Source organism: Salmo salar, chromosome 28 (assembly GCF_965601325.2).
Source record: "Salmo salar chromosome 28, fSalSal1, whole genome shotgun sequence".
In the NCBI taxonomy this organism is placed as follows: domain Eukaryota; kingdom Metazoa; phylum Chordata; class Actinopteri; order Salmoniformes; family Salmonidae; genus Salmo; species Salmo salar.
This window is the reverse complement of record NC_138318.1, coordinates 18,224,655-18,434,969: the sequence shown is the minus strand read 5'-3', so window position 1 is coordinate 18,434,969 and position 210,315 is coordinate 18,224,655. Positions and strand designations below refer to the sequence as shown.

The following is a 210,315-nucleotide window of genomic DNA, read 5'->3' as shown; positions in this document are numbered from 1 at the left end:
TGCTGAGCGGCCTTTCAGGTTATGTCGATATAAGACTTGTTTTACTGTGGATATAGATACTTTTGTACCCATTTCCTCCAACATCTTCACAAGGTCCTTTGCTGTTGTTCTGGGATTGATTTGCACTTTTTGCACCAAGGTATGTTCATCTCTGGGAGACAGAATGCGTCTCCTTCCTGAGTGGTATGACGGCTGTGTGGGCCCATGGTGTTTATACTTGCATACTATTGTTTGTACAGATGAACGTGGTACCTTCAGGCATTTGGAAATTGCTCCCAAGGATGAACCAGACTTGTGGAGGTCTACAATTTATTTTCTGAGGTCTTGGCTGATTTCTTTTGATTTTCCCATGATGTCAAGCAAAGAGGGCAGTGAGTTTGAAGGTAGGCCTTGAAATACATCAACAGGTACACCTCCAATTGACTCAAATTATGTAAATTAGCCTATCAGAAGCTTCTAAAGCCATGACATCATTTTCTGGAATTTTCCAAGCTGTTTAAAGACACAGTCAACTTAGTGTATGTAAACTTCTGACCCACTGTAATTATGATACAGTGAATTCTAAGTGAAATAATCTGTCTGTAAACAATTGTTGGAAATATTACTTGTGTCATGCACAAAGTAGATGTCTTAACCGACTTGACAAAACTATAGTTTGTTAACAAGAAATTTGTGGAGTGGTTGAAAAACGAGTTTTAAGTACTTCATTAAGGTCGGACATGTGGGTACCATACTTACGAACTTTTGCTTAAACCTCAACTGTAAACCTTTTGGAACAAAAATGCTAGGTGTTTTTCTCATTAGAAAACATGTCACAATAAACCACCTGGCTACGAGTCCCTTTAATTTCTGGGAACAAATAACGAATCAACCAAGGAACGATGTAGACATAGTTGTTCCACATGGTAGGATGTAATGGAACACTTTTTCATGAAAGCGTCATGTAGACATTTCCGATCCGAACAGATTAGAATAAATATAATTTAACACTAACAATGTATTAAAACTTTTACTTTATTATCACCTGGTCTATTTAGAGGAAATACTTGTCTTATTCCACCTTAAAGGAAAAACCCAACCAAAACCACTCATTCATATAATTTACAGTGCTACATTTGACTAATATGTGTGAACAATATGTTTGTTTACAACTGTTTAATTTTGTCGTTATAATGTTGGTAACAACATGTGAAAATCGTTGTGGAAATCTGTTGCAGCTCAAATCGACTACAAAACCGACAATGCAGTGCTTTCTCTATGGGCTGACTGGCTGGCTATCTAGTAGCTAGCAAACGTAGCTACACACAATCATTCCAAAGTCAATATAAGCATGTGATGTAGCTGTAAAATGTCCTAAACAAACTGCACTATCAATTTAGTCACAATGTTCAACATGCCGTCTGACATTCACAACGGCACCATGCATGCAACCTGAGCTGAAGAGGCAAACAAATAGAAGAAATGTGTTAGAGACCCTCCAGGAATATTGCAAAAATATGAGAGAAGACAACCTCCCGCGTCATGACATCTGACATGTACTATATGATAGACGTTTTCGCGATCTAAAAGTCGTTAACCTCAATTTTTTTCTTGTAACGATTTCGATTTATGACTGTTTTTTCAACCTCTAACAGAAGAAAGATTAATCAATGAGTCCGAATCCCGCAGCAGCAGGACCAACCCCAGCTGCAACAGACCCAGCTGCAACAGGATCCGCCACAGCACCACCTACTGTCACGGAGGCCAAGTTAGAGAGCCCAGAGTTCATGACTTCATTGATGTCTTTTCCATTCAATTCATTGCCAACCTTGCCGAGGCGCGCATCTTCGGCCTCGATTCTTTTTACGCTCCCCAAAATGGTATTGATGTCCTTGGAGGAGGGTCTGGTGTTACCACTGAGTGTAACAGTGTAGGTTCCGTCCCTCTCTTCACCCCAACCTGGGCTCGAACCAGGGACCCTTGCACACATCAACAACTGACACCCCACGAAGCATCGTTACCCATCGCGCCACAGAAGCAGAGCAAGGGGAACAACCATTTCAAGGTCTCAGAGCGAGTGACGTCACTGATTGAAACGCTATTAGCGTGCACCATCGCTAACTAACTAGCCATTTCACATCGGTTACACGAGCACTGCCAGGAAGTAAGCGGACACAACGCATTTTTAAGTCAAAACAGACACGAAACGTCTGTCACGCTGAATTTTCCGTAAGGTATCCAGTGTAGTGATAGACTTTATCGCAATGCTACGTTATCCCGGCCGAATTGCTGTATAAAGGGCCATAGCGCAGCTACACATGAAAACATGAAATGACCCAGGGAAATGACCCCTGCTGTATAAAGGGCCATAGCGCAGCTACACATGAAAACATGAAATGACCCAGGGAAATGACCCCTGCTGTATAAAGGGCCATAGCGTAGCTACACATGAAAACATGAAATGACCCAGGGAAATGACCCCTGCTGTATAAAGGGCCATAGCGCAGCTACACATGAAAACATGAAATGACCCAGGGAAATGACCCCTGCTGTATAAAGGGCCATAGCGCAGCTACACATGAAAACATGAAATGACCCAGGGAAATGACCCCTGCTGTATAAAGGGCCATAGCGCAGCTACACATGAAAACATGAAATGACCCAGGGAAATGACCCCCCTCAGATGTACAAAAACAATATAACATCCAAAATGGGTGAATCTTTACTTGAAGGTAGATATACTTTATTAATTAATTTATATAATCTATACAGTTCAAGAAGTGAACAAATGTGGATCTTATTTCCTTATGCACAATCAAGATCCACTTAAAAATAGCAACAACTATAAATATTGAGGGTTGGTGTGATGACAACATTATTATTCCTCAGAAGAACAATGGCGGTGAAAAAAAGTTGGAAGGGTTTAGATCTCGTCTACGAAGGGCGTCTTGACGAGGTTTCCACTTGAAGCCATGGACTTCTTGCCCGACACAAACATATTTGCAGCCTGAGAGAAGAAGGAAAACACATCTAAGCACAAAAATAAACAAACAAACTAGGAAACACTGAGAATATACTGTGCACGTCGAGAGTTGCAGCAAAGACGGTAATATAGAAATATATTCACTTCCACTCAAATTTTCACTTCCTGTCCATTTGACATCAATGCATGACTAAATCAAAAGTAAACATAAGTGGAAGTTAATATTCGCCTAAAACTGAATAAACGTACGTTGGCGACATCCGTTGCTGAGACTGAGTCGATCTTCTGTGCGATGGCCTCGGGGGAGTGGTAGGTCCCTCTGGCCAGAGCCTGTGAACCCATGGCATCTAATAAACCCTCCGAGCTCTCCAACGCCATCAGGTACTCAGCCTTCAGCTGGGTCCTACAGGGGTAAAGAAACAGGCACAACTTAAGTCAACATGTAGAAATTCCCTTCTATTGCAATACTTTTCTCGATTATATGTACTCAAATTCTATACTGAAGTCAGTGTGCATGTTAGCTTACTTGGCGCGGGTCAGGTCAGCTTCTGAGACCCCCCTTGCAACAGCCTTCACCTGGCCAATAGCTGCCTTGATCACCTGTAGAGAGGAGGACAGGGATAGGTCAATAAATTAATCAATGGGAGGTCAAAGTTAAATCTTCATTATGCTCTTTCCTCATCCTAAATGAATGATCTTACATTACATTCTATGTAAAAGCAACTACCACTCACTCTACTTAGCAACTGATTCAGAAAGCTGTTGTGAAGAGTTTGAATTAAACTTTATGAATTCTCATAAAATGTACCTTATTAGAAAGCAGTGGAAATTTAAGAGACATAATACTCACGTCACCAGCTGCTGCAGACTGGGAGATGGTGTAGACTCCAAACAGGCCAGAGTCAGAGTAGTTGACATTGAAAGCAGAGGCCTAAAAGGAGGGGACATCAGAGGAGAATGACATTCGTTTTGCCACTCTAATACAACAATATGAAATTCTGCATGATAGAATACAACATCTATTCTGCACAAAACACTTCTATCAAAAGATTCCTCCACATATTGCATTCCCCTCTTGTATAAAGCCCAGCTATGAAAACAAACACAATCCGATCTGGTGATTATGCCACTCACGTCGAAGGGGTCTGCAGTAGCCTTAGCGACGCCCTGGATGAGTTTGGAGGTGGAATTGGAGCCTCTCTTGATGTGTGGCCCCGCCCCCAGGACGTGCTGAAGTACAGAGAAGGCCATGACCTCATCTGTGCCCACCGCCGCCCCCTCAGACACCACTGCAGAGTGCACCAGGCTGGACCCATTCTGCACCCTCACCTCACCTAGAGAGAGAAAGGGAGAGAGACGCAGAGAGAGAGGGGAGAGAGAAAGGCAGCAAGAAAATTAGAATTCAGGGAATTTTCCATGCCAGAGAAAAATGAGGTTTCATGCTTTTAGCAGATACAGTGGAATAAGAGTCTTACCGCCTCGGTACTGAGCCTTTGTCCCAGCGGTGCCCATCCCACTGCGGATGTTGAGGAACTGCTCTCCCACCTGCTTCAGAACATCGTGGTCCACACCTGAACACATAGAATGCATGTAAGAATACAATAATATATATTTTTTTATATTCCCAGCTACCTGGAGAAAAATAATTTGATAAAAGATATGTTTTATTAAATATACATGTTTAACACTTACCAAGCCCAACCAGAGCCATTCTTGCACTTGTGAAATTGTTCTGGATAAAATTGTGCATCTGGAGAGACAAACATCAGAGGGTTAATCAAAAACATAACCGTAATGCTGTACTTCGTGAAGTAGAGCATGCTGGGTTGTGCGTCAGGAGAGGAAGATGAACGTCCATAACATTAGTCCCAACTCAATAATGCAGGGACCAGGATGTTGAGTGTCTTACATGGTCAGCGTCGACGTGGCCAACCATGTAGTCTGGGCAGTAGAGGGAGTTGGACAGCGTGTTCTTGTAAGCAGCTCCATGTAGACCCTCAATCACACCTGAGGAAAAGAACCGCAAGGCACTTCAGCCGCAGTGTGATGACAATATGCAATCTTTTGACATTCAGCATAATGGAATCTAGAGCCGTTAACAGAAAGTACATTCAAATAAAGAAACAAAACCACAATCAGATGACTGACTGAGTGTGTGTGTGTGTGTGTGTGTGCGCTAACCCATCTGGGGGGTCTGTGCGGCCAGGGCCTTGTCCATCTTGACCCTGGAGGTGAGGTCAGACACCTCCCACGGCCTGAACTCTGGGGCTGTGGTCACATTGATCAGGTACTCCATCACTGTGTCACTGCGTTGGACAACACACAGAAATGAGAATAACAATGATTTATTCACCATATATTTTAGATCTATGGTTTGTGTACACATATGTATACGTGAGGCAAGCAACACTTACATGTGGTCTCTGAGACAGTCAACCGAGTAGATCATGTTCTCTCTGGATGACGTCACGCTGCATAGAAAATACACACACACACACACACACACAGATACACTACGTGACCAAAAGTATGTGGACACCTGCTTGTCAAACATCTCATTCCAAAATCATGGGCATTAATATGGAGTTGGTCCCCCCTTTGCTGCTACAACAGCCTCCTCTCTTCTGGGAAGGTTTTCTACTAGATGTTGGAACATTGCAGCGGGGACTTGCTTTCCATTCAGCCACAAGAGCATTAGTGAGGTCGGGTACTGATGTTGAGCGATTAGCCCTGTCTCGCAGTCGGCGTTCCAATTCATCCCAAAGGTGTTTGATGGGGTTGAGGTCAGGGCTCTGTGCAGGCCAGTCAAGTTCTTCCACACAGATCTCAACAAACAATTTCTATATGGACCTCGCTTTGTACACAGGGGCATTGTCCTACTGAAACAGGAAATTACCTTCCTCAAACTGTTGCCACAAAGTTGGAGGCAAAGAATTGTCTAGAATGCCATGATATGCTTCAGTGTTTAGATTTCTCTTCACTGGAACTAATGGGCCTAGCCCGAACCATGAAAAACAGCCCCAGACCATTATTCCTCCTCCACCAAACTTTACAGTTGGCACTATGCATCGGGGTAGTTAGCGTTCTCCTGGCATTCGCTAAAGTCAGATTCATCCGCCGAACTGCCAGATGGTGAAATGTGATTCATCACTCAAGAGAATGCATTTCCACTGCTACAGAGTCCAATGGCGGCGAGCTTTATACCACTCTTGGAATTGCGCATGGTGATCTTAAGCTTGTATGCAGCTGCTCTGCCATGGAAACCCATTTCATGAAGCTCCAGACGAACAGTTATTGTGCCGATGTTGCTTCCAGAGCCAATTTGGATCTTGGTGGTGAGTGTTGCAACCAAGGACAGACAATTTTTTCAGCACTCCCGTTCTGTGAGCTTGTGTGGCCTACCACTTCGTGGCTGAGCCGTTGTTGTTCCTAGACATTTCCACTTGACAATAACAGCACTTACAGTTGACCAGGGCAGCTCTAACAGGGCAGAAATTTGACAAACTGACTTGTTGGAAAGGTGTCATCCTATGACGGTGCCACGTTGAAAGTCACTGCGCACTTCAGTAAGACCATTCTACTGCCAATGTTTGTCTATGGAGATCGCATGGGTGTGTGCTCAATTTTATACAACTGTCAGCAACAGGTATGGCTGAAATATCCAAATCCACTCATTTGAAGGGATGTCCACATACCTTTGTATATATAGTGTAAGTATGCAATCCATGGCAGTAGTACAGTTAGTCAGAAGATATGCTAAAGAGATTCTCTGGTACTTTTGTATCCTTTTTAGCCAGTAGTTGTGAAAGTTGCACTCATGAACCAAAAGTCACATACATATGTGCACCACGGCATTGTTCTCTCTCTCTCTCTCTCTCTCTCTCTCTCGGCTGTGTCCACGTAACCATCGGGCCCGTCCTGCAACCTCATTGGATAATGCTGGGCAGGCCCCTTGTTAGCTGCCACTCAAATGCGAGGGCCTGAAGATCATTGGCTAGAACTCAAACTGCTAGGGAGCTGGCCCACTTGGGGGAAAGTGGCACGGCACAGCTTCAAGAAAACAGTCACTTTCAAACTATGGATTTCGAGGCAAATTGAGGTAAAACAGTCATTCTTCTCAGATGATGATGTATGAACCACACATTGACACATCCAGCCCAAAGCTGGAGGTTTAAAAAAATATATGTTGTTAGTCGCCAAAGTAACGGAACATGTCTTTAAGTATCCCAAACAATATAAATCAAAGATATGTTTGTATGAGGATGTACACTAAATCACAGGCACTGACCCTAGACTGCCTCCAACTGCTTCCACACCACGACAGATCCTGAAGGCTGAAGCACCTTTGGTAGTCTGGAAAAGAGCAGCAGAGATTGGGATGAACCACATCACTAGTTCCTAAGCAGTATTGAGTACATTGAATAATCACTCAAGCTCCTGGATACATCATGTTGATGGAGGGTTAATGAACCAGGCGTACCAGGTTGGCAGCCAGACGGAGCAGGTGGGTGACCCCCTGGTTCTCCGGGGACTCATATCGACAGCCAGCTTTCACAAACACACCGATCCTGGAAGCCGGGGAGTAGTTGTCCAACGAGGCTATCACCAGACCGCTGGGCAGTTTAGTCACCTGGAGGAGAAATATCTGTTAGCATCACACCTACAGTGCCTTCAGGAAGTATTCATATCCCTTGACTTATTCCACATTTTGCTGTGTTAAAGCCTGAATAATAAAATCTCACCCATCTACACACAATACTCCATAATGATAAAGTGAAAACCTTTTTTTGTGAAAACGAAATACAGAAATACCTAATTTAAATAAGTATTAACACCCCTGAGTCAATACATGTTAGAATGACCTTTGGCAGTGATTACAGCTGTCTTTCTGGGTAAGTCTCTAAGAGCTTTGCAAACCTGGATTGCACATTATTTTTTATATTTATATTTCTTCAAGCTCTGTCAAGTTGGTTATTGATCATTGTTAGACAGCCATTCAAGTCTTGCCATAGCTTTTCAAGCCGATTCATGTCAAAACTGTAACTAGGCCACTCAGGAACATTCAATCATCTTGGTAAGCAACTGTTTTGAACTACCCAACTCCCTTTTCACTCTAAGGAATACAGATATTCGCAAATAATCGAATTAACTAGGTTTGTTATTTTCTGGTGCCTCTATGAAATTGCCTCTGAGTTGTTCTATGAACTATTATTGTATGAGGTATGTGGGGTTACCCCTGTGCTGTGACTTGTGGTCATATGGTGTGTCTTGTCCTCTCTCTCCACTGATCATCTGGAAAACAGGCTACACTAGACTCTAGGCAGTCTCTTCTGTTGATGTGTGTCTGGTAGCGGTACCGCTCTCTATCCTGCCTATTATTGCACACAGAGTGAGTCCTTGCAACTGAAGTGGCTTCTTAAGCAAATGTTTTCACCTGAACTGATTTAGGTTTGCCATAACAAAGGGGTTGAATACTTAGACTCAAGACATTTCAACTTTTCATTTATTAGTAAAAATGTCTTAACATAATTCCACTTTGACATTATGGAGTGTTATGTGCAGGCCAGTTACATCTCAATTGAATCCATTTTTAATTCAGGCTGTAACAAGACAAAATGTGGAAAAAGTCAAGGGGAGTGAATACTTTCTGAAGGCCCTGTACATGTGTTTTATGCAGCTAACATGTCACAATGTTAACAGAGCAGTGTAACACGTGTTAGCTCCAGGTTCTGTTACAGCATGCTCACATAAAAGGCAACAAATGGGTGGAAAGCATCACATTATAAATCTGAAATGCCTTTGCTAGTTTTACTTCAACTATTACAAATGTAATCAGCACAATATTTCACTGGGAGTTTGTAGCAGTACATAGAGATTCTATGTGGTATAATAAAAGCAGACTAATATCTCAGAGGAAAAAAGGCCTGTGTAAATACACTGGAGTTAGAGTAGGACAGATGACAATCTCCATCTCCTAAGTAGCTCCCTCAGACCACCACATACAGGAACATCCTGGTACGAGGGCAGCCCCTGTGGAGGATTTGAGGCCTGACAGAGGCTGGGTCCGGTTTCCCGATAGCGATGGAATTTAGGCTTATGAGTGTTTAAACAATGCATCTTTCCTACAACATCCGAAGATAAAACTTGCGTTTCCCAAAACACCACGCCGAGAGAACAGTTGCTAAGTGCGCCATTGGTACGTGTTTCGATACTAATAGGATCTAAAGAAATGGAGCGCTGCTCTCGGATCAGCTTTCTCCATTAAAATCTTACCTTAACATTATAATTATTTCACAATACTGACGACGAAGCAGCTCCTATATTAGGCCTACCACCTACGGCTGCATATAGTGAGGCGGCTTATTCTAAGGCTTGACCAATAAAAATGCTCTAAATCACAGATTTGGCATATCATATATCATGGAATATATTGAGACAAATTACAGACAGCAGCGCACAAGTACCAAAATATAACTAAATTGATTGAAAATGAAATGTAGCCTATTTCAATATGATTTAATGCATTCATCTCGGTTTTCATTTGAAGCATATTTTTATACGTTGCTTGTTTGAATCAATTGCAAAGACATTGAGCGTTGGACTAGTAAAAGAAAGGTTGCAAGACCGAATCCCCGAGCTGACAACCCACTGTTCCTAGGCCGTCATTGAAAATAATAATTTGTTCTTAACTGACTTGCTTAGTTAAATAAAGGTAAAATAAAAAATAAAAGTAAACATTGGCAACTTTGTATTTGTAGTGAACTTTGTTCTGAAGTTATCAGCGGTCAGAGAGACTCTGATAAACCATGTGATTCTATGTTTAGCTGAGATCTTCTGTTTCTTCTGTGCATAAAGTGACACGGGAGGGCAAAAAAAGCATCTAATTAGGCACTTAGCTGTGGTCTGAGGCAGGCGGTAGATTACGAGTGGTCTGAGGCAGGCGGTAGACTACGAGTGGTCTGAGGCAGGCGGTAGTCTACGAGTGGTCTGAGGCAGGCGGTAGTCTACGAGTGGTCTGAGGCAGGCGGTAGACTACGAGTGGTCTGAGGCAGGCGGTAGACTACGAGTGGTCTGAGGCAGGCGGTAGTCTACGAGTGGTCTGAGGCAGGCGGTAGACTACGAGTGGTCTGAGGCAGGCGGTAGTCTACGAGTGGTCTGAGGCAGGCGGTAGACTACGAGTAGATTACGAGTGGTCTGAGGCAGGCGGTAGATTACGAGTGGTCTGAGGCAGGCGGTAGACTACGAGTAGATTACGAGTGGTCTGAGGCAGGCGGTAGATTACGAGTGGTCTGAGGCAGGCGGTAGACTACGAGTGGTCTGAGGCAGGCGGTAGACTACGAGTGGTCTGAGGCAGGCGGTAGATTACGAGTGGTCTGAGGCAGGCGGTAGACTACGAGTGGTCTGAGGCAGGCGGTAGACTACGAGTGGTCTGAGGCAGGCGGTAGACTACGAGTGGTCTGAGGCAGGCGGTAGACTACGAGTGGTCTGAGGCAGGCGGTAGACTACGAGTGGTCTGAGGCAGGCGGTAGATTACGAGTGGTCTGAGGCAGGCGGTAGACTACGAGTGGTCTGAGGCAGGCGGTAGACTACGAGTGGTCTGAGGCAGGCGGTAGATTAAGAGCGTTTTCAAGTGCAACATTAATAATGATGGTTTTGGGAAACAGCTCGGAGAGTTATTGATACTCCTTCAATGGTTCTAACGATGAACTTAGCCTTAAGGTGCTTTTGGGAAACCGGGCCCTGGTCTGTTCGGGTGGCCACAAAGAAATGTCTTTGAGGAGAGAGAAACATGTCAACACCCACTGACCTGTACATCCTGAGGCTGAAACTTGACATGCTCCACAGCGACATCCAACTTACGGGCAGCCTGGGCTGCGTAAAGCCTTGTCTGTAATAGAGAAAAGATACAAGGTGACTTAATATCCTACAAGGGTTTTATGGTGGGTCTGGACTCTGGATAGAGAGAGACAATTAGATGATTGAGAATCAGAAACAGAATGATGGTTGAATGCAGACTGGATAGATGTGGATGGACCTTATGGTGGCACAGTGGTATAAAAATATACAAATGTTTCATGTTTAATAAAAAGGCACATTCTGTATTTTCTGTTTCCATTCAACAGTGCAGCCCGGTCACTCGTTTGTTTTGGAGGACTGTGGAGGAGGATCATGGAAAGTGCAAAATCAAAGAATAGGTATATTCACCATGTTTGACCAGGATGAAGCTTGAGCCGGAATAAACTTGGCTGTAAGGGGGAAATTAGCTTCCTAGAAAGTCTGCCTCCAGTTCAACCCGCTCTGGATAAGAGCGTCTGCTAAATGACGTAAATGTAAATGTAGCTGCAAATGTGGCTATCATAAAGACCTACAAATGCAACGATGATCTGGACGAGGCTGCTGAATCGAGGCAAAGGTAAGAATCTCTGGATTAACTCATGTTAATGTGGTGGAAAAAGTACCCAATTGTTATACTTGAGTAAAAGTAAAGATACCTTAATAGAAAATGGCTTAAGTAAAAGTCACCCAGTAAAGACCTACTTAAAAAATATATATATATACTTAAGTATCAAAAGTACATGTAATTGCTCAAATATACTTATCAAAAGTAAAAGTATAAATAATTTCAAATTCCTTATATTAAGCAAACCAGACGGCACCATTTTCTTATTTACGGATAGCCAGGGGCACACTCCAACACTCAGACATAATTTACAAATGAAGCATGTGTTTAGTGTGTCTGCCAGATCAGAGGCAGTAGGGATGACCAGGAACGTTCTCTTGATAAGTATGTGAATTAGACCATTTCCTGTCCTGCTAAGCATTCAAAATGTACCATGTACTTTTGGGTGTCAGGGAAAATGTATGGAGTAGAAAGTACATAAAAGTTGCCCGATATAAATAGTAAAGTACAGATAAATGTAGTTATGAATAAATTGGCTAAATGTAATTTAAATGACCAATTCAAATGTCTTGTGCAAGTTTTAAAATGACAATAGTTGTTAGCAATGGTGTCAGCTAGAGATAACATACAGGAGCTTTCAGGGATTTGTAGTTTTGCATGATGTCTACTTTGATGATAATTAGCATTTTTTAATCTGAGAGTAAATACGAGACCAATATATTGATAAGTCACCTTTTATGAGAGAGATTTAAATGGTTATCAAAACAACATCCAGCTAGGGTAAGCTTACACAAAACACAGCCCTTAAGTGTTTCTAAAATCCCCTAAGGGAAAAATGAATGGTGGAAAAACTATTTGAACCATTTCCCTGTTTGACCACTAGGTTTTATGGGTATTATGACACCTCCACTGTGGGGCTCTATTGGTGGCCACCTGTGCTAATTAGCAATCTCGCATTATCCAAACACCTGTGAGTAAGCATAATTGGGGAGGAAGTGTAGTTCATCAACAGGAGGCACACAGAGCGTATGGACCTGTGCAAAACTGCAAGTTTTTTTTTTCTCTCTCCCCTCGATATGAAAGATAATGGGAATATCAGCACATTTTGCAAGCAATTATTGATGTTTCTAAATGTTAACACAGCCAACGGTGGGCAAAGCTAATTGCTGAAATCCCAATGGATAAGAAGGGTTTTTCGAGAGCTACCTCCAGTTGAACTTAGCTGATATCACAGCTATAGAGTGGCCTACATATGGGGGTATTATGTTACCCAGTTAATGTATGTGAGAACAAAGTTTACTTATGCATTAGCTAGCTAGGAAAGCAAACTTGTGAGAATGTTATGGTATTCATTGATATTGGAACTTTTAAAACATCGTTGTAGCCAACTGAATGTAACGTTATGTCTTGATTAATTGAATGACACGACAGTGTGTACCAGCTATTTGCATCAGTGCACAGTCCAGGACACATGACCACCTGCTATGAACTACATTTGAAGGCTTGATGTCAAACCAACAGCTGCTAAACAGGCGGTAAATCCTATAGCTACCCCTGGTGAGACTGAAACAACTGAACTGTTATCCTCTGCATGATCTGATCTTTTGATTGGACAGACCGCGAGGGACAAATTTGACAACACATTGACAGCAGGTAAAGAGTAGATAAAATATTCCACAAATTTTAACGTTAGCTTAATAACCACAGTTTTCGACCCACTATCAAACGTTTAGACTGGGTTTATCATCATTGTGTTAACGTTCGCTTCCTCGCTAGTATGTTTACGTTAGCTACCAAGTGACATCACAACTTGTGGTGAAAGGGGATACCTAGTCAGTTGTACAAATGAATGCATTCAACTGAAATGTGCCTTCCGCATTTAACCCAACCCCTCTAAGGCAGAAAGATGCAGGTGGCTCCAATAATCGACATCCACGTCTTCGGCGCCCGGGGAACAGTGGGTTAACTGCCTTACTCAGGGGCAGAACGACAGATTTGTACCTTGTCAACTCGGGGATTTGTTCCAGCAACCTTTCAGTTACTGTCCCGAGCGCTATTCTCGCCAACCAAGCCCTACAATCTATAATTGGGTATCAAAAACGTCTCCGGAACAATCAACCATTCAATTTATGAAAATGGCAAAGGACTTCTTACCGATAACTGACTGATTCCGCGGATCCCCTTCATCTCCCCTCTATCCTTAAACCAGGACGATGAAACAATATGGCTGACACGGGAATGTCTTACCCAGAATACCTAGCGCACCAACTTCTTCCTCGGGGGGGGGGGGGTTAAAACGTGCACTAACAACTGTATTTGCCACCACTGTTTTAAATGTCCTAAACAATTTTTTATCAAATATTGTCCACATTTTGTGAAAATGCACAACATGCATCAATGGGAAATAACTGGTAACAAAACAAAGCAAAAAGAACATGGGCGGGTCAAACAATTCACTTCCTGCCCAGTTTAGCAACCAAAGCCCCAGTGCATTCCACGCTCAGTCCTAAACACGTGTTGTTAGGGTAGCTGCGTGTTGAAGTTCCTCTAGCTTTTGAGAATCTAAACAAGTTGTTTTAGCTACATAACCATTTATTTTGGAATTTCCCAAAACCTCAATCGTAGACGTATAGTCCTCCGTGAAGCATTCGCCGAGAGGAGAAATATCAGAAATAAACGGAAGCAAGCATGGTGAGTGTTTCAATGAACCGCTTCAGTTAGCATTTCTAGCTACCGTTAGCTAACTACCTGAATACCGGTAATAACGTAGCAAGCTAACGTTAACTAATTGATAAGGATAACGTTATTTCGTTCTCATCTAGTCTCTACATCTTCTAACATTTTTTTGTGTTTGTTCTCAGACTGAAGCCGAAGTGAATCCCAAGGCCTACCCCCTGGCCGACGCCACACTTTCCAAAACCATCCTGGACCTTGTGCAGCAAGCCTCCAACTACAAACAGTTGAGGAAAGGGGCCAATGAGGGTGAGAGAATCTGACATTGATGAATACCCAATTGATAATATCAGTAATGTACTGGAAATATACTCCTTCCTGCAAGCATCATTATACCAGCTTCTAAGACATCTGGCCCAATCGCACAGTACATGAGTGTGCTTGGTCTCTGATCAGATTAGCTGCTTCAAATCCTGCTCAGATTACCACTTGAAACACTACAAAAGTTATCTATGGAGTTCTAATCTATCAAAGACATATGTCACTAACCCTTAAATCTTGTCTGCCCTCTTCCAGCCACCAAGACATTGAACCGTGGTATCTCTGAGTTCATTGTGATGGCTGCTGATGCTGAGCCACTGGAGATCATCCTCCACCTGCCGCTGCTCTGCGAGGACAAGAACGTCCCCTACGTGTTCGTGCGCTCTAAGCAGGCCCTGGGGCGTGCCTGTGGGGTCTCCCGCCCCGTCATCGCCACCTCAATCACCATCAAGGAGGGCTCTCAGCTGAAGCCCCAGATCCAGTCTACCCAGATGGCCATTGAGAGACTGCTGGTCTGATCTGATTGCTGCTCTGCTCTCTATAGTATTGGATAGTCTGAAGGACTATAACAGGCAATTGAATTATGTCTTCTTTTGGATAGTTGAATTGTCTTTGGAAGATACATTGTATTTTGTCAGGGACATGCAAAGAAAATGATTAATTTCTGTGTACTATGTTATGTAATTTACTCTTTTGTTTTGTGATAATAAAACATGTCTTTTTACTAATGTGTGATATGTAATTGTGTTCCATTTTGTAAGTGCCATAAGACTATTACAGTATAAAATAATACTGTATACAAGATAAATTGGTTTAGTACTTTGATGGAGGGGATGAATGAACTAGAAAATTGTTAATTTGTTATAAACAGGACCTAATCATTGATAAACTTATATTTTTCTAGTTGGTTCATCCCTCAAGTTCTCAACCAATTTATCTTGCATATGGTATTGTGTTGGATGATGAATAATTACCACATCTCTGTTGCGGAACAGCAAGGGTAAAACATTTTTTTTATGAAGGGCCCCTCAAACTGCCTTGGCAGAATCAGTATGTGGCCATTTGATCTTCTGTAGGGCGTTTTTAGAACATAAACGAGCGTTCACGCAACCATTTGGTGTCTTGAACGCAGCTTCGGGGGCTGGAATAATTGACCCAATACCGAGGTCACATTTCAACAAAGTTGAACTTTTGGAATCGTATCACTGATTCATAAACTGTCTGCACGCTTGAGTTGAGCAAAAGCTTTAGCCACCATGGCTGAGCCACCCGTTCTTATACGACAAGATGAGGTTGAAGATTTGTTGCATTATAAAGATTTGATCCCGCGACTTGAAGTAGCACTGCGGAAGTTTTCCAAACTGGACAGCGCAGAAGTGATCCAGCCCGTTCGTACTACGGTCCCATTACAAAAATACAATGGGTATGTTTATTAATTCCCCTATTTATCATTGGTCGGTAATTTAGTAACAATACTGTTACAAAAAATTTCCGGACAGATTCCTGGGGCTGATGCCTGCGTATTTGGTGCATGAAGACATCCTGTGCACAAAATTGGTGTGTTTCTACAAGAGGGAGAGTGGGTCAACTCTGCCATCAACTCAAGCCACGGTGTTGCTGTTTGATCCTGAGTATGGGAACGTCAAAGCTGTGAGTATGCCTATGATCATTGAACAGTGGCTATTAGATGTTATTTATCATTTGTGATCAGCAAATACTTCAAGGATTTAGCACAGCTGGTTATAATAGAGGTCAATTCAGTAATAACATCTGCAGGTCATGGATGGGGAGGTCATCACAGCCAAAAGGACAGCAGCAGTGTCTGCTATTTCTGCCAAGGTAAGGCCCTCTCTATGTGGCCTAGGCGGGCATGCATACACTCTTTATTGGTGATTCCTCACTACCTGTCAATAACATTGTGCTGTTCTAACGTTGGAATGTTTGGAACCCCGCTTGGAACTGTCCAGCTGTTGATGCCAGCCAAGTCGGACGTGTTGACCATACTGGGAGCTGGCCATCAGGCCCTCAGCCACTACAACGTCTTCACAGAAACCTTCTCCTTTAAAGAGGTACCAGAGTTATTCCGTGTTTCTGAATGGGTGATTAGAGAGATCCACTGGTGTGTTGTGGCTATATCCTCCAGACATAAGACTGTGTTCTGGTTAGAAATATCTTGTGGGTCATGAGAAAATATGAAAGGCCATTGAGCGATCACGTCATTACAGGTCCGCGTGTGGAGCAGGAGGAAAGAGACGGCGGAGAGGTTTGCCCAGTCCACCCAGGGTCACGTAACAGTATGGGAGTCAGTGGAGGAGGCAGTGAACGGTGCAGACGTCATAGTCACTGTGACTGGGGCCAGTGAACCAGTGCTCTTTGGCCAGTGGGTTAAGCCAGGTGCCCATGTAGCAGGTGAGGAGACTCCTGACTGAAGATGATAGTGCCATGCCTTAAGACTTTGATGTGTGAAGATAACATACTGTATATTCAATTTTTTATTTAACCTTTATTTAACCAGGAAAAGACAATTGAGACCCTTTTTCAAGGGAGACCTGGCCAAAAAGGCAGCAACAATCAAAACATTACAGAATTAAAACATACAACAACATGATCCAGCCTAAAAAAAAGCATTTACATTCCTCCGTAACAGTGTCTCCCATCAATATTTTCAATTCATTCAGTGGCACTAACATATCTAGATATAGCATGGATTGTAGATTATTCCATGTGTCTAGTGCACAAGAAGAGAAGGCAGTCTTGCCTAATACTGTGAATGTCCTGGGGACTTTAAGTAGCAACCACCTAGCAGACCGGGTATGGTAACTGCTGGTGGTGAAGGAGACCAGACTACAGGAGGTAAAGAGGGAGTTTACCCAAAAGGGCTTTGTAGATGAACACATACAAATGTATCTTTCTGCGCATATAAAGTGAGGTTCAACCTACCATTTGGTACACGGTGCAATGGTGGGTGAGTGACTTGGCATTTGTAATAAAGTGCAAGGATGCATGATAAGCAAAGTCCACTCTCTGTAAGACGGAAGAGGTTGCATGCATATACAACAAGTCACCATAATCAATTACAGAGAGAAAAGTGGCCTGAACAAGCTTCTTTCTAGCCATAAGCAGGAAGCAAGCCTTATTACGAAAATAAAAACCTAATTTCAATATAAGCTTTGTCATAAGATTATCCACATGAACTTTGAAGGACAACTTGTCATCCAACCAAATACCTAGGTATTTGTAGGATGACACTTTTTCAATGGATAAGCCACCAGCTGTGACAATGCTAACGTTCTCTGGCAGAGTTCTAGCTCTGGTAAAGGTCATGAATTGAATTTTCTTTATATTCAAGACCAGTTTGAGGCCATAAAGGCGGGCCTACAGTGACTGAAAAGCAGTCTGGAGCTCTTCAACAGCCTGAACCAGAGAAGGAGCACATGAATATATGACTGTATCATCTGCATATAGATGTAATTTTGCTAGTTGCATCCCATTTCCCAAATCATTAATAAAAATTGAGAACAACACAGGAGCTAAAATGTAACCCTGGGGCACACCTCTATTAATCTCAAGAAAGCTAGACTTGGTATTGTCAGTATATACACACTGTGTTCTGTCAGAAAGATAGTTCCTAAACCAATTTACTGCCCCTTCACTGAGACCAGTGTTTCTGAGTCTAGCTAGCAACAATTCATGGTCAACTGAATCAAAGGCCTTTGATAAATCCACAAACAGAGCAGCACAATGTTGTTTTTTATCAAGTGCATTAATGATGTTGTTTGCTACTGCCATAGCTGCAGTTGTGGTGCTGTGCCCCAATCTAAATCCAGACTGAACCCTGCTTAGTATGTTCTTTTCAATTAAGATGCTTTTTAACTGTGAGTTCACTAGGGATTCATAGACTTTGGCCATGATAGGGAATTCGGAGTTTTGACGATTGTTATTGGCATCTGAGGGATCTGGGAGGACATAAGCTGATTTCCAAATGCTGGTATGGAATTGGTCCAGAGACTCAAGTTGAAAATGTGAGCCACAGGTTCAGTAATAATTCCAGCTGCTATCTTTAAGAGGTAGGGGTCAAGGTTGTCTGGACCTGCAGACTTTTTAGTGTCTATTGCCTTTAGTGCTTTATAGACCTCAGTATAAGAAACAGGCTCAACGTTAAAATGGTTCACTTGAGGGCCTATATCATAGTTGACTGTAACAGAGCTTACATTAGAGGCCTGGGCCCCACCATTATCAAAACTGAACCAGCAGATATGAAGTGCTTGTTAAAACCCCCTACAATATCAGCTATATCCTTCACTTCATTAGAATCCATCGTTAAATGGTCAGGAAGGCCAGAGGCTACACTAGAACCTGACACTGATTTGATTAGCTTCCAGAACTTGGTAGGGTTGTTTAGCTTCTCTGTGACTGCATTTAAATAGTAATCTGATTTGGACTTCCTGATCAATCCTGTGCATTTGTTTCTTTGCGCTCTGAAGGAGGCCCAGTCAACAGGAGCATTTGTATGTCTAGCTTGAGCCCAAAATACATTTCTCTTTCTAATTAATTCTGCCAAGTTTTCTGAAAACCAGGGATTGTCCCTTCCACCGATTCAAAATTTCTTCACAGGGGCATGCTTATCGCAAATCGACACAAATTTCATATAAAAATAGTCCCAGGCAGTGTCAACATCGGGAATCAAACTTACTCGGTCAATATTATGGTACAGATCATGTAAGAACACTTGCTCATCAAACTGTCTAAAATGTCTTTTAAAAATATAACAGGATTTGGCTTCGTTCATTTTTGTATTTCTAACACAAGCAATTGCACAGTGATCACTGACATCATTACAGAATATCCCAGTCGATATGTATTTGTGAGGGGTATTCGTTAGAATAATGTCCAATAGCGTTAATTTGTTAGGTGCTCTGGGATTCGGTCTTGTAGGTGCATTATTTAATTGAGCGAGATTCAGACAGTTATTTAAAAGAGTCCGATACAGATATAAGCACGTCCCAGTTCAAATCTCCTAAAATAATGAATTCAGAGTCATGTCGCTTGTGCAGGACATCAGAAAGACGGGACATCTCTCTCTTTGGTCTTAATGTAATGTATCATTGCTGTGTGTGTGTGTGCATCAGCTGTGGGAGCCTGCAGGCCAGACTGGAGGGAGCTGGATGATGTGTTGATGAGGCAGGCTGAGGTGTATGTGGATAGCAGAGAGGGAGCTGTAGCAGAGTCAGGAGACATCATCCTGTCTGGGGTAGGTTGTGAGACTATTGCTATTCTGTATATGGGTTTCTTCTGGCTGTGCCTACTGAATGCAATCTTGGTTTATGGAAGTTATACAAGTGGGTAATCCCAATTAAAGGATAAATATGCTTTGGTGTGCTAATGAATACTTAATCTCCAGGCCAAAGTGTTTGCAGAGCTTGGAGAGGTTCTCAATGGAACAAGACCTGCCCTTAGAGAGAAGACCACTGTGTTCAAATCCCTTGGTAGACTGTCTTTATCCTCTCGTCAAATCCTGTAACATGTTCCTCTATTGTACTTTTTCCATAGTTTTATTGACCCCGTTTGTATACAACGGGAATGGGGATTCAAGATGCAGTCTCTGCCAAGCTTGTGTTTGAACAGTGGAAGAACAAACACTGAAGACCTGAGGATAATGGGATGGCCATGGATGTGATCCCTTACATTCCCACCAGTTCTATATTTAAAGGGAGTAGGTGGAAAGATAGTGGGAGTTTAAGCATATTCCTACATCTGCACAACAGAAAGTAAAAAAAAACTGACAGGCAGAGATTTAAAATGAATTTATTGGCTTTTTAAAAAAATTAAGCAGATTAACTACTATTATCATGTCAAAATAAAACCACATTTAGCCAAATAAAAATCAAGTGTATCATGTCTTTCATTGTGCTGTTAACACTGGTAATAGCTCGAAACAGCCTCAGTTCAAATTAAAAAGAGTACTTTGAAAAGTCACTGGTAGGTATATCACTGAACTACTGTATATTTTAAATACAGCAATTAGAAGCTACAGTATAACAGACAAAGACAACATGGTCAGTTACAACTTCTTCTGAATGATTATAAATTGCTCATAGTTTTTAGTGATACAGTAATAGGTTAGCCTGGATGTAGTCCCTGTTCAGCTATTACATTCCAGTCATTGCCACTCCTGCCATTGGCCAAATGAAAGGAGTGGAATGTTAGCTAGAAAGACTGGTACCCAGACTAGTAATAGGTAGCTCTGATGACAAAACAACACAGTAACATTTACATAGCATCATGATGTTAGTGATGACAAAGCTTAATGTTAAAATGAGTTCACAACTATGTTTCGAGTAGCAAACAAACTCCAGATTCTTCACACTAGAACTAGACATTTGTAAAGGACTGGATAGATGGCAACTGCTGACAGAATACATTCTTAAAGGGAATGAGGTTGAATTCCACCTTATAACAAAGAAGGCCAATAACAAAAAGGTTGACACACGCAGGTGTTTGGAGTGTAAATCTGGCAGACTACACAGTACAGTTCCATTACAGACAATACTCGTACAATGGATGTATTTTGTGTTTATGTACAGAAAACAGTTTGTGAAAGCGTTGTTTAATCCAACAAGAGGGATCCATCTAAATTGGTCTGATAAAGAACCATTCTCCATCCACTTTCTGACTAACAGGTTCTCCTATTCACCTGTTCAGGTGCATCCGTATAGACACCTGTAGAATGTAAAATACTATTTTAATCAGATCAAGGGGGAGCACCAAGTACTGTAAGTGGATATTTAGATTGATCTAATAAGCATTTAATCCACCTAGGTATAAAGTGATCGCTATTATCCATTATTTTGACGATGTATTTGATGGATAGATAAAATCTACCTGACGAGAAACAATTGATCTAAATTCACTTGATCTACATAGAGTATGATAATAGAAGATACTACTGCAACACTTAATTTTTTTTTTTTTTTTTTTTTAGAGTTTACTTCAATTTCTCTTGAACCATTTAAAGGATATTTTAAGATTTTGCTAATTATGGTCATACATATGGTACAAAAGAAAAAAGCAAGAAAAAATCATTACATTTAGTGTACATGGAGCTACAAGAAAGTGATGACCGTTATATGCGGTAGGAATTTTGGCAACACCTCAATTCTACACAATTGAAGTCTGTAAACAAACAATATGGACTCTTGAGAAGAGTGGAAAGAGACTGAAATTGAAAAGAGCAATTAGTATTATCTTCCAGGAACATTAAAAAAAGTAATTATTTTTTAGAAGGCAGCAGGAATTTCACAAAGCTCTAATTCTAGGATTTGTATAATAAAAATCATATTTAAGTACTATGTACTAATTACAATCCGAGAGAGAAAAAAAAAGACATCTGGATACATATGCTTTTTGTAGAATCCTCCCTCTTAAGACACTCCCCCGCCCTCTTCTTCCTCCCCCCAACCAATAGGTGAGCTCAGACTGCAGTGTGACTTCCTACTTCCTGTCTGCGGCATTTAGAGTAGTGAACACTTTCTCTTCCTCTTCTTGACGGGCGGGGGACACAAGACCGCCCGGATGGCTTCGTCAAACACTGTCTTAAGGCCACGCTGTGTCAAGGCTGAGCATTCCAGGTACTTTACTGCTCCTGTAAAGAGGAGACAGGCCGGCATTCAATGTCACAGCAAATGGGGATTTCATTCATTAAAATTCTGAATTGAATAATAGCTAAGACTACCCCATCCGGATTCAAATGAAGCTATGGAGAAACTCCATTGACATTGCTGTGTAGTCCAGTAAAAAGTTCGCTCTACGTCTGGGGTACCGGGCCCTCAAGTACTACTAAGAAGTGAGCCTTGTCTGAGCCAGAACAGCTCATATCTGTTATTTGTCATCTGTTGTTTCTGTAGCATGAGGCAGCTTGATGTACAAGTACACCCCCTGGACAGGACACTAAAGTAGTATTAGTATACTAACCAATCTCTTTTGCCATGGCCAGGCCCTGAGGGTAGGTGATGGGGGTGAGTTTCTTCTCCTTCAGCTTCTCGATGGTGTCCTTGTCATCTCTCAGATCCAGCTTGGTGCCCACCAGGATGATTGGGGTGTTGGGGCAGTGGTGTCTCACCTCTGGGTACCACTATGGAGGACAGGGCCAAGACAGTCAGGATAGGATCAGGATGTTACTGTAGACTAGAGGCCTATCTATCAAGTCCATACATCAGTTGTTTTGAGAATGTGGATCAAATCCACCCTGTCAAGCAATGACCATGTTGATAACTTAATACTTAACAGAAAAACTAAACAGAAACAAAGCGGAGACTGACTCACCTTGGCACGGACGTTTTCAAATGAGGCAGGACTCACGAGAGAGAAACAGATCAAAAACACATCCTGTTGGGGAGGAAACATCCAGCATTATTTATTTGGTCATACGAGTACAGCATTACAAGATCAATCATGAAAAATTGACGGGTACAATTTATGGAGATGAATGTTTTGTAGCTATGAATGGTACAAAAAAAAACATACATGACACAGACAGAGTTCATGAACGTCCTCAATTCACTACGATACAACGTTACTGTTATCTAGGAGGACAAAGTTTCCCTGAACACTCAATTTCCGGGAGGAGTCAGTTCCCAGAATGTGGGGCAAACAGAACACTCTCACTTCCTTAATGTCTACTCCAGACATTGTTTTAGTACTGTGGAAAGCAGGCTGTACTCTCCTCCTCATACAGACCTCTGAGCCATAAGAAACGCTCAATGTTGGCAACACAATACGCCGAATATAAAATTCTCAATGTTTGCAACACAAATATAAATGCTCAATGTTGGAAACAATGCAATACGCCTTTCCCTAACGCCCTGAATAACTTGTTATATTATTCACAATGTTGTAGGGATTGATTCTTTATGCAGAGCTGACAGCAATTTTAAAACACGGAAACAACTTCCTCTGTGCTCACCTATTATGATAATCCATATGCGCGCCACTAGAAATCCCTGCATTAGCATGTTTCTGTTAGTCGATACATCCTGACAAAATACACCATATTACTGGCCTGCTAATGTGCCTGGACCTTGTAGGCTAAACTGCAGAGAAAAGACCCATAACTGATCCAAATGATTGCCCAATAAGGCAGACTAGATGCAGTCATTTTTCTAAATGAATATGCATGCAAAACGCCAGGCGTTTGAGCGGTTATTGAAATAACAATTCACAGAGGTTTACAGTCTAGAGTTTTATACTCACTTGAAAACAAGAAAATTATTCATTACATTGTTGTAGCCTAGGTTGGATACATTTCTGGTCCCTAAAAAAACAGAATCCATAGGGTAGCTTTTGGAGCTGCGTGCCCGGGGAGCGCGGCTTCGGGACCGCACAGTGTAGGCTACCTATTATTTCCTTATCTGATAACTATGTTTTCTTTCACTGTGTAAATTGGCTGGATATATTCACTGCAGTATGAAGCCTAACATTGAGCTGATGAATTAAGGGCTTCTAACTTAGACTATAGGCTATTTTCTTTACTAATAGCCTATTGGAAGAGAGATGCACACTTGCTCGCTGAATGTAAAATAAGCTACAGCATTAAGAACCCACAGGGAGTTGGAAAGGAGAAGCCCATATTTTCCTAGTAGGCCCATCTTAACACCGATGGGCTACATCCTGCCAAAATACACCATATGAGTCGCCTGCTAATGTACCTTTCTAGCCATTCTAAATTGTCGAGAATAGACCCCAACTGATCCAAATGGTTGCATAATCAGGCCTAGGCTGTATGCAGTTATTTCAGCATGAAACAAAACAGGACGTTTGAGCGTTTATTCAAATTAGCCTATATCACTGTAGTTTACAGCCTATAGACAATAATTGTGTACTGACTTGATAACAAAAATGATTTCCTCTGTTGTAGCACATGTAGAATAATTGTCTTGTCTAAAAACATAGCCCTAATCAATAGTGGAGCTTTGCATTCGCGGGGAACAGAGCGTAGCCTGGAGGAACCCACAGATCTGACGTTTCATAATCTGTTAACTTATTTTTCTTGCACCTTGACTGGTAATTATTTAGCCTACAGCCGTAATATTTAGCTAATGAATGGCCAGACATCACTAGCCTCTCTTTTCCAGCTGTTTAGGCTATAGGCTACGCAAGCCTCTCCACGATAGCCATTCCTCTTCTTGTGAAATCCCAGGAAAAAAAGCGATAGAATATTTATCTTGATATTTTTTTTATACTAGGCCAAACAGCCTATACCATTCAATTGCTGAATGTAAAAACAGGCCTACAGTTGAGGTGAGAAAGTGCGTTGGAGTGATCACATTTGGCCGGTTATGATAACATTGTTACACTGACGCATTGCAAATAGTTGCATAGGACAGACAGATGAGCACAGTGAAAAAGACAACCGAAAGGAATTGGCAACCATTAGAAAATCCTAAATCACTTGCAAACCACTTGAGGAACATGCCAATGACATACTGCAGGCTCAACAGCGTTTGTTGATGAATTGCTACATTTAAATATGAGTTACTATATCATTTTTTATTAGGCCTACATGTACATTGAAGTATTATTTGCAGTTGTCACTATGACAATGAACACACCCTGAAATTACTGAATGGTCGAGTTACCATTTTTTTTTTTATAGGCAGCACGATGCGTTGATCAGTTGATTGACATTGGTAGGACTGTAGAACGATAAACCTTCCCCTAGTGTGGATGCTCACCAAGGTTTTATAGTTATGTAGCCAATAGTTTATCGTTATTGGCTTTGTGGATGGCCCTTAACTCTGACACAACTAACATTATCACAACAGTACTACTAGTAGGTCTAGCTAACGTTAGCGAACTTGAAAGAAATAAATATAAAATGATTTGTTTACTTTACTTTTATGCTCTATAAATTGACTCCTTCAAATAATTTACCCCACCAAGTTTGCAACCGGCGAACTGGCACACTGCAGTAAGGAAGTAAAGCGGAAGTCGAATCCCATCACTTCCGTTGTTTGGCTGTGCCCATAGAAACGTCTGAAAATTTGGTTGATACTTTGAGACGCAATAAAGTTGATTGACAATCTTCATTGCTGACACTAGTGACCTAGAGGACACAGTACATTTATCCTGTTGTTTTACCGTCTGTGGATAGGACAGTGGTCTGAGTCTGTCGTAGTCTTCCTGTCCTGCTGTATCCCATAGACCCAGATTCACTGGTTTCCCATCTACCATCACATTGGCAGAGTAGTTGTCAAAGCTAGAGAGAGATACACCACATTGACATCAATGGATGTGATCAGCACACCACCAAGAAATAAAGGCAACGAGTTAATTTCAATGATTCGACTTGCCAAATATAGAACTTCCTGATCATCAGGAAAAAGTAAAAAACAACATCTGACTATAAAAAACAACAGTGCTGAATGTTAATGTTGACATTATGTTTCTAGTGTGGGCCACCTGCTACGATGAGGGAGTGGGGGGAGATAGAGTGAGAGAGTACTTACACTGTGGGGATGTATTCCCCGGGGAACGCGTTGGTGGTGTAGCTGATGAGCAGGCATGTTTTACCCACAGCTCTGGAGGAGAGAAGCATAGAGAGATGGAGGAATGAGGAGGAGAAATAAGCCACCTGGCTTCAGTTTTGTTTTTGTCAATTTCAAAACTGAAAGGAGAACTTGAATGGGGTGTAACTGGCAAACTTGAGACAATGAGTTAAACTGAATAATGTCTGCAGAATGACACATTTGAGTCCCAATCACAATGTCCTAAATAAGGTTGGATGGTATAGCTCAATAAGAACATGCAGCAGACATTTAGGTTGGGTTGCACCATCATGGATACTCTTAAACTGGGTTAAATCAAGGTTAATTTATAAATCTTGTTGCACCAAACTTGAAACCTAGTTTTAAATTAATCCTTATTTCCCCCCAATTTTGTGTTATCCAATTGGTTGTTAGAGTCTTGTCTCATCACTGAAACTCCCGTACGGACTCGGGAGAGGCGAAGGCAGAGAGCCGCGCGTCCTCAGAAACACAACCCAACCAAGCCGCACTGCTTCTTGACACAATACCCACTTAACCCGGAAGCCAGCCGTGTCAGCGTCCACTGCGCCACTCAGTAGGCTTAAATGAATCCTAGTTAAATGTAATCCTTCTTATAAACAAAGATCAAATGTAATCTTGTTGCTCCACTGTTTTAAAGTCAAATGTAAAAGTAGGTTAGGGATTAAATCTAAACTGCCACTGGAGGATGTTTAAGTTTATCATGTCAGTGTATGTGCTGTATTTTCAGTGTGATTAACAATTTCAGCTCCTGTGGCTTATCATGTTTGTACAACTCAACTAGCTAGGTAACTCATTTCACAAAAAATGCAATTAATTGCATAATTTAGCCCGAAAACTCACTTTGCTATCTAGCAATGACCAGTGCTGGTTTGTTTCCATTTAAATAAAATTAGAACATATTGCTATGTTGAATGTATTATGACACATGTCACTAATCATAGTTTAGTTATTTAATGATAATGCCCGAGAAGCCAGTGTTTGGAGGATATTGGCAAACCGTGCGAATGACGGATGTACAACTTACATATCTACGTACATTTGGTCAGGTCTCCCAAAAGGTTAAAGCTGCAGTATGTAACTTTTTGGGCGACCTGACCAAATCTACATAGATCTGAGTTATAGATGTCATTCTCATTGTAAGCAAGTATAAAAATCTGTTCTATGTGCACTATTTGTATGCTGCCCATTCTTAAATTACATTTGTCTTTTACTTTCTATTTTGTTCACCAGCTTCAACCAGCTGAAAATACAATATTCTTGGTTACGGGAAATATATATTCACAGCTGTTAATATGGTACAATGATTCTCTACACTATACTTGCTTGTTTTGTCACAAACTGAAATTAGGCAAAGTTGCTAGCTATAAATCTAGATATACAAAATCGAAATTAGGTCTAATCTAAGATTCATTTAAACCATGTTTGGGCAACCCACCCTAAAGGATTGCTAGCTAAGCACAATTTAATAGCTAATAATAATAATAATACTAACAATAATATGGTGGGTGCGTATTGATACGGATGAGTGAATTGGAAATGTGTTTTTTTGCATATCCCTGTCTGAGAAAATAGTGCATACAGCTGCTTTAACTAACCATAAACAAACGAGAATGCTGAACACAGTTAACAGTAGGTAACAATTACGCTAGCTAAGCTAAATTACAACATGCCACAAGTTTACAGACAAATGTGTTGTTAGCAAGCTGGAAACAGTGACAACAGTTGTCACCAGTTAGCTAGCAAAACAGCAAGCAAACTATGGGCTTCTAGAAACTATTTTGATATTATAATTTATATTCTATATCATAACTTGTATTGTAAGACATTTTATAAACATAGCTAACTAGACAAATGCAGGTTAAACTTACCCGTCCCCCACTACAACACACTTGATGGCCTGCATCTGACGCCTCTCTCAGCTAGCTAGCTAGCTACAATTTGAGCTTATCGGTTAGCTGGTAAACCACTCGTTTGTTGTCCCAACGGGGAAAAACAAAGTTTGAAGCCTCGATTGGAGGGCCCAAGTTACGATAGTTTGTAAATTAGTATAATTCCTTCAAATCAGTGTCCTCAACAATAACTTGGTGGAATTCTAAACTTGTAAAACAAGCAGCCACCACCCAAAAAATCTCTGGTGCTAAACTTGAAAAAACGCCCTCAGACAACGGAAGCTGTAACTCCCATTCCATGCAAGTCATTTCCGTTTACTGTAGATTGGATAGAGGAATTCTCAAAGGGCTGTCAAGAGAAGCCACCCAGCGGTCAGTATAATATTTCTACAGCCACTTTGAGGTTCTAAACGTTAGAGGGCAGTATTCCCTCATAATTCAATATTGTAAAGGTTTCAGGGAGGCAGGCATCATGAGACGAGACAGTCAAGACAGGTCCAGATGCAATACTTTGGGTGTTATGATTTCATCACTCCGGAACTTTGTCATAGTTGTCCTGTGTTTTATCCTAAGAAAAATGATGTGTTTATCCACATCTATATAGATGACGAATTGCATCTTATCTAAATTGGCAATGGCACCATGCAGATCTAAAGGGAGTTTATCCCCTGCTGACTGTGGATCCATGTGGTAAGACATCTGAGCAAGACAGTATAAAACTAGTTAAGCTGTAATTTTGAGCTCTCTCTCTCTCTTTCTCCCCCCCACCCCCACCTCTCCCCCATTATCCCCTTCACAACAAAACTATTAAAGTGGCTTGAGTTCATCTTTAATTAATCAGTGTCTCCATGATAACTCAAACCCTGTCCCCCATCCCCATGTACACAGAACAAAAAACTAAAATATTAAGGAAATATGCAACAATTTCAAAGATTTTACTGAGTTATCAGTCAATTGAAATAAATTCATTAGGCGACACATTTCCTTCGCATAGAATTGATCAGGCTGTTGATTGTGGCCTGTGTAATGTTGTCTCACTCCTCTTCAAGGGCTGTGCAAAGTTGATGGATATTGGTGGGAACTGGAACTCGCTGTCATACACATCAATCCAGAGCATCACAAACATGCTCAACGGGTCTCGTGAGTATGCAGAACAGTGGAGGTCCTGGGCTGGCGTGGCTACACTTGGTCTGCAGTTGTGAGGCTGGTTGGACATACTGCCAAATTCTCTAAAACGAATGAACATTCAATTCTCTGGTAACAGCTCTGGTGGGCATTCCTGCAGTCAGCATATCAATTGCGCATTCCCTCAAAACTTGAAACATCTGTGGTATTGTGCTGTGTGACAAAACTTCATATTTTAGAGTGGCCTTTTATTGTCCCCAGCACAAGGTGCACCTGTGTTATGATCATGCTGTTTAATCAGCTTTTTATTATGCCACACTTGTCAAGTGGATGGATTATCATGGAAAATGAGAAATACTCACTAACAGGGATGTATACAAATTTGTGCAAATAAATTGAGAGAAATAAGCTTTTTGTGTGTATGGAAAATGTATGGGAACTTTTATTTCAGCTCACTTTACATGTTGTGTTTATATTTTTGTTCAGTATATTTATACCCAGAGAGATCTTATTATATTACTAGAGGGGCTATGTCATGAACCCTCAAAGTTCCGTAATGGGGCCAAAATTGCAGCAATCTTGGTCAGGGAGAAATTCAAAAAAACCAGTCTAATTGGAATGAATGTCAATAGCTTCATAGGTGATGCATTTCCTGCTATTAATTATGTAGGAAAATAAAAGAAAGGCATGTGATGTATCAGAAATTGTGTAATGGAATTATAGTCAATCTAAAATATTGTCATATAATTATACAGTTTATATGGGTTTTATACATATTTTCTGCATAAATAGCCTCTAAAATATATGTAAACAGACCATGAATGTCTCAGATGTTTTCTTGGAAAGCGTTGAGTGTTATTATATGATATAATATCAGTACTTGTTGCATTTACAACTTTCTAAATTCAATCTTCAACTGATTTGAGCCAGGCTATGGCTGTAGATTGACTGCATAGTTTGAATGGAATGTTGGCATATTGGCAGTTAATTTAAAAAATGAATGGAATTATTCCTCTAAAACAGTCTGGCTAGCTAAAACACATACCGTGCAGATAAATTCTTCACATTCATTGTTTTACACAATATCTTATCACAGCTCTGGCAAACCATGGTTGACCAACTCCCTGACTAACATGGCTGACCTCTGGACCGTCATAAGAAGGTTCATGTCCATTTTATATTCTAATTCCTAAATCTATGTTTATACCCCTCATCAGAATCGTGCAGGAAGGATTATGTTATTGGAGGATTTTGAAGCGATTGACACATTAATAGGATAGACAACAACATTAAGTGGTGGGTTAAAGCAGAGGAAAGGGATTAATGCAGGATAAACATGCTTGTCACAGAGACTAGGGGCCAGCACTAGCACTAACACACAGATGTGTCCCAATGGAAATGTGGAGCATTGGAGACATGTAAGATGCTCAAAGAGGAATTGTGTGGGGTTTGTGTAGAATATATATACACTGCTCAAAAAAATAAAGGGAACACTTAAACAACACAATGTAACTCCAAGTCAATCACACTTCTGTGAAATCAAACTGTCCACTTAGGAAGCAACACTGATTGACAATAAATTTCACATGCTGTTGTGCAAATGGAATAGACAACAGGTGGAAATTATAGGCAATTAGCAAGACACCCCCAATAAAGGAGTGGTTCTGCAGGTGGGGACCACAGACCACTTCTCAGTTCCTATGCTTCCTGGCTGATGTTTTGGTCACTTTTGAATGCTGGCGGTGCTTTTACTCTAGTGGTAGCATGAGACGGAGTCTACAACCCACACAAGTGGCTCAGGCAGTGCAGCTCATCCAGGATGGCACATCAATGCGAGCTGTGGTAAGAGGTTTGCTGTGTCTGTCAGCGTAGTGTCCAGAGCATGGAGGCGCTACCAGGAGACAGGCCAGTACATCAGGAGACGTGGAGGAGGCCGTAGGAGGGCAACAACCCAGCAGCAGGACCGCTACCTCCACCTTTGTGCAAGGAGGAGCAGGAGGAGCACTGCCAGAGCCCTGCAAAATGACCTCCAGCAGGCCACAAATGTGCATGTGTCTGCTCAAATGGTCAGAAACAGACTCCATGAGGGTGGTATGAGGGCCCGACGTCCACAGGGGGGGTTGTGCTTACTGCCCAACACAGTGCAGGACGTTTGGCATTTTCCAGAGAACACCAAGATTGGCAAATTCGCCACTGGCGCCCTGTGCTCTTCACAGATGAAAGCAGGTTCACACTGAGCACGTGACAGATGTGACAGAGTCTGGAGACGCCGTGGAGAACGTTCTGCTGCCTGCAACATCCTCCAGCATGACCGGTTTGGCGGTGGGTCAGTCATGGTGTGGGGTGGCATTTCTTTGGGGGGCCGCACAGCCCTCCATGTGCTCGCCAGAGGTAGCCTGACTGCCATTAGGTACCGAGATGAGATCCTCAGACCCCTTGTGAGACCATATGCTGGTGCGGTTGGCCCTGGGTTCCTCCTAATGCAAGAAAATGCTAGACCTCATGTGGCTGGAGTGTGTCAGCAGTTCCTGCAAGAGGAAGGCATTGATGCTATGGACTGGTCCGCCCGTTCCCCAGACCTGAATCCAATTGAGCACATCTGGGACATCATGTCTCGCTCCATCCACCAACGCCACGTTGCACCACAGACTGTCCAGGAGTTGGCGGATGCTTTAGTCCAGGTCTGGGAGGAGATCCCTCAGGAGACCATCCGCCACCTCATCAGGAGCATGCCCAGGCGTTGTAGGGGGGTCATACGGGCACGTGGAGGCCACACACACTACTGAGCCTCATTTTGACTTGTTTTAAGGACATTACATCAAAGTTGGATCCGCCTGTAGTGTGGTTTTCCACTTTAATTTTGAGTGTGACTCCAAATCCAGACCTCCATGGGTTGATAAATTGGATTTCCATTGATTCGTTTTGTGTGATTTTGTTGTCAGCATATTCAACTATGTAAAGAAAAAAGTATTTAATAAGATTATTTCTTTCATTCAGATCTAGGATGTGTTGTTTAAGTGTTCCCTTTATTTTTTTGAGCAGTATATATATACTGTAAATGTTATATTCCTCACTGTAAATTCACTCATATGCTACAGTTCTATACCGACCTATCTATTTTGTATAGAAAATATGTCAACTTTGTGTAAATTCCTCTGTCTGTTTCTGCGTCTATATGTCGTCTATTGCTCACAGCACCATATCGCCAAGTAAAATTCTGGGTATGTGTAAATGTACTTGGTGAATAAAGGTGATTCTGATTCTGATCCTGATGCAGAGATAGGCTTCTCTGATAAGGCTATGGAAAGCTACTGAATGTAAAGCATGCAGATCAGCTACACTACAGTATAACCCAGAAGCAAATGTTCTGCTAGAGCTATAGAAAGTAGAGCAAACACACAATTTATGGAGTCTCCTTCTCATGGTATATAACACTAGCGTGGAAATGATAGAAGTTAATTCATGCAAATAGATCTTTCTCACTCTCCAAGCTCAGGATCTGAGTGTTTTTTTCACCTGGTCATTATGTTTCCCATTATGTTTTTGAATCATCTCTCAACTACCGCATTCAAAACGCAAAGTTAATTTGCATAACAGTCTGTGGGGAATCGTCATGTAAATGTGTGCACGATTGCAGTAATTGGCACCATACTAGAGCATGGATTGTCTGGATGACATTTTAGAACGCTGGAAGAGTCAATGAGGGAGTTCGATTAATCTCGCCCGGGCAACAGTGTAGGCATGTTTTACGTCAGCTAAAAGTTGATTGCATTCGATTTGGAATCGGGTTGCCTCCCGGGCGTGAGCCAGGTGCTCCGTTCATAGCCCACCACGAAGATGGCTTCAAAACAAAAGTGACGTAATTAAGCAGGTGTAGTAATTAGTAGGATTCTGTGTTTTCCCATGCAAAAGTGATTGCTTTTGATAAAAACGCTTTACTGCCTTCCCAATGAAAAATAGAATAGAAAATTCAAACATTTATTTTATGGAAAAGAGATTGTATGTTTCTGGTCGATGCACCATTGTTGACAAAATTACCTAGTGGCACAGATTTGCCTACTGTTCCATTTACATTTACATTACATTTAAGTCATTTAGCAGACGCTCTTATCCAGAGCGACTTACAAAATGGTGCATTCACCTTATGATATCCAGTGGAACAACCACTTTACAATAGTGCATCTAAATCTTTTAAGGGGGGGTTAGAAGGATTACTTTATCCTATCCTAGGTATTCCTTAAATAGGTGGGGTTTCAGGTGTCTCCGGAAGGTGGTGATTGACTCCGCTGTCCTGGCGTCGTGAGGGAGCTTGTTCCACCATTGGGGTGCCAGAGCAGAGAACAGTTTTGACTGGGCTGAGCGGAAACTGTGCTTCCTCAGAGGTAGGGGGGCAAGCAGGCCAGTGGTGGATGAACGCAGTGCCCTTGTTTGGGTGTAGGGCCTGATCAGAGCCTGAAGGTATGGAGGTGCCGTTCCCTTCACAGCTCCGTAGGCAATCACCATGGTCTTGTAGCGGATGCGAGCTTCAACTGGAAGCCAGTGGAGAGAGCGGAGGAGCGGGGTGACGTGAGAGAACTTGGGAAGGTTGAACACCAGACGGGCTGCGGCGTTCTGGATGAGTTGTACGGGTTTAATGGCACAGGCAGGGAGCCCAGCCAACAGCGAGTTGCAGTAATCCAGACGGGAGATGACAAGTGCCTGGATTAGGACCTGCGCCGCTTCCTGTGTGAGGCAGGGTCGTACTCTGCGAATGTTGTAGAGCATGAACCTACAGGATCGGGTCACCGCCTTGATGTTAGTGGAGAACGACAGGGTGTTGTCCAGGATCACGCCAAGGTTCTTAGCACTCTGGGAGGAGGACACAAGGGTGTTGTCAACCGTGATGGCGAGATCATGGAACGGGCAGTCCTTCCCCGGGAGGAAGAGCAGCTCCGTCTTGCCGAGGTTCAGCTTGAGCTGGTGATCCGTCATCCACACTGATATGTCTGATAGGCCTGCACAAGCAGACTCCAACTAGCTAGCTTTTCAACTAGCTAAAAGCTAGCTAGAGTCTGCTTGTGTAGGACTACTTTCGTTTGTATCACCGCATGGTAAATCAATGCTGAACGCACCGCAGCCTAGTGCGACACCCCCAACATAGCGTTTCGGACTGCTTCCTTGATAATGAATGACTTCCGCCGGAACCAAAGAGTTTGATGCATCTGGTGGACATGAGGCGTTAAATTGACAGTCAGAGGAGATGGCGCGACCATATCCTTATAATTGCAGTGTTCAAAACAACTGGGAACTCTTAAATCACCGACTTCAGTGCGCTCAAGACAACTGAGAACTCTGAAAAAAACGAGCGCCGACTGGGAATAATCTTTTGAATGGTCATCCAACTCGGAAGTCGGAAACTCGGACATTTTTCTAGAATGCCAACATTCCGACATGCAGATCACTGACATCATAATTTGACTTTTTTTTCTGAGTTCCCATTTGTTTTGAAAACACCATACTTTCATCCATTTTAACGGACAAAAGTCTGTCTAATTGTCCGACAGAGACGTTAGTCAATTAAAAAAAAGGAACACGTGCATGGTCCAAGGACCAACATTTATTCATTCTAGTTTGATGTCCGTTCTCCACGGATCAGTCTGGCCAAATCCATTACAAATGTACAGGTAACTGACAAAATAATATGGAAACACTTGAGTAAATGAGGGATACAAAGTATATTGAAAGCAGGTGCTTCCACACAGGTGTGGTTCATGATTTAATTAAGCAAATAACATCCCATCATGCTTAGTTAGGGCCATTTATAAAAATCCTGGGCAGGCCATTATTTTAGGTAACATGCCTATGCCCCCATAGGATGACAATGCCGCCATCCACAGAGCACGAGTGGTCACTGAATGGTTTGATGAGCATGAAAACGATGTAAGCCCTATACCATGGTCGTCTCAGTCACCAAAGAATAATACCTGCCAGTCCATGACAGCCTGTCCAGCCAAGCCAACCATCTCAGCAGGATACACGCTCGCTCGCACACACATACATATGCATACACACATCCACAAAGACTTTCTCTATTCCAGCGCTGCCTGCTGGAAAGCCATATACAGCTGTGTCAACACTTTGAAAATATACAGCGCAGTAAATCTGCACCGGAAATGTTGTCTTTGCATCTCAAATGAACTTCTATCATCTCTATTTGTTCTTCCTCTAACAAACCCCTTCTAGCTTCACCCTTCCCTGGTTACTTCATGAATTATAGTCATAAACCGTATCTCGCTCTTCTATGATGGTGGCAGAAGGATTCCCTGCTGTGTATGCAACCTCATTGTTGTATTTAAGCCAGAGGCTCTTGCTGTGAGGCTGCCTGCATGAAAATAGACCTACTAATGAAAGTACATGATCATTAGGCTGTTTGTGTGAGAAACGTATTTTGTAATGAGTTGTTTAACGTATGGAAGCACATTCATCAACCAGCAGCAGAGTTCTTTGTTGTTGCATTATAAATCAGCAACCAGGACATTTTCAGTGAGAAAAAATGCAGCCATAACCAGTAGCCACCGTTTCAGTGATGCGTCCTGCTCAACTGTGTACTGTACCGTTTCGCAAACACATCTCAAATACAAAACATCAGAATTAAATGATACAGTAGAAGGAATGTTCCTGTTTGTAGGGGGATGGGAAGTGTCCTGTCCAGCAGGTGTCCTGTCCAGCAGCCTTGCTCTACTTTAGGTCTAAGGTCATCACATTGTGAGAAGGAAGGATGTCCCCCATATTTCCTTTTCCCTCCAGCTCTGTCTCCCACTCCCTCGTCTGACCGTTTCACCCTCTCCCTCCCTCTGTGAGAAAGGAAGCTTATCACATTCACTTCACTGTGTGTGGTGTAGTGGGTGAACACACACATACTCAGATGTTTTCATTTGCTTTCGAACTACGGTGGAGTACAGTAGTTCTTGGAGAGTAGATGGGCATTCTTTTTTCCACGTCCGATGAGTCTGAGCTATGAGCTACCCCCTAAACGTTGTAAGAAGAAAACACACACCAGTTACTGTAAAAAGGCCCTGATTTGATCTGACGACTGTGGATGTGGATGGTGGATCTGTGATTTGTGACAAGACAGGTGGTTCATCCTTAAACTCAGCTGACTTAGTGGCTCATCACTTTCCACATTCTTTACAAATATATCACAATATTCCCGCCCTGCCGGGAATCACTGCCATGAGATTCAATCTGATTTCTCTGTCAATGAACCGATTCTCACAACTATTCAACCATGGTTGTTGAGTCTAATGCCAGTCATGGACATGCAGCAACATTATGTGGACACTCAGGGAGAGTCCCTAAAACTCACAGAGTGACTGGAGATACGATAGTCACAGTATTTCCTGGACAGTTGACTGAGACTCAGCCAGTTGGTTGTAGTCAAGAGGTGCCTCATTATAACCTTCTGGGTCACGTAACATGTTATCTTGCTCAAATATGTTGCCTAGACTTTACCAAGAGCAGCAATAGCGCAAGATATACTAGCTGAGGAAAACATGTCTGTGTGTCCCCTACTGTTTTAGAAAGTAATGTTTCATCAATATGGGTCCATTGGAGAACAGAAATCAAACATGAGCGTTGGTCTGACTCCACAAATTCTTCAAAAGGAAGCAACATTTCATGCAGAAATTGGATATATTCTTGCTGTCCTCTTGAAAGAAGGAAGTGTTCATCTCATAGACAGAACAGTGTGCGAGAGACTGAAAAGGCAGCATTCGGATAGCAGTGAGGGCTTGCTAGTGGGGTGGGGGGAGGCTGTGTAGCAGCCCTCAGTTCAGCTCCCAGGCAGGGTGGCAGATGAATATTATCATATATGACGGCTCAGCACAGCCTAAGTTAACTCACACAAACGCACACACACACACCGGACCATGTTAACTTGGTCAGCTTCCCACCATTCCCCAGGACTGATGCCTTAATCTGACAGACATATGCTGCCTCAGGGAACATGACTGCCTCCAGCTAAATATGGAATGAAGAGCACCATGTGGATGTTCCTTTAGCCTCTGATTGTAAACAAAAACATAGCATTAAATTGGACAGTTTGGTTGGGGGTGGGGGGATCAAAATGTATCATAAATCCAAGACAATAAAGCCATTTGAAAATGAAAAAAGGTGACAGAAATGTCATGGGGGGATGGACTTCAGCTGTACCTTAGCAACGACAATGGATTGAGAGATTTGAGACCCATTACATTAGTTTTTATTGATTTCAAGAAAGAGCAGGAATTGTGTCTGATTGAGAGTGCTTTTCATTACTCCACCCTTCCACAACCACACACAGCAGCATTTTTAAAGGGAGTAAAAGTGGGGGGGAAACAGAGCCTTTCCTGGACCAGGCCGGACATCTGTTCTCAACACAGGAAATCATTCTCCAAAATGGAGGCCCCACACTGTCTCCCTGTGTGTGTGTGTATGTTTGTGTGTGTGTGTGTGTGTGTGTGTGTGTGTGTGTGTGTGTGTGTGTGTGTGTGTGATGTGTGTGTGTGTTGGATTGAACTCTAGATCTATTTTCTCTCTCTGTTCTTCTCCCTTGACGAGTGGTCCTCAGTGCATCGTTTAAACCAGCTAGCAGTACTCTCTGTATCACAGGCATCCTCTGTTGTAGCTGAGATAAAACAGCTGTGTCACAGTGGAAGAGAAGGAGAGCGAGAGAAATAGAGAGAGAGATAGAAGGAGGGGGGAAAAGAGAGAGGAGAAGTGGAGAAGAAGAAGGGGGAGAGAGAGAGAGAGAGAGAGAGGGGGAAAGACAGGAGGAGAGAAGGAGTATGAAAAAGAAAGGAGCGTCAAGGGTAATCTGGAGGTTTGATTTGGTGTGTAAAGGAGGATGGGATTGCGTCTATTGGCCTAACCTCTGTTCACTGTCTTCTAATACGAAGTTCATCATCTCCCAAATCTGACACATCATGTACGGTACTGTAGGACTTGCCCTAAGGAGATAACCCCTTAAACTCCTGGAAGGTTCTCAACTGTGTCACAAAAAAGTTTTCTCCCCTTAACTTTCTTTATAATATTGCGTGATTTGAAATCTAAACTGCTTTGTGCTTCTAGCTAAGGGAGGTCTCTGCATATCAGTAGGACTGTATGAGGTCTTTCTGTGAATTAGCTGCAACCATCCACGCTCAAAAGCAGGGAGGAATCTTCATTTGTTTACCCCTGCAGCCTTTGTGAGAGGACCATTCATTTTCTGTTCCAGTAAACGCTTGTCGCATGTTCATTACAGACAGCACAGTTGCATCATTATCCTGGTCAGATAAACATCTCCTGGTTGTCTTCTGTGTCAGTGATTGCATAAATGAATGTGGATATCATCATTTGTATGATCCTATATTAAATTGTGTGGATGTCATGATCCATATCATCTTATGTACTTTACACTACATAACCAAAAGTATGTGGACACCTGCTCGTCGAACATCTCATTCCAAAATCATGGGCGTTAATATGGAGTTGGTCCCCCCTTTGTTGCTATAACAGCCTCCGCTCTTCTGGGAAGGCTTTCCACTAGATGTTGGAACATTGCTGCGGGGACTTGCTTCTATTCAGCTACAAGAGCATTAGTGAGGTCGGGCACTGATGTTGTGCGATTAGGCCTGGCTCGCAATCATCGTTACAATTCATCCCAAAAGGTGTTCAATGAGGTTGAGGTCAGGGCTCTGTGCAGGCCAGTCAAGCTCCTTTACACCGATCACAACAAACCATTTCTGTATGGACCTCGCTTTGTGCACAGGGGCAATGTCATGCTGAAACAGGAAAGGGCCTTCCCCAAACTGTTGCCACAAAGTTGAAGGTACAGAATCGTCTAGAATGCCATTGTATGCTGTAGAGTTAAGATTTCCCTTCACTAGAACTAAGGGGACTAGACTGAACCATGAAAAACAGTCCCAGCGAACAGTTACTGTGCTGCCAGAGGCAGTTTGGAACTTGGTAGTGAGTGTTGCAACAGAGGACTGACGATTTTTACGGGCTTCAGCACTCGGTGGTCCTGTTCTGTGAGCTTGTGTGCCTTGCTCCTAGACATCTACACTTTACAATAACTGCACTTACATTTTACATTTTAGTCATTTAGCAGACGCTCTTATCCAGAGCGACTTACAGTAGTGAATGCATATATTTCATTTCAATTTTATTTTTTTCCTCCATACTGGCCCCCCGTGGGGCCAGAGTAGAAATTTGATGAACTGACTTGTTGGAAAGGTAGCATCCACGTTGAAAGTCACTGAGCTCTTCTGTAAGGCCATTCTACTGCCAATGTTTGTCTATGAAGGTTGCATTGCTGTGTGCTCGATTTTATACACCTGTCAGCAATGGATGTGGCTGAAATAGCTGAATCTACTAATTTGAAGGGGTGTCCACATACTTTTGTATATATAGTGTATGTGTATTCAATGTGTATGTGCATTCGTATACTATGTAGGACTAGCCTAGATATCATGATATGATAAAGAGAAAGAGAACGAATGAAAAAAAGGTTAAACATTATAAGGGTATATTGCCTGTGTGTAAGAGAAGCTGTAAGAGAAAGTCATACCAAGGTAAAGGAACAATCAATGCCCACTGACTTCCTCTAAAATAAAAAAAAATGACATGTTTTTATTTTTACATAAACCAGATAGGTGCAGTGAAATGTTGTTTAACAGGATCAGCTGTAGAACTACGGCACCCCTGGAGCAAATTAGGGTGAAATGTCTTACTCAACGGCACATCGACAGATTTTTTACTTTGTCGGCTCAGGTATTCTAACCAGCAACCTTTCGGTTACTGACCCAACACTCTAACCACTAGACTACCTGCTGCCCTAACTCATTTCATGATGTAATAGTTATGTCATGGCTGTTCTACTGTCAACACGCGTCAGTGTGGAAATTATGTAAGGGGTGTGGTGAAGTGAGGTCAGTTTTCCATAATTGTTACACAATCCTTTGGCAATCCATGAAACGGGAGGGATCCAATGTTTTCCCATCCTCACAGTATGGTTCATGGGATAACATTCATTGTGTATCAGTAACTAAGGAGAGATGGGAAAAGGCAAGAAGTAGTGTAAGCCAACAGTATGGGGCCAAATTAGATTTTTTTTTATATACTCCAAGGGGTGGATCTGTCCCAGGAATTGGTTGTTTTTCCTTGGAAATCCATTTAATTCTCACTGTATGCTGTCTTTCATCCTATCCGCTCCTCCTCCAAACCCTGAAGCAGTAGGTCTACACCCCCGTAAAAACAGAGCACCCTCCCCTCCCTTGACCCTTCCAATCTGTACAATGGCTCTTCCTCTCAACTGCCATTGTGCAATGACATGAGTCCTCTGGACCTGTAGGTGGACTGTACATGTACTCCTGTGAGTGAGTCACACTTGCCCATGCAGGTCGGATGCACTGAAGTCATTATGCCAGTACTATGTTGACGATTGACAGGAACTGCCAGGAGTTCCTGTAACATGATGAATATATATAATCATTTACTATGTTTAGCTGTTGGTTTAATCTGTGATGTCACCAGTGGGAGGAACCTATTCCTCTAACATTCCCCAAAGAAATAGGAGAGATACAGTAGACACTTTGATTTGATCCTTAGAGCCAACACTCTGAGAACAATCCAATAATCATGTGTTATACATGGTGCCATTTCATTATGCCTTTGCAAATTCCAAACACATTACTCCATAAAGATGAATATATTAATGTCATTATCACCATTAAATGACAGCAGGGGCGTAGGCACTGGTGGGCCTGGGTGGGTGCAGACCCATCCACTGGAAAGCCAAGCCCACCCAATCAGTGTTCAGTGTTCCAAATGGGACATTAATTGTTATTTTACCTGAGTACAGCACTTGACTTGGGCAGGGGCTCACCAGAACCAGCATCGCAAATGTTATTCTGCTTGAGTTCCTGCACCTCCTATAGAATATTAGTGCAATAGTAAATATAAACAGTACCTGCACCCAAAATGAGTACTGGAACATATTTCAATCCAAGTCAAGCACTGGCTTAAACACGTATACACCATCAGATGGAATTCATTGCAAGCAGTAAGGAGAGGGTGGGTGGGTGGGGAAATGAAAGGGATATTGGCATAATAATAATAATAATACATTTTATTTGGCAGATGCCTGTCAGGACACTCAAGGACATCTTACATAAAATCTAGTGCTGTACATAAAATCAATAATTTAGGCCTATGTAATGAATTTGAATTATGCTTGATTATTTACTGGAAAAAAACGATAAAAACAAATAGTAAAATAATGGGCAGGTTCTGGCACTTGTCACTTCGCACTGATACCATGTGCAGTAAACAGTAGCTATCACTGTGTAGGCTTGGCTACACTGTGTAGGCTACTCACCATTATCTATCTAGCTAAGACTCACTACCCAACTTGGCTAGCAAAAACAAGTAAAATGGCTAAACAAAGCTCACTGTTACATTTTTTGTTGGAGAATTTGTCAAGTTATTTGATATCAGTGATTTTGCCATAAAGGGCCTCCAGTCCCTCTCTATATCAATCACTGATCAAATCAAATCAAATTTATTTATATAGCCCTTCTTACATCAGCTGATATCTCAAAGTGCTGTACAGAAACCCAGCCTAAAACCCCAAACAGCAAGTAATGCAGGTGTAGAAGCACGGTGGCTAGGAAAAACTCCCTAGAAAGGCCAAAACCTAGGAAGAAACCTAGAGAGGAACCAGGCTATGAGGGGTGGCCAGTCCTCTTCTGGCTGTGCCGGGTGGAGATTATAACAGAACATGGCCAAGGTGTTCAAATGTTCATAAATGACCAGAATGGTCAAATAATAATAATCACAGTAGTTGTCGAGGGTGCAACAAGTCAGCACCTCAAGAGTAAATGTCAGTTGGCTTTTCATAGCCGATCATTGAGAGTATCTCTACCGCTCCTGCTGTCTCTAGAGAGTTGAAAACAGCAGGTCTGGGACAGGTAGCACATCCGGTGAACAGGTCAGGGTTCCATAGCCGCAGGCAGAACAGTTGAAACTGGAGCAGCAGCACGGCCAGGTGGACTGGGGATAGCAAGGAGTCATCATGTCAGGTAGTCCTGAGGCATGGTCCTAGGACTCAGTTCCTCCGAGAGAGAGAAAGAAAGAAAGAAAGAAAGAAAGAAAGAAAGAAAGAAAGAAAGAAAGAAAGAAAGAAAGAAAGAATTAGAGAGAGCATATTTAAATTCACACAGGACACCGGATAAGACAGGAGAAATACTCCAGATATAACAGACTGACCCTAGCCCCCCGACACATAAACTACTGCAGCATAAATACTGGAGGCTGAGACAGGAGGGGTCAGGAGACACTGTGGCCCCATCCGATGATACCCCCGGACAGGGCCAAACAGGCAGGATATAACCCCACCCACTTTGCCAAAGCACAGCCCCCACACCACTAGAGGAAAATCTTCAACCACCAACTTACCATCCTGAGACAAGGCCGAGTATAGCCCACAAAGATCTCCGCCACGGCACAACCCAAGGGGGGGCGCCAACCCAGACAGGAAGACCACGTCAGTGACTCAACCCACTCAAGTGACGCACCCCTCCTAGGGACGGCATGGAAGAACACCAGTAAGCCAGTGACTCAGCCCCTGTAATAGGGTTAGAGGCAGAGAATCCCAGTGGAGAGAGGGGAACCGGCCAGGCAGAGACAGCAAGGGCGGTTCATTGCTCCAGAGCCTTTCCGTTCACCTTCACACTCCTGGGCCAGACTACACTCAATCATAGGACCTACTGAAGAGATGAGTCTTCAGTAAAGGCTTAAAGGTCGAGACCGAATCTGCGTCTCTCACATGGGTAGGCAGACCATTCCAGAAAAATGGAGCTCTATAGGAGAAAGCCCTACCTCCAGCTGTTTGCTTAGAAATTCTAGGGACAATTAGGAGGCCTGCGTCTTGTGACCGTAGCGTACGTGTAGGTATGTACGGCAGGACCAAATCGGAAAGATAGGTAGGAGCAAGCCCATGTAACGCTTTGTAGGTTAGCAGTAAAACCTTGAAATCAGCCCTTGCCTTAACAGGAAGCCAGTGTAGGGAGGCTAGCACTGGAGTAATATGATCAAATTTTTTGGTTCTAGTCAGGATTCTAGCAGCCGTATTTAGCACTAACTGAAGTTTATTTAGTGCTTTATCTGGGTAGCCGGAAAGTAGAGCATTGCAGTAGTCCAACCTAGAAGTAACAAAAGCATGGATTAATTTTTCTGCATCATTTTTGGACAGAAGGTTTCTGATTTTTGCAATGTTACGTAGATGGAAAAAAGCTGTCCTTGAAACAGTCTTGATATGTTCTTCAAAAGAGAGATCAGGGTCCAGAGTAATGCCGAGGTCCTTCACAGTTTTATTTGAGACCACTGTACAATCATCAAGATTAATTGTCAGATTCAACAGAAGATCTCTTTGTTTCTTGGGACCTAGAACAAGCATCTCTGTTTTGTCCGAGTTTAAAAGTAGAAAGTTTGCAGCCATCCACTTCCTCATGTCTGAAACACAGGCTTCTAGCGAGGGCAATTTTGGGGCTTCACCATGTTTCATTGAAATGTACAGCTGTGTGTCATCTGCATAGCAGTGAAATGTAACATTATGTTTTCGAATGACATCCCCAAGAGGTAAAATATATAGTGAAAACAATAGTGGTCCTAAAACGGAACCTTGAGGAACACCGAAATTTACAGTTGATGACGTAAATGTACAGTTGATTTGTCAGAGGACAAACCATTCACAGAGCCAAACTGATATCTTTCCGACAGATAAGATCTATACCAGGCCAGAACATGTCCGTGTAGACCAATTTGGGTTTCCAATCTCTCCAAAAGAATGTGGTGATCGATGGTATCAAAAGCAGCACTAAGATCTAGGAGCACGAAGACAGATGCAGAGCCTCAGTCTGATGTCATTAAAAGGTAATTTACTACCTTCACAAGTGCAGTCGCAGTGCTATGATGGGGTCTAAAACCAGACTAAAGCATTTCTTATACATTGTTTGTCTTTAGGAAGGCAGTGAGTTGCTGCGCAACAGATTTTTCAATTTTTTTTGAGAGGAATGGAAGATTCGATATAGGCTGATAGTTTTTTATATTTTCTGGGTCAAGATTTGGCTTTTTCAAGAGAGGCTTTATTACTGCCACTTTTAGTGAGTTTGGTACACATCCGGTGGATAGAGAGCCGTTTATTATGTTCAACATAGGAGGGCCAAGCACAGGAAGCAGCTCTTTCAGTAGTTTAGTTGGAATAGGGTCCAGTATGCAGCTTGAAGGTTTAAAGGCCATGATTATTTTCATCATTGTGTCAAGAGATATAGTACTTAAACACTTTAGTGTCTCCCTTGATCCTAGGTCCTGGCAGAGTTGTGCAGACTCAGGACAACGGAGCTTTGGAGGAATACGCAGATTTAAAGAGGAGTCCGTAATTTGCTTTCTAATGAACATGATCTTTTCCTCAAAGAAGTTCATGAATTTATTACTGCTGAAGTGAAAGCCATCCTCTCTTGGGGAATGCTGCTTTTTAGTTAGCTTTGCGACAGTATCAAAAATAAATTTTGGATTGTTCTTATTTTCCTCAATTAAGTTGGAAAAATAGGATGATCGAGCAGCAGTGAGGGCTCTTCGATACTGCACGGTACTGTCTTTCCAAACTAGTCGGAAGACTTCCAGTTTGGTGTGGCGCCATTTCCGTTCCAATTTTCTGGAAGCTTGCTTCAGAGCTCGTGTATTTTCTGTATACCAGGGAGCTAGTTTCTTATGACAAATGTTTTTAGTTTTTAGGGGTGCAACTGCATCTAGGGTATTGCCCAAGGTTAAATTGAGTTCCTCAGTTAGGTGGTTAACTGATTTTTGTCCTCTGACGTCCTTGGGTAGGCAGAGGGAGTCTGGAAGGGCATCAAGGAATCTTTGGGTTGTCTGAGAATTTATAGCATGACTTTTGATGCTCCTTGGTTGGGGGCTGAGCAGATTATTTGTTGCGATTGCAAACGTAATAAAATGGTGGTTCGATAGTCCAGGATTATGGGGAAAAACATTAAGATCCACAACATTTATTCCACGGGACAAAACTAGGTCCAGTATATGACTGTGGCAGTGAGTAGGTCCAGAGACATGTTGGACAAAACCCACTGAGTTGATGATGGCTCCGAAAGCCTTTTGGAGTGGGTCTGTGGACTTTTCCATGTGAATATTAAAGTCACCAAAAATGTGAATATTATCTGCCATGACTACAAGGTCCAATAGGAATTCAGGGAACTCAGTGAGGAATGCTGCATATGGCCCAGGAGGCCTGTAAACAGTAGCTATAAAAAGTGAGTGAGTAGGCTGCATAGATTTCATGACTAGAAGCTCAAAAGACGTTTTTTTTTGGTAAATTGAAATTTGCTATCGGAAATGTTAGCAACACCTCCGCCTTTGTGGGATGCACGGGGGATATGGTCACTAGTGTAACCAGGAGGTGAGGCCTCATTTAACACAGTAAATTCATCAGGCTTAAGGCATGTTTCAGTCAGGCCAATCACATCAAGATTATGATCAGTGATTAGTTCATTGACTATAACTGCTTTGGAAGTGAGGGATCTAACATTAAGTAGCCCTATTTTGAGATGTGAGGTATCACGATCTCTTTCAATAATTGCAGGAATGGAGGAGGTCTTTATTCTAGTGAGATTGCTAAGGCGAACACAGCCATGTTTAGTTTTGCCCAACCTAGGTCGAGGCACAGACACGGTCTCAATGGGGATAGCTGAGCTGACTACACTGACTGTGCTAGTGGCAGACTCCACTAAACTGGCAGGCTGGCTAACAGCCTGCTGCCTGGCCTGCACCCTATTTCATTGTGGAGCTAGGGGAGTTAGAGCCCTGTCTATGTTCGTAGATAAGATGAGAGCACTCCTCCAGCTAGGATGGAGTCCGTCACTCCTCAACAGGCCAGGCTTGGTCCTGTTTGTGGGTGAGTCCCAGAAAGAGGGCCAATTATCTACAAATTCTATCTTTTGGGAGGGGCAGAAAACAGTTTTCAACCAGAGATTGAGTTGTGAGACTGCTGTAGAGCTCATCACTCCCCCTAACTGGGAGGGGGCCAGAGACAATTACTCGATTCCGACACATCTTTCTAGCTGATTTACACGCTGAAGCTATGTTGCGCTTGGTGACCTCTGACTGTTTCATCCTAACATCGTTGGTGCCGACGTGGATAACAATATCCCTATACTCTCTACACTCGGCAGTTTAGCTTTAGCCAGCACCGTCTTTAGATTAGCCTTAACGTCGGTAGCCCTGCCCCCTGGTAAACAGTGTATGATCGCTGGATGGTTCGTTTTAAGTCTAATACTTCGGGTAATGGAGTCGCCAATGACTAGGGTTTTCAATTTGTCAGAGCTAATGGTGGGAAGCTTCGGCGTCTCAGACCCCGTAACGGGAGGAGTAGAGACCAGAGCCAGAGAAGGCTCGGCCAACTATAGCGCATGGGTGGAGAAGCATAGGGCAAAGTTATATTTCCAATGAAATTAAATTCGAGTCGAAGTGAAGCGTGTTTCATGATTTCTGAAATGCTTTAATAAATCAAATCAAATTGTATTTGTCACATGCGCCGAATTCAACAGGTGTAGACCTTACCTTGTTTACTTACAAGCCCGTAACCAACAATGCAGTTTTAATCTAAACAAGGGCATTAAAGACAGTTTCAGTACATTCAGAGACAATGATCAGCACTACAACGCTGTTTTCTCTGCTAACGCAAGCGGTACCAGAGCGCCATGTCTAGGTCCAAAAGGCTCCTTAACAGCTTCTACCCCCAAGCCCCCCCCCCTTTTGTTTTCACGCCGTTTTATTAAAACTGCATTGTTGGTTACGGGCTTGTAAGTAAACAAGGTAAGGTCTACACCTGTTGAATTCGGCGCATGTGACAAATACAATTTGATTTGATTTATTAAAGCATTTCAGAAATCATGAAACACGCTTCACTTCGACTCGAATTTAATTTCATTGGAAATATAACTTTGCCCTATGCTTCTCCACCCATGCGCTATAGTTGGGCCCTATAGGGATTTAATTGATATCACACAATAATACATTGTAGGCGCACTTGATTTCCCGCGCCCAGCAGAGAATTCACCCGGCTTGCATTTTGACTCAAAGTGATCTCGACTAAGAAAAGGTTGGTGACCACTGTTCTAGTCTATATAGGCTATGGCTGCCTATTGTGATTATTACTGTTATATCAGGGCATTATGTTCTTATCTCAAAGTCTATTAATTATAGGCCTATGGTTTATTATGTTTCGGTCTATGTGATTCCTATGTTAAATGCATGAATCATGGATTTCAAGACTATTTGGTCTGTAAAGCGAAATTACATGTCAGATGGTTTGTTGTGTTAGCTCGATTACAGTAGGGTATAAGGTAGGCTATGTTTTTATGATAATTTAATGATGATTTGAGTGCCCAAAATGTGGTCCACCTACATTTTTGCTGGCCCCGCCATCAACGGATTTCTGCCTACGCCACCGAATGACAGTTTAAGCTTGTTGCACAAAATATAGACTCTGTATCTTTTATCAGTGCAATTTCTCAGAAGTTTTTTATATGTTTTATAGATATAGATTACATGGAACTAATGAAACATTTTTTGAGGGTGAGGGGTTGTCTGTCACAACCGGGGCGGAGCGGAGTGATGACGTAGGGTAAACGTTTAGCCATGTAGAGAATCCGCTATCCTCCTTTGCATTGGACTGCATTGGAGTAGGTTGGCTAACCTGGATAGAGAGGGATGGTAGTGGCAGGATAACTATTCTCATCGGATTTAATACATCCAATTCTTGGAAACGTTTCTTAGACATTTACATCTTTAATTGTAATACATGGATGTTTATTTGGTGGTACCCTAGATTTCTCATGACGGTAGGTTGTTTTGTTATTAATATATTCTCGCTGTTGCATTTCGACTGTGCACAGCTCAGCTCCCTGTGAGTCTTCGGTCTGTCATTACAGGATATAGATCGTAGCCTATCTACCGTTTCTAGACAGTAATAAAAACACGTCTACCTTGACATCTAAACTTGACCCACCGATCTGATTTCTGGACTGTCTCATCACGGCATTCACGAGATGGACGAAGACAATCAAGGTAAGACGCACGATGATTCAATCACCGTCTCTCTTTCCCTCACTCTGTTCCGTCATCTGCTGTGATGTGTGCATGGACTGATAGGGGACTATATGTTATGCGCCGTAAAGCATGAGTCGAGGCATACAACTGTGACCACCAATGCATGCATTTAATCATCAGCAATTGATCTTTATTTTCCTTCAACACTAAGGTATTAAGAAATGCAATGGTATTTTATCAAATGTTGTCAGTCTTGGGGGTACATCTGGGGTAGGGTATAAAGAGACCTAGTGGAGGATGGTTACTGTTCATGTTTCTTAATCATCAGGTGGGACAATAAATTATGATTATCCATCAAATAAGAGGGTGTATATTAATTGACCACAGTGTGAGGAATGCATAAAAACGCATGCAGCAATGTTTAGTGCTTCTTCGACAAAATTTCGTCTGTGTTTAATGTTGCGCTAAGTCGCTTTGAAGTTTGTGCTGGAGCTCGAGCTAGGCTTCGCTTCTTTCCATTATAAAGCAGTTATATTGAAACAGCCGCTCAAGGCCCTGGACGTGTGAAAAAGATAAGATAAAGGTATCATTTTTTTAAACCAGGAAAGCCAACTTTTGCAACATTCATTAGATCCTTCAGAGTGGTATCCATCCGTTCCAAATGGTTTTACAGTTGAAATCGGAAGTTTACATACACTTAGGTTGGAGTCATTAAAACACGTTTTTCAACCACTCCACAAATTTCTTGTTAACAAACTATAGTTTTGGCAAGTCGGTTAGGACATCTACTTTGTGCATGACACAAGTAATCTTTCCAACAATTGTTTACAGACAAATTATTTCACTTATAATTCACTGTATCACAATTATAGTGGGCCAAAAGTTTACATACACTAAATTGACTGTGCCTTTAAACAGCGTGGAAAATTCCAGAAAATGATGTCATGGCTTTAGAAGTTTCTGATAGGCTAATTGACATAATTTGAGTCAATTGGAGGTGTACCTGTGGCTGTATTTCAAGGCCTACCTTCAAACTCACTGCCTCTTTGCTTGACATCATGGGAAAATCAAAAGAAATCAGCCAATACATCATTTTTTTTTTTGTAGACCTCCACAAGTCTGGTTCATCCTTGGGAGCAATTTCCAAACGCCTGAAGGTACCACGTTCATCTGTACAAACAATAGTACGCAAGTATAAACACCATGGGACCACGCAGCCGTCATACCGCTCAGGAAGGAGACGCGTTCTGTCTTGTAGAGATGAACGTACCTTGGTGCGAAAAGTGCAAATCAATCCCAGAACAACAGCAAAGGACCTTCTGAAGATGCTGGAGGAAACAGGTACAAAAGTATCTATATCCACAGTAAAACGAGTTCTATATCGACATAACCTGAAAGGCCGCTCAGCAAGGAAGAAGCCACTGCTCCAAAACCGCCATAAAAAAGCCAGACTACGGTTTGTAACTGCACATGGGGACAAAGATCGTACTTTTTGGAGAAATGTCCTCTGGTCTGGTGAAACAAAAATAGAACTGTTTGGCCATTATGACAATCGTTATGTTTGGAGGAAAAAGGGGAGGCTTGCAAGCCGAAGAACACCTTTCCAAACATGAAGCACGGGGGTGGCAGCATCATGTTGTGGGGGTGCTTTGCTGCAGGAGGGACTGGTGCACTTCACAAAATAGATGGCATCATGAGGAGGAAAATTATGTGGATATAATGAGGCAACATCTCAAGATATCAGTCAGGAAGTTAAAGCTTGGTCGCAAATGGGTCTTCCAAATGGACAATGACCCCAAGCATACTTCCAAAGTTGTGACAAAATGGCTTAAGGACAACAAAGTAAAGGTTTTGGAGTGGCCATCGCAAAGCCCTGACCTCAATCCCATAGAAAATCTGTGGGCAGAACTGAAAAGGCGTGTGCGGGCAAGGAGGCCTACAAACCTGACTCAGTTACACCAGCTCTGTCAGGAGGAATGGGCCAAAATTCACCCAACTTATTGTGGGAAGCTTGTGGAAGGCTACACGAAATGTTTGACCCAAGCTAAACAATTAAAAGGCAATGTTACCGAATACTAATTGAGTGTAGGTAAACTTGTGTATTAAAAGCTGAAATAAATAATTCTCTACTATTATTTCACATTCTTAAAATAAAGTGGTGATCCTGACTGACCTAAAACAGGGCATTTTTACTAGGATTAAATGTCAGGAATTGTGAAAAACTGAGTTTAAATGTATTTGGCTAAATTGTATGTAAACTTCCGACTTCAACTGTATTTAAGTGACAGTGATAAACTACAGCCTATGGCATCCCATAGGTCTACTGCTTGCATGATACAAGAGAAGACACAGTATAGTTTGATAACCCCCCCACACACACACACACAGGAGGGGTGAGATACACACACTTACACAATCTCACACACGAACACCAAATCCAAACAGGATAATCTTCCAGCCCCATCCCAAGGCAGGGGGCGAAGGCCATGTAAATGAGTTGTAAACATTTGTCTTGAGAAGAGAAGCAGAATAACTGTTTGGCAGTTAAACTGTGAGAGATTAGCAGATGCTGAAGAGGGGACCCTCTACATATCTCACCCCTCCTCGCCCACACTGGTCCATCCTGTTTCTGTAGCGTTAACCCTTTTCATGCTCTACATTATAGGTCGACTGATTAATCGGAATGACCAAATAATTAGGGCCGATTTCAAGTTTTCATAACAATTGGTAATCGGTATTTTTGGACACCGATTTTCGGATTTCTTTTATTTTTTTTATTTTTTATTTTTTTTACACCTTTATTTAGCTAGGCAAGTCAGTTAAGAATGTGTTCTTATCTTCAATGACGGCCTAGGAACGGTGGGTTAACTGCCTTGTTCAGGGGCAGAACGACAGATTTTTACCTTGTCAGCTCGGGGATTCGTTTTTGCAACCTTCCAGTTACTAGTCCAATGCTCTAACCACCTGCCTTACATTGCACTCCAAGAGGAGCCTGCGTGGCAGGCTGACTACCTGTTACGCGAGGGCAGCAAGAAGCCAAGGTAAGTTGCTAGCTAGCATTAAACTTATCTTATAAAAAACAATCAATCTTAACATAATTACTAGTTTATCTAGCTTGTCCTGCGTTGCAAATAATCGATGCGGTGCCTGTTAATTTTTTATTGAATCACAGCCTACTTTGACAAACGGGTGATTATTTAACAAGCGCATTTGCGAAAAAAGCACTGTCGTTGCACCAATGTACCTAACCATAAACATCAATGCCTTTCTTTAAAATCAATACACAAGTATATATTTTTAAACCAGCATATTTAGTTAATATTGCCTGCTAACATTAATTTCTTATAACTAGGGCAATATGTGTCACTTCTCTTGCGTTCCGTGCAAGCAGTCAGGGTATATGCAGCAGTTTGGGCCGCCTGGCTCATTGCGAACTGTGTGAAGTCCATTTATTCCTAAAAAAGGCCGTAATTAATTTGCCAAAATTGTACATAACATTAAAGGTTGTGCAATGTAACAGCAATATTTAGACTTAGGGATGCCATCCGTTAGATAAAATACGGAACGGTTCCGTATTTCACTGAAAGAATAAACGTTTTGTTTTCGAAATGATAGTTTCCGGATTTTACCATTTTAATGACCAAAGGCTCGTATTTCTGTGTGTTATTATGTTATAATCAAGTCTATGATTTGATAGAGCAGTCTGACTGAGTGATGGTAGGCACCAGCAGGCTCATAAGCATTCATTCAAACAGCACTTTCGTGTGTTTGCCAGCAGCTCTTGCAATGCTTCAAGTATTGCGCTGTTTATGACTTCACGCCTATCAACTCCCGAGATTAGACTGGTGTAACCGATGTGAAATGGCTAGCTAGTTAGCGGGGTGCGCGCTAATAGCGTTTCAATCGGTGACTTCACTCGCTCTGAGACTTGGAGTAGTTGTTCCCCTTGCTCTGCACGGGTAACGCTGCTTCGAGGGTGGCTGTTGTCGATGTGTTCCTGGTTCGAGCCCAGGTAGGAGCGAGGAGAGGGATGGAAGCTATACTGTTACACTGGCAATACTAAAGTGCCTATAAGAACATCCAATAGTCAAAGGTATATGAAATACAAATCGTATAGAGAGAAATAGTCCTCTAATTCCTATAATAACTACAACCTAAAACTTCTTACCTGGGAATATTGAAGACTCATGTTAAAAGGAACCACCAGCTTTCATATGTTCTCATGTTCTGAGCAAGGAACTTAAACATTAGCTTTTTTACATGGCACATATTGCACTTTTACTTTCTTCTCCAACACTTTGTTTTTGCATTATTTAAACCAAATTGAACATGTTTCATTATTTATTTGAGGCTAAATAGATTTTATTGATGTATTATATTACGTTAAAATAAGTGTTCATTCAGTATTGTTGTAATTGTCATTATTACAAATATTTGTAAAAAAAAATCGCCTGATTAATCGGTATCGACTTTTTTTTTGTCCTCCAATAATCGGTATCGGTATCGGCGTTGAAAAATCATAATCGGTCGACCTCTACATAAGCCCTGCCTGGTTAAATTAAGGTTTAAGGGCAGAAGGTAGCCTAGCGGTTAAGAGCGTTGGTTCGAATCCTGAGCCTACTTGATTGTCACGTCCTGACCAAAATAAGTTGTTATTTTCTATGGTAGAGTGGTCAGGGGGTGTTTTTGTGTTTGTTCTATGTTTTCTATTTCTATGTTGTAGTTCTAGTTTGTCTATTTCTAGGTTGGGGTTTATTGGGTTGACCTTCAATTGGAGGCAGCTGGTCCTCGTTGCCTCTGATTGGAGGTCATATTTAGTAGGGGTGTTTCTGCATGTTGTTGGTGGGTTACTGTCTTTTGAGTAGTGTGTTGTCCGCTCTGCGTCACGGTTTGTTGTTTTGTATTTTCAAGTTATTAATGTATTGCATTCAGTTTCACTTTTAATAAATATGTGGAACTACGAAAACGCTGCATCTTGGTCCGCTCCTTCGAACAACCGTGACAGAATAACCCACCAACAAAGGACCAAGTAGCGAAAGAAGGAGCAGCAGGAGGAATGAACATGGGAGAAGATTTTGGACGGGGAAGGACCCTGGAGTCAGGCTGGGGAGTATCGCCGACCGAAGGAGGAACTTGAGAGAGCGACGATACTACGAGGCGTTATACAGTGGGGGGAAAAAGTATTTGATCCCCTGCTGATTTTGTACGTTTGCCCTCTTACAAAGAAATGATCAGTCTATCATTTTAATGGTAGGTTTATATGAACAGTGAGAGACAGAATAACAACCAAAAAATCCAGAAAAACGCATGTCAAAAATGTTATAAAATGATTTCCATTTTAATGAGGGAAATAAGTATTTGACCCCTCTGCAAAACATGACTTAGTACTTGGTGGCAAAACCCTTGTTGGCAATCACAGAGGTCAGACCTTTTTTGTAGTTGGCCACCAGGTTTGCACACATCTCAGGAGAGATTTTGTCCCACTCCTCTTTGCAGATCTTCTCCAAGTCATTAAGGTTTCGAGGCTGACGTTTGGCAACTCCAACCTTCAGCTCCCTCCACAGATTTTCTATGGGATTAAGGTCTGGAGACTAGCTAGGCCACTCCAGGACCTTAATGTGCTTCTTCTTGAGCTTCTCCTTTGTTGTCTTGGCCGTGCGTTTTGGGTCATTGTCATGCTGGAATACCCATCCACGACCCATTTTCAATGCCCTGGCAGAGGGAAGGCGCTTCTCACCCAAGATTTGACAGTACATGGCCCCGTCAAATGATGCAGTGAAGTTGTCCTGTCCCCTTAGCAGAAAAACACCCCCAAAGCATAATGTTTCCACCTCCATGTTTGACGGTGGAGATGGTGTTCTTGGGGTCATAGGCAGCATTCCTCCTCCTCCAAACACGGCGAGTTGAGTTGATGCCAAAGAGCTCCATTTTGGTCTCATCTGACCACAACACTTTCACCAGTTGTCCTCTGAATCATTCAGATGTTCATTGGCAAACTTCAGACGGGCATGTATATGTATTCTTGAGCAGGGGGACCTTGCGGGCGCTGCAGGATTTCAGTCCTTCACGGCGTAGTGTGTTACCAATTGTTTTCTTGGTGACAATGGTCCCAGCTGCCTTGAGATCATTGACAAGATCCTCCCGTGTAGTTCTGGGCTGATTCCTCACCGTTTTCATGATCATTGCAACCCCACGAGGTGAGATCTTGCATGGTGCTCCAGGCCGAGGGATATTGACAGTTCTTTTGTGTTTCTTCCATTTGCGAATAATCACACCAACTGTTGTCACCTTCTCACCAAGCTGCTTGGCGATGGTCTTGTAGCCCATTCCAGCCTTGTGTAGGTCTACAATCTTGTCCCTGACATCCTTGGAGAGCTCTTTGGTCTTGGCCATGGTGGAGAGTTTGGAATCTGATTGATTGGTTTGGAATCTGATTGATTGATTGCTTCTGTGGATATGTGTCTTTTTTACAGGTTACAAGCTGCGGTTAGGAGCACTCCCTTTAAGAGTGTGCTCCTAATCTCAGCTCGTTACCTGTATAAAAGACACCCGGGAGCCAGAAATATTTCTGATTGAGAGGGGGTCAAATACTTATTTCCCTCATTAAAATGCAAATCAATTTATAACATTTTTGACATGCGTTTTTCTGGATATTTTTGTTGTTATTCTGTCTCTCACTGTTCAAATAAACCTACCATTTTAAAATGATAGACTGTTCCTTTCTTTATCAGTGGGCAAACATACAAAATCCGCAGGGGATCAAATACTTTTCCCCCCCCCACTGTATGCACCGAAAGGCAAGTGCGAGAGGCAGCCCCCAAAACATTTTTTTGGGGGGGCACACGGGGAGTTTTGCTAAGTCAGGATGGAGACCTGAGCCAACTCCCCGTGCTTACCATGGGGAGCGGGTGACGAGGCAAGCACCTAGCTATACGGGAATGCGCACTGTATCGCCCATACGCATTCACAGCCCGGTGCGCTTGGTGAAAGCGCCTCATCGTTGTCGGGCTAAGATTGGCATTCAGTCAGGACGGGTTGTGTCAGCCATAAGCTCCAGACCTCCAGTACGCCTTCACAGCCCAGTACATCCTGTTCCTGCTCCCCGCACTCGCCCTGAGGTGTGTGCTACTAGTCTGGCGCCTCCAAAGCCAGTCCGACGCATCAGGCCTCCAGTGCGCCTGTCCAGTATGTCCTGTTCCTGCTCCCCGCACTCGCCCTGAGGTGCGTGTTACTAGTCTGGCGCCGCCTATGCCAGCCCCATGCATCAGGCCTCCAGTGCGCATCCATAACCCGGTACAGCCAGTGCCTGCTGTGAGCACTCGGCCCCCAGCGACGCTCCTCAGCCCTGAGCCTCCAGCGACGCTCCTCAGCCCTGAGCCTCCAGCGACGCTCCTCAGCCCTGAGCCTCCAGCGACGCTCCTCAGCCTCCAGCGACGCTCCTCAGCCCTGAGCCTCCAGCGGCGGTCTGCAGCCCTGAGCCTCCAGCGGCGGTCTGCAACCCAGAGCCTCCAGCGGCGGTCTGCAACCCAGAGCCTCCAGCGGCGGTCTGCAACCCAGAGCCTCCAGCGGCGGTCTGCAACCCAGAGCCTCCAGCGGCGGTCTGCAACCCAGAGCCTCCAGCGGCGGTCTGCAACCCAGAGCCTCCAGCGGCGGTCTGCAACCCAGAGCCTCCAGCGGCGGTCTGCAGCCCAGTGTCTTCAGCGGCGGCCTTTAGCCCAGAGTCTTCTATGGCGGCGGTTAGAGGTCCGAAGCCTCCGGCGATCATCCATGGTCTGGTTCCTCCGGACATACAGAAGCGGGGGGGATCAGCGGGCGGTGGGGGTACTACGCCCGGAACCAGAGCCGCCGCCATAGACATTAGTCACCCACCCTACCCTCCCTTTGTGTTTTTTTTTGTTTTTTTATTTGTTTTTTTGACCGTGTGCATTCGGAGTCTGCACCTTTAGGGGGGGGGGGGGGGGGTACTGTCACGTCCTGACCAAAATAAGTTGTTATTTTCTATGGTAGAGTGGTCAGGGCGTGACAGATGGTGTTTTTGTGTTTGTTCTATGTTTTCTATTTCTATGTTGTAGTTCTAGGTTGGGGTTTATTGGGTTGACCTTCAATTGGAGGCAGCTGGTCCTCGTTGCCTCTGATTGGAGGTCATATTTAGTAGGGGTGTTTCTGCATGTTGTTGGTGGGTTATTGTCTTTTGAGTAGTGTGTCGTCCTCTCTGCGTCACGGTTTGTTTTTGTATTTTAAAGTTATTAATGTATTGCATTCAGTTTCACTTTTAATAAATAAATATGTGGAACTACGAAAATGCTACATCTTGGTCCGCTCTTTCGAACAACCGTGACATTGATGAAACATCTGCCAATGTGCCCTTGAGCTAGGCACTTAACCCTATTTGCTCTGGATAAGAGTGTCTAGTAAAATGTGTGTGTGCGCTCAAATCATACTGTACACTATGCTGGCATGCTAAATTTACCCCTGGTAGTCAGAGTAGCGCTGGTTAAAATGCCTTTTTAATTCAAGCCAAAACCCTTAAACTCAAATCAGTGCTGTGCAGAGTGTAATGCTTCATAATGTCATGGAGCTGTACTGTGCGGCATATGGTCAAAGTTGGGGCATAATTTGTTCCGCCTCCGTTTACTGCCTGCTAACAAGGAGAGGGGAAAAAGGGCCATGATATAGGATTAGTTCATGTTCTTATATGTGCTGATAGTGAGCATGCATACTGCCTCTCATAGGAGAACAAACAGAGATAATTACACAGAAGAACACAACACACACACACTCCGGCACACTCTGAGAAACTAGGGCAGTGAGTAGAGTAGAATATGGAATTCATTAATGCGTGTTTACTCCTACTTCTACACACTTGGCGCACTCCTCTGTGCTGTTTACATGCCACAAGACAGACGTCTGCGCTCACATTGTGTAAAACAGACCCTAAATCACAAGTGTTGTATGGCACAAAGTCTATTTTATAGACTCATTGTGTAGTTAGGCTGGTAGAGTGAAAGCAGAAATGAAATACTTTGTAGTCCTACAAATTGTCCAGCGCTCACTTGATGCTGGTTGTGGGTTTTTAGAGCCTCTATTTCCTCTAGTTTCTGCAGGGACATTTTCAGCTTTGCCTTTGTCAGGGGGATAAAGGAAAGTGCTCTGTTTGAATGGTGTTTTTACTAAGTGCTCTGTTTGAATGGTGTTTTTACTAAGTGCTCTGTTGGAATGGTGTTTTTACTAAGTGCTCTGTTGGAATGGTGTTTTTACTAAGTGCTCTGTTTGAATGGTGTTTTTACTAAGTGTTCTGTTTGAATGGTGTTTTTACTAAGTGTTCTGTTTGAATGGTGTTTTTACTAAGTGCTCTGTTGGAATGGTGTTTTTACTGAGTGCTCTGTTGGAATGGGCTTTTTACTGAGTGCTCTGTTGGAATGGTGTTTTTACTGAGTGCTCTGTTGGAATGGTGTTTTTACTGAGTGCTCTGTTGGAATGGGCTTTTTACTGAGTGCTCTGTTGGAATGGGCTTTTTACTAAGTGCTCTGTTGGAATGGTGTTTTTACTGAGTGCTCTGTTGGAATGGTGTTTTTACTGAGTGCTCTGTTGGAATGGTGTTTTTACTGAGTGCTCTGTTGGAATGGGCTTTTTACTGAGTGCTCTGTTGGAATGGGCTTTTTACTGAGTGCTCTGTTGGAATGGGCTTTTTACTGAGTGCTCTGTTGGAATGGGCTTTTTACTGAGTGCTCTGTTGGAATGGGCTTTTTACTGAGTGCTCTGTTGGAATGGGCTTTTTACTGAGTGCTCTGTTGGAATGGGCTTTTTACTGAGTGCTCTGTTGGAATGGGCTTTTTACTAAGTGCTCTGTTGGAATGGGCTTTTTACTGAGTGCTCTGTTGGAATGGTGTTTTTACTGAGTGCTCTGTTGGAATGGTGTTTTTACTGAGTGCTCTGTTGGAATGGGCTTTTTACTGAGTGCTCTGTTGGAATGGGCTTTTTACTGAGTGCTCTGTTGGAATGGGCTTTTTACTGAGTGCTCTGTTGGAATGGGCTTTTTACTGAGTGCTCTGTTGGAATGGGCTTTTTACTGAGTGCTCTGTTGGAATGGGCTTTTTACTGAGTGCTCTGTTGGAATGGGCTTTTTACTGAGTGCTCTGTTGGAATGGGCTTTTTACTGAGTGCTCTGTTGGAATGGGCTTTTTACTGAGTGCTCTGTTGGAATGGGCTTTTTACTAAGTGCTCTGTTGGAATGGTGTTTTTACTGAGTGCTCTGTTGGAATGGTGTTTTTACTGAGTGCTCTGTTGGAATGGTGTTTTTACTGAGTGCTCTGTTGGAATGGGCTTTTTACTGAGTGCTCTGTTGGAATGGGCTTTTTACTGAGTGCTCTGTTGGAATGGGCTTTTTACTGAGTGCTCTGTTGGAATGGGCTTTTTACTGAGTGCTCTGTTGGAATGGGCTTTTTACTGAGTGCTCTGTTGGAATGGGCTTTTTACTGAGTGCTCTGTTGGAATGGGCTTTTTACTAAGTGCTCTGTTGGAATGGGCTTTTTACTGAGTGCTCTGTTGGAATGGGCTTTTTACTGAGTGCTCTGTTGGAATGGGCTTTTTACTAAGTGCTCTGTTGGAATGGGCTTTTTACTGAGTGCTCTGTTGGAATGGTGTTTTTACTGAGTGCTCTGTTGGAATGGTGTTTTTACTGAGTGCTCTGTTGGAATGGGCTTTTTACTGAGTGCTCTGTTGGAATGGGCTTTTTACTGAGTGCTCTGTTGGAATGGGCTTTTTACTGAGTGCTCTGTTGGAATGGGCTTTTTACTGAGTGCTCTGTTGGAATGGGCTTTTTACTGAGTGCTCTGTTGGAATGGGCTTTTTACTGAGTGCTCTGTTGGAATGGGCTTTTTACTGAGTGCTCTGTTGGAATGGGCTTTTTACTGAGTGCTCTGTTGGAATGGGCTTTTTACTGAGTGCTCTGTTGGAATGGGCTTTTTACTGAGTGCTCTGTTGGAATGGTGTTTTTACTGAGTGCTCTGTTGGAATGGGCTTTTTACTAAGTGCTCTGTTGGAATGGGCTTTTTACTGAGTGCTCTGTTGGAATGGGCTTTTTACTGAGTGCTCTGTTGGAATGGGCTTTTTACTGAGTGCTCTGTTGGAATGGGCTTTTTACTGAGTGCTCTGTTGGAATGGGCTTTTTACTGAGTGCTCTGTTGGAATGGGCTTTTTACTAAGTGCTGTGTGTCTTGTCAGTATTTCTTGTGTCCGGATCCTGATAACCTTAGTGACACCCTCTCTCTTTCAACACGCTTTCTTCTATCTGACCGTGGGAAACACCAAGTGGGAAACCCCTTTCCTTCCATTCTCTCTGGGCAGAAAGTGTGTGTGTGTTTGTGCATGATTTGTGTGTGTGTGTGTGTGCATTTGTTCTTTGGGACTGTAGGTTGCGGTGTTGAGGGGCAGTTGTATCTGTCAATAGGCTTTTCTTATCAGAAATGGGCACCTTGACAACAATTATTTTTTCAAATGAATACTTTATTATTTTATGTTGAATTCATCTCCATTTTACTGTCAAGTCCTTTGGCTTTCATTCTGTATCTTGGAGACTATAATTATGCCATGTATCATTCTCACTGGGCATGGAAACATACATGTTCTTTAAGAAGAACATCAATACAAACTGCTTGAGTCTTTGGGGTGTTGAAGTTTCATATGAATCCAGACATTAGTGGTTTCCTGCCCTGAATATATGCTATAGGTCTATTTCGTTGGCCAGCAGTCTTCGTTGTGGCGGTAGGGTGAGGTGTGTGAGGGGACATTAGGAAGTCATTATTGCCATGCTGTGGGTGCCTTTTGGCTGGTCTGTAGCTCGAACACTGCCTGGAGGACCTTCTGGCTTGCACAAGGCATCTGCTACCTACAGCCATAGGCTATATGGCTACATCAGATACAGCCAGTCAACGAACTAGCCCCCCTACGCAGCTGTTTCTCTCTCTGCAATTCTAGTTTTTCAGAGTAAGTCCTGTTTTCTTCCTTATGTTTTATTTTACCATCCTGTGTCTTACTGTCTTCCTTCTCCACTGTATCTTTATGACATATTTCTACTCTGTGTGCTATATGATACATGTTATATTTAAAGCCCAAAATAGGCTTTGACTTGATTCTTTTGAGATGACCAGAATGAGAATATAATCTGTTTTTCCATCCTTAAGGTAGCCTTTATGAGGCCTCCTACCATGTTGCCTTATTGAAACAGCTTAAAAGGAGATTTAGAAAAAAAGAATTCCGTTCATTTTGACTGTTAAGATTGAGTTCAGTGTATTGTGGGACAACATTGAAGGATTAGGCTAGACAGTAGACGCGCGCACACACACACACACTGCTTAAGGGGTGAGGCATCATTGGCACTGCACAGACTAGGTTTAAGGAGGGATTGAGAGGGACTCTTAAAGGATTCCAGTACTGCTGCCTCGTCTGTAAAGAAACACCACATATGGAATTGATTATGGAGAATACTGAGGAGGCTTCCCAATGTGTTTTCAGTGCCATGGAAGAGAGGGTAGTGGACTAGCACGTACAACTGTCTGGTAGAGTTGGCATGTCCCACAGATCATTTTGTTTGGATGCAGTATATTGCCTCGATTGTTAATGAGTTATCAAATTAGGAAGAATGAGAAGAGAGACAGACAGGGATGGAGTTCAGATAGAGGAGAAGAGATGTAGAAGGAAAGCGAGAGACTGAGAAATAGCAAAAGAGAGAGAGCGAGAGACCGTACTTTCCTTGAGTAATAATTATCTTATTTCACTAGTAGGGGAACTTAATGGAAGTAGATCCAATATTAAGGGGGTAGTTAGAGGCTGGATAGAGGCTGGAGGCTACGTGGGTTGTGTGTGTTTCTTGGCCAGGCTAGGTAACTGCTGCTCTCTGGTAGAGCTTGGCGATATGGAGAAAAATCCATATCATGATAAATTGACTGAATTATCACGATAACGATCAATTGAACGCTAAGTTTACAACATTAGTGTGCACCAGTTACTTTTTTACATTACCCTTTAAACTACTACTACTACATTGAATGTTGTGGCTATCAATTGTTCCGTTAGCGATAGCCTATATTAGGACTTATTTCATTTCAAATGTCACATTCCTCTAGTAAAGGCTACATATCGATATCAGTAAAATGTCCTCAATAAATGGTTGGTTCGGTTGGTATCGATCATTTTCGGTTTATCATCCCAGCTCTACTCTCTGGAGCCCTCAGCCCTGTGGCCCTGAGAACACAAGAATGTAGAACCAGAACACCTATTTAGAGTTCACAGGGATTCTAAAAGGAAGAAGTGTGCTGTGCTTGTGTTTTCAGGGATTCTAAAAGGAAGAAGTGTGCTGTGCTTGTGTTTTCAGGGATTCTAAAAGGAAGAAGTGTGCTGTGCTTGTGTTTTCAGGGATTCTAAAAGGAAGAAGTGTGCTGTGCTTGTGTTTTCAGGGATTCTAAAAGGAGGTGTGCTTATAGCTAGTAACTACACAAGATGTACAGGTAGACGTCAAATGTGTGCTTATAGATTGTACAAACGTTCACCCTAACAACACAATATATAACACAGAAGTCAGTAAATGTCTTCGGTGTTCTATGACTGTTATTTTGAAGTGGCCTGTGTGTCTAGTCTTTCAAGCCTCCAGCAGGTCAGCCAAAGACAGCTTTGCTCCGCCTGGTCAGAATAGACAAGCATCAACATCCTGGACTTCCAGGCAACAATCGCCAGGCAGTGGTTTGTCTTCAGTTTTCAGTCACTCGACCCCCATCGAGCTCTCTGATTAGAAGTGGGTGCCAGAAACAGCATCAATCTCATTCCAAGGTGTATCAAATCTACAGAAATATGAATGTACTGGCAGCAGGCATATGGGCGTGAAGTATCAGGCCCTAGCTGATATAAGGCCCCAGCACATCAAATCAAATATTTACATTCTAGTGGTGATCCTGAGCAGATGTTGGACATGAGGGGACATGATGTCTGGACAGACCAGGGTGGAGGGAGGGACCACCCGGATGGATGGATCACCCCCTAGCAGGGGTCCGCTCCCGCTCCTTAAAACAGCAGATTAAACAATGCAATCATTGGATGGCAGTTTGGTTTAGCCCCCCAGTACTAGATCTTAGATCTCTCTAGACCCTGGTACTAGATCCTGCTGTAGTAGCTAAACCCCAAGATATTACCCCCCCCCCCACACACACACACACACACACACACACAAAATCTTTGCTCTCCTCTCACCCAAACATGAGCTATTACTGCAAATAATGGTATAGTGATCGCTCCTGCATAGTTGTATACACACATTCATAGATACACATTTATAGTATTTTTTTCTGGATCCACAAAGCAGTGAGGTGCAACATACTCAACTATTGAAAAGGCCAAACAGCAGCCGGATTATACGTTCATGAAAATAATACACTTCCATTAGCTACACTGACTAACATACAGAATACAGTACACACACTCATCATAACCCATTGCCATTTGGCTTGCCCTGTACTAATCATTCCACACATTCTTGCGTCTTGACAAACTGCCAGGTCGCATCTCCATACAGCTAAACAAGACTACAAATGTTTGTTACTGTGTCTGTCCGTGTTGTCACTGCCAAAGTAGGTTACCGAAGAGAGGGAAAGAGTGGCTGGCTGGCTGGCTGGCTGGCTGGCTGGCTGGCTGGCCATTGGAAACAACATCTGTGTGTGTGCACTGTATACATCCCACTTCCACTGTGGCCGTCAGCCCCATGGTCCGATTGGGATTAAGAGCTGTGGGGGTGGGTGTTAGCGGGTTTAAAGCCAGCTGGCAGCACGAGCGTGTGTCTGTGTGTGTGCTACAGTTTGTATGTATGCATGTACAGTGCTGTGAAAAGTATTTGCTCGCTTTTAAATTTTCTCTTTTTGCATATTTTTGATACTGAATATTATCAGATCTTCATCCAAAACCTAATATTATTAAAATAATACTTATTATATTTATTTAATTAACAAAGTTATGCAACACCCAATTCCCCTGTGTGAAAAAGTAATTCCCTCTTACACTAAATATCTGGTTGTGCCACCTTTAGCTGCAATGACTGCAACCAAATGCTTCCTGTAGTTGTTGATCAGTCTCTCACATCGCTGTGGAGGAATTTTGGCAAAGCATCCCCAAAGCATCCCACTACCACCACTATGCTTGACCGTTGGTATGAGGTTTTTACTGTGGAATGCAGTGTTTGGTTTTCGCCAGACATCATGGGACCAATGTCGTCCAAAAAGTTATACTTTTGACGCATCTGTCTGTGGAACATTCTCCCAAGAGTCTTGATGATCATCCAGGTGCTTCCAGGTGCTTTTTGGCAGACTTGAGTCAGCTTTCCATTTTCCATTGATCATCCTTGAGATGTTTCTACAACTTGATTGAAGTCCACCTGTGGTCATTTTAATTGATTGGACATGATTTGGAAAGGCACACACCTGTCTATATAAGGTCCCACAGTTGACAGTGCATGTCAGAGCAAAAACCAAGCCATGAGGTCGAAGGAATTGTCCGTAGAGCTTTGAGACAGGATTGTGTCCAGGCACAGATCTGGGGAAGGGTACCAATTTTTTTTTTCAGCATTGAAGGTCCCCAAGAACACAGTGGCCTCCATGATTCTTAAATGGAAGAAGTTTGGAACCACCTAGACACTTTCTAGAATTGGCCGCTGAGTAATCAGGGGAGAAGGGCCTTGATCAGGGAGGTGACCAAGAACCTGATGGTCACTCTGACAGAGCTCTAGAGTCTCTCTGTGGAGATGGGAGAACCTTCCAGAAGGACAACCATCTCTGCAGAACTCCACCAATTAGGCCTTTATGGTAGAGTGACCAGATGGAAGACACTCCTCAGTAAAAGGCGCATGACAACCCGCTTCGAGTTTGCCAAAAGGCACCTAAAGACTGTCAGACCATGAGAAACAAGATTATCTGGTCTGATGAAATCAGATTGAACTCTTTGGCCTGAATGCCAAGTGTCACATCTGGAGGAAACCTGGCACCATCCCTCAGGTGAAGCATGGTGGTGGTGGCAGCATCATGCTGTGGGGATGTTTTTCAGCAGCAGGGACTGGGAGACTAGTCAGGATCAAGGGAAAGATGAACGGCGCAAATTACAGAGAGATCCTTGATGAAAACCTGCTCAGGACCTCAGACTGGGGCGAAGGTTCACCTTCCAACAGGACAACGACCCTAAGCACACAGCCAAGACAACGCAGGAGTGGCTTCGGGACAAGTCTCTGAATGTCCTTGAGTGGCCCAGACAGAGCCCGGAGTTGAACGCTCCCCATCCAACCTGACAGAGCTTGAGAGGATCTGCAGAGAAGAATTTGAGAAACTCCCCAAATACAGGTGTGCCAAGCTTGTAGTGTCATACCCAAGAAGACTCGAGGCTGTAATCGCTGCGTCAGGTGCTTCAACAAAGTACTGAGTAAAAGGTCTGAATACTTATGTAAATGTGATATTTCAGTTTATACATTTTAATAAATTTGTTATCATTTCTAAAAAACAGTTTTTGCTTCGTCATTATCGGGTATTGTGTTTAGATTGATGAGGGTAAAAAGCTATTTAATCAATTTTAGAATAAGGCTGTGACCTAACAAAATGTGCAAAAAGTCGAGGGGTCTGAATACTTTCCGAATGCACCGTATGTATGTATGTATGTATCAGAGGAGGCTAGATTGGAGAAGCCATAGGAGGACTGCTCATTGTAATTGATGTAATAAATGGAACGGAGTCAAACTTGTGGATTCCATAAATTTGATGTTTGATACAATTCCATCCATTACAATGAGCCCGTCCTCCTATTGCCCCCCCCCCACCAGCCTCCTAAGGTATGTATGTATGTATGACATGAGGTTGGTGTCACCTTAATTGGGGAGGACAGGCATGTAGTAATGGCTGGAGCCGAATAAGTGGAAACCGATGGTTTCCAAATGTTTGATGCCATTCCATTCATTCTGTTCCAGCCATTATTATGAGCCTTCCTCCCTCAGCAGCCTCCACTGATGTGCATGCATCTGTATATGTGTGTTTGTATCTATGTGCGTGTGTCTGTCTATGTGCTCCTGCATCTGCATGTCTGCATGACGTTTGTCCCTGTAAATGTGTGTTTGTGCGTGCATGTGAAGCCAATGAGCAGAGTCCAAGTGGTATAAAATTAAAGGGATTGGTGACAACAGGCTTCAGATTACAGGTTATAGCCAGAGGAGGCTTTCAGAGACAGCCTGCCTGGCCTGTCTATCTCATCCCATCTCTTTGCTGGGGCCAGTGGAGTGACAGGGTTCTCCCATGCTCCAACACACAGACCAGGCTAGCTAGGGGACAGTGAAGACAACCCGCCAGGCTGTGCCCATTACCCAGTTTAGCTTTTAAAATGGGAAGTTGGCCCATGTACAGTAACAGAGTATGGGATTTGGTCTAAGTCCTACTCTGTTCCACTGGTCAAGCTGGGATGAGTGGGGGTTCTGATTTAAGGATTTATCACACTTTCCATTCCAACAAGTGGCTAAAATGTGATGAAATGGACAGTCTGTTTTAGGTCTATTTGAATGTGTATCATGTGCAAGGCTATTTTGTACTGTAAGCTGACTAAACATAATGAGGTGGGCTTTCTTACCCCCAAATATATCCCATCCTGTCAGAGATTCTACAGAGTAATGTGCACAGATCTCAAGTCAGAAGTTGTCTCTGTTCCTGTATCATCAACTACCCCAGTTGCAGAGGGAGGGTAGTGAACAGTTGGTCGTTTTTGGGTGAGGACTTCATCGTAGGGATTTACTCCTAAAAGGAGATTGAGGGGATTTGTTTTGGGGGTAAATTTATAGAGGGTTAGGGTTATTTATAGATTTATAGAGGCTCTGCTCTGTGGTGCTCATGTTGGAGTTTATTTAACCCCTGCCCCCTGGTGCCATTTTTGCACCTGCTCAACCCAACCTGTCACTCCACTCACTGGAGTAGATTTGACAGAGTAGATGTGTAGCTATTTCAGTGGCACTCAACTGCAACTCTCAAATCAATTTGAGATTCACATAAAACTGTGTTGACATACACTACAGTTCAAAAGTTTGGGGTCACTTAGAAATGTACTTGTTTTTGAAAGAAAAGCAATTTTTTTTTGTCCATTAAAATAATATCAAATTGATCAGAAATACAGTGTAGACATTGTTAATGTTGTAAATGACTATTGTAGCTGGAAACAGCTGATTTTTAATGGAATATCTACATGGGCGTACAGAGGCCCATTATCAGCAACCATCACTCCTGTGTTCCAATGGCACGTTGTGTTAGCTAATCCAAGTTTATCATTTTAAAAGGCTAATTGATCATTAGAAAACCCTTTTGCAATTATGTTAGCACAGCTGAAAACAGTTTTTTGATTAAAGAAGCAACAAAACTGGCCTTTAGACTAGTTGAGTATCTGGAGCATCAGCATTTGCTGGTTCGATTACAGGCTCAAAATGGCCAGAAACAAAGACCTTTCTTCTGAAACTCGTAAGTCTATTCTTGTTCTGAGAAATTAAGGCTATTCCATGCAAGAAATTGCCAAGAAACTGTAGATCTCGTACAACGCTGTGTACTATTCCCTTCACTGAACAGCACAAACTGGCCCTAACCAGAATAGAAAGAGGAGTTGGAGGCCCCGGTGCACAACTGTGCAAGAGGACAAGTACATTAGAGTGTCTAGTTTGAGAAACAGATGCCTCACAAGTCCTCAACTGGCAGCTTCATTAAATAGTACCCAAAAAGCACCAGTCTCAACTTCAACAGTGAAGAGGCAACTCCGGGATGCTGGCAGAGTTCCTCTGTCCAGTGTCTGTGTTCTTTTGCCCATCTTAATCTTTTCTTTTTATTGGCCAGTCTAAGATATGCCTTTTTCTTTGCAACACTGCCTAGAAGGCCAGCATCCCGGAGTCGCCTCTTCACTGTTGACGTTGAGACTGGTGTTTTGCAGGTACTATTTAATGAAGCTGCCAGTTGAGGACTTGTGAGGTGTCTGTTTCTCAAACTAGACACTCTAATGTACTTGTCCTCTTGCTCAGTTGTCCACCGGGGCCTCCCACCCCTCTTTCTATTCTGGTTAGAGCCAGTTTGCACTGTGCTTTTCTTTCAAAAACAAGGACATTTCTAAGCGACCCTAAACTTTTGAACGGTAGTGTACCTGTGGCACCTAGACGGTGTAAACAGGTGGAATACAGACTGGTGAATAGACATTAATGACTGCTAAAAGTAAGACTGATGAAGACTTGTTTTGTTGATAAAGGAACCATTCAGTTGTTGTGACTGTCAGAGCTCTGGACCCTGTTAGATTCACAAATGACTCTTTCTCTGTCTGCCAACTGGAGACTCTACTAAACTAATTTCCTGGATTAGTCAGAGGGCGGTTGCCAGGGTGGATTGTAATAGCAATCTAATTTGTAGACCCCCTACCCTATCTTAATGTTTAATGTCCACCACCACTGGACCAGAAGGGTACATTTATTACCCATTTTAAATGTACCTTCCCTGCTTTTGCCGTGCTTGTTTCCCTGTTGATCTGATAGATGTAGGTGTGTTTTGCAGGGTGATATAATGGTCAGAGCAGATGTGGTGTAGGGAGGCTTCTGAAGGGAGCTCAGACGGAATGCTGCACTCGTGTGGTGTGCTCAGCCTGAGCAGTGTTCAGTCAGGTTTAACCAGGTTAGCTCCCATACACCTTCTCATTAACATCCATGATGAATCAGATAGTAATCAGCCAGATGAATTTACCCAGACGGTCCTATTAACCAGGAGACATATTAGAACCTCTTGTCTCAGGCAGGGGAAAAACCAGGCTATGTTCTCTCTATGCAGAATATCATCCATCCAACAAGCAAATTACATAAGTCGAAATATATTTGCTGTAAAAAGCAATAATCTAAAATGCGTTGAGTCGATGACGCACATTATTATAGAAATAGACTCAAATGGGTTTCTGGAAAACAGGATTTGATATTTCTTGTGTTCTTGGTAATAATAAGAAAAATTCTGTACATTTCTGCTTTGAAATAGGCCAAATTGAAATGAGCAGACATTTCCTATCATAGATAACATTGTGCCACTTCAAAGAATAACTTTAGCCATTTCTCAATTGAGAGCTGCGTCAACTTGAACTTGAAACTAATTGCATCACATTCAGTCACAGTTCCACTTAGGTTGTATAACCAAAGCGAGGTTAACCCCGAGGTTAGCCAGCTAATTATTGTCTCTATTTGGATGTTGAACTCCAGTCAGTGATTATTGCAGCTCCACATCCCTTCTATTGTCATAGAGCAACACAGACAGCAGCACAGTGAACCAGGAGGAAATCCTGAACTGGCTCTCTGTCTCACTACCTGACCCCCGGACACACAGTGCAACATAGGATTACATAAAATAGTTAAGGGAACAGTCCTTTTGACTTGACTAGTTAAATAAAAGTTTAATACAATTAAAAAAAAATACTTTACACAGGCTTTTGTTTAATTGTTAGTCTTATTAATATCATTGCTGCGATCAGTGTTTAGACCCCTGAGCACCTCTTGTAAGAACTCTAGTTGCCAACTGCTAAATTAGCACTGGGCATCTCTTGAGCTAGGCTCCCATGTTATTTCATTGGCAAGACATGGCTTTAGTTCACTAGTAATGTTATTCGGTTCTGTATAAAGGGAAACTGTGAAGTAAATACTGTATGTTTCCACAGTATCTATACGCAGTGGCTTGGCAGTGATATCAGGCTTTTCATGTTCCTGCTTTATGAAGAGAGATTTAGTGGGTGTATAGCCTATCTAGCTGGCTCTTAGCTGGGTTAATGAAGTCGGATCACAGTGACCCTTCTCTGGTGGTTTCACTGAGAGAGAGAAAGAGAGAGGGGGATAAAGATGGAGAGAGATGGGGAGAGGGGGATAAAGATGGAGAGAGAGGGATAAAGATGGGGAGAGATGGGGAGAGAGGGATAAAGATGGAGAGAGATGGGGGAGAGGGGGATAAAGATGGAGAGAGATGGGGAGAGAGGGATAAAGATGGAGAGAGAGGGATAAAGATGGGGAGAGATGGGGAGAGAGGGATAAAGATGGAGAGAGATGGGGAGAGAGGGATAAAGATGGGGAGAGAGGGATAGAGATGGGGAAGAGAGGGATAGAGAGAGGGATGAAAGAGAAAGGGGGATCGAGAGAGAGAGAGCGAGGGCACTCGTGTTCGCTTCACCTCAGCTCTAAGCCCTTGGGCGGTTAAAGAGTCGAGGGCGACGGTTGCGTTAATTTACCAAATTCGCTTTTAATGAACGGAAACTTAATCTGAATTGGTTTTATTAATAGAATATTCCCGAGCATTAAAAAGGGTCAGAAAACACTTTCATGTGGAATAGTTAAGACCATTCACCTTTTTTTCACTAATTAAGACAAATGTATCTGCTTTGATGTGTGTGACGCGTAGTGTAACAAGATGCATCGGCAGTAAGACTAGGATGTTTCTCTCCCTGTGATCTCTCTCTTCTAGTACCTCAGGATCTCTCACTGGAAGAGAGGGGTGAGCTGTCAAACATCCGGCGGAGGAAGAGAGAGCTGCTGGATGATATTGAAGTGGGTAGCCTTGAAGTTGCTTTGCCTCGGCTTAGTAGCTGGGAAAGCTTTGAGGAAGAGTGTATTGTATTTTTCTGACGTGCTCGTGTACAGATGTAGGACCTTAATTTGATTATACTGTTGTTGCAAGAAATGTTCTGCACCGCAGGAAATGCAAACTTGTAGTGTATTCAACGTTTAAAAAGACTTATAAAGTTTGTAATTTCCACTTTAAAATGTCCATCGATTTGCCCTGACAAAAAATGTATCAATCTCTACAAAAATGTCCATTAATTATAATCCACACAATAGTTATCATGTCCTGTTGCTGCAGGATTATTTTCCTGCAGTGAGAAACGTGTCAAATTTAATATTCTACATCTGTAGCCTCTATCATTTTCTCAGAATTACTATTTTGGATCACTGTCAGTGTCTCTGTTCATTCAATGTATGTTCTTGTACAGTACTGCTTTCACTCATGAAGAGTTTTCTCAGAATACAGCCTATTCCAAGAATCCAATTCTATTTATTTTTCTTCCCCTCTCAGCGCTTGAAGTTTGAGATCGCTGAAGTCATGACTGAGATTGAGCAACTAACGTGTGTAGGAGAAAGGTGAGTGAACAGCCCATGGTCTCATTCACTGGTGCTTGAATTTGTTTTTCACTGTTCTAACTTGAATAGTGAAGAATTCTGTGCAGTGCTTTCAATCAACCTTAGCCAATGAACCATATCTAATTTCCACAACCAAAATGTGACAGAACTACCTTATAATCTCATCTATCACCATCAGCCTGCTTCGTTTCCCATCACTAGTTGATCCCTAGTGTTATCTCCGGTGAGAAAGGACATGTCTTAAATCTGGCTCAATGGGTCACAGGCACTAATGGGTCACAGGTGTTCGAACAGATGAAGGTTAAAAAGGCACCTGTGGCTTTTTACATGTAAAGAAATATTCATGTTTTTGTAGGAGAGGTTGCTTGGTTGTATTGTAGGTTTTTCATGGCTTTCCTTCCATTTCATGTCTCACAGCAAAACAACACAGAGGAACAAACAAATCGCCATGGGGAGGAAGAAATTCAACATGGATCCTAAGAAGGTATTTTCATGTTTATGTGTATAACTAGAGCTTCGGGGTTCAGGGATGGCCACGTCTTAAGTATTTTATTCCGCCTTGTGATAGCTTTTGGTGGTGCTGTGTCCAGTATATTGAAAAGCTATGTTCACGTTTGCATGCATGACCTCAAGTCTTTTATTTCAGTCCTGGTTTTCTGGGTGTTGTCCAGTAATGGAACCCTGTGATATACTGCTCTGCTACAATCATTCACCCTTGATTGAGATAAACAGCCCACTGTCTGTCGTCCATCTTGTTTCCAGGGGATCCAGTTTCTCCTGGAGAACGACCTTCTGCAGCACACCCCAGAAGACATCTCTCAGTTCCTCTACAAGGGTGAGGGCCTGAACAAGACTGTTATCGGAGACTACTTAGGGGAGCGGTAAGCCATCCTATCTATCTACCTAGTAGAGAAACTGTTTTCCCTCCCTGTCGTGCTCCCAAAGCCGCGCTGCAGATTTATGTCCACCGCGTGATTAGTCCATTCGCTTGGCGAATCTAAGGCCATCCTTGTGGGATATTATGGTCTGGATTTATTGATGAAAGTGGCCACCAGGTTCCCTCGGAATACAAATCACCTTGGCAACGAGTCGTCGTGGGTGTCTCTGGTCTCGTCTCCCCCGCTTATGCCAGCTCACTGTGGACACCTGCGTAGCAATAAAAAACAACTCAACCCAGAAACACAATGTCAGCTAACAGAGGGGCGTCAGCTTGGGACTAGAGATACGGCAGTTTAAAGGACTTAAAGACAACATTGTTGGCAGCTTCAGATGATCTCAGAAGTGAAAGACCAGGAGGTTAGGTTATATGAAAAACAGGAGGAATAGATGAATGGAGAGAGTCTATGTATTGAAAGAGATGTGCAGTGTGACGCAGACTGTGTGTGTGTGTGTGTTTCCATCAGACTGTGTGTGTGTGTGTGTGTGTGTGTGTGTGTGTGTTTGCATCAGACTGTGTGTGTGTGTATTTGTATCAGACTGTGTGTGTGTGTTTGTATCAGACGTGTGTGTGTGTGTGTGTGTTTGCATCAAACGTGTGTGTGTGTGTGTGTTTGCGTGTTTGCATCAGACTGTGTGTGTTTGTATCACACGTGTGTGTGTGTGTGTGTGTGTGTTTGCATCAGGTGTGTGTGTGTGTTTGCATCAGACGTGTGTGTGTGTGTGTGTGTGTGTGTGTGTTTGCATCAGATGTGTATGTGTGTGCCAGTGTGTGCCAGACGTGGGTGTGTTGGAGTCAGTCGTCAATATTAAGAGTCTAGATGTTAAATCTATGATCCCCCCAAACGTCCTCCACTGTTCCCGCCTCTAAACCCAGCGGGAATGATCAAAGAGCCAGCCCACTCAGTGGAAATAACTGTAAACATTGGTGGGGCGGCTATACTTAGCATTTAGTCCTAATTGAGTTTACGGGAGGATCTGGAACCTATCATTACACACACTGTAATTACAGATTTAATGGAGAGAAAGAGAGCGAGAGAGGGATAGAGAGAGAGAGAGAGAGTGGGCGGATCTGTCTTAAATGACACAATCGGGCAGGATCTTTGGTAATGTGTTAGTAATCCTGCTTTCTCAGATATGTCTCTCTTTGTACACACAGCAACTCTTATTTACTTGGAAAACTTTCCTGAGTTTGGTTTCCTTCTGAAGTTTATGAGCGATACATAATACAATGAGTTGTCAGCCTCAGGAACATTCAATTGGATGTTCAATAAACAACATCCGAGGACCACAGGCCACTATGATTCAAAGGTGATGTTGACTGTCTTCAACAAATCTCTCTCACAAAAGACTGTGTGGATTCTGTTGGATTGTTTTTCATCAATCAAATGCATCCTTGACCATGTCAAGCTTCATTAGCTCAGCACCTCAAGGTATTGGGATCCATTTCAATAGGCCAGCTGTTAAGATTTCTTCCAGACTCTTGCTGAGTTGTTTTGTATATCAATGAAGGCAGAAAATTTTTCTGAAATTCAAAGGAAAAGGCATCTGCTTGGGCAAAATAAAACATTTGCAGTGGAAATATTGTTTTTCCCTTCTGGGCTCAACCTGTGTGTGTGGAACTATTCAATCTCTTCTCCAGGAAATGTTTGGGATATTCCCTTGATAATATTACCATTCTTTGCTTTGGAAAAATGCCTTGAGAAAAAAAACCACTTCCTGATTGGAATACCTGTCCTTGTGTCCCCAGAGATGAGTTTAACCTCAAGGTGCTGCAGGCGTTCGTAGAGCTCCATGAGTTTGCTGACCTCAACCTCGTCCAGGCCTTAAGGTGAGCTGCATGTTTCCATCATCTAACAGGGAACAAACTAAACAAAACTGGTTTTATAAAGGGACTGATGGAGTCATTTCTATATAAAAACAGACTCTATATGGTATACACTCAATACTGATGATGAAAGTTAATTGTTCATCTGTGTTCGATGAAGTGTCTGAATGTTTCTGCTCTCTGTCTGTTGCAGGCAGTTCCTGTGGAGTTTCCGTCTTCCTGGTGAGGCTCAGAAGATTGACCGGATGATGGAGGCGTTTGCCTCGCGATACTGCGGCTGCAATCCCGGGGTGTTCCAGTCAACAGGTCAGATCCTCGACATTCAACATTAAGTCTGCCTAGACCCACAGGGCTCAAAACGCTGCTACATTGAAACTTGACATTCACTATTGGTAAGCCCCATAGGGGCTCTGGTCAAAAGTAGGGCACTATATAGGGAATAGTGTGCCATTTGGAACTTAGTGATAGTGAATGTCCATTCACTGTTTTAGATCAGTTCCTCTGAGTTGACCACTGTGGGTCTAGGTCACCCTCAGCCTTGCATTCTCCTTATACGAAAGTAATTCAATTATCACTAATGAATACTTCCTGATCTTGATTGGAGACCTTTGCCATCTGTCCTGGGTCAAAAGTTCACATGTGGAATCAACAACTAGTAGTTAGCCACCAAAACATCTGGCCATGTATGCATCTCTTAGGTGGATGAAATACAGTAGGACCGGATGAGACAACGTTTTATCCCCACACAATCCAGAATTATTTACAAAACAACAGCTACAGTAAGGCTAGTATTTCCACAATAGGTAATACATACTTTATAGTTCATTTTCTATGCCTGTCATGGCTCTACCCAGAGAGGGAGGGACTGTGCAGCGAATCTGTGCTCTCTTCACACAAGACACATCCAACTTGGCATAGAAGTCAATTCAGTGTCTATTCCACGTTGGTTCCATGTCATTTCATTGAAATGACCTGGAAACAATGTTGACTCAACCAGTGTGTGCCCAGTGGGATCTCTGCTCTGAGTAAACCAGAGCAGAACAACAGTACTGTACCACAACTCCTAACACACTCAGTGGGGGCCTCTGTGGTAGAGACAGACAATGCACTCAGTGGGGGCCTCTGTGGTAGAGACAGACAATGCACTCAGTGGGGGCCTCTGTGGTAGAGACAGACAATGCACTCCGTAGCTCTGGATGGACGGACGGACGGACGGACAGGAGTGCATCAGAGGGAAACAGAGAATAATTATTTATGTACAGACATGGGCTGGTATGTGTCAGCAGGAAATGAATATACCACGAGTACAATGGAATGTCTACTTTCTACGGACTCTGGGTTTTAGGTTCCGTTAATCCCAAAATGTAGTACAGGAGTGTCATGGATGCAGGAGAGCAGAGGAAAATAAAATAAAAAGTTGTTTATTGTTTCTAGATCAATATTCAGAAATGATCGATATATTGACAACAGTATTCCCAAAACACATGAATTGACTCTAGTGTCTCGTATCCCTGGTTAACCTCAGTGAAAGGCAGAGAGGTGTGTCTGTTGAGGCGTGTATCAGTACTAAATATTCATTACTTCTCTCCCTCCTGCAGACACCTGTTATGTGCTGTCGTTTGCCATCATCATGTTGAACACCAGCCTGCACAACCCCAACGTCAGAGACAAGCCCCCTGTAGAGAGATTCATCTCCATGAACAGAGGAATCAACGAGGGAGGAGACCTGCCAGAGGAACTACTCAGGGTAAGACAGAGAGAGTGTGCATGGAGAGCAAAAGTTTCTTCCATTACTCAACCTTTTGTATTCTGTTTTGCAGAATTTATTTGATAGCATCAAAAATGAACCCTTCAAAATCCCAGAGGACGATGGCAACGATCTTACACACACGTTCTTCAACCCCGACAGAGAGGGATGGCTACTGAAACTAGGTGAGTGACGACCAAAGAATCCATATCTTGGTACTTGGTTCACCAACATGCATACAAATATACTATATCTGTATTCGCCACGTTTAGGGCAGATGGAAATGTTAGCGATGCGAAAAATGTAGCGAACTTGGCGAAGCAACTCTTTCGTCTCGTATTGTGTTTCTGCACTACTGTCTCGTCCTTCTGTTTCCCCCTCTCTCGCTCCAAGCATGGTCTGTGTGAGTCAGCTGCTCCTTGCTCTGTCGTTCCTTTTATGTCCTTACTGCGTCATTGTTGTCTCTGTTGAATTAGGTAGTCTTTTAAATGTGCCCTCTTGTTTTCCCTCACACCCTTTGACCTGTCACCTTTCTGTTCTGTTCTGTGACTGGCTGTTTCTTCTTACTCTGCGCTAGGAGGTAGGTACCCCCCCTAAATCCCAGTAGAAGTTACCCCTAACCACTGATACAGGGTCAGATTTTCCCCATCCCCATGAATGGTTATGGTTAGGATTGAGGGTGGCGGTAAACTGATCCTAGATCTATGGTTTAGGACAGCTTCTACTCCTACCCTCCCTCCCTGCCTCCCACCCCTCTGCTTTACCTCATCCTGAGGTCCCATGCTAACAACATTTAGCTCTTATCTTCCAAGTCAACAGATGTATTAGCTGCTGGCTGGTTAGTGGTCATCTATGAGCTTGTTTGTTGCAGAGATATGTGTGGAACTGTGACTTATGGTTGACAGGGGTGATGGGGTTATCTAGAATGGGTTGTGTGATCTCTTTGATCTTGGATGAGGATCCACCCATCACATTCCTCCTCTGACTGGCCGACATCTGTCTCACACAGCTCCCATTTATGTTAACCATGATAACATGCTATTTCACTTTTGGGGAACGGTGTACGGCCAGGAGTTTTCCGGCCCTCGTTACCTGACCAGGAAAAACTGAGGACTAGTTATTATTGGCTTGTAGCTAGAGTTTACAAATAGGGACCCAGAGTGATCAGGAAAAACTCCTGGCGCTAGGAAGGGGTGCATTTCCTTTATTTAGGTCATGGGTTTGCGCTATGAGAATGTGTTCTGTATGCTAGCTACAGTATGTGCTGATCCTGTGGTGTTCTGAGTTCCTCCATCCTGCTGCTGCTGCTGCCCTCCAGGCCTGAAACACCTCCTGCTGCTGCCCTCCAGGCCTGAAACACCTCCTGCTGTGAAACACCTCCTGCTGCTGCCCTCCAGGCCTGAAACACCTCCTGCTGCCCTCCAGGCCTGAAACACCTCCTGCTGCTTCCTACTTCCTCCTATCTGGTTGCATGTCAAATGACACCCTATTCCCTATATAGTGCACTACTTTTGATCAGGGCCTGTGTATTGCACTATAGTGCATTCGGAAACTATTCAGACCCCTTGACTTTTTCCACATTTTGTTACGTTACAACCTAAAATTTATTAAATCATTGTTTTGCCTTCATCAATCTACACACAATACCCCATAATGACAAAGATAAGATAAAAAAATAAAAAACTTAAATACCTTATTTACATAAGTATTCAGACCCTCTGCTGTGAGACTCAAAATTGAGCTCAGGTGCATCTTGTTTCCATTGATTATCCTTGAGATGTTTCTACATCTTGATTGGAGAACACCTGTGGTAAATTCAATTGATTGGACATGATTTGGAAAGGCACACACCTGTCTATATAAGGTCTCACAGTTGACAGTGCATGTCATAGCAAAAACTAAGCCATGAGGTCGAAGGAATTGTCTTAAAGCTCCGAGACAGGATTGTGTCCAGGCACAGATCTGGGGAAGGGTAGTAAAAGAATTCTGCAGCATTGAAGGTCCCCAAGAACACAGTGGCCTCCATGATTCTTCATGGGAGAAGTTTGGAACCACCAATACTCTTCCAAGAGCTGGCCGCCTGGCAAAACTGAGCAATCGGGGGAGAAGGGCCTTGGTCAGAGAGGTGACCAAGAACCAGATGGTCACTCTGACAGAGGTCCAGCATTCCTCTGTAGAAGGACAACCATCTCAGCAGAACTCCACCAATCAGGCCTTTATGGTAGTGACCAGACGGAGGCCAATCCTCAGTAATAGGCGCATGACAGCTCGCTTGGAGTTTGCCAAAAGGCATCTAAAGGACACAGACCACGAGAAGCAAGATTCTCTAGTCTGATGAAACCAAGATAGAGCACTTTTTGGCCTGAATGCCAAGCGTCACGTCTGGAGGAAACCTGGCACCATCCCTACGGTGAAGCATGGTGGTGGCAGCATCATGCTGTGGAGATGTTTTTCAGCGGCAGAGACTGGCAGACTAGTCAGGATTAAGGGAAAGATGAATGGAGCAAAGTACAGAGAGATCCTTGATGAAAACCTGCTCCAGAGCACTCAGGACCTCACATTGGGGCGAAGGTTCAATACTTATGTAAATGTGATATTTCCATTTTCTTATTTGTAATACATTTTGCTTTGTCATTATAGGGTATTGTATACAGATTGATGGGGTAAAAAATGATTTAATCCATTTTAGAATAAGTCTGTAACGTAACAAAATGTGGAAATAGTGAAGGGATCTGAATACTTTCCGAATGCACCGTATATAGAGAATAGGGTGCCCTATGGAATGCATCCTCTCTCTATCCACTATCTATCCCCCCCCTCTCTTTCCATCCCACCGGCTGCGCTTGCCAGATCATTTTAGTTCCAGTTTTCCTCTCTCAGAGTTGCAATACGTCCATATGCTAATTTCAGCATCCCTTTGGATGGAGCTACCTGATGGAGAAGCTGTGTTTTTTATGATGTAGTTAAAGGAGTCATTACAGCAGCCTGTCAGGTAGTTAAATGAGTCATTACAGCAGCCTGTCAGGTAGTGAAATGAGTCATTACAGCAGCCTGTCAGGTAGTGAAATGAGTCATTACAGCAGCCTGTCAGGTAGTGAAATGAGTCATTACAGCAGCCTGTCAGGTAGTGAAATGAGTCATTACAGCAGCCTGTCAGGTAGTGAAATGAGTCATTACAGCAGCCTGTCAGGTAGTGAAATGAGTCATTACAGCAGCCTGTCAGGTAGTGAAATGAGTCATTACAGCAGCCTGTCAGGTAGTGAAATGAGTCATTACAGCAGCCTGTCAGGTAGTGAAATGAGTCATTACAGCAGCCTGTCAGGTAGTGAAATGAGTCATTACAGCAGCCTGTCAGGTAGTGAAATGAGTCATTACAGCAGCCTGTCAGGTAGTGAAATGAGTCATTACAGCAGCCTGTCAGGTAGTGAATTGAGTCATTACAGCAGCCTGTCAGGTAGTGAAATGAGTCATTACAGCAGCCTGTCAGGTAGTGAAATGAGTCATTACAGCAGCCTGTCAGGTAGTGAAATGAGTCATTACAGCAGCCTGTCAGGTAGTGAAATGAGTCATTACAGCAGCCTGTCAGGTAGTGAAATGAGTCATTACAGCAGCCTGTCAGGTAGTGAAATGAGTCATTACAGCAGCCTGTCAGGTAGTGAAATGAGTCATTACAGCAGCCTGTCAGGTAGTGAAATGAGTCATTACAGCAGCCTGTCAGGTAGTGAAATGAGTCATTACAGCAGCCTGTCAGGTAGTGAAATGAGTCATTACAGCAGCCTGTCAGGTAGTGAAATGAGTCATTACAGCAGCCTGTCAGGTAGTGAAATGAGTCATTACAGCAGCCTGTCAGGTAGTGAAATGAGTCATTACAGCAGCCTGTCAGGTAGTTAAATGGAAGCGAACTGAGCTGCCCTAACTGAGGTTAGAGCTCTCTAGGTGTACTCTGCTGTGAGTCTAGTAGAGCTCCCCTCTGTGGAACATCAGCATAAATACATAAATCAATGTCAGGTTTTGACATGATATGACAGGCAGGCTGACATCTGTGCTCCGAGTATTGAATGGAAAATACAGTGAACTGCAGGGGCCCCCATATACCTATTTTAGAATGTCAGCATGTTTGTACAATATGTAAACAGTGCATTTCACATAGAACTCTAGCATTCTATAGCACTCTATAAGTAAACTAATAATAATAATATACTGAGGGTACAAAACATTAGGAACATTAGGTCATGGTCTTTCCATGACATAGACTGACCAGGTGAATCCAGGTGAAAGCTATGATCCCTTATTGATGTCACCTGTTACATCCACTTCAATCAGTGTAGATGAAGGGGAGGAGACGGGTTAAAGAAGGATTTTTAAGCCTTGAGACATGGATTGTGTGTGTGTCCCATTCAGAGGGTGAATGGGCAAGACAAAATGTTTAAGTGCCTTTGAACGGGGTATGGTAGTAGGTGCCAGGAGTACCGGTTTGTGTCAAGAACTGCAACGCTGCTGTGTTTTTCCTGCTCAACAGTTTCCTGTGTGTATCAAGAATGGTCCACCACCCAAAGGACATCCAGACAACTTGACACAACTGTGAGAAGCATTGGAGTCAACATGGGCCAGTATCCCTGTGGAACGCTTTTAACACCTTGTAGTTTCATGCCCTGACAAATTCAGACTGTTCTGAGGGCAAAAGGGGTTGGAACTCAATATTAGGAAGGTGTTCTTAATGTTTTGTACACTCAGTGTAGTGTAGTACACTGTATTATTATTACTTATAATTACATGGATTATTTACAGCTTGCATCATATAATCCTTATCTGTACAACTGTAGAGAATTATCTGTCTGGATTTATCTACTGATTGAGACTTGACTCAAGGAGAGAAGGGTTAACCTTAACTCCATATCGTGAGGAGATATTCTTCTTGAAAAAAATGTAGTCTGAGAATTGTATCTTGTTACTCATTCTGTTCTTCACACTCCCTGGTTGGTCAGACAGACAGACAGACAGACAGACTGACTTTGGCTGCCTTCACGGTACAGAGAGATCGATTCGGCCAATGGAAAAAGAGCTGAGTTTAGACTTTGATGAATGCTTCTAGAAATAGGCCCAACATCCCAATTTTGAATTGTTAGTACTTGAAGTACACTCATTACGGCAAACACATGAACTTGTTTACATTGGTTAGTTTACAGAAATGCGGAATGAGTAATTGTCCCTCTGTATCTTTTCACTTTATATCCATAAAATAATTAAATAAGTTAATGTGTCACTTAATTTGGGAGGCAAATGTGTTTATTATGTAGTGGGTTGGGTATACTGTCACATGCCTAGCCACCCCTGACCAATGAACCATGCTCCCCAGCTCCGGCTGAGCCAACGCCATGCCGACACACGTGAAAGGCTGCGTTTCTAGGATTCTCCCCCAAATTGAACACACATTTTGACTGTTTTCACAAGCAATACCTCGCACTGCTCAGGGCCCTCTGGGGACCGGGAGGTGAGGCTGGGGGGGGGGAATATTGGACCCCTGATTGAATCAGCTTAATGGGCAGACTGCTGATCAGAACCAGATGTGGCACGTGGAGGGGTAGGGTTGGAGGGAAGGTTGGGGGTAGGAGGGTTAGGATAGGGTAGGGTACTCCTGAGGGCTGGGCTATAGGCTAGTCTGTCTGTCTGTCTGTCTCAACATTGAGTCTCAATGGAAATATGCATAATTGCTTTTGCAGTTTGCATTGAAATGTGTCTGAGAGAAAGGCTGTGCTGGTTGCTTCAACGTTGACACTAAGCAGCCTCCATCTTACACCTTTGTAGTTGCTTTTCTATAGTATTGTAAAGGCCCAAGTGATTACTGTAGCATCCACATGTAGCGCTGGGGTCTATTCAGGCGGGTGCAACATTACAGAACATTCAGATAGAAATGTATTGCGTATGTAGAATATAGGGAATCATGTCCGCTCTAAACATGACATTTCTATCTGCAATACTAACAGTATCATCTCATTGGCTGTGTAGCCTACAACACTGCCTCTCCGCATGGCTTGGCCATTTGCTCTTCTCTCTCTGTGAGGATGTTACGATGTTGTTACTCAACATGTCTGGTATGTTTCTCTACAGGTGGAAGAGTGAAGACCTGGAAGAGACGGTGGTTCATTCTGACAGACAACTGCCTGTACTACTTTGAATACACAACGGTCAGTTAGCGTGTGGTTTTATCAATACTGAAGAGAGAGAGAGAGAGAGAGAATCATAGGCAGACAGTCAGAATCATAGGCAGACAGTCAGAGAGAGAGAGAGAGAGAGAGAGAGAATCATAGGCAGACAGTCAGAGAGAGTGGCTATTGTGTCATTTGTAGCCAGTCAGCCACACCACAGCCAGTCAGCCACACCACAGCCAGTCAGCCACACCACAACCAGTCAGCCACACCACACCACAGCCAGTCAGCCACACCACACCACAGCCAGTCAGCCACACCACAACCAGTCAGCCACACCACACCACAGCCAGTCAGCCACACCACAACCAGTCAGCCACACCACACCACACCACAGCCAGTCAGCCAAACCACAGCCAGAGCCAGTCAGCCACACCACAGCCAGTCAGCCACACCACAGCCAGTCTGTAGCAGATGCAGCCCGGCCCTTTGACCTAAATGCACCCCGGTCCAGCAATTAACACGATGCATGGAAAACATCTGGGAGGTCTGCTGCACATCTGGCCTAGCCCAGACCCCTCCCCCATTACCCTACACCCACACACACTGCTTAGAGCCCCCAGCCCAGTCCAGTCCCCGGGCATCCCATCCCTGCTGTGTTCTCTCATTAAGAGAAAGACTGGGGACGACAGGGGGGCTGTTCTGCTCTGTTCCTCAAGGTCTCCTCAGCTTCCAGACTACCCCCAGACTCCCATCCTGCAGAGCCTCCCAGACACAATAGAAATCCACTGTAGGATTGGGTTAGTTCTCCCCTAGGTACACTACTCTGTGTGAACAATAACAGTATAGTACAGTTGTAACGTGTGTAGGATACAGACCATGTACAGTTAGGACGTTACTTAGTTTTCCTGTGTTGAGTATGACTGATTGAAACACCCTTCAGTGTATATAAACTATTTGTAGTTATTGAAACACCAAAAAACAGGCTTCTGGGAAACAGTTGTGGCACACTATTTCGTTTTTGCCAAAACTTACAGGAAGTTTGCCACAACAAATGAATTTATGTAAGGGCAGCTGCATAAATCAATTGGCATATAACTATATGCAGTGTGTTTATATATTAAATCATGTATTGAATGTGTTCTTTGTGTTGTCTCCAGGACAAAGAACCTCGTGGGATCATTCCTCTAGAGAACCTCAGTATAAGAGAGGTGGATGAGCCCAGGAAACCTGTAAGTTCCCCAAAATATGGAAAGAAAACAATGCATGAAAATGGGCTAATGAAATGAACTGGATACTTAGTCTCTATGTACTTTCCACTTGAATATTCACCCTAGCTAATTATTTCTCTCCCTCTCTCTAACCCTGTCGTCCAATCAGAACTGTTTCGAGCTCTACAACCCCAATCACAAGGGTTCATTGATCAAGGCGTGTAAGACTGAGGCGGACGGCCGGGTCGTCGAGGGCAACCACACAGTGTACAGGATTTCAGCGCCCACCACAGAGGAGAAGGAGGAGTGGATCAAATCCATCAAGTACGTTTTCGCTGTAACCCACCTAAGGTTTTTTGCCCACCATGTAAACACAACCAAGAGTCTGCTACGAGACACCAGTGGTTCTCAACTCACCATGATTCAATGACAAAGCTAGGATTACACCAGTATGTATGTATTCACCGACGCTTCTTTGAAGATGCATTCGTCTTTACACAAATAGCACCATGACCATGTGTTTCTTCCCATGTGTGAACTTTTTGATGTAACTGTGTGACTCACTAACGCATATGGCTGAGTGGCTAACTTTCTCACAGTGTGCGGTAGATAAGACTGGACTCAGAGCTGATCTGAGCTCTCTGGAGGTTAAACGGGTTTCCGTTTGATAAAGCCCTCTAGATTAGCCTATAAACAGGAGAGCTAGAAGACATGCATTACTCTCTTTCTCTGGCACTCTGCCTCAATTTTTTCCTCTTAGTGTTTTTGCCAAATCCAAACTATTTATCATACACACATGCTGTCTTGTTAAGGAGAAAAATGCTCTGTTAAAATGGACCCAGAGGGTGATTGATCATAGCTCCTCTCAGCTGAGCTTTCCAATGATCAATATCTGAGGCAGAAATCATATTATATGATACTCTCATCAGGCATGATGATGTAGAAACACCATTTGCAATTGACGGCTGGGTTTCCATTAGAATCAACAAAATAGATTTTTCTGCTTATTCCACAACCTTACTGGCAAGTTTGTTTGGATGTAGTGGATGACATACACAGTTAAGGAGATTTGACAGGGAGACGTAATGTCAACTTCAGTTTTGCAATTACTACTTTAGATAGGGTGTTGGACAGGGAGTTTACAGTGGGAAACCAGTGCCTTTCCTAGTGCATACCAGCCCTGTATGAAGTCACAGCTGTAGGTCAAGTTTATAGAACTCTTCTTTGTGTAGTTGTAGCTGTGAGACTGGGTGACAGACTGTGTGCAGAACAGGCCAGGGTTGCTTTCGCTCACATACACACACTCTGTACCCTGACTCAGCTTTCTGGTCGTCTCCTTTGTGGTTAGCATGACACACACACAGAATGGCCATTTCAGCATGTCCTGTGTTCCTACTGCCGGGAAAGCAGTGAATTACTCAACCCTATTACTGTCCCGTTGGGGTTTGTGTGTGAAGAGAGAAAACAACAACCAACTCAGACCGGACACAAGGCTTTTCTCAGTCATTTAATGGACCGCTATGGCTTTTCCCTTTGCAGTCTTCAAGGGAATATGGGGGTGTATAATAGTCTGCAGTAATGTACCGAAGAACAAGCTTGTTGAGACAGCTTTATTGTGTTACATCTATGTTGATAGAGGTACTCCTTCAGAGGCTAAAAACATGAAACCAATTGCAATGTTTTCCTTGGATGACAATGTAGGTTAGAATGTGAACTGTGCCGATTCCGAATATAGTAAAGCTGGGGAAACTATTCCCAGACCTGCTCACAAAGGCCTACACAGTCTACTGTAATACACAATAACCATTGTTTATTTTCATAACCAATCCATCTCTTTCTGCAGAGCAAGCATCAGCAGGGATCCCTTCTATGACATGCTAGCCACCAGGAAGCGGAGGATAGCCAATAAGAAGTGAGAAGAACCTGACCACACCCACCCTATCATCAGTGACACCAGCATGGACCTCCATCGGTCCAGGAGACAGGGGGCCTCACACTCAGCCCAGGGACAGGAGACATGGCCACAGCAGACAAGGGGATCCAGATTTAGTGGGGATTTGACTTTGGATGCAACACATCTACACTTCATCAGTGTAGAGAAGGGCACTTGACATTTTGGTTGTTTCTTTTCAGATGCATGTGTGAATGCAATGCACACAACTATAAATTGTATAATGTGTGAATGTACTGTATTGTGAAAAGTCTGAGCAGTATGTATGAGGCTGTGTGGGGCCTCCCCAATGTCCCCATACAGGCTGCGCTTTCCCCAACCACCGAAGCAGGCTCGAAGAAACATGGACATCTTGGCTAGCTCCACATTGTCCTCTAGTGGGTGAATTGAGTATGATTTCAATGTCAGAAGAACCTCAAACTTTTAGGAATCAACGGGTCAGATTTTCACCTGCCAAACAACTGATACAAGTAGTGTTTTCTTTCCTCTTTTTATAATGCGATACCCGGTTGTTACTAGTTCATACTAGATATCACTATGGTCTATGTAAGGTCAATGTGAATTCCTGCAGAGCTATAATATACTGTATTAATAATACATATTGTCAAGTTTGTTATTCAAAGCTAGTTTATGTATTGATTCAAAGTCCACTGCTATACATTTGTTTTTCATATTTATTTTCTCTAATTACAAAAGTGTATCCCCCTTTACATTATATGTACTGTACATAGTTTGTTTCTGTAGCATGTAAAAGGTTATGGCTAGCCTACACCCGTTTGTTCACATTACAAAGTTGAGCAATGAGCATTAGATTACATACTGCAGTGGAAGAAACCCTCAACTCCTCACAGAGCAAATGAAGAAAAACAATTCCTCAAATAAACAAATGTAGCAGCCAAGCCAGCTGTGTTTTGCATTGGAAGGTGTCAAGGTGAAAACTAGTGGCTCTATTCACTATCGTAGAAGTCAGCGTTTCTGCCATTACATTTCAATGTTACTGCGTTCATGGTAAATGCTGCATATGTCGGCTCAATTGGAAATTACCTCAATTTATAGAGCACAAAGTGTAACGCTTCAGCGAAAAATATTGAATAGAGCCCTCAGGTTTGGATCTACAACGCCCCGTTGTGAGACGGACAGATGGAACTTTAACACAAGTCAAAAGTTGTGTAAAAGCTCAAGAGAATCTCAAAATGCTACAGCAGCCTTGAGGATTTTGAGTAAAAATACCAGATCTTCTCCTGTGTAACTGACCAGTCTGATACCTACCCAGCCATCTATTCTTTAGGTTATAGCTTCCACACGGTCTATTGTATGTGGATAAGAAATGAGTACACAGGTCCTGTTTTGAACTCCCACACTGTCATTGTGTAACCTGGAAACAATATGAAAAATTACCTAACCACTGTTAGCCCTAAATCCAAAGTGTTTCTATCTAAGCAACCAATTAAACAATCTTTTTTACCAAAAGTCAGAAAAATTACTCCATCCTTCCAATAAAATGGCAGAAACTTTCCCCATCTGTGTGTACATCCCCAATCAATCAACAGCATTCACTCCAAAAAAAAAAAAAAAGCAATAACAATGACATTAAATGTATTAAGGCGTTTTATATACCTTGTACAATGTATAAATTTGACATGCTATTGTAGAACTAGAAATGTATTAACCATTTACATGTTTTGGTCTTTTTAGGTAGAAAACAAAGCCATCCAAGCAGACCAAAAGCAGATCACCATACCATTCTACTGACTTATGTCCATAGAACACCGTCTAAATTATGTCGTGGGAATTGTAAAACAAAAAAAGAAATTCTACATTGGTATTCCTGATACAGGACCGTTTTAATGTATAAAAAAATAACTGATAGTACAGTTCAAAATTAAATTCACAGTATTCTTAAAAAACAAAAAAACAGGTCCACAGCCATAACATGATTATTATTATGCTTTTTAAATCCTTGAATGAGTTAAGGATAGAAATGATATCTCAGTGAAAGCGAGTGAAGAGGGGGATGCAGAGGGAGGGAATCTTCTCCAGTGACGGCTTGAGAGAGTATTTTAAAAAAGTAATTGAAAGCAACAAAGAGCTGGCGATGTGGTGGTAAGTGCACACGTAGTCACCAGCCGCATGGGGCCTGGGCCAGATCATTCTCTTCCAGACGGTCCTCACTCCTTCATAACGTTTCCCTCCATTTTCTTTTCATCAAAGCAAAAACGTGTATTTTTTTTACCAACAACTCCAGCCATACAGATATGTGGATAATGGTGACAAACTTGCAGCCAACTGAAGTCATATCAAACAGGTCATCTCCTAGGGAACAACAATAGTCGTTCGATTATTTAACCAAGTGGTCAGTTCTCTGAGGAGGAATAAGTCTCATTTTAACAAAGTCCTGAGTCTTCCACAGCAGCAGAGATGGTTAAGCTCCGGGCTTCTTTTTTGTTTACAACGTGTATATATTAATTATTTTTCATAAATGTCCATTGAGTGACAAGTGTCTACCGAGTGAATTAGAAAAAAACTCTTTAAAAAAAAGAATCTGGTAGAATCTTTGTGTGGTAAAAATACAGTATATTCCCAGTAATTCAGCACCACGTTCAAATATTCGAGATGACATTCCTGTTGCATTTCACTTTTCCATAAAGGTTGATTTTTACAGTATTCCAAGTCTGCAATGGGAGAGAGATGTGTTACGTTTGCATACAGACCCATTACAGTATCTAGACAATCAAGAAGATAATCCACAAAACCGGCTACTGTTTGCACACAGTCAAGCATAGAGATTCTCTGAGTAAGACCGATGTAAATGTAAGATACTTACATTGTTCTGTTTCTCTCTGGTTAAACAGAGAAAATCTAATGTCTAAGGTCATTCATTGGTAGAACATCCGTGGGAGTTTCCATTGGGTCGACTGAAGCCATTACCTACAACAGAAAAACATATTACGGTCAAGATTATTGAACAGTTACAAACTGAAAAATACTAGTGGACCTGATATCTATAGAAACCATTGTATGGTTTCTTACCTGTGTGCCCGTTGAGGTGGTGGTGCGATGCGTTGTGAGAGGTTGCTGTTGGCGATATATTGCGAGAGAAGAAGCGGTCTTTGTCATCGTCATCGGAGCGATGGTGTTTCTCAGGGTAACTGTTGTCAGAGCCATCATCGTCCTGGTAACGTCGCTTCCTGCTCGCCCTCTCCTCGTCACTGCTGCTCGCCCTGCGACCCTCCCGGGGGGCGTTGGGGTCACGGTGCCCCTCGGAACTCTGGGTAGATCGGGACTTCTCATCCTCCGTGTCAGTGTCGTGCCTCCTCCTCTTCTTCTTCTTCTTCTTCTTCTTCTTCTTGTGTTTGGAGGACCTGCTGCCATCGGCAGCCCTGTCAGAGGAATCCACGTCAGAGGTCCTTGAAGAAAGAACACGCAGGTCAGGGTCAAAGTAACAACTGAATTAATTTCTCTGGCACATTGTCTATTATTGTGGAGGCAATAAAATACACTTAGAAAAATAATGACTGCCTTACCCATTCTCTGGACGCCTAGCTTTGTCCTTGGACTTCTTCTTCTTGCTCTTCTTGTGTTTCTTGGCCCGACGCTCCTCAAAGCTGTCCTCTCTCAGAGGATCGGGTCGTTTCTCCAGGGCTGGTCTGGCTGGGGCGAGGTCTGGGCTAGTGGAGGGCTGACTGGGTTTGGTGTTGGAGCTTAGTGGGATGGGCAGGGGGGTCTCCTCCTGTGAAGGGTTGTAACCCCTCTTACCTTCACCCCTCTCCCCCCTCCACCTGGAGCGTCCGTGAGGCTCCTCTCTGTGGGGGAGGCTGTGCTCCCTCCTGTCCCTCTCCCTGTTCTCTCTGGGTCTGTGGTAGTGGTGGTGGCAGCGGTCCCTGGGGTGGTAGGCGTTCCTCTCCCAGCGACGCTCTGACTCCCTGTGTCTGTCCCGGCTGGCCGAGCGATCACGGTACGACCGGTGGTGTTCTCGGTCTCGGTGGTGTTCTCGATCTCTGTGGTCCCGCCGGTGTCGATAACGGTCTGAGTCACGGTCCCAGTTGCGTTCACGGCTCATGTCACGGTGGTACCTACTCCTTTCTCCGTCTCTATCCCGGTCAGAAGAGTACAGCCGGTCTCCATCCCTATCGCGGTCCGAAGAATATAGTCGGTCTCTGCCCTTATCACGATCAGAAGAATACATCCGGTCTCTTCCCTCTCTGGAGCTGGGCTTGCCGTCCAGCCGTCCATCCAGCCCTGCTGCTGGGCTGTTCTCAGTCTCCCTGACGTCCTCCCCAGATCTGCTGTGTGGTGCTCCGAGGCCTGTCCCAGAGAGGGGCTGGGAGAAGGCTGGAGAGACTAGGGTTCTAAGGGAGTGGGGGGTGGGCTGGAGGGGTAAGGCCCCAGGGTTGGAGGTGGAGCTGGATTCCCTCATGGCGTCAGTAGGTGGCTTAGCACCAACATCGGCCAATGAGGATGGCGGGTTAGCAGTGGTTGATGGTGCGTGGTGAGGGAGGGGGTCAGAGTGAGTTTTAGTCCTTTTCTCTGGGGTTGAGGAGAGGTGGCTGTCGCTGTCGGCACTGTGGAGGCTCTGAGACGGGCTGTCCTGGCTGGGTGTGGCGCTATACACCTCTTTGCTGTAGAAAAAAACAAGTACATCAATAACATTCATGAATTACTGTATATCAAAATGATGATGAGAGAATCTGATAAAACATCATCTAATGCTGCGTGCACACAGGTTGTATGGTACATCTCACATAGTCCTCACAATCCACCGCATCACGCTACACACATCTGATAAAACATCATCTAATGCTGCGTGCACACAGGTTGTATGGTACATCTCACATAGTCCTCACAATCCACCGCATCACGCTACACACATCTGATAAAACATCATCTAATGCTGCGTGCACACAGGTTGTATGGTACATCTCACATAGTCCTCACAATCCACCGCATCACGCTACACACATCTGATAAAACATCATCTAATGCTGCGTGCACACAGGTTGTATGCTACATCTCACATAGTCCTCACAATCCACCGCATCACGCTACACACATCTGATAAAACATCATCAAATGCTGCGTGCACACAGGCTGTATGGTACATCTCACATAGTCCTCACAATCCACCGCATCACGCGGATTGCCTCCCAATTAAATTAACGGACTTCTGACGGAACACAGTTTGACGCAACCGGTGTACACGAGGCGAAACACTCACCTTGGGTCACTGTGGTGAGACTCTGCCCCATTAGAAATGCTGGGACCCAACCCAGGAGACAGTACATGACCGTTGACCTGCACAACACACACACACAGATAATACACAGCTGCTTGTGTGTGTGAAGATTCTGCAAATGTAATGTGATTTGTGGATTCAAGTAAAGTACTTAAATATGTGTGCGTGTCGACTGAAGTACCTTCTCCGGTTGTTTGATGCCATTAACTTTGTGGTGTCCGTTCTGATGTCCGATCTGGCTGAGTTTGGAGAAGCCGTTAGTCCCGTTGGCCCCGGACCCGTTATGGTGCATGGTGGCCTGGCCGTTACTGATGCCGTTGGGCTTAAGGGCCAACACTCTGGGGACGGGGCCGTAAACGGCCCCTCCCTTCCTCCCGTTAACGTGAGGCTTGGTCGTGCCGTTCTCCAGACCGCTGCCTCCCTCCTGGTCAGACTCCTCCGATGACTCCTGGCCATATGGCACCAGGAATGAGGCTCCATGACCGTTTCCGTTAACGGAGGGCGTACCGTTTATGCAAGGAGCCCGGGGCGCGGACATGTCTGAGGTAGTCTGTGACGAAGAACAGGAGGACGGCTGGGCGTAAGAGGAGGAGGATGTTGAGGAGGGGCGGATCTGTTTGCCCTGACCGATGAAGAAGGAGAGCTTCTGGCGCTTGGCAGTGTCAGGGATGCCTGTAGGACGGCTTAGAGAATGAGAGGAAGAGGAGGAGGAAGAAGAGGAAGAGGAGGAGAGCAGGCCGTAGCTAGTCTTGCCCATGCTGCTGCCGCCACTGCTGGTGCTGGGCTTAGAGCCAGAGGGGAAGTCCCTTAGGGAGCCGTTCCCATTGATGTGAAAGGTGTTCTGGGGAAAAAAAGACAGTTATTACACATGCTGCTTTTGAACAGAAGATTGTGCAGAGGCTAGTGTGTGTTGAGGCTGTACCTTGGCCATGTGTGGGGGCAGCTGTGGTCCTATGAAGCCAGTGTTGGTGTGTCGTGGCCCGATGTTGACCCGGGGTGTGAGGATGGGGCGGGGGGACGACTGCCCGGGGGGCCGACTCATGTGGTTGTAGTCCCCTCCATTCTTCAGATCAGGTGACCTGGTGGCAAGAACAGGCAGCACCCATCACAGATGAGAAACTCAACTCAACCACTAAAAGGGAAATCCTGCACAGGACTATTGCATCGTCAAGCAGACTTCATTTTAGAAACACACGTAATGCTTCAACGCTCAGATATATTTTTCATCATTCAAACAAAAGGTGAATGGGAGCTAGCTACTCACCTGATATAGAAGAGGACGTACGCCTGCTGGTTGAGGACTGATCTGATGTCACTGACTGATACAGAGGAATCATTCATCTGGTGCCACTGGCCGTTGCTAGCCTGAGAGCAAGTGGGGGGAGAAAGAGAGAAATTATAGACATGCATCCCACAAACATACAGTACGTCACACGGACACCATAGTAACCATCACCCCCTGTAGAAGACAGATGTAATCAAATACATCAGGCTTACATAGAAGTGGTGAGAGGCTTATTCGCTTGGGGTTTTTAATCAGTCTCTCTCATTGATTGATTGGAGTGTGTTTGGGAGCAGTCTTAACAGTGGTTTTGCGTCTATGTTGGGGCTTACCTTGACGTAGCAGTAGTAGTGTCCAGCGTGGCAGCTGAAGCCAGAGTGCACCAGGACCGCGTAGAGCACATAGACCTGGGGCTCCCCGTGGGACTGAGACATGAAGGGACGCAGGTCCAGGCACTCAGGATACCTCACGTCCTAAGGGAGAGAGCAAGGCCATGTGAGATGATATCTCCAATTAAACATTTCAGTAAAAATGTGACCGGTTAAACAGTTCTCTTAAAATAAGTGGTCCATGTTAATGTTTCTGTTACCAATAATGTACTCTGAACTTACCTTAGCGATCTTGCCCCCGTTGTAGTTGGCGAAGCGCTTCAGTGAGATGGTGAGCACATTGGAGCTGCGGTGGATGGTGAATCTCTTAGAGGCTGGAACCATCTTCTTACACCTGCACAGACACAGTTGGAACAGTTATAAAAACCAATGAAACAACGAGGAAACTAAAAACGCAGTTCACAAGGTTGCAATAACACTGGTTTAGGCAACACTATGCTGAGACTAACAATAAATGAATACAGATATACTCACTTAGTGCATTTGTAGGCATTCTCTCCATCTAGCTGCTCAGGCTTAACAAACTGCTCCAGTGCTTTGGTGATACTGGGAGCAGTCTGAAAGGTAACACGGATGACACGTGTCAATGATGTATTCTTAGAAAGACACCAAAAGGTTTGACAGGTTTCCTCATTGTACACCATGAAAAAGGTACTTCACTGTTACCTTTATTTCCAAAGCGACATCCAAATAAGGGTCAAACGTGTCAGAGACTGCTTTGCAGTTTAAACATTTTACTGTAAAAAGACAGCATAGACAATTATTAGATAACCTTACCTATTAACAAATATGACAGTCATCTAATCATAATTGCCTCTTCAAAAGTTCTAACGGTGTCCAGCAGCACACACAGAGAAAGTATATCAATCAAATGTATTTTAGAAAGTTTCTTTACATCAGCAGTTGTCACATAGTGCTTTACAGATACCTTGTCTAATACCCCAAAGAGCAAGCAATGCTTGTATCTGCATCATATATCACATACACAAAGTACCAGTCAAAAGTTTGGACACAACTACTCATTCAAGGGTTTTTCTTTATTTGTACTATTTTCTACATTGTAGAATAATAGTGAAGACATCAGAACTATGAAATAACACATATGGAATCATGTAGTAACCAGAAAAAAGTCTTAAACAAATCAAAATGTATTTTATATTCGAGATTCTTCAAAGTTGCCACTCTTTGCCTTGATGACAGCTGTGCACAATCTTGGCATTCTCTCAACCAGCTTCACGAGGAATGCTTTTCCAACAGTCTTGAAGGAGTTCCCACATATGTTGAGCACTCGTTGGCTGCTTTTCCTTCACTCTGCGGCCCAATTCATCCCAAACCATCTCAACTGGGTTGAGGTCGGGTGATTGTGGAGGCCAGGTCATCTGATGCAGCCCTCCATCACTCACCTTCTTGATCAAATAGCCCTTAACCAGCCTGGAGGTGTGTTTTGGGTTATTGTCCTGTTGAAAAACAAATGATAGTGGGACTAAGTGCAAACCAGATGGAATATTGCTGCAGAATGCTGTGGTAGCCATGCTGGTTAAGTGTGACTTGAATTCTAAATTAATCACAGACAGTGTCACCAGCAAAGCACCCCCACACCACCTCCTCCATGCTTCACGGTGGGAACCACACATGCAGAGATCATCCCTTTACCTACTCTGCATCTCACAAAGACACAGCGGTTGGAACAAAAAAATCTAAAATTTGGACTCATCAGACCAAAGGACAGATTTCCAACGGTCTAATGTCCATTTCTCGTGTTTCTTGGCCCAAGCAAGTCGTCTTCTTATTGGTGTCCTTTAGTAGTGGTTTCTTTGCAGAAATTCGAACATGAAGGCCTGATTCACGCAGTCTCCTCTGAATAGTTGATGTTGAGATGTGTCTGTTACTTGAACTCTGTGAAGCATTTATTTGGGCTCCAATTTCTGAGTCTGGTAACGAAAATTAACTTATCCTCTGCAGCAGAGGTAACTCTGGGTCTTCCTTTCCTGTGGGGTCCTCATGAGAGCCCGTTTCATCATAGTGATTGATGGTGTTTGTGATAGCACTTGAAGAAACTTAAACATTTCTTGAAATTTTCCACAATGACTGACCTTCATGTCTTAAAGTAATGATGGACTGTCATTTCTCTTTGCTTATTTGAGCTGTTCTTGCCATAATATGGACTTGGTATTTTACCAAATAGGGCCCATCTTCTGTATACAACCCCTACCTTGTCACAACACAACTGATTGGCTCAAACGCATTAAGGAAGGAAATTGCACAAATTAACTTTTAACAAGGCACACCTGTTAATTGAAATGCATTCCAGGTGACTACCTCATGAAGCTGGTTGAGAGAATGCCAATAGTGTGCAAAGCTGTCATCAAGGTAAAGGGTGGCAACTTTGAAGAACCTCAAATATAAAATACATTTTGATTTGTTTAACACTTTTTTGGTTACTACATGATTCCATGTGTTATTTCATAGTTTTGATGTCTTCACTATTATTCTACAATGTAGAAAATAGTAAAAATAAAGAAAAACCCTTGAATGAGTAGGTGTGTCCAAACTTTTGACTGGTACCGTTTATATGTTTTTTTTTCAAGATAGCACTAATAAGCCTACCTCTGGACCTTAGATACCCTCCAAAGACTTGATGGATGAAACTGGTTGCCTGCGTTTGCCTGTCCAATCTGTTGAAAAAGGAAACGTCAAACCATTAAAGATGCTAATCAGCGACTCCAAATAGCTTCAAGGGAAATTGCTGGCTATGCGTACACACGGGATCATTTAAATCAAGACAGCCTTCATTTCATTTCTCATTGGGACACAATGTCCTAGCCCTTTGAGGAGGAAGAGACAGCAGAGGAAATAGAGCAAAAGTAATTCCAGAGAGTAGAGGCAACCTGTTGGAGGGCAGAATAGCCCTCCACTCTACATGGGAGGAAGGCTTCCTAAAGTCAGTTAAGGGTCCCTAGTGTATAGGAGATGGTCACTGAAACATGATTTATTAATCATGTCTCACTCTGTGCTGTAAGTGAAATGTGAATGTGGGTCAGATGAGATGTGAGTTTCAGTGCAACACCTACTTGCTTCCAGGCAGGCAGGACTTTTGCATAGCATCCACTGTGTACCGCAGGAACTCATGGGCGTCCTCTTGGCTACCAAAACGGAAGTGCTTTGCAATCCCTGCACAGGTGTGACAGAGATATAGACAGGTGAAGAAGCAACATAATAAATGAGACTTTGACCCTGTCAGTTTTCCCTCCAAAAATTACAGAATCAACTCTATATTTTTGTGAGGAAAACTAATTTTGCTGACTAGGTTTCACAGAATTCTACACCTGTGATGGAGTCTCAACTCTCCTTCCATTTTTGTATGAAAAAACTATTTTGCTGACAGGTTGGTTAGCTGTAATGGCTTTCAACACGTTGGCACAAAGACTAATTCCTATCCACATTGTGCGAAAGTCTTTCCCCCTCCGATTCCAAAGTAAATACTACTCACGTTTGAGCTCATTGAGGACTCCGATGGGCTTGATGACGTTCCCAGAGTTGGCAAAGACCTGGGTGATATGATTCTGCATGGTGCACATCATACAGAATCCAGGCTCGTGACCTGAACATCAACACAGAGGCGGTCAATCAGGTAATAGGCATTAAAGGTCTAATGCAGCCACTTTGATCTCAATATCAAATCATTTCTGGGTAAAAATACATTTTGGGGGGGGGGGGGGGGGGGGAAAGTATCTTACTGTGATTTTTTTTGTTTTGTTGTTGTACCATTTTAATTGAAAACAGAGGCTTTTGGCAAAAAGTGATTTCTCAAGCAAGAATGGTGTGAGTGGTCAAGAGTGGTCTTAGTGTGAAGGGGAAACTGAAAACTAGCTGTTATTGGCAGAGCGGTTTAGAACTCTATCTTATTGGTCTATTAACTAATTTACCACCTGGTGATGTCACCAGGCAGGCCAAAACTACATCCCACCAAAACAGGCTGACATTTCAGGCAGTCTTTTCAAACAGCTCTTACAACAAAATGGCATTATCATAATTTCACAGTATTATTCCAAGTTCATAGTGTGGAAATGTATATAAAACACAGGAAAAACTTGACTGCACTGGGCCTTTAAGCAAAGAACCAACATTCAATTTGAAGCCACTCTTTGTCGAAATATTACTTTTGTTTCCCTTTCTAACCTTCTCCTGCTTTGCATTATGAAAATGTAATATAAACAAAAAGAGCCCCTGGTTCTATCATCAACATACATGTTTTAGAGTGCTCCCGGGACAGCATGTAGTTGCTGAGGGGAGCAGTGTAGGTGAGACACTGCAGAGCCGAGTTGAGGAAGCAGGTGTTGCCCAGGTTCTGGAGACCTGATCCGATGCGGTTGACCTGGTTCCACTTCAGGCTGAGCCGCTCAGCCGGGAACAGCACCTTCTGGGGCAAGGCGATGCCGTCGCCACTGGTCAGCACCACTGCGGAGGGGAAAAGGAGTGTTGCCTGCTAGATAAATCAGTGGGAATACATCTCTAAAGATGGTCTTAGGAAAGGTCATGTTTTACTGCTTCCAACTTCAAGGCACTTTCAAATTGACAATCAATTTCTTTGAATTGAAAGCTAGGCATATTTGATGGATGGGTGGGGAAGGCAGAAAGATGCTGTGTTTCTTGTTTAGTGACATAACATTTGGTGCCACAGGATCTATGGTTCAGGGTACATCAGGCTATTGATTTACACCCTTCAAAACAACAATACGGTTACATAACTGGGCCAGTATAATAGAAACATGTAGGGGAACCGGTTAAGGCAGTCACTTATGAGAAGAGATCTGGGAAACCACTCTACTCAACTCAGCACTCCCTGTTTGGAATATAGTCTTGAAAGATTTCATTCATTACAATCTGGCATGAATTACATTTTTAAAGACTATTTTACAATGAATTAAGGTCCTTTCCTTCTGTAATTTTATGCATTTGGAGCCCTGCAACCAAAGATACCGGGCAATACCACAGTAATGGAATTACACTTTGACAGTTTTTTTCCCACTTTAAAATGTATGCCAAACCACAAATATTGATTTGAAAGTTTAACAAACGTACAGCTATGAATATAACTACTTTTCACTGAAGGAGGGAACGAGGTATAACATAGTATGGGGAGTCAACGGCCAATCACATTCACCTGAAGAAAAAATAAAATAAAAAAAATAAAAAACAGTCAACGGGCCAATGAATACCTAGCACGCCCTTGGAAGCCCCGCCTTCCTGGCTATAATACTGGGACTTGCATTCATTTCCTCAATTCAGTTCCACTCTTCAGCGAGCACAAATCCCGACGGCGCAGGGCCAACATATGTTATACCTCAGTCCCTCCTTCAGGGAACAGTAGTTATTTTCACAACTGTATATTCCCTTTGTCAGTCACTCAGTATAACATACTATGGGGACTTAGAATCACGCCCCTCACGCCTAGGAGGCCCTCAGCAGCCCAAGCACACACATGTTCCACAGGCACCAAAAAGGGGTTACAGAAGACACCTTTTCCCCCTAATACTTATCTGAGAAGCCTGAACTGTCAGAGCCTCATGAGGCCTGAACTGTCAAGTCCCATATTGGGAACCAAAACCTGCTGTAACTTGGCTATGGATATTGACACGCTGCCACTGCAGCCCAAGTCCATAGACCCAAAGGTTCCAAGAACAATACTTACTGTGCAAGCATGAAATGTCAGAACGCGTACAAGTAACCGCAAGTCCAAAAATAACACGTCGTGACTTTGTAAAGCGCACACGCGCACTGCATAGCATTGACTATAGTCGATGAACCACGGCATGCTGAGGCTAAAACCCACAGGAAAACTGCAGGAACCTTTCTGCTCAAACCCACAGGAAACTGTGGTAACCTTGCTAATGCGCGCTTTACGCGCTGCTGCACCCCAAGGCAGCCCAAGTTCCAAACCCACAGGGAATTGTGGTAACTCAGATAAGCAGCGCACAGGTTGTGCTCCCACCACTCCCAGACCCAGCCATAAGACTATGAGCCACACTGGGAACAGTTACATCCAAGCAATAAAACCTCAAAACAGAACACCAACTCGCTGCAGCACAGATATCACCAATCATCATGCCCCCGAACAATGCCCAAGCAGCCGCCACACCCCTGGTGGAGTGAGCACGCACACTGCTAGGCAAACCTTGCCCTTCGCTGTAAAGACACTGCTCAGAAAGCCACCTACCCCGAGCTGGATTAGTGAAACAGGCAAAAAGCTGGTCACAAACATCATTGGTCCTATCGATATTCACTGAGTGTACAAAACATTAAGGACACCTGCACTTTCCATGACAGACTGACCAGGTGAAGGCTATGATCCCTTATTGATGTCGCTTGTTAAATCATTTACATTTTAGTCAACTCAATATTAGGGCGAATATCCCAGCCAATCACAACACTGGTGGGTAAGTAATACTGTGAAACACTATCATTCCACTATTAGTGCCAGATATATTATGGACATTTTCTGAAATTATAATGCAACAATTTAAATAAAATGTCATGTGTAGCACCTTTAAAGATATGTGGGTTTTTGGAAACAGAATTACAAGGCAATATTTCTTAAACTTACAGAAGGTAAACAATTTCAATTACTAAATACAATTGTTGACATTAGTTTATGTCAACATTGTGTTTTGATGCATTTCTGATAGAAAACATCTACCAGAAAAACTCTAAGACCCCTTTTTCATCTGTTTATCCAGAAATCAAAGCCTTTACTTATGCCTAATTTTTAAGATGGAAAATGCCTTCATTTCCCAAAAATATAGACTTGGTCTTCATTTGACACTCAATTTGATATGCTGCTATGAACTTCACATTGGTGCTCATGCGTCCTTTGATGTTAGCGTCAAAAGACTTCAGAATTGAGCACATCAACCCTCCTCACCTTGCTCCTTGGGCCTGTCTGCAGTGATGCCAGCACTGCTGCTGTAGACAGTGGCTCCAGGGGTTGGGCCCATGCAGCCCCCTGTCTTCACCCTGGGGGTGTCGGAGGACGAGGGGCCCCCCGCCCCCCAGCTGGAGCAGCCGCCGTCCATCCCGTTCCCGTCGCCGCCGGGGAAGGTCAGCGATCCGGAGCGCTTGCACCCGACTGACTCGTGGTCAGACTTCTCTGAAGATCTGTCAACTATGGTCATTGTTCATTGCTGTTGGACAAAAACAAATAAATACAGAGGAAGTTAGATAATGCTGTTTCTTTAGATACAGCAACTAACCTATGCTTAGTTGGGAGAACGGTCTTGAAGACTAGCTCTGTAGCTAGAGGATGAAAGACATTTGCAGAAACAGCCCATAAACCACCCAAAAGCATCCTATTTCAAACTCACATTATTTCCTGAAAATGTAATGGTTCAGTACTATCATCCAACTTGAAGATGCCGAATTCACTGCACTATACGGAATTGTATGTTTTCGTATTCTAAGAACCTGCACAGCAACAGTGGATTGTCTGTAATATCATGATGTCACAATTAGAGGTCGACCAAATAATCGGAATAGACGTTTAATTAGGGCCGATTTCAAGTTTTCATAATCGGTATTTTTGGCCGCCGATTTGACGATATTTTTTTAGTATTTTTTTTTTTTTTTTTTTTACACCTTTATTTAACTAGGCAAGTGAGATTAAGAACACATTCTTATTTTCAATGACGGCCTAGGAACGGGGGTTAACTGCCTTGTTCAGGGGGGATTCGTTTTTGTAACCTTCCGGTTACTAGTCCAACGCTCTAATCACCTGCCTTACATTGCACTCCACGAGGGGCCTGCATGGCAGGCTGACTACCTGTTACGCGAGGGCAGCAAGAAGCCAAGGTAAGTTGCTAGCTAGCATTAAACTTACCTTATAAAAAACTATCAATCTTAACATAATCACTAGTTAACTACACATGGTTGATGATATTACTAGTTTATCTAGCTTGTCCTGCGTTGCATATAATCGATGCAGTGCCTGTTAATTTCTCATCGAATCACAGCCTACTTCGACAAACGGGTGATGATTTAACAAGCGCATTTGCGAAAAAAAGCACTGTCGTTGCACCAATGTACCTAACCATAAACATCAATGCCTTTCTTTAAAATCAATACACAACTATATATTTTTAAACCTGCATATTTAGTTAATATTGCCTGCTAACATGAATGTGTCACTTCTCTAGCGTTCCGTGCAAGCAGTCAGGGTATATACAGCAGTTAGGGCTCATTGCGGACTGTGTGAAGTCCATTTATTCCTAACAAAGGCTGTAATTAATTTGCCAGAATTTGACATAATGTTGGTTGTGCAATGTAGGTTGTGAAGGTTGTGCAATGTAACAGGAATATTTAGACTTAGGGATGCCACCCGTTAGATAAAAATACGGAACGGTTTCGTTTTCGAAATGATAGTTTCCAGATTCGACCATATTAATGACCAAAGGCTCATATTTCTGTGTTATTATTTTATAATTAACCTGTTAGGGCTAGGGGGCAGCATTTGCACGTCTGGATAAAAAAAATGTACCCGATTTAATCTGGTTACTAATCCTACCCAGTAACTAGAATATGCATATACTTATTATATATGGATAGAAAACACTCTAAAGTTTCTAAAACTGTTTGAATGGTGTCTGTGAGTATAACAGAACTCATTTGGCAGGCAAAACCCTGAGACATTTTCTGACAGGAAGTGGATACCTGATGTGTTGTATTACCTTTAAACCTATCCCATTGAAAAACACAGGGGCTGAGGAATATTTTGGCACTTCCTATTGCTTCCACTAGATGTCACCAGCCTTTACAAAGTGTTTTGAGTCTTCTGGAGGGAGATCTGACCGAACAAGAGCCATGGAACGATGATGTCCCATTAGACACCTGGCGCGCGAGTTCATGTTGGGTACCCTCGTTCCAATACGTTATAAAAGAGTATGCATTCGTCCACCTTGAATATTATTCATGTTCTGGTTAAAAAAGGCCCTAATGATTTATGCTATACAACGTTTGACATGTTTGAACGAACGTAAATATATCTTTTCCCCTCGTTCATGACGAGAAGTCCGGCTGGCTTAGATCATGTGCTAACAAGACGGAGATTTTTGGACATAAATGATGAGCTTTTTTGAACAAAACTACATTCGTTATGGACCTGTGATACCTGGAAGTGACATCTGATGAAGAGAATCAAAGGTAATGGATTATTTACATAGTATTTTCGATTTTAGATCTCCCCAACATGACGTCTAGTCTGTATCGCAACGCGTATTTTTCTGGGCGCAGTGCTCAGATTATTGCAAAGTGTGATTTCCCAGTAAGGTTATTTTTAAATCTGGCAAGTTGATTGCGTTCAAGAGATGTAAATCTATAATTCTTTAAATGACAATATAATATTTTACCAATGTTTTCTAATTTTAATTATTTAATTTGTGGTGTTGACTTGACTGCCGGTTATTGGAGGGAAACGATTTCCTCAACATCAATGCCATAGTAAAACGCTGTTTTTGGATATAAATATGAACTTGATAGAACTAAAAATGCATGCATTGTCTAACATAATGTCCTAGGAGTGTCATCTGATGGAGATTGTAAAAGGTTAGTGCATCATTTTAGCTGGTTTTAGTGACCCTGTCTTTGACTTGACAAAACATTACACACAACTCTTGTAAATGTACTGTCCTAACATACTCTAAATTTATGCTTTCGCCGTAAAACCTTTTTGAAATCGTAAAACGTGGTTAGATTAAGGAGATGTTTATCTTTCAAAGGGTGTAAAATAGTTGTATGTTTGAAAAATTTGAATTTTGCCATTTATTTGGATTCAAATTTGCCGCTCTTGAAATGCACCTGCTGTTGATGGAGTGCACCACGGGTGGCACGCTAGCGTCCCACCTAGCCCATAGAGGTTAAGTCTATGATTTGATATTTGATAGAGCAGTCTGACTGAGCGATGGTAGGCAGCAGCAGGCTCGTAAGTATTCATTCAAACAGCACCTTCGTGTGTTTTGCCAGCAGCTCTTCGCAATTCTTCAAGCATTGCTCTGTTTATGACTTCAAGCCTATCAACACCCAAGATTAGGCTGGTGTAACCGATGTGAAATTGCTAGTTAGTTAGCGGGTGCGCGCTAATAGCGTTTCAAACGTCACTCGCTCTGAGACGTGGAGTACTTGTTCCCCTTGCTCTGCATGGGTAACGCTGCTTCGAGGGTGGCTGTTGTCGATGTGTTCCTGGTTCGAGCGAGGAGAGGGATGGGAGCTATACTGTTACACTGGCAATACTAAAGTGCCTATAAGAACATCCAATAGTCAAAGGTATATGAAGTACAAATCGTATAGAGAGAAATAGTCCTCTAATTCCTATAATAACTACAACCTAAAACTTCTTACCTGGGAATATTGAAGACTCATGTTAAAAGGAACCACCAGCTTTCATATGTTCTCATGTTCTGAGCAAGGAACTTAAACATTAGCTTTCTTACATGGCACATATTGCACTTTTACTTTCTTCTCCAACACTTTGTTTTTGCATTATTTAAACCAAATTGAACACTTTCATTATTTATTTTAGGCTAAATTGATAGTATTTATGTATTATATTAAGTTAAAATAAGTGTTCATTCAGTATTGTTGTAATTGTCATTATTACAAACAAAAATATATATGTTTTTAAATTTATTTTAAAAATCGGCCGATTAATCAGTATCGGATTTTTTTGGTCCTCCAATAATCGGTATCGGTGTTGAAAAATCATAATTGGTCGACCTCTAGTCACAATGTGACTAACATGTTTCCAGTGCCTAAATAAATCAACTGAGATTGTTAGATATGCCGGGTAGGATTTCAGTGCGTAGGTAGCGCCAATCACACAGAGCATCTAACAGGATTGACCCACTAAATTACCAGCAGGTGGTCTGTCTGGAGGTGTAAATGGGTCACAAGTCATGTAGACAACACCATGGCTGTGGGATATAAAAGCAAAAGTAGCCTCTCAGAGGGAAAAGGAGTTCTGCAGTGTAGTAGCCCCAAAGGCATGCTCTGCTTATGTTTTGCATTGAATTTACATGCGACACAGAGCTCCCTTTCAAGTCAGATTTAGTGATACGTTTAGTGACTGCAAGTTGTAATAAAATATTACAACAAAGTTAACAGCATTTGCTCCAGGGACTAGGGCCCAATCCCAAATGGACCCTATGCTCCAGTGGAGATCTGAGAAAATTCGACAAGTGCAAACAATATTGAAATAACTTCACCTTGTCCTGATAGGTTAGGTGGAAGTTTCATCATATTGCAACTAATTAGATCCTTCCGACTACCACAAGTGTATAGGGTGTAGGGTCTAGGGGTCAGCGTTTGAGTTGCATCTGGGACACACTGGTTGCATATATAGCTAGTAGATACACAAAACTTTACTAAAATGTCACCAAATGATATTACTACATTACCAGTCAGTAGTAGTGATTGATAATGTTATTAGCTAGCTAAAACTGAAGTCAAATGAACAACATTGTAGATAGTAGTAATGACATACAGGAACAAATCACCAAAATGAAACCAGAGACTGAAGAGGAAGCTAGGCATCCCACTCCCTCATTTTTTCTGGTTAGTCAATGAACTAACCAGACCCGGCTGCTATCGCATTGGCACAGCATCTTTGGTATTGGTGCCTATGGGAGAGCCACCCCTTAAGCAGACCGGAACCGTTATCATTTTTTTCAATTGTAAACGGCCTGAGTAAGACAATTTATCCACAATCCTTCCCTGAAATCAGAAGGGTCCTTTCTATCCAAGATCCTTAGTACATCCAGCTGGCATCACCTCATTGACGTTGAAATGTAAAAATGTTAAGGTAAGGGTTATGGTTAAGGTAAGACATTCACAGACACTAACTATCTTTATCGCCCATTAACAATAGCAAAACACCCCCGGACAGAAGATACTAAGAGCCCCGATGCTTGCTCTCAACACGCAGCGCTTGAGGTATGGTTTTGGAAGCATAAGGAACGTATCATTCATATCAGCGGGAAATCGTAAAAAGAAAAAAGGAAAAAAAAGGATAAATCACTACACACCTTTATAGGGTTCCCACACCTCGCTTGTTTTAAGGAAAACAGACGGAAGACAGTCGACTGCCTGAGCTAATTAGATATGTCTCCGAACACCTGTGTGTAAACAGAGACAATTCGCCTCTAAACAGAACATGCATTTGCCAAGGCAGCAGCTACTCTTCCTGGGGTCCAAACACATTAAGGCACAAAAAAAACTACAATTTAAACAAAACAGTACATCATTACAACACAAAATGTATAATACCACCATACAACAATTTTAAAATGTATGTGTGTGTGTAGAGTGCTAGTATGTGTCTCTCTACACAGTGTGCGTTGTTCCAAAAGGTGTAGTTTTCTGTTTTTTGAAGTTGTTCTTTAATTCGATTTTACTGCTTGCATGAGTTACTTGATGTGGAAGAGAGTTCCATGTAGTCATCATGGCTCTGTGTAGTACTGCGCGTTTCCCGGAGTCTGTTCTGGAATTGGGAATGGTGAAGACACCCCTGGCGGTATGTCTTGTAGGGTATACATGGGTTGCCATCGGACCGGTGTGCTAGTCCTTTGAACAGACAGCTCGGTGCTTTCAACATGTCAATACCTCTCACAAAGACAAATAGTGATGTCACTCCTCTACTTTAAGCCAAGAGAGATTGACATGCATGTCATTAATGTTAGCTCTCTGTGTACATTTAACCATAAAGAAATGGTTTGTCGAGTTCAGTATGGAAGAACTTGACTGTTCTGCACAGAGCCCTGACCAAAACCCCATCGAACACCTTTGGGATGAATTGGAACGATGACTGCAAGCCATGCCATTTTGCCCAACCTCACTAATGCTTGTGGCTGAATGGAAGCAAGTCCCCGCAGCAATGTTCCAACATCTAGTGGAAAGCCTGTTATAGTAGCAGAGGGGCGTCCAACTCCATATTAATGCCCATGATTTTAGAATGAGATGTTCGATGAACAGGTGTCCACATACTTTTGGTCATGTAGTGTATATAATGTTGAGTCATCAGCATTAATAGATACACAGGCTTTACACAGTGCCAGATCATTAGTGACGTTTTTTTTTTAAAGCAAGGGGCCTAGACAACTGCCCTGGGGAATGCCCGACTACCTGGATTATGTTGGAAGCTTCCATTTTATTTCACCTTTAACCTACCAGGTAGGCCAGTTGAGAACAAGTTCTCATTTACAACTGCGACCTGGCCAAGATAAAGCAAAGCAGTGCGACACAAATAACAACACAGTTACACATGGAATAAACAGAACGTACAGTCAATAACACAATAGAAAAGTCTATATACAGAGTGTGCAAATTAAGTAAGATTAGGGAGGTAAGGCAATAACTAGGCCATAATGGCAAAGTAATAACAATTGAGCAATTAACCTCTCTAGGCTAGGCGGGACGAATTCGTCCCACCTACGTAACAGCCACTTGCAGCCTGTGGCGCGATTTTCAAAACATTAAAAATCCTATTACTTCAATTTCTCAAACATATGACTATTTTACAGCTATTTAAAGACAAGACTCTCGTTAATCTAACCACACTGTCCGATTTCAAAAAGGCGTTACAACGAAAGCAAAACATTAGATTATGTCAGCAGAGTACCAAGCCAGAAATAATCAGACACCCATTTTTCAAGCCAGCATATAATGTCACCAAAACCCAGAAGACAGCTAAATGCAGCACTCACCTTTGATGATCTTCATCAGATGACAACCCTAGGACATTATGTTATACAATACATGCATGTTTTGTTCAATCAAGTTCATATTTATATCAAAAACCAGCTTTTTACATTAGCATGTGACGTTCAGAACTAGCATACCCCCCGCAAACTTCCGGGGAATTCGCTAACATTTTACTAAATTACTCACGATAAACGTTCACAAAAAGCATAACAATTATTTTAAGAATTATAGATACAGACCTCCTCTATGCACTCGATATGTCCGATTTTAAAATAGCTTTTTGGTGAAAGCACATTTTGCAATATTCTAAGTACATAGCCCAGGCATCACGGGCTCGCTATTTAGACACCCGGCAAGTTTAGCACTCACCATAATCATATTTACTATTATAAAAGTTTGATTACCTTTTGTTGTCTTCGTCAGAATACACACCCAGGACTGCTACTTCAATAACAAATGTTGGTTTGGTCCAAAATAATCCATCGTTATATCCGAATAGCGGCGTTTTGTTAGTGCGTTCCAGACACTATCCGAAATGGTAAAGAAGTGTCGCGCGCATGGCGCAATTCGTGACAATAAAATTATAAATATTCCATTACCGTACTTCGAAGCATGTCAACCGCTGTTTAAAATCAATTTTTACGCCATTTTTCTCGTAGAAAAGCGATAATATTCCGACAGGGAATCTCCTTTTCGGCAAACAGAGGAAGAAAAAAAAAAATCACAAAGGCTGGGGCGGTCGGGTCATGCGCATAAGCCCAGAGTCCCTTGATCGGCCACTTGAGAAAGGCGATAATGTGTTTCAGCCTGGGGCTGGAATGACGACATTCTGTTTTTTCCCGGGCTCTGAGAGCCTATGGAAGACGTGGGAAGTGTCACGTTAGAGCAGAGATCCTTAGTAAAAGATAGAGATGGAAAAGAAGTTCAAGAAATGGTCAGACAGGCCACTTCCTGTAAAGGAATCTCTCAGGTTTTGACCTGCCATTTGAGTTCTGTTATACTCACAGACACCATTCAAACAGTTTTAGAAAATGTAGGGTGTTTTCTATCCATATGTAATAAGTATATGCATATTCTAGTTACTGGGTAGGAGTGGTAACCAGATTAAATCGGGTATGTTTTTTATCCAGCCGTGTCAATACTGCCCCCTAGCCCTAACAGGTTAAACACTGGAGTGATAGATGTGCAGAAGATGAATGTGCAAGTAAAGATACTGAAGTGAAAAGGAGCAACAACAAAAAATAATAATATGGGGATTAGGTAGTTGGATGGGCTACTTACAGATGGGCTGTGTACAGGTGCAATGATCTGTAAGCTGCTCTGACAGCTGATGCTTAAAGTTAATGAGGGAGATATGAGTCTCCAGCTTCAGTGATTTTTGCAATTTGTTCCAGTCATTGGCAGCAGAGAACTGAAAGGAAAGGTGACCAAAGGAGGAATTGGCTTTGGGGGTGACCAGTTTAATATACCTGCTGGAGCGTGTGCTACGGTGCCCAGTGAGCTGAAATAAGGTGGGGCTTTACCTAGCAAAGACTTATAGATGACCTGGGTTTGGCGACAAATATGAGCCAGTAGATGGGGCTTTGGTGACGAAACGGATGGCACTGTGATAGACCGCATCCAATTTGCTGAGTAGAGTGTTGGAGGCTATTCTGTAAATGACATCACCGAAGTCAAGGATCGGTAGGATAGTCAGTTTTACGAGGGTATGTTTGGCAGCATGAGTGAAGGTTGCTTTGTTGTGAAATAGGAAGCCGATTCTAGATTTAATTTTGGAATGGAGATGCTTAATGCGAGTCTGGAAGGAGAGTTTACAGTCTAACCAGACACCTAGGTATTTGTAGTTGTCCACATATTCTAAGTCAAAACCGTCCAAGTAGTGATGCTAGACGGGCGGGCAGGTGCAGACAGCGATTGGTTGAAGAGCAAGCATTTAGCTTTTTCTAGCAATTAAGAGCAGTTGGAGGCCACGGAAGGAGAGTTGTATGGCATTGAAGCTCGCCTGGAGGTTAGTTAGCACAGTTTCCAAAGAAGGGCCAGAAGTATACAGAATGGTGTCATCTGCGTAGAGCTGGATCAGAGAATCACCAGCAGCAAGAGCGACATCATTGATATATACAGAGAAAAGAGTCGGCCCGATAATTGAACCCTGTGGCACCCCCATAGAGACTGCCAGAGGTCCGGACAACAGGCCCTCCGATTTGACACACTGAACTCGTCTGAGAAGTAGTTGGCGAACCAGGCGAGGCAGTCATTTGAGAAACCAAGGCTGTTGAGTCTGCCGATAAGATTGTGGTGATTGACAGAGTCGAAAGCCTTGACCAGGTCGATGAAGACGGCTGCACAGTGTCTTTTATTGATGGCGGTTATGATAACTTTCAGGACCTTGAGCATGGCTGAGGTGCACCCATGAACAGCTCGGAAAACAGATTGCATAGCGGAGAAGGTACGGTGGGATTCCAAATGGTCGGTGATCTGTTTGTTAACTTGGCTTTCGAAGACCTTAGAAAGGCAGGGTAGGATAGATATAGGTCTGTAACAGTTTGGGTCTAGAATGTCTCCCCCTTTGAAGAGGGGGATGACCGCGGCAGCTTTCCAATCTTTGGGGATCTCAGACGATACGAAAGAGAGGTTGAACAGGCTAGTAATAGGGGTTGCAACAATTTTAGAAAGAGAGGGTCCAGATTGTCCAGCCCAGCTGATTTGTAGGGGTCCAGCGCTTTCACAGCTCTTTCAGAACATCAGCCATCTGGATTTGGGTGAAGCAGAAATGGGGAGGCTTGGGCAAGTTGCTGTGGGGGGTACAGAGCTGTTGACCGGGGTAGGGGTAGCCAGGTGGAAAGCATGGCCAGCCGTAGAAAAATGCTTATCGAAACTGTCAATTATCGTGGATTTATCGGTGGTGACAGTGTTTCCTAGCCTCAGTGCAGTGGGCAGCTGAGAGGAGGTGCTCTTATTCTCCATAGACTTTACAGTGTCCCACAACTTTTTAGAGTTTGTGCTACAGGATGTACATTTCTGTTAGAAAAAGCTAGCCTTTGCTTTCCTAACTGCCTGTGAAATATTGGTTCCTAACTTCCCTGAAAAGTTGCATATCACGGGGGCTATTCGATGCTAATGCAGTATGCCACAGGATGTTTTTGTGCTGGTCAAGGGCAGTCAGGTCTGGAGTGAACCAAGGGCTATATCTGCTCCTGGTTCAAAAAATGTTTAATGGGGCATGCTTATTTAAAATGGTGAGGAAAGTACTTTTAAAGAATAACCAGGCATCCTCTGACGGAATGAGGTCAATATCCTTCTAGGATACCCGGGCCTGGTCGATTAGAAAGGCCTGCTCGCTGAAGTGTTTCAAGGAGCGTTTGACAGTGATGAGGGGTGGTCGTTTGACCGCAGACCCTTTACGGACGTAGGCAATGAGGCAGTGATCGCTGAGATCCTGGTTGAAGACAGCAGAGGTGTATTTAGAGGGCAAGTTGGGCAGGATGATATCTATGAGGGTGCCCGAGTTTACGGATTTGGGGTTGTACCTGGTAGGTTTCATGATAATTTGGGTGAGGTTGAGGCATCTAGCTTAGATTGTAGGACGGCCGGGGTGTTAAGCATATCCCAGTTTAGGTCACCTAACACTAAGAGTTCTGAAGATAGATGGGGAGCAATCAATTCACATATGGTGTCCAGGGCACAGCTGGTGGCTGAAGGTGATCTATAACAAGCGGCGACGGTGAGAGACTTGTTTCTAGAAAGGTGGATTTTTAAAAGTAAAAGCTTGAATTGTTTGGGCACAGACCTGGATAGTAAGCCTGCAGAGTTCTGTCAATCTCTGCAGTAGATTGAAACTCCGCCCCCTTTGGCAGTTCTATCTTGTCAGAAAATGTTATAGTTGGGGATGGAAATTTCAGGATTATTGGTGGCCTTCCTAAGACAGGATTCAGACACGGCTAGGACATCCAGGTTGGCAGTGAATAAAACAAACTTAGGAAGGAGGCTTCTAATGTTAACATGTATGAAACCACGGCTTTTACGGGTACAGAAGTCAACAAATGAGAGCGCCTGGGGAACGGGAGTGGAGCTAGGCCCTGCAGGGCCTGGATTAACCTCTACATCACCAGAAGAACAGAGGAGGAGTAGTATAGCCTTTAGCTGTACCTTTATAAGAACTGGTCGTCTAGTGCGTTCGGAACAAAGAGTAAAAGGAGCAAGTTTCTGGGTGCGGAAGAATAGATTCAAGGCATAATGTACAAACAAGGGTATGGTAGGATGTGAATACAGTGGAGGTAAACCTAGGCATTGAGTGACGGTGATAGAGGTTTTGTCTCTAGAGACACCATTTAAACCAGGTGAGGTCACCGCATGTGTGGGAGGTGGAACAAAAGGGCTAGCTAAGGCATTTTGAGCAGGGCTGGAGGCTCTACAGTGAAATAAGACAATCACTAACGAAACAGCAATGGACAAGGCATATGACCGCAGACCCACTACGGACGTAGGCAATGAGGCAGTGATCGCTGAGATCCTGGTTGAAGACAGCAGAGGTGTATTTAGAGGGCAAGTTGGGCAGGATGATATCTATGAGTGAAGAGGCATGCGTAGCAGAGTGATCATAGGGTCCAGTGAGTAGCTAGGCGAGCTGGAGACACGGCGATTCAGACAGCTAGCGGGCCGGGGCTAGCAGATGGGCCTTCATGGGACGTCGCGACGGAGGAGCCTGTTGAAACCCCCTCGGGCGGATTATGTCGGTAGACCAGTCGTGATGGATCGACAGGGCTCCGTGTCGGCAGTAAAAGGGGTCCAGGCCAACTGGCAAAATAGGTATTGTAGCCCAAGAAGTGGCTGATGAACCTCTTCAGCGAGCTGGGAGATGGGCCTAGCACGTGGCTAGCTCCAGGCTAACTGGTGCTTGCTTCAGGACAGAGACGTTAGCCAGGAGTAGCTACTCGGATAGCAGCTAGCTAGCTGCAATAATCCTGGTGAAAAGGTTAGAGCTTGCAGTAGGAATCCGGAGATGTGGTAGATGTGCAGACTGGCAGGAGTTGACCAGGCTGAGGTTAGCTGATGACCGCTAGCAGTGGCTAACTGACTACTAGCTAGTTAGCTGGCCAGCTTCTGTTGGGGTTCCGGTTATAAAGTATAGAAAATAGCAAATCTATACCACATTGGGTGAGGCGGGTTGCAGGAGTAAATGTTGAAATTGAGGTAAAAAAATATATACGAAGAAAAAAGACACACGGCAAACGACAAGACGCCTGACTGCTACGCCATCTTGGAATCATTTTTACAGAAGGAGGCCCCACAGAACACCCTCTGTGGGGCCTCCCGAGTGGCGCAGCGGTCTAAGGCAATGCATCACAGTGCTTGAGGCATCACTACACACCCGGGTTTGACCGGCCAGGATGTCCTTATCCCATCGCGCTCTAGCGACTCCTGTGGCGGGCAGGGCACATGCACGCTGACACGGTCGCCAGTTGTACGGTATTTCCTCTGAAACATTGGTGATGCTGGCTTTCGAGTTAAGCGAGCAGTGTGTCAAGAAGCAGTGCGTCTTGGCAGGGTTGTGCTTCGGAGGACGCACGGCTCTTGACCTTTGCCTCTCCGGATTCCGTACGGGAGTTGCAGCGATGGGACAAGACGAACTACCAAACAGATCACAGCTTCCCTGTGGCTCAGTTGATAGAGCATGATGTTTGCAATGCCAGGGTTGTGGGTTCGATTCCCACGGGGGGGGCCAGTACAATTTATTATTTTTTTAATTAAAAATTAAAACAATGCATGAAATGTATGCATTCACTACTGTAAGTCGCTCTGGATAAGAGCGTCTGCTAAATGACTAAAACGTAAAAGTAATGAAATTGGCGAGAAAAAGGGGGTAAAATGTTTAAGAACACACTGTGTTCTGTTCAACAGGTAACTCTCGATCCACGATATAGCAGATGTAAAGCCATAACACACGTTTTTTCAGCATCAGATTATGAACAATAATGTCAAAAGCGGCACTAAAGTCTAACAAAACAGCTCGCAATCTTTTTATCAATTTCTTTCAGCCAAATCAACAGTAATTTGTGTTAGTGCTGTACATGTTGAATGCCCTTCCCTATAAGCATGCAACTAATCTATTAATTCATTTACTGTAAAATAGCATTGTATGTGGTCAAACACAGTATTTTCCAAAAGTTCACTAAGGGTTGGTAACAGGCTGATTGGTCGGCTATTTGAGCCAGTAAAGGGGGCTTAACTATTCCTGGGTAGCGGAATTACTTTTGCTTCCCTCCAGGCCTGACGGCACACACTTTCCAGTAGGTTTAGACTGAAGAGATGGTAAAAAGGATTGGAAATATGGTACGCTATCATCCTCAGTAATTTTCCCTCCAAGTTGTCAGACCCAGGTGGTTTGTTATTGTTGATACACCATTTTTTCACCACTTCCACACTCACTTTACAAAATTCAAAATTACAAAGCTTGTCTTTCATAATTGTCAGTTTTGAAGGGATGTGTTGTAGAGGTCGACCGAGTAAGATTGTTCAATGCCGATACCGATTATTGGAGGACCAAAAAAAGTAGATACCGATTTAATTTATATATATAGAGCATGTTTTGAGCATGTTTCATTATTTGAGCATGTTTTATATATTTAAATATATATATATATTTAAATATATATATATATATATATATATATATATATATATATATATATATATATATATATATATATATATTTAAATATATATATATATATATATATATATATATATATATATATATATATATATATATATTTAAATATATATATATATATATTTAAATATATATATATTTAAATATATATATATATATATTTAAATATATATATATATAAATATATATATATATATATATATATAAATAAAATGACAATTACAACAATACTGAATGAACACTTATTTTAACTTAAAATATTAACCTCTATGGGCTAGGTGGGACAGTAGCGTCCCCCCCGTGGGCACTCCATCAACAGCAGGTGCATTTCAAGAGCGGCAAATTTGAATCCAAATAAATGTCAAAATTCAAATTTTCCAAACATACAACTATTTTACACCCTTTGAAAGATAAACATCTCCTTAATCTAACCACGTTTTACGATTTCAAAAAGGTTTTACGGCGAAAGCATATATTTAGAGTATGTTAGGACAGTACATTTACAAGAGTTGTGTGTAATGTTTTGTCAAGTCAAAGACAGGGTCACTAAAACCAGCTAAAATGATGCACTAACCTTTTACAATCTCCATCAGATGACACTCCTAGGACATTATGTTAGACAATGCATGCATTTTTAGTTCTATCAAGTTCATATTTATATCCAAAAACAGCGTTTTACTATGGCATTGATGTTGAGGAAATCGTTTCCCTCCAATAACCGGCAGTCAAGTCAACACCACAAATTAAATAATTAAAATTAGAAAACATTGGTAAAATATTATATTGTCATTTAAAGAATTATAGATTTACATCTCTTGAACGCAATCAACTTGCCAGATTTAAAAATAACCTTACTGGGAAATCACACTTTGCAATAATCTGAGCACTGCGCCCAGAAAAATACGCGTTGCGATACAGACTAGACGTCATGTTGGGGAGATCTAAAATCGAAAATACTATGTAAATAATCCATTACCTTTGATTCTCTTCATCAGATGTCACTTCCAGGTATCACAGGTCCATAACGAATGTAGTTTTGTTCAAAAAAGCTCATCATTTATGTCCAAAAATCTCCGTCTTGTTAGCACATGATCTAAGCCAGCCGGACTTCTCGTCATGAACGAGGGGAAAAGATATATTTACGTTCGTTCAAACATGTCAAACGTTGTATAGCATAAATCATTAGGGCCTTTTTTAACCAGAACATGAATAATATTCAAGGTGGACGAATGCATACTCTTTTATAACGTATTGGAACGAGGGTACCCAACATGAACTCGCGCGCCAGGTGTCTAATGGGACATCATCGTTCCATGGCTCTTGTTCGGTCAGATCTCCCTCCAGAAGACTCAAAACACTTTGTAAAGGCTGGTGACATCTAGTGGAAGCAATAGGAAGTGCCAAAATATTCCTCAGCCCCTGTGTTTTTCAATGGGATAGGTTTAAAGGTAATACAACACATCAGGTATCCACTTCCTGTCAGAAAATGTCTCAGGGTTTTGCCTGCCAAATGAGTTCTGTTATACTCACAGACACCATTCAAACAGTTTTAGAAACTTTAGAGTGTTTTCTATCCATATATAATAAGTATATGCATATTCTAGTTACTGGGTAGGATTAGTAACCAGATTAAATCGGGTACATTTTTTTTATCCAGCCGTGCAAATACTGCCCCCTAGCCCTAACAGGTTTTAACTTATAAAATCTATTTAGTCTCAAATAATGAAACATGCTCAATTTGGTTGAAATAATGCAAAAACAGTGCTTGAGAAGAAAGTAAAACTGCAATATGTGCCATGTAAAAAAGCTAACGTTTAAATTCCTTGTTCAGAACATTTGAAAGCTGGTGGTTCAATATTCCCAGTTCTTCAATATTCGCAGTTAAGAAGTTTTAGGTTGTAGTTATTATAGGAATTAAGACTCGTCGACTATTTCTCTCCATACCATTTGTATTTCATATACCTTTGACTATTGGATGTTCTAATAGGCACATTAGTATTGCCAGCCTAATCTCAGGAGTTGATAAGCTTGAATTCATTAACAGCTATCATTAAGAGCTGCTGGCAAATGCAGTAAAGTTTGAATGAATGCTTACGAGCCTGCTGACGCCTACCAACGCTCAGTCAGACCGCTCCATAAAAATCATAGACTTAATTATAATAAACACCCAGAAATACAAGCCGTTGGTCATTACCGTAATTTCCGGACTATAAGCCGCTACTTTTTTCCCCACGCTTTGAACTTCGCGGCTTAAACAATGACGCGGCTAATATGGATTTTTCCCGCTTTCAAATAAAAAATAAAAAAATGTAAAACCACATTCTGTGACGTGCTCAGTTTTTTGGCGGCATGAAGCTTTCATTAGACCAATGAAATTGCCGAACGGGTTCAGGTCAAACAATTTGTTTTTTACTGTATAGATTAAATCGAGAGCTCTCAAACTTCCCATCATTCTGATTACGGTAGTCATTTTGTCACCCTCATCATGGCAAAGACACGGAGAAATGCATATGATGCAGCTTTCAAGTTGAATGCGATTGATCTGGCTGTTGGAAAAGGAAATAGAGCTGCTGCACGGGAGCTTGGTCTGGAGCAATGACTTTCTTGGTAGGCTACTGTTTACTGCAAAATTTTTATTTTTTTGTTACAAGCCGTGTTTCGTTAAAGCCTATTTATTTTTGTTACAAGCCTGTGTAAAGTTTATTTGTTTCAATGTACCGGTAGGCACCTGCTGCTTATAGACATGTGCGGCTTATTTATGTTCAAAATAATATATATTTTTTAATTCAGTTGGTGCGGCTTATATTTAGGTGCGCTTAATAGTCCGGAAATTACGGTAATATGGTAAAATCCAGAAACTATCATTTCGAACACAAAACATTTATTCTTTCAGTGAAAAACGAAACTGTTCCGTATTTTATCGAACGGGCGGCAACCGTAAGTCTAAATATTGCTGTGACATTGCACAACCTTCAATGTTATGTCATAATTATGTAAAATTCTGGCAAATTAGTTCACGACGAGCCAGGCGGCCCAAACTGTTGCATACACCCCGACTGAGTGCAATGAACGCAAGAGAAGTGACAGAATTTCCCTAGTTAATATTGCCTGCTAACATGAATTTCTTTTAACTAAATATGCAGATTAAAAAATATATACTTCTGTGTAATGATTTTAAGAAAGGCATTGATGTTTATGGTTAGGTACAATCATGCAACGATTGTGCTTTTTTTATGAATGGGCTTTTGTTAAATCATCCCCCGTTTGGCGAAGTAGGCTGTGATTCGATGATAAATTATCAGGCACCACATTGATTATATGCAACGCAGGTCATGCTAGTTAACCTATAAATATCAACAACCATGTGTAGTTAACTAGTGATTGTTAAGATTGATTGTTTTTTTATAAGATAAGTTTAATGCTAGCTAGCAACTTACCTTGGCTCCTTGCTGTACTCACGTAATAGGTGGTCAGCCTGCCACGCAGTCTCCTCGTGGAATGCAATGTAATCGGCATTATCGATTGTTATAAAAATGTGAAAATCGGCCCTAATTAAAAATCGGCCAAGCCGATTAAAAATCGGTCAACCTCTAATGTGTAGATTCAGAGTTTGTTGTTGGCATGTCATGCCAAAGTTTGCTAATCCTGCCAATGAAAAAAATCATTAACCTGTTAGACACCATTCAAACAGTTTTAGAAACTTTGGAGTGTTTTCTATCCAAAGCCAATAATTATATGCATATTCTAGTTACTGGGCAGGAGTAGTAACCAGATTAAAATCGGGTACGTTTTTTTATCCAGCCGTGAAAATACTGCCCCCTAGCCATAACAGGTTAAAGAAGCAATAAAACTGGCCTTTACACTCGTTGAGTATCTGGAGCATTAGCATTTGTGGGTTCGATTACAGGCTCAAAATGGCCAGAAACAAAGACCTTTCTTCTGAAACTCGTCAGTCTATTCTTGTTCTGAGAAATGAAGGCTATTCCATGCGAGAAATTGCCAAGAAACTGAAGATCTCATACAACGCTGTGTACTACTCCCTTCACAGAACAACGCAAACTGGCTCTAACCAGAATAGAAAGAGGGGTGGGAGGCCCCCGGTGCACAACTGAGCAAGAGGACAAGTACATTAGAGTGTGTAGCTTGAGAAACAGACACCTTACAAGTCCTCAACTGGCAGCTTAATTAAATAGTATCTGCAAAACACCAGTCTCAACGTCAACAGTGAAGAGACGACTCCGGGATGCTGGCCTTCTAGGCAGAGTTGCAAAGAAAAAGCCATATCTCAGACTGGCCAATAAAAAGAAAAAATTAAGATGGGCAAAAGAATACTGACACTGGACAGAGGAAGATTGGAAAAAAAGTGTAATGGACAGACAAATCTAAGTTTGAGGTGTTCAGATCACAAAGAACACTCGTGAGATGGAGAAAAAAATGAAATGATGCTGGAGGAGTACTTGACGCCATCTGTCAAGCATGGTGGAGGCAATGTGACGGCCTGGGGGTGCTTTGGTGGTGGTAACGTGGGAGACTTGTACAGGGTAAAAGGGATTTTGAAGAAGGAAGGCTGTCACTCCATTTTGCAACGCCACACCCTGTGGATGGCGCTTAATTGGAGCCAATTTCTTCCTACAACAGGACAATGACCCAAAGCACAACTCCAAACTATGTAAGAACTATTTAGGGAAGAAGCAGTCAGTTGGTGTTCTGTCTATAATGGAGTGGCCAGCACAGTCACCGGATCTCAACCCTATTGAGCTGTTGTGGGAGCAGCTTGACCGCATTGTACATAAGAAGCGCCCATCAAGCCAATCCAACTCATGGGAGTGGCTTCAGGGAAGCATGGGGTGAAATCTCTTCAGATTACCTCAACAAATTGACAACTAGAGTGCCAAAGGTCTGCAAGACTGTAATTGCTGCAAATGGAGGATTCTTTGACGAAAGCAAAGTTTGAAGGACACAATTATTATTTCAATTAAAAATCATTATTTATAACCTTGTCAACATCTTGACGATATTTCCTATTCATTTTGCAACTCATTTCATGTATGTTTTCATAGAAAACAAGGACATTTCTAAGTGACCCCAAACTTTTGAACAGATATATCATACATACACACAGTACCAGTCAAAAGTTTGGACACACCTACTGATTCCAGGGTTTCTTTACTTTTACTATTTTCTACATTGTAGAGTGTTAAACAAAGTGTTAAACAATTCAAATATATTTTATATTCTTCAAATTACCACTCTTTGCCTTGATGACATCTTTGCACACTCTTCATGAGGTAGTCACCTGGAATGCATTTCAATTAACAGGTGTGCCTTATAATAGTTAATTTGTGGAATTTCTTTCATTTTTAATGCATTTGAGCCAATCAGTTGTGTTCTGACAAGGTAGGGGTGGTATACAGAAGATAGCCCTAAAAAAGACCAAGTCCATATTATGTCAAGAACAGCTCAAATAAGCAAAGAGAAACGACAGTCCATCATTACTTTAAGACATGAAGGTCAGTCAATACGGAACATTCCAAGAACTTTGAAAGTTTCTTCAAGTGCTATGATGAAACTGGCTCTCATGAGGACCACCAAAGGAAAGGAAGACCCAGAGTTACCTCTGCTGCAGAGAATAAGTTCATTTTCGTTACCAGCCTCAGAAATTGCAGCCCAAATAAATGCTTCACAGAGTTCAAGTAACAGACACATCTCAACATCAACTGTTCAGAGGAGACTGCATGAAACAGGCCTTCATGGTCGAATTGCTGCAAAAAAAGCACTACGAAAGGTCACCAATAAGAAGAAAGACTTGCTTGGGCCAAGAAACACAAGCAATGGACATCAGACCAGTGGAAATCTGTCCTTTGGTCTGATGAGTCCAAATTTGATTTTGGTTCTACCTGCCGTGTTTTTGTGAGACGCAGAGTAGGTGAACGGATGATCTATGCATGTGTGGTTCCCACCGTGAAGCATGGAGGAGGAGGTGTGATGGTGCTTTGCTGGTGACACTGTCAGTAATTTATTTAGAATTCAAGGCAGACTTAACCTCTCTAGGGTAGGGGGCAGTATTTGCACGGCTGGATAAAAAAATGTACCCGATTTAATCTGGTTATTACTACTGCCCAGAAACTAGAATATGCATATAATTATTGGCTTTGGATAGAAAACACCCTAAAGTTTCTAAAACTGTTTGAATGGTGTCTGAGTATAACAGAACTCATATGGCAGGCAAAAACCTGAGAAGATTCCTTACAGGAAGTGGCCTGTCTGACCATTTCTTGGGCTTCTACACTCTCTTTATTGAAAACTGAGGATCTCTGCTGTAACGTGACACTTCCTACGGCTCCCATAGGCTCTCAGAAGGCGGCAAACCGCTGAATGATGTCTTTGCAGGCCCTCGCTGAAAAACAGTAGCGCATTTGGATAATGGTCGATCAGAGAACAATGAGACTGAGGCGCGTGCACGAGGCGACAGCATGTTTTTATTTTTTCGTCTTTGAACTTAAACAGGGTTTCCCGGTCGGAATATTATCGCTTTTTTATGAGAAAAATGGCATAAAATTGATTTTAAACAGCGGTTGACATGCTTCGAAGTACGTTAATGGAATATTTAGAATTTTTTTGTCACGAAACGCGTTGGGCGCGTCACCCTTCGTCACCCTTCGGATAGTGTCTTGAATGCACGAACAAAACAGAGGATATTTGAACATAACTATGGATTATTTTGAACCAAACCAACATTTGTTATTGAAGTAGAAGTCCTGGGAGTGCATTCTGACGAAGAACAGCAAAGGTAATCACATTTTTCTAATAGTAAATCGGAGTTTGGTGAGGGCCAAACTTGGTGGGTGTCAAATTAGCTAGCCGTGATGGCTGGGCTATCTACTCAGAATATTGCAAAATGTGCTTTTGCCGAAAAGCTATTTTAAAATCGGACATAGCGATTGCAGAAAGGAGTTCTGTATCTATAATTCTTAAAAATAATTATGCTTTTTGTGAACGTTTATCGTGAGTAATTTAGTAAATTCACCGGAAGTTTGCGGTGGGTATGCTAGTTCTGAACGTCACATGCTAATGTAAAAAGCAGTTTTTTGATATAAATATGAACTTGATTGAACAAAACATGCATGTATTGTATAACATAACATCCTAGGATTGTCATCTGATGAAGATCATCAAAGGTTAGTGCTGCATTTAGCTGTGGTTTGGGTTTATGTGACATTATATGCTAGCTTGAAAAATGGGTGTCTGATTATTTCTGGCTGGGTACTCTGCTGACATAATCTAATGTTTTGCTTTCGTTGTAAAGCCTTTTTGAAATCGGACAGTGTGGTTAGATTAACGAGAGTCTTGTCTTTAAATAGCTGTAAAATAGTCATATGTTTGAAAAATTGAAGTAATAGCATTTCTAAGGTATTTGAATAACGCGCCACGGGATTCCACTGGCTGTTGAGTAGTTGGGACGATTTCGTCCCACATACCCTAGAGGTTAACCAGCATGGCTACCACAGCATTCTGCAGCGATACGACATCCCATCTGGTTTGCGCTTAGTGGGACTATCATTTGTTTTTCAACAGGACAATAACCCAAAACACACCTCCAGGCTGTGTAAGGGCTATTTTACTCAGAAGGAGAGTGATGGAGTGCTGCATCAGATGACCTGGCCTCCACAATCGCCCGACCTCAACCCAATTGAGATGGCTTAGGAGGAGTTGGACGGCAAAGTGAAGAAAAAGCAGCCAACAAGTGCTCAGCATGTGGGAACTCCTTCAAGACTGTTGGAAGAGCATTCCAGGTGAAGCTGGTTGAGAGAATGCCAAGCATGTGCAAAGCTGTCATCAAAAATGTTTATGCTCTACAACATTCGCAGAGTACCACCCTGCCTCACACAGGAAGCGGCGCAGGTCCTAATCCAGGCACTTGTCATCTCCCGTCTGGATTACTGCAACTCGCTGTTGGCTGGGCTCCCTGCCTGTGCCATTAAACCCCTACAACTCATCCAGAACGCCGCAGCCCGTCTGGTGTTCAACCTTCCCAAGTTCTCTCACGTCACCCCGCTCCTCCGCTCTCTCCACTGGCTTCCAGTTGAAGCTCGCATCCGCTACAAGACCATGGTGATTGCCTACGGAGCTGTGAAGGGAACGGCACCTCCATACCTTCAGGCTCTGATCAGGCCCTACACCCAAACAAGGGCACTGCGTTCATCCACCTCTGGCCTGCTGGCCCCCCTACCTCTGAGGAAGCACAGTTCCCGCTCAGCCCAGTCAAAACTGTTCGCTGCTCTGGCACCCCAATGGTGGAACATGCTCCCTCACGACGCCAGGACAGCGGAGTCAATCACCACCTTCCGGAGACACCTGAAACCCCACCTCTTTAAGGAATACCTAGGATAGGATAAAGTAATCCTTCTAACCCCCCCCCCCCCCTTAAAAGATTTAGATGCACTATTGTAAAGTGGTTGTTCCACTGGATATCATAAGGTGAATGCACCAATTTGTAAGTCGCTCTGGATAAGAGCGTCTGCTAAATGACTTAAATGTAATGTAATGTAATGTCTGCTAAATGACTTAAATGTAAATGTAAATGTAAAAATAACATTTATATTTATTTCTTTAACACTTTTTTGGTTACTACATGATTCCATGTGTTATTTCATAGTGTTGATGTCTTAACTATTATTCTACAATGTAGAAATAGTAAAAATAAATTAAAAGCCTTGAATGAGTAGGTGTTCTAAAACTGTTGACCGTGTGAGATATAGATAGATAAGAGAGATATTATTTTTTATATATTGACCTTTGGAAAATTGATGTAGTCAGAGCCAGAGTCCACAAAGCCTGGGGCCGTATACACAATCTATAAGAGCTGCAAAGAGACATTTTACTCCTACTATTGTGGGTAAAAAAGATACATTAAGCCTTTTTAGTCATAAGAGTCCCAGCTAGTCAGCTTCCCTGTAGCTCAGTTGGTAGAGCATGGTGTTTGCAACGCCAGGGTTGTGGGTTCGATTCCCACGGGGGGCCAGCACAGAAAAAAAAAAATGTATGAAATTGTATGAAATGTATGCATTCACTACTGTAAGTCGCTCTGGATAAGAGCATCTGCTAAAATGACTAAAATGTAAATGTAGATATTTATGACACATCAAGGTGTCCTAACTAGTTAAGAGTTACCAGCAGGTGTCTTGATAATAGAAAAAGTAGGTCAGTGGTTCCTGCACCACATGCAAGAATGATGAAATAGAAATATCAAAAAAGAATCTACACCTACATGCTTTTGAAAATGATTTCAGATATGCTTAAATACTTCTAACCACAAACTCATAAATAATCACTTTTTTTCCTTTCAATTATTATGCATGCCAACGTATTATCAAAGAATTAAAGCTGTAACATTTTGGGTGACCGGAACAAATTCACATAGAAATGTGGTAGATCTGTCGTTGTCATTGAAATCTAGTCTAAGAAGTGGTAGATGTGTTCTATGTGCGCTGTTTCTGTGCTTCTATTTTGTTTTTTTTTTTATATTTTCCTTTCCGTTTTGTACACCAGCTTCAAACACAATATTTTTGGTTATGGAAAATATATTTCACAGCGGTTTAGATGGTACATTGTTTCTCTAAACTATACTTGCTTGTTTTGTCAAACGGAAATTAGGCTAACTATTGCAATTTTAGCAACCAAGAAACGGAGGAGTGATTTTTAACAGTAGGCCAAGTGATCATGTCAGGCGAAAATTATATCAAACATTTTACCATTGCAACATTTGACAATCACATTCACTGTGGTTGTCTGAAGCATGCACAGCTAGCAATGCCTCATCGCGATTTGTTATTCCCCATCATCTTCAACAATGTCAATGAGCGTCATCACTATTTTTCCTTTGCGGTACCTCAAACTGTTGTGATTACCAGCTGAGAAACTTTCATGAGTTGATTTTTATGCCAGGAGCAGACTGTCTGGGCAGTGTCTTAACATGATCCTAAAACCTCCTCTGAGCTGGGAGTTTTTAGTCTTAAAAAACAGCTTTTAACAGGATTCCTAGGACCTTTTCGGAGATGCTTTGTGGATACGGGCCCTGGTCTCATCTCCACGCAATTGGTGAAGTTCATCATAAACTTCCTTCACCACAGAGTGGAGTTTAGTCCACCAGTAAGGTCCTTGGACTATAAGGAGTATTTTAGGCTCCTTTAGTCCATTATTAGGTTAAGGCTTAAAGCTGCAATGTGCAGAATCGCACCGCCAATTCCTGGTTGCAAGTTTGCCTCATTTCAGTTTGTGATAAAAACAAGCAATGTAGAGCAGGGGTATTCAACTCTTACCCTACGAGGTCCAGAGCCTGCTGGTTCTGTTCTACCTTTAAATGAACTGCACACACCTGGTGTCCCAGGTCTAAATCAGTCCCTGATTAGAGGGCAACAACTGAAAAACGCAGTGGCCAAAGTTCTGTTTGAGGGGTGTCGAGAATAATTGTACTATTTAAACAGCTTAGAAATATTTCTGCTGAAACTGGTGTACAAAACCAAAAGAAGCAAAAACGAAACTTAAGGGAAGCATAGAAATAGCGCACAAAAACGATCCAACCGATTCTTATACTTGTTTTCAATGAGAATGACAGAGCTATTACTAACACTTCTATGTACATTTGGTGGAGTGAACCCAAAAGTTATATAATGCAGCTTTACGGTTAAGGTTTAGGGTACATCCCAAGGATCCCGGCTAGCACTAACGTCAACCAGATCAGAAGAGTTGTAATAATATCTTATCTTATTATAATAAGAATTTATTAGCTAATTGGCTAGCTTTCTCTGGAGGTCCCAATGATTCAACCAGCATTTAAAAAATATATATAAAAATAAAAAAAGATTCAACCAGCATTTCAAGCATCACCATCCGCACAGCCAAGCTGCCTGTGCAAGAAGCTAACTAGCATTACCACATAGAAAGCTAACAGCTAGCTAAAATAGTACTACCAATTAGAGACGCAATTTCCCCAAATTATTAAATCAAACAAATAAGCAAAATTACATCGATTAAGCACTTAAATAAAAGTAGTATCGTTGGATTTAAGTGGCAGTAGTTTCAAACAAATAATGTTACCTAGCTAACCAGCCATTTTAGCAGGAATTACTTTTTACACACGCACGTTTACAACAACTGTTCCCTCCCACCTCTGCCAGGCAGTCTGGCTGGTTGAGGCTTTAACGAGATAGGCCTCTAACACGCAATTCAAAAGGAGATCAGAAAATAATTTCAAACTTTCTTACCGTGTTTTTTAAACAAGTGTTCGGAAAGTAAACAATGTATTTCTTATTAACAAGTAAAGAATGTTTAATTCGGAGGTGTGCGTGCATGGTAACCACAAACGCCATGGTAACGGCGAAACGTAGTTAATACTGCCGAAATATGGTACGGCGATGAGCATTGTGCTAGTGGCTAGTTACAATGCTAGCTAGCTGGCCTTTTCAGTTGTAAAACAATAAATATGGTGTTTATATACAGTTCCGTGATAAACCTGGAGACAAGAACGCCGAAATATTTTAGCATTCACAGGTTTATCTAAACGGGGAAGATGGCTAGCAATTTAGCTGCTAGGCTAACTACGTTCTAAAAGGAGGGGCTCGAGATTTAAAATTCACTGGTGGTTGAACGCTTGCCTCCGACATGACACTCAGTGAGCCGCCCGGTGTAAGCCAACTACAGCAAAACCCAATAGGTTAAATTGTTTAGAATTCTCCGAATATATAACTAAAATGTTCAGTATTTAATACAACAGAAATGCCCTTACCTGTAATTTTTCATAAATGTATTATTCGTGTAGGTCCATTTCTTATTTCAAGCGGGGTAGTCCGTCGGTGAACAATGACGTAGCTATTTTCCCCACGGGTAAATCCGGGTACTACCGAAGAAAGGCAACTCTTGATTCGCTAAGGCTCGGTGTGGAACGTGTTCATATTAGTCGTAGAAAGCACGTACACGTCTGACCTTTGTGTAGTGAATGCCGTGCTCGACTTGTCTTTATTACTATATTTTTTTTAAACACAGCTGATGGAGAGTTTGTATACACACATTACATTAGGTTCGTTTTCAATCCGTAGGTGTGTGTGCTATGCCTGTTTACTTATTATACAACTACTCCCAGATGATTCATGACTGTCTGAGGCATGCATAACAATAATTAACGGGAGTGAGTGTCTTAATTACCTAAAATTAAAGGGTGGTCAAACAAACAACCCAGTCTTATTGTCTTGATTACCTTCATCATATGAGTATGTTAATCACAACCACAAATTATGTAAATGAATCTTGACTAGATACTATGTCTGCAGACTCTCATAAGTGTAAATTAAATTATTTATTCTACAGTTTTAACTTATAGTCACATTGTTACATCCAGGCAGAGAGACCACACACATATTCAACCATTTGCACCAAATTATTCACATTTGGTAAGGTAAAGGGGTCGAATATTACAGGTTTGAAGATGGGCAGAGATGGTTGACGTCAGGTCTCGTCTGTGGAATGGGATGCTTGCTGCCTGCTCTGAGTCTGTAGCTGACTGATCTGTCTCCTGAGTTGAACTATCTCCTCTTCCTGCTCTTCAACCCTTCTCTGCAAGCCATGGATAACCTGTAAGGAGAAGAGGGACATTGGAAATGTTTGATCTGTGATACCAATGTGTAACACTCTTCTCCTGATATTTACTGTCAGTAGTTGGCACCAGATTAAACATGTGGCTGAAAGTGACACAGGTCAAACCATTATAGCCAAGCGATGCTACTAGCATTTGGATCATATGTGTTTGAGCTTGTACAATAGCAGTGTAAATATCATGGCAAGCAGAAATTCAACAAGTACATACACCCCAGTCATGAGCTGTTCAATCCCTAACGGTCAGGCAGACAGTATTGGGGCATGAGGGGCATGAGGGGGGCATGAGGACTGATACCAACTGTCTCAGAGAAAGTTTATATCTTAGCCACAAGATTCCACATTACCATTATGCTTTTTTACACTGAGTTACACCAGGTTCGTTAACTCCATCATTGTTAGATTAAGACACAGCGGAGCCGGCTCGAGATATTGGCACTGTATTCCAAATTTTACCTTTATCCAAACTGATACATTGAGAAGATCGAAACACTGCTAGTTTTCCCAGAAAACTGTCCCTTTCGTCCTCATGCTAGCTAGCAGTAGCCCGCCACAGGAGTCACTAGTGCGCGATGAGACAAGGATATCACTGCCGGACAAACCCTCCCTAACCCGGACGACGCTAGGCCAATTGTGCGCCGCCCCATGGGCCTCCCGGTCGCAGCCGGCTGCGACAGAGCCCAGAATCTCTGGTGGCACAGCTAGCACTGCAATGCAGTGCCTTAGACCACTGCGCCACCCGGGAGGCCCCTAACTAGCAGTATTTCAATCTTGTCAATGTATAAGTTTGGATAAAGATAACATTTCTGCGCCAGCTCCGCTGTGTCTTATATAACCATTACGGTACTACGACCCCAGTGCAGCTCAGTGTAAAGTGTAACGGTAGGATAGTTTCTATCTGCAAGCCATCAAACTGTTAAACACTTGAACTGGACTGACCACTTGCACTTACTCTCCGCACCTTAGCACACATGCACTCACTCTAACACATACACACACCACAATTGATGCTACAATACTTTTATTTTCTATTGCTAATACTGCACAATTTAAACACTTGCCCCCCAATCCCCCCTTTCTGACACGTGTAAGTATTGGACAATAAACTGTGCCTTCCCATATTATAAACTGAACCAAGATATAAAAACGCAACATGTAAAGTGCTGGTCCCATGTTTCATGAGCTGAAATAAAGGATTGCAGAAATGTTCCATATACACAAAAAGCTTATTTCTCACAAGTTTTGCACACCAATTTCATTTGTTTACATCCATTTTAGTGAGCATTTTATCCTTTGTGAAGATAATCCCTTCACCTGACAGGTGTGGCATATCAAGAAGCTGATTAAACAGCATGATCATTACACAGGTGCACCTTGTGCTTGGGACAATGAAAGGCCACTCTAAAATGTGCAGTTTTGTCACACAACACAATGCCATAGATGTCTCAAGTTTTGCGGAGGAGTATTTCTCTCTGTAGTAAAGCCGTTTTGTGAGAAAAACTTTTTCTGATTGGCTGGGACTGGCTCCCAAGTGGATGGGCCTATGCCCTCTCAGGCAGGCCCAGGCCAAATAAAACTATTTCAATTGACTGATTTCCTTATATGAACTGTAACTCAAAAAAATATTTTAAATTGTTACATGTTGCTTTTATATTGTTGTTCAGTACTTATGCTAAAATGTTTATTCTATTCTACTGAGCCGTTTACTTTATGTTCGTATTCTTATCTTTTATTATTTCTTATTGTTGTTGCATTGTCCAGAAGGAACCTGCAAGTAAGCATTTCATTCAACGGCGTATACTATGTGTATCCTGTACATACGACTAATAAAACTTTAAACTATCAGTCTCATTCCCAGCCAGCCTAGTCATCCATACCATGTCTTTGCTGCTGAACAGCTCACTCTGCAGCAGCTGTGTGGCGCTGGGTCGTAGAGTGGGGTCTCTGCTGGTCAGCAGTGTGATGTACTTGGCCAGGACAGGCCAGCGCTGGGAGAAGGAGTCTGGGACCTTCCCCTCACGGAGGTCCCCTAGCGTCTGAACACGCTCCATCTCTGTCCCAAAGGGCTGGAACAGCTCTTGGGCCACCACTCCTATACTGTACATGTCTGACTGCATAGGAGAAGAAAAGGCATAGTGATACAAATATTTTGATTTACTGTGTATCAATTACTTTACAAATACAAATGTTATATTATCATCATTATAATTCAATAAAAGTTTGTTTTATGTAGAAAAGTCACACTGATTGTGCCCAGTCATTTTTGTGTGTCTCTCGAGCGGCTAGATGTTTTTTACCATCGGCCATCAGATTTGCCACCAATGCTCCTTATAGGACACATCACTGCACTCTATACTCCTCTGTAAACTGGTCATCTCTGAATACCTGTCGCAAGACCCACTGGTTGATGCTTATTTATACTCCCCCCTATCTGAGATATCTACTGCAGCCCTCATCCTCCTCATACAACACCCGTTCTGCCAGTCACATTCTGTTAAAGGTCACTGCAGCTAGCGACTGGAACGAGCTGCAAAAAAACACTCAAACTTGACCGTTTTATCTCTTCATTCAAAGACTCAATCATGGACACTGACAGTTGTGGCTACTTCGCGTGATTCATTGTTGTCTCTACCTTCTTGCCCTTTGTGCTGTTATCTTTAGGGCTCCCGAGTGGCGCAGCGGTCTAAGGCACTGCATCTCAGTGCAAGAGGCGTCACTACTGGTTCGAATCCAGGCTGTATTCCATCTGGCCATGATTGGGAGTCCCATAGTGCGGCGCCCAAATGGCCCAGCGTCGTCGGGTTTGGCCAGGGTAGGCCATCATTGTAAATAATAATTTGTTCTTAACTGACTTGCCTAGAGTTCCTCTGTCCAGTGTCTGTATTCTTTTGCCCATCTTAATCTTTAGATAGGGCTTTTTCTTTGCAACTCTGCCTAAAAGGCCAGCATCCTGGAGTCGCCTCTTCACTGTTGACGTTGAGACTGGTGTTTTGCGGGTACTATTTAATGAAGCTGCCAGTTGAGGACTTGTGAGGTGTCTGTTTCTCAAACTAGAAACTATAATGTACTTGTGCTCTTGCTCAGTCTTGCTATTCTGGTTAGAGCCAGTTTGCGTTGTTCTGTGAAGGGAGTAGTACACAGTGTTGTATGAGATCTTCAGTTTCTTGGCAATTTCTCGCATGGAATAGCCTTCATTTCTCAGAACAAGAATAGACTGACGAGTTTCAGAAGAAAGGTCTTTGTTTCTGGCTATTTTGAGCCTGTAATCGAACCAGCAAATGCTAATGCTCCAGATACTCATCTAGTCTAAAGGCCAGTTTTATTGCTTCTTTAATCAGAACAACAGTTTTCAGCTGCGCTAGCATAATTGCAAAAGGGTTTTCTAATGCTCAATTAGCCTTTTTGAAATGATAAACTTGGATTAGCTAACACAACGTGCCATTGGAACACAGGAGTGATGGTTGCTGATAATGGGCCTCTGTACGCCTATGTAGATATTCCATTAAAAATCAGCCGTTTCCAGCTACAATAGTCCTTTACAACATTAACAATGTCTACACTGTATTTCTGATCAATTTGATGTTATTTTAATGGACAAAAAATGTGCTTTTCTTTCAAAAACAAGGACATTTCTAAGTGACCCCAAACTTTTGAATGGTAGTGTATATATTTCTGACATTATGGAGATGACTCACCCTTGAATCATAGTGGGAACCCTCCAGTTGTTCAGGTGCTGCGTAAACAAATGTCCCCACTCCAGTGGTGTGAGAGGAACCTGCAGAAAGATTACAAGCATATCAAGAACACACACAGGACCAGAGCCAGCCAGGGGAAATGTGTGCATCAAGTTCAGTGCTATGCCATAAAAGGGATTTAGTTACACAAACCCATAGCACCATCTTCTGGTGATTTCAAGAACTACACATGGACACAAGTGTACAATGGATCTACTTTGATTTGATACATTGTATACATCTCTGAGATGTTAAATGTTTACATATATATTGTAACAACCATTGAGCTTGTGGTGATAGAGACAGATTAGAAAAATAGATTAAATCAGTTTTCACCAGTGTTCTGTGAAGTGGAGGGTGGTTTTTCCTGGTCATCCATCATTATATCCCTGCAAGCCAGTCCAAAGTCTCCAATCCTCACATGGCAGTCATGTCCATGCAGGAAAATATTCCTGGGCTGTAAAACAAAATCATACAAAATGTAAAATATTCACATAATATCCCATTTTTATGTTGAGTGTGAGGTCATAATGCTACAGGGGATTCTAAAACATGGATTCTTCTATACAATGCGTAATTCTATTTTGTCATTACCTCTAGGCCACGTTACTGCTTTAGTATATTATTTAACGTTTATTTTTTATTTAAAATGGGTAATATTAGTAACAAACCATGCCTTAGTCCCTATTGCATGCATTATAAACTACAGCTTAATAACAAAATCAGATTCAGCGATGGAGTCCCCGGTGAATTTGATCATTTGCAGTTTAAAATCCACGAAGCAATAGTCAAAGGAGATGTGTCTAGTATTATCAAGCTTTTAAGATCTCACCCTGTCAATGAGCCTGTTCAGATTTGGAAATACTGTACTGTTTTTTCTACACTTCAAAGACAGGTAAGTGTTGAAAAACATGTCATTTTCGCTAGCCTAAATATATAGACCCCTCAAAAAGTTCTAAATCGTTCACAGGGAATAACTATCAGCTGCAGTAAGAATATATGACGCGTCTATGCGTTTTTTTTGTTGTTTTTTTGCAAATAAAGTCCTTATTATTATCATGAAATAGCTCAGGTAGGATATGCCTAATCGTAATATTGCATACAGGTTGTTATTTTCGTCAGTGGAATCAGCCATAGGAGAGGCACCAACATCATATCGACAGCTGTCACCAGCGATGCAGAATGATGACGTTTCCAAGCGTGCTTATTAGCTTCGGCTCGGCCTGGTCGCGCTGTCGGCCAGAGGCACGGAGGCGAAACCCGCACACGTCGACCGAGCCAGCGGACGTCAGGGCAAGCGACGCCTTAGTAGGACCTTAATCTTCTAGCTATGGGGTATGGATACGAACGTCAACTTTTCAGATGTTGAATTATATGATGCGATCTTGATAGAAGACCTGGCGCGTATTAACGATTTTACCCAAAAACGGGGGTCCAACTTTTACATCGATTTAAGAACAACGGGACTTCTTCATGAAATCCTTTCAAAGGTAACCCACAATAAAAACTTCAGACATGGTATTCTCTAACGGTATGGTACAAAAGATTTCCTGCATTCTGGAGCTATTAACCAAAAACTCACAGACCTCCAAAACCATTGAGCATGCGTAATAGCCACATTATTCAGTTTACTCACAGATTACCCATTATACTGACTAGATACTCAAGTGGGGCCATTCTAGCCAATGAGAGGGCAGATACGCGTGTGAACAACAGGCACAACACGACATAAAGTGTTTTCTAAATGTTGCCAGGATGTCAAGCGGCCTACTTATATCCATCTCTACACTCGTAACAAGTTACGTATTACGAAATGTATATTCAATCAAATAAGCCACACATAGCAAATAAGCCAGTCCATTTTTTGTTAACCAAATTCGACACTCATTGACCGCCACACAAAAACTCCTCGCTTTGTGAGCGAAGAAAAAGTACAAAAAAAACTGCCACCTGCTGGAAAATACAGATTTTGGGTCCAGCTGTCCCTCGTTCAAATATCCATTGCAAAATCCATTTTGCACACAACATACATAAAATACAATACATAACAAGTTAGGGAACAGCAAACTTCATGCATTCCAACACATTTTACTATGAGGCAGAGAGAAACAGTTTACGTTTTATGCTATTCAACACATTTTGGCATGAAGCTGAGAGATACTTTTGCAGTTTTAAAGCACATTTTCTGCAATTCTACACATTTTGCCATGGGACAGAGAGAAAAATGTGCGGTTTTATAGCTTATCTCATTCTATTTTTCACATTTTGCCATGACAATGAGAGAAAATTGTGCTGTTTTAAAGCAAATCTCCTGTAATTGTAAACATTTTGCCACGAGGCAGAGAGAAAATTGTGCAGTTTTAAAAGCTAATTTCCTGCAATTCTACACATTTTGCCATTGCTTATGACGTGTTAATATGCTATCTGGGGGCCCTGACCTCCAGGGGTCCCCCAGCCCATTCGGTAACAAACATTTAGCATTCCTAACATGTTTTTCTAAGTCTTTAAACAAGTTCTCTCTCGCTCATTGCCTACAGGGCTTGGCAATTCTTCCCCTCCACCTGGCTGCATCTTACAGGAGAGTGAAGAGCCTTGAGAGCCTTCTCTCTGCCGGGGCAGACCCGGAGATCAGGTATCCCTATATGAACAGGTTCCACTGGTTTAAGTCATACACTGAAAAGGGATGACCATATTAGAGCTTTAGAACGTTAATACTGCTCTGTATAACTAAGCAACATTAGACTATTGAGTTACACCCCTAAACTCCAGCATGACCATTCCAAATGTCCTAAAACATGAAAAAAGCTCTATGAGTAATGCCAGTATTTGGAAGTGGCACCACAAGTCTCCGTAATCTCCTTTTATGTGGAAAAAAAAGAAATCACCACCAGCAAAACAAAACCATTCTGACAAGACCATTTCCCCCATGTCCTCCTTGCGACCTCCAGGGACCAGCGAGGGCGCAACGCCCTGCACCTGGTGATCACCCACTGGCCCACCATCCTGGCCTCCTGGCCCAAGCCACGCACCAAGTTTGAGACGGCCATGATGTCCATGCAGCACCGGGCCGAGGCCTGCCTCAGGGTGCTCTGCAACCACGGAGTCAACATCAACGCAGAGGTAATTGATTGGTTAATTGAAAATGTAATCTAAAATTGTGCCATCCCTATGTTGAAAAAAATTATGCATATACTGACCCAATTATCAAGGGTAAACACAAAGCATGATGAAGTTGCCTGTAGAGATGCTGATCTTATTGTCCGTTTTGCATTTCCACCCAAGGGTTCAAGCTGATCCAAGGTCTGTGCCTAAAGGGCTGTGTTTACACAAGCAGCCCAATTCTGATATTTTTTTCCACTAACTGGTCTTTTGACCAATCACATTAGATCTTTTCACATCAGATCTTATTCAGATTTGTCAAAAAGACCAGTTAGTTAGTGAAAAAGAAGATCAGAATTGGGCTGCCTGTCTAAACGCAGCCGATTAGAATTAAACCAGAAGTCATAAACAGTTTTGGGTTGTCCATAGAGTAAAGAAAAAAGAAAAAATGTTTTTGGGGATGGAAAAACTGACAAACATTTTTCAGTGTAAACTTAAAATGACTAAAACCAGATGAAGTATGTAGAAAAGATAATGGACCTGCATATTTTTAATAAGATAATCTTTGAGAACTAACAATCACCCAAATTTTACATTTGTCATTTAGCAGATGCTCTTATCCAGAGCGACTTACAGTAGTGAATGTATACATTTCATACATTTCCCCCCCCCCGTACTGGTCCCCAGTGGGAATCGAACCCACAACCCTGGCGTTGCAAACACCATGCTCTACCAACTGAGCCACACGGGACCACAAATAAATACTAGACAGTCGGGGAGAATCTAAAATGTAAAAAATGATACATTAAGGAGTATTTTTGTCATGGCATAGGGCCCCCATAGATTTTGCTATAATGTTTGAATCACTCAGATAGCATAAGGGCAATTCCACTGTAACAGAATTACGCTTTGACTCTGTTTTCACTTTAAAATGTATGCCAAACAAAAACCATTGATTTCAAAGTTTAACAAACCATACAACTCTATGCACTTAGTTTACAAAAACTAAAATTAGCGGAATAACTGTGCAGAATTACTTTAAAATCCCTTTCAAGTTTTCATGCAACAACATTTTCCCCAAATTCTTAAATATCTGCTCTGAATTAAGATTCAGATGTCTGCTGAAAGAACATTGTGTCAGCTATGACAGTTTGAAAAAATCTATTTTGGTTATTTAACTACACTAAGTGAAGTGGATTTACACCCGGAAATGGAATTACGGTAACATAATTACAGAAAAAGAGGGGGCTCATGGGTAGGTGTCAGTAAGAGCTGGGAGAGGTGACATTAACTGGACAGTAGGAAATGAGCAGAGAGAGAGAGAAAGAGAGAGACAGAGAGAAGAGAGGGGTTGTCCATACTCAGACTGTTTTAACATTCTTGGTTATACCACCAGAAAGACCAAGAAAACAGTTATGAGCTGAACATAACAGTATGCCAGTGGAAGAGCAGGTGACCCAACTGTGGTTTGTGACTGTTATGATTTCCCATTGTAGCCAATTCAGTTGCAGTAAATCTGTTACAGATTTTTGGGGTAATTCGGTTACCAACTTGGTAACGGAATTACAAGTTTTAATCACTTAAGAATTCATAAACAAAATTGATATCAGTAAAATCACTATAACTAATTGGTAGGTCTACCATTACTTGTTACTTTTGCTTACATTATCCTCCCTCCTCATGAGGGAGAGAAATTAGAAAATATCCTAAAGATATGTGGGTTTTTGGTAACGGAATGGCAAGGCAATATTTCTTAAACTTACAGAAGGTAAACAATTTCTCCAAAACGAAATATAAAAAAGTGGTGATATTAGTTGGCAGGGGTCTTCTTTACGACAACATTATAGTATTTTGATGTATTTTTGATAACTTTTAAGGCTTTTTCTGGTAGATGTTTTCTAAGACCCATTTTCCATCTGTTTATCCAGAAATCAAAGCTTTTACTTATGCCTAATTTTTAAGATGGAAAATGGTTGAAGAATGTTTTTCCATTTCCCAAAACTATATAGACTCAGCTATCATTTGACACCCAATGCTCCTATGAACTTCACATGTTGATGCTCATGGGTCCATTTAGATAGAAGTGCCCATAAGCCATGGCCAAATGTGTAGAATTGCAGGAAAATAGCTTTAAAACAGAAAAATTGTGTCATTGCGGTCAACCGGAGGGCCGTCTGGCGACCTCATCATTGGCCATGGCCACGCCCACCACCTAAGCCACATTTTGATCCAAGCTTTGGAGCACCTTAAATTAAATTTTGGAAAAAATGGCAAACTCAGCTTCATCATTCATTGAATCGGATGGATCTTTCATTACAAAAACGACTGATATTGCCAAATAAACTCAGCAAAAAAAGAAACGTCCCTTTTTCAGGACCCTGTCTTTCAAAGATAATTCATAAAAATCCAAATAACTTCACAGATCTTCATTGTAAAGGGTTTAAACACTGTTTCCCATGCTTGTTCAATGAACCATAAACAATTAATGAACATGCAGCTGTGGAATGGTCGTTAAGACTAACAGCTTACAGACGGTAGCAATTAAGGTCACAGTTATGAAAAAAAAAAAGAGGCCTTTCTACTGACTGAAAAACAGCAAAAGAAAGATGCCCAGGGTCCCTGCTCATCTGCGTGAACGTGCCTTAGGCTTGCTGCAAGGAGGCATGAGGACTGCAGACGTGGCCAGGAAAATAAATTGTAATGTCCGTACTGTGAGACGCCTAAGACAGAGCTACAGGGAAACAGGACGGACAGCTGATCGTCCTCGCAGTGGCAGACCACGTGTAACAAACACCTGCACAGGATCGGTATATCCGAACCTCCTGTACCTGTCCTGCAGGTGTGATGGCAACAACCACTGCCCGAGTTACACCAGGAACGCACAATCCCTCCATCAGTGCTCAGACTGTCTGCAATAGGCTGAGAGAGGCTGGACTGAGGGCTTGTAGGCCTGTTGTAAGGCAGGTCCTCACAAGACATCACCGGCAACAACGTCGCCTATGGGCACAAACCCACCGTCGCTGTACCAGACAGGACTGGGAAAAAGTGCTCTTCACTGACTAGTCGCGGTTTTGTCTCACCAGATGATGGTCGGATTCGCGTTTATCGTCGAAGGAATGAGCGTTACACCGAGGCCTGTACTCTGAAGCTGGATCGATTTGGAGGTGGTGGGTCCGTCATGGTCTGGGGCAGTGTCACAGCATCATCGGACTGAGCTTGTTGTCATTGCAGGCAATCTCAACGCTGTGCGTTACAGGGAAGACATCCTCCTCCCTCATGTGGTACCCTTCCTGCAGGCTGATCCTGACATGACCCTCCAGTATGACAATGCCACCAGCCATACTGCTCGTTCTGTGCATGATTTCCTGCAAGACAGGAATGTCAGTGTTCTGCCATGGCCAGCAAAGAGCCCGGCTCTCAATCCCATTGAGCACATCTGGGACCTGTTGGATCGGAGGGTGAGGGCTAGGGCCATTCCCCCCAGAAATGTCCGGGAACTTGCAGGTGCCTTGGTGGAAGAGTGGGGTAACATCTCACAGCAAGAACTGGCAAATCTGGTGCAGTCTATGAAGAGGAGATGCACTGCAGTACTTAATGCAGCTGGTGGCCACACCAGATACTGACTGTTACTTTTGATTTTGACCCCCCCCCCCCCCCCCCCTTTTGTTCAGGGACACATTATTCCATTTCTGTTAGTCACATGTCTGTGGAACTTGTTCAGTTTGTCTCATTTGTTGAATCTTGTTATGTTCATACAAATATTTACACGACAGTGAGAGGACGTTTCTTTTTTTGCTGAGTTTACTTTAATGATTATTTTATTGGCAAGATTAGCAAACTTCGGCATGACATGCCAGCAACAAACGCTGACACTACACATCCAAGTATATCTGACCAAATTATGAAAGACAAGAATTGTAATTTTTAATTCTGTAAAGTGAGCATGGAAGAGGTGAAAAAAAGTATTGTTGTCTATCAACAATGACAAGCCACTGGGGTCTAACAACTTGGATGGAAAATTACTGAAGATAATAGCGGACTATATTGCCACTCCTATTTGTCATATCTTCAATTTAAGCCTACTAGAAAGTGTGTGCCCCCAGGCTTGGAGGGAAGCAAAAGTCATTCCTCTACATAAAAATAGTAAAGCTCCCTTTACTGACTCAAATAGCCGACCGATCAGCCTGTTACCAACCCTTAGTAAACCTTTGGGGAAAAAATGTTGTTTGACCAGATACAATGCTATTTTACAGTAAACAAATTGACAACAGACTTTCAGCACGCTTATAGCGAAGGACATTCAACAAGCTCAGCACTTACACAAATGACTTATGATTGGCTGAGAGAAATTGATAATAAAAATATTGTGGGGGCGGTTTTGTTAGACTTCAGTGCGGCTTTTGACAATATCGTTCATAGTCTGCTACTGGAAAAACGTATGTGTTATGGCTTTACACCCCCTGCTATACTGTGGATAGAGCGTTACCTGTCTTAACAGAACACAGAGGGTGTTCTTTAATGGAAGCCTCTCCAACATAATCCAGGTAGAATCAGGAATTTCCCAGGACAGCTGTCTAGGCCCCTTACTCTTTTCAATCTTTACTAATGACCTGCCACTGGCTTTGAGTAAAGCCAGTGTGTCTATGTATACGGATGACTCAGCACTATACACGTCAGACACTACAGCAAGTGAAATAACGGCGCGACTTAGTAAAAGGGTTGCAGTTAGTTTCAGAATGGGTGGCAAGAAATAAGTTAGTCCTAAATATTTCAAAAACTAAAAGCATTGTATTTGGGACAAATCATTCACTAAACCTCAACTACATCTTGTAATAAATAATGTGGAAATTGAGCAAGTTGAGGTGACTATACTGCTTGGATTAACCCTGGATTATAAACTGTCATGGTCAAAACATTGATACAACAGTAGCTAAAATGGGAAGAAGTCTGTCCATGATAAAGCGCTGTTCTACCTTCTTAACAGCACCATGAACAAGGCAGGTCCTACAGGCCCTAGTTTTGTCACACCTTGACTACTGTTCAGTCGTGTGGTCAGGTGCCACAAAGAGAGACTTAGGAAAATTGCAATTGGCTCAGAACAGGGCAGCACGGCTGGCCCTTGGATGTACACAGAGAGAAAACAATAATATGCATGTCAATCTCTCCTGGCTCAAAGTAGAGATTGACTTCATCACTACTGGTATTTGTGAGAGGTATTGACATGTTGAATGTACTGAGGTGTCTGTTTAAACTATTAGCACACAGCTCAGACACCCATGCATACCCCACAAGACACGCCACCAGAGGTCTCTTCACAGTCCCAAAGTCCAGAACAGACTATGGGAGGCGCACAGTACTACATAGAGCCATGACTACATGGAACTGTATACCACATCAGGTAACTGATGCAAGCAGTCGAATCAGATAAAACAACAACATAAAAATACACCTTATGGAAGAGTGGAGAATGGGAAGCAACACAAACACAGGCACATACATACACACACACGATAACATACGCACTACACACACGTACACATGGATTTTGGGTTGTAGATATGTGGTAGTGGAGTATGGGCCTGAGGGCACACACTTAGTGTTGTGAATTCTGTAATGAATGTATTGTAATGTTTTTTTTTAAAAGGTATAACTGCCTTAATTTTTCCAGACCCCAGGAAGAGCTAGTGGGGATCCATAGTAAATACAAATTCAAAATTCTAGGTGGACAGTGACGGCCGCCACACCGCGCTTCACCTGGCCGTTCGCTACGGAGCCCTGCCCGCTATCAGCATCCTGGCGAGCCACGGCGCCAAAATCAACACCATCGACCACTTTGGGATGATGCCACTGCATATGGCTGCCGGGATCCTCAATACAGAGATGACAGCCAGCCTGATCAAGCTTGGAGCCGACGTCAACAAGGTTTTTAGTTTCTTTGTTATTTGTGTTTTACGTAAGCCATTTTCAACTCCTGCTGTCAAGCTTTGAGGAATGTTTCTGGTGAAAGCACACTGATGTTTAGAAGTGCACATTTTAAATATAGTTTGCTTTGAAGGTGATGAATAAGTCAGGTAACAGCCCCCTCCACCTGGCTGCCCTGGCGGCGGCCAACAAGCCAGTGAAGGCCCTGGGAGTGGACCTGGGCTGTATCATTGAGCTGCTGGATCAGGGGGCTGACCCGAACACAGTGAATCATGCCGGGCGCACGGCCCTGCACGAGGCCTGTAGCGGGGGCCACGAGGCCGTGGTGGCGCTCCTCCTGAAGTATGGCGCGGACATCAACCAGCTGACCACCGCAGGGGAAAACTGCCTCTTCCTGTACCTGGATCGGAAGCTCAACCTGAGGCACACCTCTCTGCTGTGGAAGCTCCTCACCATGACCTACCCCCTGACCATCAGCAACAGAGATGGCCACCTGCCCAGCTCTTTAATGCTCCCAGAGTACTTTGACCAGCGGGACCAGCTCCTGAACCTGTGCCAGCAGCCTAGGAGCCTCATGGACATATGTAAGATCCACATCTACCAACGCTATTGGAAGAGTCATGGTAGAGAATGCCTGAAGCAGGTTCTGCCAGACAGGGTGCACGACTTTGTGTTTAACCATTGGGAAAACGCATGTGATGTCACGTTTGTTAAGGAGGGTGATGACATCCCACCTCGGTTCCCCCACTTTCCCAATATGGAGGACTTCACCATGCCTCAAGGAGTCTAACTCCTCCTGTCCAATGAGATGAAGGCTGCAGCATGTTACTTTTACATTTTAACACACATTACCTCAACATATTCCATGAACCTCCAGAGAAATGGAGAGGTTCACACGTGATCAACCTCAGAGAGCGGCAAAACCTCCTTTGTTATTATTTGATGGTGCACTTCTTTTTCTTATGAAATTAAATAATATACACTTGCAAAGAACATACCTTCAGGTCTCTATGCATGATTCCTCTAGAGTGAATGTATTCTACACCTTGAAGTATTTTATGTAGAATGCTGAGGGTTTGTTTCGTGTCCACAGCCTCATAAGGATCTGAAAAACAAAAGACAAAACATACTCATTAACAAATTCTGCATAATGTAAACCTAATCAAAACAGTGATAAATGTTGCATGAAAAACCAAAGCAACAAAAGAGGTGCATCTCATTACAGGGCTTTTCTTTATTTGTACTATTTTCTACATTGTAGAATAATAGTGAAGACATCAAAACTATGAAATAGCACATATAGATTAATGTAGTAACCAAAAAAGTGTTCAACAAATAAAAATATATTTTATATTTGAGATTCAAAGTAGCCACCCTTTGCCTTGATGACATCTTTGCACACTCTTGGCATTCTCTCAACCAGCTTCATGAGGTAGTCACCTGGAATGCATTTCAATTAACAGGTGTGCCTTGTTAAAAGTTAATTTGTGGAACTAATTTCCTTCTTAATGCGTTTGAGCCAATCACTTGTGTTGTGACAAGGTGATTGTGGAGGCCAGGTCATCTGATGCAGGGGTGGTATACAGAAGATAGCCCTATTTGGTAAAAGACCAAGTCCATATTATGGCAAGAACAGCTCAAATAAGCAGAGAAACGACAGTCCATCATTACTTTAAGACATGAAGGTCAGTCAATCTGGGAAATGTCAAGTACTTTGAAAGTTTCTTCAAATGCAGTCGCTAAAAGCACTATGATGAAACTGGCTCTCATGAGGACCGCCACAGGAAAGGAAGACCCAGAGTTACCTCTGCTGCAGAGGATAAGTTCATTAGAGTTACCAGAAATTGCAGCCCAAATAAATGCTTCACAGATTTCAAGTAACAGACACATCTCAACATCAACTGTTCAGAGGAGACTTCTTGAATCAGGCCTTCATGGTTGAATTGATGCAAAGAAACCACTACTAAAGGACACCAATAATAAGAAGAGTCTTGCTTGGGCCAAGACATACGAGAAATGGACATTAGACCAGTGGAAATCTGTCCTTTGGTCTGATGATTCCAAATGTGCGATTTTTGGTTCCAACCGCCATGTCTTTGTGAGACGCATGGTAGGTGAACGGATGATCTCCGCATGTGTGGTTCCCACCGTGAAGCATGGTGGTGGTGTGTGGGTGCTTTTTATTTCAGGTGTGGTGGTGCTTTGCTGGTGACACTGTCAGTGATTTATTTAGAATTCAATTTTAGCTTGCATGACTACCACAGCATTCTGCAATGATACGCCATCCCATCTGGTTTGCGCTTAGTGGGACTATCATTTGTTTTTCAACAGGACAATGACCCAACACACCTCCAGGCTGTGTAAGAGCTATTTTACCAAGGAGAGTAATGGAGTGCTGCATCAGATGACCTGTCTCCACAATCACCCAACCTCAACCCAATTGAGATGGTTTTGGATGAGTTGGACCGCAGAGTGAAGGAAAAGCAGCCAACAAGTGCTCAGCATATGTGGGAACTCCGACAAAACTTTTGGAAAAGCATTCCAGTCGAAGCTGGTTGAGAGAATGCCAAGAGTTTGCAAAGCTGTCATCAAGGCAAAGGGTGGCTACTTTGAAGAATCTCAAATATATTTTGATTTGTTTAACACTTTTTTGATTACTACATGATTCCATGTGTTATTTCATAGTTTTGATGTCTTCACTATTATTCTACAATGTAGAAAATAGTAAAAATAAAGAAAAACCCTTGAATGAGTAGGTGTGTCCAAACTTTTGACTGGTACTGTTCATGTATGCTCACTTTGTGAGGTGTGTTCGGTGGTTCGCTCTAAAATCCAGTCTTTGAGCGAGCGTTCACACAGCTGCATCTGGATATACAGCATGAGATGGAACTGCACCTGAGGAAGCCATAGAAGTGTCCAGTAAAATCAGAGTTTAACCAAAAATCTGTAAAATAATCATCTATATCAGGCAACTTTGATGGGGGTGGGGGCCACAAAAAAAATCTGAACTCATCATGAGGGGCTGCGGTTGCTCGCGGTTCTGCATACCCACATCCATACCCCCCCACATTGTGAGCAAACGTCTTAATGGTCCCCCTCAACAGCGGAGATTTAGAAAAAGAATAATAATAATTTCAGAGTTAATTTGGTGCAGTTCTACACATTTTGCCATAGGGCGGAGAGAAGATTTAGCAATTTTATAGCAAATTTCATGCAATTCTACACGTTGACATAGGGTGGAGGAAGGGGTTTGCCGTTTGTAATATGATATTGGAGTGAGACTGACTAACAAAATCAATAGGGGGCCCCCCGGATGGTAATCCAACAATGATAACAAGTTTAGATAGCTGGCCGCTAAACTAATTTAGTAATCAAAAAATGTTTTGCTGACACGGGCTAATTGACTGACTATCAGTGACTGACATAATAATGCGGCCCACCAGTTGCCCATGATCTATATATACACAGGGGACTTTTGTAGACGTTCAGAGTTGGAAGATTAGAGGATTTTGTTAAAACAACAGGATAAGAGGTGCTGCTCCTACCGAGCTCCATTATATACATAGGTTACACAGTATCAATACCTCCTTGGCGGGGAATTTCGTGTCCCACTGCTCGCTCCCCATGTCGATGTAGGAGTTGTTGTTCAGATCTATCCCATTTCTGGTTCCTAAGTTGTCCTCCGACAGGGCCGAGCTATCCCAGCTGACCACAGGGCAGCTGTCCCCCGTCAGGCCACACCGTCCCAGCAACACACAGGGGACAAAGTTATCTGGGAAACGGGCGTGGCGCATGGTTTTAGGACACACCGCCTGCGTGCTCTTCTCCTCTTTCACCGGGAGGCTCACTGGTGCTTTAGCTATGGCCACTGGCTCCTTTGACTGATCTGAGCTCGCGAAGACTATTGAGGAGCCGCTGCTACTAACTGTACTCTCCTCAATGCTGTGAGATTGGGGTAAAACAAGTTTAGGTTTCTAATATGATACTGAATAATAATTGGTTTTGTAATTCAGTTATATGAGATAATAATTGTACCGTTCTGGCAGCACATGCGTTTCCAGTGGTGAGAGTATTGATGCAGGCTCTGAAATAAAGAAATTGTACCAAATGTAAAATGTGAAAAAACAAGAGAGGTTAGCTATGAATAAATTAAAATCACTTGAATTTCTATACTAGAACATGTCAGAGGAAAGACGTAACGGAACTCACTAGTAAAAGCATGTGTGATATGCTCCATCCAGGCAGTGTGGTAGCCTACTACATTGATGTGCTGAAGACTGGATAACACTTTCACCTCTCTGAGAACCTGAAACAAATACAGGAAAATACTAAATGACTGATAAATTCACTTGTGTCCATTAATACTTCACTGAAGAATACTGCATTTTTGGAACATTAAAAATCAATACATTTGAAATACCTTCATGCAGTCTTCCCTTGAAACGTTGTTGATGAGAATTTTCTTCACAGCATACTTCTGGCCATCCAGCTTGTTTTTTACCTATGACAAAAAATTAAAAATGGGGAATTTATTCCACTGTAGGTTTTATTAATGTATGATTTTTATTTTGACAAGACAGTTCCGTACCTTGAATACTTTGCCATAGGATCCTTTTCCAAGTCTAGAGAGCTCTTCAAACTCACTGAGGTAGCGAGACGTCTGCGCCTGGAACAGACTCGCTTTTGGTCTACGGCGAGATGAAGAAAATGAGTAAAGAAACAGGTCCTCAAGTTCCTCTCACAACACGAAGTACACAGCAGTACATTTATTTTTATTTCAGTCATTTAGCTGACCCTCTTATCCAGAGCAACTTACAATTAGTGCATTCATCTTAAGATAGCTAGGTGGGACAACACAATCGTATTAAGTACATTTTCCCTCATCCGCAGGTTGGTGGCACCTTCATTGGGGAGGACGGGCTCGTGGTAATGGCTGGAGTGTGAAATAACACATTGAATCATGTCGTAACCAAAAAGTGTTAAACAAATCAAAATATATTATATATTTGAGATTCCTCAAAGTAGCCACCCTTTGCCTTGATGACAGCTTTGCACACTCTTGACATTCTCTCAACTAGCTTCATGAGGCAGTCACAAAAACCATCAAGCGCCATGATGAAACTGGCTCTCATGAGGACCGCCACAGGAAATGAAGACCAAGAGTTACCTCTGCTGCAGAGGATAAGTTCATTAGAGTTAACTGCACCTCAGTCATTTCAGCCCAAATAAATGCTTCACAGAGTTCAATTAAGAGACATCTCAACATCAACAGTTCAGAGGAGACTGCGTGAATCAGGCCTTCATGGTTGAATTGCTGCAAAGAAACCACTACTAAAGGACAACAAAAAGAAGAGACTTGATTGGGCCAAGAAACACGAGCAATGGACATTAGACCAGTGAAAAGTTCAAATTTCTTATTTTTGGTTCCAACCGCTTTGTCTTTATGAGACGCAGAGTAGGTGAACGGATGATCTACGCATGTGTGGTTCCCACCGTGAAGCATGGAGGAGGAGGTGTGATGGTGCTTTGCTGGTGACACTGTCTGTGATTTATTTTGAATTCAAGGCACACTTAACCAGCATGACTACCACAGCATTCTGCAGCGATACGCCATCCCATCTGGTTTGCGCTTAGTGGGACTATCATTTATTTTTTCAACAGGACAATGACCCAACACACCTCCAGGCTGTGGGCTGTGTAAGGGCTATTTGACCGAGAAAGCAGAATGATGGAGTGCTGCATCAGATGACCTGGCCTGCACAATCACCCGACCTCAACCCAACTGAGATGGTTTGGGATGAGTTGGACAGCAGAGTGAAGGAAAAGCAGTCAACAAGTGCTCAGCATATGTGGGAACTCCTTCCAGACTGTTGGAAAAGCATTCCAGGTGAAGCTAGTTGAGAGAATGCCACGAGTGTGCAAAGCTGTCATCAAGGCAAAGGGTGGCTACTTTGAAGAATCTAAAATCTAAAATATATTTTGATTTGTTTAACACTTTTTTGGTGACAACATGATTCCATGTGTTATTCCATAGTTTTGATGTCTTCACTATTATTCTACATTGTAGAAAATAGTCAAAATAAAGAAAAACCCTTGAATGAGTAGTTGCGTCTAAACTTTTGACTGGTACTGAACACCCAACACATGGTTTCCATGTGTTTGAAGCCATTCATTCCGCTCCGTTCCAGCCATTATTATGAGCTGTCCTCCCCTTAGCAGCCTCCTGTGCCCTCAACAAAGTTACTAAGCTTACCTTAACATAAGGCTCTGGGTGTCTGTATTCAATAACATTTGACCCTGAAATAGCAGCGGAAAAAACTGGTCAGTGAGTGAACATCAATGATAAACAAGAAATCTGACCAGGCATGTCCCGCATTACATTATCACTAGATGGACACATCAAGTGTTACCTGTGGAAAGAAGGAGGGGCTGACAGCATGCAGTAGTTCAGTGAAGGCTCTGTTGTATTGAAGTCTGACCGTGCTGAACTCCTCACTGATGGCCAATGGGGAGAGGAGGTTATTCGCTGCTAAATGCTGACCAATGGCTGGAGAGGACAGCAAAGGCAAGGAAGTCATTCACTGTGTTGTTGTTGTTAAGTAATTTTTTTGACTTTTTACAACAACAAAAAATTATCTTTCCTGAAGTCAGCGATGCAAAAGTGTTGCAAAAACACAGACAAAAACAGAGTTTACCGAGTTACTTAGTTGAAAATAATCATATTCTAACCTCTACAACAACCAGAGAATGTTCATGTTTTACTGACAGAGAGATAGAGTTTAGTCGATCCTCTTTACCTTTGAACAGCATATGTGAGCGGGTCGGGTCGCTCTCATAGACAAAGCACAGGTGTTCCAGCAGGGAGCCTAGCAGCAGGTGGTTGGGGATGGCTGAGGCAAACTCCTGGATGGACGGGTACTGTTTGCCTGTCATCAGAACCTCACAGTTGTTATCGGAGTCTGACGCTGTGTTTACATTGAGAATGAGAAACAGTACAGAGGAGAGCGTGGTAAGTGTTTGTAACAAGATTATAGATTATGTAATAGATTGCTATTATCCAAAGTTGTTTCAACGGTGAACTGTCCGCTCCAAAAATTCCTTGTAGCTAGGAGATGATGCCCAACATAATGTAACAAAAAAAAAAAACACTTTAATACCCCTTTATAGCGAAATTAGTTATTTGTAAAAATGTAAGGGGGAAGGATGTAGCCACAATATATATTTTATCTGCCCCATGGTACTAATGATGGGGGTGTGGAGCAAAAGACCCCCTCAAAATTGGTTGTGACTAAATAGAGTATGACCGGAAGTTACTTTTCATAGCAAGTTAGGAGAGCATTTTAGCTAACCCTAACCCAAGTCTCCTAACCTGCTGCATAAAGTCACTTCCGAATATATATAAATAAAATTGGTTTAGCTCACATAATATTTTTTAATATAGTGCCCTCTATCAGTCAACCTGGGTTTATACAAATCATTTGTCTGAACGTCCAAAACTGGCCATGGCCCGGTTTCCCGATAGCGATGGAACTTTTAGGCTTACGAGTGTTTCAACTATGCATCTTTTCTACAATGGCCGAAGATGTAACATTCCATTACCAAAACACCACGCAGAGAGAACGGTAGCTAAGTGCGTCGTTGGAGCAGGTTCCGATACAGTAGGAGCTGATCTGTGGTTAGTATTGTGAAATTATTCTAATATTGAGGTAAGATTTGAATGGAGAAAGCTGATCCAAGAGCAGTGCTCCATTTCTTTTGATCCTATGAAAGATATTACCACCTATGGCTGCAAATAATGCATCTGCAGGAACGCCCCCCTTCGAGCATCCCATTGGTTCCTTCATGAACACCCCCCATTGGTTACTGTATGAATGCCAGAGACGTGTGTCCCTGAACAAAGGGGGAAAGGGGGGGAGGGGTAAAAATCAAAAGTAACAGTCAGTATCTGGTGTGACCACCAGCTGCATTAAGTACAGCAGTGCATCTCCTCCTCGTGGACTGCACCAGATTTGCCAGTTCTTGCTGTGAGATGTTACCCCACTCTTCCACCAAGGCACCTGCAAGTTCCCGGACATTTCTGGGGGGAATAGCCCTAGCCCTCACCCTCCGATCCAACAGGACCCAGACGTGCTCAATGGGATTGAGATTCGGGCTCTTCGCTGGCCATGGCAGAACACTGACATTCCTGTCTTGAAGGAAATCACACACAGAACGAGCAGTATGGCTGGTGGCATTGTCATGCTGGAGGGTCATGTCAGGATCAGCCTGAAAGAAGGGTACCACATGAGGGAGGAGGATGTCTTCCCTGTAACGCACAGCGTTGAGATTGCCTGCAATGACAACAAGCTCAGTCCAATGATGCTGTGACACACCGCCCCAGACCATGAGGGAACCTCCACCTCCAAATCGATCCCGCTCCAGAATACAGGCCTCGGTGTAACGCTCACTCCTTTGATGATAAACGCAAATCTGACCATCACCCCTGGTGAGACAAAAAAAGAACACGTTTTGCCAGTCCTGTCTGGTCCAGCGATGGTGGGTTTGTGCCCATAGGTGACGTTGTTGCCGGTGATGTCTGGTGAGGACCTGCCTTACAACAGGCCTACAAGCCCTCAGTCCAGCCTCTCTCAGCCTATTGCGGACACTCTGAGCACTGATGGAGGGATTGTGCGTTCCTGGTGCAACTCGGGCAGTTGTTGTTGCTGCCATCCTGTACCTGTCCCGCAGGTGTAATGTTTGGATGTACCGATCCTGTGCAGGTGTTTGTTACACGTGGTCTGCCACAGCAAGGACGATCAGCTGTCCGTCCTCTCTCCCTGTAGCGCCGTCTTAGGCGTCTCACAGTACGGACATTGCAATTTATTGCCCTGGCCACATCTGCAGTCCTCATGCCTCCTTGCAGCATGTCTAAGGCACGTTCACGCAGATGAGCAGGGACCCTGGGCATCTTTCTTGGTGTTTTTCAGAGTCAGTAGAAAGGCCTCTTTAGTGTCCTAAGTTTTCATAACTGTGACCTTAATTGCCTACCGTCTGTCTGTAAGCTGTTAGTGTCTTAACGACCATTCCACAGGGGCATGTTAATTAATTGTTTATGGTTCATTGAACAAGCATGTTTAAACCCTTTCAGTTCACCCTTTCAATATTCTATGGGATTGAGGTCAGGGCTTTGTGATGGCAACTCCAATACCTTGACTTTGTTGTCCTTAAGCCATTTTGCCACACCTTTGGAAGTATGCTTGGGGTCATCGTCCATTTGGAAGACCCATTTGTGACCCAGCTTTAACTTCCTGACTTATGTCTCGAGATGTTGCTTCAATATATTCACATAATTTGACTGCCTCATGATGCCATCTATTTTGTGAAGTGCACAAGTCCCTCCTGCATCAAAGCACTCCCACAACATGATGCTGCCACCCCCGGGCCTCACGGTTGGGATTGTGTTATTTGGCTTGCAAGCCTCCCCCTTTTTCCTCCTAACATAACGATCGTCATTATGGCCAAACAGTTCTATTTTTGTTTCATCAGACCAGAGGACATTTCTCCAAAAAGTATGATCTTTGTCCCCATGTGCAGTTGCAAACCGTAGTCTGGCTTTTTTTTATGGCGGTTTTGGAGCAGTGGCTTCTTCCTTGCTGAGCGGTCTTTCAGGTTGTGTCGACATAGGACTCGTTTTACTGTGGATAAAGATACTTTGGTACCCGTGTCCTCCAGCATCTTCCCAAGGTCCTTTGCTGTTGTTCTGGGATTGATTTTCACTTTTCGCACCAAAGTACGTTCTAGAGGTCGACCGATTAATCGGAATGGCCGATTAATTAGGGCCGATTTCAAGTTTTTAAAAATTTTTTAAAACACCTTTATTTAACAAGACAAGTCAGTTAAGAACACATTCTTATTTTCAATGACGGCCTAGGAACGGTGGGTTAACTGCCTTGTTCAGGGGCAGAATGACAGATTTTTACCTTGTCAGCTCGGGGATTCAATCTTGCAACCTTACGGTTAACTAGTCCAACGCTCTAACCACCTGCTTTACATTGCACTCCACGAAGAGCCTGCCTGTTACGCGAATGCAGTAAGAGGCCAAGGTAAGTTGCTAGCTAGCATTAAACTTATCTTATAAAAAACATGAAATCAATCAATCATAATCACTAGTTAACTACACATGGTTGATGATATTACTAGTTTATCTAGCCTGTCCTGCGTTGCATATAATCGATGCGGTGCGTATTCGCGAACAAGGACTGTCGTTGCTCCAACGTGTACCTAACCAGAAACATCAATGTCTTTCTTAAAATCAATACACAAGTATATATTTTTAAACCTGCATATTTAGCTAAAATAAATCCAGGTTAGCAGGCAATATTAACCAGGTGAAATTGTGTCACTTCTCTTGCGTTCATTGCACGCAGAGTCAGGGTATATGCAACAGTTTGGGCCGCCTGGCTAGTTGCGAACTAATTTGCCAGAATTTTACGTAATTGTGACATAACATTGAAGGTTGTGCAATGTAACAGCAATATTTAAACTTAGGGATGCCACCCATTAGATAAAATACGGAACGGTTCCGTATTTCCCTGAAAGAATAAACGTTTTGTTTTCGAAATGATAGTTTCCGGATTCAACCATATTAAATGACCTAAGGCTCGTATTTCTGTGTGTTTATTATATTATAATTAAGTCTATGATTTGATAGAGCAGTCTGACAGTGGTGGTAGGCTGCAGCAGGCTTGTAAGCATTCATTCAAACAGCACTTTTGTGCATTTTGCCAGCAGCTCTTCGCAATGCTTCAAGCATTGCGCTGTTTATGACTTCAAGCCTATCAACTCCCGAGATTAGGCTGGTTTAACCGATGTGAAATGGCTAGCTAGTTAGCGGGGTGCGCGCTAATAGCGTTTCAAACATCACTCGCTCTGAGACTTGGAGAAGTTGTTCCCCTTGCTCTGCATGGGTAACGCTGCTTCGAGGGTGGCTGTTGTCGATGTGTTCCTGGTTCGAGCCCAGGTAGGAGCGAGGAGAGGGACGGAAGCTATACTGTTACACTGGCAATACTAAAGTGCCTATAAGAACATCCAATAGTCAAAGGTATATGAAATACAAATCGTATAGAGAGAAATAGTCCTCTAATTCCTATAATAACTACAACCTAAAACTTCTTACCTGGGAATATTGAAGACTCATGTTAAAAGGAACCACCAGCTTTCATATGTTCTTATGTTCTGAGCAAGGAACTTAAACATTAGCTTTCTTACATGGCACATATTGCACTTTTACTTTCTTCTCCAACACTTTGTTTTTGCATTATTTAAACCAAATTGAACATGTTTCATTATTTATTTGAGGCTAAATTGATTTTATTGATGTATTATATTAAGTAAAAAATAAGTGTTCATTCAGTATTGTTGTACTTGTCATTATTACAAATAAATAAATAAAATAAAATGTAAAATATATATGGATAGTATTGGGGGGTTTGGTTAAATGTTTTCAAAAATTAAATGAAATGTTTTAATTAAAAAAATAGATATATATATAAGAAAAATAAAAATAATGAAAAAAAATAAAATAAAATAAAAAAAATAGAAAAATATATATATATATTTTTTTAAATAACAAAAATAAATAAAAAAAATAAAAATCGGTCGATTAATCGGCTTTTTTGGTCCTCCAATAATCGGTATCGGCATTGAAAAATCATAGTCTGTCGACCTCTAGTACGTTCATCTCTAGGAGACAGAACGTCTCCTTCCTGAGCGGTATGACGGCTGCGTGGTCCCATGGTGTTTATACTTGCGCACTATTGTTTGTACAGATGAACGTGGTACCTTCAGGCGTTTGGAAATTGCTCCCAAGGATGAACCAGACTGTGGAGGTCTACAATTGTTTTTCTGAGGTCTTGGCTGATTTCTTTTGATTTTCCCATGATGTCAAGTAAAGAGGCACTGAGTTTGAAGGTAGGCCTTGAAATACATCCACAGGTACACCTCCAATTGACTCAAATTATGTCAATTAGCCTATCAGAAGCTTCTAAAGCCATGACATCATTTTCTGGAATCTTCCAAGCTGTTTAAAGACACAGTCAACTTAGTGTATGTAAACTTATGACCCACTGGAATTGTGATACAGTGAATTATAAATCAAATAATCTGTCTGTAAAAAATGTAGGGAAAAATTCCTGTGTCATGCACAAAGTAGATGTCCTAACCAACTTGCCAAAACTAGTTTGTTAAGAAGAAATTTGTGGAGTGTTTGAAAAACAAGTTTTAATGACTCCAACCTAGGTATACGTAAACTTCCGACTTCAGCTGTAAAAATATATATTTTTTTACCTTTATTTAAGTAGGCAAGTTAGTTTTTTATTTAACCAAGAAAAGCCCATTGAGACGCAGTCTGTCTTTTTCAAGGGAGACCTGACCAAGGAGGCAGCAACAATCAATATATCACAGAATTAAAACATACAACAACATGATCCAGCCTTAAAAAAGCATTTACACTCCTCTGTAACAGTCTCCCATCAATATTTTCAATTAATTCAGTGGCACTAACATAACTAGATGATGGCGCCGAAGAGGATGGCTGATTTTTTAACATGCCAGTAACCAATTGTGCCATTTTGTTCGTAACTTATTTTTTTTACTTACTTTGTACATAATGTTGCTGCTACCATCTCTTATGACTGAAAATAACTTCTGGACATCAGAACTGGGATTACTCACCACGAACTGGAAGAAGCTTTTTCCTTTAACGAGTCTGACGAGAAAGATATACTGCTCTCCCAGGAACAGGCCCAGATCCCCGTCATTTGCGTGTAGAAAAGACGACGCAAATCGGGCTGCCTCTTGAGAATCCGTAGGCGAGTGAGTAAACTCCCACTGACATCAATTCTACTTCCTAACATGCAATCATTGGAAAATAAAATTGATGACTTACGATTATCCTACCAACAGGACATTAAGAACTGTAATATCTTATGTTTCACCGAGTCGTGGCTGAATGACGACACTGATAATATAGAGCTGGAGGGATTTTCAATGCACCGGCAGAACAGAGACGCTACGTCTGGTAAGACGAGGGGTGGGGGTGTGTGTCTTTTTGTCAATAACAGCTGGTGCGCGATGTCTAATATTAAAGAAGTCTCAAGGTATTGCTCGCTTGAGGTAGAGTACCTTATAAACCGTAGACCACACTATCTACCAAGAGAGTTCTCATTTATATTATTCGGAGTCGTCTATTTACTACCACAGACTGTTGCTGGCACTAAGACCGCACTAGAAAATGCTCACCCAGAAGCGGTGCTCCCAGTGGCTGGGGACTATAATGCAGGCAAACTTAAATCAATTTTACCAAATTTTTACCAGCATGTCACATGTGCAACCAAAGAAAAAAATAAAAATCCAGACCACCTTTACTCCACACACAGAGATGCATACAAAGCTCTCCCCCGCCCTCCATTTGGCAAATCTGACCATAATTCTATCCTACTGAGTCCAGCTTACAAGCAAAAACTAAAGCAGGAAGCACAGTGACTCGCTCAATACGGAAGTGGTCAGATGACGCGGATGCTATAGGACTGTTTTGCTAGCACAGACTGGAATATGTTCCGGGATTCATCCAATGGCATTGAAGAGTATACCACATCAGTCATATCCCAACCAGAAGCCATGGATTAAAGGCAACATCCAGCTAAAGGCTAGAGCTGCCGCTTTCAAGGAGCGGGACACTAATCCGGACGCCTATAAGAAGTCCCGCTATGCCCTCAGACAAACCATCAAACAAGCAAATCGACTATACAGGATTAAGATTGAATCCTACTACACCGGCTCTGACGCTCGTCAGATGTGGCAGGGCTTGAAAACTATTACGGACAACAAAGGGAAACCCAGAAGCGAGCTGCCCAGTGACGCGAGCCTACCAGACGACCTAAATGCCTTTTATGCAAGCTTCAAGGCAAGCAACACTGAAGCATGCACGAGAGCACCAGCTGTTCTGGATGACTGTGTGATAGTGCTCTCGGTAGCCGATGTGAGCAAGACCTTTAAACAGGTCAACATTCACAAAGCCGCTGGGCCAGATGGATTACGAGGACGTGTACTCAAAGCATGTGCAAATCAACTGGCAAGTGTCTTCACTGACATTATCAAAATCTCCCTGACTGAGTTTGTAATACCTACATGTTTCAAACAGACCACCATAGTCCCTGTGGCCAAGGAAGCGAAGGTAACCTGCCTAAATGATTACCGCCCCGTAGCACTCACGTCGGTTGCCATGAAGTGCTTTGAAAAGCTGGCTTACATCAACAGCATCCTCCCGGATACCCTAGACCCACTCCAATTCACATACCGCCCCAACAGATCCACAGATGATGCAATCTCAAACACACTCCACACTGCCCTTTCCCACTTGGACAAAAGGAACACCTATGTGAGAATGCTGTTCATTGACTACAGCTCAGCGTTCAACACCATAGTGCCCACAAAGGTCATTACTAAGCTAAGGACCCTGGGACTAAACACCTCCTTCTGCAACTGGATCCTGGACTTCCTGATGGGCCACCCCTAGGTGGTAAGGGTAGGCAACAACACGTCTGCCACGCTGATCCTCAACACTGGGGCCCCTCAGGAGTGTGTACTTTGTCCCTCCTGTACTCCCTGTTCACCCACAACTGAGTGGCCACACACGATTCCAACACCATCATTAAATCTGCTGACGACACAACAGTGGTAGGTAGGCCTGATCACCGACAACGATGAGACAGCCTATAGGGAGATAAGAGAACTGGCAGTGTGGTGACAGGACAACAACCTCTCCCTCAATGTGAGCAAGACAAAAGGAGCTGATCGTGGACTACAGGAAAAGGAGGGCCGAACATGCCCCCCATTAACATCAATGGGGCTGTAGTGGAGCGGGTTGAGAGTTTCAAGTTCCTTGGTGTCCACATCACCAACGATCTATCATGGTCCAAACACACCAAGACAGTCATGAAGAGGGCACGACAAAACCTTTTCCCCCTCAGGAGACTGAAAAGATTTGGCATGGGTCCCCAGATCCTCAAAAAGCTCTACAGCTGCACCATCGAGAGCATCCTGACCAGTTGCATCACCGCCTGGTATGGCAACTGCTCAGCATCTGACCGTAAGGCGCTACAGAGGGTAGTGCGTACGGCCTAGTACATCAGTGGGGGCAAGCCTCCTGCAATCCAGGACCTATATAATAGGCGGTGTCAGAGGAAAGCCCATAAAATTGTCAGAGACTCCAGTCACCCAAGTCATAGAATGTTTTCTCTGCTACCACACAGCAAGCGGTACCGGAGCGCCAAGTCTAGGACCAAAAGGCTCCTTAACAGCTTCTACCCCCAAGCCATAAGACTGCTGAACAATTAATCAAATGGCCACCACCCCTCCATTTGTTTTGTACACTGCTGCTACTCGCTGTTATTATCTATGCATTGTCACTTCACCCCTACCTACATGTACAAATTACCTCTAACCTGTACCCCTGCACACTGACTCGGTACCAGTACCCCCTGTATATAGCTTCATTATTGTTATGTTATTGTGTTACTTTTTACATTAGTTTATTTGGTAAATATTTTCTTAACTCTTCTTGAACTGCACTGTTGGTTAAGTAAGCATTTCACGGTAATGTCTACACTTGTTGTAGTCGGCCCATGTGACAAGTAAAGTTTGATTTTATTTTTGATTTGATTGTAGATTATTCCATGCCTCTGGTGCACAAGAAGAGAAGGCAGTTTTGCCTAATACTGTGAATGTCCTGGGGACTTTAAGTAGCAACCACCTAGCAGACCAGGTATGGTAACTGCTAGTAGTGGAGACCAGACTACAGGAGGTAACGAGGGAGTTTACCCAAAAGGGCTTTGTAGATGAACACATACAAATGTCACTTTCTGCGCATATGAAGTGAGGTCCAAACTACCATTTGGTACAAGGTGCAATGGTGGGTGAATGACTTGGCATTTGTAATAAAGCACACGGATGCATGATAAACAGAGTCCAGTCTCTGTAAGACGGAGGAGGTTGCATGCATATACAACAAGTCACCATAATCAATTACAGCGAGAAAAGTGGCCTGAACAAGCGTCTTTCTAGCCATAAGTGGGAAGCAAGCCTTATTACAAAAATTCAAACCCAATTTCAATTTAAGCTTCCCCACAAGATTATCCACATGAACTTTGAAGGACAACTTTTCATCCAACCATATACCAAGGTATTTGTAGGATGACACTTTTTCAATGGATAAGCCACCAGATGTGACAATGCTAACCTTCTCTGGCTGAGTGCGAGCTCTGGTAAAGGTCATGAATTTCATTTTTTGTACATTCAAGACCAGTTTGAGGCCATAAAGGCGGGCCTACAGTGACTGAAAAGCAGTCTGGAGCTCTTCAACAGCCTGAATCAGAGAAGGAGCACATAAATATATGACTGTATCATCTGCATATAGATGTAATTTTGCTAGTTGCATCCCATTTCCCAAATCATTAATAAAAATTGAGAACAACACAGGAGCTAAAATGTAACCCTGGGGCACACCTCTATTAATCTCAAGAAAGCTAGACTTGGTATTGTCAGTATATACACACTGTGTTCTGTCAGAAAGATAGTTCCTAAACAAATTTACTGCCCCTTCACTGAGACCAATGTTACTGAGTCTAGCTAGCAACAATTCATGGTCTTTCATAATGTCATCCTACAACCTGCCCTATCTAACTAGTATACCTACTCCCTTTTCTGACAGATGGAGCAGAAAATAAATTCACCCTCTTCCATTGCTGTTATCTACAAATGTATTTGGAACATGAGTTTTTAAATTTAGAATGAAAAATAGGCCTACATCAAGAAAACAAGCTAATATGAAGTTAACTGGCTGATTATATTTCACTTTGCTAGCTATAGTATGTAAAATCGGCTAGCTAGCTGACAAGCAGCTCATTAGCCTACAAACAGTGGCCTGCTGTAGCTAGCTAGACAGCTAGCTAATACATAGTAAATACGTTTTGAAAAAGTTAAACTAACTTACTTGAATAGTTTCACACCTACGCCAACGAAGCGGCCAATATTTTGGAGACAAAAGTTGTCAAGAGCGTATTCTGACACACTGGAAGCATTTTACGAACGCACCCTTTGTTCTGAAGTTATCAGTGGACACAGAAAGACGGATAAACCATGTTTAGGGGATCTCTTCTGTGTATAAAGTGATGCAGGTGTGCAAAAAAAGCATCTAACGATGCCCTTAGCTGTTCTACAAGTGGTCTGAGGCAAAGTGCATTGGTTTTTGGAAACAGCTCGGAGATGTAACGATGTTCTTACGAAGGTGTTAACGACGAATTCATGCCGCGTTCAAAACAACTGGGAACTCAGAATAATACGAAGTGAAATTATGACGTCAGGGCTCTTCAGGTCGGAAAGTCGGTTCTCTAAAAAGAGGCCCGAGTTGGATGACTGTTGAAATCGATTTTTCTCAGTCAGAGCTCATTTTTTCTCCTGGGTTCCCAGGTGTTTTGAACGCACTGAAGTCGGAAATTTCCCAGTGGTTTTGAACGCAGCATTAGCTTTTGGGAAACCGGGCCAGGTAGGGAAAGGGGTCCAGCTCCGAGATCGTCTCTCAGAGCAGTCATCCCTCAGGGTCTCTATGCTACCACCTATTTATACGTAATCTCTCAACGCAGTGCATCTCCGGAAAAGTGGGGGTTTCCAAAGGAGTGGACGTTTCAAAAGGAACCATATCAGGAGAAGTGGGTTTTTAAAAAAGTGCCACTCAAGATGTCCTTTGTGTTATCGGACTTTAGTCATGGTCTGCAGAGATGACAGTAGGGTATTTCACTTGTGGCAAAACAAAATGTCTATTCACTCACTGTGAGCTTTGTCTTTGAACTTTATCTACCCGTAGCCATGTATGTAACTTTACGTTTTTCGTAAATGCTAGTTAACTTAGCTACCTTATTTTAAAAAGCATTCATTTTACAATGTATTTTATTCAATATTTGAAATAATAATAATAGAAATATCAAGTCATGGCGGTTCTAGTAGTTAGGGAATTCCAGCGCTTCTAATGTTAAGACTCCTTTCGAAATCCCCACTTCTCCTTATATGGTTCCTTTCGAAACGCCCACTCCTTTCATATCCCACTTTTTCTGAGAGATGCAATGCATTGAAAGATGACATTTCAGTAGATGGCAGCATAGAGACCCTGAGGGGTGACTGCTCTGAGAGATGGCGTCGCAACTGGACCCTATTGCAGGTACATTCAGTGGGTAGGTTTACTGACAGCAGGATGACTCCGCCCACAGTACCATACATACGTCTCTCAATTCTGCCTAGCTAGTTAGATTGAGGCTAGTTAGCACAGCCATATTTGGAGAATCAATTTCAGGTGTCTATCAACTTACTGTCAAATTCAACCTCATCTTCACTTGTGGTCAAATTAAACACACTCCGCTCATGTCTGGTCGTTGTGGTGGTTAGATTTCGGCGAATCAAGGGGTTGATCATGCTGCTGCTACTCGAACTTTCCTTTCTGTGTCCGTTCAGAGAGCTAAACATATTGACGTCGGTGACTTAACCATTTAACTGTGGCATAAATCCATGTCCAACTGTAAGAATACTTAGGCTTTAATATTTCGCATGAACGGTAACTACTGTAGGTAGACGTTATTACAAAATAATATTTCCAAAAGCTCGCCAGAAGAGTCCCATACGGTCAAGTGTCATCCATTTCGAACAACACACACAGGAAAGAGAGAGGGGGGGCTGTCTTAAAACAGCATGAGCTGAACATTACGTTCAGTTTAATAATTTCACGTCCACTGTGAGGGGAAATTATGAATCAAGTCTGACTTCATTTGTATCATTATATATTGATGAGATTGTATCACTTTTAAACCGTAACCCTATCCATTAATGTAATCCATTACCGCGGTCTTGTTCGTTTTATTATTTTGCGCTACAAGTCAGACATTCCCTGCAGCATCTCATTTCGTCCCTGATCCTGGCAAGGATGATGATGAAATGTTACAAATCTTTATTGGTGACATACAACATGTTTTTTTTTTATTAATCAGAAAAAATACACATTTTAGAGATGGGCTCAAACGAAAACTACAAGTACTGACTTGTTCAATAGTTCACCCCAGAGTCATATATTTAGTCTATATTCTATGGCTTTGGTTTACCTTATGCAAAAAAATAATTGAATGGTTCTATTGACCGGCAGACATCAGGGGGATTGACCTGCTGGATGGTCTTGGCAAGACCGAATACTGTTTTTGTCAAACAACTTTTTACGTTGATTTGACAAAACGTAAATCCTTTCTAGCCATGACCCTGCTTGGACCCCGCGAACCCTAGATAACTGTTCACCAACAACTACCAATAAGAGAACGTCATAACACAGGCACACAAACTGTCTAAGAGGATTGAATATAATGTAGGCACTAGCGCAGGGGTGGGCAAACTTTATGGCTCGAGGGCCACATCGGGATTTTGAAATTCAACGGAGGGCCGCATTTTTGGGAGGACTAATTGTTTGTTAAAATCTATTTGCGGGGCCTCCCGAGTGGCGCAGCGGTCTAGGGAGGGTGGTGTAGTGGGGGGAGGAAAGGAAAGTGGTGTCTAGTGCTCTATTTCACTAGTCTTACAGGAACAGGACTAATGGAGAACATTTAATGTACGGTAGGCAGGCCGTGACTGGCCTCACACTCCAGTACAGTAGTTGGCAATGTATGCACATTAAGGTTGGATGCGATCCGCTTAACCAACCACGACGAAGAAGAAGAAGACGAGGAAGAGCAAGCGCTCTGCTCGTGTTCTCTGCGCAGAATCAATCGTGATTAATCAAAAACAAGCGCGCGGATAGATGGACGTCAACATGAGGAGGAAGAGGACTACCTTTGTTTTCACTGCAGCCACTTCAATCTAAATCGCGGTTTACTGATTTTTGTTCTTGTTGCGACAACTGAATTCTGTGAACTTAACGTTAGTTTTCTTACTTGTTGACAACATGTATGACAGCTAGCTAGCTGGTTTGTCAGACGCTAGCCATCTAGTTGTATCCGGAATTTGATTTGAAATGGTGCTACCAGAGAAAACAGAATCAACAAACAGAATATAGACCTTATACAGACAGACAGACTTTTCTTCAAACAGTCGAGATGACGGATGCAAGGTGAGAGGAGTACCTCATCTACATGTTTCCTTGTTCATTGATGTTACACTCATCTGCAAGGAACCATAATTGTGTAGAATGAAAACACCTGCATACATGTACCAAAGCCATTTGTGTCATGATGATTGCATTTCATAACAGCTCTGAACCAGCTGGAACCATCAAGGCCATTGACAGGCAATCTGTGCATCAGATCTGCTCTGGACAAGTTGTGTTGACCCTGGCTACAGCTGTCAAGGAACTGGTTGAAAACAGTATTGATGCAGGGGCCACCAATGTTGGTAAGTGCTTTGCAAATACTGTACTGTAAATCGACTGTGGATGTAGTATGGTTTCTGTTTTGGAAATGCGTTGTTGTTGATGTTGCACAAATCCAAAATATGGAGAGTTGTTTCCACCTCATATCTGTAGACATTAAATTGAAGGACAGCGGAACAGAGCTTGTGGAAGTGTCTGACAACGGCAAAGGAGTGGAAGAGGCTAATTTTGAAGGACTAAGTGAGTAACACCATTTATCTGCCAATTGTATGTTTGTATATTGCATACTGTAGTATACTGTATTTATAGGACACTGTACTCAGGCCCTTTATTTTATCCTCCTGCCCACAGCCTTGAAGCACCACACATCGAAGCTGAAGGATTTCTCTGACCTTATCCACGTGGAAACATTTGGCTTCCGAGGGGAAGCCCTCAGCTCTCTTTGTGCCCTCAGGTAAAGCTGTGTTCTATCTCTCTGTATCTCCTGGATGGATGGGGAGTATAACGTAGTTGTACTTTTTCTAAGAGTCAGATGCAAGTTTCCTACTCTCCTCTGCAGTATTATCAGCTGAGCTCCTCTCTTCTCTCCCCAGTGACCTCAGTGTTGTGACCTGTCATGAGGCTGCCCAGGTGGGCACCAAACTGGTGTTTGACCACAATGGTCACCTGACCCAACGGTTGCCCCACCCCAGGCAGCAGGGCACCACGGTCAGCCTGTCGCAGCTCTTCTACACCCTGCCCGTCCGACACAAGGAGTTCCAACGCAACATCAAAAAGGTCAGTTATTATCAAATCAAATCAAATTTATTTATAGAGCCCTTATATCAGCTGATGTCACAAAGTGCTGTACAGAAACCCAGCCTAAAACCCCAAACAGCAAGCAATGCAGGTGTAGAAGCACGGTGGCTAGGAAAAACTCCCTAGAAAGGCCAGAACCTAGGAAGAAACAAAGAGAGGAACCAGGCTATGAGGGGTGGCCAGTCTTCTTCTGGCTGTGCTGGGTGGAGATTATAACAGAACATGACCAAGATGTTCAAATGTTCATAGATGACCAGCGGGGTCAAATAATAATAATCACAGTGGTTGTCAAGGGTGCAACAAGTCAGCACCTCAGGAGTAAATGTCAGTTGGCTTTTCATAGCCGATTATTCAGAGTATCTCTACCGCTCTTGCTGTCTCTAGAGAGTTGAAAACAGCAGGTCTGGGACAGGTAGCACGTCCGGTGAACAGGTCAGGGTTCCATAGCCGCAGGCAGAACAGTTGAAACTGGAGCAGCAGCACGGCCAGGTGGACTGGGGACAGCAAGGAGTCATCAGGCCAGATAGTCCTGAGGCATGGTCCTAGGGCTCAGGTCCTCCGAGAGAGAGAATTAGAGAGAGCATACTTAAATTCACACAGGACACCGGATAAGACAGGAGAAATACTCCAGATATAACAGACTGACCCTAGCCCCCCGACACATAAACTACTGCAGCATAAATACTGGAGGTTATTAGTCACTAGTCAGTCATATTCTTTTGGATCTACACTGAGTGGTGTGTCATGCTGTGGTTGGACAGTACATGACTCAACCACAACAACACAATTGACTAAAATAACAGCACTCCTTTAAAAGGAATGTCAACACACTACTTTGACTGGTTGTATTGTACTGTTTGTATTTTCTTCAGAACTGGTTTAGGGAATGCATAAAGTATTGTGCTCTCACTTTGTATGTGTGCAGGAATACACCAAGATGATTCACGTGCTCCAGTCCTACTGCATCGTCTCTACAGGGGTTCGTATCACCTGCACCAACCAGACGGGACAGGGCAAACGCACCCCGGTCCTCTGCACCAGCGGCAGACAGAGCATGAGGGACAACATTGGAGCCATATTTGGCCCCAAACAGTTGCAGAGTCTGCTTCTATTCCAGCAGCTCTCCCCAACAGACAACATCAAGGAGGATTATGGACTGAGTAATGCAGACCTACCCAAAGACCTCTTCACAATCTCCGGTTTTGTGTCGCGAGGGGATCATGGTGTCGGGAGAAGTGCCACAGACAGACAGTTCTTTTACATCAACAACCGGCCGTGTGATCCTTCTAAGGTCTCCAAGGTTGTGAATGAAGTGTATCACACGTTTAACAGACATCAGTATCCATTTGTTGCATTGAACATCACTGTTGCCTCAGAGTGTGTGGATGTGAACGTCACTCCAGACAAGCGTCAGATCTTCCTCCAGGAGGAGAAGCTCCTGCTAGCCATCCTGAAGAGCTCTCTCATCGCCATGTACGAGACTGGAGTCAACAAGATTAGCCTCAACCACATGTCCTTCTCCACCACCAGTAAACACACTTTACAAGGTTCCTACAGACCAGCAGAGCCTCCATCTGATATGGAAGGATGCCAGGTTCCATCATCTGAGACGGCCCCTGAAGCTGGAGATGATTCAGAATCTGTTATCCCAAGCCCCCAGTCTTCTCTCAACTTGTCTGGATTGAAGGCTGCTTTTTCCATGCACAACAGCCCAGGCAGTGGGTCCAAGTCGAGCACTACTAAAGCTGCTAACACTGGTCCAACCCAGAAGAAACTGCAGTCTTTCTTCGGAGGCTCTGACAAGAGTCAGAACACACACGGGCCAAGTTTACAATCTCCTTTGAAATCCAGTGGAGGTGCAGTGAAATGTTCCCCAGTGGGGAGGTCTGTGCTGGTGGGGTTCAGGTATGGAAGGACGCCGGACAGCGACGTAGACTCTGGCAGAGAGAGCGTCCTGTCAGAGCACAGCTCCCCAACAGCCACCCCAGAGAGTCTCTATGCCACTACAGGGTCAGAGTTCAACTCACCAGACATCACAGTAGATGACGAACCCATTATTAAAAGCGAGGCGCTCGATGATCCCTTCAATGAGGAACGCACAGTTGCTAAGCACTTCGACCGGCCGATTGAACCACGTATTTCAGAGACGTCTGAGGAGATGAGCTTCAGTCCCAATGCCAAGAAGGCCAAACTAGAGGATGGTCAGTTCTCCTCAGAGTACAAGACCACACATTCAGCCGGTTCTGAAGGATCCTCTGGGTCTAATGTGGACGCACCAGTCTGTGTACAGAAGAGGGCAGTGCCACTGCAGTTCTCTGTACAGGAGCTGTTTGGGAGGGTGAGAAGGCTACAGGAACAACGTAGAGAGAAGGCTGAAGACGGGCTGCGCTACAGACGCTTCAGAGCCAAAATCAGCCCTGGAGAGAATCAGAGTGCTGAGGATGAGCTGAAGAAAGAGATATGGTGGGAATTTAACTGCTATTTTTGGTAAATTGTAAGGACAATATTTTTTTCCTGACCACTATGTTTGACCTTTTATATCCATAAAAGAAAGTGGCACAATTTAATCTTATTTTTGTATTGCATTTTTGAACCTATTTTTAGGTGCACGTTGCCTTTGTCAGGGTCGACATAACATGATTATTATCGAGTTATTATACTTAAATCCATTGAAATGTTCCCATCTGTAATCCCCATAGCAAAGACAGTTTTAAGGACATGGAGATAATCGGCCAGTTTAACCTGGGCTTCATCATAACTAAGCTCAACTCTGACATCTTCATGATAGACCAGCACGCCACAGACGAGAAGTACAACTTCGAGATGCTTCAACAACACACCGCACTGCAAGGACAGCGACTCATTGTGTAAGGAATCACTGACATTCACCACCACTTTTATATAGGTAACTTAACTCCTTTTGTGTTAAACGGATTTGTTTTTATGGTGTTCTCAGTCCACAGAATCTCCACCTCACAGCAGTCAGCGAGAACGTTCTCATGGAGAACCTTGAGATCTTCAGAAAGAATGGCTTTGATTTCCTCATAGATGAGGAGGGTAAGAAAAATTGAAAACAACACGCTCACTCACTCCTATATTTAGTGGGGTAAAATATACCTTGCCATAAGAAATTAGAATAACACTCCCCAAAAGGTAGATTTCAAACTAGCATGCATGGGTATGGCTCCTATCTGTTTTCTGATTCTGAGTTCCATTGCTCTCTGTGTTCCAGCCCAGGTGATGGAGCGGGTGAAGCTGGTATCCCTGCCAACCAGTAAGAACTGGACATTTGGTCCGGGGGACATCGAGGAGCTCATCTTCATGTTGAGTGACAGCCCAGGGGTCATGTGTCGGCCGTCTCGTGTCAGGCAGATGTTCGCCTCCAGGGCCTGCAGGAAGTCGGTAAGTGTCTGTTACAGTTGAAGTCGGATGTTTACATACACCTTAGCCAAATACATTTAACTCAGTTTTTCACAATTCCTGACATTTAATCCTAGTAAAAATTGTCTTCGGTCAGTTAGGATCACCACTTTATTTTAAGAATGTGAAATATCAGAATAATAGTAGAGAGAATAATTTATTTCAGCTTATTTCTTTCATCACATTCCCAGTGGGTCAGAAGTTTACATGCACTCAATTAGTATTTGGTAGCATTGCCTTTAAATTGTTTAACTTGGGTCAGACGTTTTGGGTAGCCTTCCACAAGCTTCCCACAATAAGTTGGGTGAATTTTGGCCCATTCCTCCTGACAGAGCTGGTGTAACTGAGTCAGGTTTGTAGGCCTCCTTGCTCACACACGCTTTTTCAGTTCTGCCCACAAATGTTCTATGGGATTGAGGTCAGGGCTTTGTGATGGCCACTCCAATACCGTGATTTTGTTGTCCTTAAGCCATTTTGCCACAACTTTGGAAGTATGCTTGGGGTCATTATCCTTTTGGAAGACCCATTTGCGACTAAGCTTTAACTTCCTGACTGATGTCTTCAGATGTTGCTTCAATATAGCCACCAAATTTTCCTCCCTCATGATGCCATCTATTTTGTGACATCCACCAGTCCCTCCTGCAGCAAGCACCCCCACAACATGATGCTGCCACCCCTGTGCTTCACGGTTGGGATGGTGTTCTTCGGCTTGCAAGCCTCCCCCTTTTTCCTCCAAACATAACAATGGTACTTATGGCCAAACAGTTCCATTTTTGTTTCATCAGACCAGAGGACATTTCTCCAAAAAGTGCGATCTTTGTCCCCATGTGCAGTTGCAAACCGTAGTCTGGCTTTTTTATGGCGGTTTTGGAGCAGTGGCTTCTTCCTTGCTGAGCGGCCTTTCAGGTTATGTGGATATAGATGCTTTTGTACCTGTTTCCTCCAGCATCTTCACAAGGTTCCTTTGCTGTTGTTCTGGGATTGATTTGCACTTCTTGCACCAAAGTACGTTCATCTCTAGGAGACAGAACGCGTCTCCTTCCTGAGCGGTATGACGGCTGCGTGGTCCCATGGTGTTTATACTTGCGCACTATTGTTTGTACAGATGAACGTGGTACCTTCAGGCGTTTGGAAATTGCTCCCAAGGATGAACCAGACTGTGGAGGTCTACAATTGTTTGGCTGAGGTCTTGGCTGATTTCTTTTGATTTTCCCATGATGTCAAGCAAAGAGGCACTACGTTTGAAGGTAGGCCTTGAAATACATCCACAGGTACACCTCCAATTGACTCAAATTATGTCAATTTGCCTATAAGAAGCTTCAAAAGCCATGACATCATTTTATGGGATTTTCCAAGCTGTTTAAAGGCACAGCCAACTTAGTGTATGTAAACCTCTGACCCACTGGAATTTGTGATACAGTGAAATATAAGTGAAATAATCTGTCTGTAAACAATTGTTGGAAAAAATTACTTGTCATGCACAAAGTAGATGTCCTAACCGACTTGCCAAAACTATAGTTTGTTAACAAGAAATTTGTGGAGTGGTTGAAAAACGAGTTTTAATGACTCCAACCTAAGTGTATGTAAACTTCCGACTTCAACTGAATATGTTTTTGTGATGTATTAATGTGATTGACTTGTGATTTAATGAGCTGTATGATTTAACCACTAAATAATAATTATTAGTACAAATACAGCAGTTATAATGTATGTTATGCAGTGATTGAAAGTGTAAATGTTTTTTGGGTATTTTAAATATACTTTTGCGCTAGTTTTCCAATGACACAATTTTAATTTGTGCCCTGGTCCAATGATGCTATGTACTCTGTCTCCCGCGGAAGGTGATGATCGGTACTGCTCTGAGCACCAGTGAGATGAAGAAGCTTGTGGTTCATATGGGGGAGATAGAGCAGCCTTGGAACTGTCCACATGGCAGACCCACTATGAGACACCTTGCAAACTTGAACATCATCTCAGAAGACTGAAGTTTACATTGGTTTGGTTTCTCAACTCAGCTGGACCAGCTCAAACAGATACACTGAATACATCTCTAAAGGGTGTTGGCCTGCTCTTGTCTGAATAGACACTAGGTTGCTTTTCACCCCCCAAAACATTGACTAACTCATTATGTAAAACCAAGCACTGTTATATTTTCTTTTTTTGTCAAACAATCTAACATTTCATCAATTTGACACTGCATGTTCATGTTCAGCCTTCATATTTGTTTTATATTTCTTTAAATTTTATTATTTTAAGTACACATTCAATAAAATAATCCAAACACAAATGCTCTGGCATAATTTCAGTACATAAACCCAACTTGAATAGAACAATATTTTTTTGTGTTCGTACCGTAAATACTTTCTTGACATACTGAGGATTCCGTACTGAGCTCCTTAGCATGGTATGTTTACGGAATTGCATCGGCTGGATGACCAAGTGAAATGGCAAAAGGGGTTAAACAGGAAAAAACAGAGAAAACGACCCACAAACAGTCATTAAGTCAACTTTTTGGCATTTGGCTCCAAAGCTGGTGTTGTCTTGGAACCACACGTAGATCAGGGGTGTCAAACTCATTCCATGGAGGGCCTATGCCGTGTTGAAATGCTAATCGACTTGCTGATTTGTTGAATGCGGCACGTGTATATCTACAACCAGTTAGCAAGTCAGAAATTTCAGAGTTTCCTAGTTCCGACTAACATGTGAACATGGCATTAGTGTCTGCAAGTTTTTGTTTCCAATTAAGCTCTAGACAACCAGGTGTGGAGAGTTTCTTACTAATTAGTGTCCTTAATTAATCAACCAAGTACAAGGGAGGGGCGGAAACCTGCAATCACTCTGACCTCCGTGGAATGAGTTTGACACCTGTGTTGTAGATGAAGAGTGGGATAGGACACAGATTTAATGACAACCACCATTCACTGACAAACAATTTGAGAGAAGTGATGGTCTCTGGTCTTCCAAATATTATTGTCCAAAGGTTAACCATTGCTCATCATTCGCCTCTCTCTCTGAACATGAAACAATGCCTCCATAGTGTTTTTTTCCCCATAATAAATTAAGCATACATTGCTCAGCCTGCTAACTACATAATCAATGAAAGGAATCTGCTCACTCAGGTATGATGAGGAAAAGTATCAAGAGCAGTTCCATAGTGAAGGTGTGGCATATTTTCAGGGAGAACATGTCTTTAAGGTATTTCATTATGCCATTTCCATATTGTGTCTATATCACATTGTATCCTGAACACAAATATAAACGCAACATGTTAAGTTGTTGGTCCCATTTTTTATGAGCTGAAAAAAAAAATCCCAGAAATGTTCCATATGCACAAAAAGTGTATTTCTCTCAGATTTTGTGTGCAAAATTGTTTACATCCCTGTTAGTGAGCATTTTTCCTTTGCCAAGATAATCCATCCACCTGAAAGCTGTGACATATCAAAAATTGGATTAAACAGCATGATCATTACACATGTGCACCTTGTGCTGGGGACAATAAAAGCCAAATGTCCAACAGAGCTGTTGCCAGAGAATTGAATGTTAATTTCTCTACCAATAATCCGCCTCTGACATCGTTTTAGATAAATTGGCACTACATCCAACCGGCCTCACAATCGCAGACCACATGTAACCACCCCAGCCCAGGACATCCACTTCCGGCTTCACCTGTGGGATCGTCTGGGGGAGCAGAGGAGTATTTCTGTCTGTAATAAAGACCTTTTGTGTGGAAAAACTCATTCTGATTGGCTGGGCTCCCCAGTGGGTGGACCTGGCTCCCAAGTGGGTGGTCCTATGCCCTCTGAGGCCCACCCATGGTTGCGCCACTGCACAGTCATGTGAAATCCATAGATTAGGACCTAATTTATTTCAATTGACTGATTTCCTTCTTTGAAGTGTAACTCAGTAAAATCTTTGAAATTGTTGCATGTTGCATTTATATTTTTGTTCAGGATATAAGATAAAATATATATATTTCACCTTTATTTAACCAGGTAGGCTGTAATATTTGTGTTGTGGAGAAATGACCAAGCAGGAGACGGGAGTACAGTTAGTTTTCGTTTAGTCAAAACCCCTCGTGCTCTACAGCCCCCGGCCCAATAGTACGCATGTGCATTTCCTATTAGGTGTAGTAACATAACACTGCCGTAATACATTACTGCTTAGTAACAGCATAGTAACTAATATAAACAGATGTAGATCCCAGATACTACAGGCTAGTTGAGAACAAGTTCTCATTTATAACTGTGACCTGGCCAAGATAAAGCAAAGCAGTGCGACACAAACAACAACACAGAGTTACACATGGAATAAACAAACATACAGTCAATAACACAATAGAAAAAAAGTCTGTACAGTGGGTGCAAATGAGATAAGATAAGGGAGGTAAGGCAATAAATAGGCCATAATGGTGATATAATTACAATTTAGCAATTTAAACACTGGAGTGATCAATGTGCATTAGATGAACGTGCAAGTAGAGATACTGGTGTGCAAAAGAGAAGAAGAAAAAATAACAGTATGGGGATGAGGAAATTGGTATTTACAGATGGGCTATGTACAGGTGCAGTGATCTGTGAGCTACTCTGACAGCTGGTGCTTAAGGTTAGTGACGGATATATGTCTCCAGTGATTTTTGCAATTTGTTCCAGTCATTGGCAGCAGAGAACTGGAAGGAAAGGCGCCCAAATGAGGAATTGGCTTGGTGGGTTTGGCGACGAATATGAAGCGAGGGCCAGCCAACGAGAGCATACAGGTCGCAGTGGTGGGTAGTATATGGGGCTTTGGTGACAAAACGGATGGCTCTGTGATAGACTGCATCCAATTTGCTGAGTAGAGTGTTGGAGGCTATTTTGTAAATTACATCGCCGAAGTCAAGGATTGGCAGGATAGTCAGTTTTATGAGGGTATGTTTGGCAGCATGAGTGAAGGATGCTTTGTTGTGAAATAGGAAGCCAATTCTAGATTTAATTTTGGATTGGAGATGCTTAATGTGAGTCTGGAAGGAGAGTTTACAGTCTAACCAGACACCTAGGTTTTTGTAGTTGTCCACATAAGTCAGAAAGATGCATTACATTACATGATGCCTAAAATGAAATAGCAAACATGACATCAAATCAATAAGCTTTGTTTTTCTTCCAAAGGGTATGTTTTCAGAAGGATTTATGCATGGACATGGTGTGTACACCTGTGAAGATGGAGTGAAATATGATGTATTTTGGTCCACCACCTTTAGGAGATACATCATTTCTTAGTTCATCTTATACTACAGATGTGATCTGTGAACCATTGATTCTCATCATTTGACAGGAGAGTTTGCATTAAATGTGGGAAATACACCTGGCTGGACAGTAGGTGTTATGAGGGAGAGGTGTGCAGTGGAATCCGCCATGGTGTGGGAACATGGTGCTAATACCTCAGTAATATACACAGTGGCATCACGGCAAAAGACACAGAAAGGTATGATCCTGTTGAATTCTTGAGCAAGTCAAATAAACCTGCACCTCTTCCACTGTCTTTTTAATGCGGGCTTGTTGCTTAATTTACAGCATTTGTTTGTTTTATTAGGGTGCAATATACAATAACCAGGAAGTGACGTCCTGGTATGAAGGAGACTGGGTGAACAGTAACAGAGAGGGATGAGGAGGCCGATAGTTGGTGAACTTGTGTTCAGACTGTGTTACACATGTGAGTGAGCTCCCATCAAATGTGTTCTTATGCTTAAATTATATCAGTGTCGTACACCTTGCATGTGTTCTCTCTGCTGCCAAAGGTACTCCTCTGGGAACTTGTATGAGGGCCAGTGGAGGAACAATGTGAGACATGGAGAGGGCAAGAGGAAGTGGCTGCAGCTGGGTCAGCAGTAGAGGGATATGGGAGAATGGGGTCCAGGTAGGTGAAACCATATCATCCCCATCTGCCATGACATGATAGATGAATAAACCCATTATTTTGCTTTGAGAAAGACAACATGGTTAGTGTAACTTCACGTAAAACTGATAAATGACTGGTAAATCCTTCTCTGTCTCTCAGCATGGACAGAGGATCCACACATGATTCCTGAGGAGAGTGCCTGGCTGTCATTACCACCTGAGGAATGAGTACACTGGGGACTTTGTCCAGGGGCTGAGGCATGGCCATGGCAGCTTCTACTACAGCCTCGGGCTCTTCACAAAAGAGAGTGGAAGGACAACAATAAACATGGACAGGTGAAGGGGGGAAAAAACACTTCCAACTTCCATAGAGCAATCATTCTAATTGAGTACATGTTAATGTGGAGTGGAAATAAGATCTCTTTGAACATTCTGGTTAAAGTTTATTGTAAAAAATGGGCGCATATTTGAAGGGGAGCTTGTGGACGACCACATGGCAGAGTTCCCAGCGTTCTGCCTGGAAGGTTCAAAACCCCTGATCTGAGTGGGATAAGAACACACACTCCCCTCGTTCTGAGGATGGTAAGCACACCAAGTCCCTCTGAAAATACAGTTGAAGTCAGAAGTTTACATACACTTAGATTGGAGTCATTACAACTCGTTTTTCAACCACTCCACAAATTACTTGTTAACAAACTATAGTTTTGGCAAGTCGATTAGGGCATCTACTTTGTGCATGACACAAGTCATTTTTCCAACAATTGTTTACACACAGATTATTTCACTTATAATTCACACGTTCTGTCTCCTAGAGATTAACGTACTTTGGTGCGAAAAGTGCAAATCATTCCCAGAACAACAGCAAAGGACCTTGTGAAGATGCTGGAGGAAACAGGTACAAAAGTATCTATAACCACAGTAAAACGAGTCCTATATCGACATAACCTGAAAGGCCGCTCAGCAAGGAAGAAGCCACTGCTCCAAAACCGCCATAAAAAAGCCAGACTACAGTTTGCAACTGCACATGGGGACAAAGATCACACTTTTTGGAGAAATGTCCTCTGGTCTGATGAAACAAAAATAGAACTGTTTGGCCATAATGACCATCGTTATGTTTGGAGGAAAAAGGGGAGGCTTGCAAGCCAAAGAACACCATCCCAACCGTGAAGCACGGGGGTGGCAGCATCATGTTGTGGGGGTGCTTTGCTGCAGGAGGGACTGGTGCATTTCACAAAATAGATAGAATCATGAGAGAGGAAAATTTGGTGGATATATTAAAGCAACATCTCAAGACATCAGTCAGGAAGTTAAAGCTTGGTCGCAAATGGGTCTTCCAAATGGACAATGACCCCAAGCATACTTCCAAAGTTGTGGCAAAATGGCTTAAGGACAACAAAGTCAAGGTATTGGAGTGGCCATCACAAAGCCCTGACCTCAATCCCATAGAACATTTGTGGTCAGAACTGAAAAAGCGTGTGCGAGCAAGGAGGCCTACCAACCTGACTCAGTTACACCAGCTCTGTCAGGAGGAATGGGACAAAATTCACCCAACTTATTGTGGGAAGCTTGTGGAAGGCTACCCAAAATGTTGGACCCAAGTTATACAATTTAAAGGAAATGCTACCAAATACTAATTGAGTACATGTAAACTTCTGACCCACTGGGAATGTGATGAAAGAAATAAGCTGAAAGAAATTATTCTCTCTACTATTATTCTGACGTTTCACATTCTTAAAATAAAGTGGTGATCTTAACTGACCTAAGACATGGAATTTTTACTAGGATTACATGTCAGGAATTGTGAAAAACTGCGTTTAAATGTATTTCTCTAAGGTGTATGTAAACTTCCGACTTCAACTGTATATATTTCAAAACAGAAGTAATAGTGATCAGTAGCAGGATAAATAGGTACTAATGGCAATCAATAATCAATGAACAGCCGTGTAGGTATGTTGGGGAGCAGTAGTTGTTACCCATTTAACAGTTTTATGGCCAGGTGATAGAAGCTGTTTAGGGGTCTAATAATACATAATATATTTAATTTGTATAACGATTTTCATTAGAATAAGAATCTCAAAGACGCTTTAAAAACAAATAAGTTAAGTGAAAGTTCATGATGGTGGACCTGATTCTAGATTACATTCCTGGAGTTCTTTGAGGCATTGCTGGGCTGTGCAGAGGTCAGGGATCAGAGGGATGGTCAGACCACCAGCTGAAGAGCTGCCCTCTTGCTGACACCAGGAGGGTTTCCTCTGGGGAGGGGACAAGAGACAGTAGCCCTCCCCTCTGGCTGAACCTACTGTAAAGTCATCCAACTGAACTGAAAGCTGATTGGTATAATCAGCTTTCAGTCAAATGCCACATTTATAGGTAATCTCACATGGCAAATTCTAGCAATTGAGACAAACCCATGTCCAAAAATGATTCATTCAATAATTTTCCCTCCCTCAGCTTTGGGACACTTGTGCATATTGTGAACACCAAATGTAGGGGCGAGAGTGATTTGGGATTCAGCCTATTATTAGACCCCTAAACAGCTTTTATCCCCCGGCCATAAGACTGTTAAAGGGTAACTACTATTTAATACAGATGCATCTTCTAATTATAACATTTTTCTATGGTGTGCTCATGCCAATCTCACTCCTGCTGTGTCCTAATCCGAGCCTGTTGAAGAGTGGAGCAGGGAAGACTTCCTGTCCTGCAGACACTGAGCTGGACCCAGAGGGGACTCACCAGAGTACAGCCTGGAGCTGAGAAGGGAGGTGCAGGATGAGAGGCTGACGCAGACTGCACTAGCCCTGCATCGCTCTGGCTAAGGCCAAGGAAGACGCCAGGTACTGAGAAACATGAGGAGGCCCCTTGATCCAGTTTGAATCCTGACCCCCACACCCTAAGGGACAGTCAAATATCCCAAGATTAAAACCCAGAGAACCCTTTGGAAGTGCTTTTTAGTCTTGGACATCTGGCCTTGGTGTGCACAATGAATGCTGATGTCAAACTCTGGTCCATAACAAGCTCTTCATGGTAACTCCATGACAAATAAATAAATTCTAAAACTGTCCTTTTTGAGGAATCTGTGGGAGGCAGAGGAGAGATGGAGGGAGGAGAAGGCAAAGGGCCAGAGGGTGACCTTAACCTGTCTCCAGTGGCTGAGACAACTGTGGCCTCCACCACCTCTGTGGTCATCACCAAACAGCAGCTAAGAGGAAATAGACTACCCAGATCACCCTGGAGTTTGGGCTAGATAGGACAGTAAGACCTGTTGGCTAGTGCCAGATTAAAAACAGACATGTTCAGATCATGGTCTATCAAATCATAACAGTCCTCCATGTTAACATGCATTTCACACAATTCTTCTGATAATAAAGTCATTATCAGAATTACATAGGTGGGAGTATTGTTTCATGATTCACAGTCATTGTTTGGTATAGATGCTATAGTTGTAGAAAGAGGCACTGACAAACCAGTTAGCTCCTGCTGCAGCCTTCACGGTTAAATATAACACGCTGCAGCGTTGCTTCAATAGTGCTTGAAGGAAAGGAACCCTTTAAAGAAAGAAGTCTGTTGAAGGCCACTTTGAAGAATCAACATTTTATTTACACAAACAAAAAGGTTTTTCAGCATGCATATTCAACATAGAAGAATTTAGGCTATATATAAACGCTTGATTACGCTTTTTTTTTTTTTACTGCACACACCTGGGCACCATAGAAAATGTGCTTAACAGTTAGGAAACTACCTGGAGCCTCTTGGGATTTCAATAACAAAGTTGTAGTAGACATAGCACAAAATAGTTTAAGGAAAATTCTTGAAAATCTGTTGAAGTTACATAAAAACACTTTTCTGACAATTAGAGGAGTTTAGAAAAAGTAACAATGCATATAAAAAATTATTTTCTTTGAGAGACTATAAAAACTAGTCTCGAGCGAAATGGAGAGAAAAAAAAAACAGCTGTTAAAATGGGTCTCATCAGTTGCTTGTTCTATCTATTAGATGGAGGTGTGAATGACATGAGGTCACTGGGGCACATTGACTGTCTCACTCTGTCCATCTGATCAGGGGTGAAGAGCAACATGTCCGACTCAACTGGCTGGAGGAGAGAGAAGAGATTTAGGAGAATGAAGTGGGGACAGCATGGGTCAGTTGATGAATTGAGAAGAATGCATGCCTAATAGTAAAATTACATATTTCAGAACACCAAAGTGAAAAGTGATCCAACACCAAATGCAATCATACTTTATATATGCAAGAAAGAAGGGGGTAAAACAAGGAAGTTAACCTTTGTGGTCCGTGGGGTGAACATTTGTGCCAAACTAGGAAACGCTGTGATGGGAGTGAGGAGGGAATACAAAAATGACATGATTGAAAAAGAAAACAAATCCACCATAAGGAATACAAATATCCAAGTTAAAGCCTATCCAAGCGCCAAAACCCAGGTGCACACACACACACACACACACACACACACACCTTACCTGTGGGAGACAACACTTCCTCCCAAGTGGGCTCTCCAGACTGAGCCATCGGACTCTCCATTTCTATGTCTATCGCCATGGGCGACAGCATCTCCTCAGCAACAGCCACCTCCCGTGGCGACAGGTTGCAGCTTGCTACGGGTTGGAGGTAGCGCTCAAACTCCAACCCCAGAAGACTCTAGTGTATTTAGAGAAAACAATTACCTCTTGCAAGTCATACATTAAGAGACACCTGCTCATCAAACATCTCATTCCTAAATCATGGGCATTAATATGGAGTTGTTCCCCCCTTTGCTGCTATAACAGCCTCCAGGGAAGGCGGTCCACTGGTTTTGGATCATTGCTACAGGGACTTGCTTCCATTCAGCCACAAGAGCATGAGTGAGGTTGGGCACTGATGTTGGGCGATTAGGTCTGGCTCGCTGTCGGCGTTCCAATTCATCCAAAAGGTGTTCGATGGGGGTCGATGTCAGGGCTCTGTGTAGGCCAGTCATGTTCTTCCACACCGATCAACAAACAATTTCTGTATGGACCTCACTTTGTGCACGGGGGCATTGTCATGCTGAAACAGGAAATGGCCTTCCCCAAACTCTTTTTTTAACAAAGTTGGCAGCACAGAACCATCTAGAATGTCATTGTATGCTTCAGTGTTAAGATTTCCCTTCACTGGAACTATGGGGCCAAGCCTGAACCATGAAAAACAGCCCCAGACCATTATTCCTCCTCCACCAAACTTCAATGTTGCCAATATAAATTGGGGCAGGTAGTGTTCTCCCAGCATCCGCCAAACCCAGATTCTTCCATCGGACTGCCAGATTGTGAAACGTGATTCATCACTCCAGAGAACGCGTTTCCACTGCCCCAGAGTCCAATAGCGGAGAGCTTTACACCACTCTTGGTATTGCGCATAATGATCTTAGGCTCGTGTGCGGCTGCTCGGCCATGGAAACCCATTTTATGACGCTCCCGATAAACAGTTCTTGTGCTGACGTTGCTTCCAGAAGCAGTTTGGAACTCGGTAGTGAGTGTTGCAACCGAGGACAGACTATTATTATGTGCTTCAGCACTCAGTGGTCCCGTTCTGTGAGCTTGTGTGGCCTACCACTTTGCGGTTGAGCTTTTGCTGCTCCTAGACATTTCCACTTCACAATAACAGCAATTACAGTTGACCAGGGCAGCTCTAGCAGGGCAGAAATTTGACAAACTGACTTGTTGGAAAGGTGGCATCCTATGATGATACCACGTTGAAAGTCACTCTGCTCTACTGTCAATATTTGTCTATGGAGATTCCATGGCTGTTTGATACATTTTATACTCCGGTCAGCAACAAGTGTGGCTGAAATAGCGGAATCCACTAATTTGAAGGGGTGTACACACACATATATAAACGTCCCTTTATCAGGACCGTCTATCAAAGATAATTCGTAAAAATCCAGATGACTTCCCAGATCTTCATTGTAAAGGGTTTAAACACTGTTTCCCAAGCTTGTTGACTGAACCATATACAATTAATGAACATGCACCTGTGGAACGGTCGTTAAGACACTAACAGCTTATAGACGGTAGGCATTCATCTGCGTGAATGTGCCTTAGGCATGCTGCAAGGAGACATGAGGACTGCAGATGTGGCCAGGGCAATAAATCGCAATGTCCGTACTGTGAGACGCCTAAGACAGCGCTACAGGGAGACAGGACAGACAGCTGATCGTCCTCGCAGTGGCAGACCACGTGTAACAAAACCTGCACAGGATCGGTACATCCGAACATCACACCTGCAGGACAGGTACAGGATGGCAACAACAACTGCCTGAGTTACACCAGGAACGCACAATCCCTCCATCAGTGCTCAGACTGTCTGCAATAGGCTGTAGTGAGGGCTTGTAGGCCTGTTGTAAGGCAGGTCCTCGCCAGACATCACCGGCAACAACATCGCCTACGGGCACAAACCCACCGTCGCTGGACCAGACGGACTGACAAAAAGTGCTCTTCACTGAGGAGTCGCGGTTTTGTCTCACCAGGGGTGATGGTCGGATTCGCGTTTATCATCAAAGGAATGAGCGTTACACCTTGGCCTGTACTCTGGAGCGGGATCGATTTGGAGGGAGGGTCCGTCATGGTCTGGGGCGGTGTGTCACAGCGTCATCGGATTGAGCCGGTTGTCATTGCAGGCAATCTCAACGCTGTGTGATACAGGGAAGACATCCTCCTCCCTCGTGTGAGGGACACATTATTCCATTTCTGTTAGTCACATGTCTGGAACTTGTTCAGTTTCTGTCTCAGTTGTTGAATCTTGTTATGTTCATAAAAATACTTTCACATGTTAAGTTTGCTGAAAATAAACGCAGTTGACAGTGAGAGGACGTTTCTTTTTTTGCTGAGTTTATATACACACACACACCACTATCTCCTTTGCTAAAACGCTTACCTCAGTGATAGAAGCATTTGGAGTCATTGTCACGTCGGCATTATCTGAGACGCTGAGGGAGACCTGGACAGTAGGAGGGGAGGGCAGCAGGCAGGGTGAGGAGAGGGGAGATATTCTGTCCTCGGTAGGTTTTGGCCTGGCTGGGTTGGAGGAGAGGGTGAAGCTCAAGGCAGGGCTCCTGACTGGGGAGAACTCTGCCCCATGGGTGGGAGTGTGGGGCAGTGAGGGCGAGAGGGAAAGCCTTGGTGAGATGGGTAGGCTGATATCGTAGGCCTCTAAATCTTCTTCTCTGTCCTGGAGTGAGTGAGAGGATAGGCTTAGGTGGATAGCCACAGTGCTGCTCACTTCAGGCACGGCCAGGAGCTCCGATTGGTTGGGCTCCTCTGTAGCCAACACCGATTGGCTAAAGGCTTCTTGGGGCATTTCGTCATTGGTCAGCTGTTGTGTGTTGGATGGCGATTGGCTCATTTTCTCAGACTCACAGCTCTCAATGTGCTCCTCATGATAAACAGTGGGCTCTGTAACAACCTCTGATTGGTCACAAGTTTCCTGCATGCTCTCGGGCTCTGGTTGGTCAGGAGTGACTTCATTCTGGACCGAGACTAGCTCTGGTTGGTTGCTGGGGCCTTCCTCTGACTGGGCGTCTATCAAAGCTTCTTTGACTGGTGAGAAGCAGAGAGAGACTCTGGTGGGGCTATTCTGAGCGGGGGCCAGGGTGCAGAGTGGGGTGGCATCAAACTGACTTGTAGGGGAGAGCCTGGAGCAGGCAGGGGTGAGCCTGGAGCGAGCAGGGGTGAGGGTGGAGCGAGCAGGGGTGAGGGTGGAGCGAGCAGGGGTGGGGGTGGAGCGAGCAGGGGTGGAGCGAGCAGGGGTGGAGCGAGCAGGGGTGGAGCGAGCAGGGGTGGAGCGAGCAGGGGTGGAGCGAGCAGGGGTGGAGCGAGCAGGGGTGGAGCGAGCAGGGGTGGAGCGAGCAGGGGTGAGGGTGGAGCGAGCAGGGGTGAGGGTGGAGCGAGCAGGGGTGAGGGTGGAGCGAGCAGGGGTGAGGGTGGAGCGAGCAGGGGTGAGGCGGGGGAGAGTAGAGGGCTGTGCAGCTGCAGCAGCGTTGGAGTGGCGGGTTCTGACGGGGGTGGAGAACTTGGTGACAGAGCAGGGAGAAGCCTGTGGCGGCCTGGTAGCTACACGGGTTGATCTCCTCACAGACCCTAGAAAAGACAGAGACAATACAGCAGTCAGTCAATTCCCAACTCCCTCACTAGTTGGTACCTCTAACACTGACAGAGGGCGATGTCAGCGGTCTTCCAGGCCCGAGCAAACCCTCCGTCCTTTCAGCCTGCCATTCTATGCATCTTCCTCTGCCTCCATCCATATCTCTGTGCATCACAGCAGTTGAGGGGAAGCGTGGGTAAAGAACAGCAGAGGTATGACTCTCACCTGTGAGTTTGGCGGGACTCTCCACCTGGAAGAAGCCTCCCTGGAACACCACCACAGGTGACTCTGGGGCCAAGGTCTCTGCCTGGGGGTCCTGAGGAGCTTGAGCAGGGTCGTCCACAGCACTGCCTGGCCCTGCGGCCTGGACTGCCTTCTCTGCCTCTGCAGCCAGCTGCTTGACCTTAATAGCAGCCTTGATGGCAGCCAGACGAGACTTGGCGGCAGCACCACCGACAGGCTTAGCCACCAGAGCAGAGGCCGGCTTCTTGACCACCTTCCTCTGTCGTGGTGGGGGCTTTCTCTCCTCCTGCCAACCCTTAGACTCCGCTTCCTTCAGAGCACCAAACTTCTTGTTCACGTCTTCTACCTGAAAGAGGAAGAGTCGAACAAGGTGAGCGAGGAAAGAAGAGGGGGTACCTTTTTAGAAAGCTTGCATCCACATTTTCAACCTTTTAGAATGCTGTACCGATCTAGGTGGTAATTCTTCCTAGAGGTAGCTAGTATAGTTTAGACTTAGTATTAACAGTCAAGCATATGCAGACTAACCACCCGTGTCTGTTCATCTAATTCTACACACAGTAGTAGACCACGTCCTCCTAGTCACTAACCCACCTGGTAGTAGACCACGTCCTCCTAGTCACTAACCCACCTGGTAGTAGACCACGTCCTCCTAGTCACTAACCCACCTGGTAGTAGACCACGTCCTCCTAGTCACTAACCCACCTGGTAGTAGACCACGTCCTCCTAGTCACTAACCCACCTGGTAGTAGACCACGTCCTCCTAGTCACTAACCCACCTGGTAGTAGACCACGTCCTCCTAGTCACTAACCCACCTGGTAGTAGACCACGTCCTCCTAGTCACTAACCCACCTGGTAGTAGACCACGTCCTCCTAGTCACTAACCCACCTGGTAGTAGACCACGTCCTCCTAGTCACTAACCCACCTGGTAGTAGACCACGTCCTCCTAGTCACTAACCCACCTGGTAGTAGACCACGTCCTCCTAGTCACTAACCCACCTGGTAGTAGACCACGTCCTCCTAGTCACTAACCCACCTGGTAGAAGACCACGTCCTCCTAGTCACTAACCCACCTGGTAGAAGACCATGTCCCAGAAGCCTTGCAAGTCGGTGCATGTGGTGATTTTCTCTCCTCTGCCAAGCTCACAGTCATCCACCAGGCCAGAGAACTGACCAAACCTCTCCTTCATCAGCAGCCTGGCCTGGCCCACCGCAGTACGCATACGGTCACGCACTTCACAAAGGGATGGATATAAACATTGAGGAAATGTTGTAGGATGCATTTCACTGATAGAAATCCAAATCAACCACTTAATATGGTTAAAACACATGAAGTCACTCACTCTCTTCAGGGATAGAGGTATCATCCACCCTGGGCTCCCACTGCTGACAAAATGCTGTCAGTCTCTTGGTCTCACTGACCACCACCAACCTGACAGACACAGACATTCACATATCACATAATACAACACTTGTCTAGGTCAGGAACTTCACTGTTGACTTGGTTTCATATAATATGCATGATAGTTTGTCAGCTAAAATGTAACCCTCACCTAAAGTAGGGCACATCATGCTCTGGTTCCTGGGGACACTGAGGGGCCAGAGTAGGAGAAGGCGGGGATTGAACAGGGGACTTGGCAGGAGAGGGAGCACTGAGCTCCATTTTGGGCACCAAGTCAGAGAGCCAGAGTGGCACAGGTGGTAGTACAAAGGCAGGGACACTGCAGAGAGGAGGATGAAGATTTAAAACAGAAAACGTCAATACGTTTTCAGTAAGAAATGACAGCCAGTCATATTTTAATAAACAGTAACAGTATATCAACCAGGTTTTCAAACCCCAGTTGAAAAAAAATGCATCTGTAATGCACCTAATAAATATTACAAGGGAATCTAAAATATGTTAGAGGGATACAGACTGATCAAAGAAGAGTGGAGAAACCCACAATGTGTTACCTGGGTTTGAAGAAGGAGTCTGCAGAGCGGGGGGTGAGAGGGGTGGGCTTGAACCTGGACAGGCCTGCTGGGGCCTGGAACACAAAGCCCTGAGGAGCGAAGGAGGATGGGGGAGGGGCTGGAGGGGGGAGGGAGGAAGCCTGGGCTGGGACAGCTTCTGGATCAGCAGGGGCAGGGTCTTCTACCATCTTCTCCTCCTTTACACTGGGGGGTGGGGGACTGGCAGCCCTGGGCTCCTCTGTCTTTCTCACTTTTACAGCAGCTTGCTTATTGCTTTCAGTATTTCCTGAAGAGAATGTAAAAATGTACTTTTTTTCCCCATGCAGAAATAACATGGGGGAAACCACAAAATGTTGTAGAGGAATAATGCATATGACGCGTGGGATGTCAGCTGCCAATGCTCACCCCTGGTGTTCCTCCCTCTGCCAACAGGTGGTGCTGCATACTGCTTGGTATTTGATCTGGTCTTGGGAGCTGCAGCAGGTTTGTCCTTTGCCACAGGGGCCACAGAGACCAGAGGCCTGTTAGCTGACCTTGTGGATGGGGCTCTGACTACTGGTTCATCTGCAGGAAAGTGGAAAAAGAACAGTTACATTACAAGTCAAGGATATGTTTATCGGGGTTAAATAATTGGCTAAACAAAAGGCTTTTGGGGCGTAATGTATAGAACAGTTGACAGATTATTGTCATGGTTAGGGGTGTTACCTATAGTGATCTTGGTTCTCCTGGTTGACCTGACCACAGCTGGTTCAACTAAGACAGAACCACGTCAAGTTAAGGGGTTAGCAGTCAGTACATACAGGTGTTGAATTAAGCACACCATTCAAATGATTATTTAGGGTAGGAAAATTGTTTGAGTTAAAGTGGGGGTAAAAAAAACAACACAAAAAACAACCTTTTCTTGAAGCAGGGACAGTGTCAATAGTCTGTGGTGCCTAGGCCAATGGAACAGAGAAAATACAGCATTTTGTCAATTATATGGTTATTCCAAAAAGCTGCTATTATAGTTATTGACTAAATAATCTAACAGAAAATCTTATATAAAAGATGTGTGCAGAACAAAATGCAGACTTGGTAGGGGAATTTTTTTATTCACCTGGGGGGCTTGCTGCCTCATGGTTGAGCGCGTCACTCTGGTGGATTGGGGCTGGACCACTGTCGTTGTTGCCTGGTAGGAGGAAAAGGCAAGGCTCCGTTATGACAACGTAACACCACTAAATCCTTGCTTATACCTGGTGCTAACTGGCATCCTTTGTCCTGATCTTGTCCACAATCGGATTGTTACCACATTTTCAAGTGTGTTTACACATGGTAGTAAAATGTCTCATCCAGCCACTGTGTCCACATTGTGACCAGATTTCCTGGTCCCTCCCTGTATGCAAATGTAACAGATATTCTTTCAAAAATAATATTTATTTTAAAACATATTGCTGTCATAAGTCAATTGTGCCAGCTGTCAATGATTGAAGGTAGGATAATGAGGATTTAAAATGGTGTCATTGTCCATATTGATCTACACTTGAGAGATACACAGACAATGCGTGCCGGACTACTTCCAGTGGTAGTCAGGAAGATCTGATCAAAAGCAGCCCACAATGTGTCTTTTGATCGTCTACACCAGTCGACAAATATTGGCACAATCAGGATGGACACAATCAGAACAAAGGACGCATGTTAGCACCAGGTATAAACGTGGCTTAAGAACACCAGTTCTGTTCTTATGTCAGTGTAGGCTCCTCAGAGGAGAACGGGAAATTTCATAAAAACAGTGGGAAAAAAAATAAAATAAAGATAATTTTTTAGATAAAACTATACTAAATATAGTCACGTCACCAAATATTTGATTAAAACACACAGTTTTGCAACAAAGGTCTACAGTAGCCTCAACACCATGGTGTAGCCGAAGGACAGTTTCCATCCTCCTCTGGTACATTGACTTCAATACAAAACCTAGGAGGCTCATGGTTCTCACCCCCTTCCACAGACTTCCACAGTAATTTTGACAACTTCCGGAGGACGTCCTCCAACCTATCAGAGCTCTTGCAGTATGAAGTTTTGTCGACGCAATCAAAGGAGAGAATTAATCTAGTACTGAAAGCATAAGCTATAGCTAGCTAGCACTGCAGTGCATAACATGTGGTAAATAGTTGCCTCAAAGAGAGAGAACAACAATAGTTGAACAGTTTAACAAATTGATTTCTTCCAAAATTAAGGAGAAGCGAGAGAACGACAGCACTAGCTACAGTGGCTTGCGAAAGTATTCATCTCCTTGGCGACGAATATGAAGTGAGGGCCAGCCAACGAGAGCATACAGGTTGCAGTGGTGGGTAGTATATGGGGCTTTGATGACAAAACGGATGGCACTGTGATAGACTACATCCAGTGTGCTGAGTAGTGTTGGAGGCTATTTTGTAAATGATATTGCCAAAGTCAAGGATCGGTAGGCCAGTCAGTTTTACAAGGGTATGTTTGGCAGCATGAGTGAAGGAGGCTTTGTTGCGAAATGAAAGCAGATTCTAGATTTAATTTTGGATTGGAGATGCTTAATGTGAGTCTGGAAGGAGAGTTTACAGTCTAACCAGACACCTAGGTATTTGTAGTTGTCCACATACTCCAAGTCAGAACCGTCCAGAGTAGTGCTGCTTGTCAGGCGGACAGCAAATCGGTTGAAAAGCATGCATTTAGTTTTTAAAAGCAGCAATTAAAAGCAGTTGGAGGCCACGGAAGGTGCGTTGTATGGCATTGAAGCTCGTTTGGAGGTTAGTTAACACAGTGTCCAAAGAAGTGCCAGATGTATACAGAATGGTGTCGTCTGTGTAGAGGTGGATCAGAGAATCACCAGCAGCAAGAGCGTCATCATTAATATATACAGAGAAAAGAGTCGGCCCGATAATTGAACCCTGTGGCACCCCCATAGAGACTGCCAGAGGTCCGGACAACAGGCCCTCCGATTTGACACACTGAACTCTTGTCTGAGAAGTAGTTGGTGAACCAGGCGAGGCAGTCATTTGAGAAACCAAGGCTGTTGAGTCTGCCGATAAGATTGTGGTGATTGACAGAGTCGAAAGCCTTGACCAGGTCGATGAAGACGGCTGCACAGTGTCTTTTATTGATGGCGGTTATGATATCGTTTAGGACCTTGAGCGTGGCTGAGGTGCACCCATGACCAGCTCGGAAACCAGATTGCATAGTGGAGAAGGTACAGTGGGATTCGAAATGGTCGGTGATCTGTTTGTTAACTTGGCTTTCGAAGATTTTAGAAAGGCAGGGCAGCATGGATATAGGTCTATAACAGTTTGGGTCTAGAGTGGCACCCCCTTTGAAGAGGGGGATGACCACAGCAGCTTTCCAATCTCTGGGGATCTCAGACGATACGAAAGAGGTTGACCAGGCTAGTAATAGGGGTTGTAACAATTGCGGCGGATAATTTTAGAAAGAGGGTCCAGATTGTCTAGCCCAGCTGATTTGTAAGGATCCACATTTTGCAGCTCTTTCCGAACATCAACTGTCTGGATTTGGGTGAAGGAGAAGCGGGGGGGGCTTGGGCAAGTTGCTGCAGGGGGTGCAGAGCTGTTGGCCGGGGTAGGGTAGCCAGGTGGAAAGCATGGCCAGCCGTAGAAAAATGCTTATTGAAATAATCAATTATCGTAGATTTATCGTGGTGACAGCGTTTCCTAGCCTCAGTGCAGTGGGCAGCTGGGAGGAGGTACTCTTATTCTCTATGGACTTCAGTGTCCCAGAACTTTTTGGAGTTTGTGCTACAGGATGCACATTTCTGTTAGAAAAAGCTAGCCTTTGCTTTCTTAACTAACTGACTGTGTATACTAGTTCCTAACTTCCCTGAAAAGTTGCGTATCGCGGGGGCTATCCGATGCTAATGCAGAAGACCAGCACAAAAACATCCTGTGGCTAAGGGCAGTCAAGTCTGGGGTGAACAAAGGGCTATATCTGTTCTTAGTTCTACCTTTTTTGAATGGGCATGCTTATTTAAGATGGTGAGGAAAGCACTTTAAAAGAGCAACCAGGCATCCTCTACTGACGGGATGAGGTAAATATCCTTCCAGGATACCCGGGCCAGGTCGATTAGAAAGGCCTGCTCGATTAAGTGTTTCAGGGAGCGTTTGACAGTGAAGAGGGGTGGTCGTTTGACCGCAGACCCATTACGGACGCAGGCAATGAGGCAGTGATCGCTGAGATCCTGGTTGAAGACAGCAGAGGTGTATTTTATTTAGAGGGCAAATTGGTCAGGATGATATCTAAGAGGGTGCCCATGGTTACAGATTTAGGGTTGTACCTGCTAGGTTCCTTGATAATTTGAGATTGAGGGCATCTAGTTTAGATTGTTGGACGGCCAGGGTGTTAAGCATATCCCAGTTTAGGTCACCTAACACTAAGAGTTCTGAAGATAGATGGGGGGCAATCAATTCACATATGGTGTCCAGGGCACAGCTGGGGGCTGAGGGGGGTCTATAACAGGCGGCAACATTGAGAGACTTGTTTCTGGAAAGGTGGATTTTTAAAAAGTAGAAGCTCGAATTGTTTGGGCAAACAGACCTGGTCAGTATGACATAACTCTGCAGGCTAACTCCGCCCCACTTTGGCAGTTCTACCTTGTCGGAAAATGTTGTAGTTGGCGATGGAAATTTCTGGATTTTTGGTGGCCTTCCTAAGCCAGGATTCAGACATGGCTAGGACATCAGGGTTGGTGAAGTGAGCTAAAGCAGTGAATAAAACAAACTTAGGGAGGAGGCTTCTGATGTTAACATGCATGAAACCAAGGCTTTTACGATTACAAAAGTCAGCAAATTAACCTCTACATCACCGGAGGAGTAGGCTAAGGGTACGGCTAAAGGCTATAAGAACTGGTCGTCTCGTGCGTTCGGAACAGAGTAAAAGGAGCAGGTTTCTGGGCGCAGAAGAATAGATTCAAGGCTTAACGTACAGACAAGGGTATGGTAGGATGCGAGTACAGTGGAGGTAAACCTAGGCATTGAGTGACGATGAGAGGTTGTGTCTCTAGAGGCACCAGTTAAGCCTGATGAGGTCACCGCATGTGTGAGGGGTGGGACAAAGGGGCTATCTAAGGCATATTGGGCAGTGAAATAAGACAAATCACTAACCAAAACAGCAATAGACAAGGCATATTGACATTAGGGAGAGGCATGTGTAGCCAAGTGATCATAGGGTCCGATGAGTAGCAATAGGTGAGTCAGGGAGCCGATTCAGTAGTCGCTACTACGCTAGGCGAGCTGGAGACGCAGCAATTCAGACAGCTAGCGGGCCGGGGCTAGCAGATAGGCCTTTGGAGTCCTCGCAACGAAAGGGCCTGTTGAAACCACCTTGGACGATTATGTCGGCAGACCAGTCGTGATGGATCGGCGGGGCTCCGTGTCGGCAGATATGCTCTGGGTTGATATCGTGCTGTGCAGATTGGCAGGTATTGACCGAGCTGAGGCTGGCTCGTGTCCGAGTTAACGGTGAAGACTGCTAGCAGTTGCTAACTGACTACTAGCTAGTTAGCTGGCTAGCTTCTGATTGGGGTACCGGTTCCAAAGCATAAAAAGATGGGCTCCGTACCACACAGGGTGAGGCAGGTTGCAGGAGAGTATAATCAGTCCGTAGATGGAAAGTGAGACTAAAATATATACCGGGGGGGGTGAGGAAAACGATATTTACACGGGACAGGACGGGACAAGACAGATGATGCTGCCACCCCGCTTCACTGTGGGGATGGTGATCTCGGGGTGAAGAGGTGTTGGGTTTGCGCCAGACATACAGTGGGGGAAAAAAGTATTTGATCCCCTGCTGATTTTGTACGTTTGTCCACTTACAAAGAAATGATCAGTCTATCATTTTAATGGTAGGTTTATATGAACAGTGAGAAACAGAATAACAAAAAAATCCAGAAAAACGCATTTCAAAAATGTTATAAATCGATTTGCATTTTAATGAGGGAAATAAGTATTTGACCCCTCTGCAAAACATGACTTAGTACTTGGTGGCAAAACCCTTGTTGGCAATCAGAGGTCAGACATTTCTTGTAGTTGGCCACCAAGTTTGCACACATCTCAGGAGGGATTTTGTCCCACTCCTCTTCGCAGATCTTCTCCAAGTCATTAAGGTTTCGAGGCTGACGTTTGGCAACTCCAACCTTCAGCTCCCTCCACAGATTTTCTATGGGATTAAGGTCTGGAGAGTGGCTAGGCCACTCCAGGACCTTAATGTGCTTCTTCTTGAGCCACTCCTTTGTTGCCTTGGCTGTGTGTTTTGGGTCATTGTCATGCTAGAATACCCATCCACGACCCATTTTCAATGCCCTGGCAGAGGGAAGGGGGTTCTCACCCAAGATTTGACAATACATGGCCCCGTCAAATGATGCAGTGAAGTTGTCCTGTCCCCTTAGCAGAAAAACACCCCCAAAGCATAATCTTTCCACCTCCATGTTTGACGGTGGGGATGGTGTTCTTGGGGTCATAGGCAGCATTCCTCCTCCTCCAAACACGGCGAGTTGAGGTGATGCCAAAGAGCTCCATTTTGGTCTCATCTGACCACAACACTTTCACCCAGTTGTCCTCTGAATCATTCAGATGTTCATTGGCAAACAGACGGGCATGTATATGTGCTTTCTTGAGCAGGGGGACCTTGCGGGCGCTGCAGGATTTCAGTCCTTCACGGCATAGTGTGTTACCAATTGTTTTCTTGGTGACTATGGTCCCAGCTGCCTTGAGATCATTGACAAGATCCTCCCGTGTAGTTCTGGGCTGATTCCTCACCGTTCTCATGATCATTGCAACTCCACGAGGTGAGATCTTGCATGGAGCCCCAGGCCAAGGGATATTGACAGTTCTTTTGTGTTTCTTCCATTTGCGAATAATCGCACCAACTGTTGTCACCTTCTCACCAAGCTGCTGGGCGATGGTCTTGTAGCCCATTCCAGCCTTGTGTAGGTCTACAATCTTGTCCCTGACATCCTTGGAGAGCTCTTTGGTCTTGGCCATGGTGGAGAGTTTGGAATCTGATTGATTGATTGCTTCTGTGGACAGGTGTCTTTTATACAGGTAACAAGCTGCGGTTCGGAGCACTCCCTTTAAGAGTCTAATCTCAACTCGTTACCTGTAAATAAGACACCTGGGAGCCAGAAATCTTTGATTGAGAGGGGGTCAAATACTTATTTCCCTCATTAAAATACAAATCCATTTATAACATTTTTGACACGCGTTTTTCTCTATATTTTTGTTGTTATTCTGTCTGTCACTGTTCAAGTAAACCTACCATTAAAATTATAGACTGATCATTTCTTTGTCAGTGGGCAAACGTACAAAATCAGCAGGGGATCAAATACTTTTCCCCCCCACTGTAGTGTTTTCCTTAATGGCCAAAAAGCTCAATTTTAATCTCATCTGACCGGAGTACCTTCTTCCATATGTTTGGGGAGTCTCCCACATGCCTTTTGGCGAACACCAAACGTTTTCGCTTATTTTTTCTTTAAGCAATGGCTTTTCTTCTGGCCACACTTCCATAAAGCCCAGCTCTGTGGAGTGTACAGCTTAAAGTGGTCCTATGGACAGATGCTCCACAGCGAAGATTAGAGTTTTGCAACTCCTTCAGGGTCATCTTTGGTCTCTTTGTTGCGCCTTCTGATTAATGCCCTCATTGCCTGGTCCGTGAGTTTTTGTGGGCTGCCCGCCCTCCCTTGGCAGGTTTGTTGTGGTGCCATATTCTTTCCATTTAACAATGGATTTAATGGTTCTCCGTGGGATGTTCAATGGGTTTTTTTTATAACCCAACCCTGATCTGTACTCCACAACTTTGTCCCTGACCTGTTTGGAGAGCTCCTTGGTCTTCATAGGGCTGCTTGCTTGGTGGTGCCCCTTGCTCAGTGGTGTTGCAGACTCAGGGGCCTTTCAGAACACACAATATACACACAATTTTTTTCTCCACTTTCACTTACCTAGCTAGCAAATGTTACCTAGCTAGTTTAGCCTACTCAAACAGAAATGGATGCCATGTTTACAGGCTATCCAACACGAACTCCTCCAAGTCAACGTAAGCTTTTGGTTTTATTAATTTATTGCCACCGTGGCCTGCCAGTGTAACTGCTAAACTGCACGATTGTAGCAGGTTTATTAACGTGTTAGTTCTAGTAGCTAACTATGTTGACTGACAATAGGGGACAATGATGTAAGCCGTGTGTAGCAGTTAGCGGTTATGGTATGGAAAGGTTTTTTCGACCTGGTCACAGACAGCTGTTGTATTGTGCACTGAAGTCCACAAGCAAAGGGAAAAGGTGAGAGGAGAGCATATAGCTGCCGAAGGAATTAGACAATGAGCAAATTATTACGCTGTTTGTATATGGCTGCTATGAAAGTGAACTGTGTTTGCGGTGATCAGGAGTGTATTCATTGCGCCGATTCCGTTTAAAACGTTTCTTTAAGGACGCAAACAGAACAAATCAGGGATAAACCCACCCTGAATTTGTCCAATATAAACTTGTTTGCAACGGTTGGACTAATGATTACACCCCAGATCAGCTAGATACAGGCACGTGGCAAGGAGGTATTGAATGTGTCACTGTCTGAATTACTCAATTTTCTCCCGACCTGCTGTAGCAACCTCATGATGGGTATATGGAAAATTGTATTATCAGGTTGTAGCCTAAACCTATCAATTTTACATTGAGCTGGGTGAATGGAATATGAACGACAGTCATCCAATATGATGTAATAGAAATAAGGCCAAGCGCATAAGAAAAATTGTCCTCCCTCAACTTAAAACGGCACCAACCGCCACTGTCTTATATCCCTATGAGTTTTGAGCACACCAAGTTCACCCCCTGGTGATGAGTCAAGTACATCATCAACTCAACGATTGAACGATGACTCCCAAGGACGAAGGATATAATATCTATAGATATGTCAGCCGTATACAGACTCAGTGTTAAACTGTGCCCCCTCACCATGGCTTTGGTTGTGGCAGCTGGGGCCTGAGGTAGAGGGGCCAGGGGCTGGGGCCGGTACAGCCCAACCTTAAACACCCCCTTCTTCTCCCTTGCCCTCTTCTCTTTCTCCTTCACAAGCTCCTTATTCTCTTTGTAGCGTGCAAGCTTTTTAATTCGCTCCTCCACTGCAGTGTCTGAGAAAAAGAATGAGGGAGTTGGAGAGAAAATAGATCAGTGTGGGATTACATAATATTAGTGGGCGTGGAGGATGAAGAGGCATGAGGGCGAAATTGGCTCAGGCGCATTTTTTTTGACACCACAGTTTCAGAGAAGAAAATATTCAAGCCAGCTAACCTGACTACAGTAACGTTACCTAGAGAATACTGTTAGGTAGCTAAATAAGTGATCCACGAATACACAACAAAAGCACACAAAAACTCACTTTTCACTTGCTTTGCATTCGGTGCTTTTTCCTGAATTACTGACAGATGTTCTGCAACAGATATGTCCAGTTGAGAGCATTCCAGTTCGGGGAGCTTGTCAAGCTGCCTGCGGCTGTTCAGGGCCTTGTCTCGGTTCTCCTTCTGGGACTGCGACCGTCTCCGAGACATCTTCACCCGCAGCATGTCCACACTGGTGTCACGCTGACGCATGTGGCCGAAACGAGCTTCCATGGAGTCCATGATCCTGTGACAAATATACATACAATGCATGAAACTACTAGTTACTAACACGTTTTACAGACAAATACATATTGATTATCGTGTGGCTGTATATTTAGAAGTTAGTTAGCAAGCGATGAGCCAAACAAACTAGCTGGCTAGCTTACTAGCAGCAGTCACATTTTGTCACTGACGCTTAATATGCTCTACCTAGTTATGAGAAATATTAATCAACCTAGGATTTATCAATGTGTACTCTTACCTGTTGAAAAGGTAATTATTATTGGTGATTTCCAAGTTCTAGCAGTCCAACTATCTAGCAACCTTTATGGATGGAAGTACTCGGATAAACGACTTCCAAGTTAGCTAGCTAACTAAAAATAACAACAATATGGCGGGTCAGTTTTGAAAATTCAGCCGTTCGACGCTGATTGGCTAATTATAAATTTCCGGTCAGGGGCGTCGCGCTGATAGGCTAGAGATTTCGAAGTTGTTCTTCTGTACTTTGAAATGTGTGTTCATTGATTATAGGCGAAGAAAACACAAATAAAAAAGATACAACTGTAAGTACCTTGGCGGGTTATTATTCTCATTTAATGTAGTTAACATAAAGGTTATTCTATGTCCTATGGAATTTGACTGTTTCTCACACTCATCTCTCCACTTTGCTAATTTCAAAATTCACCTTGTAATGTGATATCATAGCCTAATCTCAACACACAGCAGACAACTAAAGAGCGGCCCTAGTGTCATCAGCAGGAGACCCACGCAGTGTTGCCAACTCCTCAGTAAGGAAAGTAGCTATTGGCTGTCCTAAAAGTCGCTAGAAGTTGCTAAATGACGTCATCACCCAATTTGCATAATTTACCATGTGCATGTAATTGTGATGGAGCTGTAGGAGAGAGGAATAACGTCGTGGGAGAGACAAAAAGTGAGTAAAAAACACCCTAAATATGTTTAGAACTACAAATGAACTTTCTTCTGTCAATTCTTGTTTTTTTTTTATGTCACAATTCCAACCCTCCTTTATCCGGGCTTGAGACTGGCAGAAGTGACCCAAAAGAGACACTCTGGCGGGGTTACTTAGTTTTTAATTTAATTTTTAATTTAATTTAATTTGTTTTTTAGTTTAGTTATCTTAATTTGGTTTGGTTTTTAACCTTATGGTCCACTTAGGAGCCTACAACAAGTCACAGTAAAACATTACATTTTTTAACCATAACATTTTTTACATTTTTTTATATACAATCTACATTAACAATCTAAATGGACCAAAAAGAGACAATAGAAAAAACTAGCAATGGCAATGTGAAAAAATTATGGTAACTAGTCTGGCCCTAATTCAGGTTAATTGTTTTTGAAAAATGTAAGCCAGGGTGGGATCAGCCAGCGGCGGCTTCCCACATGCGCGATTCATTTGCAGTCTGGACGCGGAGGGGGTGAACATCTCCTGCTCCAAAAGTCTTCAATAACACCACAAAAGGTCGCTAGATTTGTCGCTAGTCGATTTTTTGCAAATGTGTCGCTAGAGGGGTCTGAATACTCGCTAAATATAGCGACAAAGTCGCTAAGTTGGCAACACTGCACCCATGAGAGAGACCATATCTCCCAGGTGAAAAAGACTGTGCACTTCATTTATGTGAGCTAAGGGCCTTTGTTGCACCAAGGTCAGATTTTTTTATTTAACTCGGCAAGTCAGTTAAGAACAAATTCTTATTTACAATGACTGCCGACCCCAGCCAAACCCGGATGACGCTGGGCCTATGAAAAAAATCTGACCCTGTATTAGTTTGGGACCTACTTGTGGCAAGATCGAGGCCAGACGGAGAAGGGTGAAGTTGCCCCTACACGCTGACCTTAAGTCAATTTAGCATTTTCCTCAACAATGGTTAAGGTTAAATAGGATTTGGGAAGCTGATCCTAGATCAGTTCCTAGGGGAAACTTAATTCCAGAGCAGTCTAGGCCATTGGTGGAGGGACACTGGGAAATTCTGGGTAACCAGCCACAATGCCTTGTTATAATGTGACTATCAGTCCCTACAGGGGCAATTTAGAAAGTACAAAAGCAGCGGATCAAGGTTTGCCGTTTTCTCATTCTGGTTTAGAGGCTGATCCTAAAGTACATCTCAGTTCGTTCTAGACCTCTTTAGACTGTCGTTTTCAGTAAAAGAAAGAAATAGGGTACATGGAGGAAAATTAGAATTTCTTAATTTATTTAAAGTTGGGGCTGCATTTTACAAACCACATTACTTTCAACATGAATCATAGCATCTCATTTGAAAATTATACAAGACAATGAACAGAACCCATAAAGGAAAACAGCATGTTTGTGAATGTCTGTTTTTAAATTAATATAGTGATAAATGTCATGTTGTGTCCTTAAAAAGAACAACAACGAGTAGAGTCAGTAGACCAATGATGTCAATTGTAAGACAAACAGCTGACAGGAACTTAAACAAGAAGACAATGCACTTTATATACAAAGAAATAGAAAAATTAAGTACATGTACAGTAAAATTACTCTGATCATTTGACATTTAATTACAAGAATGAAAATACCATTTTGTATTGGTTAAATAAAAATCTAAAGAAATTACATGATGTGAAAAGCTTCTTTATTTAATTGTTTACAATACATACGGTAAGAGATCAATGGAGCACTGATGGCCACGCACCCGTAGGGGATAGCACAAGGACACCGTCAATGGCGTCCATTCAGAAGAGCTGATACAAAAAAGTTGATATTTGTCAATTCAATCATAATTTACAGCAGTCGCTAGTGCAAGTCTACACACCCTTTGCAGTCGTCACATTTTGCCTTAATTAAATCTAAAAATTAAATTATTTTTTCATATCGATCTACGCAACCTACTCAAGATTTTACAAGTGAAATAAAAATGATAGAACATTTTCCAAATGACTAAGAAATACTAAATGTGGATGTATTGAATGCTTATGTCTTCACACCCCAGAGTTAATACTTGGTGGAAGCAACTTTGGCAGCCATTACAGCTGTGAATAATAATTTTGAATAAGACACTACCAACCTTGAACAACTCTTAGGGCAATGTACATCTATTGTTTTTGTCAAAATTGCTCAAGCTCAGTACATTTGGTTGGGAATCATTGATGGACAGCAATATTCAAACCTTGTCTCAGATTTTTAAAGCAGATTTAAGTCAGGAGGGAGACTGGACCATTCAGGAACACTCAACACCTCTTAGAACACCATTCTGTTGTGTCTTTGGCATTAAAATGTGTGTAACTGTCCGCAGAAAAATACAACTCCATCTCAGGATTAGGTTTTCCTCTAACTTCTCATTCATTTGGAAAATGTTCTATAACTTTCCTTAACTTAGACAATGTGGAGTAGGTTGTGTAGATCTGTAGGAAACCCCCCAAAAATGTAATACATTTTTTTATTTAATGTTAAGGCAGAAAAATATGAAGACTGTGCAAGTGCTGTGTAACTTTCACTAGGCACTGTATGTGTTCTAACAGGCCTATAATGTGGTTACTAAATAGATTCTGGACCTATCCCCCATGGGGGGACGGGTGTGTGGCGTTTCCATGGTTTTGGTCGAACTCTTACCTAATCTATGCAATTATTGCATTACACTGATGCTGTCATAACACCCTGCAATGCTGACAGTTTTAGTGTGGTGAAACAGTCCATTGCCCTCTCACCGTCTCTCCCTCTTCTTCGTGCAGTTTTTTCTTTTCTTTATTTCTTTCAGTCCAAGAAGAAAATGTTGTTGAACTGTGTCGCACAGAGCCTCTTCACTTCCTCTGTTGGTAGAAAAAAAAAACAGGGTTGGGATTAGCAAGCATAACCAAGAAAACATGTGAGATGAGCTCAAAGAAACAAGTTCCATCCATCCATGTTGGACCTACCATTAACTTCAATCAAATTGGCATTCTTCTGGTTCAAGATAACGTAGAGCTCTCTCTGGTCCGACTTCTTGCCGACCACCCAGTAGTCTGTCATAGCCTTCACAATGATCTCTTCATCTTCATCAACCCTGAGGCAACATACAAAAATAACATGAACATACGGACACTGTAATATACTTTACATACAGAGTTGCCAAAACTAGGCCTCAGAGTGCTAACCCTAACAGGGTTTTTGTGGTATTTCATTGGGCATACCTGGCGAAGTCACAGTTGATGTCTCCCAGAATCTTCATGAGGTCTGGGTGGACCGAAGTCAGAGAGACGCTGGCTGTCTTCCTCATGTGGATGGTGCTCTTCTCTGCCAGGTTCATGTGGTTGAAGTAGATGAACTTGAACTGGGGCTCCTTGTCCGGCCTGTAACAACACAGAGGGAGAGGATGTCGATTAGAGGTCGGCCGATTAATTAGGGCATTTTTGGACCCCGATTACATTGCACTCCACGAGGAGACTGCATGGCAGGCTGACTACCTGTTACGCGAGTGCAGCAAGGAGCCAAGGTAAGTTGCTAGCTAGCATTAAACTTATCTTATAAAAAACAATCAATCTTAACATAATCACTAGTTAACTACACATGGTTGATGATATTACTAGTTTATCTGGCTTGTCCAGCGTTGCAAATAATCAATGCGGTGCCTGTTAATTTATCATCAAATCACAGCCTACTTTGCCAAACGGGTGATTTAACAAGCACATTCGCGAAAAAAGCACTGTCGTTGCACCAATGTACCTAACCATAAACATCAATGCCTTTCTTAAAATCAATACACAAGTATATTTTTTTAAACCTGCATATTTAGTTTAAGAAATTCATGTTAGCAGGCAATATTAACTAGGGAAATTGTGTCACTTCTCTTGCGTTCTGTGCAAGCAGAGTCAGGGTATTATGCAGCAGTTTAGGCCGCCTGGCTCGTTGCGAACTGTGTGAAGACCATTTCTTCCTAACAAAGACCGTAATTAATTTGCCAGATTTTTACACAATTATGACATAACATTGAAGGTTGTGCAATGTAACAGCAATATTTAGACTTAAGGTTGCCACATGTTCGATAAAATACGGAACGGTTCCGTATTTCACTGAAAGAATAAACGTTTTGTTTTCGAAATGATAGTTTCCGGATTTGACCATTTTAATGACCTAAGGCTCGTATTCATGTGTATTTATTATATTATAATTAAGTCTATGATTTGATAGAGCAGTCTGACTGAGCGGTGGTAGGCAGCAGCAGGCTCGTAAGCATTCATTCAAACAGCACTTTCCTGCGTTTGCCAGCAGCTCTTAGTAATGCTTGAAGCACAGTGCTGTTTATGACTTCAAGCCTCTCAACTCCTGAGATTAGGCTGGCAATACTAAAGTGCCTATTAGAACATCCGATAGTCAAAGGTATATGAAATACAAATGTTATAGAGAGAAACAGTCCTATAATTCCTATAACTACAACCTAAAACTTCTTAACTGGGAATATAGAAGACTCATGTTAAAAGGAACCACCAGCTTTCATATGTTCTCATGTTCTGAGCAAGGAACTTAAACGTTAGCTTTTTTACATGGCACATATGGCACATATTGCACTGTTTTTGCATTATTTAAACAAAATTGAACATGTTTCATTATTTATTTGAGACTAAATAGATTTTATTTATGTATTATATTAAATTAAAAGTGTTCATTGTTCGTTCAGTATTATTGTAATTGTCGACCTCTAAAAATAATAAAAAATCAAATCGTCCGATTAATCGGTATCGGCTGTTTTTGGTCCTCCAATAATCGGTATTGGTTGACCTCTAATGACAATCATTACAAGGATGAGAGGAGAGTCTAATGCCAATTTCACACTACTGAGCCGAGATGAGCAGAGCCAAGTAGGACTGTACTGCGCTAGCCTGCTCATTACAAATAGTTGCTTGAACCATACTGGAAAGGTCAATATGAAAATAAAATATCAGAGCCAGCACAATGTTATGACGTTACAATGAGGAGCACTGCAGATATTGAGATGAGCGCGATGCAAGACTTTTCTCTCACACATTCAGAGTATGTGCGCAGGGTCACGGGTGTGCGTCACGCTGCTACACTAGCTAGCTCTGGAACAAAAACAGTGGAAAAGGTTATCTTCGTGCTTCAACGCTCTTAGTTGTTGCGGAAAATCGGCCTGATATTGCTGTGTACTCTGTGCATCACTGAATCTACCTTTAAGCAGTACTACACCTCAGGACCATCATCAGTTTATCCAGGTCATTGAGTTCATTGGTCCAATCGTCAAGAGGATGCCGTGGCATAAACGCGTACCTTTTAAAAACACATGATATATTTTGGACCGTGATTTCTATCATGGCGTGTTGGAACAACACAGGCCCAGGAACTGGAGGCTAGAGGATTAAAGCAAAAGTTCTGACCCTGATATCCTGCGGTTGACATTGTATTGTTCACATATGTCGGAGGCCAGCAGGGTGAGCTGAGGTCCCACTAGACCATCCAGCTGCTCACAGAACTCCCTCGTCAGCTCCACAGATGCTGGGGGAGAGAGAATATGACCATACGGTAGTTAGAATTAGTAGAATGGACTTTGGAACTTCTAAGAATTTATAAGGTTTTTTCTTTCAGTCCACATAATATGGCAATGCCTTAGAATTTGCCATTGCATTATTCACAGAACATTTGGAACGGCAGACTCAGAATGCTGAGAAATTATGTAATAAGCATCAGCCCAGCTGTTTGGGGGGAGGGGACTGACCAAATGATAAGAGAGGATACTCACCACTGATCATGAAACAAACCGCTGCACTCATCGCCTGAAATAAAGAGCAGACGATGTGCAGTTTGAATATAATGGGTCTAGAGAAAATAATACTATAATTTAGAACTTATTACCAAATACATTGAATTTATAAATCATTTAAGGAAGCCATTTGAGATCCCAACGAACAAAGCCAATTCCCCCAACATCACCTTCTCTTTGTTCTTCAGTAATGAAATAATAACAGATTACCACATTTTCTGCCAAACAAACAATGGGTTGGGAGTACTACCCGTCTCTCTCTTAAAAACACAAAAGAAAAAAGCCTCTACTGACTTCCCACAAAACCCAGCAGGGCTCCAGACCACAGTTCCCTGCTTCTCAGTTCTGTCCCAAATGACGCCCTATTCCCTATGTAGTGCACTACTTTGGACCAGAACCTTGCACTACATTTGACTAGATCCCTATGGACCCTGGTCAAAAGTAGTGCACTTTATAGGGAATAGAGTACCATTTAGAATGATGCCCTCTCCTCACCTTATAAACTATCAGATGCAGCTCCTCATAACTGTCCTCTGTGTTGACAAATATTCTAGGGAAGCGGAATTTGGCCTCTGGGTCTTTGAGGTTAGCAGGTCCTGTCAAAAACCTGAGGGTGGAAAGAAGACAGGATATGAGAGGGCGTATGCATCACAGCTCATCACGATTACTGTGATTGACAAGGATGTTTCACAATTACAAAACACATTTAGTTCGATACAAATCAAAAACTGTTTTACCTCACACAAAATGTATCTAAATAAACAAATGAATCCCCAAGTCTATCTAGCAGTTTGTAAATGTATATGTGGACGTACAGTGTGTATCCCTTCCATAATTTGTACTGTCAGTTTTCCCCTGCCTTTGGGTGGGTCTCTCTCCCCACCCCATCGGAGTCACACTGGCCTGGCAGCAGCACACTCTCAGGGATCACTTCAACAACAACGGCTCCATTCCAATGCATTCATATTAAGTGCTCGTATTCTGTCTGATCTGTGCTTGTATTCAGATCTAAATAAAAGGTTGTCTGTGTGTTTGACTACTTTCTGCTAAGCAACTTGCCCTAAGAGAAAAACCTCTTAATTCTACCCATTCTCTGAGACCATTTATTCCCTTCTATTAAGTAATCGCTGATCTGACCAGACAGGATAGATGAAAGCCATGTAGTGGAACCCCTCCATTCCTCTTTACAGCTGTGTTGAATCAAATCAAACTTTATTTGTCACATGCGCCGAAGACAACAGGTGTAGACCTTACCGTGAAATGCTTACAAATCAGTGTTTGGAAGGGATGCAGGAAGGATTGTGTTTTAGAGTATTCATACAGAGACTACAGAGCACCTCTGTTAATAATCTCATCCTCCTCCTCCTCCTCTCTCTCCTACTTTGTCCACCTCAGGCACAGAGGCCTCTAGGGTGGACTAGGCTACACAGAGACGCCGTTAACTAGCTTGGCTCTCCCTCCTCCTCTCTGTTAAGTGTAATCCCCCCTCCTTTGTGTCTGTGTGTGGGACGGTAGAGATACAAATCTCATTATTGTCAGTGGGGTAAGACCACGTCACGTTGGAACACAGATCAGTAATCCTCCATGTTGTTATTACAAATCAGACTGGATATTGCACATGCCGGACCACCAACGCGCTTTAATTACAACCTAATGTTAGTCTAATAATGCTTTCCTATCATACCAGAACTATCAAACATCTATTGTGACATCCCTGTCGATAGTTTTATTGATTTCACTTGATAATCTAAAACAATATGAATTCCTCCATCGCTTCGTTGAAATAGCAATGTATCCAATAAAAACCATCATGGATGAACACGATAAAGTCGGAATTCCATCCATCTCCTCTTCTCTCCACCCCCTCAGGTTAAATGTATCAGTCTGCTATAGTCAGATTAGCAGCAGATGTGGCATGGCTAGAAGGCTCCACCCTGACATGATGATCTAGTGCCCCTGTCCTTCTGCCCTGAGATAGCAGGGGACCAGAGCCCCAGTGAGGGAGCCTGGCCCAGCCTAGCCAGGAGACATGGAGGAAGGGAGGCAGGGGACCAGAGCCCCAGTGAGGGAGCCTGGCCCAGCCTAGCCAGGAGACATGGAGGAAGGGAGGCAGGGGACCAGAGCCCCAGGGAGGGAGCCTGGCCCAGCCTAGCCAGGAGACATGGAGGAAGGGAGGCAGGGGACCAGAGCCCCAGGGAGGGAGCCTGGCCCAGCCTAGCCAGGAGACATGGAGGAAGGGTGGCAGGGGACCAGAGCCCCAGGGAGGGAGCCTGGCCCAGCCTAGCCAGGAGACATGGAGGAAGGGAGGCAGGGGACCAGAGCCCCAGGGAGGGAGCCTGGCCCAGCCTAGCCAGGAGACATGGAGGAAGGGAGGCAGGGGACCAGAGCCCCAGGGAGGGAGCCTGGCCCAGCCTAGCCAGGAGACATGGAGGAAGGGAGGCAGGGGACCAGAGCCCCAGGGAGGGAGCCTGGCCCAGCCTAGCCAGGAGACATGGAGGAAGGGAGGCAGGGGACCAGGGAGGGCGTTTAAGGACTTACCTCCCATAGTGAAGCAGATTCCCTGCCACCTCTGGCCTTAAGGGAGAGTCCCTACCAGCCAGCTGGAGAGAGAAAGGGAGGATGAGGAAGAGAGGCAGGGAGGGAGAGAGTTAGAAGAGAGATGGATGAGAGAGAGAGAGAACCTGCTTGAGTATAACTTAAGTCATTATCAACATTGTCTGAGCTTGTGGGGTATCAATGTGTGGTCAACTTTAAATGTGCTTGTTACACAACAATACATTCTTCGTGTGGCATGATGCCATTGTGGAGCAGGTGTTGGAAGAGTTCTGGCAACGTTGAGGGAAGGTTTAGGCAGAGGATCAGAGTTTTAGTAGAACAGAGGCAGGGAAGTGGCAGTTGCTTACGCTCTAGCTCCCCCTCTGATCCCTCCTCTCTCCCCTCTCTCGCTCCGTGATCCCTCCTCTCTCCCCTCTCTCGCTCCGTGATCCCTCCTCTCTCCCCTCTCTCGCTCCGTGATCCCTCCTCTCTCCCCTCTCTCGCTCCGTGATCCCTCCTCTCTCCCCTCTCTCGCTCCGTGAATCCTCCTCGCTCGCTCTGTGATCCCTCCTCTCTCCCCTCGCTCGCTCTGTGATCCCTCCTCGCTCGCTCTGTGATCCCTCCTCGCTCGCTCTGTGATCCCTCCTCGCTCGCTCTGTGATCCCTCCTCGCTCGCTCTGTGAATCCTCCTCTCTCGCTCTGTGATCCCTCCTCTCTCCCCTCGCTCGCTCCGTGATCCCTCCTCCCTCGCTCCTCTCCCTCCCTCCCTCCTCTCTCTGTGATCCCTCCTCTCTCCCCCCCTCGCTGCGTGATCCCTCCTCTCCCCCCCTCGCTCTCTGATCCTCCTCTCCCCCCCTCGCTCCGTGATCCCTCCTCTCCCCCCCACTCGCTCCGTGATCCCTCCTCCCCCTCCTCGCTCTGTGATCCCTCCTCTCCCCCCCCCCCCTCGCTCTCTGATCCCTCCTCTCCCCCCCCCCTCGCTCTCTGATCCCTCCTCTCTCCCCCCCGCTCTCTGATCCCTCCTCTCTCCCCCCCCCGCTCTCTGATCCCTCCTCTCTCCCTCCCCTCGCTCTCTGATCCCTCCTCTCTCCCTCCCCTCGCTCTCTGATCCCTCCTCTCTCCCCCCCTCGCTCTCTGATCCCTCCTCTCTCCCCCCCTCGCTCTCTGATCCCTCCTCTCCCCCCCTCGCTCTCTGATCCCTCCTCTCTCCCCCCCTCGCTCTCTGATCCCTCCTCTCTCCCCCCCTCGCTCTCTGATCCCTCCTCTCTCCCCCCCCTCGCTCTCTGATCCCTCCTCTCTCCCCCCCTCGCTCTCTGATCCCTCCTCTCTCCCCCCCTCGCTCTCTGATCCCTCCTCTCTCCCCCCCTCGCTCTCTGATCCCTCCTCTCTCCCCCCCTCGCTCTCTGATCCCTCCTCTCTCCCCCCCCGCTCTCTGATCCCTCCTCTCTCCCCCCTCGCTCTCTGATCCCTCCTCTCTCCCCCCCTCGCTCTCTGATCCCTCCTCTCTCCCCCCTCGCTCTCTGATCCCTCCTCTCTCCCCCCCTCGCTCTCTGATCCCTCCTCTCTCCCCCCCTCGCTCTCTGATCCCTCCTCTCCCCCCCTCGCTCTCTGATCCCTCCTCTCTCCCCCCCCTCCTCTCTCCCCCCCTCGCTCTCTGATCCCTCCTCTCTCCCCCCCTCGCTCTCTGATCCCTCCTCTCTCCCCCCCTCGCTCTCTGATCCCTCCTCTCTCCCCCCCTCGCTCTCTGATCCCTCCTCTCTCCCCCCCTCGCTCTCTGATCCCTCCTCTCTCCCCCCCTCGCTCTCTGATCCCTCCTCTCTCCCCCCCTCGCTCTCTGATCCCTCCTCTCTCCCCCCCTCGCTCTCTGATCCCTCCTCTCTCCCCCCCTCGCTCTCTGATCCCTCCTCTCTCCCCCCCTCGCTCTCTGATCCCTCCTCTCTCCCCCCCTCGCTCTCTGATCCCTCCTCTCTCCCCCCCTCGCTCTCTGATCCCTCCTCTCTCCCCCCCTCGCTCTCTGATCCCTCCTCTCTCCCCCCCTCGCTCTCTGATCCCTCCTCTCTCCCCCCCTCGCTCTCTGATCCCTCCTCTCTCCCCCCCTCGCTCTCTGATCCCTCCTCTCTCCCCCCCTCGCTCTCTGATCCCTCCTCTCTCCCCCCCTCGCTCTCTGATCCCTCCTCTCCCCCCCCTCGCTCCGTGATCCCTCCTCTCCCCCCCCTCGCTCCGTGATCCCTCCTCTCCCCCCCCTCGCTCCGTGATCCCTCCTCTCCCCCCCCTCGCTCCGTGATCCCTCCTCTCCCCCCCCCTCGCTCCGTGATCCCTCCTCTCCCCCCCCCTCGCTCCGTGATCCCTCCTCTCCCCCCCCCCTCGCTCCGTGATCCCTCCTCTCCCCCCCCCCCTCGCTCCGTGATCCCTCCTCTCCCCCCCCTCGCTCTGTGATCCCTCCTCGCTCTGTGATCCCTCCTCTCCCCCCCCCCTCGCTCTCTGATCCCTCCTCTCTCCCCCCCGCTCTCTGATCCCTCCTCTCCCCCCCCCCCCCTCGCTCTCTGATCCCTCCTCTCCCCCCCCCCCCTCGCTCTCTGATCCCTCCTCTCTCCCCCCCGCTCTCTGATCCCTCCTCTCTCCCCCCCGCTCTCTGATCCCTCCTCTCTCCCCCCCTCGCTCTCTGATCCCTCCTCTCTCCCCCCCTCGCTCTCTGATCCCTCCTCTCTCCCCCCCCCTCGCTCTCTGATCCCTCCTCTCTCCCCCCCCCCTCGCTCTCTGATCCCTCCTCTCTCCCCCCCCCCTCGCTCTCTGATCCCTCCTCTCTCCCCCCCCCCTCGCTCTCTGATCCCTCCTCTCTCCCCCCCCCCTCGCTCTCTGATCCCTCCTCTCTCCCCCCCCCTCGCTCTCTGATCCCTCCTCTCTCCCCCCCCCTCGCTCTCTGATCCCTCCTCTCTCCCCCCTCGCTCTCTGATCCCTCCTCTCTCCCCCCTCGCTCTCTGATCCCTCCTCTCTCCCCCCTCGCTCTCTGATCCCTCCTCTCTCCCCCCCTCGCTCTCTGATCCCTCCTCTCTCCCCCCCTCGCTCTCTGAACCCTCCTCTCTCCCCCCCTCGCTCTCTGATCCCTCCTCTCTCCCCCCCTCGCTCTCTGATCCCTCCTCTCTCCCCCCCCTCGCTCTGTGATCCCTCCTCCTCCCTCTCTCTCACCTCTGGTTCAGAGTGTCTGGGGAACAGTGACGTCGTCAGGTACTTGTACAGGATCCGCATGTCATCCTGCTCCAGACCACTCCTGCATGGGGACAACAAAAAAAGGGGACACACCTTTGTTAGCATCAAACACTTCCTGTTCACAGTCTGTTCAGGAGTATTGATGAACTAAACCCATCATCTCCATGGCTCACCATGGGCCCAATGCTATCATAACTGCTCAAATAATTTGATTAGCAATCAATCAAATCATTACGATCAATCAGTTATCACGTAATCCCCAGATTCCATACAGTAACAGGTCAGACTAACAGTTAAAAGTGAGAGAGACATGTATTAATTACTGTAATCAGATTGTGTGTATTTAAGGCATCTTCTGTGTCTCCCAGCCATGCCCAAGACAACCCCATACCTAGCCCAGCCTAACGGGATGAGGAGCATTGGAGTGATGCCTGCCACCGCTGCCTGGCTCCCCCACACCTTACAGTGGTAAAGGGCTGCAAGGAGGTGCCAAGGGCCTGCAGGCTGTTTATAAGATCAGGGCCCTGGCACGCACAACACAGGAGGGGGGGGAAACCTCCCCCTCCTCTCCTCCCTGGCATCCTGAAAAACAGCCCACTAGAGCCTGGCCAGTTGAATGGTGAAGCAGCCTGTGCCTCAAGATCACGGAAGAATGCAATTCAGAGCTTATGTTGTCCAACGACTTCTGTTAGCATTTGCAAATTGTAGGCAAAATGTGGTTTCTACATGTGGGCAGGTGTTTTAAACCAGAGTACAGCAGACAACCCCCACACGGTCTGCTTCTCCCAGCCGTACCATATCAGCTGGTCGTTGTAGAGGAAGGCTGTGTATTTGATCAGGCTGAGGCTCTCCTCCACTCTGTTGACGAATGACTGGATCTTCAGGTAGGTCATCTTGTCCAGGGGGAAAAAGGCGATTCCCCCGAACACGTCCAGCAGGTCACAGGACTGCAGGTGCAGCGTCTGCAGGTACTGGAGGAGACCAGGGATAGAGGACGGTTATACATGTAGTCATGTCTCCGTTTGTTAATACACATCAGGGATACGTGGGGAAGGTGAGGTGTTAGCTTAGAAAGCAACGTTATACACACACATCCCATTGTGATCAGGAGCCCAATGCTGAGAAACCTCGTTAAGAAACACAAAAGGGTCTGCACACTGTACGTCTGGACAACACAATGCTCCTATTTCCAGCTTCAATGGCAACAATATTTCTGTCCAAGGTGGATCTCAGTTAGGTCAAAGCTGGAGATATTAGTTTACCTGCGTAGTGCTTACATTGCTGTTCCCAAAGACACGAGAGGACACGGGAATTACTAGAACATTTCAACCGGGGATACGATAGACACCACAGGCCTCCTCTGTGTCTGAGTTACATACTGGAACGGGACACCTTGATAGGGTTAGGGAGAGCTGGGGGTTTCCTCTGATTGGCTTGGTATGAATAATGAACACAGGTCATTGCGGCCAATGGGCTGGGCCTGTAGTATGGCGGAAGCTTTGACCAGCTCTCCTTGAGAAAGGCGTTATTTGATAATTATAGTGATAATTAGCGGGGGAGCCATATTTCTGAGTAGTGATAATTAGCAGGGGGAGCCATATTTCTGAGTAGTGATAATTAGTGGGGGAAGCCATATTTCTGAGTAGTGATAATTAGTGGGGGAAGCCATATTTCTGAGTAGTGATAATTAGCGGGGGAAGCCATATTTCTGAGTAGTGATAATTAGTGGGGGAAGCCATATTTGAAGGTCACTTATGACTGACATCTGACCCTGCATTTAGTCACTAGAAAGTCAATAGAGTCCAGCACTCTAGACGGCTAGATGCACCAGTAGTATTACTGCTGTCAAGCAGGCAGCCAGGCCTGGAAACAGCATCACATCATTAGTAATGTGGATAGCACACAACAGCAGATGGGAATGTTTTCACTGTAAAAAAAAGGACAGCTAAGAGGTAGGAACTACTAAGAAGTAAGAGAATGTGTGTAATATATATTTACACAGATATGGTAATGAATTTCACAAGTAGTAAATCTGGTATTGAAATAGCAGTGCCCCTAGGAAAACATTGCTGAGAAAAGACTGACAATATGCATAGATGATTTCTGTTGAACTGTCCAATCAAGCTACATTACTTAAAGTATATAAAGCACAATTGTAAAACAAATGTTCTGCATCCAATAAGACATGACAAATCCCCTCGTCACCTATTACCACCCATCATCATGCATATAGTTGCAGAGACTTGAGGTATGTACTATGTAGCCTAGTGTTTGTTCTGTTTTACCCTGTAAAAGAACTTGTCAAGCTTCTGCATGAGCAGCTCCACTCCGCCTGCTTCCATTGCTCTGCCAAATGTGCCGTTGAAGAGCTGGAGAACAGAGCAACGAAAAGATCCATCAGCAAACCACATCCAGAGTCTCACACAGTCTTTACTAGAGAACGTGAGCTGGTATGACTTGAGGTTTACTCCCGAGTCCCAACCGCATGCTCACCTTGTACATACTGTAGCATTCCCGTAATACTGCACCATAAACGGTGTCCTACACAAATAAGAGAATAAACAACTGAGAAAGTTATAAATGATCTGCACAAAAGAGTTGAATTCCCTCAAATGGACCATACAAACATGAAACATACACAAATAAAAGATGCAACAAAATAAGACGTACAAGTATTTCCTCTTCCTGATATTCTATCGTGGGAGGTCTCCCATCTTTATTAGGTTTTTCTACCATCGGGTTCCGCACCACCTGGAAAAGCAAACAGGGACAGGTAGAGGAATTATCTATTCAAAAGAATCCTAGCAGACCTAATAACTTGTCAAAAAGAAATGAGTATGTTGAGAGTGCAACCGCTCTATACAGCGCATTCAGAAAGTATTCACACCCCTTCTTCCACATGTTGTTGTGTTACAGCCTGAATTTATTCAATTGAGATTTTGTGTCACTGAGTTACACACAGTACCTCATTATGTTAAAGTGGAATTATGTTCTAAGAAATGTTTACAAATTAATTACAAATGAAATGTCTTGTCAATAAATATTCAACCCCTTTGTTATGGCAAGCCTTAATAAGTTCAGGAGTAACAATGTGCTTACTTAACAAGTCACATAATAAGTTGTATGGACTGACTGTGTGCAATAATAGTGGTTAACATGTTTTTTTTATGACTATTCTCTGTACCCCACACATACAACTATCTGTAAGGTCCCTCAGTTGAGCAGTGAATTTCAAACAGAGATTCAACCACAAAGACTAAGGAGGTTTTCCAATGCTTCGCAAAGAAGGGCACCTATGGTAGATGGGGTAAAAACTTAAATAAAGCAGACATTGAATATTCCTTTGAGCATGGTGAAGCTGTTAATTACACTTTGGATGGTGTATCAATACACCCGGTCACTACAAAGATACAGGCGTCGTTCCTAACTCAGTTGCCGGAGAAGAAGGAAAGCGCTCAGGGATTTCACCATGAGGCCAATGGTGACTTTAAAACAGTTACAGAGTTGGCTGTGAAAGGAGAAAACTGAGGATGGATCAACAACATTGTAGTTACTCCACAATACTAACCTAAATGACAGAGTGAAAAGAAGGAAGCCTGTACAGAATTTTAAAAAATCCAAAACATGCATCCTGTTTGCAATTAGGCACTAAAGTAAAATTGTAGAAAATGTGGCAAAGAAATTACTTTTATGTCCTGGTTACAAAGTGTATTGTTTGGGGGCAAATCAGACACTGGGAGAACACTTCACCTTTCTGCAGGACAATAACCTAAAACACAAGGCCAAATATGCACTGGAGTTGCTTACTAAGACGATATTGACTGTTCCTGAGTGGCCTAGTTACAAGTTGACTGAAATCAACTTGAAAATCTATGACAAGACTTCGAAATGGTTGTCTAGCAATGATCAACCAACTTGACAGAGCTTGAAGAGTTTTAAAAAGAATAATGGCCAAATATTGTACAATCCTTGTGTGCAACGCTCTTAGAGAGACTTACCCAGAAAGACTAACAGCTGTAATCACTGCCAAAGGTGATTGTAACATGTATTTACTCAGGGATGTGGATACTTACATAAATGAGATATTTCTGTATTTCATTTTCAATACTTTTGACAAAATTACTAAAAATATGTTTTCACTTTGTCATTATGGGGGCTTGGTGAGAAAAAAAATCTAACGAAACGTGAAATAAGTCAAGGGGTATGAATACTTTCTGAAGGAACTGTATATAGTAAGTGTAAATAAGTTGGAAAACCAACGTACCATGACGATCCAGAAACTGTCCTCTGCTTCAAAGAAGAACTGCCTGTTCTTTTGTGTGTGTAGGGATTTAGCAGGCTTTGTTGGACAGAAGGTTCTGGAACACAGCAAAGATGGTGGTTGGGATAGGGGATATGAATCCAATAGACATAACTAACAGATTTGAGAAGTTTTACTTCAAGATAATTGATTAGTTAGTAGTTCCTGTGTACCTGGTAAACTGTACAATGGCCTCACAAAGACCGACATTACGGATCTTCTCATTCTTCTCGACCTCACTAGGATGGTAGAATAAAATCTTCTTCTCCTCCTACAATGCACACAAGGAGGCAGTTTCCATGAGGCACAGTATTTGAATGGAGACCACAAAGTTGACAGATATTCACATTGGATCATTTACAGCAGTAAACATTGAGCTGATGAACAGTGTCATTAAAGTTCATAGTGAGAACATGTGAAACACACGGGACGTAAAAACAACCAAATGGAGCTCACCTCTCCCTCCCGTGACCCAAATGAAGGATTATAGAGGAAAAAGCTGAGAAGAGATGGGGTGTACTGTTTCTCTTGCGTTCCCGAAGCCATTCTCGGACTGCAACAGAGGAAGATGCTGATCAACTATCTGTGACTGAACAGACAAAGATGCGTCACAATGAGACCCGGGTATTACCTGATCATCAGCATTAGTGTAGTTTGTGTCTGGATGTCCTCTGTTCCAGAGTGAATTTAGCATGCTTTGTGGCTGCAGACAAAAAGAATATCAGCTCAGCTTTAAAAACGCTACACATACATTTGAGAGTTTCAAGTTCCTTGGTGTCCACAACACCAACAAACTATCATGGTCTAAACACACCAAGACAGTCGTGAAGCAGGCACGACAACACCTTTTCCCCCTCAGAAGAATGAAAAGATTTGGCATGGGTCCCCAGATCCTCAAGAAGTTCAACAGCTGCACCACCGAGAGCATTCTGACCAGTTGTATCACCGCCTGGTATGGCAACTGCTCGGCATCTGACCGTAAGGTGCTACAGAGGGTAGTGAGTACGGCCAAGTACATCACTGGGGCCAGGCTTCCTGCCATCCAGGGCCTATGTACTAGGTGGAGTCAGAGGAAAGCCCTACAAAATTGTAAAAGACTCCAGTCACCCAAGTCATAGACTGTTCTCTCTGCTACCACACGGCAAGCGGTACCGGAGCGCCAAATCTAGGATCAAAAAGCTCCTTAACAGCTTCTACCCCCAAGCCATAAGACTGCCGAAACAATTAATCAAATGGCCACCCCCTCCATTTGTTTTTACACGGCTGCTACTCGCTGTTTATTATCTATGCATAGTCACTTCACTCCTACCTACATGTACAAATTATCTCTACTAACCTGTACCCCCGAACATTGACTCGGTATCCTTACCCCCTGTTCATAGCCTCGTTACTGTTATTTTATTGTGTTACTTTTAATAATTTTTTACTTTAGTTTATTTGGTAAATATTTTATTAACTCTACTTGAACTGCACTGTAGGTTAAGGGCTTGTAAGTAAGCATTTATTTCACGGTAAGGTCTACTCCACCTGTTGTATTCGGGACAAATAAAGTTTGATTTGATCATTTCAGATTAACAAAATCAGTGAGTCATGGAATTTGGTCTGTTTACTTTAGGCTGTAAATTGCATCAAAAGCTCAATATCTCAAATCAGGCTGAAAGATAAGCATGCATTTCCTGATTTGAACAGAGCATTATTAGCTTCCACTGACACCTGACACCAGCAACACTAGTTAGCTGTATAATATAAACGTATCCTAACTTCCACACCTCAGGCGCATGGCTAATTGATTCCCTTTACGTGGCTTGCTAGGTGGCATTGCTACAATCTATTATTTTAATCAGGCCCAGTGCTTAGGCAAGTTAGCATGCTAGCTACGTTAACCAACTCGCTCAAACAAGTCCACAACACAGCTAGCTAACAAGCTAGCACACCGGCCTTGGTAGCCAGGTAGGGACAACGGGGATTTGTTTTGCCATCTGAAAAGACCAATGTGATACAAAACAAACAAACTAACTAAGTTTATACTGTTAAAAAGCTAATTTGTTAGATATAGCAAGCTAGCAATTATCCGACGTTAGGTGGTTAATTTGTATGGTTGCACTGCAGCAGTGTCAACAATCCGCTAACGTTGTGTTCGCATCGATCTGGGAAAACTATTTCCGAATCACAAATTAATTTGAAATAAACACAACGACGCGACTTACCTTTTACTGTATAAAGTCAGCACATACAGATCATCTCGTTTGTTGCGAACATTAATAACAGATACAGTAGAAAAGCCGCGATCAATGACAAAATCCGCGCACACTTCCTGCTTTGACAGAATCTCATGTGTTACAGTAAAAACTGCTCGGTGGGGTGTCTTGTACAAAAACTATGGTACCACACTAAATGTTCCTGTGATGTCCGTGCCTTTCCAGACTGTGCATAAATCAGGCCTATATACCAATACAATGTTGAAGGCGAACATGGATTGGTCTTTGTTTAATAAAGCCTGGGCAGCCACTGGTGGGCTTTATGGATCTCCACTATCATCTGGGCTTGATGTGCACAGTTGGTAATACCTTCGCGTCCCCGGTACTTAAAACATAAAGGCTTCATTTACCAACACCATGCTGGAGTGACTCATGCCTAGGAATTCTAATTCCTGATGTTGCACCCCTTGTTCAGCGAGGGGTATACAACAGAACGCTGCAACTGAACGTGGGGCGCAACATCAGGAAGCCTTTGCAGCCTGAATATTGTCATGTAATTATAAATACAATTTATACGGGTTTTATACACATTTTCTGTATAAATAACATCCAGAATATATGTAATCCAGGGGTTGGAACCAGTTCAGGGAAGAGAACCAAAAACAAGTTCAGGGAACAGAACCAAAAACCGGAAAATAATGCAATTTTTCAAGGAACATAAACAGAACCTGGAACGAAAGTGGTCCATACTGTTCTGGAACAGAACCGTAATTTTAAAAGCATGGGAACTGGTTAATAATGATATTTTTCGTTCCAGCCATTTTTTTTTCTAGTCCCACAACAAAGCGCCTATACAAAGCCCTCCCTCTGTCACTCAGAAAGGAATTTCAGTGTTTGCCTGCTAAATGAAAATCCTTGCTTGTGATTGATTAGGCTACCTGTGTCACACCCTGATCTGTTTCACCTGTCTTTGTGATTGTCTCCACCCTCTCCAGGTGTTGCCCATCTTCCCCATTATCTGTGTATTTATACCTATGTTCTCTGTTTGTCTGTTGCCAGTTCATTTTGTTCATTCATACCTACTGGTGCATGGTTGCCTGGTTCTGCCCTGCCCTGCCCTGCCCTGCCCTGCCCTGCCCTGCCCTGCCCTGCCCTGCCCTGCCCTGCCCTGCCCTGCCCTGCCCTGCCGTACCTTTACCCCACTACTCTGGATTACCGACCTCTGCCATCCTGTACCTTTGCCCCACTACTCTGGATTACCGACCTCTGCCATCCTGTACCTTTGCCCCACTACTCTGGATTACCGACCTCTGCCGTCCTGTACCTTTGCCCCACTACTCTGGATTACCGACCTCTGCCATCCTGTACCTTTGCCCCACTACTCTGGATTACCGACCTCTGCCATCCTGTACCTTTGCCCCACTACTCTGGATTACCGACCTCTGCCATCCTGTACCTTTACCCCACTACTCTGGATTACCGACCTCTGCCATCCTGTACCTTTGCCCCACTACTCTGGATTACCGACCTCTGCCGTCCTGTACCTTTGCCCCACTACTCTGGGTTACCGACCTCTGCCGTCCTGTACCTTTGCCCCACTACTCTGGATTACCGACCTCTGCCGTCCTGTACCTTTGCCCCACTACTCTGGATTACCGACCTCTGCCGTCCTGTACCTTTGCCCCACTACTCTGGGTTACCGACCTCTGCCTGTCTGCCGTCCTGTACCTTTGCCCCACTACTCTGGGTTACCGACCTCTGCCGTCCTGTACCTTTGCCCCACTACTCTGGGTTACCGACCTCTGCCTGTCTGCCGTCCTGTACCTTTGCCCCACTACTCTGGGTTACCGACCTCTGCCGTCCTGTACCTTTGCCCCACTACTCTGGATTACCGACCTCTGCCGTCCTGTACCTTTGCCCCACTACTCTGGATTACCGACCTCTGCCTGCCCTGACTCTGAGCCTGCCTGCCGTCCTGTACATTTGACTGCCCATGTTTGAATTCATAAACTTGTTACTTTGACATTGTCTGCACCTGGGTCTTACCTTCGAACGTGTTTTACCTGCCCATGACGTTACTAGCTTGATTCATAAGATAGGGAGATGTTTTTAATTAGCTAGAAAAGAAAGGATACACTTTTTCAATGCTAGTTAAAGAAACTATAGGCCTGGATATCACATTTCACGTTGGATTTATTAACTACAAAAAGGTAAGATGTTTTTAATTCTGGTGCTGCTCTGCACACACAAGCTTGTTAGCTAGGTAACTCAAAGGACAATCAAAATTCCTTCATAGAAGCCTCTCCTCCTAGGTATAATTATGTGGACCTAATTCATATAATGCATGTCATAAGAGACAAATCTTTTCAATTATCTTCAAGCCTCGCTTGCTCTCTCCCCACCCACAAAATTTCAGTTGCGTCTTGCGCCATTGTCTACACTCTTCTGTCCATCACGCATGTAAACCACTAGCTTGCCTGCTCGATCTGCACTGATTGGTGAAGTCTGAGCTAAATGTTTAAAAAAAGTTGATTTCACAGGTTGAAAAAGGAACAATATTAAATGTAACTTTTTTTATTTTATTCAAACTGGTTCAGAACTTTATTTTCCCGGTCGGAACACTGCAACAAAACTGAAAAATGTGGGTTCTGTTCAGAATGAAACAATTGGAAAATGATGTGGGTTCCAACCCCTGACGTAAACAGACCATAAATATCTACATTTGTTTTCTTGAAAAGCTGTGAGTGCTATTATACAACATCAGTACTTGTTCCATTTACAACTGTCTAAGTCCTATCATCAACTGATTTGAGCCAGAACATGGTTATGGATTGACTGAATTGTTTGAATGGCATATTGGCAGTTAGTTTGAAAAAGTAAGGGACTCATTCCTTTAAACAGTGCTGATCAATTCTTCAAATTCTTTATTTTGCACGAGTTATCACAGCACTGGCAAACTATGGTTGACCAACTCCCTGACCAAATGGGCTGACCTTTAGACCATCATAAAAAGGTTAATGTCCATTCTAGTATTCTAATTCTATGGAACTAGCTCTCTGTCCATTATAGTATCCTAATTCTATGGAACTAGCTCTGTCTGTCCATTCTAGTATTCTAATTCTATGGAACTAGCTCTGTCTGTCCATTCTAGTATTCTAATTCCCAATTCTTTGGAACTGGCTCTGTTTCATCTTTCTGTCTCATCACTTTAAGTTGAATTCATTCAACAGAAACCTGAGGGGTAGTCTTTCCATCGAGAAAGTGAGAGGCCCTGGATACTGTAACCTTAACCTGCACCCTCTGTCCCCTCCCTTTGTGTCACCTCAATTTGCTTTAAATCTTTAAAGCGTCAATCAGGAGTTGAAACAGCGTGTCCTCCCCTGAGGAATAGGGCTGGAGAAGTGGAACCACACTCACATTCATAAACCAAGGTATGGATGCAAGGAATGATCAGCCATGATGTATAGTTTTGTTTGCAATTTTGTTTACATTTACTTTGTTTACAAACATTTCAGTGAAACAAGCTTATATTTTGGATTCTGATGGGGTATGACAGTTGAACTAAGCTCATGGGGCATTTATTGTAGAAGTTATATTCTTCAAGAATCAATGGGTACATTTCATTAATTCAGAAGTTCAAAAATGGGTGAAGCAACTGCCCCTTTAACACTGTTATTCCAGACCTATTCCTGGATAAACAATGAGCAAGATCCCTTTATGAATTATTGACTTTTCTATCAATCACAAAATAAGGTTTCTATTGTTCTGATGAAACTGAAGAATAAACAAGGATATTTTCAGTAAACTATTAATATATGAATCACCTAATTATCAAATATTCAAAGAAATGTATAAAAACAAATCTTGTAAATTCAATGGAATAATCTTATGCTCAGTGTTGATCATTAGCCCTTTATGACAGCTGTCCCAAAAACACACACACACACACAAACCTAATGTGGTGTAGCCGACACAAGGTGTTACCCAATATAACTAGAGACAGACTGGTAAGGTCACCGTCTCACTTTTACTAGATACTTACTCTGAACACGGAGGGAAATACAACAGAACAGCTCCCTTTACACTTGATTGCCAGAAACAGCAGGCAAGGTTTTCACTTACTCCTTCGACCCAGTTGTCTGAAT

At 43.4% G+C, this 210,315-nt stretch overlaps 10 protein-coding genes across 16 annotated transcripts; 4 read left to right on the top strand and 6 right to left on the bottom strand.

Moving 5' to 3' along the window:
• Nucleotides 1–2,690: 2,690 nt before the first annotated feature.
• uqcrc2b (ubiquinol-cytochrome c reductase core protein 2b) lies at nt 2,691–13,634 on the bottom strand. Its single transcript, XM_014179778.3, has 14 exons — nt 13,518–13,634; nt 10,770–10,850; nt 7,443–7,592; nt 7,251–7,315; nt 5,377–5,433; nt 5,144–5,268; nt 4,872–4,969; nt 4,655–4,712; nt 4,438–4,533; nt 4,097–4,296; nt 3,813–3,893; nt 3,489–3,562; nt 3,212–3,365; nt 2,691–2,986 (listed from the first exon to the last, which is right to left on the bottom strand). The coding sequence occupies exons 1-14, from the start codon at nt 13,548–13,550 to the stop codon at nt 2,903–2,905; spliced, it is 1,356 nt and encodes a 451-aa protein (XP_014035253.3). The 5' UTR covers nt 13,551–13,634; the 3' UTR covers nt 2,691–2,902.
• Nucleotides 13,635–13,836: 202 nt separating this feature from the next.
• On the top strand, nt 13,837–15,081 carry LOC106589607 (NHP2-like protein 1). The gene is made up of 3 exons (XM_014179790.3): nt 13,837–14,054; nt 14,225–14,345; nt 14,613–15,081. The coding sequence occupies exons 1-3, from the start codon at nt 14,052–14,054 to the stop codon at nt 14,873–14,875; spliced, it is 387 nt and encodes a 128-aa protein (XP_014035265.1). The 5' UTR covers nt 13,837–14,051; the 3' UTR covers nt 14,876–15,081.
• Nucleotides 15,082–15,486: 405 nt separating this feature from the next.
• Nucleotides 15,487–20,241, top strand: crym (crystallin, mu). 3 transcript variants are annotated; one of them, XM_082970349.1, is made up of 8 exons: nt 15,487–15,780; nt 15,857–16,007; nt 16,134–16,196; nt 16,325–16,426; nt 16,583–16,766; nt 19,487–19,608; nt 19,759–19,844; nt 19,937–20,241. In XM_082970349.1, the coding sequence occupies exons 1-8, from the start codon at nt 15,614–15,616 to the stop codon at nt 19,998–20,000; spliced, it is 939 nt and encodes a 312-aa protein (XP_082826475.1). In that variant the 5' UTR covers nt 15,487–15,613; the 3' UTR covers nt 20,001–20,241.
• LOC106589605 (Rac family small GTPase 1) lies at nt 20,147–28,103 on the bottom strand. Its single transcript, XM_014179787.3, has 6 exons — nt 27,790–28,103; nt 25,862–25,933; nt 25,494–25,611; nt 22,680–22,742; nt 22,329–22,488; nt 20,147–21,999 (listed from the first exon to the last, which is right to left on the bottom strand). Exons 1-6 carry the CDS (start codon nt 27,822–27,824, stop codon nt 21,869–21,871), a joined length of 579 nt encoding a protein of 192 aa, XP_014035262.1. The 5' UTR covers nt 27,825–28,103; the 3' UTR covers nt 20,147–21,868.
• Nucleotides 28,104–47,656: 19,553 nt separating this feature from the next.
• On the top strand, nt 47,657–84,958 carry LOC106589589 (cytohesin-3). The gene is made up of 13 exons (XM_014179742.3): nt 47,657–48,072; nt 69,567–69,649; nt 70,176–70,240; nt 70,658–70,724; nt 71,003–71,121; nt 72,927–73,007; nt 73,198–73,310; nt 74,603–74,751; nt 74,825–74,936; nt 80,860–80,936; nt 82,058–82,129; nt 82,278–82,432; nt 83,952–84,958. The coding sequence occupies exons 1-13, from the start codon at nt 48,054–48,056 to the stop codon at nt 84,022–84,024; spliced, it is 1,185 nt and encodes a 394-aa protein (XP_014035217.1). The 5' UTR covers nt 47,657–48,053; the 3' UTR covers nt 84,025–84,958.
• A 691-nt stretch (nt 84,959–85,649) lies between these two features.
• Nucleotides 85,650–123,309, bottom strand: LOC106589586 (ubiquitin carboxyl-terminal hydrolase 42). Its single transcript, XM_014179732.3, has 18 exons — nt 123,162–123,309; nt 97,886–98,144; nt 95,212–95,421; nt 94,454–94,564; nt 94,035–94,134; nt 93,571–93,638; nt 91,630–91,700; nt 91,438–91,520; nt 91,186–91,297; nt 90,907–91,047; nt 90,557–90,657; nt 90,215–90,371; nt 89,474–90,133; nt 89,275–89,351; nt 87,584–88,678; nt 87,090–87,466; nt 86,884–86,987; nt 85,650–86,731 (listed from the first exon to the last, which is right to left on the bottom strand). Exons 2-17 carry the CDS (start codon nt 98,133–98,135, stop codon nt 86,932–86,934), a joined length of 3,669 nt encoding a protein of 1,222 aa, XP_014035207.2. The 5' UTR covers nt 98,136–98,144; nt 123,162–123,309; the 3' UTR covers nt 85,650–86,731; nt 86,884–86,931.
• Nucleotides 123,310–123,709: 400 nt separating this feature from the next.
• On the bottom strand, nt 123,710–155,530 carry LOC106589587 (eukaryotic translation initiation factor 2-alpha kinase 1). Of its 4 annotated transcripts, none has more exons than XM_014179735.3 (15): nt 155,178–155,530; nt 143,577–143,744; nt 143,190–143,326; nt 143,033–143,076; nt 141,368–141,467; nt 141,200–141,280; nt 140,989–141,085; nt 140,815–140,863; nt 140,364–140,721; nt 139,578–139,674; nt 137,778–137,884; nt 128,095–128,215; nt 127,720–127,799; nt 125,902–126,135; nt 123,710–124,003 (listed from the first exon to the last, which is right to left on the bottom strand). In XM_014179735.3, exons 1-15 carry the CDS (start codon nt 155,329–155,331, stop codon nt 123,878–123,880), a joined length of 1,953 nt encoding a protein of 650 aa, XP_014035210.2. In that variant the 5' UTR covers nt 155,332–155,530; the 3' UTR covers nt 123,710–123,877. The 4 variants fall into 4 exon arrangements, with proteins under 4 accessions (XP_014035210.2, XP_014035211.2, XP_014035212.2 ...); XM_014179736.3 differs by having other exon boundaries at nt 143,577–143,705; XM_014179737.3 differs by lacking the exon at nt 155,178–155,530 and adding an exon at nt 153,809–154,154.
• A 1,117-nt stretch (nt 155,531–156,647) lies between these two features.
• On the top strand, nt 156,648–163,715 carry pms2 (PMS1 homolog 2, mismatch repair system component; the record flags this gene model as incomplete). The annotated part of the gene is given in 9 exon segments (NM_001165339.1): nt 156,648–156,952; nt 157,094–157,233; nt 157,364–157,450; nt 157,562–157,664; nt 157,804–157,987; nt 158,934–160,875; nt 160,965–161,065; nt 161,241–161,410; nt 163,270–163,715. Coding segments are annotated over 6 exon segments (2,180 nt in total), but the record flags the coding sequence as incomplete, so codon positions are not given.
• Nucleotides 163,716–170,873: 7,158 nt separating this feature from the next.
• LOC106589585 (disks large-associated protein 5) lies at nt 170,874–187,630 on the bottom strand. The gene is made up of 16 exons (XM_014179731.3): nt 187,462–187,630; nt 186,980–187,224; nt 186,556–186,731; nt 178,696–178,767; nt 178,495–178,534; nt 178,305–178,352; nt 178,005–178,163; nt 177,600–177,885; nt 177,200–177,367; nt 176,990–177,078; nt 176,720–176,880; nt 175,630–175,993; nt 174,199–175,400; nt 171,774–171,951; nt 171,578–171,621; nt 170,874–171,388 (listed from the first exon to the last, which is right to left on the bottom strand). The coding sequence occupies exons 2-16, from the start codon at nt 187,218–187,220 to the stop codon at nt 171,281–171,283; spliced, it is 3,336 nt and encodes a 1,111-aa protein (XP_014035206.2). The 5' UTR covers nt 187,221–187,224; nt 187,462–187,630; the 3' UTR covers nt 170,874–171,280.
• Nucleotides 187,631–190,604: 2,974 nt separating this feature from the next.
• On the bottom strand, nt 190,605–206,306 carry LOC106589583 (vacuolar fusion protein CCZ1 homolog). 2 transcript variants are annotated; one of them, XM_014179729.3, is made up of 17 exons: nt 206,180–206,306; nt 204,604–204,675; nt 204,429–204,525; nt 204,146–204,243; nt 203,937–204,030; nt 202,343–202,423; nt 202,166–202,213; nt 201,958–202,041; nt 200,468–200,643; nt 199,652–199,733; nt 196,469–196,530; nt 194,426–194,537; nt 193,910–193,943; nt 193,548–193,665; nt 191,349–191,507; nt 191,094–191,221; nt 190,605–190,988 (listed from the first exon to the last, which is right to left on the bottom strand). In XM_014179729.3, exons 2-17 carry the CDS (start codon nt 204,615–204,617, stop codon nt 190,933–190,935), a joined length of 1,443 nt encoding a protein of 480 aa, XP_014035204.1. In that variant the 5' UTR covers nt 204,618–204,675; nt 206,180–206,306; the 3' UTR covers nt 190,605–190,932. The 2 variants fall into 2 exon arrangements, with proteins under 2 accessions (XP_014035204.1, XP_014035205.1); XM_014179730.3 differs by lacking the exon at nt 204,604–204,675 and having other exon boundaries at nt 204,429–204,561; nt 206,180–206,298.
• Nucleotides 206,307–210,315: the final 4,009 nt, after the last annotated feature.

Excerpts from the sequence above, each read along its gene's own strand:
- uqcrc2b (XM_014179778.3), bottom strand. The coding sequence starts at position 13,550 with ATGAAGGGGATCCGCGGAATCAGTCAGTTATCG. Across the intron at positions 3,563-3,812 it reads AGTCTGCAGCAGCTGGTGAC|GTGATCAAGGCAGCTATTGG; the intron begins GTGAGTATTATG and ends TCCTCTCTACAG. Across the intron at positions 3,366-3,488 it reads GCTGACCTGACCCGCGCCAA|GACCCAGCTGAAGGCTGAGT; the intron begins GTAAGCTAACAT and ends TTACCCCTGTAG.
- LOC106589607 (XM_014179790.3), top strand. Across the intron at positions 14,346-14,612 it reads GAGGAAAGGGGCCAATGAGG|CCACCAAGACATTGAACCGT; the intron begins GTGAGAGAATCT and ends GCCCTCTTCCAG.
- crym (XM_082970349.1), top strand. The coding sequence starts at position 15,614 with ATGGCTGAGCCACCCGTTCTTATACGACAAGATGAGGTTGAAGATTTG. Across the intron at positions 15,781-15,856 it reads CCATTACAAAAATACAATGG|ATTCCTGGGGCTGATGCCTG; the intron begins GTATGTTTATTA and ends ATTTCCGGACAG. Across the intron at positions 16,008-16,133 it reads AGTATGGGAACGTCAAAGCT|GTCATGGATGGGGAGGTCAT; the intron begins GTGAGTATGCCT and ends TAACATCTGCAG.
- LOC106589605 (XM_014179787.3), bottom strand. The coding sequence starts at position 27,824 with ATGCAGGCCATCAAGTGTGTTGTAGTGGGGGACGG. Across the intron at positions 22,743-25,493 it reads CACTGTCCTATCCACAGACG|GATGTGTTTTTGATCTGTTT; the intron begins GTAAAACAACAG and ends CCTCCCCAACAG. Across the intron at positions 22,489-22,679 it reads TTGAAAACGTCCGTGCCAAG|TGGTACCCAGAGGTGAGACA; the intron begins GTGAGTCAGTCT and ends TGTCCTCCATAG.
- LOC106589589 (XM_014179742.3), top strand. Across the intron at positions 74,937-80,859 it reads GGGATGGCTACTGAAACTAG|GTGGAAGAGTGAAGACCTGG; the intron begins GTGAGTGACGAC and ends GTTTCTCTACAG. Across the intron at positions 82,433-83,951 it reads GAGTGGATCAAATCCATCAA|AGCAAGCATCAGCAGGGATC; the intron begins GTACGTTTTCGC and ends CTCTTTCTGCAG.
- LOC106589586 (XM_014179732.3), bottom strand. The coding sequence starts at position 98,135 with ATGACCATAGTTGACAGATCTTCAGAGAAGTCTGACCACGAGTCAGTC. Across the intron at positions 94,565-95,211 it reads CCGGGAGCACTCTAAAACAT|GTCACGAGCCTGGATTCTGT; the intron begins GTATGTTGATGA and ends GTTGATGTTCAG. Across the intron at positions 93,639-94,034 it reads TCCTGCCTGCCTGGAAGCAA|ATTGGACAGGCAAACGCAGG; the intron begins GTAGGTGTTGCA and ends CTTTTTCAACAG.
- LOC106589587 (XM_014179735.3), bottom strand. The coding sequence starts at position 155,331 with ATGTTTAGCTCTCTGAACGGACACAGAAAGGAAAGTTCGAGTAGCAGC. Across the intron at positions 143,077-143,189 it reads GCCCCTCCTTCTTTCCACAG|GGTCAAATGTTATTGAATAC; the intron begins GTAACACTTGAT and ends CTGCTATTTCAG. Across the intron at positions 137,885-139,577 it reads CACCGAACACACCTCACAAA|ATCCTTATGAGGCTGTGGAC; the intron begins GTGAGCATACAT and ends TTTGTTTTTCAG.
- LOC106589585 (XM_014179731.3), bottom strand. The coding sequence starts at position 187,220 with ATGGACTCCATGGAAGCTCGTTTCGGCCACATGCGTCAGCGTGACACC. Across the intron at positions 178,535-178,695 it reads TGAGGCAGCAAGCCCCCCAG|GCACCACAGACTATTGACAC; the intron begins GTGAATAAAAAA and ends CCATTGGCCTAG. Across the intron at positions 176,881-176,989 it reads TACCTCTATCCCTGAAGAGA|TGCGTGACCGTATGCGTACT; the intron begins GTGAGTGACTTC and ends CCCTTTGTGAAG.
- LOC106589583 (XM_014179729.3), bottom strand. Across the intron at positions 196,531-199,651 it reads CCAGACACTCTGAACCAGAG|CTGGCTGGTAGGGACTCTCC; the intron begins GTGAGAGAGAGG and ends TTCTCTCTCCAG. Across the intron at positions 191,222-191,348 it reads ATCAACTGTGACTTCGCCAG|GGTTGATGAAGATGAAGAGA; the intron begins GTATGCCCAATG and ends ATGTTGCCTCAG.